The following is a 234,636-nucleotide window of genomic DNA, read 5'->3' on the forward strand; positions in this document are numbered from 1 at the left end:
CGGACTTATTACTGCTCGTCTTCAATTAGTATTCCGGTTATCTGTACCAACACCTGTGCTTCTAGTAAAATACAACAGGAAAATCGTGTAATCAACTTGGGAAATCTGAGACAATTAGGCTTTGATCCTGTCCTTGGACAATGCAATATTGCATCTTCAGATATGCGATGTGCGCTACTGAACACTCGCTCTTTAACTGATAAAGCATTAGTGCTAAATGACATTATCATTGACACAAATCTGGACATGCTACTTTTGACGGATACCTGGCAGGTGCCCAATGACTTTTTCAACTTAAAACTCCTAACTCTACCTGGGTACATCTATTTCTCTCAACCTCGTCTCCATCATAGAGGTGGAGGGTTGGCTGTAGTTTGTCATGAGAGCATCAAAATATCTAAGATTGAGTTCCATGAGGTATCTTTTGAATATCTTGCATTGAAAATGACTAGCATAACATCTATGGCTGTAATCTTAATCTATCGCCCTCCAAAATTTCATTCAGACTTTCAGTCCATCAGAAATATGCAGCATCTATAATAATTCCATTTCCAAAATACTTGAGAAACATGTTCCTATTAAAACTAGACCGGTTCCATCTGCACATGTTTCACCCTGGTTCACTCCAGAACTTCGAGCAATGAAAGCTATTGGACGTCGCTTGGAAAGACATTACAGGAAAACTGGACTCATTGTGAACTCAATGCTGCAAGATCCTCATATTTTTCATCTACTATTAAGTAGGGCTGTGCCGATAAACGATATCATATCGAATCGCTATAAAATATATGTCGATACTGATGATAAGCTCTAGGCATTTTACTCGATATGGATTCATATACAGCAGAAATATGCGACAACAGACAATCAGCATGCAGCTTTAAACGTTCACATCAAAGTCAATTTCCTATGGCACTTTGCAAAGCGAACTCGACGCAAGGACGACAAAAATGAGTAGAAGCAGTGATGAAAGTGAAACTAACCTTGAGTAATTATACAAAAATTATAAAGTGTGCAAGTGCAATAAAACAATATGACAAAGTAGTGCAGCATCCTTGACTAAAAGTGATACATTTAGCTATAATTTATTCAAGAAGCCAATGACAGTAGGGACGAAAGAGTTTTTCGATCTATTTGTCCTACACTTGGGCACTAAGTACCTCCTGCCTGAGGGGAGTAGCTTAAACATATCCTACAGAGGATGTGAAGGGTCAGCCATGATATCTTTAGCTTTTTTGACAGACCTGGCTTTAAAAGTGTCCATGGTAACACTTTAGAATAACTCACGCTATGAAGCATTAGTTAAGCATTAGTAAATAGTCAATTCATCATTTATAAAACATTAATAGACATTAGTAAGCCATTTATAAATACAGCTATAAATGATTTGTTCTTGATTTATAAGCATATCTATAATGAGTTTAATAATTGTATTTTCATACTTTATTAATGATCAATTTATCATTTCTAAATTATGTATTACATTATTCACAAACCAGTTATTTAGGAGTTGTCAGTGGTTCATAAGATAATTTAGGAAGTGTAAGTAAATGATTAATAAAATATTTAAATGTACATTTATGCATCTTATTATTTAGACATATAGTATTAGTTACTCAGTGTGTTAATAAATGCTTTATTAACATATTCCTAGTGTCAAAACTACCTCGGTACTAACTTTAAAACATTAGAGAACAGCAGTGCAGAAGATCACTGAACCTTTAAATCTCATTTATAAAAGCTTTACAAAGCATAAATAGTCCTCACTTTAGATGAGCTCACAAAAATAGTTAACTGACCACTTCTAAATGTTTTATAACTACCTGAATTAATCATGAATTGCAGTAGGAATATGTGTTAATAAAACATTTACTAGCACACTAAGTAACTATTACTATGTGTCTAAATAATAAGATGTATAAATGAATGTTTAAATAGTTTATTAATCATTTGCTTACACTTACTAAATTAACTACTGACAACTCCTTAATAACTGGTTTGTAAAGTAATACTTAATTTAGAAATGATAAATTGATTATTAATAAAATATGAAAATACAATTATTAAACACATTATAGATATACTTATAATTCAGGAATAAAACAATTATAGCTGCATTTATAAACTACTAACTAATGTCTATTAATGCTTTATAAGTGATGAATTAACTATTAACTAATGCTTAACTAATGCTTAATAGTGTGCAGTTATTATAAAGTGTTACAGTGTCCATGAGGTTGTTAAGCTGTATGCAAGAAATTTTCCCACACTCCTTCACTAGTGCGTTCAAACGATTGCATTTTTTAAGTTTAACATATTAAACCAGCAAACATCTGAAAAAGTAAGGACTGATTCAATGAAGCAACAATAAGACATTTTCATAAAAACATGGTCAACATCAAGATTTCTCAATTTGCGAAGAAAGTGCATTCTCTGGTGAGCTTTGCTACAGGCGGCATCCAACTGGGATTCAAAGGAGAGTTTATTGTCCATCATTATGCCCAGATACTTGTATTCTTGTACCACCTCCACGGCCTGTCCATTAATCAGTGCTGGGGGGAGCAGGGGAGGGGATTTTCTAAAGTCAGTGCACATTTCTTTATTTTTAGACACATTAATGTGCAGAAAGGATGACTGGCACCAGTTAAAGAATTCCAACAGGACAGGGCCATGGTCTGGAGCATCACCATGCAACAGAGAAACAATAACTGAGTCATCAGCAAATTTTACAATATAGTGATTCTTATAGCAAATTTGACACATATTAGTATATAAAACAAACAACAGTGGAGAAAGAATACAACCCTGAGGTGCACCAGTAGAGGACACCAAGGAGTTAGACAGAGTGCCATTAATTTTGACTTGCTGGGTCCTATTTGTTAGGAAGTCAATAAACCACAGAATGAGGGTATTGTCTAAATTGATAGATCTAAGTCTCTCCGCCAACAGGTGGGGTTGGATGCTATTAAATGCTGATGAGAAGTCTATAAAAAGCAAATGGACCAGAGCATGTGCTTCCTCAAGATGAGTTAGTGACAAGTTGAGCAGGGTTGCAATTGCATCAACTCTTCTTCATGGTCTGTAGGCGAATTGGAGTGGGTCCAGCACCGGTAGGACATGAGTCAAGTCAAGTCACCTTCATTTATATAGCGCTTTTACAATTTTGAGATTGTGTCAAAGCAGTTTTACATTGATAACTGGTACATAATTTTGGCTGCACAGCAGCTCTTAAAGAATAGTGTCAATGCAGGCAGATCAAAGCACTGTTGAATAAATGTCATGAATACTGCTGAATATCAAATGTCAAGTCAAATGTCAAGTGTCCCCAACTAAGCAAGCCAAAGGCGACAGCGGCAAGGAACCCAAACTCCAACAGGTGACATCAGGTGGCAAACAAGTGGCAAATAGGTTTTAAAATGGAGAAAAAAACCTTGGGAGAAACCAGGCTTAGTCAGGAGGCCAGTTCTCCTCTGGCGAACAGTGCTTTGTTACGAATCAGGTTGCTATCATAAGTCTAATAGGATCGCAACAATCAAAGTATTTATTTTAGTTCCAGTTGATGACGCCATCGTATTTATGACGCCGGTATGGACAGTTTGTTGAGGAACTGTGGCACTGGCTGTCGTGTCGATGAGGCCTTCACAATGGATGATCTAGTCGACTCGATCTCTGCTGATACTTCAGGGCTGCGTTGTGGTCGTGTCAAGGCGCAGGTCCTTGGTCTCAGCTGGATACGGCCCGGATCTGGTTGACTACGGTAAACCTCGGTATAAACAGAAAGACTAATATTAGCGTAGATGCCATTCTTCTTCTGATGTAACGAGTACATCTGGTGTTATAGGAAGTGTTCCCGGTTCCGGCTGACCTAATTTATGCAGCCTAATAATCCTTTAACGGATTTGAAAATATAAATTTATAATGTGTTATGTGTATGCCAGGTTAAAGAGATGCGTTTTTAGTCTAGATTTAAACTGACAGAGTGTGTCTGCATCCCGAACAATGCTAGGAAGATTGTTCCAGAGTTTAGGTGCCAAATAGGAGAAGGATCTACCGCCTGCGGTTGATTTTGATATTCTAGGTATTATCAGCTGGCCTGAATTCTGAGATCGCAATAAACATGAAGGACTATAATGCTTTAAGAGCTCGCTTAGGTACTGGGGAGCTAAACCATTTAGTGCTTTGTAAGTAATTAGCAAGATTTTATAATCTATACGATGTTTAACAGGAAGCCAATGCAGTGACGACAGAACTGGGCAAATATGGTCATACTTCCTAGTTCTAGTAAGAACTCTAGCTGCTGCATTTTGTACGAGCTGTAGTTTATTTATCAAGCGGGAGGAACAATCACCCAGTAGAGCGTTACAGTAATCTAACCTCGAGGTCATGAACGCATGAACTAACTGTTCTGCATTTGTCATTGAGAGCATATGTCGTAGTTTAGGTATATTTTTAAGATGGAAGAATGCGGTTTTACAGATGCTAGTAACATGGCCTTCAAATGAAAGATTGGTATCAAAGAGCACACCCAGGTTCCTAGCTGACGATGAAGACTTAACAGAGCAGCCATCAAGTGTTAGACAGTATTCTAGGTTACTGCGTGAAGTAGTTTTCGGTCCAAAAATTAGAATCTCTGTTTTTTTCTGAATTTAGTAGTAGGAAATTACTGGTCATCCAGTTTTTTATATCAGCTATACATTCTGTTAATTTAGCGAATTGGTAAGTTTCATCAGGGCGTGAAGAAATATAGAGCTGAGTATCATCAGCGTAACAATGAAAACTAACGCCATGCTTCCTAATGATATCCATATTTAACTTGTGATTGATATGACCTCTCTTCATTTACTACTACAAACTGATAACGGTCAGATAAGTATGATTTGAACCATGACAATGCAATTCCACTAATGCCAACATAGTTTTCGAGTCTATTTAGAAGAATATTGGGTAACACTTTACAATAACAGTACATGAATAACCATGAACTAATACCTAAATTAATAGTTACTTCAACATGAACTCATGATTAGTTAAGATATGAACTAATGAAGAGTGATCTTAACTTCGACCGGAGTCATAAGGATTCATGCATGAAAACAGCAGCCTTAACTACGCGTTAATACATGTTTGATAATTAATGCATTAATTAACATTTAGGGGTAAACTAAATAAATCAGCCTCCATAAGAGTAAACAAGAAGTACTCTGAATTTGAATTAAACGTGATTTAATACTGTCATAATTTACACTGTAATATCATAATCTGCCATCTGCAGCTTTGTGACAAATAATTGCAATGGCACATGATTATTTAGCCATTAATTACATAGATCTGTCTAATCAAATGTGGAAAATAGACTAACTACCACTAATAAATTTAATTTGATCTAAACCGTTTTCTGATTTTTATAGTTCATTTACATTTAGTCATAGCTAAATAGTCATAGTTTATTCCCGGAACTAAAGTATAGGGTTTGTTTCTGGCGGGACACTCATTAGTGGCGCACGCTAGGTGTTCTCTTGGCGCGTTTGTTGTGTTGCTGGCATTTTAAACTAATAAATGTTGACTGCTTTGGTAAGCCGAATTAATAATTAAAGACATATTTACATGTATGTTTTATTGGGGTTTTCAAGAGGTTATGTGCAGTTATTAACTGTATTTGTATTTTTGTCGTTTAAATGTATATGCTTTGATTAGCATTAGCTTGTGGACGCGCGCTATTTTACATGTAAATGTGCCTTATGTGTGTCTTTACAGGTATATTTATGGCTTGCTTTCAAGTCCATATATATTTAATTATATAAATAAAAATAAAATACAAATACTTTTTATTTTAGTTTTTTTGTACCGGGGTGTAAAGGAATAAGGATGGCACTCTATAGTGTTTATTCATATATTAGTTAATGATGTGTGATATATGCATCATGTCATGACTTTACTTGAGGGGGCACAATCATAATTAACTCATTATTAACTAAGCATATACTAACATCAACTAATGGTTTGTTAATGTATACTTATGTCATGACTTTACTTGAGGGGGCACAATCATAATTAATTCACTGTTAACTACTTACCAAATTCAGCTCATGATTATCATTAACTTACTATCAAATACACATGTACTAACACAACTATATAAGTACTCAGCCCAGTTAAGTGATGTTGTGTGACTTTTCAAAAAGTCAGAGAATGGAGGTACAGTATATGATCACGGCCTGCGTCTGGATGGAGAGTGAACTTCTGAATCTGATCCCAGCAAACGCTCCCTGACCTTAGTTCATGTTTCCTGTTTGGTTATTTTTTTGGGAACTGATTCCTCAGGAACTGATGTAAGTTACAGTAGTTTAGTTTGATAGGAAAGAATGTCACAAAACAGATTAAGACCTTTTAAGATAGTGTATTTAAATAGTGTATTTAGTATTTTATATGTTTGATAAGGAGGGTCAGTGAAAATAATTACAAACTAATCATGTGCCTTTCAGTAATGTTTATAATGAAGCTGCTGATGTCAGTAGTTTAAATTCTGACAATAATAAATTGTTTAAATTTATTTCAAAGTCCAAATATGTATTATTCCTTCTTATAGAGACTGTTTGATTTAGTTTACCCTAAATGTTAATTAATGCATTAATTATCAAACATGTATTAACGCATAGTTAAGGCTTCTGTTTTCATGCATGAATCCCTATGACTCCTGTCGTAGTTAAGGATCACTCTTCATTAGTTCATATCTTAACTAATCTTGAGTTCATGTTGAAGTAACTATTAACTCAGGTATTAGTTCATGGTTATTCATGTACTGTTATTGTAAAGTGTTACCGAATATTGTGATCAATAGTGTCAAATGCAGCACTAAGATCCAGTAACACTAATAGAGAGATACAACCATGATCTGATGATAAGAGCAAATCATTAGAAACTCTAATGAGAGCAGTCTCAGTACTATGGTATGGTCTAAATCCTGACTGGAAATCCTCACAGATACTATTTCTTTCTAAAAAGGAACATAGTTGTGATGAAACTGCCTTTTCTAGTATTTTTGACAAAAGTGAGATTTGAAATCGGCCTGTAATTGACTAATTCTCTAGGATCAAGTTGTGTTTTTTTAATAAGAGGTTTAATAACAGCCAGCTTAAAAGTTTTTGGTGCGCATCCTAGTGATAAAGATGAATTAACAATATTAAGAAGAGGATCTATGACCTCTGGAAGCATCTCTTTTTTAAATAGCTTAGTCGGTATAGGGTCTAACATACATGTTGTTGATTTTGATGATTTAAAAAGTTTAGACAATTCTTCCTCTCCTAAAGCAGTAAATGAATTGAATTTTTCCTCAGGGACACTACAATGCACTGTCTGACACGATACTGCTTTAGACGGTTGCATGGTTATAATTGTTTCTCTAATATTATCCATCTTGCAAGTAAAGAAGTTCATAAAGTCATTACTGCTGTGCTCTTTGGAAACATCAGAAGTTGAAGCTTTATTTCTTGTTAATTTAGCCACTGTATCAAATAAATACCTAGGGTTGTGTTTATTTTCTTCTAAAAGTTTTGGAAAAATAGGCAGATCTAGCAGTTTTTAAGGCCTTTCTGTACTCAATCATTCTCTCTCTCCACGAAATGCGAAATACTTCTAGTTTTGTTTTCTTCCAGCTGCGCTCCATTTTTCTGGCTGCTGTTCTTAGGGCCCGAGTGTGCTCATTGTACCATGGCATTGTATTAATTTCCTTAATCTTTTTTAAACGCAAAGGAGCAACTGAATCTAATGTGCTGGAAAAGACAGAGGCAATAGTTTCTGTTGCAACATCGAGGTCTTCTAAGCTGTTTGCTATGCTAAGGCGATCAGGAAGATTATTTATAAAGCAATCTTTAGTGGTAGAAGTGATGGTTCTACCATATTTATGGCAGAGAGGTAGTTTAACCGCTTTTACCAAATGTAGTATACATGAGACTAGATAATGATCTGAGATGTCGTCACTCTGCTGCAGAATTTCAACGGCATCAATATCGATTCCATGTGACAATATTAGATCTAAAGTATGATTACGACAATGAGTGGGTCCTGACACGTGTTGTCTAACACCAATAGAGTTTAGAATGTCTGTAAATGCCAATCCCAATGAGTCTTTTTTATTATCTACATGGATATTAAAATCACCAACAACAAGGACTTCATCTGCAGCTAGTACAAATTCTGATAGAAAATCAGCAAATTCTTCAATAAAGTCTGTATGGTGTCCTGGTGGCCTGTATACAGTAGCCAGCACAAATGTCAACTTACATAATGTTACGTAAAGCACCATCACTTCGAATGAATTATATTTGAAAGACTTTTGACTAATACTGTAAATATTACTATAAATTACAGCAACACCTCCCCCTTTGCCTTTCTGACGAGGATTGTGTCAATAATCATAACCTTGAGGGCTAGACTCATTTAAAGTAATGTAATTGTCTGGTTTTAGCCAGGTTTCTGTCAAACAGCACATCTAGAATATTGTCTGTGATAATATCATTTACAATAAGTGCTTTTGAAGAAAGTGATCTAATATTTAACAACCCAAGCTTTATCATTTGTTTATCATTATTATCTCTATTTTTTATTTGTTGAACATCAATTAAATTTTTACCATTTAATGGGTTTGGAAGTTTTTTTGATTTTACTAATTCGGGGTACAGACACAGTCTCTATGTCATAATATCTAGGTGTAAGAGTTTCTATGTGTTGGGAATTATCTGACTTCTGTAACATGAGGCAGCTAGCAGACGGTCGGTTTAGCCAGTCTGTCTGCTTCCTGTCCTGGGCCATAGTTTCAGCTCTAAGACTATGTGCCATATTACTAGAGAGAAGAGCAGCACCATCCCGGGACGGATGAATACCATCTCTTTTCAACAGGTCAGGTCTGCCCCAAAAACTTTTCCAATTGTCTATGAAACCTATATTATTCTGCGGACACCACTTAGACAGCCAGCCATTGAGTGATAATAATCTGCTAACTATCTCATCACTCCGACGAACAGGAAGAGGGCCAGAGCAAATTACTTCTCCTGACATTGTACTTACATTCAATATTTTTGGGGTCTTAATTTTAGGAACTGGAATAATAACAGACTAGAGAGTGGGTACTATGCATAGCTCAAGAGATTTGGTAAAAATGTGGCAAATAATATCAGCTAGTTGCTCTGCACAATTTTTGATAATCCGACCCCCAACACCATCAGGCCCTGGGCTTTTCCTCTCGTTCACCCCTTTGAGAAGTTTAACAACCATTCCTCTGTCAACGTGCATATTTTTGGGGGATTCAGTGACAGAGCTTCTCAACACAGAGAATTCATGGTTAAAATCATGTAAGTTAAAACGATTATAAAATGTATTGAGTTCATTAGAGAAAACAAGGTCAGAATCATGGTTACTGATTTTGACAATTGGGCTCTTGTTTGAACTCATCCCTATCATAGATTTGACACCCTCCCAAGCCGGACGAGAGTGTCCAGAGAAGAAGAGATTCTGCACTTTAATTTTATGATTATTTTTAGCTGTCTTAATATTTTTTATTTTTACCTGTTTTTGAAGATCATAAGACAACTTCATATCTCCTTGGTTGAAGGTCTTATTTCTCTCAACTATGGTCTTTTTTAACAACTTTAGAGAACCACGGTTTATTGTTAGGGAATTTATAGCATGGTCTGCGGGGAATGGTCAGCTCTTCACAAAAGGTTACATAAGCAGACATGATTTCGGTAAGTTCATTCAAGTCCACGTATGCGTCTTTAAACACTTCCCAGTCTGTGCACCTCAGGCACTCCTGGAGGCACTGAGTGGAGTCATCTGACCAGACTGGAACAGTGCGGCGTGGTTGGGTTGATAAGGCGTCAGATATATGACGTTGTGGTCGGACGTACCAAGTGGGGCTCTGCAGAGGGATCTATAAGCGCCTTTGATTGATCCAAAACACGTCTAAGCGTTTTGTGCGCCTTGTGGTACAAGTCATGTATTGCTCGAATCCATACAATGATTTTGCAGGATTGCAGTGATTAAAGTCTCCCATTAAGAGATTAGGTGCGTCCGGCGAGATCCTCTGGAGCCTCCACACAGTATTTGAGATCACCCGGGTTGCTGCGTCAGCATCAGCTCGTGGGTGGATGTAAACAACTGTCACAAACAGCTGTGGGAATTCTCGTGGCAAATAATACGGCCGCAGTGACACTGATAAAAGTTCAATATCTGGAGTTCACAACATTTCCCTGACCACCACAGTCTTGCACCAATTTGTGTTTATATATAAACACACTCCTCCACCGAGTGATTTGCTGGTCACAGCGGGGTCTCGATCAAGCCGTAGTGGCTCTCTGAAGCCAACGATTTCAAGTTCTGTATCAGAATCCATTGACTTAAGCCATGTTTCCGTGAGGGCAATGAGGCAAGAGTTTTTATACTCCAAGAACTTCATGTTAGCCCTAAGTTTGTCGATTTTGCTGCGTAGAGACTGAATATTGGACAGCGTAATTGTGGGAAGGGGGATTCGATGAGGACCTTCTCTCTTTAGCCTCTGGTGCACGACGCCACGGCGTCCCCTTTTCTTTAGGCTGAGAGGCTTATTTACTTTGCCCAGGGGGGGCTTCTGTTGAACCATCTCTTCGACTGACCCCATGCCCGAGTTTTGAAGCAGGAGAAGAAAGTCGCGGCTGTATCGGACACCATCACCCTCCACATGTCCCCACGACAGGTGAAGCGACAAAGTAAGAATCAGAAAGTATCCCAGTTCAGTTATCTTTGAATGACGGTGCTGCACAATAATGTCCGTTGCACTTAACGTTAACTTGTCAATTACACAAGTTCGCCTTCAGTTAATGCCACACACACACAAACACATCAGCCACGCACACCACTGCTACATGTAGCCATTGCCAGTGCCACTTCTGGCAACACAACCAACCTATTCCAGTGCTTCCCACACATACCCTGCGTCTCAATCTGCTCCCTAGCTTACTAGGTCGTGAATCAGTACGAAATACATGTAACGACATTACGTATTTAAAATACAAAATTTGAGTAACTGTATTTCATTAAAATAGATGGTAATCAAATTTGTTACATTGAAAAAGTATTTTAGATTACCAATGGGATTACTTTGAGTTTTCATGTAATTTATTGAATTTAATTTAATAGGCTATTAACGTAAGCTGTTTGATGATTTGTAACCAACGAGCCAATTGTTGATGATTCTCAGATTCTGTTAAAAAAAAAAAAAAAACGCGCGCAGCCTGTTCAGATATTAGCAACCTGCAGAGTGCAGACATGAGATCGCACGCAAATAATGCACGGGAAAACAAGGCATAACGCATTTCTCTAGTGGAAATTCAAAGACAGTTTTACTTTTAAACATGAAAAAGGACGTACAGTAACATCATAGTGCAGTGCAAGCTATGTTTACCTGCAACAAAACTTCTATCGGCTTCAAAGGATTCAACATCTAATCTGAAAAAGCATCCTCAGGTAGGCCTAAGCTGTTCTTGGTCTTTGAAAATGTTATTTTCTTTATTTACTCACTCCTTATTTTCCTATTTACTGGTACGTTGAGCTTTGTATGGTTATCATTAGCCTACATTATATTTATAAGAATTGATTAGGTCTTTGAAAAATAACACAATCCTCGTAGAATTAACATCCACTTAATCATGCGTTAAAAAATGTTTTATAAAGCCAATTTCTTGGTGTACTTTACAGACAAACTTTAAATCTTAATAATTCATTCTAAATGTTTAGATATATGGCACTTACTCGAGTTCATGATCAAAAAGAGATGCAGTAATCCAAAGGTTTTTTAGTTTTATTTTGATCTTTATTCCAGGGTCACAAAATTTCAGGAAATATTTATTTAGTCTGTCAGCAGGACGTTAACATATGGAATTACATTTGATCCAAAAATAATGAACGTAACTTTTCAAAAAAAACTAATAAAAATATAAATTGAAACTGAATAAAATGTCTTTGAAACTTAAAAAAATAAATCGCAGGCAAAATGTTTGACTTTATTTTTAGTACACTGCATGTTTTGCTAACAGTTTCTTTTCTTTCTTTCACTGATCTTTACTTACAAAAGCATTTCCAGAGTTTTCATTTATGCTTCTGAAGTTTTCGTTTACGATCCCAGAGTTTTCGTTCGTCTTTCTGGCACAAATCTCTCGCGGGGGCGGGGCCAGCAGTGGTGTGTTCTCATTGGCTACTGAGTTTTTGATTGACAGCTTCTACTTGACCTGGAAGTGACCTCTCCTTACACTTGAGTAATAGTGAGAACCTGGCTCTCTCAAACCTAAATGAAATGGAAAATGACTGGAAGGCTAAGAAAACTTTCAAAATCTGATCAGAAGTTTCTCCTTTGAAAAAACTGGAAGTCTAGGAGGTCACGTTAAATACTGATTTTTGCTTATAGAATCAATTTTGTTTTGTGTGCATATTTCCTGTATTTTATGTTTGCATTGTAGGCCAAAAAATAAACATGGGTGGTCATTAAAACATTGCTAAAACAACAAAGCTAAGACTTTTGTACAGTACTGTATGGCCAAATGCAAAACCTAATACATGAAAGTAATTATGGCTGAAATTATATATAATTTGTTTGAAATAAATATTTTAAGTCTGCATAATTTGTTATGTGGGAATTCAAAGCAGTTTGTATTGTTAGATTATAATACATCTGATTTCTTATTTTCCAGGGAGTGGAGCAACTTTTCCATTAACAAAATTCTGATGCTGACCCAGAGGAGGGAGTGGTAGCCCCAGAGATCCACTGTCCCCATCAGACAACAATCTTACTTTGTTCAGACACATCACCTTTGACTAACTGGGATCTTGATCTTCAGACACCTGATATTATGCAAATATTTTAATTTTTTTGGAGCTCTAGATTAAAACAAGACACAGTTCACAAACACATAAGAGGTTGTACTTTATTCTTATTAGTCCATACTGATCTTGGATTAGCATACCAACAACATATGAATGTTAAAGTGATAATTCACCCCCAAAAAATTCTCATATATTTTACTCACCCTCATGCCGTCCAAGATGCCTATTACTTTCTTTCTACAGATAAACATGAATTAGGATTTTTAGGAAAATAATACATGTCTTCGAGTCCTAAAGACACAGTAATCCATGCGACCCCAGTGGATGAATCAATGTCTTCTGAAGTGAAACAATAGATGAGAAAAATACTAATAATTTAAACAGTTTTAATTATTAACAATCGTTTCCCACCAACCATCATACGTGTATGGGTTACAGTCCACTTATGGGCTCACAGAGATGGACTATTTTCTTAAAGATATTTGTGCTTATGTGGAGAATGAAAGTCATACAGTCAAACCAAAATGTATTCAGACAACATGAACATTTCATTCCATTCATTAATACAGTTTATTCACTATATTTAAAAAAAAATGGTAATAAAATAAATTTTATGAATTTTACACGTGTATTTTATAATAGGTGCTTGTGCATTTTTATAGTAATGCACTGTATATCATGAGAGTACTGTGCATTACATGAATATGCAGTTAGTGTTTTGTGGATTCTGGTCATTCCTTTCACAACATAATTGCATCCAACACTTTGATACCTGTGTGTATGCTGTAGTGACAATAAAGAATTTAAATTTATTTGAATTGATTCATATTTTCATTTACATTTATTCAACTGTTTTTTTTTAATATGTCACAATTGAAACTGTTGATGATTGTTAAAAAAAATCTACTTTTATATGTTAGATGATAATGTTAACTAAATAAAATAACTAAATAAAATTATTCGAATGATAAAAAATGGCAACAAGATCATTCTTTGTGTGGAGTACTGAAATGCCCTTTGAGGTCTATACCGTCTTACAGCAAGCCACGACTGTTATTTTCATATTGTTTGAATCCTTCAGAATTGAGTGATCATTAATTGTGATGGTGTATGTGCATATGCTAACAATGGGTAGAGTGATGGCCATGGTTGCCAACCTTGGTTACCTGGTTGGAGTGAGACTTTCTTGACGGCTGAATATATACATGTATATGATACTAGTATTCTCTTTAAATTGTAACAGCACAACCTAATCAGACCCAACAATAGAGAAGAATCATCAGAAATAATCAAATATTCTCCAAAAACATTGGACATTATGCAATATCTTTAGTATTATAACCTTTAATGTACAATTAAACTTCAAGAAATTCATTTTCTCTCGCGTTTGATCTCTCACGCTCCTAAAAGTTTATGTCGACAAAGTAGAAGCCGCAGATAAATACAGATAAAATTCAAAAACAAAACTCATATCTTTAAATGAAATAAGAAGCCACTTACAGACGCTCACCTCCACACATGTAATTGTAAACACAACGCTGACGTCTTCACTTCCAGGTCAAGTAGAAGCTGTCAATCAAAAACTCAGTAGCCAATGAGAACACACCACTGCTGGCCCCGTCCCCGCGAGAGATTTGTGCCAGAAAGACGAGCGAAAACTCTGGGATCGTAAATGAAAACTTCAGAAGCATAAATGAAAACTCTGTAAATGCTTTTGTAAGTAAAGGTCAGTGAAAGAAAGGAAACTGTTAGCAGAACATGCAGTGTATTAAAAACAAACTCAAACATTTTGCCTGCGATTTATTTTTTTAAGTTTCAAAGACATTTTATTCAGTTTCAGTTTATATTTTTATTAGTTTTTTTGAAAAGTTACGTTCATTATTTTTGGATCAAATGTAATTCCATATTAACACAGGCACACGCTGAATATGGACACAAAGAGGAGAACAGACGCGCCCGCAGAGAAAATACTGCACCATGCACAAGCTCACTGTTTGCGAAATATAGGAAGAATAATATAAATATTGGGATTGATATGAATGTATCTCTTAAGGGAACTGTCTTCAGAAAAGTTTTGATGGCTTTTCCTTTTATCTCCAGCGAAGCGCTGCTTTGTGTATAGCTGTAACCATGGAAATGCTATATCACTGCTGTTCCATAAGCGCCACCTACTATCAGAGAGTGAATTTGCATTTCATTCAGTCCATCTGCTGATTTTGTTTTGTGCAGGTGTAGCATAATTTCACAAAGCTAAAGTCAGACCATGCTGTTTTTGCTGTTAATCTTGAAATTATACAATAATTTAAATGAAAAACAACTGATCATGCTTATGTTCATAACATCTTTGTTGGGATTGTGATAAAAATCCAGTGTTTGCCTCTAATATCAAAGAGCTACACATTTTTTGAACAAATAAACAGGAAATAAATTTGCTTTAAAAAAATCTGCAACCAGTATCAGAATCAGCCAATTTGCTTCTGTTGGCCATGAAAAATCAAAATAGGTGCATCACTAATAATAATTTAAAAAATATAATAAAGGATTTTTTTTTTTTCAAAATCGAATAGTTTTTTTTTTTTCTTTGCTGTTTGTTGTTTATATGGTTAATATTAATGCAGCTATCAGTGCACTAAGGTTAAATATTAGTATAAACATATTTATACTAGGGATAGTTCACACAAAATTATCATATTTTTTTCCAAACCTGTATTACATTCTCGTGAAACACAAAAAGAGAATAATGATGGAGAGATGCAAAAAACTGTTGAGAAACCGTAGGTGAGTCAGCTTTGAATATAGGCCTTCTCTCAAGATTATTGGGTAGGTTATTTCATTTCATTTTCTTTATAAACATTCTAAATGTTACAAACAAACTTTGTTAATAAAACAATTTAAACCACTGTGTCAATTCAACTCTATACACCTATAAAACAACCTATATTATTAACAATATTTTATTATTGTTATTTAATATTTTGTTATCCCTCTGATGCACATCTTTACAGATATAAAAAATATAATATATAAAAATATATATAAGATATTGAAATTCTTTACAAACACATAGGTTATGTCTAATAAATTGCAGATATACATTTTGTAACTGATGTTAAAAATAGAATTTAGTAGAAAACCAAAATTTTTTTTTACAGGTTGTAAACTTAAAACATAACATCAAGTTAATATGGTCCTTTGGAATACTTTGAAATACTTAACACAAAGTATTTAGATTAAGTTACTAAACTTGAGTAATGTAACGAAATACATTACAGATTACTTTTTAAAGCATGTATTTTGTAATCTGTAGTGAAATACATTCTAAAAGTAACCTTCCCAACCCTGTCAGCACATCATGTAAATTAATGTGGCTGACTCCCTGACCAGTGCCCTGACAACTGATTTGTATCCGGCCAAGATAATGAAACCATCCGCGATCAATTAACTAGTGGTAAATCTCCCCTCACCCAACATGTTTCGTACCTGCTCGTTATGTGTGCGTCAGAACCGTTTACTCCCGCTGACATTCCCACTTGCGTTGCACAGACGCGGTGGATATTTCACAAAGAGCGCTGCATGTTGCAATGTCACAAAGGCACCGTTGCGCATTCTACACTTCCACAGGCTCACGCAACAATGCTTCAGGCTACTTCAAAGTGATTCTCAATCAATGAAAATCGCAGATTTATGCCAAGCGATTGCTAATGAACTCAAGTTGATGAATTATTACAATGTCTACTTTATGGCCTTTACATAAAATGTTTTAAACAGTTGTAAGAATCTATAGACATTTCAAAATAAGAGTCCTAGTGTATTTCAGTCTTGTTTAGGCATATAATTGAAAGTCACACGAAAAGTTAGCAAGTTTTCTTAATTTTTTAAGGCCAAATGTGTAATCTGTTTTTGTTAATAAACTATAGCTACTTTAAAATGTAATTAATGAAGCCAAAAAAAAATTGTGGCTTCAGTCATAGTTGGGATACTCTTTTAAAGCTGGCAGCATTAACAGTTTATATATTGAAATATATCATTATCGCCCAGCCCTACTATTAAGAATTCTATGTGCAGGCCCAAATATCTGTTTGCTATGGTACAAACTCACTAACCCTCCACAACATGTTATTTCTGACTCTGAGGTGCTTGTGAATAATTTTTCTCATTACTTTTCAGACAAATTGAAGTCAATCACTGAATCCATTTCAAAAGACACCAGCTCACTCAACAAACTCTCTCTCTGCTTTTAGTCTAACTACTTCTGCTGTCATAAGTGATCTAATTGTGAAGTCTAATTCCACATCCTGCCAGCTTGATCCTACACCTACTGTTTTGTATAAGATGTGTGTTCTTTAGGTTGAACTTTTCATAACACATTGTAACACTCTAAATTTTATCACATATACAAATGAAGGGGATCCATTCATCCAAGAGCAGAGAAGAATATATTTAAAGGTTTAAAGAGTAGACACCCCCAAACAGCAACAATATCAACAAAACATTGCATTCAAAGACAAGAAAATTCACATCTTGTTAGAGCATTTCAGCCCAACCACATGTGTTGAGTTCAATCAAGAATAAAGTCCATTTCTCACAATTCCCACATAGTCAGGTAAGAAGTGAGTATCTTACCACATTCCGATTGCTCACAGGAAATCCACAAAAGTTCAATATACAGTGTCCCAAAACATTACAAAACGTCAGTCCAAATAATCAATGGTGTAGAAAAAGATCACATAGTCCAGATGAAGTGTCCTTGTTTGATGAATGAGGCCGAAAGACAACCCTCTGAACAAATATGCAAACAAAAATCAAAATATGCAATTGAACACAAAAAACAAACAGAGTTACAAAATATATACAAAACTTACACTGAGCTGTAGAACCACAGAAGTTCCTCATAATAGGGTCTCATGCATCACCAAGTTGAGCAAACACTCAAAGCCATGCCAGTACCTCTCTAAACAGTCTTACTCGTCTCTCTTAAAAGGATAGCCTTTCCTTCAGAAACCTCCCTAGATCCCCCTTGAGGTGGGGAGAAGCATTACACCATACAACATGAAACAGCTTTTCAGAACTGTTACATACCCTGCCCCTTAGAGAAAGGTTAGACATAACCGTAAAACTTTTTCAAATTCTCTACATGATAAGTTTCAGTTTGCACGGGGTCAACTGACACTTCGACTATATAATTGACTTTATTCAATTGTCTGATTACCTTTGCAGGTCCTTGCCACTTAGGGGCCAACTTTGCCATGAACGCATCCCCTGCCCGAGACAACGGATGAGTACGAACCCAGACAAGATCTCCCTCTTCAAAAGTCTCCTGTCGTCTTTTCTGGTTATAGTACTTACTTTGTCATTCCTGGGCTCTCGCTACATTCTCTTTTACCCTGTTCATTAGGGATTGCTGGCGTTCAATGACATTGTATGCAGAGTGGTCAGGATCTGGGTGACGATATCGGAACTGATCCATGGGTCCTTTCAGTTTGCGTCCTATGGCAATTTCAGCTGGAGTATATGAGGTACTTTCTTGCCATGCGGAATTGATTGCAAAGCGAAACTCATGAACCCACCTATCCCAATGCCGATGGTTATCTTTGACATAAGAGGCGATCATGGTTTTGAGAGTGCGATTCACTCTCTCTGTCAAGTTGGTTTGTGGGTGATATGCTGTGGTAAGTTTTTGAATCACTCCCCACTGCTTGCACATGGCATTGAGTAGTTGGGACGTGAATTGGGGTCCCCGATCGGACACGAGGTAAGTCGGAGTTCCCTAGCGAGTAAAGATCTCCTTGACAAGAATGTCTGCTATCACATGAGTCTTTGCTGATCATAATGGGAACACTTCCACCCACTTACTGCAATAATCCACGACAACCAACAGATACTCATTCAATTTTGAGCTTTTAGGAAACGGGCCCATGAGATCCAAGCCCAACATATACCCAGGTTCCTTGATGGGTGTCGACTGTAGTTGTCCAGAAAGCTTGGATATCCGCGGCTTGTACTGCTGGCAAACCTGACATTGCTTGCAGTGATTCCAAACATCTTGTCAAATTTCTGGCCAGTGTACCACATTGAGCAACCAACGTAACGTCTTCATCCGCCCCAAATGTCCGCTCAGTGGGTTATCATGAGCGAATTCAAGGAATTTCTGACGAAGATTGGTGGGAATCACCACTTGCAATCTACTGCCATTCAGCGAGTCCTGAATGCATCAGAACAAAAACTGATTCTGTACAACATAGTGAATATGATCTGGGTCTTGTGGAGGATGTTTTACATTGTCCCACAGGTCCTGCAGTGCTTTGTCATCCTTCTGGGATCTTCCTAATTCTTCCCAGTCCACAGGCAAATCCTTAGCCACATCCTGTGCATGACATATTGCATTTGGACTCAGGAGATCCTCTTCAGATAGGGCACACGATAATGAGTCAGGAACAACATTGCACTGGCCTTTCCTGTATTGCACAGTGAAGTCAAGACCCTGAAGTCGGATGGCCCATCTCATGACTTTTGAAGTAGGTCGAGGATGGTTAAATACCCAAACAAGTGCTGCATGGTCTGTGAGAATTTGGAACCGTCTTCCTTCCAGATACTTCTGCCACTTTTCCACTGCCCATACCACAGCAAGACATTCCTTCTCCGATACAGCATATGATTTCTCCGGTCCATGAAGTAGTCGTGACGCATATGCAATGACATGTTCACCTTGGTCTGATTCTTGGGTCAGCACAGCCCCCAAACTGATGTTGCTTGCATCAGTCTGTACTTTAAATGGTCTGCTAGAATCTGGTGGCACAAGAACCGGGGCCTTTTGCAAAGCATCCTTCAGTTTCTCAAAGGCATTTTGGCACTCAGTCCAATTCCACGGGGTATTATTTTGCTTGAGAGCATGTAAAGGAGCAGCGAGCTCTGAAAAAAGTGAAATGAACCGATGATACCATCCAGCAAGGCCAAGGAAGCGCTGAACTTCCTTTAAGTTCCTTGGTGTGGGAAAGTTCTTCACGGCTTCCACCTTGGTCCTTTCTGTTTTGATCCCTCCTTCAGAAATCACGTGTCCCAAAAAGGACAATGATTTTTTACAGAGGTTACACTTCTTAAGGTTTAAGGTCAACCCACCAGATTCCATTTCACAGAACACTGCCTTAAGATCTTTGATATGCTGTTGGACATCTTTAGAATACACCACAATGTCGTCAATATACATGAAGCAACATTTACCAAGCAAATCCTTCAATATTCTGTTCATCAGTCTTTGGAAGGTAGTTCCCGCATTTTTCAGCCCAAAGGGAAGACGAATGAACTCATACTGATTATTTTTGGTAATGAAAGCAGTCTTTTGGATGCTGCAGTCATCCATCATAACTTACCAGTATCCACTCCTAAGATCTAAGGTGCTGAATACTGAGGCTCTGTACATCGACTCCAAAATGTCTTGTATTTGAGGCATTGGGAATCTGTCTAATGGGGTTTTGGCATTCAAGGACCGATAATCTACACAAAAATGAACACTCTCATCTTTCTTCGGTACTAAGACTATAGGAGCTGCCCATGGAGAAGTAGACGGCCGTATTATGCCCTTGTTCAACATTGACTCAATCTCCTCATCAATGAACTTTTGCTTGTTGATTGGTACAGGGTATGGTCTTTTCCGTACCGGGATGGAATCAGTAGTCACAATCTGATGTTTGATAACAGAGGTTTGTCCTAGGTCATCGGTACATACAGTGGGCCAATTCTATAAAATACCTTCCAGTTGCCTCTTCTCACTACGTGAAATATCAGCTTGACTCACCAAATCCTTAATGATGGATATGGTATTTTCTGACACTTGTATGGTTGATAATGCACAGTGAATGTTAATGCTAGCAGGTTGTAAATAGCAAGAAAACGATTGTGGTGTCTCCTGTCCAGGAAATGAATAAGAAGAACTGTTGAAGTCAAGTTTTAAGCCAACTGACACAAGGAAATCAAGACCAAGAATGAGTGGAAATGATAGATCTTGATTCCTCATAATGAACAGCCGTACTGGATGCGTGTTATCTTGCAGTGTACATTCCCAACTGACTTCCCCTAGGGCTCGTTGTACTTGGCCATTGGCAAGAGCAAACGACAGTCCTCTGCTGAATTTCCAGATCTCAGCATCATCCTTCCATTTCCTCCACAAGGACTCTTGAATCAACGAATATGAGCTACCAGTGTCTATGACAGCATCACATGGATGGTTCTGCAATACTACAGGAAAGGTTAACAGCTTGATGTTACTTTCTGATAGTATAGCAATGTTATGGCTTCCCCCTTTGCCTTTACCTGATTTGTCAGACCCTCCTTTTCTGCTGGCTTGCTCAGCATTGCGTTGCTTCCAGTAGACTCTTTCTTCTGCCATGTCTCGTTCCACTAAAGTTCCAACATGTACCAGCTCATCAAAGGTCGTGGCTGTGCTTCTCAGAATACTGGCAACTCGAGGATTACAGTTCCTTAATGTGGCTTGAAGTATTTCTCTTTCAGTCACTGATGGCCTCAGTCTCATACACATAGCTCTAAATTGAAGAGCAAATGTTCGAATGCTTTCACCCATCCCTTGCTTTCTCTCTCTCATTTTCCTCTCAGCCTCCACCTCATGGTCATCAGGTAGAAAGGAACAAAGGAATACAGCCTTGAATTGATTCCACGTGTTGACATGGATTTTCTCTGCCATCCACCAGTCTTTAGCAGTGTGCATCAATACTGATGGAAGTATTGCCAATATCTCGCCATCACTCATTGGTCGCACTGCTAAGTACTCAGCACACCTTTCCAGGTATGTTAGTGGATCTTAACCTTCTGTGCGTCCAAATACAGGGAACTCTAGTTTGACTGACTGAGATGTAGATATTGTCTGACCAACCGGGAATGACGTTGTGAAGGCTTGCGAAGCTATAGGAGTAGACACAGCATTCGGGGCAGAACTCATCATAGACTTGAGCTTATTATCTCTTCTCTTTAAGCAATCCATCATGGCCTTACCTAGGTCTTGCATCTGTCCTTCCAAAACTTGCTTCAAATGATCACACCGCCTTTCAATTATATCTGTAAGCTTTTTCCTTGATTCTGATCAACGATCTGGGCTTGAGTTGTCACCTGTTTGGTAATCTCTCTAACTTGTCCTTCTAGAGTTTTAAAGACAATGGTCATGATGTTGAAGGTGATTTCGAATGTCTTGCTTCACTCTTCTAACACACTCCACATTGTCTTTCTCCATCTTGTCAATTCTCATACTCAGTTGATTTACCTTAGTTGCAGTGGCGAGACTGATGAGACTTTCATCCTCTTCTTCTATCGGTGGAGGTGGTGGTAAATCATTCAAACCATCATCCTCATCCAGGACTGCTGCCTCCTCTTCAGACTCCAAGTACAAACTACTAAGGGAGTGTATTAGTTCTTGAATCGGTTCTCGGCGAGTTGTGAAAGATGGTCCAGGGTTCAAGTCCCTGTTCAGGCGCCATTTTATGTAACACTCTAAATTTTATCACATATACAAATGAAGGGGATCCATTCATCCAAGAGCAGAGAAGAATATATTTAAAGGTTTAAAGAGTAGACACCCCCAAACAGCAACAATATAGGGCTGCACGATTAATCGCATGCTATTCTCACGCTCATTTCGTCAGTAAAGCCGGTTCCCTGATTACCGCTAAATCGTCATCACCTGTTTTTAAACGCAGCGCCTTTTAATAGACGGAGCCGTAGTTCACGGACAAGCCACGCAATATCGCGTTCATTATCGCAGGCGATTCATCTTCAAAATTATGTAAAAATTATCATTCCTACTCCTTCATATAAAACAATAGAGAGATTTAAATTTTCTAAAACATCTTTGGTCAAGAAACACAGTATGCGTGGAGGCGTGATGACCTGCATAAATAATGAGGCCTTTCAGTCAGATAGGCTGTGAAAAAACCCTCTGTTGATCATGTCTCAAGCTCATCATAATGTAAATCAAACATACAGAAAAAACAGCAATACTGTGAAATATTATTACAATTTAAAATAATGATATTCTATTATTAAAATATAATGCATTTCTATGATACAAAGTGTCTGAACAGTTATGTTACCTCTATGGCATTTCATATAGGCTTTTAGCTTAAAAGCATGCACATTTGGAGAAATATTGATGGATTCTCATGTTTATGTCAATTTTCTATACAGAGGAGTATTTATTCATTATTTATTGTCATTACTATGAGTGCTGGATACTGTGTTTACAATTCATACTTGCAGCCAGAGGGCGCTTTGTGCACTTTTAGTCCACAAATGCCAATGCTAAAGAAGAATAGGCAATCCAGGAAATAACTGAACTAACAGAGGCCAGAGATCACTAACTATGACTATTCAAAACACTTTTCAAGACAATAAATACACAATTGAGACGATGAATGCATGTATTGACTGAATTTGCGTCTGAATAGCGCTCCCTCCGTGGGCGTGGCCGCATTAGCGGATAATGAGCTGAATCAAGGACTTCTGACATGGCTCTCTTTTCATACAGATTACATAAACACAGAAGGTTTGTTTTCGATTTGACTTACACGATTTAAAACCTGACATTTCAACGTTTTTTTAGACACAATTCTAATTTTTTTGTGATTAGTATTCACTAAGTTACAGTTCATTTTCTGAGAACTATCAGATTGGACTTCGTTCAGAGAGAGATGAGAGATCACGCATCATGTTAGTTTTCTTTATTTTACAAAAAGCACAACATTTTGTTTTTACTCTGAGTGTACACAAATAAAAGAAGATATTCCACAGATTAAAATGGTGTATAGCTCTTAATTGTATGTGCAGCATTAACGGAGTATTTTGAGTCTCTTTCACACTGGTTAGAAAAAAAACGCGGTGATCACGCCGGCGTGACCGCCGACCCGAGGGAGTTAAGTGCATACTGAAATCGAATCGAAGCAAAAGAGGAAGAGAAATAATTCAGAGCATACAGTTACAGTTCATTGAAACTAATTAATGTGTTTCATTCATTTATAATTCACTTTTCTATCAAAAGGCATTGCTTACAAAAGTAGACCCAAAGACTACTCTTGTGGAAGTGAGGAGATTCTTTGATCATCTTGATGAAGTGAGAATCTTGATGGAGTTTCGGAGGTTACTACCCCATTAATAGCTGAAGAAGAATATTTGAATGCAGATGACCAAAATGTATGGGGAGTTGTGCCACTAGATGGGAGACCGAACAAAAATGTGCAACATCACTCTAACACCCCAACATCACTATACAGTGAATATTCAGATCACACCTTTTGATAATATGGCTGATCAGCTGTTGGCACAAATAGAGATTTTGGCTACACTGCGTAAATGTTGATGATCTAAGCCAGCAAGTAGTGACAAAGCTTGCACACAAAGCTGATGGTGCAGACAGGGGCCCTTCAACTTCAACCCCTGCTCCAAGAAAATCTTGTAATGTAATGACCTCGATTACCAGGGACATGTCACCTCACCCCCTAAATTGAAAATGTTTTCTGGAATTTGATTTCACCACATGGCAATTGTATGTTAGGAAGTTACTCTCAGACCCTTCTTTGATGGAGAAGCATAAGAGAAGGCACATTTTGGATAGCCTCCTTCCCCCTGCTCTTAATGTCGCTCTAGGAGTAGGCACCACCAGAAGTGTATGCATGGGAGCTAGAAAAAGCTGATGGTAGTGTCACTGGTGGAGACGAGCTGTACATCCAGTTTATAGAGATGCACCAAAACAGGGGTGAGAAGTCCTCTGATTATTTGAGGGGACTCTATTCTTTGATGCAGGAGGTTGAAAAGAAGGAAGTGGTTGGCAAACATTCTGATACTTTACTTCTCAAACAGTTCATCAGAGGGTGCTAGGATGAAGTCCTGATAACTCAGTTGTGTCTTAAAGAATTACTAACAGGCTCGTTACAATCTGATTTGAGCTATTCTAGCTTGCTGTACAAACTGTGGTCTTGCGAGCATGAGAAACAGCTTAAGGAGAAACATAGGAATCTACATCTATATACACCCCCTGTTAGAGCACAAAACCAAGTCCACGTTACTGTCAATCATGGATTTGCAGCAAATACTGAGATTCAAGACAGTCTGGCATTGCCAAAACGCCTAAAAGAGCTTGAAGCTGAGGTGGCTAAAGCTAAAGCACAGAAGCCAGCCTCAGTAAATAAACCGTCATATGACCATATAACTCCAGGTCAGTGGGCCCAAGAAGAGAAGAGGCAAAGAGGGGAAAACATCACACCCTGTGCCTCAAACTCACTCTAAGTCACTGCCTATGGGTGGGTTTTGATACCGCTGCAAAGACTCTCATTATTTGCAACAGTGTACTAATCCTGTGAATGCACCTTTGGTGCAGCAAAAGTTAGTTCAGAGACATGAGCAAAGGAGTTCTCCCACCAAAGTGCCGACACCCACTGCACATTTAAACTTGAAGTAGCTTCTGTTGAGGAATGAATGGAAGCTGGAGTTGTGAAAAGTTCCATAGAAAAGAGTAACCAGGTTCCTAGTGGTCTAGTTGGGGAACCTTGGGAGAGTAAAGCTTGGTTGGATGGAATTGAGTGTTGCTGTTTAATCGAAACTGGATCCCAGGTGACATGTAGCTGAATCCTTCTACAAGCAGTACTTACAACATAGGGGTATTACCTCTGTGGGAGACCCTTCGGGTTGAGGGAGCTGCGGGACAAATAGTCCCTTATATGGGTGCCCTTGCTAGTGGGTACAAATGTACTTCATTAGCTTGTCCAAGATTTTAAAGTGCTGCAGGGAAAAGAATACATACAGCACATACATGCCCATTCGCATGAACTGGATGGCTGCTTATCGTAATTGTGATGAATCGCCCCAGTTAGACTGTCAGGCAATAAATTGGTAACAATCATTAAATTATGTTTTATTAACGTAGTTCGGGAGGAACAAGTCAAATAAGCTACACAATCATTGTCATCTCATTACGTCATCTCAACCAGCTGTCAACAATCTGTAATCAACATATCTACCCAATCGGCATGAGTTCAGGCCTATATATATATATAATCACAGTCAAACTCACCCAAGGATCCTCGACAGTTTCCAGAATCCCTCCACCACCCCGTCTCCTCACACTCTCTGGGTTACTTCATGTAACCTAAAAGGGTTACCTGACTTATTTGTAAGTGTGAACTCATGAAAGGGCAAAAGTGTGAATTGATTGGGGTTTATCGAGTTAAAGACTGTGGCCAGAGCAAGATGCTGATTATTGATGAACCACTGATTCATTACATTCCAGGTGGTTTAGTCGTGGAATGTAAATTGATACAAGCTGAAGCAAGACTTCGAAATAAAGTTAAAGTTGTTCGAAACATTTCAGACCACAGTGTAACCTTGCAGCCAAAGGCGTGCTTGCTGAATGTTCAGTGGTGGACTGGATTAAGTTTGTCCCTGTTTTTGATAACACTAGCACTTCACAAGATACCACTTCCCTGATGGCAAGTCTTTTGGTAAAGGCGGAAGACCCTGTGACACTCAATTTTAATGATTCTCCCATTTCTCCCATTTAAACCGTGAAGCAAAGCATGATCTAGATGTGGGACGAGTGTCAGGCATGGCACATCGAATAGAGCTAATTGAACATATTCCTTTCAAAGAGCGCACATGTCGTGTCTCTCCAGATGATTTTGAGGATTTGAAAAAACTGGGTACCGGGTTAGGAGTAAAGCGCAATCCTTAGCTGGGAAATGGAACGATAAGTGTCAAGTTGCTTTCAACACTATCATTCAGAAGCTTACAACTGTGCCAGTTCTAGGTTTTGCGGACTGGAAGTTGCTGTACATTTTACACACCGACGCCAGCATCACTGGCATAGGCGCTGCTTTATATCAAGTTCAAGATGGAAAGACTAGAGCTATCGCCTACGCCAGCCGTGGTCTATCTAAGAGTGAGAAAAACTACCCAGTGCACAAGCTAGAGTACTTAGTACTCAAATGGGCTGTGTGTGAAAAATTTCACGATTTCTTGTATGGCACAAAATTTACTGTGTTAACTGACAACAACCCATTAGTGTACATCCTCACAACGGCTAAATTGAATGCCGCTGGCCATAGGTGGCTCGCAGCTCTGTCTATGTATGTTTTGATATTAAGTATAGAGCGGGCAAAACTAATGTCGACACGGATGGGCTTTCTCGTCGTCCTCAAGAACCACTTTTGGATGATGCTGAGGCCATACAGATAGACGTGTAGCAAACTTGATAAGCAGAGCAAAATGTGCAGCAACTGAGTTTGAAAACACTGATCATGAAGCAATCAAAACTGTGTGTATACGACATTCAGTGTGTTGCGAGACGTATGTTGTACAGTCGTGTGAGGAGGGAGACCTGCTGGAAGGCAGAGTTATTCCAAGTCCCACTGTCGAGATGCTTCTTTGCAATGGCGCTGTTGTCCCTGATGATTTCTTAGAACCTGAGGACTGGCCTGGACAAACTACTTTACCCAGTATGACTTACACAGATTGGTACAATTTGCAAAGAGAAGATGTAGCCATTGGAAGGGTAATTGACCTTGTGGTGTCTGGGGAGATATTAACTCAGGCAGATAGACTCAAAGAATCCAAAGAAGTGAGTCTAATGCTGAGGGAAAGGTCCCAACTAAGCTTGGTAGATGGTGTACTACATCGTATGGTGTCTGATTAGTATGGGCAAAAATACAAGCAGCTAGTGGTTCCCCCAATTTCAGAGACAGAGCTCTTGAAGGAGTCCATGATGAAACAGGGCACATGGGGTATGAAAGAACTTTGGAGCTGGCAAGAGGTAGATTTTATTGGCCCAAAATGGCAGAATATGTTGAGAGAAAGTGCAAAACTTGTGAGAGATGCGTCAAGAGAAAGGCTTGTGCACAAAGGGCTGCAGAACTCGTGTACTTTACATGTAGGGAATCTAGTATAAATGAAAGTTTCATTTTAAAAAATAATTTACAATAAAAAAATGAACTTTTTCACGATATTCTAATTATATGACCAGCACCTGTATCTTTGTATATACTTTGTCAAAACTTCTCCAGGACCCCAAATCAGCCTCAGACTCCAGAGGGTTAAGATATTACTTCTAACGTTTAAGGCATTAAATGGTCTTGCGCCTCCATAACTGTCTGACCTACTCCACTCCTACTCAGATCATCTGAGCTTGGTGTTTTGTACATTCCTCATTTTCGGCTGTCCACTGTAGGTGGTAGGTCATTTAGAGGTAATGCTCCTAGATTATGGAATCTGCTACCCCTTACACTTCGTAATATATCATCTTTGCCTACCTTCAAGACAGCTAAAAACATATCTTTTCAATATGTATTTTGAATAATGTGGCTAAATCTGGCCTTCTGTGTTTGTATTGTGTATGTGGATGTGCAAATATTGTATAGCACTATGTGAAGCGACCTTGAGCTATGGAAAGGCACTATATTAATAAAACTTCTTCTTCTTCTAACAAATGAAGGATCAGCAAAGTGATGTGATGTTTTCTATATTATTACTGTAACTGTTTCTGTACAAACATGTTTGATATTTCTACATGTGGGTGGAATGTTTAATGACGCCGTTAAATGTATTCTGCATGATTCGCATTTGCTGATAAAACAAACAAACCACAGACTCAAATCTTTCATTTCATCAATGAGGGCCTGATCACCGCCCTTTTAAGAGAGATTTACATGATGCTAGGACTCAAAGTATGTATAGGCTACAAAACTTTTCCACATTCAAGGAATTATGAGGACATTTAAAAGACTGGTCCCACTTTTACTTTTAGCTTTAACTACTATGTATTTACCAGTGGCGTGCAATGGTGTTCTGAAATGAGGAGGCACATTTTTTATTTATTTATGAATCAATGTAAATTCATGCATTACTCTTAACGTTGACACGTCTTCCTTGTTAAATAAACATTACTTTACATTAAATCAAAAAAGAAAAAAAGAAACCAAAAACAATTCTATTTTGTAATCTTAAATTAACAATGTAACTATAGTAATAAATGTTCTATTTATCAAAACCAAGTCAATCTCATCAAGTTAGTGTTTTAAGCATTTCTACATTCATTCCAAAATACTAACTAAAGGCAATAATAATTTAAATAATATATTTTATTTGTGTATTGATGTTTTTCTTTTTAACTATGTTGGATCATCAGTCATGCTCCTTAAACACCTTCTGTCACAGACACGAAGATGCATTTTAATTTCACCAAACTGATTGCACTAAAAACCCCGCAGTCATCATGCTTTCAGTCCATTTCAAGTTTGATTTTGACGTGACATAAAGCAGTGATATCTAACTGGGTGATCTGTTTACTTACTTTTCAATTAGTCTTCCCATTGACGCCATCATTTTTGTTCAGTCAAACTGAGGCGCAGAACGCGCACGTCAACAAGAGGTGGCATGCAAAAAACAAACCAATCATATCTAATCATAACCAATTACATCCAATCATAGCGCGATGGAGACATTGCCTCCTCTCACATGACTTTCCCCCATTCATTCTCAATTACCCCCCACAATCCCACCGCACGCCGGGGGTCTGATGATTTTCTATGGATTCCTATAAGAGCAAAAGGGAGGCATGATTCCTCTGTGTAACTTTACATGCAGGGGTCGCTGTTGTGCACTGTTTCTTTAGAAATACGCGTGACTTGCGCTCTTTTTAATGTCATAATTTGTAATATTTGTAATATTTGTTTTATATGTAATATGGATTATTTTCTTATCCTATTTTTTTGAGGAGGCACTGCCTCCTTTGCCTATTCGGAGGAAACGTCCATGGTACTTACATTTAAATTAATCATACTATGATGTGACATCTTAAAGGAGACTTGGTACAAATACCAAAAAACTGTTAAAGCTGAGAAAACAAAGTATTTATCTAATGTTATTCTTAAAAATTCTCATAAACCTAAAGCTCTTTTTAGCACAATTAATTCTGTAGTAAACGCTTCTCAACCTACTTTTTCTGATGTGTCCTCTGACACTTGCAAGAGGTTTTTACAATTTTTTGTGGATAAGGTATCAGTTATCAGAACACACATTATACCTCCTTCTGTGGACCCCTGCCCTGATCACTTGCTCAGCTGATTTTAACCAGTTTGAGCCTGCTGTCACAGACACGTCAGGTTCCACCTCACTGCAGTACCCACGCACTCAATCACCAGCCTTCTAATCACCGCCACCTGCACGTCATTAACTCTGCAATCACCAGCACCATAAAGCCACCACACTCACACACACTCACTGTCCGGTCTCGTTCGCACTATGACATATGTATGCTTACCTTAAGGACTCCCAAACTACTTACCTACCTGCTCCAGCGATCTCCTTCATCTCCTTCGTCTCCTGGTCTCCCCCGTGTGCAAACCTACCTGTGTGTGTGAGTGTCTCCATCGTCTCCCTCCATTGCATCTCTCATCCAGCATCTGCAAGTTTAAAAGGACAGTATTATATCCCATTCATCTCTCATCACGCTATATCTGCTTGTTATCACTCTGTGCTCAACTACTTGTGAATAAATACTTAACTGGATTGCTTCTACTTCAGTCTCCGTGTCTCTGTTGTAACACCTGCGTCTCTTTCTCTTTTGAAAGATATTATTCTTCAGCTGAAACCCTCTACCTGTCCTACAGATGTAGTTCCACCTCGTCTTTTAAAAGAGATTTTTGATTCCATTGGGCCTGTAGTTCAAGAAATTATAAATAGCAGTTTGACCTTAGGTGTTGTTCCACTAGATTTTAAACATGCTGTGGTCCAACCTCTGATAAAAAAAATCCAACCTGGACACGACGGTTCTGTCTAATTATAGACCAATCTCTAAACTCCCCTTCCTTTCTAAAAAATTAGAGAAAATAGTCTGTACACAATTGCAATCTTTCTTAGATAGACATTCAATTTTAGAAGTATATCAGTCTGGTTTTAAAGCTCTTCATAGCACAGAAACGGCACTTTTAAAGGTTTTTAATGACCTTTTAATGGTTACTGACTCAGGAGACTCAGCAATTCGTATGCTTTTAGATCTCACATCTGCTTTTGACACCATTGATCATAATATCTTACTTTCCCGCTTGGAACATTTTGTTGGTATTAATGGTACTGCTCTGAAGTGGTTCAGGTCATACTTATCAGACAGGACTTTTTCTGTTTCCTCATCAGCACCCCTTCCATTTGGAGTCCGTCAAGGCTCTATTCTCTGCCCAGTGCTGTTCTCCTTGTATATGCTCCCATTAGGGTCAATTCTCAGGAAATATGACATTTCATTTCACTGTTATGCAGATTTATGCAAATTTATGTGCCACTAAAGCGGAAAAATGCCAGTCCTTTAAAACTTATTTTTGACTGTCTCAAAGACATTAAGGATTGGATGGCCTTACATTTTTTACATTTTAATGATAGCAAGACTGAAATCATTATATTTGATCCAAACTGTACTAATAAGACCTCTAACATTGATTTGGGCTCCTTGCTTCCCTATGTTAAATCCACTGTTAAAAATCTGGGGGTAATAATGGATACAGATTTTAAACTTGACAAACAGATAAACTCGGTAGTCAGGTCAAGTTTTTGTTAGTTAAGGCTTTTATCTAAAGTTAAGCCTTTTTTGTCATTTAATGATTTTGAAAGGCTTATACATGTTTTTATTTCATCACGCTTAGACTATTGTAATGCTCTCTATGTTGGTGTTAACCAGGCCTCTCTCTCACGCTTGCAGTTAGTGTAAAATGCAGCAGCTCGACTTTTAACACGAACATATTTCGCCCATATTGTCTTCGCTACATTGGCTTCCGGTTCATTTTAGGATTGATTTTAAGGTTTTAATGCTTGCTTATAAATCTTTAAATGGCCTAGCACCAACTTACCTTTCTGACCTTATACAATTACACATCCCATCAAGGTCTCTGAGGTCTGTCGATCATATGCTGCTGACAGTTCCTAGAGTAAGACTAAAGCACAGGGGTGATTGTGCCTTTGCAGTAGCTGCCCCTAAACTCTGGAACTCACTACGTTTGTCTGTGAGGATGGCCCCTAATTTAACTGCTTTTAAAACTAGTCTTAAAACATATTTTTATTCTTTGGCATTTAATACAGTCTGAGAGCTGTGGGTTTTTTTGTTTGTTTCCTTTGTTTGTTTTATGACCCTTTTATATGTACAGCACTTTGGTCAACTACTGTTGTTTTTAACCTTCTACAAGCAATGTATAAATAATGTTTTGTGCTAAACCTTTGAGAACATTATGGTGTTACATACTTTAATTACAAAATAAATGTAACTGTAATCATTTACAGTTAAGACAGGTGCACTTTGTGCAATTTATAATAGTCCTTTACCATTGTTGCTTGACAGACTATACGAACATGATCCTCATGTCACACTGTGCGATCTCAGCTGTAATTTATGTCAGACTGTATGACAGTCAAGACACGTTAAAAACGGATGCGTGCATAAAAACTTGTACAGAGTATTACATAATCAACTCACACAAGTTTGGTGACTGTGAGCTGCATTAAACGCGGGATTATAGGAATCTTTTAGGATTCTCAAGATTTGTCTCAGATGACCAAATCATGGCCAAAATTGTGTGCACCCGCCTTTACTGAGGAAAAAATGTGTAATAAAATACAGTAATTATGGGAAAAAACTTTAACACACACACACACACACACACACACATATATATATATATATATATATATATATATATATATATATACATATATATATATATATATATATATATATATATATATATATATATATATATATGTAAGAATCAGCATATGAATCTCAGCAATGGATCCATGCCACAATCCATGCTGGGACCAACCATAGTATAAAACTCAGGGCTCCCAGCATGCATTGCGGGATAAGAGAGTGATGGGTGGAGCGAAGCTTTGTAAAACACTGAAACAATTGAAGCAAATGTGCCATATTGTGTCGAGGCTTCGAAACAAGTTTTGGACGAATTATAACCTACATGTGTGTTATGAGCAGAGTTATTGATTCATTTATCCCATCCTGTTGTCCTTTGTTTGTCTTGTGTATTTTCTCTCTCTGTGTATGTGCCTATGCATGTTTGTATTACAGATGGGCAGTGACTTGTGATAACTTGTTGGAGGCTGCAATTTTTTCTCATCCTCACCTGAACCAGATATAAAGACTGCCCCAAACACACTGAAGGGTCATTGATCGTAACTCATCATTAATTCGTATCGTTTGTTAGTCTAGAGTGTCGTTCCAGAGAGATTGATTGTAAGTGATTATTTGGAGTTTGTATTTGTGAGAGTGACTGTAGTATTTTGATTGTTGATATTTCTTGTTTACTTGACCTACGCCTGTTTGACTATCGATTCTGGATTCTGATTCTGTTTTGTTTGCTACGGACTTCTGTAAATATTACCTGTAAATACTTTTGTATATATATTTGCCTAATTGAGGGATGTAGGGGGTCTGACGCCATTTTATTTTGTACATATTTTCATATTGTTTTTGGTTAGGGAGATTTAAGTTTAAAACTGAGTTTAAAGTGTATTTTGTTTTCTTTATTTTCAAATTAGGAATTGTAGAGGTTTAAACAAAAGGATTCTTCTGTTTGTTATTTTGGCCTTGCCTGCCCCTGACCCTAAACCCTCTTTAAGAAATAAATCTTTTCTTTTTTGGAATCTCTCTCTGGTAGTGAGACTCATTTCTTCCTCTTCCTGTTGCGGCCGACCCCTAGATGGTCGTAACAATGTGGTTTGTGTCAAACAAGAAAAAGTGAGGGGGAGTGGATACTGTTCTCAACAAGTATGCTGTCGCCTTGAGTTTGAATCCTGGTCAGAACAGTGTAAATGCAATAAAAACACCTTTTACAAACCCATTGCAAATGTTTTATTGAAAGTAAAATATACAAAATGCTATTAATGTCTAATTAAAACTTCTATATGTAAAAAAACTGATCAGAGAGTAGACAGTAGTGATGGGTGCTTTTGAAACACTGCTTCATGAAGCTTTGAAGCTTCACTAGACATTTGTTTCGAAACTGTGGTTCTGAGCGTCTTCGCTGGGAGGCGAAGATCACTTTGAACCCATGAATCAAGTGTCTATAGGTTTTAACTGATCTCTGATCAGTTATTGTCACGAATGCGGCCTCTGTGGCTCCCTCTGATCACCACCTGAGGGCTCCGTCACCAGAGTACTAAACTCGTCTGGACTTCATTTGCCATAACCCAGTGCCTGGCGCTGATCACACGCTCACCTAATCCCCTTCCGGTGGACTATAAAACACACACCCTCACACACACACACACACACACACACCGCGAAGTCTTGTTTTGCCACGGCTGACATTTCTGAGCATTTTTCCCATGTGTATTGTTTTTCCGTGTATGACCTTGGATTGTTTATTCTGTTATTCTGTTCAGTCTTGCTGCCTGCCCATCTAACTCCTTGCCTGTTTATCTGGATACTGCTTGTTCTGTCTGCTGCCAGCCCCGACCCTGTGCCTGTCCCTCCGTTACGTTTCTGCCTTGTCTGTGATACTGTTGTTGCCGGTGATTTACCCTTGCCTGTCATACTACGATTGTCAACAATACAGCTGCACATGGATCCCATGGCTTCTGACTCCTCCTTACAGTTATATACTTGTAGATGCTGTAATTACAAAACTGTATCACCTGATCATCTTTGTTTTTGGCTTTCTTTGTAAATTATGTTTTGTAAATCTCAGTGTTACCACACTGAGACCACAAACTCACATAAAAAGCCAAAAGTCAAACTGCCCAACTAAAGAAAACACCGATCACCATAATGATGGTCGAAGATTTTCAATAAAACATCAACATCTAAACCTCTGTAAATTCTCAAAAATAACTTCTGCTGAGATCTTGAGAGATGTATTGTCTTCCTTTATCTTTGGTTGATTTCAGGCTGTGTGGCTTTAAGTCAGTTGTAGTTGTGTTTCAATTTCTGCGTGTGCAAGAATGATGTTGAACCAACATCACTTTGTAACATTGATTCAGTGCCATTACCATTGATTTTGGATGGAATTTTTTCAACATTAATTGTGGGTGCAAAAGTAATGTTGATTCAATGCGGTTAACATTGACACATTAACATTGAATTAACATTGTCTCAATGGTTGCTTGCTATCTGGGTGGGCTTTACAATCTAATTATTATAATTTTAATTTAAATGATGAAGGATTTTGAAAGTCTGACTGTAATCAGAGTTAAAGTTAACCCATGGTTTAAATGTATGAAAATGATTAACAGCTGAAAACGTTCATTAGAAATTTAGAAAAGTAATCAAAATGTAATTAGTTGTATTATTTTAATAAAGTTACTTTAATAAACAGTTTCTCGGTTTTGCATGATCAGTCTTAATGTCCCCAAATATCCCCTAAAATGCCATAATAATGTTTGCATGCGATGTACAGGAATAAAAAAAAGCAAACTTCCGTCCACATGTTCCTTCTAAGAAGTTGATGTCCCTGATTCACAAGCTTTAGCAAAATGAAACACATGAACACAGACATTTGCAAAGTGGTAAAAGATTTATTTGACAAATTAACAAATGAAGGATCAGCAAAGTGATGTGATGTTTTCTATATTATTACTGTAACTGTTTCTGTACAAACATGTTTGATATTTCTACATGTGGGTGGAATGTTTAATGATGCCGTTAAATGTATTCTGCATGATTCACAATTGCTGATAAAAAACAAACCACATACTCAAATCTTTCATTTCATCAATGAGGGCCTGATCACCGCCCTTTTAAGAGAGATTTACATGATGCTAGGACTCAAAGTTTAGAGACTTACAAGGAAAAACTCATGTATGTATAGGCTACAAAACTTTCCCACATTCAATGATGTTCTTTTGAAACAGCACACACAACCTTATTCATTTAAAGTTAGTTGTCATTCTGAATGTTTAGAGGGTGTTCCAATAATGTTCTAAAATGTTTTGTCCCAACATTATGAGGACATTTAAAAAACCTGTCCCACTTTATATTAAGTGTCCTTAACTACTATGTACTTACATTTAAATTAATCATTTGATACAATACACTTATTCTGTTAATACATGTTTTTACATTGTACTTATATTTTAAAAACACTTGCATGTAATTACATCTGTAATTAATTTCTGTAATTACATTGATAATTACACTTTTGACCCATCCCTTACATCTTAACCCACCCTTAAACCTACCCATACCACCAAAGCTTTCCCTAACCTTACCCGTATCCACCTCAATAGCAGCAAAAGTGTTTTGCAATTCAATATGAACCCAATAACTACATTGTACTAATTTTTTAATGTAAGTACATAGTAGTTAAGGCCACTTAACATAAAGTGAGACTAAAAAACCTTCTACAAACAATGTATAAATGAAACTGTTGTGCTTCTAATATGTAAAGCTGCTTTGAAACAATTACCAATTGTAAAAGCGCTATATAAATAAATTTGACTTGACTTGACTATAAATAATGTTTTGTGCTAAACTTTTGAGAACATTATGGCGTTACATACTTTAATTACAAAATAAATGTAACTGTAATTTATGTCAGACTGTATGACAGTCAAGACACGTTAAAAACGGATGCGTGCATAAAAGCTTGTACAGAGTATTACATAATCAACCCACACAAGTTTGGTGACTGTGAGCTGCATGAAACGCGGGACTAAAATAGTGGCTAACAAAGACATCTCTAGCATTAATTTTGATCACGACTTGTCTTGAAAAACTAAGACAATTTGACCTTTGTCACAGGAGAAGTCACACCGTGTGCCAAAGACTACAGATTTTAGCCTAGGATTATAGGAAAATTTTAGGATTCTCAAGATTTGTCTCAGATGACCAAATCATGGCCAAAATTCTGTGCACCCGTCTTTACTGAGGAAAAAATGTGTATAAAATACAGTTACTTATGAATAAAAGATATTAAATCTCTCAAGATCTTAGCAGAAGTTCTTTTTGAGAATTAACAGAGGTTTAGATGTTGTATTATTGAAAATAGTTGGTCACCATTATGGTGATCAGTATTTAATTTAGTCAGGCAGTTTGACTCTTGCCTTTTTATTTGGGTTTGCGGTCTTTGTAAATGTGTTTACCCAAACACATAATTTGCTGCAAAGAATGGCAGAAACAAAAATGAACAGGTGATATAGTTATAAAGTAGAATAAGTCATGAATCTTGTCACTGACCAAAAGTGGTTATTTGTTATTAATAGATTATATTCACTAACAACACTCTTTCAAACATCAAACACTCTGAATTTTTATTTTTAAATTATTATGGGGAAAAAACTTTTTTTTTTTTATGAATCATTGTAAATTCATATGCATTACTCTTAAAGTTGACACATCTTCCTTGTTAAATGAACATTACTTTACAGTACATCAAAAAAGAAAAAAGAAAGAAACCAAATACAATTCTATTTTGTAAATTTACATTAACAATGTAATGTTCTATTTATCAAAACCAAGTCAATCTCATCAAGCATCAAGTGTTTTAAGCATTTCTACATTCATTCCAAAATAATAACTAGATCTCTTTAAACCCATGAATGGAGTGTCTATAGGTTTTAATTGATCTCTGATCAGTTATTCTCACAAATATGGCCTCTGTGGCTCCCTCCGATCACCACCTGAGGGCTCCATCACCGGAGTACTAAATTTGTCTGGAATTAATTTCCTATAACCCAGTGCCTGGCGCTGATCACGCGCTCACCTGATCCTCTTCTGGTGGACTATAAAACACACACCCTCACACACACACACACACACACACACACCAAAGTCTTGTTTTGCCACGGCTGACATTTCTTAAGCATTTTTCCTATGTGTATTGTTTTCCCATGTACGACCTTGGATTGTTTTTTATGTTACGACGTCTTGCTGCCTGCCCATCTGACTCCCTGCCTGTCCCTTCATTACATTTCTGCCTTGTCTGTGATACTGTTGTTGCCGGTGATTTACCCTTGCCTGTTATACTACGATTGTCAACAATACAGCTGCACATGAATCCCATGGCTTCTGACTCCTCATTACAGAAGACATCGCCCGACCCCAATCCAGCGGCTATCCATTGAGGTCTCTACCCAAGCGAGTATTCTGGCTACTCACCAACAGCAGCTCACCCGGCTAACGTCCATCACTGAGGAATTGATGAAGACATTATAAAGTTTGCGTCTTCCCGCTGCTGAAGCAGGCCCGCCTGTATCCACACCTATAACTAACGCTGCACCGGTAATGGCGACCGCCAGCCAGTGGCTTGCATTCAAAGAAAAATATGATGGCTCGCCCACAAAGTGTAAGGGTTTCCTGCTACAATGCTCACTATTTGTCTCTCAGCAACCCTCGCTATACCCCACGGAGGAGAGTCGTATTTCATTTGTTTGTTCTCTGCTGACAGGAAAAGCTTTAGAATGGGCTTTAGAATAGTGATGGGCGGCCAAAGTTTTCAACATTCAGTGACTTCCTACAAAGATTCCGGGAGATTTTCGAACATGCTGAGGGAGGCATGGAGGCCGGAGAACAACTATTGTCTCTGCGCCAAGGTAAACAAACCGTGGCTGAGTTTGCTCTCACTTTCTCACTCTCGCAGCTCAAACTGTGTGGGTGGATGACACGTTGAAGTTGTTGTTTCGTAAGGGATTAAATATGAAACTACAGTCTGAGCTTGTGTGCCGCGATGAGGGGAAAGATTTGGATCAGTCCATTGAACTCGCCATTCGTCTTGACAATTTGATCCACTCGAGACGGCCAAACAGAAATCCCTCCTTGTTGTTGCCAGCTGCCCCAACGACATCTGATCACGAACCCATGCAGATTGGATACACACACCTCTCGCCAGTGGAGAGGGAACGACGCATACAACAGAGGCTGTGCTTGTATTGTGGACAACCGGGACATATGAGAGCGTCTTATCCCATTTGACCCACATCCAGGAATTCCCCTGCGGTGAGTGTACAAGTTCATTCATCCTCTAATGTTGTAATATCTGTAAGATTGACTTAAATAAAACCTGTATTGAGACTACAGCCATGATCGACTCAGGGGAAGCTGCTAATTTCATTGACTCAGATTCATTAATAGGAATCCCTCTAATCCCATGTGAATCTGTATTGGCAGTGGCAGTATTAGACGGACACCCCCTGGGGACCGGCCACGTCCATTACACCACTGGTGCGTCATACTTCAAATTGGAGCACTACACACACAGATGATACGCTTTTTTATCATCAAAACACCACAGAATCCCATCCTCCTCGGACTACCCTGGCTTCGTGAACACAATCCTCAGATTTCCTGGGAAGAGAACCAAATCGTTCAGTGGTCTGATCCTTGTGTGAAAAACTGTCTTCAATCCGGTCCAGTCAAGAAATCTCCACTCCCTTCCTCTTCACCACACTCTGACGCCACGGCCAACATACCACCCGAATACAGCGATCTCAGCGAGGCTTTCAGTAAATCCAAGGCAGCTCAACTACCACCTCATCAATCTATTGACTGTGCCATAGAGCTTCTCCCCGGCACTACACCACCCAAAGGCAGAATTTTTCCCTTGTCGCAACCTGAGTCTGAGGCCATGAAAAGTTACATTGAAGAGGAACTAGCTAAGGGGTTCATCCAACCGTCCACATCCCCAGCTTCTGCTGGCTTCTTCTTTGTAAAGAAAAAAGATGGCGGTCTGTGACCTTGCATTGACTACCGGGGTCTCAACGAAATCACAGTCAAGTTCCGCTATCCACTGCCTCTAGTCACTTCCGCTCTGGAACAGCTACGCACTGCCAAGTATTTCACGAAACTCGACCTATCGAAGTGCATAAAATCTGATTTGCATCCGTGAGGGGGACGAATGGAAAACGGCCTTTTCCACGATGACAGGGCACTACGAATACCAGGTCATGCCGTTCGGGCTGGTCAATAGTCCGTCCATTTTTCAAGCCTTTATCAACGACATCTTCTGTGACCTGCTTAATAATGGGGTCATTGTTTACATCAATGACATTCTCATTTACTCCACATCCCTTGAAGACCACATTACCCATATCCGCACCGTCCTTAAACGACTCATTGCTCATCAGCTCTACGCCAAGACCGAGAAGTGCGAGTTTCATCAGACATCCATTGCATTCCTGGGATACATTATCAGTTCTGAGTGTGTCACTATGGATGACACCAAAGTGCAAACTGTTTGTAAACTTCTACAGGTGCTTCATAAGAAATTTCAGCACCATCGCATCACCACTAACCTCTATGCTTAAGAAGGGGGGAAGTCGTCTATCACAGTCTGCAGCTCCCGAACGATCGTTTCAAGAGTTAAAGGAACGCTTCACCACAGCCCCCATCTTGCACTATCCCGATCCTGAGAAGGAATTTGTCATCAAGGTTGATGCTTCCAACACTGGCATTGGAGAAGTACTGTCTCAAAGACATGGCAACCCCCCTAAGCTCCTCCCATGTGCCTACTACTCCCGAAAACTTACCTCCGCAGAACAGAACTATGACGTACGAGATCGCGAGCTATTAGCTATGAAGGCGGCCTTTGAACAATGGCGCAATGGGCTGGAGGGAAGCAAACATCCTTTCCTGGTGCTAATCGACCATCGCAACTTGGAATACCTACGTTCAGCCAAGAGACTCAATCCCCAACAGGCAAGATGGGTGCTCTTCTTTACCAGGTTCCAGTTCACCGTGACATACAGACCAGGTTCCAAGAATGTTAAAGCCGCTGCTCTTTCCAGACAACACAAATTAGTTCAAGCTCCATCCACTAGTGAACCCGTTCTCCCTTCCACGCTCATCCTGGCCGAGATCACCGATGCTCAAACGCTCAAAACCATCTCCACCCAATTGTCCCCCAAATCGCACGTACGTCTCTGCAGCACTTTGCAAAAGAATAATCCAGCTGGTGCATGACTCTCCTAGCGCTGGCCACCCAGGAATCACAGCCACCATCCAACTCGTCAACAATCGCTTTTGGTGGCCTTCTCGACAGACTGACATCATTTCTTTCATACGAGATTGCACCATCTGCCAAACCACCAAATTGTCCCATCAAGCCCCAGCTGGCTTGCTTCTACCATTACCCATCCCTCAACGACCCTGGTCCTACATCACCATAGACTTTGTAACAGATCTGCCCAACTCACAGGTAACACTTTAATTGTGTAATTGTGTATTTCGATTTTATGGTCGTCCTGAAGACATTGTCTCTGAGTTCCCAGTTTACCTCCCGGGTTTGGAACGCTTTCTTCCAGAAACTCAACATTAATGTCAGCCTAAATTCAGGTTACCACCCCCAGGCCAACGGACAGGTGGAACGCCTTAATCAGGAACTCACCCGTTATCTCAGATCATACTGTCATCGCAACCAGACGGACTGGAGTCGCTTACTGTTCTGGGCAGAATATGCCCAAAACTCGCTTCGCAAGCCTTCCACTGAACTGACATCTTTTCAATGTGTCCTGGGATTCCAACCCCCTCTGTTCAGCTGGTCAGGAGAACCTTTGGATCTGCCTTCAGTCAACGATTGGTTACAGAGGAGTGAGAATGTATAGAATGAAGCCCATGTACATCAAAGGGCTGTCAGACGTCAGAAGGAACAAGCAGATCATTCTTGCCGCCACCACCCTGATTATCACCCTGGGATCTACGTCTCCAGCTACCTTGCAGAAAACTCAGCCCCAGGTACATGGGTCCCTTCAAAATAGTCAGACAAATTTCTCCAGTCTCATATCATTTGGCTCTCCACTCTAGTTACCATATCTCACCCACTTTCCATGTGTCTTTGCTTAAGCATGCAGGTGGTCCGAGAGGAGAGGAGGACCAGGACGAGGCCGGTGACCATAGACCCCCTTCAATTATCATCGAGGGCGAGGAGACCTAACAAGTGCGTGAACTTCTGGATTCCAGACGCCGGGGTAGATCACTGCAATATCTGGTCGACTGGGAGGGGTATGGCCCAGAGGAACGGTCATGGGTCAATGCAGAAGAAATTCTGTACCCAACCCTCATCAATGACTTTCATCAAGCTCATCCGGAGAGATCTGCTCCCCGCCCATGAGGAAGGCCCTGGCGTCGACCACCTCCTTGCTTCAGGAACCACTAGCAGGGATGGGGCTCTGTCACAAATGCGGCCTCTGTTGCTCCCTCTGATCACCACATGAGGGCTCCGTCACTGGAGTACTAAACTCATTTGGACTTCATTTCCCATAACCCATTGCCTGGCGCTGATCATACACTCACCTGATCCCCTTCCGGTGGACTATAAAACATGCACCCTCACACACACACGCAGAGCTTGCCGGATGGAAGATGGCGTGGACTCTTCGAGATGGTGCATTCCTTACATCCCTGTACGTACCTTTTGACGTCAGATGCCATTTTTGGCCACCAGAAGCATTCTTTTAGCAACGAGAGGGTTTCATTGACCCCCGGGTGGCCAGTGCCTAGTGACGTGTGAGCAGAGTGGATGAGTGAAGTGCGCCGTGTCCTGATAATGTATTGCAAGCCTGGCGGGAAACCTGGCAGAGTGTTGGCGGAGGCATTGGAGGAGGGTATGGTCTCCTCAGACCAGGTTATTGGGCTGATGATGAGTTTCTCTGGGAGGATGGCTTCAGGTTCTTCAGGGCTTTCTTCTGGAGTAAACAGACATGATAAGGCGTCTGCTTTGATGTTTCTCGATCCAGGTCGGTAGGAGACTGTAAAGTTGAAGCAGGTGAAGAATAAAGCCCAGCGTGCTTGTCTAGGGTTAAGTCTTTTAGCCATTCGTAGATACTCCAGCTTCTTGTGGTCAGTGAGAACCAAGAAGGGATGTCTTGCTCCCTCCAGCCAATGCCTCCACTCTTCCAGGGCCACCTTGATGGCAAGAAGCTCCCTGTTGGTGATGTCGTAATTTACCTCCACCGGGTTGAGCTTGCGGGAGAAGAAGGCACATGGATGGAGTCTACTGGGGTTCCCCTGCTGCTGGGAGAGGACCGCTCCTACTCCTGTGGTGGCATCTATCGGGATGGACCAGGAGAGGAGCGGTGGTGAAGGCTTCTTTCAGGATGTTAAATGCTTCAGTGGTGGCTGGTGTTCAGGACAGAGACTTCGGCTTGTTTTGGAGGAGGCTTGTAAGTGGGCTGGTGATGGAGTTGTAGTTTTGGATGAAGCGTTGATAGAAGTTGGCGAAGCCTAGGAAGCGTTGGAGTCAACAGTCCTTAACTGTTGTGGGTGATGGCCAGTTCCTGATGGCGTCCACCTTCCCCTCGTCCATCCGGATGCCACTGCTGTTGATGTTGTAGCCAAGGAACTGCACTGAGGGCTGGTGGAATGAGCACTTTTCTGCTTTCAGGATTAGCTGGAACTCCCTCAAGCATTTCAGGACCTCCGCAACACGGTGGCGATGTTCGGACATGCTCCGGGAGTATATCAGGATGTCATCGATGTAGACCAAGATGAACTTGTGTAGAAACTCCCAGAGCACCTCATGTATGAAGACCTGGAATATGGTGGGGGCGTTGACCAGGCCATACGGCATCACAAGATATTCATAGTGTCCAGTAGGGGTCACGAAGGCGGTCTTGCACTCGTCCCCCTCATGTATCCGGATAAGGTTATACGTGCTGCGGAGGTCCAACTTGGTGAAGACGGTGGCACCACGGAGATGTTCCAGGACAGCTGGGACGAAAGGAAGGGGATACCTGAACTTGATGGCAATGTTGTTGAGTGCCTGGTAGTCTATACAAGGCAGCAAGCCTCCGTCATTTTTCGCCACGAAGAAGAAGCTAGAAGCAGCAGGGGAAGTAAACGGACATATGTAGCCTTGAGCCAGAGCCTCCTCGATGTAATCCTCCATGGCCTTCTCCTCCGGGATTGACAGGGGATAGATCTTTCCCTTGGGCACTGACTCACTCGTAAGCAGATCGATGACGCAGTCCCATGGCCGGTGTGGAGGCAGCTTGGAAGCACTCTTCGGGCAGAAAACATCACTGAAGGGGGCGTAATGTGTTGGTATATCCACAGAATGTTTTTCGATCAGGCTTTCAATGGATGTTGCACAGACAGAGAGATGTTCAGGACGTGGAGAGAATGGAACTGGAAACTCGGAAAAACTGTTCATGAAACAAGTGTCGCCCCACTTCAGGATTTTGCCGGTCTTCCAGGAGATAACTGGGTTGTGCTGCTCCAACCACGGGCACCCTAGGAGGTGGATTCCTCCAGAGCCAGCAGGTGAATCTTTTCCATGTGAAGTATACCAACTTGAAGCTGAATTGGGCCGACACTCCAACGAACTTGTCTCTTACTGAGAGGTTTTCCAGTTATTGAGTGGATCTGGTAGCTGGATGGCATAGTCGTGGTTTTGAACTTGAGTTGATGGCAGAGGGTGCCAGAGATTAAGTTGCCTGCTGACCCAGAATTGAGGAGTGCGTTGACTGGAATGGAAACATCAGCAGCAGTAAGTTTTACAACAGTGATCAAATCAATTCAAGTCACCTTTATTTATATAGCGGTTTTTTGTAGACCAAGATGAACTTTTGTAGAAACTCCCGGAGCACCTCATGTATGAAGACCTGGAATATGGTGGGGGCGTTGACCAGGCCATACGGCATCACAAGATATTCATAGTGTCCAGTAGTTATTGAGTGGATCTGGTAGCTGGATGGCATAGTCGTGGTTTTGAACTTGAGTTGATGGCAGAGGGTGCCAGAGATTAAGTTGCCTGCTGACCCAGAATTGAGGAGTGCGTTGACTGGAATGGAAACATCAGCAGCAGTAAGTTTTACAACAGTGATCAAATCAATTCAAGTCACCTTTATTTATATAGCGGTTTTTACAATGCAGATTGTGTCAAAGCAGCTTTACATTGATAAATGGTATATAATTCTGGCTGCACAGCAGCTCTTAAAGAATAGTGTCAATGCAGGCAGATCAAAGCACTGTTGAATATCAAATGTCAAGTCAAATTTCAATTATCCCCAACTAAACAAGCCAAAGGCGACAGCGGCAAGGAAACCAAACTCCAACAGGTGACATCAGGTGGCAAATAGGTGTTAAAATAGAGAGAAAAAAAAACCTTGGGAGAAACCAGGCTTAGTCAGGGGGCCAGTTCTCCTCTGGCGAACAGTGCTTTGTTACGATTCAGGTTGCTATCATAAGTCCGATAGGATCTCACCATTCAAAGTATTTATTTCAGTTCCATCCAGTTGAGGATCGTATTCATCACGCCGGTATGGACGGTTTGTTGAGGAACTGTGCTACTGGCTGTCGTGTCGATGAGGCCTTCACAATGGATGATCTAGTTGACTCGATCTCTGCTGATACTTCAGGGCTGCGTTGTGGTCGTGTCAGGGCGCCAGTCCTCAGTTTCACCTGGATATGGCCCGGATCCAGTTGACTACAGTAAAACAGAAAGACTAATATTAGTGTAGATGCCATTCTTCTCCTGATGTAATGAGTACATCTGGTGTTATAGGAAGTGTTCCTGGTTCCAGCCCACCTAATTTATGCTGCCTAATAATCCATCAACGGATTTGAAAATATAAATTTATAATGTGTTGTGTATGCCAGGTTAAAGAGATGTGTTTTTAGTCTAGATTTAAACTGAAAGAGTGTGTCTGCTTCCCGAACAATGCTAGGAAGATTGTTCCAGAGTTTAGGTGCCAAACAGGAGAAGGATCTATCGCCTCCGGTTGATTTTGATATTCTAGGTATTGTCAGCTGGCCTGAATTCTGAGATCGCAATAAACATGAAGGACTATAATGCTTTAAGAGCTCGCTTAGGTACTGGGGAGCTAAACCATTTAGTGCTTTGTAAGTAATTAGCAAGATTTTAAAATCTATACGATGTTTAACAGGAAGCCAATGCAGTGATGACAGAACTGGGCTAATATGGCCATACTTTCTAGTTCTAGTAAGAACTCTAGCTGCTGCATTTTGTACGAGCTGTAGTTTATTTATCAAGCGGGAGGAACAACCACCCAGTAGAGCGTTACAGTAATCTAGCCTTGAGGTCAGGAACTCATGAACTGTTCTGCATTCTTCATTGAGAGCATATGTCGTATTTTAGATATATTTTTAAGATGGAAGAATGCGGTTTTACAGATGCTAGTAACATAGCCTTCAAATGAAAGATTGGTATCAAAGAGCACTCCCAGGTTCCTAGCTGACGATGAAGACTTAACAGAGCAACCATCAAGTGTTAGACAGTATTCTAGGTTATTACGTGAAGAAGTTTTTGGTCCAAAAATTAGACTCTCTGTTTTTCTGAATTGAGTAGTAAGAAATTACTGGTCATCCAGTTTTTTTATATCAGCTATACATTCTGTTAATTTTGTGAATTGGTAAGTTTTGTCAGGGCGCAAAGAAATATAGAGCTGAGTATCATCAGCGTAACAGTGAAAACTAACGCCATGCTTCCTAATGATATCTCCCAAGGGTAGCATGTACAGAGTGAAAAGCAATGGTCCTAGTACTGAGCCTTATGGTACTCCATATTGAACTTGTGATTGATATGACCTCTCTTTGTTTACTACTACAAACTGATAACGGTCAGATAAGTATGATTTGAACCATGACAATGCAACTCCACTAATGCCAACATAGTTTTCGAGTCTATTTAAAAGAATATTGTGATCAATAGTGTCAAATGCAGCACTAAGATTGTCATGAATGTGGCTCCCGTGGTTCATCCTCCGGACCGCCGGAGGGAGCCATCAATAGAATACTGATTCGCTACCATTCGGACTCCATTTCCCATAGGCCCTCATTCCTGGGACTGACTGCACACACACCTGCACTGCATCACACACACACTATTTAAGACAAGCACACACTCACTCTCATTGCAATGTCTTGTTTTGCAAAGGTGATCATTTCTGAGCGTTATTCTGTGGACTGATATCTTGTTGTTACCTGGACTCAAAAATTACCCCTGAACCTCTGCCGCCTGCCCTGACCCATGCCTGTATTCTGAACTGTGTTTGTTTGCCGCCTGTCCTGATCCTTGCCTGTGACCTGATTCTGATTCTCTGCTACCAGCCTCGACCCCTGCCTGTACCTGGTTACTGAGTGGATCTGGTAGATTTTCGGCGTAACTGCAGTCTTGAGGTTGAGCTGGCGACAGGAGATGAGGTTTCCAGCTGACCCAGAGTCAATGAAGGTGTTAATTGGAAGACAAACAGCAGCAGCAGTAAGGTTGGCAACAATGGTGAGTAGATTTTTATGATTTAACGAAGGCAGGATGACACTCACCATAGCTTGTACTGGACGAGTAGGGCATTCAGCTTTGAAATGCCCAGAATGACCACAATATAAACACAGACTCTGGGCCAGCCTTCTCTGTCACTCAACAGACGAAAGACGTGACTTATTTATTTGCATCTCATCGCTGGCTGGTTCTGGAGAACTGTCGGGCTGGCGGAGGAAGAATGGAAATAGCTGCTGGTCTTGGTGCTCTTCGATGCACAGCTGCATACGAGTGGCGAATCTTATTGAGAGTTGGATGAACTTCTCGAGCCCGATGGTATCCTCGTATGCAGCGAGATGCAACCGCACACGTTGATCCAAACCTTGACGATACTGGGAAATGAAGGCTTGTTCGTTCCAACCACTTGCTGCCACTAGGGTTCTGAACTGTAGGGCATAATCAGAAACAGATAATGAAGCTTACTGCAAATTACACAGTCTCTCACCAATTGACGAGTCCCATGCTGGTTTTCCAAACACTTCTTTGAAATGGTTAATAAAACTTGATAGTGATTGCACGACGGGACTATTCTGAGTCCAGAGTGGTTCAGCCCAGCAGAGTGCTTTACCGTCCAGTTGTTGAATTATAAAGGCGACTTTCGCTCTATCATCAGGATATATGTGCGGTTGCATCTCCAAAACCAGCGAACATTGCAGGATGAAACCGTTGCAATCCTCCGCCGAGCCTGAGAAGGGTGCCGGTTTGGCCATGGGACTGGAGATCACAGACAGAGAAGAAGCTGTGGTGGGGAATGTGGAAGTGCTCGCTGGTGGTGCTGGCGTGGGTAAACTGGTGAGAGTGCGTCAAAGTGCTGTTACCAGGTCTTGGAAGGGAACTGAAGTGCTCATGGTTGCTCAGTCGGTGTTGGGTCCGGCCTTCTGTTACAACACAGAGGGGATTGGAGACACAGGTAATGGTAAATGATGTTTATTGAGACAACCAGAGTGAAGCAGGTGAGTGAAGACAGAGAGAGTTTGTGATCGTGGATTGACTGGAGTAATGATAATTGTTTCCTTAGGAGTCTTGGATGGCGGATGATCTTGGGAGCTGACAACACACTGAGACACTCACAGAAGACAGGAGAACACGGATCTGGGTAGCACACTGGAGACAGGTAAGTAGCAATACGAGGAGTCCGTAAGGTAAGCATACAGGTAAGTTTGCATTAACGAGACCGGACAATGACTGTGTGCCTGTGAGTGTCTTTAGTAGTGCTGTTGATTGGGATGATGATGAATGTCAGGTGTGTGTGACCAGTACTCTGGTGAGGGAGTGCGTTGTGATTGGGTGAGTGCTGAGCCTGGTGTGTCTGTGACGAGATGCAACATGAACATTCCCAAATTTCTATATATCCTAATTATTGTTAATATGTAATTCATTTTTCCAGGAGCTCATTGCTTCTACCTTCAAGTTAAATGCTAACAGTGTTTGTAAATTAATTGCCTAAATTATTACATTATTTGCTAACTACATTCTTCTTTAAATTGTAATTTTGACATGCATTCTCTGTAAAGCTGCTTTGAAATGATACAAATAAATGTTAATTGAATTTAATTGAACCTCTTCTGTGTCTTTGTTGATTGTCCTGGCTATTTCTCCCTGCTATTTGTTTGTGTCTTTGTCGGATGATTATCAACCTGTGTGTGGTGTTCGTCTGTAAAACCTCTCAGCAATCGTTAATCTCCTGTTTGTGTATTATCACAGTCTTAGCCCCAGTTCCAGCACCTGTCTCGTGGTCCGTCTATCTGAGCCTTCTGTTTACAATCCTGGGGCCATATTCACAAAATATTTGATCTTACCACTAAGAGTTCTCCTAAATAGCAGTAAAAGTTCTTATCTAAGAGTTTTCTCTTAAAACCTATTCACAAAGCTGCTGAGACCAACTTTTACTAAGGAATAGAATGAAGTCTTAAGCTAAAAGTAAGGGCGGGGTTGACCTCGTTGCAATGGAGTATACACACAGTGATTGGCTGATGGGGGAGGAGTCAGCGATTTAATCATAGAAATATTGTAGAATGAGGTGTCATGTTTCCATATTAAAATAAAGGTTTTAAAATACAATTGTTGCCCAATTCAAATAAAATGTTGCCATAGTCAAAATAAAATGTTGCCATATTGTTGCTATAAAGGTTTTAAAATGTAGGCTAAGTGTCACTAATTAAACTAGTATATACAGTAAAATGTCCACCTCTTGGATGTCTGTATCACAAGAGAATGTAGAATTCAAGCGACAAATTATGTTTTATAAACAAAGTTTGGGAGGAATACATTCAAATGGTCTTTCTAATCAGCTCAAGAGGAGGAATATATACACCGACGAGAGCCGACTCGCCTATAGTTACCTCGACAGTTTCCTGTATCCTACTGCCACCCCGTTCCTCACTCTCAGAGAACTTTGGCTTTGGGCTAAATTAAAAGAATTTGATGATCACTAGTGATAGTATTTTATTCTGTGTTGTCATCATTCAGGTTAGATTTCAGCTTTAACATTTTTTTTAACAAAGCAGTTGATATTGCCATAGAAACTAGTGGACTGCCGAATCGCTTTCACCACAAAATGCTTCTTGTTAGTTCATCCATGGGTTCAGAGACGTCACTTCCGCTATGCCCGCCACGATATTTGTGTCCGAGATGGCAGCTAACACAGCAGCGCTTCATTGTACTGATGATCATCTTTAGTTTCAGCGTGTGTTGTTACAGGAAGAAACAGTGGCGGCTGGTGCAAACATTTTTTGGGGGGGCGCAAAAAAAAAAAATTAGAAATGCAGGAATGAATAGGCTAATTGTTAAATAATCATTTAACAAGTGATATAATAATGTATCATTACTGCTTATCTAAAACACGGACAATTCAGTGTTTAAAGCATGCCATAGGGCTGGGATCTAAAAAAAATCTGTATTTAATTTTTAAAAGAAAATTATTTCACATCCTGCCCAATATTGTCCTAGAGACAATGTTCATATTGAAGGCTATAAAAACAAGATATGCTATATTATGTGCAAAAAAAGGGTCAAATCACATTAGGCCTAGGTTATATTCTAAAATTGTAACTTTACAATCTAAAAACAAAATGTTTTTTTAAGCAGAAGTTAAATAAACTAAACTAAAAATGAAAATAACAGACTTGATAAAGTAATATGAGATCTGATATGATCTTATGTTAGTCAAATCAATTTACATGTCATTTTTCTCTTATTTTATGTGTTTATTTTCATGTGTTATAGTTCTACAGTTGAACACGAGCCTGAAATCAAGCTATCATCATCTGGACCTGTTTGATGTGTGAATTTATTCAGCAAAGTTTTTCCCGTCAACTCTTGTTCAGTCTGACAGACAGGAGAGTGACAAATAGACGTTCTGACACAGAGAAGGACAATTTTAAAAAACTATATTATCAAATAATTTAATTAAAAGCAGAAGCTACTGTAAGCTGCCATTCACAGCTACTTGGATACAGCATGACTGTGTAACATCTATTGCTGTTTTTTTCCCCTTTCCTGTTTGTGGAGATGTGCATGCGTACATCTCTCTCTCTCTCTCTCTCTCTCTCTCTCTCTCTATTATCCCTCCCTCCTATTTAATTTTTAAAAGAAAATTATTTCACATCCTGCCTAATATTGTCCTAGAGACAATGTTCATATTGAAGGCTATAAAAACAAGATATGCTATATTATGTGCAAAAAAAGGGTCAAATCACATTAGGCCTAGGTTATATTCTAAAATTGTAACTTTACAATCTAAAAACAAAATGTTTTTTAAAGCAGAAGTTAAATACACTAAACTAAAAATGAAAATAAATAAAAACAAAAGAACAGACTAATTATTATTATTATTTTGATTACCCTACAACAGTCACAAATACACTTAGTTGTAGGTTCGAAATTCTACATGTGGCATAATTATGTTCGCCAACAAAAATAAATTTTCAACAACAAATATTTTTAGCAAAATGTATTTTACTCAGATTGAACTCCGTCTGTTTGGTGGGCGTGCGCGCGGCGGCGCTCGTTCACGGAAGTTTGTGCTTGCTGAAGGCTCGTCCACGCCTGACTGCAAAATGGAAATATTTTCTCGACTTTCTAACATTTACAGATGGAGAATATCGTCTGTGAAATGTAAATTATGCACTGAGGAAATTACTGAATGTCACTTTAGCTTAAAAAGGTATTAATAGAGGTATGTCTGTTTCCACCAATCGCTGCACAAGTTAAGGTTACGTATGATGACGAAAGCACTTTAGTGCGAGCCCTCCCGGAAACCATAGAGAATGCATTGCAGTGCCTGCAGTTCGAAAAAAAGTTCTTTGAATGGACGTCTATGGGAGCAAATCTCGGCCAGACTGAAATTGTCCAAAAAGAGGCGGTACTCCACAGAGCGTGACTCGACGCTGATTGGACTATATCCAGAGGCAGAACAAATAGCCTAGCAGTGACAGCTAGCTTAACTCTGTGGTTGAATGTGATTGAAAAATCCGTCCCTTTCTCACTTTGGTGGTGCGTCGGCCTATTGTCCTAATGAAGAAACCGCCCCTGGGAAGAAAGGGACGGATTTTTCAATCACATTCAACCACAGAGTTAAGCTAGCTGTCACTGCTAGGCTATTTGTTCTGACTACGTTACTAGTTCATGCGTGCATGATTTTGTGCAAATTTAAGTTGTAATATTATGTATAAATTTAAATATCTGAATTATCTTATATAGGTGTTACATTACCAAGGGTGTATAAAGCACACAATGAGAAGATGAGATCAAAACAAGTCTTTTACTAGATAATCCAACTGGAGAGTACAGTAACAGGACAGGAACAAACACCAAGGTACACACGAACAACACCCGACAAATAACTGAACAGATACAGGAAATTAAATAGACACACTGATTAACTCAAATGACAAACAGCTGTGATGAATTGATTAGTGTCCATGGATACTGATTGTGGCGGGAAACTAGAACAAAGGAACATGTGACAGAAGACAACAAACAAACTGAAAGTCTGTGTGACTGTAACATTAGATGTGTTCCATTGAGTTATTTAACCTTCTAGCAAAGCGCTTCAGTTTACAGGTGTTCATTTAGCCTAGCCTAATAATGTTGTTATCAAAATAAGATGATTTGAGAAAAAAATAAAGCGTCAGTCTTGGTGTTTTTGGAACCAGGACGGAACGTGACAGAGAAGTGAAAACGTGTGAAGAAGAGAGCCCACCTGGCCTGATGGGGATTCAAATGCTTGGCAGACTTCAGATATTCCAGGTTTTTGTGATCGGTTAAGACAATGAATGGGAGCTGTGTTCCCTCGAGCCAGTGACGCCACTCCTCCATAGCGGCTTTCATGGCAAGTAGCTCGCAATTTCCCACATTGGAGTTACATTCTGCAGATGATAGTTTTCTTGAGAAGTGTAGTGATTTTTACTTTGTCCATTCAAGGATGTGAAGTAAAAATAGGGATTGGTACTCAAGTCACCGCTGACGTTGTGATTTTTGGACACACGTCTCTTAAGGTGTGGTTATGAGTACATCAGATGACCACTTCCCCTTTTTCCCTAGTTCAGGGCACCAGTCAAGGTCTGTTACCTTGGCAGTATGAGAACACTCCCAACAGGGGCTTTCATTCATTTAGAATGAATGTAAAGTGGTCAGCTGATTTATCTGAAAGATTGGTGATATTGCTAACTTGTAGAACCTCTTCTGTATTATCCGCACAAGGAAGACACAAGGGTAATAAAATAAATTTATTAACAAAAAGATAAACAAGAATAACTAACACAACTACTAAATGAATACCATGAATGATAAAGGAATAAAGTGCATAAGCTACATAGAATACAAGTGATTAAGTTGGGTGTGGCTATGGAAGAGTTCCATCTTATGGAAAGATAAACTGTTTCTCTGAAAATAATAAGGTAGAGAACCTTATTATGCACCAAACAAATAAACGAAAGATTATTTGTTATCAACTAACATCAGCTATATTACATATAATGGAAATTAGGAAAGTATATACTGATAATATACAACAATGCCAAGGTCTCTGGAAAGAGGTTTGGTTTAGTGATATTTACGTTCCACTTGGTCGAGTCCGATGACGGTGACGTCTTCCACTGGTTGTACTGGGCGACAGTGCAGTGGGGAGAGGAGCCAGAATCTGTTTCAACAGTCTTGAACACGAAGCTCTGTGGGATGCTGATGAGATGCAGATGAGGCCCTGGTGTAGGTGCAGAAGGTCCTTAACAATCTGGAACACGCAGATGAAGGTACCTTGAAGTGAAGGTTTGCTCTCCTGAGCTTAACCTTGTTGCAGATGTTGTTACTGTCTCACTGGACGGAAACTCTGAACGTAGTGTTAGTTGATGTCTCTTTCCTCACAAGCTAGAGGCTCAGAACGTGGTCGTCTCTGTTGCTGCCTCACAAGCTGTAGGCTCAGATCACGGGATCTGTTGTTGTCTCTTCTGGATGGACCAGAGGCTCAGAACGGTATATCTGTTATGTCTTCTCCCTTCGCAGGGCAGACTCAGAATGGTGTATCTGTTGTGTCTATCCTCGTGCAGGACAGACTCAGAACTGTGTATCTGTTAATGTCTATCCCCTTTGACGGACAGACTCAGAACGGTGTATCTGTTGTGTCTATCTATATTCTAAACAAATAGAGACTAAACATGATGGAAAAAGATTGAACTGTCATTCAATTGTACATTAACAGCTGTATTTGTATCAGATGTTGCACTACAAATGGCTGTCACTGAGAATACTTATTTCTGTGAATAAGTGTGAAATGGATGTGTAGTTTGCATCAGTTCTAAGGTTTTCAAACATAGTTTTGAATGGATTTGGATGGATCTTTGTGATCTCTGTTTGTTTCACCCATTTCTGCTAAGGTCCCGAGGAATTTTTATGGCAGTCTCTGGCCAAACTTAGGAAGTAGTGTTTAGATGGGTGAAGGGCAGTAACTGCCTGTGGACCAATGAGAAGCCTTGTCCTTCCCAGGCTTGGTACAAGAGGTCTTCTTCTTACCCTCTAAGAGAGGTCTGGATGTTGTCCTTCCATCTTTATCTGATGGCGTAGGACAGTTTGTTTGTGTTAGTCCACCAAGATCCAATCAAAACGTAGCAAACCTTTGTCCACTGTTACGGACAGAGAGGGGCCCGGCCATAAACTGGGCCCTAGAAGGTGCTGTTCACTACAGAAGTAAGCACAAGGGAACATTTTGTTAGGCGGCTCGTGTCGCTGTGAAAGTACTGCCCCTATACCTGTGCTGGAAGCGTGCACTTCAACGATGAATGTTTTACTGGGTTCTGGATGATGAAGAATGGGAGCAGTGGTAAACCGGTGTTTTAATTTTTGGAATGACTGACAGGCTTCGGGGTTCCATGTGAGTGTGGACGAATTTCGACGGGTCATGGAAGTCAAGGGTGCCGCTACGATCCTGAAGTTCCTGATGAATCGCCGATAGAAGTTTGCAAAACCCAGGAAGCATTGAAGTTCTACCAGAAAGACTCGGGAAGAAAAGAAACGTTTGAATATGATTTATTCAATAGTATGAATGTAAATATCAATGATAAATGATAAAGTTCTTTGGCGTAGGCCCCGTCCATAGTACAATCCGGAGGGTAGCAGACATTTGCAGATCCTGCCTTAAGATGAAGGCAGGGGCGGAGCCTACCCCCGTTGTATGGACGGGGACCGACCTGGTGGTGGTGGGGAGGATGGGGGTGAACACCAGCGATGGTATCTGCGAACACAATAGTGGGTGGGAACAGAACTTATATACTCAGGTGACGTGTAATGATTGGTTACATAATGAGCAATGACGTGCATTAGAGTCTTCCGGGTAGAACTTCCGCTAAACGCTCCCATTTCTACCAGAAAGACTTGGGAAGAAAAGAAACGTTTGAATATGATTTATTCAACAGTATGAATGTAAATATCAATGATAAATGATAAAGTTCTTTGGCGTAGGCCCCGGCCATAGTACAATCCGGAGGGTAGCAGACGTATGCAGATCCTGCCTTAAGATGAAGGCAGGGGCGGAGCCTACCCCCAAAAGAACTGAGAATGTGAAGAAAATACGCACCAGTTGGATGATTCTTTGAATGTGTTCCTAAATATTACCAAAGAGAAAGAGATAATGAATGCACAGACTTAATGAATGTTGAATCATTAACAGAAAGAATTATTATGTAACATTGCCACATTAGGTCAAGCATGAAAGCAAAGTAGGCTGATAGGCCAGCGTATAAATGTCCCATGTAGATCATGTATGATGCCACGATAGGCTATAGTGAGGGGAAGTAGATGTAGATGAATGAGATGCCCGGATAAGCCGAATAAGCAAGTCATATAGATGTAAATATCAGGAATATAAACTGACGCCATTACAGGTAGTTTGTCTCAATAGTATACTTACCACAGAAGATTTAAATATAGGATTTTATGATAAGCTATAACCTTACCTAAAGCTTGTTATAAACATAGCCTTGGTAATCCTAGATTAAACACAAAAGAATACCAGTGATGTGAATAGTGATTTGATACTAATGGTCAGAAAGACACATTAGTCTGTGATACTAGAAGACTGCATATGAGGACCATGGTCCATAGAGTTAGCGGTTCACTTGACCTTGAGTGAGTATAGGGAAATCATAACGAGTGATATTAAATCATATGAAAACACCACCAGTAGTTTGCATTAGTAACGTACTATTATTAAATTTTGACAAATAAATTGCATACATAATAACATTGACTGATAAAGATATGGAGTGAGGCTACATTAATCTGATTAACATGGAAAGACCACAAAGGTCCTGTACCTTGAAAAGTCAATATAGGCCAATTTAAGAAGACCTTGAGTTACATAAAACAGACTTACCTGGTGGCCGTGAAAGGTTTTAATTATATGAAGAGCTAAGACAGGCCTTTGTGTAGAACCATGATATGCCACTTGATGCAAAAATGAAAACCATTTAATGTGAGGTAATAAGCCATTTGATGTGTTGCCAACAATATGCCCGATAGCCGATGGCAACGATATGCCCGATGCAAACAATTTGCCCGATGGCAACGATATGCCCGATGCAAACGGTTTGCCCAATGGCAACAATATGCCCGATGGCCGATGGAAACGATATACCCGATGGCCGATGGCAACGATATGCCCGATGCAAACAATTTGCCCGATGGCAACAATATGCCTGATGGCGACAACATGCCCTGTGAAGCTGAAAGTCATGTGTAGCGTATGCACACGTATCAGGATAATCAATAAACTTTGGAATGTTCAGAACGCTTTTAGCATGCTGGACTGGGTTGTAAACCATCCCGGCTCTGAACAGATCTGCCAAAGATGAGCCCACTTGACACTTTTGTGGACCTGCGAGGGTAAACAGAAAGTGCAACTTCCTCACTTTGGTGACTTCAAAAGGAGCACCCCCCCCCCCAGAGACTGACCAGATCCACATTCCAACACCCCACACACACAGGGACACACAAAAACACACACACAGACACATACAGAAACACACAATCATACATTTTTAACTGTATATGTGAACTACCACTATGCTGGAATATATATATGATATATTTTAGAGCCTATGCATGTTTCCTAGTGTTTAAATGAGTGTATTTGTGCTAGTGTGCATTTTAATAGGGGAATCCTGTCTGTAAACCATAACTTCTTGTCTATGCCTTTCTGATCTGTCGAGTTTGATCTCTCCGTAAAGCTCCGGACTCGAGCTATTCACTGAGGTGGGTCACATGGCTGACATATGCATTTTTCTATGTGTTTAATGATACTGTGAAGAAAGCACTCGATCTCGAAATCCGGGCTGATAGCCATTAAGTATGCAAATTCATCTAGGAGACCAAACCAAGGAACTTTGCCCGCCAAATAGTGCTGCGCCTCTATTGGCCGCTACAATTCAGGAGGTGTGTTAGCTTGGGTTTCCATAAAAACAATGACACACACCTTCTCCTTTGTTCTCCCGGTGTTCTCCCGATCGTCTCGTGCACGTCTCTCCGGACGCCTCAGGTGACCGCGCTTCCCAACCACGCGCGCAGCTCGGGAGGACCACTTCCTTAGACTCTCTCTCTCTTCTCTCTCTTCGGCTAAGTTACTCTTCAGTTTAAACCTCTTTTGAAAACCCCGCCGGAGAAACCCTCTCTGAAAGGACCAACCCAGCCAGGCGCATTGAAACTGCTACACACGGACTTGAACCAATAAGCAAGTATTATCATTTATCTGAATTTGTCTAAACTGATTTCTGTGCTGGCTCTCTCCCAAAAAGGTTTAACTGTATAATTTGCCATCCTTTGATCATCTTTCTTTCCATGTCTTTTCTTCATTTTCACTCTTGTGTATATATATGTGTATACTTCTGTATATATTTTAGACGTATAATCTCTGTAGTCGTAGCTGCATATATTAAACACTTAATTCATGCTCGATTGTTCTGTTGTTCTTTCAACTGAAGACCAAGTCACTTTAACGTTTTTCGATCGCTTTATGCTAACAGCAAGTTATTTTCATGGCCAGAGAATAACTCCGTTTATAATATTCTGTGAGGGACTTAGTTTGCTGGACAAACGAACAGTTTCTCTAAATAATTATTAAACCAGAACTAATCATATATGTAATTGATTATAATTTGTTGTAATTGATTCACAATATATGTTTAATTCCCCGTTGGGTCGATATATGAATCATAATTTATTAATAACCTTATGAATTATTATATTCATATTTCATCCATAAATTGATTAATAACTGTACGAGCCGCTACTTCGTTACACATGATAGCCATTATAATGTGATGACAAATATAAACCATTAATGTTATGGCAACAATATTCCATGTAAAGCTAAAAGTTATGATGGCCATCGAATGTGAATGCAACGAGAGGCCATTTAATGCAAAGCAATAATAGGTGATTTTATGAGATGTCAACATAACGATATACCTATAATTCTAAGTCAAAGGCAATAATAGGCAATTTAGTGTGATAGTATGATATATTCTATGCAACGCAGAAGTCAAGAGCCATTCTGAGCAGAGCAACAATATGCTATGTTACACGAAAACCATGATTAGGCCGTTATAAGTAAAGGCCATGAAGGCCCATTATTAATACAGATTAAAGATCACGATAAGCCAATGATATAAAGGTATGCAATTGTGAAGAACGAAGCTGAAGATAAAGTAGAAAACAACGACACCACCGCTAGTAGCTAGCAAGCAATAGTCGACGTAATGTGATACTATGAGTGAATGATCATGAGTCATTTTAAGTAAATAATGAAAAGGTATATATGTTTTCTATAGGAAAGACTCATTCAATATACTTGGCCGTGACTCCCACTCACGGCTAGATAGAACTAAGCAGAGAGAATTCGTCTAACTGTCAGAACCTGCTAAAAGAACCCCCAAAGAAATTAACCAGTTCAGAATGACACAAGTACAAGATTACATAATGCATGGGGCAGATAAAGATTGAGAAACCTAGTCGTACGATGCCCTTGCAAAAGGGAAGCACTTTACTTGACAATGCTGAACCTGGCTGAAGCTAGCAAACCTTTGCAAAAGTATAACACCATGAGCATCGTTGTTCAATACCTTAGTAAAGAGATAAGAGGTATTCGGGAGTGCGCTGCATAGAAGGGGCACAATGAGCACAAATGAAATGCTTATGACCAGCGGGTGCGGAGTAGCCTACTGACACAGTGACTCTGATGTTCGATGTGTAGTGGGCAGCACAATATATCACTTTAGATATGTTGCGATGTGCGCATCCACAAGTCATGGCACAAGGACAGCATAGTTTAAACCGGAGGTTGCACATGTTTAGGTTCTGTCAGTTTACACGCTATTCTGTGTGCGCACACGTTAAAGATGAATTGCTTTCACTATGCATCCATTTTTGCCTGGATGGACACGTACATGCAGATTTATGTCAAATGTCCTTGTGCACAGTGCATATGGCTTCGGCAACGTGAAGAAGAAAACTGATGTGTATCGTTATAGGGGATCCACGCATTCGATCTTAACTTACAGCAGGCTTGCTGCTGTCTGTGTCATGCATGTTAAACAACAAAGTACAAAGAAGAATAACTTTGCAGCTTCAGACGATATGTAAGATTAAACCACTTGTTCCGTGCAATTTTTTTTAATTTTTTTTTTTTTTTTTAATATATAAACACTATTTAAATTGCGTACATACATTATCCTAAATGTTACCAAGATTTGAATATTCAGAGAAAGTCACAAATTTAAAATAATGCTCGTCCATTGCCGCCCGTCGATGGCGTAATCACTGCAATTCTGCATTATCCCTGAATCCTTCTTGTACTGCATAGTAACAAAGTCCCTTTAAGACAAGTCATTTCACTCGGCGGCCATCTTTGAAATGCCTCTCGGGCATGCAAGTGCAACTCCCATCTCTTTGAATGGGGAAACATCAAATTCTCCGAGACCTATATGCGCGTCTCGTGCCTCATTTCGGAGGCGCGCGTCTGACTGTTTCTATAGAAACCGGTGCTTCTAACATCAACTGCCATGACGCGGTGACTTTACCAATCGGCGATTGGGTCTTATTTAGAAGGCGGGACTTATTCCGCCATTTTGCGCATTGCACTTTCTCCCATTCAAAACAATACGAGTGACACGTCTTGTGTTATTCTATAGTCTTTGATAGTAACCGTGAAAACAGATATTGACAGCTGCGTGATGTCTTGGCACGCTGTTTCATCCAACACTATGGAACATGCAAGAAAACTTGGAATAAGAGAATTGGAGCGAGGATGAACATCAGCATGGCATTTACGAAATACAACAGCTTTGCGACGAACTCGACTTGACAGATGCCGCTCTAGCACATTAATAGACAGGTGAGCAAAAGTACACGAGACGAATTGATGTTATGTAGCTCAACACGATAGAATGTTAGAATATCATACTGTTGATCTGCTTACAGTCAACAGACTAATAGAATAGCAGTCTACAACTTTAACACTCAAATGCAGTTTAATATGAATGCCCAGTGAACCAGCGATGCGTTACCTCAGTTTTAATTCATAAAATGAACTTACCAGTATAAGTAGTATTCAAGCAATTGAAAGTACTTCGGTAGAATGAATTGACTCATTCCTATTCCTGGAAGTCCAGGCTGGGACTCGCTTGTGGCACTGAAATCGGTCTGTCAAGGCAATCGTGCCCGTGATTCCACGCCGAGATTGTGCCTTTAGCGCAGGTAAATTTAATACATATAATACAGTTAATACAGTGTTAATTTACATTTTAATTATTTATTTCCTGGATGTATACCCAAAATATGTAAAACACCATTTCTTTCATTTAAATCACCCCAATCGTCCTAGAATTATTACTTTCCGAAAAGGGTTATTCAAATACTCTGTTAAATTTGTCGTATCGCAATATATAGTCGCAGAAAGATAAAGCAATATATAGTCGCAGAAAGATAACGCAATATCGTGGGAATTAAATCGACTGTCCCTTTCCTGCACAAACAAAATCTGGTGCACGTGCACAAAGCTGAGCATATAGGACATAGACGGAGACTTTAACTGAAGTAATGTGAACACGTACAGTCATTTTTAACGAGAATAAAACATGTTTATAAAGTAGTATGCAAACGACATAGCCTTATTACCACCACACAGAACATTAATAATGATTCTGCCTCGTTTACAAAGGAAGTCAAAATTGCTAGATGCACCGTGACCATATACCCAGGTTACAAAGCGTGTCGTTCTTTCTGCTGTTAGACAACGAGTCATATAACATATACCAGGAAAGATGTTCTTGTTTGATGGAACTCACATTTTTCTGCCTTCGTGTACAATTGGTGCTGGATGAGACGGCGTAGGACGGCTCGGACATGTTGGACGTGTTCCTCCATGGAATTCGAATAGATCAGAATGTCATCGATGTAGACCACCACCCATCTGTCCAGCATATCTCGGAATACATTGTTGATCATGGATTGGAAGACGGAAGAACTATTGGACAGGCCGAACGGCATAACAGAGTATTCATAGTGCCCTGAAGATGTGGAAAAGGCTGTCTTCCACTCGTCCCCCTCTCTGATGCGGATCAGGTTGTAAGCTGAGCGTAAGTCTAGTTTTGTGAAATACTTGGCTTGCCTGAGCTGTTCCAAAGCTGCCGGAACAATAGGAAAGGGGTACCTGAATTTGACTGTGATATCGGTACGTCCACGATAATCAATACAGGGTCGGAGACTTCCATCTTTCTTTTTGACAAAGAAAAACTCGGCAGATACTGGTCATGTAGATGGACAGATGAAACCCTTGGCTAACTCCTCCTCTATGTATTTTTTCATGGCGTCAGACTCGGGTTGTGAGAGTGGAAAGATTCAACCTTTGGGTGGTGTAGTTCCAGGAAGGAGGTCAATGGCACAGTCCCAGGAGCGATGCGGGGGTAAATTGTGATGCTTTGGCCTTGCTGAAAGCCTCATAGAGATCGGCATATTCGTTGGGAAGTCCAGGTACCTCGGGTTTGGATGATGTGAGAGAGATGGTACGGACAGGAATGAGAGATTTGGGCATGATGCAGCTCTGATGACAGGACGCACTCCATTGAACAATCTCTCCACTTCTCCAGGAAATACTGGGATCGTGATGGTGTAACCAGGGTAAGCCCAGAATGAGTGAATGAATGGGAAAGCTGATGACATAGAACTGTAAGGTTTCTTGATTAAGTAGACCGGTTTGCATCTTTAGATGGTTGGCGATCGGCCAACCGTCTAGCGCCTCCACTGCCAAGTGAGAAATACAGGGTGTTAGGGCAAGGTTGTGTTTGTCAGCGAATTCTTTGGAAATGAAGCTGCCAGCTGCTCATGAATCTAATAGTCCATCCACAATAATCTTCTGACTGCCACTGATTATTTTAACTGGTACTTTAACACAATGAATGGCTTAAATCGGCTCACTGACCGCTTTGGTGCTGCTCGTGGTGGGTCTCACGGGGCATGAGGACTTGGATGGTTGGAGGATGGTTGATAACTGTTACAGCGACGGGTGGCGGTGCGGCTGGCTGGAGAGTGAGGCCTTGCAGCGAGAGTCGTCAAAGGGGTGAGCTGATGCTGATGTACCGCCAGCTGGCTGGCCTGAGTCAAGTCAAGTCAAGTCAAATTTATTTATATAGCGCTTTTACAATTGGTAATTGTTTCAAAGCAGCTTTACATATTAGAAGCACAGAAAAAAGGGAAGTGGTTAAAAATAAGCTGTACAAACAAGCGTGGTAATATGTAACATATACAAGATGGTGCTACATTAAGCCAATGTCGGCTGACTCCCAGGGGTGGAAAAAAACCCCTAGGAGAAAAACCCAGCGTGCTAACACTGGGAAAAAAGTCCTAGGAGGGAAAAAACCCCTTGGAAGATATATATAATATATGTAAATGGATATGGAGATCAAAATCTGAATTATACATTTTTATTATAGAGATTAAAAATAGATTATATATAAATATATGTAAGCGGATATGGGGATTAAAAATCTGAATTATAGATGCAGCCAGAACTGGATCTGTAGGCCCATTGTCTCCTGGGCTACGTTGTAGTCAGGTCCAGACACAGGTTCTCCATCTGATCTGGATACGGCCTGGATCCAGCACCCGGCAAACCTCAGGATAAGCAGAGAGACAGATATTAGCGTAGATGCCATTCTTATTCTGATGTACAGGTATATCTAGTGTTATAGGAAATGTTCTCGGTTCCGGCCGACCTAATTATTGCAGCGTAACAATCCTTTAACGGATTTTAAAATGTTAATGTATTGATAATGTGTTATGTGTATGCAAGAGCAAAGAGATGTGTTTTTAGTCTAGATTTAAACTGACAGAGTGTGTCTGCTTCCCGAACAATGCTAGGAAGATTGTTCCAGAGTTTAGGTGCTAAATAGGAAAAGGATCTGCCGCCTTCAGTTGATTTTGATATTCTGGGTATTATCAACTGGCCTGAATTCTGAGATCGCAATAAACGTGAAGGACTATAATGCATTAAGAGCTCACTTAGGTACTGGGGAGCTAAACCATTTAGAGCTTTATAAGTAAGTAGCAAGATTTTAAAATCTATACAATGTTTAATAGGGAGCCAATGTAATGTTGACAGAACTGGGCTAATATGGTCATACTTTCTGGTTCTAGTAAGAACTCTAGCTGCCGCATTTTGGACCAACTGTAGTCTGTTTAAAAGCCGAGCAGAACAACCACCCAGTAGAGCGTTACAATAATCTAGTCTTGAGGTCATGAATGCATGAACCAACTGTTCCGCATTTGTCATTGAGAGCATATGTCGTAATTTAGATATATTTTTTAGATGGAAGAAGGCGGTTTTACAGATACTAGAAACATGACTTTCAAATGAAAGATTGGTATCGAAGAGCACACCCAGGTTCCTAACTGAGGACGAAGGTTTAATGGAGCACCCGTCAAGTGTTAGAGAGTATTCAAGGTTTTTTCGTGAGGAAGTTTTTGGTCCAAAGATTAGGATATCAGTTTTTTCTGAATTTAATAATAAGAAATTTCTTGTCATCCAGTTTTTAATGTCAGCTATGCATTCTGTTAGTTTTGTGAATTTGTAGGTTTCGTCAGGGCGCGAGGAAATATAGAGCTGAGTATCATCAGCGTAGCAGTGAAAACTAACACCATGCTTCCTAATTATCTCTCCTAAGGGCAGCATGTACAGAGTGAAAAGCAACGGTCCTAGTACTGAGCCTTGTGGTACTCCATATTGAACTTGTGATCGATACGACATCTCTTCATTAACTACTACAGACTGATAACAGTCAGATAAGTACGATTTGAACCATGCCAAAGCAATTCCACTAATGCCAATATAGTTTTCAAGTCTTTTTAAAAGAATGTTGTGATCGATAGTGTCAAAAGCAGCACTGAGATCTAATAACACTAATAGAGAAATACAGCCACGATCGGATGATAAGAGTAGATCGTTTGTAACTCTAACGAGAGCAGTCTCAGTACTATGGTATGGTCTAAATCCTGACTGGAAATCCTCACAGATTCCATTTCTTTCTAAAAAGGAGCACAGTTGTGTTGAAACTGCCTTTTCTAGTATCTTTGACAGAAAAGGTAGATTCGAGATTGGCCTGTAATTTACTAAATCTCTCGGATCTAGTTGATGTTTTTTTAATAAGAGGTTTAATAATAGCCTGCTTAAAGGTTTTTGGCACGTATCCTAGTGTTAAGGATGAATTAATTATATCAAGAAGTGGACCTACGACCTCTGGAAGCATTTCTTTCAGTAGTTTAGTCAGCATTGGGTCTAACATACATGTTGTTGATTTTGATGATTTGATAAGTTTAGATAATTCTTCCTCTCCTATAGCGGCGAATGATTCTAGTTTTACCTCAGGGACACTACAGTGCACTGTCTGAAGCGAAACTGTGGACGGTTGCATGTTTTTAATTTTCTCTCTAATATTATCAATCTTGCAAGTAAAGAAGTTCATAAAGTCATTACTGCTGTGCTCTATGGAAACGTCAGCAGTTGAATCTCTGTTTCTAGTTAATTTAGCCACTGTGTCAAATAAATACCTAGGATTATGTTTGTTTTCTATTAAGAGATTTGAAAAATAAGTAGATCTAGCATTTCTTATAGCCGTTCTGTACTCAATCATTTTTTCTTTCCACGAAAGGCGAAAAACTTCTAGTTTTGTTTTCTTCCAACTACGTTCAGTTTTTCTAACAGCTCGTTTTAGAGCCCGAGTGTGCTCATCATACCACGGCGTTGGATTAGTTTCCTTAATCTTCTTTAGACGTAAAGGAGCGACTGCATCTAATGTGCTGGAAAAGAGAGAGCCAATAGTTTCTGTTGCAGCATCGAGTTCTTCTAAGTTGTCAGGTATACTAAGGCGATGAAACTGCTCGGGGAGATTATTTATAAAGCAATCTTTAGTGGTAGACGTGATGGTTCTACAATATTTATGGCTGGGTGGTGGTTTTGTAGCCTTGGCTAATTGTATTATACACGAGACTAAATAATGATCTGATATATCATCGCTCTGCTGTAGAATTTCAACAGCATCAATATCAATTCCATGCGACAGTATTAGATCTAAGGTATGATTACGACAATGAGTGGGTCCTGACACGTGTTGTCTAACTCCAATAGAGTTTAAAATGTCTGCAAATGCCAATCAAAATGCGTCTTTATTATTATCTACATGGATATTAAAATCACCAACAACAAGGACTTTATCCGCAGCCAATACTAACTCTGATATAAAATCAGCAAATTCTTTGATAAAGTCATTATGGTGCCCTGGTGGCCTGTATACAGTAGCCAGCACAAATGTCAACTTACATAATGTTACATAAAGCACCATCACTTCAAAGGAATTATATTTGAAATTCTTTTGAATGATTCTGAATATATTACTATAAATTACAGCAACACCTCCCCCTTTGCCTTTCTGTCGAGGATTGTGTCGATAATCATAACCTTGAGGACTAGATTAATTTAAAGTAATGTAATCGTCTGGTTTTAGCCAGGTTTCTGTCAAACACAGCAAGTCTAGTTTATTGTCTGTGATAATTTCATTTACAATAAGTGCTTTTGAAGAAATAGATCTAATATTCAGTAACCCAAGCTTTATCATTTGTTTATCTGATTTATCTGTGATTTTCATTTTTTGAACATCAATTAAATTTTTACCCTTAAAAGGTTTCGGAAGTTTTTTGTATTTACTAGTTCGAGGTACAGACACAGTATCTATGTGATAATATCTAGGTGAAAGAGTTTCTATGTGCTGTGAATTATTTGAGTTCTGTGACGTGAGGCGGCTAGCAGACGGTCGGTTTAGCCAGGTTGTCTGCGTCCTGATCTGGGCCCTGGTTTGTCATGTTTCAACTCTAAGACTATTTGCCAAATTTCTAGATAGAAGAGCAGCACCATCCCAGGAGGGATGAATACCATCTCTTTTCAACAGATCAGGTCTGCCCCAAAAGCTTTTCCAATTGTCTATGAAACCTATATTATTCTGCGGACACCACTTAGACAGCCAGCCATTGAGTGATGATAACCTGCTAACTGCTAACTGAGTAGATAACTCTGTGGACAGTTGAACAATTGCTGCTGGATCGCTTAGCGGCGAAGTCTTCTGTAACGACTCAGAAGTCTATTGATCCATTTACAATTTATTCAACAATAAGGGCAGTACAGGAATCATAAACCAGATAACAGGCAGAGGGTTGAGGCAGGCAGCAGACAGGGTAAACAGAGACAGGCAAGAGGTCGAGGCGGGCGGCAGACAGGGATAAACAATAACAGGCAGTCAAGTAGGCAGGCAGCAAGAATCACAGTCCAGAATAACAGTCCAATCGATAACAGGCAAACAATCAGAAGTAAATGCTCAGAAATGATAACCGTGGCTGACCAAGACTTCGCAATGAACTGCATGTGAGTGCGTGTTTTATAGTGCATGGGAATGAGGTGATTGGCAGCAGGTGCAGGCGTGATCAGTCCCAGGTATGTGGGTGTATGGGAAATGACGTCCAATTGAAACTAATACTTGGGAGAGGGCTCCCTCTGGCAGCCCGAGAGATCTGGTGCAGGGGATCCAATCGTGAAAAATCTCATAAAGGATATGTTTCATTCTGAATGAATCAACTATTTCTTCCGCTGATCTAACACCTTAGGAATCAAATAAAATGGACCCTTCGCTAAGCCACACCCGAAAACCGCCACAGGCCAATCATGGTTTAGCAAACCTTAACTAGGCGCGGGAGGTCTGTCAAGCTTTTGAGCGAGGGAAACATGCTGAAGCATTGTGCGTATGGGTTGTGTAAATCTGATACCCGGTATCCTAAAAGTTTGGACGGGGTGGTGGAATTTTTTCCCTTCCCGAAACCTACAACACAAGGGGAGAAATGCCTGACATGGATCAAGCAGTGTGGAAGGCCTCATTCACAACTAAATGTCAACTAAAACACCTGCGTTTGCTCCAAGGTAAGAGCACTAATGTTATCTAACTAGCTAACTCAGCACTGCTTGGAAATAATGCATTTATTTGAATGTAAAATAAGATGATTAAAGGCAAGACAGAGGCTGACTGACATATTTTAAAAAATATTTTAGCATTTTGTTAATGGATGGCTTACCACTGAGTACCCCAATCTGATCGTGGCTCTCCCAGATTTACTTCAAGGGAGGGAACATCAGGGGGCTTGCTGGAGATCTCCAAGGAAAAGGTTGGTATGCAAAGATAATCAGTTCATTAATAGTAGTCACTTATGTGCTGTCATACCCGTTTACTACCGTGTAGAGTTTTTTGGGCAGCGAGATTTATTACAGAACACAGCATGCTCTTATGGTTTATACAAAGTGCATTTTATTTGTTTATGGTAAGAAACCAATACAGGATCAAAATCCCAACAAAACAACAGTGTAATAACAGTTTATTCAATGGGGCTATCAAGTTATTAGACGGGTTTGTTAAACTTTAAGGATTTCATGAAGACATCTAAACAGTTGTTAATCTGATTGTTTACTGAATCATGTGTGACAGGAAGCCAGCATCTCAAACTCAACAGGAAGCCAGCATCTCAAACTCCACTGAGGACACATTTCACAGTACATCACAACAGAGTGACTCTACATATGGTGGGCCCTATCTTGCACCCAGCGCAATTGACTTTGTACACCGACGCATGTGTCATTCCTATTTTGCACCCGCGCAAAGCGCGCTTTTCCCTCCACAGAAGCACGTCGCTAAACTAGTGAATGAACTTGCGCTCCCTGGGCGGTTCAGCGCAAAAAAGGAGGCGTGTTCCGGCGCAAACAATCCCTGGTGCTATTTTGCTGTTCCATTAAACAATTGCGCCACTGACCAGAAAAAACCTAGTCTAAAGTCAATGGCGCAATATTTTTTTGTTAGAGCGCGTTGGTAGAAACTGCACCTCTGGGCGCGTCCACAGTGCGCGTTGACTTTGCTTATTACACACAGGGATGCGCATCACACAAACATGCCAAACATTAAAAACAAAAGGATTATAGTGTAAAAGAATATTATTGTGTAGGCTACATAAATATAAAAATGTAATGATGAATAGTCATTGCGTGTATTAGAATTAGGCTACCTATTTTCAGTTCAGCCTGCTATTACAAATAATGATGAACGAAATTGGCTAATTAATTGGACAATCGTGCCAATACACACACACATATATATTAACCGACTCATCGCGCGGAGCTATTTGAAAGCCTGCATCCAACGCAGACGACTGAAAGATTGACTGGCCACTTAACAGGCAATTTCAGCTTTTCCGCCAACAAATTCCGTCATGTAAATATCAATCCGCCATGGCGCGAGCGCATCTCGCTCTTAAAGGGAATGGTAGATGACACTCTGATTGGTTTATTTCACGTTACGCCCAAACCACACCTATGAATAATGAAGCTACTTCAGACCAACCCATTTTAGATTTGCGCCGGGCGCAAGAGCCATTTATCCCGCCGGGAAAATAGCAACAGCGCCGAGACCCGCCCACAAAGTTACTTGCGCTTCGCGCTTTGACACTTGCGTTTCAGATCGTTAAAATAGGGCCCGGTAAGTTTAAACCGCTATTTGTATCTGTTTTTAGTTACTGATTGCAACAGGGAAGGAAGTAATCAAAGAAAAACAAATCTAATTTGTCTTTCATCTCACCCCCCTTTTCTACATCTGAATAAATCCGTTGCAAGTGGTAGTCTTCTGTGCACATTACAAAGAAGTCTCACCAAGGCATGCCAGTGAGTCCCAGCTGCGCTATTATTTAGTAGTAATATGCATGGGTCTCCTTTAACTTGTAACCACCATCTGCCTGTCTTTGGAGATAGGGACAGTCTTGGCAGCTGTTCTTTGCTGGACATTTAATTTCCAAAAGGCCAAAGCTTGTACCATCTACTACCTTCCTGTCTGGGGATGTGTCAAGGTGTGGAGCATGGGGGTTCACTACAAAGCCGCAGGGGTATACTACATTCCCTGATACGTGCAAATACTGCTGCGCAGCCACAGGCTCTAGCTCTACCCCTCTCCTCATTGCTTTGGTCTGCATTTTGGATGTGCCCTTGATTCTCACAGCCAAGGTATCAAAGTTGGCTCTCCTAGAGCATATTGTCTAGAACACACTTGACGTTAGTTAGGCAAGATGCCAGATGTGATTTGTATCTTGTTGTCTGGTCTTCTTTCTAAAGCTAATTGTCAATTTTCTGTAACTACACATGTTTTTTTCATGCAGCACTGTACAGAAATTTGACTGTTGTGTTGGCAGAGGGAAATCCAGGAAGTCATTTGATGGCTGGTTTGCAGATGATGGTCCTGCAGAGTCAAGCAGAGGAAGCTGTAAAACAGAAGAAAATAACATAAATTAGTAACATTCCATGTTTCCTTTCTCTTTTTTGTCATTTACAGAAGAACATGATATGGGAACTGAGGACTCTACAGGACACATTAGCCAATCAGAAGCAGGACATCATAAATCTGAAGCTTCAGCTTGAGGCAAAGGATGTCCAACTCCATCATCTGCAAAGGAACTTCAGAATGCACACACCTCAGATGCTTTAAACCCTGAGATTTTAACTCCCTGAGGTCTGAAAACGCGCAGGCGCGTTTTGCATGATTTTTTTCACATTGCAGCAAAACAGACTTAAAATACTCAGTCATTTCTTGTCATAGAGACATAAGTAATATATCAATTGAAACTATAGAATGTCTTCTTTTATTTGTGTACACTCAGAGTAAAAACACAATGTTGTGCTTTTTGTAAAATAAAGAAAACTAACATGATGCGTGATCTCTCCTCTCCCTCTGAACGAAGTCCAATCTGATAGTTCTCAGAAAATGAACTGTAACTTATAAATACTAATGACAAAAAAATGACACTTACGTCTAAAGAAACGTTGAAATGTCAGGTTTTAAATTGTGCAAGTCAAATCGAAAACAAATATTCTGTGTTTATGTAATCTGTATGAAAAGAGAGCCATGTCAGAAATCCGTGATTCAGCTCATTATCCGCTAATGCGGCCACGCCCACGGAGCCAGCGCTATTCAGATGCAAATTCAGAGGCAATACATGCATTCATCGTCTCAATCGTGTATTTATTGTCTTGAAAAGTGTTTATTTGGATGTTAAAGCAATGGTTAGCGATCTCTAGAAGACATGCCGTTAGTTCCTAGTTCCTTTTCTTCTTTATATGAATTTGTGGCCTAAAGGTGTACAGAGAGCGCCCTCCGGCTGCAAGTATGAATTAAAAACACCATTCCTGAAATGTCCTCTTCGTCTTTAGAATAATTTGTGGACTAAAGGTGTACAGAGCGCCCTCCGGCTGCAAGTATGAATTGAAAAAACAGTATCCAGCACTCATAGTGATGACAATAAATATTACTTCTCAGTATAGAAAATTGACATAAATATATAAGAATCCATCAATATTTCTCCAAATGTGCATGCTTTTAAGCTAAAAGCCTATATGAAATGCCATAGAGGTAACATAATTGTTCAGACACTTTGCATCACAGAAATACATTATATTTTAAAGAATATAATAGAATACCATTATTTTAAATTGTAATAATATTTCACAGTATTGCTGTTTATGATGAGCTGAGACATTATTACAGAGGGTTTTTTTCACAGCCTATCTGACTGAAAGGCCTCATTAATATGCAAGTCATTTCAGGTCATTATTATGTGATTCTTTTGTCTTCTCAGGTGTAAATGGCCCATTATTCATGCAGATTCACGCCTCCACGCATACTGTGTTTCTTGACAAAAAGTGTCTTACAAAAACTAAATCAATATATTGTTTTATATGAAGGAGTAGGCAGCATAATTTTTACATAATTCTGAAGCAAAAACTCTAGTCTACAACCTCCAATACCCAAAAGTCTTGTGAACACAGATTTAATATACTTTTTTTGGCCTTATTTCAGTGACTTAAGTTTTTTGTTTTTTCAATAACCACGCATAAACATTATTCCTTCAAAAATACAAACATGTACATACATGTTCCTCACATATTATTGTAGCCTAGTTTGTGCTGAATACAGTGTAATGACACTTTTGTCATTTATATGTTTATGAACAACTGAAAAAAGCACAAATGTCAGGGCATGTCAAAACTTCTCCAAGCCCCAAATCAGCCTCAGACTCCAGAGGGTTAAACCAAAGTCATGTGCCTGATTATTTCCACTACTGCACAGGATTTTCTTATGTGCAATTTAAAAACTTGTGTCAAGCTTGTGTTGCAGAGTCAGACTTACTCCACCTACAAATCTACTAACACCCTCAAGTCTCTAGTGGCCTGTGATCCACAAGGTTCAGTCATTTATGTGTCTGTAATCTTCACTGGAGCAATTTCTGACAAAGAGATTCTCAATGAATGCAACATCCTTGACATTTTGAAGGGGTACATTCAGTGTGGCTATCTCAGTGTAGGAGATGGATTGATGGTTGATAAAGGCTTTCTAATAGAGAAGGAAGTTGAGGAGAATGGTTTGCAACTTAACATTCCATATTTTGCAAGAGCAAACAGACAGATGCCACATGCAGATGTTGAAATGACCAAAAGAATAGCCAAGCACAGGGTTCATGTTGAAAGAGCTATTTTATCTTCTATAAAAGATAAAGAAGTTTAAAATTGTGTCAGGCCAAATCCCGATTTCCCGGCTTGTGAACATAAATCAAATATGGTATGTAGTCAGCATGCTGTCTAACTTCCAGCCACATATCATCAAAGATTGAGGTTGTCTGTGTGTAGAAGAGCTAAGTGGTCAAGGAAGATCATGCTGACATGGTGCACTGTACTGCAATGTCCTGCACTGCCCTGTACTTACAAGTTAAATGAATTTCATATAGAGTACACAATAAAAAAATATCTACTTTAATACTGTCTCATCTCATTCATTTACCTGATGGCTCAAACCACTTCCTAGTGGGTATGTCTCTCCTCCTACAGTTATGTCAACAGGGGGTCTGTTCACCAAGTAGCTGATGGGTGCTCCTGTCTGCCTTTTTAATAAAGCAATTTTCTCCTCTGTAACTGAGAAGGTCCTGAAAAAATACCCTATCAATACAGACCTAGGGCTTTTATATGAAAACAATTTGCTGGACTTGGTAATCTGCCTCTCTAATGCTATGGTTTGTATATTATGTTATTGTTTTATTTTCATTAGGCTATTGATTTAATTGACATTGTTTATTATTTCTATTCTCCTTAATGTAGTCTTACCAACTTTTAAAACTATTTACTGCTAATTTTAATTCAATTTTAATTCAATTTTAATTTTTAATTCAAAAGCATCTGCCAAATACATAACTATAACCATAAACATTATTTTCAATGTACCTGCTTCCTGCATACCGACAGTTGATTGGTCGCCGCATACGGTTTTCTTTGGCTTTAGCAACAGCTACCAATGATATTGGCATTGCCCTTATTTGTGTCAATGGAGACAATTTCCATGGATTTAATTTGCACGTAGGATTGTGGTTCGTTGAGGTTATCTGGAATTTGACTATTTGTGAACTTTTACTGTTTCAGACCTGGTTTCCTCGTCCATTTGTGTTCATTCGCTGAAACTGTTGAACTGGTTGAATTGAACTTGAGCAACTTTTTTTTTTGGCTTTTGCACTGCACGGCAAAAAAATGTTGTTCTTACTTAGAGTTGTCTTGTTTCTAGTCAAAATATCTTAAAGTTCTTGAATCAAGAAGCTTTTTCTTGACAAGTTAAAAAATATTTTCTTGTTTTCAGGAAAAATAAGACAAAATTGAGTGAGTTTTTCCTTAAAACAAGCAAAATAATCTGCCAATGGGGTAAGCAAAATAATCTTATTTGAAACCAAAAATAAGATATATAATCTTGTTTTCAGTTTGGATTAAGATTATTTTGCTTACCCCATTGGCAGATTATTTTGCTTGTTTTAAGGAAACAAGCAAAATAATCTATTTTAATTTTGACTTATTTTTTCTAAAAACAAGATAATAATTTTTACTTGTCAAGAAAATGCTTCTTGATCTAAGAATTTTTAGATATTTGGACTGGAAACAAGACAAAAATTCTAAGTAAGAACAGCATTTTTTGCAGTGTGGGTTTTTACTGAACTGTTTTTTGAGCTGGATTTGTAATGGATTTGTCTGTTTTTATTTCCTGGACTTGTTTTACATTTTTGAGTTGTAATTTGGTATAATTCCTCACACTCTCATGGTGTGTGTTCATTAAAGGACCTGAAGGAAAAAAACCTGAAAAGAAATCGGAAGAGAATTTATTGGACTCTGTTTGAAGTTTGGTGATATTGAACTGTTGTCACTGTTTTCAAGAAAAGAAAAAAAATTGCATGACACATGTCTTATATAGTTAGTTTTTCTAAAAAGGTATCCAGCTTTTTATAATTCCTTTGTTGCTATATTACTGCATACAAGAAATTGATAAAAGTTGAAAATTTTTGTTGAATATATTTTTTCTGATTTATTGCTTTGAATTTCATATTGCTCTAACACAAACTGATTCTGTTGCAATGAACAGACGTGTTGATGACGAGACTGAGTTAACTGACCAATCTGCATGCTTTGAGTATCCACCTAGGCGGAGAGTGACAGCATAAGCGGATCGCCTGGAGAAGCAGGTTGAGTCCTTGAAGGAGGAAGTGGCAATGCTGAGGAAATGCCTGAGTGAGTCTCTTGATCTACAGAGAGGTATTATTGACTGTTGCACACAAAACTTGCACATACCTCCTTCATACCAATTGCCTTTACAAGTCTGGCCTGTTGCTTCATCAACCCCATACGCTCAAGCATAAACTTGTCAAAAACACGGACTTCAGTCCTTTCAAGGGGAAATGAACACCAGAACGGAAAATGTGTTTGGCCTGGCTCAAAGTTCTCTTGAATTGAACAATGCAACCAGAACCTTGGCTTCAGTCTTGCATCAGTCGAGACTGGAACCCCCAGTGTTTGTGAACGATGGAAAAGTTTAACCTGATGACTGGCTTCTTGTCGTGGATCCCTACAGAACTTCTTTGGGTCTCAGTGATGCACAAATTTTTCTTGAATTGCCACGTTTCTTAGCTAAAGAGACCAGGAAGTGGTTTATAGTACTGAGTTTACACGTTACATCTTTATACAGTCATATCATACAGTTCTGCACCCTGTTCAAGTTTTTCTTCCTTCGCATAACCAAGAGCATGTCTGGAGAGGTATTCTTAACTGCGTTCAAGCTCAAGGAGAACCATTCCCAACATTTGTTGCACACTTATTATCTGAATTCAAGAAACCTAAGTCACCACCTCCAGAACAGGAACAGATTGATCTTATCTGCAAGCATGCACTTGAGCGCTACAGAGTTCCCTTTCAGTCGGTCACGTTCGACGTACGTCAGTAGTGACCGACGAATTGGGATATCGCTTAGAGAGCCCTATCAGCTTCGTGTAAACTAAAACAAGCCAATGGAATTGGCGTGCGATATTTGCATAATGCGCACCGCCCCCGACAGGTGTATATAAATAGGAAGCAGATGCAATCGCACTCTGTCTTTCGCTTCGGAGCCATTCAGTGGTGTCCTGTTTAAGAAGACTGTTTGTGTGAACTAAACTGCCTCGAAGAGGATTCACAGCAAGCCGTGTGTGCCGGTGTAACGGTGCTACAGCGAGGTCGCGAGCTCCCGAGGATCCGAGCTATAGCTCTCAACTGCTGTTTTCACAGCACACGCCTAGAGTGAAAGTGTGTGTGTTGCGATTTGGGCCGGTTCCTCGGTGTGTCCAGGGAGTGGTGTACCTGGCACATCGCGTCACTCCCTGTGTGCTTCGGCACGAACGAGTTGACTGTTTTCCCCTTCTAAAAGAGCTTTACAGACGAACCCTGACAGTATGTCATTTCGTCTGTGCGTTAATGGGTGCGGTCGTTCCCTGGTCCCTGCTGATGGGCACAATCGTTGCATCTCGTGTTTGGGCATTCAGCACGCTGAAGCAGCTTTTGTGAATGGTTCATGTTCCCATTGCGGGAACATGACTATCGCGGTGCTGAGGTCGAGACTCTCCTTCCTGAAGTCTCAGGAAGCGGGGGCCCCCTCCCCTGTGCCCCGTTCGACCGTTTTTTCCGGCCCGGGCCGGAATGACGGTTCGGCGGTGTATAGGAAGGGTGACCTGAGGCTTACGGTCAGGGCTTCCCCGCCGAGCGGAAACGCTCCTCGGGCCCCTGCCGCCTCATCAGCACAGCAACCCATCGTGCCACCGTTGGTTTCGGCTGGGCCCTCTACGGACTGTCCAGCCGTTACCTTTGGTGTGCCGGCGGCGGATCGGATGTCGACCGCTGCATCGGAAGGTGAGCCTGAGTCCTCGGGGGAGGAAGATCCGGACGCGCTGCCGCCCGGGACGGTAGCGTTGCCCGAGTCGGATCCCGAGCTCACGGCTGTGCTCTCCCGGGCCGCCTTGTGCGTCGGGCTTGAGTGGAACCCTCCACCCTGTCCCGGCCCATCTCGGTTGGACGATTGGTACTTGGGGGGGGGTCGCGCTGGTCAAATCCGGCGTCCCGCCCCAATGCCTTTCTTCCCGGAAGTACACGATGAGGTGACCAGGTCTTGGCAAGCTCCGTATGGGGCTCGTACAGGGCCTGGTCCCTCGTCCGCCTTCACCTCCCTGGACGGCGGGGAAGCCAGGGGATACGCGAAGATCCCGCCAGTCGAGCGGTCTGTTGCGATGCAGTTGTGTCCAACGGCCGCTGGCTGGCGCGGTGAGCCGCGTCTCCCGTCCCAGGCCTGTGAATTCTCAGCCGGTCTGACTGAGAAAGCTTACAGTGCCTGTGGGCAGGCTGCCTCTGCCCTGCACGCGATGGCCCTTTTGCAGGTCTATCAGGCAAAAGCGCTGTCGCAGATGCCCCAGGAAGGTCCTGACCAACAGCTGCTTGGGGAGCTGCGCGCTGCCACTGACCTTGCCCTCCGGGCAACGAAGGTGACAGCGCGTTCTGTTGGCCAGGCGATGTCTACTCTGGTAGTCCAGCAACGCCACCTCTGGCTGACCTTGGCAGACATGAGGGAGACCGACAAACATCGGTTCCTGGATTCCCCCGTGTCTCCGGTCGGCCTTTTCGGCGACGCGGTGGAGAGCTGTGCCCAACAGTTCTCCGCTGCACAGAAGCAGGCTGAGGCTATCAGACATGTCATGCCACGGCGGTCCGCTGCTGCCTCCACCCAGCCGCCCGTGGCTCAGCCTCAGCCCGCTCGTCGCCGAGGGCGCCCGCCTGCGTCTTCCTCCGCCCCTGCTAAGTCGGCAAAGCAGCAGCCTACACCAGCCAAACAGCAGGGTGCTGGTCGCGGACGTGGTGCCCAGCCCGTCTCTGTCAACCCAGGTGGCAAGCGGTCGGGGAAAACTCGGCCCTGAGACGGGCGACCTGGAGCGGAAGGTTCCTGCCCTTTGGGAGAGTATTCCATCTGCTCTCCCACCCCCGGAGGAGGGCCGGGGGGATTTTGTGGCGGCTGTCCATCTACCGCCGCTGGCTCTCCGGAGTCCAGCGGTACCCACTTTGCCACAAAAAGAGCAGTTTCCTCAAACTCCAGGTCACAACTAGGTGTGTCTGCCAGTGTGTCAGGCCCCGCCTCGCCGCTGGCAGCTCCCTCCCCATTCGCCAGCCGGCGGCAGTGTGATGGCGCAGACCGCGTCCCGTGCGCCGTCTCCCATGCACACTGCTGCCTCGCAGAGTCCGACCCCACTCCGGGCCGCTCCCAAGCCGTCCGAGTCGGGTCCCTCTCTGCCTTGCTGCCCCACCCCCGGTGCGTCTGTGGAGCCTTTGGTCCCGCTGGCTCAGTGTCTGGAAGCGTGGATAGCACTCCCCAGCCTGTCCAGTTGGCTCATTCGTACTATCAGACTCGGCTATGCGATTCAGTTCGCCCGGCGTCCCCCGGTCTTCAGGGCTGTCCACTTCACTCAGGTGTCGTTGGACAGTGCACCTGTTCTCCGGGCGGAGATTGCTGTCCTCCTGGCGAAGGATACAATCGAGCCGGTCCCTCCAGCCGATATGAAGTCGGGGTTCTACTGCCCCTACTTCATTGTACCGAAAAAGGGCGGTGGGCTACGGCCAATCCTGGACCGTCCCCAGGATTGGTTTGCAGCAATAGACCTGAAGGACGCGTACTTTCATGTCTCGATTCTGCCTCGACACAGATCCTTCCTCCGGTCTGCGTTCGAGGGTCGGGCATGTCAGTACAAAGTCCTACCCGCCATGGTTTTAGCTCCCAGCCGGTTGGGTCTTCAGGTCAACTGGGACAAGAGCAAACTTGCCCCCGGGCAGAGGATCTCTTGTCTCGGTCTTGAGCTAGACTCGGTCGCACGGACTGCGCGTCTCACCGAGGCGCGCGTCCAGTCGGTGTTGAACTGCCTGAGCTCGCTCAAGTGCAGGACAGCGGCTCCACTGAAAGATTTTCAGAGGCTCCTGGGGCATATGGCATCTGCAGCCGCGGTAACGCCGCTCGGATTGCTTCATATGAGACCGCTTCAACACTGGCTCCGCGGCCGGGTCCCGAGATGGGCGTGGCAGTGCGGCACGCTCCGTGTTCCCGTGACACCGAGCTGCCGTCGCACCCTTGTCCGGTGGTCGGACCCTTCGTTCCTGCGGGCCGGAGTACCCCTCGAACGAGTGTCCAGGCACGCTGTGGTCTCCACAGATGCCTCTGCCACGGGATAGGGGGCCACGTACAACGGGCATGCAGTGACAGGTCTTTGGACGGGGCCTCAGCTGCATTGGCATATCAATTGCCTCGAGTTGCTAGCGGTTCGTCTTGCGCTGGCCCGCTTCAAGAAGCTGTTGTCAGGCAAGCACGTTCTAGTCCGCTCACACAGCACTGCGGCCGTTGCGTACATCGACCGTCAAGGTGGTCTACGCTTCCGTCGCATGTCGCAACTCGCCCGCCATCTCTTGTTGTGGAGTCAGAAGGATCTGAGGTCCCTTCGGGCCACTCGTGTCTCAGGTGTGCTCTACCGTGCAGCCGATGAGCTCTCACGGCAGCCTCCACTTGCGGGCGAGTGGCGGCTCCACCCCCAGGCGGTCCAGCTGATTTGGCAGCATTTCGGCGAGGCCCAGGTAGACCTGTTTGCCTCCCCGGAAACTGCCCTCTGCCAGTCGTTTTATGCCCTGACCGGCGGCACGCTCGGCACGGATGCCCTGGCACACAGCTGGCCCCCGGGTCTGCGCAAATATGCGTTTCCCCCAGTGAGCCTTCTCGCACAACTCATGTGCAAGGTCAGGGAGGACGGGGAGCAGGTTCTGTTAGTGGCTCCGTACTGGCCCACTCGGACCTGGTTCTCAGACCTCATTCTCCTCGCGACAGCCCCTCCCTGGCCGATTCCTCTGAGGAAGGACCTCCTGACTCAGAGACGGGGCACCCTGTGGCACCCGCGTCCCGATCTGTGGAACCTCCACGTGTGGTCCCTGGACGGGATGCGGAGGTTCTGAGTGATCTCCCGCAAGCGGTCATAGACACCATCACTTCCGCTAGAGCTCCTTCCACTAGGAGTCTCTACGCGCTGAAGTGGAACCTGTTCGTCGAATGGTGCGCCTCTCGCCGAGAGGACCCCCGATCATGCTCGGTCAGATCTGTGCTTTCCTTCCTGCAAGAAGGGTTGGAGCGAAGGCTGTCTCCCTCCACCCTGAAGGTGTATGTTGCCGCTATCGCTGCACATCACCACGCAGTTGAGGGTAAGTCCCTGGGGAGACACGATCTGATCGTCAGGTTCCTGAGGGGGGCGAGGAGACTAAATCCTCCTCGCCCTTCCTCCGTACCCTCTTGGGATCTGACCCTGGTTCTCACAGCTCTCCGGGGTCATCCCTTTGAGCCTTTGCGATCAGTCGACCTGAAGGTTATGTCCCTAAAAACTGTCCTTCTGGTCGCATTGGCTTCCCTGAAGAGGGTAGGGGACCTGCATGCGTTTTCGGTCGACGAAGCGTGCCTAGAGTTCGGGCCCGGTGATTCTCACGTCATCCTGAGACCCCGGCCTGGATACGTGCCCAAGGTTCCTACCACTCCCTTCAGAGATCAGGTAGTGAACCTGCAAGCGCTGCCCTCGGAGGAGGCAGACCCAGCCCTAGCTTTGCTCTGTCCCGTCCGCGCTCTGCGCGTTTACGTGGATAGAACGCGAAGCTTCAGGACCTCAGATCAGCTCTTCATCTGTTACGGAGGCCAGCAGAAGGGAAAGGCTGTCTCCAAGCAGAGGATGGCCCACTGGATAGTGGATGCCATCGCCTTGGCGTATGAATCCCAAGGTGTGCCTTGCCCACTCGGGTTGAGAGCCCACTCCACCAGAGGGGTGGCCTCTTCCTGGGCGCTGGCTCATGGCGCCTCGCTGACAGATATCTGTAGAGCTGCGGGCTGGGCGACACCAAACACGTTCGCTAGGTTTTATAGCCTACGTGTAGAGCCGGTATCTTCACGTGTACTCGCATCCACTAGTCGGTAGACGTGTTGTACCCACTCTAAGTGTCGGCTTGCAATGCCATTCCCGCCACTGGCCGGATACGTGCATACTTCTCTCCAGTCGTGTTCCCCGCTTGGCGAACCCTGTCGAGCTCCTCCGCCTCCCCCTTCGGCTCGGACATTGCGGAGTGTCTGATGCCAGGCCTACATCCGTCGCTGACGCTGTCTGTTGGCTGGGGCCCATATGTCGTGACCCCTCTACGTGAGCGGTCCCATATGTGTATTTTCCACGGTTTAAAACTCCCTACGGGCCGAGTCCGTGTCTTTCCCTTAGCAGAGCCAGCTCTGCTGTCACCTGTCAGATGAGTCTCCCCCTACCAGGTGGAGCCATCCCAGGGACTCCATATGCGTACTGCCCCCCGGGCCAGTCCATGTGTGTATTTCCCACGTAAACTCCTCCCCCATTGGGTAGGTAGTGGTCTCCGCAGCGTCCCTTACGGGTTCGCTTCCCCAGTGTAGTCTAGTTTACTTAGTGGGTATTGGTTAGACAGCAGTAGACTCTCTCGGTGTAAGCTCGCCCCCTTCACCGCCAGCCGGTGCTATGGGCGGCTGAGCTTGCGCTGGGCACTGGAAGGGGTTTCGTAACTGTGGCGCTTTAGTTGGGATCCCAATTCGTCGGTCACTACTGACGTACGTCGAACGTGACCGACTGAAAGGGAACGTCTCGGTTACATATGTAACCCTCGTTCCCTGAAGGAGGGAACGGAGACGTACGTCCCGTCGCCACAGTTTCTGTACCCTCGCTGTAGCGCGGACACCAGTTGTCTCCTCAGCGAAAAACAGAGTGCGATTGCATCTGCTTCCTATTTATATACACCTGTCGGGGGCGGTGCGCATTATGCAAATATCGCACGCCAATTCCATTGGCTTGTTTTAGTTTACACGAAGCTGATAGGGCTCTCTAAGCGATATCCCAATTCGTCGGTCACTACTGACGTACGTCTCCGTTCCCTCCTTCAGGGAACGAGGGTTACATATGTAACCGAGACGTTCCTTTGTACGGCACACAAATTACTTCAGTCATAGACCTCTTGATGTGTGCGCACGAGCTGCACTCCACTCCTGGCCCTGACAGCTGTAATGAACCAGTAGTACAGAAAAGCAAAAGCATGTGACTTATTGTTTCAAATGTTCTGCTCCTGGTTTCCCATCTAGAAACTGTCCCAATTGCAAATTGCAACTTGGCGCAACAGATGTCTTTTCCAGCCACTGACAAACAGACAAGTCCAGTTTCGAATGAGCCACAGAACCCTAAGGAGGAGGCTAAAGCCACTACATATGCAGAAATGTCAAGTCAAGTCAAGTCACCTTTATTTATATAGCGCTTTTTACAATGCAGATTGTGTCAAAGCAGCTTTACATTGATAACTGGTATAATTTTGGCTGCCCAGCAGCTCTTAAAGAATAGCTTCAATGCAGGCAGACCAAAGCACTGTTGAATAAATATCAAGAATACTGTTGATTATCAAATGTAAAGTCAAATGTCAAGTGTCCCCAACTAAGCAAGCCAAAGGCAAAGGAAAATGGAGGAGGAAAAACAAAATTCTGTTCAGCAGAAGGTAAACTTCAGGGGAGGGGGGACGTTTTAACGAGGCAATCCTCCCTCCAAAAGATAAATGCGCCTCACCGTTATCTTGTGTCCCTGCCTGAGTCATTAGTCCTTGGACATGTGGAGGACCATTCTTTTCCTTCATTTTCGAAACACACTGTCACAAGGCCATTGATGCAGTGCTGGACACAGGTGCCTCACTTTCGGCAGTTCGTACAAACATGATTTCTGATGTCTTGCAACATTCTCAGCAGGTTCAACCATTAGATTTTCCCGCAATTCAGCTTGCCAACAGTGCTGTTTGCACTCCGACTGGTATTGTCTGGTTAAACATTGGCCTCCAGGGTAAAAATTTCTACCATTGTTTTGTCATTTTCCCTGATCTATCCTCTCCACTCATCCTAGGGATGGATTGTATGCTACGAGCGTCAGTTAGCATTCATATCCCCTCAAGGACAGTGACCCTCGGTGAACCTACACCACAAGAGGTTTGGAGTGAGTGGTTGGAAGCACCTGATCTTGAAAGCTTGATGTTCTTGGATGTCTCCCAGTCTGCCTTGGATGAGAAAGTTGAGATGGCTTGTTTTAAAACGGAACAAAAAGAGGATTTAAGGGACCTTCTTAAAGACTTTGGGAGCTTGTTTGATGGACACCTAGGACATCCCTCATTGGGCAAACACAAAATCAACACTGGAGATGCGACACAAGTTCACCTCCCAGCTTACAGGAGCTCACCAGCTAATAAATAAATAATTGAGGATCAAATTCAGATAATTCTTGAAGAAGACATCATCAAATCTTCTTCCAGTCTATGGGCAGCACCTGTAGTAATTGTCAAGAAGCCATGTGGAGACCACAGGTTTTGCGTAGACTACAGAGGCCTTAATCATCTGACACATATGGATTCATACCCACTGCCCAGAGTCGACGAATCATTGTACTTCCTGGCTCGTGGAAAATTTCTTTCGACTCTTGATTTGGCTCAGGGGTACTGGCAGGTGTCAGTGGAGAAGCAGTCAAGACCAAAGACAGCTTTCGCATCACACTGTGGCCTATTTCAATTCAAGGTTCCCTCTTTTGGAATCTGTGACGCCCCAGCTACGTTTCAGAGGGTGATGAACAATGTCCTTGCTGGCTTGGTCTATAAGTGCTGCGCAGTGTATCTTGACGATATCATCGTCACATCTCGTCACCTTTGAGCAGCACTTGGAAGACCTCAGAGAAGTCCTGTCGAGACTAAAGTTAGCTGGTCTTACTCTCAAGCTGAATAAGTGTCAGTTCTGTTTGAGTGAACTCATCTTTCTAGGATACAGGGTCACTCCAGATGGTATTTCTCCTGACCTGAAAAAGCTTAAAGCAGTCACAGATTTCAGAACGCCAACAGATGTGAAACCTAGTGAGAGGATTTCTCAGCCTCACAAGCTACTACAGATGGTTTATTCCAAAATATGCAGAGAAAGCCGAGCCACTTTTTAAACTCACCAGAAAGGAAACCCCATTCAACTGGGATGACAGTTGTCAGGCTTCGATGGATTACTTGAAGAACTGCCTTACTTCTGAACTAATTCTGTGCCTCCCAGATTTCACACGCCCATTTTCCATCCACACTGATGCTTGTGACTTGGGCCTTGGTGGGGCCTTGATGCAGAAGGATGACATGTGGCGAGATATAATCGTTGTTTTTGCAAGCAGGACATTGCATAAAGCCAAAAGAAAGTGTTTGGGAGTGATTTGGGCTCTGGAACATTTCAGACCTTACATTGAGGGCCTTCATGTAACCGCTTATACTGACCACAACAGCCTGAGGTGGCTAATGAACCGCTCCAACCCCTCTGGATGACTGGTGAGATGGTCCTTGCGCCTACAGGATTTTGACTTTAATATCGTCCACAGGCCAGGTGTCCAGAATAAAGTTCCAGATGCTCTATCACGCAGCCCACTGGCGAATTGTGAGGGCCCTATCGATATCCTTCCGCAGCATTGCTGTCATAGCTGGTTTGGATCTGCGCAGTCTTTCCTCAGTCACAATTGGTCACACAGACAAAGCACAGTTGAGGCAGTTGCAAGTTGGTGAGCCAGTGGGGCAGTCTTCTTCAAAACCTTGAAGGGGGCGATATAGATGAAGAACATGTCATTCATTCAATATGTCATTCAGGGACCCTAAGGTAATCTGCAGTCTCCACCCAATGAAGCAGCTTAAGTTATATGTCCCAACAGTAATTCGACCCACTGTACTCAGATACTATCACAATCATCCTACAGCTGGCCACCTGGGTTTGACAAAAACGCTGGCCAGGCTGAGGCAAAGGTTCTTTTGGCCCAAAATGGCGACAGATGCGAAAAGATATGTTATTTCGTGTCCGGCGTGCCAGTTGACGAAGCCGAGCCAAAGAAAACCAGCAGGCCAGATGGTTCCGATAAAACCAATGAAACACTGGGAATTCACAGGAGTGGATTTTGTAGGTCCGCTTCCAAACACCACAAACACCACTGAAAGGGTAAACCATACACTTGAAACTGCCATACGTGCTTATGTGGAGGACAAGCACACTTCGTGGGACAAGTATCTTCCACAAATCTGTTTTGCTCTTCGAACAGCTTGCCACAAAATTATGGGTCACTCTCCAGCAATGTTGTTATATGGCTGTGAATTGGAAACGCCTCTTGATTTGATAACACAGCCAAGTACTGAGGGAGTGGATGACCTTATTGTGCCTTTTCCTGAGAGTTTGAGAGCTTCTCTACAAGATGCTCACGATCACACCAGGTCTGCTTTAAGTGTGAGCCATGCAAAAAAGAAACGTTATTATGACAAGACGCGACGCACGGTTTCATATGCTGTGGGGGACTTAGTCAGGGTTAAGACTCATCCAAGATCTGATGCTGATGCAGACTTTACTGCTAAACTGGCCCCAGTGTATGCTGGACCATTTCGCATCTCTAAGAAATGGTCTAGTGTTAACTATAAACTTTCAAATGTTGACACTGGAGAGGATGCTGGCGTGTATCATGTTGTAAATCTGCAGCCATTTTACTCATGGGATACAGCCATGCCTACAGCAACTTCCTATGGTTTTTGTGTGAAAAACCTCTCACGAGGGCGAGGCGGCCTCATCGGATTCTGCAGTCGAGCACAGCTGCTCTCCACCGACTGCGCTGACCAAAAGCACAATGGGAAACGACTTGCTGATGACACAGCTTAAAGCTTATTGGTTTAAACAGCCATGATGTATTTATCTCTTTTAAAATGATTGATTTTAAAACTCTAATACCATGATTTTACTTGTATAAATTATGTGTGAATATTCCTAAAATCTCTGACAGTATGATCTCTCTGTGGGTTATGTGATTGTTGTCATTTATAAAAAATATATATATAAAAACATGTCTATAATTAAAGTAAAAATAATTGATACACACAACTTTCGAATGGAAATAAATAACAAATACTTTGGGTTTATTGTTCATTATGTTTATTTTCATATAAAAGCAACAGAACTTAAATTACATCCAGTTTATCAGAAACAGCGTGCGAGTGTGAATCCCGTGATATCCACCTTTGATCTCGTAGGTTCTGATCCACTACGAGAACAGATAACTGTCCATCTTGCCTGCACTTTTTTCACTCCTCCCCTCACTGCAGCCACCTACTCTCTGTTGAACTTCAGGCGAGGCTAGGCGCATCTCAAACAAGCCTATTCTTTGGCGCAGTTTCTCAAGAGGAGCTGCACGAGCTCTGATGACGACAGAGCTGTTTCACAATTCATCGGATTTGCCGCATGACAACGATCACGCGTGTTTCGTGTTTATTGTCACTCCTTCAGTTCCACTAATGCTCACAAATGTGTTTTTACGTTAAATCTCTTTTCATGTAGTCGCGATGTTATATTGTGTCATGTTTATCAAAATAAAATGATAAACGTAGACCCTACATTGATATTATATAATATATGCTTATGTTGAACTTTATTAAAACAGACACAGTAAGCAGTACATAAAGTATTGAATGAAAATGTCTCTGAAACATCAGTGTATTAGTCAAATATTGCATTTATTTCACTTCAGCTGTGATAAAGTAAACTCAGCACGAGCATCACTATGGGAAGCAGAAAGTGTCCGACTTCACGTCTCCATTTTCAGCTCCTCCCCGCAGCTATTCTCGCCGATCAGTTGCATCCAGCCACAGCCGGTGTCGAACACACCTATTGACTTGAGTGTTCCTTCTTTGTCATTAGTCTCTCTGTATATATAGCCCTCATGTTTCATTGTTATCTTGTCTAGCTTTGTTAGTGTAACCTGCTGTTTGGTGAGTGTTAGTCCATAGTCATAGTCATGTTTGTTTCAAGTCAAGTTCAAGTCAAGGCTACGTCCACACGAAGCGGGAGCTTACCCTATCCGATTTTTTTCCCCCTCGTCTCAATAAATATCTGTGTACACATGAAACCACTGAAACTACTCAAAACGATGTAGTATACATGCCAGATCAGTATGTGGTGCTGTAATTCTGCAATAGCGAATAAGACTTGGAGCATGCACAAAAACCTTGCGCGCTGTATACAAACTATAGTAAAGCTTAGAAATAAATCTTTATTTTAATAAAGCTTTAGGTTCGGTAGCTTCTGCAGCACGAACACATGCATGTAATATGCTATTGTTGTTGTTGCTGTTTTGTGCTGTTAGCGGTGTCTGACTAGGGTCAACACGTGGGGTGATGACATCATCGTTTCACAAAATATACATATAGGCTGTCCACACGAAAACACAAAGACAACATTTTCAGATTTATCCACTCTGAGACCCGTTTTTTTATAAAATAGCAGTTTCACCTTCCAAAATGCCGGGTCCGTGTGGACGAAACGTCTATCCGATACAAAATTTGTGCGTATACACAGAAAGGTGTCTCCGTGTGGATGGGCCTAGTTTGTATTTAGTTTGTTCAATAAAACTGCACTTGGGTTCTCACTATGCTTGCCTCCAGTGGATCAGTTACACACATACAACCTTATTCATTTGAAGTTACTTGTCATTCTAAATGTTTTATGGATTTTTAATAATGTTGTTCTAAGAATGTTTTCTCCCAACATTGTGTGGACATTTAAAAAACCTTCTACAATGTATAAATAAAGTTTTTGTGTTTTGTCTTTTTGACAACATTATTAAAGACCAAATAACATTCTGTCAGCATTACTGGAAGAATGTTTGTTCATAACTTTGAAAGAACCTTGCCAGAACATTCCCTCTTAGCTGGGAATGCATTTCTTAACATTAATGGCTTATATTTTTAACATCTCTCAATGCATCAGTTAATATGAAATAAAAATGAACAACACATTTTTAAAACATTTATTAATCTTGGTTTATGTTAATTTATAAATTTTTTAACACTTCAGATACGTACTGTGATAACATTATTAAAGCATTAGTTACCATGAACAAACAATTAACAAAACTTATGCACAGGGAACCACACGTTATTAAAGATACCCAAAAGCAATAAAGCATTTTATGAACTTCATGTTTGTAGACTCATTACCATAATTTACCTTTAATAAAATGTTTATTATGCACTTTTGTGAAACATATTGCAAGTTTTTCAACATTACATGATGTGTTACTTATGTTTGTAGGCTCTTTACTAACATTATTTAAAATAGAAGCACATTTATTAAGGAGTATCACCAGATTTTATTGTAATCTGAAAACAAGTCACATGTTACTAACATTGGCATTACACAAAACATATTCCTCAAATCATTTAACAACCAACACCACACGAAAACCAACAACCAACACCACCAATTTTTAAACTTAAAAAATTATTTAAATATTAGTGTAATAGGGTTAGGCAACACTTTAGAATACCATTCCATTATTAAAGAATAACTGGAACAAATGAGTAATGCATTATTAACACTAACATTAACACGAAACTAAGAAATTAATGAATTACTGAGAGAGAAAACTGAAAAAAAAAAATAAACAAAGAACTACCATTGTTATGTTTTGCATGCTGAAGTCTGTGTTTGACTCAAGCATCGTCAATTGCTTCATCATTCATTATTATAAGATCATCATTTAACACGAACAATAGACTTGTTAATAATTTAGTTAAAAATGAAATATTTAGTCAAATTTTAAAATCAACCTATTTATTATTTCCCTTCTTTTGAAACTAAATGATTGTGATCTGCATCAAGTTCTTAGTTAGATTTGTTGGATTTTATAGTGATATACAGGTTCATAATTAACATGAATAATGCATAATGTATAATTAATTCTAAAGTAAAGAACATGGTAACACATGTTAGTAATGACTCAAGTGTTACCAAATCTGTTAGAAGGAATTGCTATCCAAAACCTTACAAAAACCTCCAAAGTTTACAATGACTTCAGTCAAATGTGTCATGTGACTCATGTTTTTCACTTTAGAATTTATTATACATTATGCATCATTCATGCTAATTATGAACCTGTATAAAGTTGTTCTTGTATTCCTCTGGGAGGTATGAAAAACAGTTGCAAATTAGCTAATAGTGAACTATCACATTCAACTGAGCACAATTACTAGAGTTTCCTGTTAATTAATAGCAGTTACTAGAATGTTAATAATGTGTTACTCATTCGTTCCAGTGTAGTTATTCATTAATGATGGAACAGTAAAAAACATTTATAGTGTTACCAGTTATTCTAACATCTACAGATGAAAAAGAATATGTGTTAAGCTTCTGAAACAAGGCATTTTTCTGCACATCTGTTTCCCAATGTTGCACTGCATTACTGGTGGCCTTAAAGGAATAAAAGGAAAAAGATTTTTAGGGGGTAGGGAATCAATCAGATAATCAATGAATAATGAATGTGTGTGAATATATAAACATATGATACCTCTAAAAACTTTAAGAAGCCTGTTCTTTTTTTGTTTGTTTGTTTGTTTGTTTGTTTTTGCCTAAATGGAACACATACACACACACAATCACAACCTTAGCCACAGTAAGTTATTTCAAGATTATTTCATGCATAATTTAAACTGCTCATGTTCTGTCTTTAGATTTACTTATTTCTCCCATATTCTCTGGATGTTTCTTTGATGAAGTCACCATTATTGTCATGGTATATTGCTGAAATCGTCTTGAACAGTTCATCTGCTTGAGTCGGATCATTGATGTCCTTGTTATTCAGTGCATGAAATCTTGTTCCATGCAATTCTACAATATTCTTGAGCACTGAACTCTCCTGAATGAATTTGTTGATAGTTTTGTCTTCTAGATCATCCTTTCCGGAGAACACTATCATTGTGTGTTTTACAGAATCATCAAGACATGCATGTATGTCATTTATCATTCTGAAGGTTTCCTCAGTAACTCGCCCCACTCTGATTATAATCATAATGACGTGTGGCCCAGGATAGGCATCCGGCAAAGCCTGAGAGACTACACTTTTCACTTCATTTACATTTTGAAAGCCAGAAGAGTCAATCAACATGAAATTCCTCCCAGACCAGCTGGTCTTGTGAACTGGTGGTGTGCTTCTTTCAGTTTGGGAACTTTGTCTTAAAAGGGTCTGAATAGTTGAGGTCTTTCCTACTCCAGCCATTCCCAGGAGGACGACTCTGACTGCTTCATTTGGCTTGTCCAGTGGTTCTGGAGTGTCTCTCTTGTGCCTCTTCATATCAACATCTGAAGATCCTGCCTCATCAAATGTGATTAGATCTTGATCTTGTTGAGTATACACTATACTCTGGCAGCGCTTCTTTGAATACATGCTCTGAGTTGCTTTCATATCCTGAAACATCTTGTCTAGATTCGTCACTGATGATTTATCCTTGTTGTTCCAGGTGTACACTCGATTTCCACAGCGCTGTATGAATTTATGCAATTCTCCTTTTTCTTCCTTAAGAAACTGGTCAAAGGATTTTGACTCAAGATTATCAGAGAATGAGAACAGAATTGTAGTGTGATTCTTACATTCTTCTCCTAGTTTTTCACTCAGTTTTGAAATCATTTCTATCTCTTTAAGTGTAAAGGAACCGATAGGGATGACCATGAGAAAAGCATATGGCCCATTAAGTGATCCAATGGCTTTCATTAGTTCTGATGCAACTTCTTTCTCAGGCATTTTATTACAGTGCCATCCAGGAGTGTCCACAACTGTGACTTCCGTTCCATTAACAATCCTTGTTTCAGACTGGCATGATAATGTTACTGACTCAGTGGATACATAAGATTTAAACACTTTTTCACCAAGTATGGTATTTCCTGAAGCACTTTTACCAGACCCAGTTGTACCAAGCAGGACAATCTGCAGTTTATCTTTGGCTTCCATAACCAAGGTAGTCTGTCACGCCTTCCAGAAAGCAATTATTTTTCCTATTAAATAAATGAATAAAACAGAGCAAAACAGATTTTGTGTTAGTGTGTTCCCAGGGATGGACAGTCACATATTTCAGAACACATATTTAAAACACATATTTGAAATCCAAAAGATTATTTTGTATTTTAAAGCCTTTGAAAAGGCTGTCAATTTAATGTGTTAATTATATTAATTAATTATGGGAAAAAATAATGAGTTAAATAACACATTTAACACACTTGCCCCTCCCCCTGTAGGTACAGGTCATCTGACATTTCATAGAGTTGATGATGGCAAGGGAAAGGGAAATATTGACTGGCCATCGGGAGCACCTGAACATTTCCGGTTGGATCAACTGCCAAAACCCCACCATGGCCCCACATCTTAAATGCTGTTATTTACTACAGTTCTGTGAGTGCATGGGAAACAAACACCAAAAACCAAGTGATGAAATGGCTCTACCTGATTAGACCGTGTGCGCACATCCAGCATTCACGAAACATTTGGACAGTCTCACGCACAGCAGCGCTGACAAACTCGCTTAAAGGGATCCCTTGGTGTTAAGACTTGTATGGCTTAATATAACGTAAATTATGTCTCTTACTGAAATATGTAGTAGAAAACCCATGAAAGATTTACATTATTTAGAAAAATCCATAATATATTTGGACAATGGGCGGCGCCATTTTGTTTGCGTTCTATGTCGATGATGTCAAATGGTTGCACTCTGTCAGCTACTTACATTACTCTATGGCTATTTTTACCGCAACACAACTCTGAATATAATATATGATGCCACATTGTGCAGATTTTGGTTGTAATTTTCAGTCGATGAGCCACAAGAGAAGCGATGTAAGTCTTTACTGCTTTACTAGCGATAAGAAGATGAGAAAAGAATGGGAAGTTGTGAAGAATGTGGCACTCAAGACGGATATACATCCGATCACTCAAACCACTTCAGGAGGTGGTCTGGGACACATTCCAGTCAAAACTGAACAGGTAAATGCATCTGGTTGTTGAAACCACATATGTACATTTAACTCCTCGCAAAAAATAAACGTGTGAGAGCATGTTAGGTTAAACAATGATGAGTAATGAGACTGAATGATCTTACCAGTGCTGTTGCCATGCTCTCTTCTATTGCGGTCTTGATTTTGAAATTAGCTGATGATCAATAAAATGCAGCTCATATTTGTTTGATGTGAACTCCATGATATCTGCATATAGCACGAGGATTGAAGATCGGATATATTTTGCAGAGACACATTTATGTGGCCAAGTGTAAATGTAATAGTTTTTATAAATCACATAGCTATCCAATCGGAGAAATGAAGTGACCAGGTGTAATGTTCTCTCCTTTGATTATTTTTTCATCTGTATGTTTTGGTGCAACGGTAATAGTAACACATCTAAATATCCACGGGGTTCCTTTTAAAACACAATCAGCCTTTTCAATTTAAGCCAGAGCGCAAAATTAGGGAGGTGAAAACATCGAAGCCGTGCAATGACTCTGTGGCTATTCAAACTACTGTTGCATGGTGTGTAAAAATCAAACAAAATAGCGCCGCCCATTGTCCAAATATATTATGGATTTTTTTAAATAACGTAAATCTTTCATGTGTGTTTTCTGCTACATATTTCAGTAACAGTACGTTATATTAAACCATACAAGTCTGGACACCAAAGGATCCCTTTAACACTTTTGCTGCTCTACTGAAGTGCAAGTCACTCAATCTATTTGAATTCGATACAAGCGCAACAGGATATGTGAGCATTAAATGCTCTGTGGCAAAATTATCTGAAACCAGACTGAATAGCTCCTAACAATGTAAACTGACTGAACAAACTGAAGTGTTGAGGTAAACTGTAGGCTACACAATGGTAATTAATGTGTTTGAATCCCCCCTACAGTTTCTTGGAATGAACAGAATTATTTAGTGTTTTGACATATTTTCAACTGAAACGCCCCGGGTTACTTCACTGTAACCCTGTTCCCTGAGAAGGTGGGAACGAGAAGCTGCGCTTTATTCAGCGCTATGGGAACGTCTTTAGTCGTGACCAGCTGTGAATATATATGTAAAACAACGTCAATGAAATTGACCTATATTTATAGCCTTGCATGACGTCATTGGAATGCGTCGTAGCGAGGCTTTAATTAGATGTGCCACCTGTGCATCAGCAGATATTTTGTCTGAAGAGCAGTCCAGGGACATCTCAGTGCGGCAAAGAAGCGCAGCTTCTCGTTCCTGCCTTCTCAGGGAACAGGGTTACAGTGAAGTAACCCGGGGCGTTCCCTTTCAAAGGCTACACTCTAAGCTGCGCTTTATTCAGCGCTATGGGAACGTCTTTAGTCGTGACCAGCTGTGAATATATATGTAAAACAACGTCAATGAAATTGACCTATATTTATAGCCTTGCATGACGTCATTGGAATGCGTCGTAGCGAGGCTTTAATTAGATGTGCCACCTGTGCATCAGCAGATATTTTGTCTGAAGAGCAGTCCAGGGACATCTCAGTGCGGCAAAGAAGCGCAGCTTCTCGTTCCTGCCTTCTCAGGGAACAGGGTTACAGTGAAGTAACCCGGGGCGTTCCCTTTCAAAGGCTACACTCTAAGCTGCGCTTTATTCAGCGCTATGGGAACGAGAATACCCACGCCGCCGCACTGTGTGTCCAGACCCCTTGGCTGTGAAGTGTGTCACAAGCACAGAGAGTCTCAGACACTAGCTTGTGATGTAGACTCAAGGACATGAGAGCCCGGAGTGACATGAACATCCAAACTATAAAACCTTATGAATGTGTGCGGAGAGGACCAACCTGCCGCATCACAAACATTTTGTAAGGGGGCGCCCCCCGCCAAAGCTCTAGAAGAGGCAACCCCCCTGGTGGAATGAGCCCTGATGCCCGTTGGCGAAGTGTGACCACGCGCCTCATAGGCAAGGGCAATAGCATCTCTCACCCAATGTGACATGGTCTGTTTCGTGGCGGCCGCACCCCTGTTATGGCTGCCATGACAAACAAACAGCTGCTCTGACTTACGCCACTGGCTGGTGCGGTGGACATAAGTCTGAAGAGCACGGACTGGACACAGTCTGTGAAGTCTCTCCTGCTCCAGCGTTGTGAATGGCGGAGGGCAGAAGGCTTCAAGAGTGACCGGATGCAAGTTCGAGAAAGGAACCTTAGGCAGATAGTCAGGATGAGGATGCAAAATCGCTTTCACCATTCCTGGGGCAAAGTCTAAGCAGGATGGCACAATGGACAGAGCCTGTATTACGCCCCGCGTCTAGGGGCAGTTGTTAACTCCAAGCGGGCATAATAAAAAAGAAAGGTTGTGGTAATGGAATCCCAGTTTCATATCACTCCGGTCGATAATCAAACAAATACACAAAGCTAATTAAAGTATATGATTAAATTTATTAAAGATAACATAACAGGGGAAAGAGAGCATCTCTTCAGGGTGTCCAAAGGCCAAAATAACAAACAAAACAACTCTAGAAAAGAAAAGGAGAAAGGGATTAAATAACCTACATGAACATAAAAATAAGATACATTTACCTTCCCTAACTCCCTAACGAAAAACAAAGTATAAACCAAGATATCAAAATAAATAGGCAGGACACCCCTACGCTCCACGTTCTTAAAGGGTAACTTCAAAAACAATAGAACATGGTCAACAGGTTGTTCAAACACATTTTCTCTAAAAGTTTGATCATCGGCCGGAGGAGGGATCCAGGAGCTCCCAACCCAAACGCAGCCGAACCAGAAATGAGCTCCATGTTGAACGCCAGCAGCGTCCTTATAAAGACCACGCCTCTTCTGAGCCACCAATAGAGAGAGAGGAGATCATCATTGGACAACCTATTGAAGCACAGGCAAAACAAAAGGAAAAAGAAAAACCACATACCAAATACAAGAACGCAGGTCGTAACAGCCTGCAAATCCCCAATTCTTTTCAGAGAAGTTATAGCCATAAGAAAAAACATTTTCAGAGTTAACAGCTTGTCAGAAACTGACTCTAACGGTTCAAAGGGGGTCTCAACCAGGCCCTCTAGGACTATTGCTAGGTCCCATGAAGGGATCCTGGTTCTAGAAGGGGCTAGCTCCTCGAACGAAGCGAGAGAGCGGGACATGCTTGCCCAAAGGCACACCGTCAATCAGAGCGTGGCAAGCCGAGAGAGCCACATAAACCCTGAGAGTGGCGGGGCATGTACCTGTCGATAACTTTTCCTGCAGGAAGTCCAGAACTGTAGCAATTTGGCAGTTTACTGGATCTGCATTGTGTGCAGTACACCATCTTTCAAAGACACCCCATTTGTTGGTATAACTTGCTCTAGTAGAGGGAGCTCTAGCATTTAAAATAGTCTCGATAACTTGAGGTGAAAGCCCTGTGTCCCTCAGTTGGTTCCCCTCAGGGGCCAAACATGAAGATTCCACATCTCTGGCTGGGGATGAAATATTGTCCCCTGTGCCTGAGACAGAAGGTCCCTCCTGCTCGGTATCGCCCAGGGCGAGCCGTCGAGGAGAGATATTATCTCCGAGAACCATATTCTATTCGGCCAACGTGGCGCTATCAGTAAGAGGCGAATGGCATACAGGCACATCGAAGGCCATGTATGTGCCATCGCATCCAGACCTAGGGGGGCTGGGTGACTCAGAGAGAAGTAAAGGGGACATTGCGCTGTCTGATGGGAGGCGAAGAGGTCCACATCCGCCTCGTAGAATCTCAGCCATATCTGTTTCACTATGTCGGGATGAAGTTTCCACTCCCCGCTCAGTAGTTTCTGTCTGGACAGTAAATCCGCTCCCACATTCTGGTACCCAGGAATGTACACAGGAACTTGTCCTGGGCCCAGAGGAAAATCTGTCGCGCTATCTTGTTTAGATGGCGTGAACGCAGACCTCCCTGGCGATTTATATAAGAGACTGCTGTTGTGTTGTCCATCCGCACTAGGACATGGCAGCCTCTCAGCTGCTGGAGAAAGTATTTCAGGGCCAGAAATACAGCCATCAGCTCTAGGCAGTTGATGTGCCAGACGAGCTGATGGCCCTCCCATTCCCCTTGGGCTGGACGGCCATCTAAGACCGCTCCCCAGCCCATCAGGGAGGCATCTGTCATTAGCAATCTGCGACGACATGGTGCCCCTAGCGTGGGACCCAGGGTGAGGAACCGGGGTCTGAGCCACATAGATAGGGTACGAAGCCCGCGGCGCGTAACCCTTATTTGCCTCAGGGGTTTGGCCCTTGGATGAAACCCCCTGGCTTTGAGCCACAACTGAAACGGTCTCATATGCAGCAGGCCCATAGGGATTACCGAGGATGCTGATGCCATGAGACCTAACATTTTTTGATACTGAAGCACAGTGCAATCTTGGCCTAGCCTGACATTGTTCAGGGTGTTTAGAATAGTCTCGACTCGAGCGGGAGACAATTGTGCCCGCATCGTGGTCGAATCCCAAACTATCCCTAAATATGTCGTTCTCTGGGTTGGGCAGAGAACGCTTTCCTTCTCGTTGAGTCTCAACCCTAGAGAAACCAGATGAGCTAAAACGACATCTCTGTGTTTTAATGCCATCTCTCGCGACTGCGCTAATATTAGCCAGTCGTCTATGTAGTTCAAAATGCGAATGCCCTGAAGTCGCAATGGAGCCAGTGTTGCATCCATGCATTTTGTGTATGTGCGGGGTGATAGGGCTAGGCCGAATGGAAGAACCCGATACTGGTAGGCTTCGCCTCCGAAAGCGAACCTCAGGAACCTCCTGTGTTGTGGCAATATTTCGATGTGAAAATATGCGTCCTTGAGATCGATCGTGATGAACCAATCGCACTGTTGGATTTGTGACACGACCATCTTTACTGTTAACATTTTGAACTTGAGAGCTTTGACTGAACGGTTCAAGCCTCGAAGATCTAAGATTGGACGCAGCCCCCCGTCCTTCTTGGGAACTAGGAAGTATCTGCTGTAATAACCTGACTCTCTCTCTAGAGGGGGAACACGTTCTATAGCCCCTTTTTCCAGCAGAGATTGCAGCTCTTGTGACAGTGATGTTGCTTGCCCCGGCTTCACGGTAGTGGGGACCACGCCATTGAAACGCGGAGGACGACGAGCAAATTGGATTCTGTATCCTAATTCTACTGTCTTTAGAACCCACACAGATACCCCTGGCAGTAGTTTCCACGCTGCCAGGTTTTCTGAAATGGGCACTAATTTTGACACTTCCCTTTGAGGGGATGTTAGGTGTTCCACGTCCTGATGTGTTACAGGAAGCAACGGAACACCTAACATTTCGCTGGAAACCGCTGCCCCCCGAAGCACCAGAGATGGCGGGGAAGGAGGGTGTACGTGGGGATGTCGAGAAGGGGCGGGTTTTAAGTGTATTACGCGCCCCGTCCCGAGGGGGGCAATCCCCACAGGGCTGGGCGCAAGACCATCAGGACTTCTTCTTTTTCTGTAGAATGGTCCTGAGGTCTTGCCTGGGAGGTTGCTGCGGGCGGCGAGACGGTCCTCAATCCTTACGAGGGGGAGCTCGACTCGCCACACTTTGTTTTTGTACCTCCCTTTTGGAAGGACCAGGTTGAGGCTGGGTGGCCAACGGCTCCTCCCCCTGAGTGCGGCGAGGAAGGAACTGCACGAATGCTTCCTCAGACTTCTTCACCTCCCGAAACCTGTTGACGACTGTGTTGACGGAGTCGCCAAACAGGCCGGAAGGTGTCACTGGCGCATCAAGCATAAAGACGCGGTCTTTGTCTTTAATGCCAGTGAGATTGAGCCACAGGTGCCTCTCCGTGCTGACCATAGCAGCCATAGAACGGCCGATAGCACGGGCCGTCTGCTTGGTGGCACGGAGAGACAGATCTGTGGCACGACGAAGTTCTGAGAACGCTTCCTCGTCGATGGTGGTACCCGCACTCAAATCCTTTAGCAGGTCAGCCTGATATGCTTGCAACACCGCCATGGTGTGCAAAGCAGCACCAGCCTGACCCGCAGCTTGAAAAGCTTTACCCACAAGCGCTGAGGTGGTTCTGCAGGGCTTTGTGGGGAGGGTAGGTTTCTTTAATGACGATGCTGATCCAGGCGAGAGATAGCTCGTGAGCGTCTCTTCAACCTGGGGCATCGTCGTATACCCCCATTCCTCAGCGCCCACGATAGTCGAATAAATCAACGTCGAGGGCACAAAGATCCGGGAAGTATACGGTTTTCTCCATGATTTAGTTAATTCATCGTGGAGGTCCTCAAAGAAGGGGAGAGATTGACGTTGAGATCCCTCCCCCTGGCCACCGGACAGAAACCTATCCTCTAACTTTGAGCATTTGGGGGTCTCTTTTTCCTGTGGCCAGTCTAGCTGTAATCTGGCCACAGCTCGCGTTACTACCTCGAGTAATTCCTCAACAGCTTTATCATCACGTGAGGAACGCTCAGAGGCAGCACACTCGAAAAGAGATTCGTCCTCCTCCGCGCGAACTGAAGAAGCACCGGAGCGCGCTTCAGGATCGCACGAAGGGACGCGTGGATCAGGTGACAGAGCGGGCGAAAGGGGAGGACCCGTCTCCCGCTCGTCTGCCAAATCCATCTGCGAGCCCCACGAACGTACAGTGGGTGCTGACTCTTGGAAGTAAGCCAAACGAGCGCGAAGCATTTGAACTGTGAAGAGATCACAGTGCTCACACTCGCCGCCTTCTAACGCAAGAGCAGCGTGCTCTTCCCCCTAACAAACAAAGCAATACTGGTGTGTGTCCGCATCGGACATAGGACGCAAGCACGGAGGCGCACACCGCTTGCTTTGCTTGCTCATACTTTTCTCTCAATAAGATATATATTTATATATATATATATGAGTGTTCAATTCACTTGCAGCAAGCAGAGATGAAAGAGGAACAGATGAGAGAAAAGTTCTGCGCACTGCCTATCGGATCTAACTCCTAACAGAGAGAGGAAAGAAAGATGACAGGGCTTGCTTTTTACAGACTGTAATAGCACTGTTTGAAACACACAGACTTTACACACAACTTCACAGAGTGGACTCTGAAGACAAAAGACCTGCTGATGCACAGGTGGCACATCTAATTATAGCCTCGCTATGACGCATTCCAATGACGTCATGCAAGGCTATAAATATAGGTCAATTTCATTGACGTTGTTTTACACATATATTCACAGCTGGTCACGACTAAAGACGTTCCCATAGCGCTGAATAAAGCGCAGCTTAGAGTGTAGCCTTTAAAAGGGAACAACAAGACATATTGAACAGCCCGCCCCCTTTTTAAAATTGCCAATTAGCCAATAGCGTTTTGTTTATACCACAGCTCGGCCAGAGCCATTAAACTTGGTAAAACCTCAGTTTCCTTCTAATCTCTAACTGTTTCTTCTCCTAATCTCCTCCATATCACTTTAAAAGTGTGGTAGGTAGATTTTGAAAAACACGGTTTAGAAGTTGTCAGGCCGACACCAGCAACAAATGTGTAACCAATCAGCATTAGGGGGCGTAGCTATAACGGTCGAGGAGAGAGAACGAGTAAAAAAAAAAAAAAAACTGCAGAAAGAGAGATGATGAGACAACACAAAAGAGCTAAAAATAATATCACTGGAATGAAAGTTTATGACTCGGCAAGTGCTTTAGGACTCCTGCTAATATTAGAAAAGCTTCCCAGTGCTGGAGAGAGCTAAGAGGGAAGGCCTGAAAGCAGATGAGGAGGCTGCTTTGATCCTGCTTCTCATGTGAGTAACACTGGGTTTTGAGTGTCTGGAGCTGCTGTGCTGTTGGAGACTAACAACGAACACTTTGTATTTACTCTTGTGTACTGTACATTCATTTGTTGTGTTTCTCGTTCGTTCATCAACTGCACTTTATTTTTCGTGAAGCATTTTGTTGCGCATCAGCTGTGATAAACAGACATCCACTTGCATTGCATGTGTAACAGAGGCCAGACAGTGAGAGTTGATCAGGTAAACCACTGCACACTGACGACCACTAGAGATCAAGGTGTTTAGGTAGTGCGTCATTGGTAGTACATTTGCCTCGCCTACCAGCAGTGATTGGGCAGCAGTTTGAGTCCGACTCAGGGCAGGGTGGTTTGAATTGGAGAGTGAGTTTTTGAGGCAAAGCAATGAAGAGAGGGGTGGGTTTGTTTGGGTTGATTTCAAATATTAACAATGTCCAACAGCGTTTTTTAAAATCTACTGATCCCACCTTTAAAATACATAATTCTGTGCAGAATTCAAATGGGTCCAATACCTTTCCTGGTCTGAGCTGACGCGCAGTCCGTGGATCCACTCTGTGCTCTCATGACTCTGTGACTCTGGACCAGAGCAGACTGTGCTTGCACTGCGGCGGTTCACGTGACACTAACGCAAAAACTTAATTCACGTCAATCATTCCCTGTCCCCTATATATCGCACTATGTGGCATTCACCATGTAGAAACTATTAAATGTGTGAACAATTGACCAATTTCAGCTGCAGCTTCAGCATCTGTTTATAGTGTAGGAGGGGGTGGGGCTTCAGATTATAGAGAGCATTTGATTGGACAGAAGATTTGATGATAAGCTGATGTCATGAAAATCCGTTATTCATTCATTATTCATCTCCTAAATGCGAATTTTGTCATTGTTTTGGAACACACCAGCTTATTCATAACCTTAAGGCTAACATATTCATACTAAAAGCTAAAAGACTTACATTATAATTTCAGGGGGACTTTAAGTTATTTTTCTGTTACAAATACAATATTTTATTCTTACTATTATTATTATTATTATTATTATTGATGTTATAGAAACCATAAAATCATGGTAATGGTTAAAACCATAAAATCGTGTTATATATCCGCTAATGAGGAGCTTGGTTTTTGCCTGTGTCATGATCTTACAGTTACAGTTTAATTGAAGTAAAATATTAATTCAATAATTAAACAGCCTGCAATGTAATACAAAATAAATATTGTTTAACACATTCACTCTAAAAAATGCTGGGTTGTTTCAACCAATGTTTGGGTCAAATATGGACAAACCCAACCCAAATTTTTAAATAAAATTTTGGTAACACTTTATTTTAGGGTCTTTTAATGGGTTGCTTACTAGCATGCATATTACTACAATATTGGCTGTTTATTATTACTTATTAAGCACTTTAATGCTTTATTCTGCATGACCTTATTCTACCTACCCAATACCTAAACTTAACAAGTAACTTACTAACAATTAATAAGCAATAATTAAGAGTTTATTGGGGCAAAAGTCATAGTTAAAAGTAAATATGTTCTCTATACTAAAATGTTACCTAGATTTTTAACACAAATAATGTAATTTATTACAAACCCTCATGTCGTTCTACACCGTAAGACCTTTGTTCATCTTCATGAATCTTTTGTTTCAAATCAGTGGTACAGATTGCGTATCAAACAGCTAAACTGCTGAAATCAACTGACTCTGGCACTCCGAACCACTGATTCAGTTCATAAAGTCTATTACGAGATATTGTTGAAAAGTCATTATTTTGTTTTTTTGGTGCACAAAAAGTATTCTCGTTGCTTCATAACATTAAGGTTGAACCACATGAACTGTTTCAAATATGTTTTTAGTACCTTTATGGACATTGAGAGGTTCAGTGGCTTTGCTCTCTATAGAGGCCTCACTGAGTCATCGGATTTCAACAAAAATATCTTAATTTGTGTTGAGAAGATGAACAAAGGTCTTACGGGTGTGGAACAACATGAGGGGGAGTAATTAATAACATTAAACACATAAAATACTTTGTGCCAGTCAGCAGGAAATTAGGAGGCTGATCAACTAATCAACTAATTCAGGTAAATGCCCCCCAAATTTAACAGTTAACATTAACAGTCTTTTCTGATAAAGGATAATGTCTGTAACATACAAGAATATAACAGAGAATGTGTGTGGCCTGGCAAACACTCAAAACATTGAGCATTAGATTGAATTAAAAATACAGTGTCCTCTGGTTACTGTCATGTATATTCTGCTATGTTCAGTTTTGTTCTAGTTTTCTCTCTGTTTGCCTGATTTCGTAGTTAATTTTCTTGTTTGGTAATTAGTCCCATCACACCTGTTCTGTTTAAGTTAATCATTCTGTCTATTTCAGCCTTCAGTTTCCTGTGTTTCCTTTGTTATTGTTTGTGTTTAGTGTGGATGTTTAGTTACACTGGTAAAATTTTTAGCGTGAAATTATAGTGTATTCCAGGGGCCCGTTTCAGAAAGGAGGTTAAGTGAAAACTCTGAGTATGTTAACCCTGAAATGAGGGAAACTCTGGGTTTTCTGTTTCAGAATGGGAGGTATGTCAAACCCGAGAAAGCAGGGTGAGTCAAGCCTGTTTCTGAAAGAGAGGTAACTTATACTCAGAGTCAGTTACCATAGTAACTTACTCTGTGAACCTAACCTGGTCGGGAGCAGGTTTTCTTCTGTAAACCCAGAGTTTCCTTTGGTCTCCTCCCCCTTTTTAAAGTGCAAGTGATGTTTAAGTAGTTCATTCATTCAAAATTGCTTTTTTACTGAGTATTTTTTGTCCTATTTCAAGTACAAATATCTAAAAATTCTTAAATCAACATGGATTTTCTATATAAGAAAATGATAGGCTATAAGATATTTAGTCGTGTTTCCTGGGGGGTGGGGGGATCTAAATTAAGTGCATTTTACTTAAGTAAAATTATCAATATCTGGCGGTGTGGTAATAAAAATAATCTTAATGCAAACGGAAAACAAGATCATTCAGATTGTCAGACCTGCCCACCAATATCACACACTATTAAAAACAGTGCTTATGATTAATGGCTACAGTGGTGTAAGCCGTGTTGAGCACGGAGAATTAACTTGTGATGTGATTGTGGGTTCGAAGCCGCCTTCTGGCGAGATTGCTATTCTTCCTTTTCCCATCAGAAAGACATTTATTTTCAAAAAAAAAAAAAAAAAAGATCTAAAAGTGAAAGTAAATTTCCTAATGAGTGTTTAATAATGATAAAATAATTTATCCTCTGATATTATTGCATGCTGTTAATTTACAATACTGAGGTGCAAATAGTATGTATCTGCCAGTATAAAATATAAAATGAAAATTTATATTAGTTCAATAACTTGATGTTCTGCCAGTTTTCACCTTTGATATTATAACAGTGATAACTCAAAGTTTTCTGTTTCAGAACAGCTGAATTCAGTTAGTTCAATCGACTCTGAGTAGGTTGACTCTGAGTTAAGCGTGTGCACCACGACTATGAAAAGCCATCATTAATGGAGCTCCGATATTACGATTCACCATGGCAACAGCACGTGACAAAATGACATCCGCATACTTCTGAGTCAATGCAAGTTTAATTCTTATCACAGAAAGGTGAAAACTGGTAGAATGGTAAGTTATTGAACTAATATTCATTTTCATGGTATCACACATGCACAAAAAGAAGAAGAAAAAAATAATAATTTAACAGGATGCAATAATAAGAGTGTAAATGATTTTATCATTATTAAACACTCGTTAGGCAATTTACTTCCACTTTTTTTTCTAACATTTTCTTCATTTTCTTGTTCCCTTTCGTGGGAACTATCGACGCTACGTCGAATGACGTGATGGGAACCCTCTGTGTTTTGTGTTCGTGAAGCACCTCTGTATCCAACCAATGAGAAAGACGTGACGTCAGAGGCGGGTGACGTCACGGATCAGGAAGCTATAAAGCATACCCGGAACAAAGCACGCTAGCTTCTGTTGTCTTCAGCAAGCGCTATCTGTATCTGTCTGTCTTATTTATTGTTGTATTGTCTATCATACACACTGTGGTCTCTTCGTCCGAGGACAAGAGTTCCCAAGCACAAATAAGACACATATATATATATAAAAATGGCGGAAAAGCAGCAACAGTTCAAGAAGTGTGCTCCTCCTTGCCCGCGTTTCATTGTGGAAGGAGACACACACGAGATGTGCGTTAGATGCCTGGGGGTTGAGCATGCACAGGCGGCTCTCGAGGGAGCCGTCTGTGTACACTGCGAGCGGCTCACCCTCAGAGTGCTGCGATCGCGCCGGGCGCTCTTTGAGGAGGGCGCCGGGGCGAGTGTTCCCCGCGGGTCTGGTCCCGCTGCTGCTGAGGCACAGCGAAGGCTGCACTCGTGGGGTTCACAGATGGATCTAGCAGAGGGGGAAGAGACGGGCGCTGCCCTATCGCTTCCCTTACCTGCTAGACCCAGTGTCTCTCCTTTGGTGGCGGAAGCACGCGTAGCGGTTTCTTCCCCCCGAAGGGAGACACCGATGCTCAACATATCTTCCTCTGAGGAGGTTGATGTGGAGAGCGTCGATGAGGAACCGCCAGCCTCATCCCCTGCATATGAGGAGCTTTTGGAGGTGGTGACCAGGGCAGTAGAAAAGTTAAATATCGACTGGCCCGCAGAGAGACCTGATAGTAAACCAAAAAGCAAGCTAGACGAGAGGTTTCTCCCTGCACGGTCACTACCCCAGCGTCGGGGTCTGCCGTTTTTTCCCGACCTCCACACCGAGGTGTCGAGGTCGTGGAAGAGACCGGTTCAGTATCGGCTATACAGTCCGCAGACATCATTGTATAGTAATATTGTTGGCCTAAAACATCATGGCTATGGGGCGATGCCTCGGATCGAAGAGACGCTTGCGAGCCATCTCTCGCCCGAGTCAGCATCGTCCCTCAAGACCCCGACGTTGCCCACCAAGCCCCTAAAGACAACTTCCAGCTTGGTGGGCAAGGCTTATTCGGCAGCAGGTCAGGCGGCTGCATGCCTTCATACCATGTCAATCTTACAGGCATATCAAGCCGATCTGCTGGGGGAAATTGATGAGAGTGGGGAAGCGTCCTTTGAGGCAATTCATGAGCTAAGAAAGGCGACAGATTTAGCTCTCCGGGCCACCAAGGAGACGGCCAAGTCCATCGGCCGCTCTATGGCAGCCCTGGTGGCCACGGAGAGGCATCTTTGGCTCAACCTTTCTGATATTAAGGAAAGAGACAAGAACATGCTCATGGACGCGCCGCTGTCTCCTGCTGGCCTGTTCGGCGACGCGATGTCAACCGTTGTCGACAGGTTTCAGGAGACACGGAAACAAACAGCGGCTTTCTCAAAAATTATTCCCCGCCGCTCTCATCCCCCCGAGGCTGCTGGGCGGGAGCAGCCTCGGCCGACAGCCAGCTCCTCAGCGCACAGGGCGCAACAGAAGGCCAGTGTCGCCTCCCGTGCTCCCCCACAAAAATCCTGGGGACCGGGTCGGGCGGCACAGGCGAAGCCTTCCGGAGGTAGGACGGATCTGAGGACCGTCATTATCTCTCGGAAGGCTTCAAAGAAGAGGTCCTGACATCCATGATGCAGGATCTCTCGAGGGCAGCCCCCTCTGGGGGGATTCGGATATCGGGTCCTCCCCGGTGCCCTCAGGGGGCCGTCCTGTCAACCCTGCCACCCAGTGTGCGTCAGGGCACAGCGGTCTCCGCCGATCCTCAGAGGAGGGTCGGTCAGCACGTAATTCGTTTGTCTGCCGGTGCGCCGTGTCAGATAGACGAGCCAAGTGCTCAAAAAACACCAGAGACCAGTCTCGAGAGACTGGTTCCCTTAGTAGAATATTTGGAAGAATGGAAAAGTCTCCCGAACATTTCGAAGTGGGTGCTGCTCATGATAGAACAGGGATACAGAATTCAGTTTGGTTCTCGACCACCCGAGTTCAAAGGGGTGCTTCCCACAGTGGTAACCCCAGAGCAGTCTCTGGTGATGGAACAGGAGGTTTCGACGCTTTTGCAAAAAGGGGCTATAGAAAGGGTTTCCCCTCCCAGCAAAATGTCGGGCTTTTACAGCCGCTACTTCATTGTTCCGAAGAAGGATGGAGGGTTGCGTCCGATCATAGATTTACGTGTGCTAAATCGATCCGTAAAGAAGCTGAAGTTCAAAATGCTTACACTCAGACAGATCATCCCTCAGATCAGGTCCGAGGACTGGTTTGTAGCGATAGATCTGAAAGACGCATATTTCCATGTATCCATCCATCCTTCTCACAGGAAGTTCCTCAGGTTTGCTTTCGGGGGCGAAGCTTACCAATACAGGGTTCTTCCCTTCGGCCTATCCCTCTCACCCCGCACGTTCACGAAGTGCGTGGATGCAGCACTGGCTCCGCTGAGACTCCAGGGCATCCGCGTACTGAACTATATCGACGATTGGTTGATATTAGCTCAAACAGAACAACTAGCAGTTCAACATCGAGATGTTGTCCTGTCACACATGAAAAGGCTTGGGCTGAGGCTCAACGCCAAAAAGAGTGTGCTGGTCCCGAGTCAGGTTGCAAACTACTTAGGTGTAATCTGGGATTCCACCACGATGCAGGCGCAGTTGTCCCCTGCTCGTGTGAGTTCCATTCTCGGGGCCGTGAAAGGGGTGAAATTAGGCCAGTCACTCACTGTAAAACAGTTTCAGAGACTGTTGGGTCTGATGGCAGCTGCGTCCAACGTCATTACTTTTGGCCTCCTGCACATGAGACCCTTACAGTGGTGGCTCAGGACCAAGGGGTTTTCCCCGAGGGGAAATCCTCTTCGCATAATCAAAGTCACGCGGCGATGCCTTCGTGCTCTGGTCATGTGGAAGAAGCCTTGGTTCCTAACCCAGGGACCCGTGCTGGGGACTTCTGGTCGTCGTGTAATGCTTACGACAGATGCTTCCCTCACGGGCTGGGGGGCGATCATGAGTGGTCGCTCGGCTCAGGGTCTTTGGGAGGACCATCAGCTCTCCTGGCACATAAATCAGCTGGAGATGATGGCGGTGTTTCTTGCATTGAAACACTTCCTCCCAGACCTGAGAGATCACCATGTGTTGGTCCGTACGGACAACACTGCGGTGGTCTCGTACATCAACCATCAGGGGGGTTTGCGGTCTCGCCGGTTATCAAAGTTGGCCAGTCGCATCCTCCTCTGGTCCCGGGGAAAGCTCCTCTCGCTGAGAGCAGCTTACATCCCCGGGCGGTTGAATGTGGGAGCAGACGCCCTGTCGAGGCAGGGCGCGAGACCAGGGGAATGGAAACTCCACACCGAGGTGGTGGAGTTGATATGGAAAACTTTCGGTCGAGCTCAAGTCGATCTGTTTGCCACAGAGGAGTCAGCTCAGTGCCCTCTGTGGTATTCCCTACAGCACCCAGCACCTCTAGGGCTGGACGCTATGCTACAGACGTGGCCGAGGTTGCGTCTGTACGCATTTCCCCCAGTCTCATTGCTCCCGGGAGTTCTGGAGAAGGTCCGCCAGGAGAGGGTCGACCTAATATTGGTGGCCCCTTACTGGCCGACCAGGATATGGTTTTCAGACATAATGTCACTACTAAGCGGCTCTCCCCTAGAGCTTCCTCTCAGACAGGACCTCCTGTCTCAAGCGGGCGGTACGATTCTCCATCCCCGTCCGGAAATGTGGAAACTGTGGGCCTGGCCTCTGAGGGGGCAAGGCTCATAGAATCTGGTCTCCCAACCGAGGTTGTGGAGACCATACTTCACTCCAGAGCTCCCTCCACGAGGAAGCTGTATTCATATAAATGGAAATTGTTCGCTACATGGTGTGAACAACGTAATTTGGACCCTGTCCAGTCTCCTATCAGCTATGTGCTACAGTTCCTTCAAGAAAAGTTTTCAGAAGGCTTATCCCCCTCAACTCTGAAGGTTTATATTGCAGCCATTTCGGCTTATCATAATCCTCTAGGGGGTTCTTCGGTGGGTCGAGACCCCCTAGTTATACGCTTCCTCCGTGGCGCACTCAGGTTGAGACCTGCGGTGCGCACAAAAACTCCGACCTGGGATCTGACTATTGTGCTTCAGGGGTTAGCCGAGGCTCCCTTTGAGCCAATAGAAGAAGTGTCAGAAAAATTCCTGACATTGAAAACCATCTTCCTACTGGCCGTTTCTTCACTAAAGAGGATCGGCGACCTACAAGCGCTGTCAGTCGCTCCATCATGTCTAGAATTTGCACCGGGCATGATTAAGGCCTTTCTACACACTAGACCGGGCTATGTTCCGAAGGTACCATCGAGGGTCCCAGGTCCCATCATACTTGAGGCGTTCTGCCCGCCTCCATTCACAAATCCAGATCAGGAGAAGAAAAATCTGCTTTGCCCCGTGAGGGCACTGGATGCTTACGTCCACAGAGCTGCCCTGTGGAGAAAAACGGATCAGTTATTTGTGTGTTATGGGTCCCCTAAGAGAGGGGGCCCAGCATCCAAGCAGAGGATGAGCAAGTGGGTGGTTGAGGCCATCTCACTAGCGTATGAAACAGTGGGACTCCCATGTCCCTTAGTCGTGCGTGCTCATTCCACGAGAGGTATGGCTGCATCTAAAGCTCTTTTGTCCGGAGTCTCTCTGGACGACATATGTGGTGCGGCTGGATGGTCATCCCAGCACACCTTCATTAGATTTTATAATCTCAACCTAAATGTTACTCCGGGTGCCAGAGTTCTACAAGACAACAGCCAGGCACTCGGAGACACGGCGTAGTTGGGATAGCGTTCCCATCACGTCATTCGACGTAGCGTCGATAGTTCCCACGAAAGGGAACGTCTCGGGTTACAGATGTAACCCCTGTTCCCTGAGTAAGGGAACGAGACGCTACGTCACGTTGCCGTACCTCCTACATACCTGGAGCGCTTGCTTCAGACATATTACAGAAGCTAGCGTGCTTTGTTCCGGGTATGCTTTATAGCTTCCTGATCCGTGACGTCACCCGCCTCTGACGTCACGTCTTTCTCATTGGTTGGATACAGAGGTGCTTCACGAACACAAAACACAGAGGGTTCCCATCACGTCATTCGACGTAGCGTCTCGTTCCCTTACTCAGGGAACAGGGGTTACATCTGTAACCCGAGACGTTTTCCGTTTGCATTAAGATTATTATTACCACACTAGCAAATATTGATAATTTTACTTAAGTAAAATGCACTTAATTTATATCCCCCCAGGAAACAAGAGTAAATATCTTATATAATTTTCTTATATAGAAAATCCATCTTGATTTAAGAATTTTTAGATATTTGTACTTGAAATAGGACACAAAATACTCAGTATGAAAAGCATTTTTGCAGTGTGAATGAATGAGTTAACTATTTAAACATCACTTGCACTTTAAAGGGGAGAAGACCGAAGGAAACTCTGGGTTTACCAAAGAAAACCTGCTCCCGACCAGGTTAGGTTCACAGAGTAAGTTACTATGGTAACTGACTCTGAGTATAAGTTACCTCTCTTTCAGAAACAGGCTTGACTTACCCTGCTTTCTCGGGTTTGACATACCTCCCATTCTGAAACAGAAAACCCAGCGTTTCCCTCATTTCAGGGTGAACATACTCAGAGTTTTCACTTAACCTCCTTTCTGAAACGGGCCCCTGGTTAATAATTGCATGACTTTCACAGTAATTCAACAGAAGAACTTTTCTTGTATCTAACTGCACTCTCAAAAAATTACTGTGTACAAACAATATTGAATTGTATTTCTGCAGTGCATATGTGCTTTAAAGGTACCCAGCATCCAGTGTGGCATGTTTTTTGATACTTGTTTTTTTCTGTGCAGCTGAACTTATTTGTGGTTCATTTTTAGCAGTTTGTGGTGTTGGTTTATTTTGTAATGTTCAGATTTTATGTTTTATAATTATTTGTTGAGTTTGTTTGTCTGTGTGTATTGATTATAACTTGATATATATTTTTTTAAATCACAAAATCCTATTTTTTTTTTCTGTTGGAAATTAATATGTATGAGAAAAGAAAAAGAGGAAAAAAAATGTATTTTTTCATAAGTTTTGTGCTCTTCGCAGTTGTGACGTCATTGGCATGTGGCGCGCTCTTGCTTCAGTCCGCTGGAGGTTCAGTTTGTTCACTCCTGTTAAAATGTTTTAAGTAAAATAATCACTAATTAATTTGTGTTTTGTTAAGAAGTGAGTATGCACGAGTGTTATCTCTTCTTTAAACCCGTTTTATTTGCAAAAGTGAATGTTTTATCGAGCGAATGCAGTGTGACGTATGTTGGTGTGAAAGTTGGCCTGTGAAGCATGACTGATAATTTCTTTCTGTTCGAATATTTGGCAGGAGCAGGCTTGTTCACACAATGTTGACTACACACTACTAATTGTTACTGCATTTCACAACAAGCTTCACACTCATCAAGAATGAAAAAAGTGGTGTTGATGTTTTTTACTGTAATTGTGCAAACAAAAAGGAAATAAAAAGGACAATCTATATCTCTACATAAGCACAGGCTTTATTAAATAGGCTACACAAAAAGAAATATAGGCTATTGAAAAATGTCTATGCACACTCTTCCAGCCTATAGGCTGAAGTCATTATGCTTATCTGCACATAGTGTGGTTTATTAATAAAAGGTGTGTACAGAATTTGATCTTTTAATATCACTGTGAATGCATTAATCCACGTTGAGCACGTTAAGTGATCCAACTCTGTCATGTCTTCCATCAGTCTGCAATGAACATGACACTGTTTGAATGAGTGTTTATTCTCGGCATTTTTCTCTAAATTTAACAAGTTTTTTCTCGAAACGACGACTTTATTCTCAAAATTTAACATTTTATTTTTACTTTTTACTCGAAATTTAACGAGCTTAATCTCACTTAATAATGACTTTAATCTCTAGATGGTTTTATTTATTTATTTTTATTATTGCTTGGCCCTAGTCCTCTTCCGTAGAAAAGGAATTGTTTATTGGTTATTAGGAGTAAATAGTTCTCACTTTAGATTAGGTCATGGAAAATGACATGAATTAAGTGCTTTAAACCAAAATTAATTAGACATTATTTGCATTCACACACACAATCTCTCTCTCTCACTCTCTCTCTCTTTCTCACACACACACACACACACACACACACACACACACACACTCTCTCTCTCTCTCTCATAGGCGTAATGATTTTTATATTGTACAAACTTTATATTCTCTCCCCTACCCCTAAACCTACCCATCACAGAAAACTGACTGTGATCTTATTTAAAGTGAGAACTAATTACAGTTAATAAGCTGTTAAATAAGCATTAAAAACATTATTTAACATTACTATAATAAAAAGATATCAATAACAAACATTTATTTTTAAGAGTATGCATGTTATATTATGTGATCCTCTTATTTTTAGCTTCATCTGACTCTCATCACACATCTATGTGAGGAGTAATGGTTCTATAGAGCAAATAATGGTAAATGACAAACACTTACCCTAAAGCAGGTCTTCTTTTGAATCAGATTCGGTTTCTCCCTTCCTAAATAGTCAAAGTAAATCAAGTCTCTATCCAATCAGAAAACAGAGGTTGAACTTATTAATTATGTAAAACAGGAGGAGCTCAGCAGAGCTTTATATGTTACAACAGCCAGACAATAAAGTCATCTTCTGAAGTGTTTGAGGAAAAACTCAGCAGAGAATCATTTACAGCTCTACAGCGCCACCATGAGTAAGTTTTAACTCTTTGTCAGTTATAACAAGACTTCAAACTAAGCTGTTTCATGCTAAGTGTCAAATGTTCATTATAAATGTCAACAGGTCAAGAAAACCTGCGCATCGTTATGGTTGGTAAAACAGGAGTTGGCAAGAGCGCCACAGGAAATACCATTCTTGGTGGAAAGGTATTCCCTTCAGAAGCAAGAGCTACATCAATCACTAAAGAGTGCAAATCTAGAAAACAGAAAATAAATGGCAGAGAGGTGTTTGTTGTGGACACTCCTGGTCTATATGACACAAACCTGACTAATGATGAAGTGATAGATGAGGTTATTAAATGCATCAGATATGCAGCTCCAGGTCCGCATGTCTTTCTTCTTGTACTTTCCATTGCACGCTTCACTGAAGAGGAAGAAAACACAGTGGGAATTATCCAGAAAGTCTTTGGCACTGATGCAAACAAATACATGATGGTCTTGTTCACCAGGGCAGATGATCTTGAAGACAGGACAATTGAAGACTACATTGATGAGGCTCCAGAGCTAAGTGAAGTGATTAATTCATGCAAGGGGAGGTACCATGCATTTAACAACAGAGAGAAGTCAGACCGTACACAAGTTGATGAGCTCATGAGGAAGATTGAAGTCATGATGAAACAAAATCAATACAGCTACTACAACTACGACATGTTTCTAATGGGTAATGAGTTAAATGATGCTAAGAAAACTGTGAAGGAAAAAGATCAAATCATTGCTGTACTAAAAAAAAAAATAATAGAACAGCAAAAAGAAATAGACAGATCACATTGTACCATAGCATAAGCTTGAGAATGTGAATGATGTCAGTATCTCATACTCAGAAACATAATCATTAAAGCAATGTAACAACAACCAAAGTAGAAATATAGATAATATATATAGAAATAGAAATATAATCTTTTATGTATTTCTTTCTGCTTATGAAGTACTGTTCAATTGTTTTAGGCACTATTGAAAACTGTAGAGTTAGAATGTATATAATGCTATGATTATATTTTATTTCCTCAGTTGATCCTGTCTCTTAGTTTAATCTGACTTGATAATGACAGCTGATTTCTGGGTCGACCATATATCATTTGTAGGACTTCTTCTTCATATAAACAAATTGCTCACTGTGCTATTTGTGTGTGAAATGTTATATCATTGTATTAGTTGTTTACACATTAACCATTGTCCTTATGTTGTTGTTATTATTATTGTATTCATTTTGGGGCCTATTAAACTATTAATGTTTTTTTCTAGATGGAAATCAGAAAATAAAACTTGAAATTTGGATTTTATGCCTTTTTTTTTTTTTTTTTTTTTTTTTGTGTCTCTGGCTTTTATTTTACTTTACTTTTACAATATTTCCTGAAACCTAAAGCACATTTCTACACATAATAACAGTTATCATTAATAAACATTAAAACAAAACTACAAGCATCAGTCTATGTGGGATAAACTGAGGATTATTTATCATTGCTTTGGCACAAAATACATTCAATGATGACATCTTCCAATTTACAAAAATTATTTTTTCACTCAGACACAATTACCGCCAACACTAAAAATACCTACGGGACAATTTGCACACGTTTACAAAAATAGCATAATACAAAACTGTAAATGACAAAAGTTTGCCATCATCTACAGTAACACCATATTGAAATTTTGAATAAAAAAAATTAAATACTATCAAAGCAATTACATGTAGCTGAACACCCACACAGGCATTTATTAATTTAAAAACATTAAAGAAAATAAAAGAGCCTTTCAATCCCCCCACAAGAAAAAAAAAAAAACTTCCTAAAATGTTTAAATTGAATAGAAAATATCATTACAGTTACTATACAGATAAAAAGATAACACATTTTGACAACAGCTAAATTTATGGTTTTGTTATTGTTGTTTTGTTTGTTTTTATACTTAGGGTCTTTATTTATTTATATTTTTTAAAGAGCCATTTGAGGAAATGCGTCTCTGCGTTTTGAAATTCTGCTTCAAAAATTATCACAATAGCATTATTTCAACTGACTTCAGCTGAATGATGACACTATATTTTTAGAGCTGCTTTAAAGCTGAATTAAAATTTATTTGCATCATTGATCATTACTTTTCTGTCATACTGCTTTGAAATAATCTGTATTGTATAAAGCACTATAAATAAAGGTGATTTGACAAACACAAACAGCAGACCGTGACTGTGGTTCTGTGGCAGAAGGTGTTTCTAAAGCTGGAATAGCTTTGTCTATGAACCAATGTCTACAATACAGTCCGTGTTAAGATAGATTCATAATGTTAATGTTTGTGTTCTTTGTCGTCTTGTTTTGCTGCCTGTACAGGCATCCTCTTTAATTCACTAAGGAAATGTACTATTTTAAATTCTGGTTTCAAAGTTTGGAAAGAGACGAATTTATACACTGATACTATTCCTTTATAATTTGTTTTTCAACTGAAGGTGTTTTTTTCTAATAAAAATCATAATAAACACTTGGTTCTTTTGTTATTTAACTTAAAGCAATTGACAATAGATACACTAAATTAACTGTTTATGTGAATTATTTTGACAACAGAACTCTGTTATCCACACAATGTGCATCAATTTACATGTTTACTGTTTAGAAATTACAACATTGCACCCAAATACATTTTTGGAACAAGACGACATATACAAAGAGCATAACAATTTATCTTAAATTGGCAATTACGACATGGTCAAAAACCATTACTATAACAGGTAGGAAATGACTAAAGCAGTCAACGTTTTGGCAGAAATTAAACTTCACAGGAAAGTGAGTCTTGTACTGGAATGGATGCAGATCTGAATGTGTTTGGCTTATTACTGCAGTGAAGTTTACATCAGAGTCATCGCAGAAAGAGCAAGTTATGACATTTTGAAGAAACATCACAAGGTCAACATTTCATATATACACGGGGGATTTTTACTATAATGGCAGTAAAGTACTGACATTAACTCTGTTTAACTGTTGTTTCTGTCACTTCTATACTTCTGAGTTTTACTCTGCCGCATCTCCTCCTACTCCTCTGCTGTCATTCTACTTCATGTATTCTGCTGCCATCTTGTGGCCCATACAAAATACAAAATGGCAAAAGAAAAAGGCCACAACATTTTGATTATTAGTTAAATTATGACAATCTTTACTTAATTAAGAGCTTACATTTTTGCATTATAAGTTAAATTGTGACACTTTAAAAGAGAGCTTTAGGTTTTACACAGAATATGGTGTAATTTTCACAAAGAACAATCAATTGGTTTTACAAACACTTCTGCTTTCATGTAATGAAAATTGTATGAAATATTATTGATTAATATTGTTCTGAGTATAGAGGCATAAATGCTTATGACTGGGCTTTCAAAGGGTATCTGTATTACTTCATGTTTTACTGATCAAAAAGAAAATGAGAAAATGATTAAATGCAGGTCGAGATATATATATATATATATATATATATATATATATGTACATCTAATTGCAGAGCTGCAGTGCCATTCTGTGACAACCGTTTGGTATGATGGAAGAGGCAGGACATCATAGTCATTACTCAACAATGCAATAAAGAGTGAATTCGTGTTATCACTTTACAGTTTTACATTGAGCTAAAAAGATTGAGACACTTTCACAAACTTTGTTTTGATTAATCGATACAAAACCTTGAGGATCAATTCCTGGAACATCGATTTGATTTACCCTTTCCCGAGATTTGCACATTGATTTGATTCTACCGTGCCAGGCTCTAGGATTCCCTTTTAACTTGCCTTCAACTATGGATTTGTAGAAGGACTTTTTAGTCGGCCTCCAGGTGCACCTAAGATGGCTGCCTCATGCATATGTGCAAAGAGAAATATTCATGAAGTGGACGGAAAACAAAGTCCCTTTCAAGGAAAGTCTGTTCACTTGACGGCCATATTTGCAACGCTTCCAGGCAGCTATTTCGCCCATCCAAGACCAAGTCCCATCTATTTGAATGAGGGAATCCTGAAATCTCAAAAACTGCTTGGAACTCACATCTAAATAATATATTTCAAATCAGCAACAAAATCTGTCATGAACTGTCCCATAATTGTTGTTTCTTATGCTCAGATAGCGCTAAAAGGCTTATTTTTCAGGCTAGACAAGCCAATGCGCATGTGCAGTCCTAAGCGCAAGTCTCAGGTTTCTATGGGAACTGGAGCTTCTAATGGCAGTTGCAGTGATGCAATGACTTTACCAATCAGTGTTTAACTCTTTTACTTAGAAGGCAGGACGTTTTCTGCCATATTGTGCATTGCAATTTCTCCCGCCATTTTTGCTGTGGCCTTCCTGGGTGCCACATTAGGCCACGACTGCCCCAAAACATCAGGTTATGTTACAGGTCCTGGCCATGGGACACATAAACAGATTAAAGTACCTGAATTATCAGGGGAAACAAAAAGACAAGCAAACTTCCTCGCCTCCTCACGGTGCAGTTAGAAAATTGAGATGTCCTTCAAAATGGCTGAGTTCGATTGGTTTCCAGGTCACGGGCTGGAGTCTGTAGGAGCGAGGAAATGAGGAACTATCAATTTGAGTATTGAGAAGCACCCAGTGTGTGTGTGTTTGAGAGTGTGGACTCATGTTTATGAGTCTTTATTTTTATAAAAGTAATCCACAACAGATGACTATAAACTCTAAACTGAGTAGTTTTTGTCTTCATGATTCTATTTAGCTGCCAGGAATTGTGTTTACAGCAGAAGTCATACATTAAGGTTTTTTATTACTATTTTCAATGTTTTATTTTTATATATTTTTTGTTTGTTTTTTGTCATTTATTTTTTAATACTATTTATATATGATTTTTATTAATTGTCTGTTTTTAGTTATTTTAGTACATTAAATTCACATTTATTTCAGTGTTAACTTGGCAACTAGATTAAATAAAATATTTGTTTTATATATATTTTATTTCAGTTAAAGTTTATTTTATTTCATCTAACATTTAATTAAAGTTTTTTTTTAATGATTTCAGCTTCAGTTTACTATAATAGCCCTGCTCATGTGAGTAATCTGTGTGTATAATTCATGTGATTCAGGATGAGTTGGGCTCTCGGACAGAGTTCCTGCTAGAGAAATGTTTCAAAAAAGAGACGGAGGAAATGGAGACGACCAAGAATGTCAACAGACTCCTCCTGCAGAATCTGCTGCCCGGACACGTCACAGACTTCTTCATCGGCAAGGACGTCCCAAACCAGGTAACACACTGACAGATGAAGTCCTTGTGCTCCACTGCTGCCCACTAGAGGCAACAGAGCCCATTTACACCTGATATTAACCCCTGAGTGGACGGATGTTAACCCTGTAAAGCTTTCTATATCATATTTGAATGATCAAATCCTTGCTGTCACACACAATCTCCTACAGTCCTTCTGTCTTCTGATTGACAGTTTAGACTTTTTTATCAAGTAAATGTCTTTTAGTATAATTGTACAAACATACTTTCTCCTGTGAAATCTGCACTGATTTTTATCAAGTAAATGTAAGAATAACTTTGATATTGTTAGTAATATTTTGACTGGACTGAAGCAGATTTACTTGATTATCCAGACATCATTTATTAGAAAAATCACGAGTACCAAATAAGATCATCAGGCTTTTGAGGAAGGTTTATTTGTTCATCTCTCAATCATCATTGTATTGCATTGCATTCAGTTTTAAAACAGAGTTTTATATTTTTATATATGATATAAAATTTTACATTTTATATCAATATCTGCTGAGACTTCATTGATGTACATTACAACCATCAGAATTTCATCACTTTTTGTCCATATAAATATCAGCATCTGCACCAAATTGCATATTTTTGCTCAGTTTGGGCCTCTGAATACAATTGAGCAGTATTTTCCTCCATATTTTCACTATATCAGACTATATGAGCCATAAAAGCCTGATGTATCAAATATGATACTCAACAAAAAACACACATATGCAAACGTTTTTCTTTCATATTTTGTCTGAATGTTCAATAAATGCTTTAATTTAAAGAAAAAAAATTTATGAAGTAACTGTTTGTGGTTGTGTGTGTGTGTGTTTCAGGACTTGTACAGTAAGTCATGTGAGTGTGTGTGCGTCATATTTGCATCCGTGCCGCAGTTCTACAAAGAGTTTTACAACGAGAGCAGCGTCAACAACAACGGACTGGAGTGTCTTCGCTTCCTGAACGAGATCATTTCAGACTTTGACGAGGTGGATGTTCATCTGATGTCTGTTTATCTGTTTATCTCTTCAACCCACCTGTCTCATAATCTGTTCTTCTCTCACAGCTCCTTAACAAGCCAAAATTCAGTGCGGTTGAGAAGATCAAGACCATCGGCAGCACCTACATGGCGGCTGCCGGACTGACCAATCCTGCGAAAACAGAGGAACAACTAGTAAGCTGCGAGCATATACGTGCATGCATGTGTTTTAAAGGGCATGTTTTGAATATGTAAATATGTGGCGAGATGCGAGTTTTCATCAGTTTGTCCATCTATAGGCCTGTGACAGGTCATACAGTCACATCCGCTGCATGCTGGACTTCGCCATCGCTCTGATGGGCAGGCTGGAAAACATCAACATGCACTCATTCAACAGCTTCAAACTGAGGATCGGTAACAATGTCACATGATCCTTCAGAAATCATTCTAATATGCTGATTTGCTGCTAAAATCCTAATTATTACAAACTTTTGACTGGTGAAATGGTTGATTGTTCTCAATGTGAGTCACAGATTGGCGTTGTGTTTTGTTCAGGGATAAACCACGGCCCGTGATCGCAGGCGTCATCGGCGCTCACAAACCGCAGTATGACATCTGGGGAAACACGGTTAATGTGGCCAGCAGGATGGACAGCACTGGAGTCCTGGACAAAATACAGGTGTCAGAATATCAACATATAAATCTGTCTTGTTGTAATTTAACCCTTGAATGCCAATCATTATTACATATTCGAGCCTTTAGTGACCCAATATGAATGGATCTCTATAAAGTAAATAAATAAAATAAAGCATATTTCGTTACCTTTTAGAACTCAAAGGGCTCAATTTGAGCAGATGCTTTTCTTCCATCATCACTGTCCTCGTTAGAGCTCATTTCCCAGTATATTCAGTATCTGGCTTATATTTGTGATCTCAAGCATATTCTCAAAACTATTATTTTCAACATCTTCAAAATCGATGTTCTGATCGCTGACAGCTTCTTCACCAGATCAACCATAACACTAATGATTGCGATAAGATAGTTGCTCTGCAGTAAATCGCTGAGCAATCATGTCATCATTGTGTATCAGACACTGCCACCTAGAGGAATAAATGTGAATTGAGTCATTAGCGATTCAATTATTGTTGTGCAGAAAAAAATGTTAGCCTACTTACACTATTACATTCCCTGGGTCACTAGTGACCCTATACAGGTTTTACTAAAAAAAAATATTAGAAAACAGCCATTCTTTTATAATTTTCTTACTTTTTATTTACAATAAAAGTAAAATACAAAATATGTTAGCATTGTAATACTTGAACATACCTGACGTCATAAACACGACTTCCCAAAATCATGTTTGTTTGTTGTCTTCTCAGGTGACGGAGGAAACGGCACAGGTGGCTCAAATGCTGGGCTATAGTGTCACTCAGAGAGGAGTGGTCAACGTTAAGGGCAAAGGTCAACTTACTACGTTCTTCATCGACACAGAGCAAATGCTGAAGTCCTGATCACACTGACCACTGCAACGAACGCTTGAAACGTGAATTTGCGTCAACAAAGCACCGTCAGATTGAGTTGAAATAGTGTGAATGTTAGTGGTGGCCCTACATGAACTGATTAGCACTTAGATTTAACTAATTCAAGTACTTTTAAAAATGAAGGAATAGTAAAGTTAACCATTTTATTGTTCTTTTTTGAGTTTTTCTTTTTCTTTTTGAAGCTTACCATAATGGTTAATTTTTTTTAATTTTTTTTTTAAATAGTGTAAAGTGTAAATTCTATAAATTTCCAAGGTTTTGAGTTTAGTTTTATATTGAATACATGTATTTTCTTTCACTTATGCACTTATTTATTAATGTTTGTTATTATGTATTTAAACTTTTGTATGTTTAATTGATGTGAAAAGTGTATATAAAAATGTTTTATAAAAAAAAAAAAAATGCTGTTTGTTGTGCTTAAAATTTAACCATCCATGTGATTGACTAGAAAATTGTCTTAAAATGTAACACTTAAAAAAAATTTAATTAATTTTTAAATTTCTATTTAATAAGGGGTCATTTTATGGAAGCCCATTTCAGCCACATAAGGGAAAAAATGCTTTGGTAAATCTTTATTATATCAAAAGTCAAAATGATGACATACTTAGTCGTAATTATGTCATCATAAATATGACTTATGTCATAATTCTGACTTTGTATGTCATTATGATTTACAAAAGCATGTTTTTTTTTTTTTCTTAAATGGCGGGAATGGGCTTCCATGGAATTTACAATTCGTTTTTCAGTGTTTCTGCTTTCTCCTCCACAACATTTGCGTTGCCTGAGAAAATTTTTAGCACTCGTAAAACTTATGAGAGAACGCAAAAACCTTCATGAAATATATTTTTTCCTCTTACCTCATCTTTTCCCATTAAATATGCACAATTTAGCTTAATTTTGTTTAAAATATCATCTCACATACTTCTATCTTGAAATAACAGCGGCATGGTTTGAGATCAGTGTACTCACCGTTGAATTCTCGGAAGTTGAAGAAAATATCCGTCAAAAGAAAAAAGTAATTTCTTAACCAAAACACGAACCGCAACAGTGGAATTTCCCTCAGAACCGAAGCCCCGCCCACCCGCCGTTAACAGCGTTCGCTGGCCGCCCAAACGTTTCTTCAATCTGATTGGTCCACTCAGCCGTCCGTCATCTCGCTTCCTGCTTTGGTGAAAGTGAGGCATTATTGTGTTTTCGGAGCGATAAAGTGTCGCACTTTAAATCGAGGTGATGACTTTGTCGGTAAGTTAGCGTTTATTGTCCATTTTAACATGTATAAAATTAAAACGATATTTTAACCGAACAAATCAACAAATCAAACAGGAGGAAATGTTTTTGGTTCACTTTCCACGTAGTTTTTCAGTACAAAATAAAAGCGATTCGACTCAAACTTTGTTTTTATGGTCGGCTGCTACTATTTGATTAAGTTTTCTCCTCGATCGTGTTCTTTAATGGAAGTGATTTAAATGTTATTTATTACTCGCTGTTCGTGTTTCGTGCACGCGCAGGTCCTGAGGTGTTCACATCACCATGTCCGGCGACGCGCATCACGGTAGGAGGCGACGACACCCCAAAATGTACATGTTCGCGTCCGACTATAAGGTGCAGGACCACCTGGAAGGAACCATTCGGCTGCAGCGGGGGCAGCTCTGTGTGGAGCAGGAGGGAGGAGGACACCGGGCTGGGAGAGGAGACTACCTGTGGGTGAAGGTGAGAGAACTGTTTCCGCCACAGAACACTTTATATCTCACTATTCTGAGAAAAAAAGTCTGAATTAACTGTTAAAATTGTTGAAATAAAATTGAAATTGTGAGAAAAAAGTAGCAATTATTTATTTATATATACATATATATTAAAACAAATATTAAAACTAAGAGTTGAAAGAAAAAAGTCAGAAATGTGATGGCAGAAATGAGCTTCCGTAGAGAAGTGACCACAAACACACTGTTTATCTGCCATTATCGCCTGAACATCATTCTGTGGTGTTCTTTTGTGTCACGGTCACGTGTTTTTGTTGTCATGGATCAGCACAGACCTCAGAACCTGTTTTTTTCTGTGGAGGAAGTTCTTAAAGGTGCCCTAGAGCCCTTTTTCACAAGATGTAATATAAGTCTAAGGTGTCCCCTGAATGTGTCTGTGAAGTTTCAGCTCAAAATACCCCTTAGATTTTTTATTATTCAATTTTTTAACTGCCTATTTTGGGGCATCATTATAAATGCGCCGATTCAGCGTGCTTCCCCTTTAAATGCTCGAGCTCCCCGCCCCCGGAGCTCGCGACTCTATAATACAGTGCATAAACAAAGTTCACACAGCTAATATAACCCTCAAAATGGATCTTTACAAAGTGTTCGTCATGCATGCTGCATGCATACATCAGATTATGTGAGTATTGTATTTATTTGGATGTTTACATTTGATTCTGAATTAGTTTGATAGTGCTCCGTGGCTAAAGCTAACATTACACACTGTTGGAGAGATTTATAAAGAATGAAGTTATGTTTATGAATTATACAGTGTGTATATAAGTGTTTAAAAATGAAAATAATGACAGTCTTGTCTCCGTGAATACAGTAATAAACGATGGTAACTTTAACCACATTTAACAGTACATTAGCAAGATGCTAACGAAACATTTAGAAAGACAGGTTCAACCATTTTTCGCTGTTGTTCTTGCTTGCTTACCTAGTCTGATGATTCAGCTGTGCACAGATCCAGACGTTAATACTGGCTGCCCTTGTGTAATGCTTTGAACATGGGCTGGCATATGCAAATATTGGGGGCGTACATATTAATGATCCCGACTGTTACGTAACAGTCGGTGTTATGTTGAGATTCGCCTGTTTTACGGAGGTCTTTTAAACAAATGAGATTTATATAAGAAGGAGGAAACAATGGAGTTTGAGACTCACTGTATGTCATTTCCATGTACTGAACTCTTGTTATTCAACTATGCCAAGATAAATTCTATTTTCAATTCTATGGCAGCTTTAAAGTGACATGACGTTTGTACAGGTGATTGATAATGGATCCGTGGTGAAGGTGGACCGGCAGGTGCTCAGTGAAGTCCCCTCGGATTTGGCTGGTCTGCTGGAGCCCGTCCCTGACCTGGACGTCCGTGTGAAGCTGCTGTCCCGGCCGCAGATCCTGCAGAGGTTTGCTGCTCTGGCGCTGGGCTCAGAGGTGCGGGTCTTCTGGAACCGCAGCCAATCAGAGCTCGCTGAGGCGGAGCTTCGTTTCCGCGGCCCCTTGACCAGAGGAAGCTCTGCTGTTTATTTCGGGGTTCAGCTGAAGGCAAGTCTGAGTTCACAAGTGAACAGTACACTGCAAAAAATAATTATATATATATATATATATATATAATAAAACAATAAAAACAGGATACATTTACTTGAGAAAAATTGTGAGGTATTAAGATTAGAATATATAAGTGTGTTATATAGAGAATATAAAAAGATATGTGTTTATTCATCTCACCCCGTTGGCAATTTTTGATTTTTTCTTTCTTCCTTGTCTTAAGCAAGTGTAAAGTAAAGTAAAGTTCAATTTATAAATAAATTAATGTAATGGAAAAATTAATTCATAATAATGCATAATAATAATAATAGTTAAAATTATAATACAGTGATAATCTTTTATAAAATATATAATATATAAATTAAATGTGTGTGTGTATATATATATATATATATATATATATATATATATATATATATATTAAAATTTGTATTGTTCATTTTAAATTTAATTATACATAAATAATTGTTTGTTTATGATGAATTATATAGATATGTACTAAAATATTAAATGTATTTGACATATCTCTTCCTCTAATAAAATATTTTTATTTTTAAAAATCTGTAATGAAATATTTAGTTTTATTATATGAGTATTAAACTCAGAATTTATATATTTATAATGCTTTATAAAAAGTCAAATAATAATGTATAATAATTATTAAAATTATAATATTTATAATGATGCTTATTGTTAATAATAATAATAATAATAATATATTTAATAATAAACACATTTAGTGTAGTTTATGTTGAAAACAAGCAAAAAAAATAAGCAAAGGAAATAATGAATTATAATAAAATGTTAATTTATATTTTTTATTAATAATATAATAAATAAATTAAATATGTATAATGATTCATAAATTCGTATTGTTCATAACAATTACATTTTTAAAATTAAATGTAATTATATATAAACAATTGTATATTTATATATATATATATATATATATATATATATATATATATATATATATAATGAATTATACAGATATTTACTAAAATATATGAAAATATTTATTTATAAAAATCAGTATAATGACATATATTTTTATAAAATGAAAATTAAACCCAAAATGTATTCTGCGTCAAAGGGACACGCGCTCAGATGTAAACAAGCACAATGAGAAGCACATGGCTGAATGAGTGAAGGAGACGCGCTGAATGAAAGTGCGTGTTCACTCTCTGACAGCAGAGGGCGCTGATGGAACAGCAGAAATGCAGCGGTTACCCCGGAATTATATCTTATATCTTGTCATATATTATTACCATTTTTTTAAACTATAGTGAATAAACTATATTAATGATTGAAATGTTCAAGATGTCTGAATAAATTTTGGTTTGACCGTGTGTATATATATATATATATATAATGAAATATGCTTTATATTAATTAGTATTAAATCAATTTTTCGGGTTCTCTCTGTCTGATGGGTGTGTTCTGTGGTTTCTCTCAGGGATGGGCAGCAGGCCGCGGCAAATCTAATGGCAACTACAAAGGGCATCAGTTGTTCACGTGTCCAGAAGCTTGCGGCCTCTTCCTCCCGGTCAGTGAGCTCTCGCTCCCTCGATCGTCACGAGGCGGCAGTTCCGGCGACCACGATCGCCATCCGCACCAGTCCAACCAGACACCAAACAACGGCGTCAGTCCGGTGAACATCCTGTCCCGCGCGGCAGAGTCCGCGGTCCTCTGCTCTCCGCCGCCGCTCGCTGTCGGACAGAGAGTCTGTTTCACACTGGACGAGTCCATCCATCGGGGAACCGTGCAGTTCTGCGGGCCCTTGCCCAATCGGTCCTCCTCCGCAGTTTGTGTGGGAGTTTTACTGGTGAGCGTTCGTCAAGTTAAATGTAACGATCATTGAAAGGTGTCAGTGTTTCTTACTGTGTGTGGTTTGTGTGTTTAGGATCAAGCAGTGGGAACATGGGATGGATGTTATAAAGGCACCAAACTGTGCTCCATCCCATCGCCTGAGTTTGGGGCTTTACTTCCTCTTTCCAAAGTAACCCCAGGTAACATCACACATTTCACTGTATATTCACATAGAAAACAGCTGTTTTAAATTATAAAAATATTTCACTGTTTTACTGTATTTTTGATCAAATAAACATAGTCTTGGTGAGCAGAAGTAAATGAGTTTCATTTTGGACGAATTATTCCTGTTAAAACCAAAGGCTAGAATATCTTATATAATCTATATATATTTTTTTATGTTTTTGTTTCACAGAAAGTAGATCTGAACGGTCTCCTCTGGCAGTAACCAATCCCAAACCGCTTCCTAAACTGCCGGCGTTGCCCAATAAAACCGCCCTTCAGCCTCCGTCGCCCACCCACAGCAGAGAGCCGGCGCAGACGCCCTCAGACCGACCCCTCATCCAAGCGGCCATGCTAGTGACGGCGAAAAAAGCCCTCCAGCCTCCGTCCTCCTCCGTCCCTAAAGCCGCTCTGAAACCTCCTCCGCTCACCACGGCCAAACCTGCTCTGCAACCTCCCGCCGTCCTGCCCACCAAGCCTCAGGCCCCGCCCACATCCCCACTCACTGACCACTCGCGCTCTTCAAACGGATTCCACAACCTCCCCTCTCCACCAATCGCAGAGCAGAAGGCGGAGTTTGGCAGGTGGTTAGAGGTGGGGTCCATGGTGGAAGTCAATGACCCGCCCCTTTTTGGAGTGATTCGCTGGATTGGACAGATCGGTGGCGTCTCGGAGCCGGTCGCTGGAATTGAGCTGGTACACAAACAACTAATTTAATTTAACAAAAAAGAAATATATCTATAATAATAATTTAATAGTATGCAATATAAATAAGAATTATTGTTATTAATAAATATATTTAACGTGGTTTATGTTGAAAACAGGATCAGGAGTTGTCCGCCGCCACGGATGGCAGTTACCTCGGTGAGCGTCACTTCCGCTGTCCTGCCAACAAAGGGCTGTTCGTCAAACTGAGGAACTGCAGACGCGACTCCAGGTTTCCTGAGCCTGAACTGCCCATTAACCAGGTCGATCGCTGCAACTCTATAGGTGCGTTCATGTTCGTGGAGCTGATCTGATTTATATGGCGCTCAACACGATGGACACTGTATCAAAACCGCTTTAAAATATAGATTATTATATATATTTATTTATTATTATAATGCAGTAATATAGAAATGCTCAATATATTATATATACTATAAAGCATAAGAATGCATACAATTGCAAAATATATAATATTTCATATTATTGCTAAAAAAAAATATTGCAGGAATAATGTCTTAAATTCTTTTTAAAAAAAATTATGCAGAATCTATAATCATGCATAAAATTGCAAAACATATAATAATGCATATTATAACATTTATTTTATTTTATCCAAAGCAACTCACAAAAAATATTGCAGCAATAATTATTTAAGGTCCTCAGTAAGCAATTTAATTTTAAAAATGCTTTAATATTTATGGAATATCCATAATAATACATGAAAATTCCAAAATATATACTGCAAAAAATATTGCAATAATGTCTTAAATTCTGTAATGTCCTTTTTCAGCAATTTAATTAAAAGAAAATTATGCCTTAATATATTTATCCATAATGTATAATACATAAAATGACAAAATTTATAATAATGCACATAATTACATTTATTCATTTAGCAGACTATTTTATTTAAAGCAACTTACAAAAAAATTACAGCAATAATGTCTTAAATTCTATAAGGTCTTCATTTGGCAATTAAATTTAATAAAGTGATAATATTTATGCATAACCCATTAAAATAATGCATATAATTACAAAACATATAATAATGCATATTATTGCATTTATTCATTTAAAAGATGTTTTTATCCAAAGCAACTTAAAAATACTGCAGCAATAATTCTTTAAGGTCCTCATTAAGAAATTTAATTTAAAATGCCCTAATATTTATGCATAATTATGCCTAAAATTCCAAAATATATAATATTGCATATTATTACTGCAAAAAATATTGCAACAATGTCTTAAATTCTGTAATGTCCTTATTTACCTATTTAATTAAAAGAAAAGTATGCCTTAATATATTTATACGAAATGCATAATAATACATAAAATGGCAAAATATATAATAACAATGCATACTATTACCGCAAAAATATTACAGCAATGATATCTTACATTCTTAAGGTCCTCAGTTAGCAATTTAATTAAAAAATATGCTTTAATGTTTTTGCATAATCCATGATAATGCATGCATTTGCAAAATATATATTAATGCACATTATTACAGCAAAAATATTACATCAGTAATGTCTTAAATTCTGTAATGATGTCCTTATTTAGCAATTTAAGGTAAATATGCCTTAGTATATTTATAAATAATGCATAATAATACATAAAATGGCAAAATATATAATAATGCACATTATTAAATTTACATTTATTCATTTAGCAGATGCTTTTATCCAAAGCGACTTACAAAAAATATTGCAGCAAAATACATGTAAGGTCTTAATTCAGCAATTTAATCAAAAGAAGATTATTTTTTAATATATACGTATTGCACATTGATATCAGAGCAGTTTTGTAGCCTGCAGTAGTGTGTGTGTGTGAGCGAGTGTGTGTGTGTGTGTGTGTGTGTGTGTGTGTGTGAGCGAGTGTGACCAGCGGTCTAACAGTGAGTGTGTGTCTCAGCGTTTGCGAACTGGAGCAGTGAGCGTGTGGAGGAGAACACTCCTCCTGTGTCGGGTCTGGACGCCCGGCTGACCTACGAGGGCTTCAAGAAGGGCATTCAGGGTCACCTGAACTCCTGCTACCTGGACGCGTCTCTCTTCAGGTACACACACCTCCACTGGCTAAAACATGTTAGCGATTCGGTGTTGAAGCACCACCTTCAAAAACAGCTTGACGGAGTGGCACCAAAGGTCATCAGCAAAATGCACAATAATGTTAAATAGCTGCTAGTTTCAGGTTGTGTGTGTCTAATGCTCTGGTGTGTTCTCAGCATGTTCTCGTGCTGCAGCTCATTTGATTGGCTCTTGTTCTGGCCCACGGGACCCGCCAACAGTAAAAGCGCTCAGGATCTGCTGCGCTGTGAGATCGTCAATCCTCTACGCAGGTGAGAGTCCTACCACATGTGTGTAAACCTGTATATCTGAATTTAAAATAAATCAGATGGATGAAAAACTGTGAATGTGTGTTTTCTGCAGGTACGGCTACGTGTGCGCCAGTAAAACCATGGCTTTACGCAAACTTCTGAAAGCAGAGACGGCAGATTCTGGATTTACCAACGAGGAGAAAGGTGTGTGTGATGGAGAGCATGAGGAAAAGAACACGTCCCACATCTGCTTTAAGATTTTCACTTTGAAATGCATCAGAGCTGATCGTAAATGAGCCGTTTGATCTGATCACTATCAGTCTCCTGTAAACCTGCTGTTCTCAGATCAGAGTCGTCACCTTTATTTATACAGTGCTTTATACAAAACAGACTGTTTCAAAGCAGCTTTACAGTGATAACAGCAGAATGATTCAATGAGCTTCATATAGACCGAGAGAAGAACATCGATATACGAATAAAAAAACGTATATGGGCCATTCTACTCCCACAACCAAAAACACATTTAAAAAGCATTCACATTTTAGATGTTTACTAAGATCCTTCTATTATCTATTGAATCCCACAATAATATTTCAAATATCAGTATCATTTTTATATCATGAAACTTTATATAAAGAAAAGTGTCCCTCATGTTCATGTCATTACCGAAACAGTGTCTGAGACTGATTTTAACACACTTCAGGAGATATTCCTGTGTTCCTCCTCTCACAGCCTCTCTTTCACAGCAGATAGATCATCATTCTGAGTTAAATGTGTTCAGAAGCCTGAAAATCTGTGAGGAGCTTTAAGGAACGTCACTAACAAACACCTTTTTCTGAAATTAAGCAAACTTTTTTGGGTGTTATTACATAAAATTTAGTTTTTTCAGCTGTTCAGAACTGTGTTAGATAGATAATCATGTGCTGATTATCATCTTTGAGCGGCTCAAAAGTGTCGAAAATTGTCTCTACCGAAACTTCACCACGTGTGCCGGTAGTGACATTATTGTTTTGGTAGTGACAAAAATGAACATAAAATCATTTATTTGGGGGAAATAAACACAATTTTAGTACAGTTATGCAGATCATTAGTGTTTTAATATGTTTTAGTATGAGAGTTAAATTGTGTCATGTGATGTGGTCACTACCAACACATTACTGTCACTACTGAAACTGTGCATCACGACCGACACATGGATGTTTGTCAGAAATAAAGTATATTGAATGATCAGCTAAGATGTTATTATAGTGTTTGGTTCAAACTAATGAATCCAAAGAAATGAATACAAAGAAAGATTGGATTCAAAATACAACAAATCTCATAAATTACACTTGAAATATTGTTAAAATTGTACTCGTTATTGATTTACCTGTGCAAACTATTTAATAAAATAGCAAAAAATATATTTAAAAGGTAGATGTAAAGAGGTCAATGTAACTCTTCTGATTAAATTATTTATGATTGTGTTTCGGTAGTGACAAATTTGAGAAGAGGAAAAATATTACATATACAATATGAGAATTAACTGCACAATTAATAGAAATGTGAACCTACTGGATATAAATTTGTGGAAAAACTATTTACCCTTTTATGGGTTCAGTGCTGATATTTATGAAAACATTTATAAAAATCAGGTAATTTCATCTTGAAGTTCTTACCATATTTCACCTGCTTATGATTTCATTAATGTTTTATCATTTTTTAATATATAATTTAAGTATTTATGCTTGTATATTCTGTCACACACACATATATAGACATTGACATTTCCATGTAGTTTTAAATATTAACAATATACTGTTAGTGGCTTCTTTATTTAATACATGTGACACGTGTTGACAGTATAATTATTTGACTTTAAATCAGTCTGAAATCGTCCTGTAATCTTAATTTGTTCATTTATTGAAGTGAACAGATTAATAATGATGCTCTGTTGTACATAATACTGAGAAATTATCTTACTTTTTCTGTTCTCTAGCATCTGTGAGCTTCAATCATTTAACAGCTGGTGTGTGTGTGTGTGTGTGTGTGTGTGTGTGTGTGTGTGTGTGTGTTCAGATCCGGAGGAATTCCTCAACCAGCTTTTCCTGCTTCTCCGGGTTGAACCACTTCTGAAGATCAGGTGACCATCCACCCATCCGTCTGTCTGTGTCTCTATTTAAATAATTCCTGCTCAAAATAAAGGGGCGGGGCCTGGTTGAGTTAGTAAACTGGCGGTTATGGTAAGGGGCGGGGCATTTCCCAAACACCAATCATGATAGTGGATTCGTGTGTGTGTGTGTGTGTGTGTGTGTGCAGGTCTGTGAGTCAGAAGCCGCAGGAGTGTTTCATCTATCAGCTCTTCCCTCCTTCTGTCTCGGCGTCTCCGGCGTCTCCTCTCGTCTCTCCGGTGTCCGTGTGCGCGTCTCCGCCCCTCTCCCCGATCCCGCTCTCGTCTCCGGCCGCGGCGCTGCAGCGTGTGGCGAGCGTTCAGGCGCTGCTGGAGTCGTCCTTCATGCACTCGGGGCTGAAGCTCACAGAGGTGACGCACAGGTTCACATCCTCACACGTGTTGTTGTCTCTGTCGAGAGCGAATCTCTGGAGCGTCTCTGTTTCCTCAGGCTCCGTCGTGTCTGCCGCTCCTCATGCCCAGATTCGGCAAAGAGTTCAAGATGTTTGACGCCATTCTGCCCTCGCTGACCCTCGACGTCACTGACCTGCTGGACGAGGGTGAGCGCCTCTTCGTTATTTATCTTTATAAAGTGATCAATCATCATTATTCATTTTTATTTATGATTATATATATTTTTAAAGTTAATAAATATTTGTATTTCAGTTCACTTGTATTATTTCTTCATTTGATATTCTTTAGTATATATTTATACATTCATACATTTTATAATGTATATTGATTTATGTATTTAAAAGTATTTTACTTTTTTTATTTGTTTATTATTTATTCATAATCATTTGTCCATCTGTTCACTCGTGTGTGTGTGTGTGTGTGTGTGTATATATATATATATATATATATATAATATGTTATGAAATATTTTTGTTTATTTTACTATTCATTTTCACTCATTGATTATTTTCCCCCATTATTTTTTCCCCATTTCAATAATTAATTTAAATAAATTTATTTTATTTACTTTATAATTTTATTTAATATTTTTATTTCTTCATTGTTATACTTTAGTATATTATGCATTTATTTTATAGTAAATTTATATAATAAAAACATTTTGATTTTTATTTAAAATTATTTGTTTATTATTTAGTCATAATCATTCATATTCTATTCATTGACTCATATAAAAATATTTTTGTTAGTTTTTATTTGTTTATTTATTCATTATTTGTTATTCATTTTCATTCATTAATCCCCCCCTTATTTTTTATTTATTAATATTCATTATTTATCATTTATTTTATTTTATTATATTTATTTTTATCATTTTATTGTCATGGGTTTAATTTTTTATTTCAATTACATTTATTTATTTATTGTTATTCTTTAGTATATTATGCATTTATTTTATAGTGAATTTATATAATGAAACCATTTGTTTTTGTTTTTTTATTTTAGTCCATTTATTTTATTTTTGTTATTATTTATTTAAAATATTTTAGTTGTTTATTATTTATTCATAATAATTTATATATTTTGATTATTCTATTCATTGACTCATATAAAAATACAATATTTTTGTTAGTTTTTAAATATTTTTTATAAATCTAAATATTCATTTTCATTCATTGATTTTTCTCCCCATTATTTTTTTTATAATTTTATATATTTTTATTTAATATTTATTTTATAATTTTGTTGTGTTTTTATTCAATATTTATTTAATATTTTATTATTTATTTCATCATTTTATTGTCATATTTTTATTTAATATTTATTTAATATTTTATTATTTATTTTAGCATTTTATTGACATTTTTATTTAATGTTTATTTAATATTTTTATTTCAATTACCTTTATTTCTTGATTGTTGTTCGTTATGTATTTATTATATAATAAATGTATATAAATTGGATAAATAATGGTATAAATGTTTATTTAGAAATATTTTGTTTCATTTTTTTTATTGTTTTAAGAATTTTTTTAAAAAATATATTAATTTATTATGTTTCATTACTATTAATTGATTTGTGTGTAGCTCTGCGTCAGTGCAGTATCTGTCAGTCGGTGGCGCAGTGGGAGTGTCTTCAGTGTTACGAGGATGTTGACATCACACCCGGCCAGTTAAAGCAGTACTGCAGCACCTGTAACACACAGGTAAACACACACACACACACACGTGATGTGACAGCTACACACACACCGCTCACATGACGTGTGTCTCCGACAGGTTCACACACACAAGAAGCGGCAGACGCACAAGCCGACGCAGATCAGAGTGCCGCGGGGCTCATGGGAAGGGCCGGTTCACGGGGCCCGGCAGCGCATGGATCTGTTCGCCGTCACCTGCATCGAGACCAGCCACTACGTGAGCTTCGTCAGACACGGCCCCGAACCCACGGACTGGCTCTTCTTCGACAGCATGGCCGACAGAGAGGGTAACGCTTCGCTTGAGTTCGGTGATGTTCATATTCTTTCTGTTTCCTTCATGTGTGTGTGTGTGTGTGTGTGTGTGTGTGTGCAGGAGGAGAGAACGGCTTCAACGTGCCGCAGGTGCGAGCGTGTCCCGAGGTGGGCCGTTACCTGAGTCTGTCCGCGGACGAGTTCGCTCGACTCGACGCCGCCTCGCTCCGAGATCCCGTCCGCCGCTTACTGTGTGACGCGTACATGTGTCTGTACCACTGTCCTGAGCTCAGCCTCTACAAATGAGTGTGTGTGAGAGTGTGTGTGAGAGTGTGTGTGTGAGTGTGTGTGTGTGTTTCACAGGAGGAAAGCATGAAACTGTAAATAGTTATATTTGAAAAGATGTCTTAGTTTTAACACACAGTATATGTATGATTACAAATGTAAATGTTTACTTTTATAAAAATAATCATGAAGTGTTTCCCGTCTTTTGTTGTTTTATCTTTTCTGATGGGAAAAAAACTTTTATTCAAGGATATTATAATCAAAACAACTTACAAATAATAAAAATATTCATTTAAAATTATTATTTTATATAATTATTTTTCCTATTTGATTATTTTATTGATAACATACTGTTTTAATAATACTTTATAAAGTAAAGTTTTTGTTTAGTAAAATACAAATAAAAGTAAAAAATAATATCTAAATATGTATTCAATATATTCAGTTTTGGCATTTAAAAATAAGAAAAAATATTTTATTAATAAAACGTTTTTAATAAAACATTAAAAAGTAATGTTTTTATTTATTAAAATCATAAATACATAAATAATACAAATAAAAGTTTTAAAAAAATCTAAATGTCCAGTTTTAGCATTTAAAAATACAAATTTAGTCTTGGAGAGAAATGTTAAAAAAATATTAATTTGCATATTTATTGGGCGTCCATCGGTGAAATGTGTATATACCCACTGAGCAAATTACGTCCAGAAGACGTCTTTTTGAGGTCTTGTCTCAGGTTGAAAAGACGTCCACTGAGGGGCCAGAATGAAAGTTTTTATGACGTCTTTTTTGGACGTCTTCTGGACATCCGATATAGACGAACAAGCAGAATCACCAAAGGAGAAAAATCACAATTTTTAAGCCACCATCGTGTAGATGAGTGTTTGCTTTAGTTGGGCTCTTGACCCTTGCCTTATTAATATTAGAGTTTGTTTGGGCAGTTAACTGAGTCATAACAGCCAGACAAGTAAAGAGAAATGATCATTATTAGACCTGAATCACTGAACTCATTTAGAGCCCAATCTCTGAGTTAGATTTACGTTATTGATTACAGCAGCACTGTGATTCTACAGCACAAGATCAGCTTTATCAATATAATCTGAAGGATTTCACAAAGCAAAAAAAAAATCTTTCTCTTAGGCACACACAGACATCAAGAATCAGCCTGTGAATCTCAAGGACGGTGACAAGCAACATATTCTGATCAACAGATCAACTCTGAACATTAGAAAACAAGCTACTAAAAAGTCACATAAACAGAACAAAATAAAATATGAGAATAAAGGAAATTACTAAGACAATTAAGCTCATAATTTATTCATGCAGCAATGCATGATGGGAGCCATGGATGAATTTTGATTGGTTGCTCCCAGAATGCACTGCAACATGCTTTTTGATGGTCACCACTGTTGAGATTCACAGGATGATTCTTGATGTCTGTGTGTGCCTAAAAAAAAAACTTTTTTTTGTTCAACACACCTTTTCTGAAATCATTTGAATCATATTGATAAAGCTGATCTTGTGCTGTAGAAACACAGTGCTGCTGTAATCAATAATGTAAATCTAACTCAGAGATTGGGCTCTAAATGAGTTCAGTGATTCAGGTCAAATTATGTGAAAACATAACCAACACCTGATCATGTCTCTTTACTTGTCTGGCTGTTGTGACTCAGTTAACTGCCCAAACAAACTCTAATATTAATAAGGCAAGGGACAAGAGCCCAACTAAAGCAAACACTCATCTCCACGATGGTGGCTTAAAAATTGTGATTTTTCTCCTTTGGTGATTCTGCGTGTTCGTCTATATCGGATGTCCAGAAGACGTCCAAAAAAGACGTCATAAAAACTTTCATTCTGGCCCCTCAGTGGACGTCTTTTCAACCTGAGACAAGACCTCAAAAAGACGTCTTCTGGACGTAATTTGCTCAGTGGGTAATATATCGACTATAGATGATGGGCATCAAAATATATATATATATATATATTTTTTTTAATGCTATTTATGGACATTATAACTAAACAAACATTAAAAATGATCAGAAATTATCATTTAAAATAAATGTTCTTATTTGATTCTTTATTAAAATTAAATATTTTTGGTTTAGAAAAATCAGAAATACATAATACAACTAAACTACAATACAAAATAGTAAAATAAATATTGAAATAATATGTAAATATCTTAATATTTATTTAAAAAATAAAGTACATTATTTGTCTGTATATGGGCAATGAAGAACAAAAAATAAAAAAATACAGTAAAATTAATAATAATAATAATAATAATAATAAGCATTAATAGAAAAGTAAGTTTTTACAAGGGGTAGCAGTGAGTTATAGGGCACTTAGCTCTAGTAGCTTTTTCATTTGAAAGATGCAGCAGTTGTAAGTTCATTATAAAAGTGAGGAAAGGACAAGGGGTTTTCAGAAATCTACACATATGAATGAAATATTTAGCAACTTCGAAAAGGTTGTTAAGAAAGATTGTTCACAACATTACTTGATTAAGCACACCAAACTTAATTTTTATACATGACATTTTACTGCACAATTGAGTCCAAAACAAAATCACTGTAACTGAGAACATTACCACAGTCGTCCACCATGTGCAATATGGAAGAAATGTTATATTGAAACCAGTTTTCATAAAATAACAATTTGTTATGGTGCAAAATAAAACTATTGTTCCAAATACAAGACTAAAGAGGAGAACTTGTTGATGGAAAGCAGACAATTTAAGAGGTAATTTGGACAAATCAAAGTCACAACTAATTAAAAATTACAAGCCACCCAAATATTGAAGAGACAGTAAACCATAAGCAGTTTGTATTGCAAAGAAATGAGTTTTTAAAACACTATTTATTATTTCTAAGTCAATAACATTTAATCCCCCTTCTTCATAACTGCGAACTTAATCATTTTTGTTAATATAATGATGCTTATTTTTCCAAATAAAGTTAAATAATGCAATATTACATTCTTTTAGTAAGTTTGGTCGATAAAACTCTTACAAAAACTGAGATATCTCTTTTTGTATCCAGTTATTGAGAATATCGATCAGTGACGTACGTTCCGGCTGGAGCGTCATCTCTGACGTCATGCGTCGGGGACGGAAGTGCTGCTGTCCGCATGACGTCATCTGCAGGTTCCTGTGCAGAGCAGCGGCGCTTCTGATAGTGAATTATTTCATTTTTATTCATCATATCTGAACCAGTCTGATCTTTGACTGCTCTAGATCAACATCCAGTTATTCTCGACGAGCTTCTGAAGGTGAGAGTCTGACGATCATCGACATCAACCTTATTTCGACAATACAGCGCTCTCATTGTTACAATATAATTAAAGCACTATATATTACTATATAAAACATACTATATATATATATATATATATATATATATATATATATATATGTATATATTCTAAGACCAAACGTCAATATGTATGCTATGTTCCTGCATATTTATTTTTATCCAAATTTTGCGTTAATTAATACTGTTTGGATCGAGAATATTTGTATTCTGGCCCTTATTTATGAACATTATAACGAAACAAACATAGTGTCACTCACAAATCATCAAAAATACTGCTTCTTATTTGATTATTTATTAATAACATGTAATATTATTGGTTTAGTAATATAATACAAAAGTAAATATTTAAATAATATCTAAATAAATATAAAATATATTTGATTTTGCAGTTTTAAAGTCTTATAAATTATTGAAATTAAAAAAAAAATTATATTAATTTGCATAATTGGGTGTCTATTGCTGCTCTCAGGATGACGTCACCGGGTGGTCAGGGGGGCGGAGCTCTGTCGACGAGGGGCGGAGCCGCGACCAAGAGGATGAAGTGGGCCATAGAGCTGAGCCTGGGCAACAGCAGGTGCTTCAACACGCTACACCATGGTAACGCCAGGGCAACCGCATAGCAACGCCCTGGCAACTGTGCTGAGTTTAACACGCAAACAGAAGATTTCAGGAAACTCTTTGTGTCTGCAGGAGTCGCAGTGACAGGCAGAGTAAAGACGGAGATGTCATGTATCCAGTGGGATACTCCGATAAACCCGTCCCGGACACCAGCGTACAGGAAGCCGACCGCAATCTGGTGGAGAAGGTGAGTGCGTCCTATATTCTATCTGTCTGTCATGTTAACAGAGTGCTAAATCATGCTAGGAACATGTTAGGAATATGTTAATTCATGCTAAAAACATGCTAAATCATGCTAGCAATGCATTAATTCATGTTAGAAACATGAAAACTTGCTAACAATGTGTTAATATATGTTAGAAAACATGATAATCATGCTAGCAGGATGTTAAATCATGTTAGCAATGTTACATCATGCTAGCAACGTTAAAACATGTAAGCTAAATCATAATGCTAGCAATGCGTTGATTCATGTTAGAAACATGTTAACAAAGTGCAAAGTGCTATCAGCATGTTAAAACATGTTATCGATGTGTTAAATCATGCTAGAAACATGCGAAAACAGGATAATGGTGTGTTAATTCTTGCTAGAAACATGTCAAATCATGGTAGCAGCGTGCTAAAATGTGTTAGCAATGTGTTAATTCACGTTAGAAACGTGAAAACATGCAAACAATGTGCTAATTTATGTTAGAAAACGTGATAATCATGCTAGCAGCATGATAAATCATGTTAGTAATGTTTTAAATCATGTTAGTAACTTACTAATTCATGTTAGAAACATGCTTGTAACGTTAAATAATGTTAGCAACATGTTAAACATGCTAAATCATGTTAGCTGTGTGCTAAATCATGTTAGAAACATGTTAAAACATGCTAGTAGCATGTTAAATCATGTTAGCAATGTTACATCATGATATCAACTTTAAAACATGTAAGCTAAATCATGTTAGCAATGCGTTAATTCATGTTAGAAATGTGAGAATGTGCTGTCATGTTATAAACATGCTAACAAAGTGCAAAGTGCTATCAACATGTTAAAACATGTTATCAATGTGTTAAATCATGTTAGAAACATGCGAAAACATGGTAATGGTATGTTAATTCTTGTTAGAAACATGTTAAATCATGCTAAATTGTGTTAGCAATGTGTTAATTCATGTTAGAAACGTGAAAACATGCAAACAATGTGCTAATTTATGTTAGAAACGTGGTAATCATGCTAGCAGCATGTTAAATCATGTTAACAATGTGCTACATCATGCTAGCGGCGTGTGCTAAATTGTGTTAGCAATGTGTTAATTCATGCTAGAAACGTGATAATAATGCTAGCAGCATGTTAAATCATATTAGCAATGTGCTAAATCATGTTAGTAACTTACTAATTCATTTTAGAAACATGCTTGCAGCATGTTAAATTATGCTAGCAACATTAAACATTAAATCATGTCAGCAGCGTGTTAAAACATGTTAACAATGTGTTAATTCATGCTAGAAACATGTTAAATAATGCCAGCAGTGTGCTAAATCGTGTTAGCAATGTGTTACATCATGCTAGCAACGTTAAATAATGCCAGCAGTGTGCTAAATCATGTTAGCAAATTACTAATTAATTTTAGAAACATGCTTGCAGCATTTTAAATTATGCTAGCAACATGTTAAACATTAAATCACACCAGCATTGTGTTAAATCATGTTAGAAACATGTTAAAACATGTTAACAATGTGTTAATTCATGTTAGAAATATGCAAAAACATGGTAATGGTGTGTTAATTCATGTTAGAAACATGATAATCATGCTAGCAGCATGTCAAATCATGTTAGCAATGTGTTACATCATGCTAGCAATTTACTAATTCATTTCAAAAACATGTTTGTATGTTAAATAATGTTAGCAACATGTTAAAAATGCTAAATCATGTTAGTAGCATGTTAGCAATCTGTTACATCATGCTAACAATGATAAAACATGCCAGCAATGTGTTAATTCATGTTAGAAAACATGATAATCATGCTAGCAATTTACTAATTCATTTTAGAAACATGCTTGCAACATGTTAAATAATGCTAGCAACATGTTAAACATATTAAATCATGTCAGCAGCGTGTTAAATCATGTTAGAAACATGTTAAAACATGTTAACAATGTGTTAATTCATGTTAGAAATATGCAAAAACATGGTAATGGTGTGTTAATTCATGCTAGAAACATGATAATCATGCTAGCAGCATGTCAAATCATGTTAGCAATGTGTTACATCATGCTAGCAATTTACTAATTCATTTTAAAAACATGTTTGTATGTTAAATAATGTTAGCAACATGTTAAACATACTAAATCATGTTAGTAGCATGTTAGCAATCTGTTACATCATGCTAACAATGATAAAACATGCCAGCAATGTGTTAATTCATGTTAGAAACATGATAATCATGCTAGCAATTTACTAATTCATTTTAGAAACATGCTTGCAACATGTTAAATTATGCTAGCAACATGTTAAACATATTAAATCATGTCAGCAGCGTGTTAAATCATGTTAGAAACATGTTAAAACATGTTAACAATGTGTTAATTCATGTTAGAAATATGCAAAAACATGGTAATGGTGTGTTAATTCATGCTAGAAACATGATAATCATGCTAGCAGCATGTCAAATCATGTTAGCAATGTGTTACATCATGCTAGCAATTTACTAATTCATTTCAAAAACATGTTTGTATGTTAAATAATGTTAGCAACATGTTAAACATGCTAAATCATGTTAGTAGCATGTTAGCAATCTGTTACATCATGCTAACAATGATAAAACATGCCAGCAATGTGTTAATTCATGTTAGAAACATGATAATCATGCTAGCAATTTACTAATTCATTTTAGAAACATGCCTGCAACATGTTAAACATGCTAAATCATGTTAGCAGTGCGTTAGAACGTTAACATTTTATTGACTGAGTAAACCCTTCCAAACTTTTCAAAGTTATTTCAAACTTTTCACACATTTCTATAATTTTATATATAAATAAATGGTGGATAATTAAGAGGTAAATGTTGTCAAACTACAAAATATTGTAGAATAAATATTGAAACACAATCTAGTACATTTATTTCATTGTAAACAGCTGCAGCACTGTGTGTGTGTCTGTAGAGATGCTGGGACGTGGCTCTGGGGCCGCTGAAGCAGATTCCCATGAACCTCTTCATCATGTACATGTCTGGAAACACCATCTCCATATTCCCCATCATGATGGTGTGTATGATGGCGTGGAGACCCATCCAGGCGCTCATGTCCATGTCAGCCAGTGAGTATCCGCCTCTGTCTGCAGTCTTCCTGTCATGATTCATACGCTCTCACGCTCATTCATCATGTGTTTGTCTGAAGCGTTCAAGCTGCTGGAGAGCTCGAGTCAGCAGTGGCTGCAGGGTTTGGTGTATCTCATCGGAAACCTGCTCGGCTCCGCCCTCGCCATCTACAAGTGTCAATCAATGGGGCTCCTCCCAACACACTCCTCTGATTGGCTGGCGTTCATAGAGCCGCCTCAGGTACGTGAATAATACATGAGGCTGTGTTCATATTCACATACATGTGCTTTCTGACCCGTGTCTGTTTTGTCCACAGAGATTGGAGATCATGGGCGGAGGAATGGTCATGTGACACACTCACACACACACACACACACACACACACACACACACACACACTCACACACACGCTGCATATTTAACATTAACATTTTTAACCCCACACGCTGATAATTAAGTTATACTTTGTAATTTGTGTTTAATGGAGATCTTTTATGTTTTGTTCTGTTTCAAATTAATAAAGTTTGTTTAATGTTTTGCTGCTTGGACGTCGAAATATGGACTTTTTACTTCACTTTTGACTGCTGAACTTTGCATTAAAGGATTAGTTCACTTTTAAATACATTTTTCCTGATAATTTACTCACCTCCATGTCATCCAAGATGTTCATGTCTTTCTTTCTTCAGTTGATACCAGACGAGGAATAAGAGTCTTATCTAGAGAAACGTGTGTTTATAAAGCATATACAGTTGTGTTTGTTTCGAAAATGAGCGATGGTTTCTCTAGATAAGACTCTTATTCCTCGTCTGGTATCGTTTAAAGCTCTTTGAAGCTGCACTGAAACTGTAATTTTGACCTTCAACCGTCTGGAGGCCAGTGAAGTCCACTATAAGGAGAAAAATCCTGGAATGTTTTCATCAAAAACCTTCATTTCTTTTCGACTGAAGAAAGTAAGGCATGAACATCTTGGATGACATGGAGGTGAGTAAATTATCAGGAAAAGTTTATTTAAAAGTGGACTAATCCTTTAAGTGTGAATTATTTGTCATTTGATGTTTAGGTTATTATAAAACAAAAAATGCATCATATTTCATATTTCACCCTGAATGCAAATGAGGAAACAATAAGAATGATAATAAATGTATTTTAATATAAAATTTTAGCTTAAATTAAATGTATATCTACATAAATAGTGAATTATTCATAATTTAATTCAATTTTATTAATAAATAGTCATATTCCACCCCAAATTCAAATGAGAAAACAATAACTTTTCTCATATTAAAATTTAATATAAAATTGTAGCTTAAAAGGATATATAAATTTAGCTGCGAGCAGTAATTATCGGGGTTCTTTAAGCATGTAAGAAGGTATTATGTTTAATTAGAAAGCCTGTAACCAACTCAATCATACACGGAAAAGACCATTTACAGGCAATTTACCATAGAAATGTTTTTAACAGTTGTAGCGCCACCTATGGTTGGATTTACATAAAAGATGGCATGCTTCCATAGAATCATACGCTGTGTGCGCTCACCTAATTTTGTGAAGTTTTGAGTTTTTGTTTTGGATTTATAGGCTTTTGAGTACATTTCGTCACACCTGTTTTCGAAATGACCCTGCTTTTGCTATCCCCAGGGTAAAGTTTAATATATTTTGATAATTATTGACCAGAGAATTTTACTGTTGTGGTTTTTTTTAGTTTGATAGAAAAACCTAGGACTAGTTTGTGAAAGTTGGTTTTTGAAATAATCTCCAATATTTAATGATCGATTCGATGGACAGTGGCGGTCCTAGAGGCGAAGTTGCTCAGAATGTGGGCGTGTGCGATACACAATCCTTTACGCATGTGAAAAACACAAAGTCAACCCCCAGAGGTTGATTTCTTTTGAATTTCTCACAGGCCTCTAGGGTTGCAAGTCAAACAAGCCCAGCGAGTTTCGGTCCGGTCAACCTCCATTAACCTTATCTGACAGCTGCTTGTAACTCATTGGCTGACGGCTGCTGTGTTTTTCTGAGATGCGCAAACGTCCTTAAAGACAATCGTAGCACTTTGGACAAAGATGCTGCATGCCGGTTTTCAAGTCAATCGGACAGACTGTTGCGTAGCTATAGCTGTTTTTGTGTTCTTTTCATTTTATAGCGCCACCAAGTGGCCAGTCGCCATGTCCACAGGCCGAACCCGTACAGGTGTGCTGAGTTTGGTGAAATTATCTCATTCTGTTTACAAGTTATAGCCACCTTAGTAAAAGTGGCCACGCCCACTTTGAACATTTTGGCGGCCCGTCGCATACGTAAATAAAAATTTCGACTTTATTTTTGATAATTATTGATAATCAGACTCCAGAGAATTTTTTTTTTCCCACTGATTTGGTTCCGATCGGGCAAAAAAAACCCCTAAGACTAGTTCACAAAAGTAGTTAAATAATCGACAATATTTAACGATTGATTTGATTGACGGCGGCGGTCCTAGAAGCGAAAGTTGTTCAGAATGAGGGGATCTATCTTACGGTATGAATATTGTGTGCATGCGTGAAAAAATTGTGTTCTATGCAAACATTTACAGCGCAACGGTGTCCCCTGGTGGCCAATTTCTTTTGAATGTCCCAGCGAGTTTCGTTCCGATCGGCCGCCATTAACCTTATCTGACAGCCGCTCGAACCTCATTGGCCGACGGCGGCCGTGTTTTTCGGGATACGTGAATATCCTCGTAGACGATCGCGGCAGCTTGGGCAAAGACACTGCATGCCAAGTCAATCGGACTTAGGGTTGTGTAGTTATAGCCATTTTTATGTTTTTTCCATGTTATAGCACCACCAAGTGGCCGATTCTCCACATTTTTTCACACAACAAAAGACATCTCAAAAGATATCTCATTCTGTTCAAGAGTGACAGCCATTTTAGTAACAGTGGCCACGCCCACTCCAAACGTTTTGCCGACGTAAATCGAAATTTCAACCTCTTTTCAAACCTTCAGCACTTGTTTGGTTTTGATCAGGCGATAAACCTTGCAAAAATTCCATACTTTTCGCCACTGCAGCGCCCCCGTCAGGCCGATCGGGACGAGCCTCAGTGACATTGTAGACGGGGAAACTATCATCCCTCAATGTTTTAAGTCTCTACGAATTACGGTTTGGTCTGAACGATCGCTTTTAGGGGAGAGCGCTGATCTTTGACCCCAAATTCAAGTGGAAAAACAATAAGAATTCGATTTCAAAATCAGCTTAAAAAATACCATTATGAAAGTCAAAGTTTAAAAGTCATGCTCATTTTATCTGCTTGTTGCTTTATTATTACGCATTTTGTGGTGAAATAAGTCAGCGTTTCTCTGGATACTGTCAGAGAAGATTCATTATTTGTGAATGATTTACTAATGGAGCTTCACAGTGGCGAAGCGTTACATGAACTCGTTTCACCCGGTGACTGAGAGCTGAACTTGATTTACTGGTTCAGCAGCGTCTCTGACGTTCCTCTGATGTTTGACGGCTCTCACGCTGTCTGACAGATATATATTTAAAACAAGAGATTATTCAGATGGTTTATTGATGAGTATCTGACGTCTGTGGAGCAGATCTCTCATCATTTATAAACGCTGGGGTTTCTGTCACATCTCAGTGTCGTAAACGAGGGTCTCCACCCACAGAACAATAAAGAGTCATCCTGACCGACGGGTTTCTCTCTCTGCTAATGCTGTGTTCACTTTTTGTTTTGAAAGCCCAGAAATGAATCTTGTGTAAGAATGGAAACTCTAGTTCTCTCTCAGCCCACAAACATTTTTCTGGAGTCAATGAACTTTAAGATAAACATAGTTGAGTGTCAAGATCATATTTACATCATTCAGAAGTGGCTTTAATGACATTTCCTCAAACAAGTTCACTGATTTTTCTTGTGAAAGACAAACAAAATGCTTCATGTGAAAATGTGCGACTAAAACATCATGTTTCACTTCAGAAAAGGTTCAGAGGGTTTTTTTAGGGTTCTTGACTCAGTTTTAAAGAACTCTTTATGCCAAAAAAGGTTCTATATGAGTCATTCTACAGAACTGTTTCAAAGTCAGAGTTGGAAACGGTCTTTTTCCACAAATTTTGTATGTATGCAAATTGTTTAATATCCAGGTTCACATTTCTATTAATTGTGCAGTTAATTCTCATATTGTATATGTAATATTTTTCCTCTTCCTAAATTTGTCACTACCGAAACACAATCATAAATAAGTTAATAAGAAGAGTTACATTGACCTATTGAGAATTTGTTTACATCTACCTTTTAAATATATTTTTTGCTATTTTATTAAAAAGTTTGCACAGGTAATTTTAACAATTTTAACAATATTTCAAGTGTAATTTATGAGATTTGTTGTATTTTGAATCCAATCTTTCTTTGTAAAAGTTTATCACACCGATTTCAAAGTGAAGGATTCATTAGTTTGAACCAAACACTATAATAACATCTTAGTTGATCATTCAATATACTTTATTTCTGACAAACATCCATGTGTCGGTCGTGATGCACAGTTTCAGTAGTGACAGTAATGTGTTGGTAGTGACCACATCACATGACACAATTCAACTCACATACTAAAACATATTAAAATACTAATGATCTGCATAACTGTACTAAAATTCTGTTTATTTCCCCCACATAAATGATTTTATGTTCGTTTTTGTCACTACCAAAACAATAATGTCACTACCGAAACATGTGGTGAAGTTTCGGTAATGACAATTTTAGACGCTTTTGAGCAGCTCAGAGATGACAATCAGCACATGGTTATCTAACACAGTTCTGAACAGTTGCACACACATAAAAACTACATTTTATCGAATAACACTTAACAAACAATGATGTCACTACCGAAACTTCACCATGTTTCGGTAGTGACAATTTTAAATATTGTAAATACAGTTGTATAAACATAAAAACTAAATTTGATCAAATTACAGATTTGAGAGGCTGTGAGAGGAGGAACACAGGAATATGTCCTGAAGTGTGTTAAAATCAGTCTCAGACACTGTTCCGGTAGTGACATGAACATGAGGGACATTTTTTTACATAAAGTTTCATGATTTAAAAATAAAGTATATTTTTTTAACTTCACTTTTTTAAAACAACAATGGAAAAAAAAAAATCTAAAATTATTTCAATTTTCACAAATTTAGGGGTTAGGGTTTGGGACAGACTCCTCCCAATTGAAAGTACCTAATAAACGATGATTTTATATATATATTAATCTTACTGATATTTTAAATATTATTGTGGGATTCAACAGATAATAGAAGGATCTTAGTAAACATCTAACATTTGAATACTTAAATGCTTATTAAATGTGTTTTTGGTTGTTGGAGCATTTGCACCAAGAATGGCCCATTTATACAAGCTGTTAATAAAATAAAAATGACAAAATAAATTAAAGCTACATTCATAAATGATTCCATGATTGAACCCCTAAAAGTTCTATATAACCTTCTTGATTATCCTTTAAAAACAGGAACAAGTAAGTTAATTTCTCTCTCTTCAGAGAAACTTGTTGTGTTGTTGGAAGTGTGATGAGTGTTTCTATGGTCAGAGAATGTGGGGGGGTGAGTGATGCACATTTGCTGGGCGGGGCTAATGGAATGCTATGCGTTTAATGGGCGGGGTCAAAAGTGCGAGCGCTGGTGTGTGTTTAGGGGGCGGGGTGGTTTAAGCGTGTAAAGCGTCCAGTTTCAGTTACTTTAGTTAGGTCTGTGTGTGCTCGGAGGTCGATCGTGTTCTAATTTTACTGTTTTTCTTAGATGGGAGTGAGTTTGTTTCTCACAAATACCCTTGGAAGTTTGTTTTAGTGTCACCGCCATCTAAACTTTTTATTCACTCCTTTACTTGTGCACGCTATTCTTAGCCGTTCTCCGAGAACGCAGCGAGTATTTCAGTGTCAGTGTGTTCGCGAGGATGTTGAAGGGTAAAGGACAGACTCCGCATCCGTTCGTTCACGAAGTGACTCTAACAGCTGCTCAGCGGGTTCAGGTGAGATCATCAGCGCCATGTGTTCGATCGAACGCGCACTGACGTGTGCGCGAAAGTTACATTTGTATCGCGTGTACCTTTACGAAAATCACCATGGTAACCGAAGTTTCCGATCAATACTGCCTAATGTTTCTACAGTGATTGTTGCTACAATAAAACTGTTAGTTTGATAGTGTCGCTGTTAAAGGTTTGTCGATGTGTTAGGTGTCATTTTTAAACGGCGATAAACAATTTTAGCACAGGGGCTTTCCAAACTTTTTGGTGCCAAAGACCCCTAAATATGATCCGTGGAAGGGCAAAACTGTGCTAAAATATTCTATATTCAACACAGTACATTGGAAATATATACACACTATTTTTTGCCCATCAAAATTATTTGTAGATTTGTTGTTGCAAAAATTATGGCTGTCAATAGAATAAAATAATCGCGAAAATCTTAGATTTGGAATTGTAAACATGTGTAAATGCAGATTTTCAGATTGTTGTCAAACTATTTACTATCTGTTTATTTTGATTAAAGGAAGAGATGTTTGTGCTTTAAATATTTTGCAAAATCCAAACATGTCAACTGCATTCTATATATCCTAATTATTGTTAATATGTAATTCATTTTTCCTGGAGCTCATTGCTTCTACCTTCAGTTAAATTGTTAACAACGATTGTAAATTAATTGCCTAAATTATTACATTATTAGCTAAATGCATACTCTAAATTGTAATGTTGACATGCATTCTCTGTAATGCTGCTTTGAAACGATTTGTATCGTGAAAAGCACTATACACATAAATGTGAATTGAATTGAATTGAATCATGTTTGGTTTGGTGTTGTGATGTAACCTAGCAGCAACCAAACTGCAGCATTTTGTGTTTGTTTTGATCTTACACCATTTGAAAGTCCCGTGTTTATTTAATATGGCCTGTAGTAACTATGGTATTTTGGCAGAAACTATGTTACCTTGGTGATTTTTTTGTGCTGAACACACTTCAGTATTTCCTTTCTAATTATGACTTTATACTTTCAAAGAAACCTGCAAATGTTTGGAAACTGTGTTGTTGCTGGTCCAAACTGCTTTGAATTTGTTGTAATCTAGTCTACCAGCTCCAGATATAAATGTTGCTCAAATGTCCAGTTTTCTTGTTGTGATTAGAATAGGTTACGATAATGTTGATACAATATTATCATAACCTTATTTTTACTCTCTGTATAACATTCTTTGAACGTTTATTTGTAATAATCCAAAAATACATTCAGCATATATTAATAACTTAAGGACGTTCTGAAAATGTTGTTCTAAGAACATTTTCTGCCAACATTTCTGAGAATGCTTATCAAGTACAAATAACATCATGAGGATGTTTGAAAATGTTGTTCTTAGAATGTTTTCTTTCAGCATTGAGAACTTTTAAGTAAAAACATCATAAAGACATTCTAAGAATGTTTTGTCTCAACATCATGAGAACGCATGTCATATTTATAATGTTAAAAGAATGATCCATAAATGTTATTTAAAGAACATTTTATCTTAACATTACAAAACGTTAGTGAAAGTTGTGAGAACGCTTCCATCATCACCAGTGTTGGGGAACGTTACTTTGAAAAGTAATGCATTACAATATTGCGTTATTCCATTAAATAATTAATTGCATTACTTAGTAACATTTTAAGAAAAAGTAATGCGTTATGTTACCTTTGCATTACTTTTTCTCACGTGGGCTTGGCTTGTTTTGTTTTGTTTTTTATTAACAAAAAAGTTCTATTTTTGTGCAAATGTATTTGTAAATGTATTAACTGAATCATTAAAGGTCAGTAGCAGCAAGTACATTGGTCAATAAAGTGAGATTAAATGCTTAAAAATATTTGTTTTATTTAACGTATTTAGTTACTGGAGGTTTGCATTTCACTGATGTTATTCATTTTGAGGAATGCTGAATCTTTTTTGTGCAAGTGAGATGAGTAAATGCATGCTCACATTTAGTCTAGAACTACAATATCTGTCATGTTTACACACAACACCTCTGCACTTACTAACGATTTCACTTAACATCGGAACAGGAGAGCTGTCAGTCAATAGATGGGAAAACAAAGTAACTTGCTTTACTTATTTGAAAAAGTAACTAAAATATTTTGTTGTAAATTAAAAGTAATGCGTTACTTTACTAGTTACTCGAAAAAGGAATCTGATCACGTAACTCGAGTTACTTGTAATCCGTTACTTTACTAGTTACTCAAAAAAGGAATCTGATCACGTAACTCGAGTTACTTGTAATCTGTTACTTTACTAGTTACTCAAAAAAGGAATCTGATCACGTAACTCGAGTTACTTGTAATCCGTTACTTTACTAGTTACTCAAAAGGAACCTGATCACGTAACTCGAGTTACTTGTAATCCGTTACTTTACTAGTTACTCAAAAGGAATCTGATCACTAACTCAAGTTACTTGTAATCTGTTACTTTACTAGTTACTCGAAAAAGGAACCTGATCACGTAACTCGAGTTACTTGTAATCTGTTACTTTACTAGTTACTTGAAAAAGGAACCTGATCACGTAACTCGAGTTACTTGTAATCTGTTACTTTACTAGTTACTTGAAAAAGGAATTTGATCGCGTAAATCGAGTTACTTGTAATGCGTTACTTTACTAGTTACTCAAAAGGAATCTGATCACTAACTCAAGTTACTTGTAATCTGTTACTTTACTAGTTACTCGAAAAAGGAATTTGATCACGTAACTCGAGTTACTTGTAATCCGTTACTTTACTAGTTACTCAAAAGGAATCTGATCACTAACTCAAGTTACTTGTAATCTGTTACTTTACTAGTTACTCGAAAAAGGAACCTGATCACGTAACTCGAGTTACTTGTAATCTGTTACTTTACTAGTTACTCAAAAGGAACCTGATCACGTAACTCGAATTACTTGTAATCCGTTACTTTACTAGTTACTCAAAAGGAATCTGATCACTAACTCAAGTTACTTGTAATCTGTTACTTTACTAGTTACTCGAAAAAGGAATTTGATCACGTAACTCGAGTTACTTGTAATCCGTTACTTTACTAGTTACTCAAAAGGAATCTGATCACTAACTCAAGTTACTTGTAATCTGTTACTTTACTAGTTACTCGAAAAAGGAACCTGATCACGTAACTCGAGTTACTTGTAATCTGTTACTTTACTAGTTACTCAAAAGGAACCTGATCACGTAACTCGAATTACTTGTAATCTGTTACTTTACTAGTTACTCGAAAAAGGAATTTGATCACGTAACTCGAGTTACTTGTAATCTGTTACTTTACTAGTTACTCGAAAAAGGAATTTGATCACGTAACTCGAGTTACTTGTAATCCGTTACTTTACTAGTTACTCAAAAGGAATCTGATCACTAACTCAAGTTACTTGTAATCTGTTACTTTACTAGTTACTCGAAAAAGGAACCTGATCACGTAACTCGAGTTACTTGTAATCCGTTACTTTACTAGTTACTCAAAAGGAATCTGATCACTAACTCGAGTTACTTGTAATCTGTTACTTTACTAGTTACTCGAAAAAGAAATCTGATTGCGTAAATCGAGTTAATTGTAATGCGTTACCCCCAACACTGATCATCACTGTTATCTGACCAATGAAACGCTTCTGATGTCTCTCTCAGGGAACCATTCTGGGCATCGTTCTGTTTCCCATCCGCATCACCCTCGCCACCCTCTTCTTCCTGCTCATGTGGCCCATCGCTCGCCTGCGATTGGCCGGTCTGTCGGAGGCGGAGCGGGCGGAGCCTGTGCAGGGTTGGCGTCGTTGGCTCTTCCATCACATCATTCTCTTCCTCAGCCGGGCCGTCTTCTTCGCCGTGGGCTTCCTGTGGATTAAAGTCAAAGGGCGTCAGGCGGGCCTGAAGGAAGCTCCGGTCCTGGCGGTGGCGCCTCACAGCGGGTTCTTGGACATGCTGGTGCTGTGTGCGACGGGCCTGCCAATCGTTGTGTCGCGATCGGAGAACAGCAAACTACCTGTTATAGGAGGTGAGGTCAAATGAGGCAGTGATGACATATTCTTGTAAGCCGACCATATATTTGCATCACCCTGATTCCCTCGACAAAAACGTTCCTCTGGGTTTTGGATCACTGCAGAAAATAAGCTCTATGACCAACAAAAGTTTATGATTCTTACATGTTTTGTTCATTGTGATAATTTTCACAAATGAACACAACTCAGAAGTCAGCAGAAGCTAAACGTAAGCTACAGTACGCTCATTTTTTGAAATCTACGATAATCTGTGTGTCCGTCCAGCGCTGTTGGAGTTTAATCAGTCAGTGTTGGTGAGTCGGAAAGACCCTGAATCCAGGAAGAAATGTGTGTCTCAGATCTGTGAGAGAGTCACATCTGACGGCCGCTGGCCTCAGGTACACACACATACACACACACACACACACACACACACACACACACACACGGGCCCTGTTTCCACCTGGTATTAAGATGAGTTTTGGTTGGTCAGATCACAAGTAGACGAGGGAGACACATTCCCGTTTACACCTGGTGTTTTAATCCGTCTCTTTTGTCACTTTCAACCACTTCTGTCCTGATTTCTTCGAGGGGAGGGTCTATGGGTGGGTAAATGTATGGGCTTTTTCAGATCTTTCGATCTAATGGACGAAATAAGCTCATGCAATTGACATATGAACATGACCATAGACAACGAAAAACATACGGAGAGCATCAGCTTTAGTTTCTGCTCTCAAGACCATCCGAACGCTGTGAGTGTGTGTTAGAAATCAGGAATGGAGAGAGAACATTGTGCTTGGTACATTTATCATCTTCAAGCCAAACTTTAGTCTTCAGCCGACAAAGGTTAAATCCCGTCTGGCTAGAGCACTTCCCATAATGTTTACGCGTTCAGTAGGAGGAGAGCAGGCGTCTTTAGTGGCTGTGTGTTTTCAACTACCTCTGGAAGTGGTCGAAAGTGGACAAACTCTAAACGATTTGCACCCCGTTTACACCTGTATTTAGAGTCGTCCACTTGTGATACGATTGACAAAAATGCATCTTAATACCAAGTGGAAACAGGGCCTTACTCACACACACACACACACACTCTCTGAGACTCTTGTGTGACATGTTTTTAGCTGGTATGTCACATCCTGTTCTGTTTGATCTCATTTTGTGCTCCATTTCTCTCGGCAGATGCTCATGTTTCCAGAAGGAACAACAACTAATGGCCGAGCTCTTATCAAATTCAAACCTGGTACGAACACACACACACACACACACACACACTCTGTTTAGACATCACAGCTGTGGTCAGTAAGATATGTTTTTATTTCTTTATTCATCAAGAATGCATTAAATTGATCAAAAGTGACAGTAAAGACATTTATAATGTTATAAAAGATTCTATTTTACTTTCTATTCATTAAAGAATGCTGAAAAATAAAATGTATCACAGTTTCCACAAAAATATGAAACTGTTTTCAACATTGATAATAATCATAAATGTTTCTTGAGCAGCAAATCATCATATCAGAATGATTTCTGAAGGATCATGTGACACTGAAGACTGGAGTAATGATGCTGAAAATTCAGCTTTGATCACAGGAATAAATTACACTTTACTATATATTCACATAGAAAACAGCTGATTTACACTGGAATAATATTTCACTGTTTTTACTGTATTTTTGATTAAACGAACACAGTCTTGGTGAGCAGAAAAGCTCAAAAACATTAAAAAAAAATCTTACCAACTTTTTGAACTATAGTGAATGTCTAATGTTTTCTAATTATTGAATCATTGATTATTTTCCCCAGTATTTTTGAGTGAATATCATGTTGTCATCAGACTCTTTCTCTCTCAACAGGTGCGTTTCTGGCTGGAGTTCCTGTTCAGCCCGTCTTGCTTCACTATCCCAGTGATCCGGTGAGTCTGGAGCAGCAAATGCCTTCAGTGGCGTTTGAGGCTAAAATTAGCTTCGTTTATGCAACAGAAAACCCCTCGATGACTATATATGAGCACCACAGAGAGCTGAAATAGATGAGAAGAGCTGATTCACTGGATAAAAGAGCACAAGTCACAAATTAACCATTAAAACTGAATCTGAAATCATCATATGTAAGAACTTCAGATATATAAAACATGCCTTCAACATCTTTGCAGGACACAGTTCGGTGGACTTGGAAAGGATTGTCATGGTAAGAAGAGATTAATAATTATTTTTATTTATTATATATTTTTATTTTATACATCACATTTTTATTTATATATTTATTATTTATGAATAAATTGAAACGTGTCTTCGTCCTCAGGCTCGGCGCTCTCTGGCACACCACCTCTCAGATCTACACCAGCGTTACTGTGGAGGTGGGCGGACTTCATTTGATTGACATGAACGTCCAGTGATGTTACAGCTGCGACCAATAGAATCTCACTCAGTAATCCTTCTCTGCTCTGATTGGTTCTAGTTCCTGCCCGTCTACACGCCGTCACAGCAGGAGAAGGAAAACCCGGACTTATATGCTGAGAATGTACAGAAACTCATGGCCAAGTGAGTCACGTGACACACGCTCAGTGTCAGAACTGAAGTGAACGATACGAGTGACGGTTTGAACCGCTTTACATAGATCGCTGATTTCAGTGCAGTTTCACATTATCATGTACCGACCTCCATTAAACATTAACATGAGCTGCACACACTGAGGATGAAATACTGCGTTTATGATTTAAATAGTTTATTTAGAATATTTTATGAATTATCTTCTGTGTATAATCAACTTTTCACTATTTGTGCAATAGTATCATAAACTAAAAATAAACCATTTTTGTTTCTTGAAATAAAGTAAACATTAACTGAAACAAAATAAAAATCGCAATTTATTTTATTTAAACTATTTGGCAAGGGAACATTTCTCATTTTCATTTAGTTTAACTTTATGTATTAAAATAAAAAATAAATATTATATAGACATTTTAAAAAACAAACAATAAAAATAACAAAAAAATTCAAACTTTAACTAAAATTGAAATAAAAACAAAAATATTCAAAGTATTAAAATGAAACTATAGTAGTATCTCAATGATATTAAAATTATAAAAACTACGATTATAGTATTTATTAATATTTTGCATTCGATTTTATTATATTTTCAGTTTAGTAGTTCGCAAAATGTAGTAATTTTATGCACTTTTACCATTTTTCTTTTAATATTTTTCACTTTAGCTTTATTTATTAAATGTGTTTTTATTTCAGTTTAGTAATTGTAGAACTTCAGCTTTTTAAGTTTTTCATGTAATATTTATATTTTACGTTATTTCAGCTTTATTTCAGCTAATTGCGTAGTTTAGATGGACACTCCGGTATTGACCTGTTAAAACAGAAGTTCAGGATGATTTACAGCTGAAATAACACACATTTAGACTATATAATTAATCTAAGTTGAATTTAACCTGGAATATTTCTATTTGAATGACCTTTTTTATATTCTCTCCTAGAGCTCTCGGCGTTCCTGCCACCGATTATGTGATGGAGGGCCGTTTTCCTGTTAAAAAGCTCGGAAACCTCTCGCTTCCACTGGAACCTCCGGCTCAGGAAACCCTCAAACTGCTCCACAAACACGGGTGTGTGTGTGTGTGTGTGTGTGTGTGTGTGTGTTCAGTATCTCTCCACTCGTTTGTCTCACACTCTTTCATCCGCAGTTTTACGAACGCTCGAGTGGAGACCGTGATGAACGACATGATTGACAGCTGTCACTCAGGCCAGAGCACCACGGTAACAGCCGATCACCTGACCTCTCTTTTGGGGCTCACGGACAGAACGACGGCAGTGAAGATCTGCTCACTCTACTCAAAGGTAGTGTGTGCGTGAGATTCGCTTTTATCCAAAGCAGTTATTTGTGCGTTTGACCGCATTGGTTTGTGTCTGCAGGACGATACGGTGGACATGAGGCAGGTCTGTCTGAGCGTGTCAGCCGTGTCTGGCTTCAGGAGTCTGGAGTCTCTCATACACACGGCGTTCACGGTGAGTGTGTGTCATGGGTGTGTCGCGTCATAAACTCATATTTTGCAAGCTGTTTGTTCTGACTGTGAGGTGTCGGCTGTTTTTACAGTGTGTTATATAAGAGTGCTGGGAAGTATTGACAGACAGGGCCTAAAATTAGCACTCGCCGTGTACACGCTGTTACGCTCCAGTGTTTTTAAAGAATTGTAACAATGCACAGGTGTGAGAGCGTGAAATGGCTGCAGTTATCAGTCACAAAGGCTGTGATGTGATTACATGTCGTCAGATGCGCTGCGTGCAAATTTGTAATGAGAATCATTTATAAATCTGTTGTCAACAAACGAGAAGCTCTCGCTGCAGTTTTCCGCCAAAATAAAAGCTTTATGGTTTAATGTTTGAAAGCAAAGTTTTACTGTTGTTCTGTAACAATAAATTATTATTATTATTATTTAGTGCTGTCAAATTATTAATCGCATCCAAAATAAATAAAAGTATATAAATACACACGGACATGTATTTATTTAAGAAATATTTACATGTACATTTATATATTTTATATATAAATATATACATGCATGTGTGTATTTATGTATATGTAATAAATATACACAGTACACACATTATGTAAACACAAATTGCAATTAATAATTTGCCAGCACTGTTATATACTTGATTTTTTAAAAGTACAATAATATTAGTTTCTATATTAATAAATATAGAAAATAATGTTTTGATTTATCATAAAATATTTGCGATTAATGGTTTTGTTAATGTCACTTACAGTGTAAGCCTTGGTACTATATATAATAATAATAATTTTTTTAAATAAAAATAGGCCCATATATTTTATACGTTAATGCTGTGAAAATTAATATTATTTATTTAAATAAAATGTGAATTGAATTTATACCACACTAGGAAAACTGCACTAATTTCCCTTATTTAGATGGAAAATTGTGATTGAAATTTAAACTGCAATTATTGAGATCATCTAATAATAACCACGATCAGACGGTTAATGAATAATGCGACAGGCCTAATAATAATTATTATTATTTGTATAATAATATATTGAATGGGTTCCATAAAAACAATAGTGGAGAGAGATTTATTTTAAAACATAATATATATATATATATATGATAAAATAATCGCAATTATGACTTTTTTGGCCTAAATCATGCATTTCACTTGAGTTTTTATATTTGCACTCGCAATTCTTGTGAGAAAAATCACAATTAGATTAATTTCCCCAATTTATTCTGCCTGTTTTCAATTAAATCATGTGGAAAAATATAAAGTTTTTTAATCATATTCGTCTGTTCGCAGTGGTACGACACTGACCAGGATGGGCTGCTGAGCGCAGATGATCTGTCCAACCTGATGGGGGCGCTGGTGGGAATCCCGCAGTATGCTGTTGAAGACATGTACTCGGCGCTGACCAGCAGAGGGCGACCTACTGAAGGTAAAAACACCAGCTGTGTCCCAATTCAGAGGCTCCACCCTTCGACAGACGAGAAGGTCGGAGCGAGCGTTGGCAAATTAAATCACTTCTTAATAAGATATGTCAACATTTTAACCACTTTATTAAAGATTTTTTTATATTTTTTTGTAATCCGGCATTTTCAATCTTTGAATGCAGCCTAATGTTTACTCAGCTGAGATGATAACGCTTACATTTTAGTATCTAATGCTAATTGTTTGTGTTCATGTCCTAAAGCTTCTCTGCAAGACTTATTGAGGACGCATCCAGTTTATCGGAAAGTCCTCACGGAGTATCTCCACTCCAGTGGGCTCGCTGACGGAAACCACAATGGAATTCCCAATGGGAAGGCCAACAGCAACAACAATGGGATTTATAACGGCTACGAAGCGACCGGTAGGAAGTCGGATTAAGGAGCGTCGAGCTGAGCTGACGGACAGTCCGACCGACCGCATGTGCAATAACTAACGTGGACTGTGTGAGATGTGAAGCTGTGTGAAAGGGTAACGTTTACCTGACGATGTCTTTGTCCTGTTCTCATGTGAATCTTGGTGCTGGGAATGATACTGTGAGAATATACCACTAAATTAATGTGCCTTGAAACAAATACCTTTATATTTTATAATGATCAGGATCTGTATGTGTATTTAATAGTGTATGTTTTTGTCATTTTTAACTTTGTATATCGGAAAACCCAAAGACATTTGTTCTGTCAAAGACTTCAGCTGATGTGTCATATTATTTTATACTTTAATATATTAAAATTCTTAAAGACGTGACTTTTCCTGTCTTCATTTGAACCTTCCTTAAACGTGTTTGTGGTTTGAACGAGTTTTGGTCGTTGGATCGCTCTATTGGCACTCTTTTTCTACTTCAATGAACCTACAGAATGTAAACAAACTGCGTATTTAATTGCATATGTTTGTCTTTTTAAGTTTTGTATACTGGAAAATACACATTTCTATTGCTGATGTGTCATATTATTTTATACTTTAATATATTACGATTCTTAACCCTCTGGTGCCGTTTGGTCATTTTTTACTGAAAAATTGTATGTTTTTATTTATTTTATTTTTTTTTTAATTTTTCACTTAATCTGAATGGAACGAAATTTGGTAAAGGCTTTGGCATTTGCTGTGTGAACACAAAAATCATGGACTCAAAAAGGTTAAATGGTCCTGAAACACAAATAAGCGCAATGGAAATGAACTGGAAACTAACTCTACTGGAATTGTTTGGTACTGCACCAAAACAAACTCTTACTGAAAGCTCATTTTTTGAGATATCAACCTCAAATTTGACTGGCCTTGGTTTTTCTCACCATTTTAGCGTAAAACATGTTTTGAAAAATATATATTTCATATCAAATTTAAAAATAGTATTTTTGTGCATTTTTCATAATATTAAACTTAAACGTCTATAACTTTTATTTCACTTTTTTAAAAAAAATCCACCAAGTGTCGTCTTTAAAAAGAGACAAAACTTCTGTGATCCAAAACATTTACCACAGTTTAAGTCGGAAATTTCATTTTCAGGTCTATGTTCAAAAAGTGGTTAACAGGTAATAAATGGATCATAACTATTCCATAAATATAATTTAGTGCCAAAAAATCCCCTAAAAATACAAAATATTAAATGAAAATCATTATAGCACATTCATTCATTACATCGAAATAAAAACGAATCGCTCATTTTTGTCCGCGCACCAGAGGGTTAAATAACGACGCAATGTTTCATTTATAAGCTTTATTATGTCTCAGGTGGGTTTTCCGTTATGTCCGTCCACCTTGTTTTGTTTTTGAACCTTCTCAACCTTCTTTGTTTGTCGTTTGTACGAGTTTTGGCTGCGTCTCGTGTACGTGAAGCTCTCGTGCGATTGAAAATCACCATTCCCTACAATGGCCAATTTTTGCTGCTTTTTTAGGCGTCCGTTCTCTGCCCGTCTATATGTTTTTCCATTGTTTCTTTCTGCTTCCATCATTCGTTTTCTTTCTTTGTTCGCTTCATGAGATCTGCCAGTTTTTATCGGCCTTTGACGTCTCTCTAACTCGTTGTGCAAATTTTCTCCTGTCTTCTGTCCATCATGTTGGCGTAGATTCCCTCTCCTTCCGTCCGTTGCGGAGGATCTCGTCTCAGTCACATCCGTACGCTGCTCTCTTTCTACCATTATTTCGTGTTTCGTTGAGGTTGCTGATCTTTGTTGACCGTCTTGAGTCTTTCTGTGTCTTTGGTCTGTTTTCGACCTCCTTCCATCTTTATCGCCTGGTTTCGAGGTTGTTCTCTCATCGAGCGCCGTGATCTTTCGCTGTTTCCGTCTTCTACGTTGTCTTATCTGTTTTTTGTTTCCGTTTCCGTTCTTTTCCTCGGGCATCTCCTTTATGTTTGTCTGTGTTTCTGTTGCATTATTTCTCACTCTCTGAGAATTGTTGGGAATGTCCGAATCTATGTTACCCTTCTCCTTTGTACTTTTTACAGTTTTTTGTCCGACTACCATGTTTTCCTCTCCATTATGCTCCATTCCACTATCCAAAGGGGTTTTGGGATGTTTTATGGAATGAGTAAATGTTGCATGATGGGATTTGTAGTTTTGAAGACTGTTGGATTGGATGGTGGAATCAAGTTCAACATTGTACGAAGTCTTGTCTTTTTGTCCCGAAGAGTTTCCATCAGCTTCTGGACCTTGGAAGTCTTGGAGTGCAGAATGAATCGTTTCTTGAACGGAAACGCTTTGATCCGAACTTTGGACCTCGGTTAATGTTTGAAATGCATTCTGGCCGTCATTTTCCATGATGTTATCCTGTAACCACACTAATTCTGGTGGCGTGGACATCTGAAATACATTCTGCATCATGTGATTTTGAAGATTTGTGCTGAAATCACATTGTAGAGCGGATGACGGCAGAACCTGTGCTTCAGAAACCGTAGTGTCAATCCAATCGGAGCAGCCGGCGACTGGCTCTGGAATAATACCGGAGAACACATCCTGGGAATTTTCCTTAAGGTCGTCTGTGAGGTTGTGATCTGCGGAGAGAAGAGAGCTGATGTAGTCCACGTCGACAGCAGCCTGAAAGAGAGAAAAACACACTTTAAAATGATAACGCTGTTCTGATTCGCTCTTTAACCCTTTAAAGCTTTTGTATTTTAATTCACCTCAGTCGTAAATTCGCTGTGGTTGAAGAGCTCGTTGAGGTACAGCGCACACACATCCTCCTCTACGGCTGCAGTGACCTCTGACCCACCGCTGACCTTTGACTCTAGAGCGTCCATGACCTGTGAGTATTCCGTCAGCGCGCTCTCGGCGAGATCTTGAACCGGCCGCTCTTGGGCGACCTTATTAGATCTTTTTCTAGTTTTCTTCACATTACCTGAGCGACAGACAGAACTCTGGGTTCATCGTTCAGTTTAGGTTAGAATGTAAAATCAATCAGCTTTCAACAAGTAAATAAAACAATAATTGTGAGCCATTATAATAAATCCTGACCTGTCTGAGCAGGAATCGACTGATCTTCATCTGCTCTGTTGGCGCTCTTGACCTGATCTTCCAACTCAATGAACCTAGAGGAATATTTAAACAAAATAAAACAAAACCTCTTAAAGACATAATTATGTGTAGTTCATGATTTTAATTGTAAGATTTGCTCTTTACCCACCATTTCTGCAACTAAGGGGTTAAAAATGACAAATGTTCTGCTCCAAACAGTATCAAATCAATACACAATTACTGTATAATTAAATACATTTTATAAATGTTAATCATTAATTCTTTAACACTCCTAAATCATGTTAGTTTCAGGAATTTTTCAGCTCACATCCTGGCATTGATGTAATATTGCTCGCGTTCAAAGTTTGAGATTTTCCTCCACTCCTGAACGGCCACGTTCACGGCATCTGTGAACGGGAGATCCGGACTGTGAACGGCGAATGAGCGAATCACATGCCTAAGAGAGAGATAAACAAAACATGTTTTATCAAATAATGAGCATTAAAGACTCGTTCACACCAAGAATGATAACTATAATGATAACTACGTATATTAGCGACGCTTCGACACGATTTATTGTAAGCGCATGCGATTTAAAGTATGAAGGATTCTGAAAATGATTCGATGTCGTTTCTGTGGCGAATGATAATAAAAAATAATAAATGAGTAGTAAACAAATACTTTTTAAAAAATCTGAAACAAACAACAAAAGAATGAAATATGCAATATGAAATACAACCCGAATTCTGGAGATGCTGGGACGTTTTTTTTTTTAAAAAATGGAATATAATGAAAACTAAAAGACTATCAAATCACATGAGCCAATATTTTATTCACAATAGAATGTAGATAAGAAATGTTTAAACTGAGAAATTTTTTATCCACTAAATGAGCGCATTTCAAATTTGATGCCTGCTACAGGTCTCAAAACAGTTGGGAAGGGGGCATGTTTACCATGGTGTACCATCTCCTCTTCTTTTCAAAACAGTGTGAAGATGTCTGGGCATCGAGGTTATGAGTTTCTGGAGTTTTGGTGTTGGAATTTGGTCCCATTCTTGCCTGATATGTTTCCAGCTGCTGAAGAGTTTGTGGTCGTCTTTGACGTATTTTTCTCTACAGGTGAAAGATCTGGACTGCAGTCAGGCCAATTCATCACCCGGACTCTTCTACGACAAAGTCATGCTGTTGTAATAGCTGCAGTATGTGGTTGTGCATTGTCCTGCTCAGGCCTTCCCTGAAATCATCTAGAGGGGAGCATATGTTGCTCTAAAACCTTTATTTACCTTTCAGCATTTATAGTGCCTTCCAAAACATGCAAGCTGCCCATACCGTACGCACTTATGCACCCCTCTACCATCAGGGATGCTGGCTTTTGAACTGAACGCAGATAACACGCTGGAAGGTCTCCCTCCTCTTTAGCCCGGAGGACACGGCGTCAGTGATTTCCAACAAGAATGTCAAATTTGGACTCGTCTGACCATAGAACACTTTTCCACTTTGAAACAGTCCATTTTAAATGAGCCTTGGCCCACAGGACACGACGGCGCTTCTGGACCATGTTCACATATGGCTTCCTTTTTGCATGATAGAGCTTTAGTTGGCATCTGCAGATGGCACGGTGGATTGTTTACCGACAGTGGTTTAGTTGGCATCTGCAGATGGCACGGCGGATTGTGTTTACAGACAGTGGTTTAGTTGGCATCTGCAGATGGCACGGTGGATTGTTTACCGACAGTGGTTTAGTTGGCATCTGCAGATGGCACGGCGGATTGTGTTTACCGACAGTGGTTTAGTTGGCATCTGCAGATGGCACGGTGGATTGTTTACCGACAGTGGTTTAGTTGGCATCTGCAGATGGCACGGCGGATTGTGTTTACCGACAGTGGTTTAGTTGGCATCTGCAGATGGCACGGCGGATTGTGTTTACCGACAGTGGTTTAGTTGGCATCTGCAGATGGCACGGCGGATTGTGTTTACCGACAGTGGTTTAGTTGGCATCTGCAGATGGCACGGCGGATTGTGTTTACCGACAGTGGTTTAGTTGGCATCTGCAGATGGCACGGCGGATTGTGTTTACCGACAGTGGTTTAGTTGGCATCTGCAGATGGCACGGCGGATTGTGTTTACAGACAGTGGTTTAGTTGGCATCTGCAGATGGCACGGCGGATTGTGTTTACAGACAGTGGTTTAGTTGGCATCTGCAGATGGCACGGCGGATTGTGTTTACAGACAGTGGTTTAGTTGGCATCTGCAGATGGCACGGCGGATTGTGTTTACCGACAGTGGTTTAGTTGGCATCTGCAGATGGCACGGCGGATTGTGTTTACAGACAGTGGTTTAGTTGGCATCTGCAGATGGCACGGCGGATTGTGTTTACCGACAGTGGTTTAGTTGGCATCTGCAGATGGCACGGTGGATTGTTTACCGACAGTGGTTTAGTTGGCATCTGCAGATGGCACGGCGGATTGTGTTTACCGACAGTGGTTTAGTTGGCATCTGCAGATGGCACAGCGGATTGTTTACCGACAGTGGTTTAGTTGGCATCTGCAGATGGCATGGCGGATTGTTTACCGACAGTGGTTTCTGGAAGTATTCCTGGGCCCATTTAGTAATGTAATTGACACAATCAGTGTCGTCTGAGGGCCTGAAGACCATGGCATCCAATAAAGGTCTTCGGCCTTGTCCCTTACGCACAGAGATTTCTCCAGTTTCTCTGAATCTTTTGATGATGTTATGCACTGTAGATGATGATATTTGCAAAGCCTTTGTAATTTTATGTTGAGGAACATTGTTTTTAAAGTATTCCACAATCTTTTTATGCACTCTTTCACAGCTCTGCCCATCTTTACTTCTGAGAGACTCTGCCTCTCTAAGACATCCCTTTTTATAGCTAATCATGTTACAGACCTGATATCAATTAACTTAATTAGTTGCTAGATGTTCTCCCAGCTGAATCTTTTCAAAATTTATTGCTTTTTCAGCCATTTGTTGCCCCCGTGCCAACTTTTTTGAGACCTGTATCAGGCATCAAATTTGAAATGAGCTCATTTAGTGGATAAAAGTGTAAAATGTTTCCATTTAAACATTTGTTATGTTATCTATGTACTATTGTGAATAAAATATTGGCTCTTGTGATTTGAAAGTCTTTTAGTTTTCATTTTATTTAAATTTAAAAAAACGTCCCAACATTTCTGGAATTCGGGTTGTATATATAAGTCAATTAATATAATGAAAAAGTATGAATTATAATGATAAATATTAAACAAATAAAAAATGAATGAAAATAAAATAATAAATATACAATTTAATATTTATAAAGATGTGTATAAATATATTTAAATACATACATTTACTATAAAATACTAATGCATAACAATGAAGAAATAATAAAAAAAAAAAATATTTAAAAAAATGTTAAAAATGAACAAACCCAGTGAGTAACCCAATCCAAACATTTAACCCAACCCAGCGGTTGGGTAAAATGTTTGACCAACGTGCTGGGTAGTTTTATTTAACTCAACTACTGTTTAAACATTACTGTATTGCTCACCTAAAATTAGCCCAAAATAGGTTGGAAATGAACATTTATTAATATGTTTTATACATGAACACTTATTAATAATTTAAATTAATTATAAACATTTATTAAATTGCTTATTAATAAATGTTCACCTTTTGATTATTATTGTTGCCTCTAGTATTTCCAACATATTTTGGGTTCATTTTAAGCCAGACATATAGTCATTTTTAAATGATAGTTGAGTTAAATAAAACTGCCAGCAGGTTATGCAAACATTTAACCCAACTGCTGGGTTTGTCCTTATTTAACCCAACATTTATACAGTCTTTAGCGATTTTTAAAACTTTATGGTTATAGTTATCATTCTTGGGGTGAACAGGCCTTTATTGTTCATAATGAGTTCCTGTTTATCCCAATAGCATGCTTCTGCTTTAACTAAACTATAGAATACCCATAAATATGTCAATATCAGTGCGATATGATTGTGAATGTGTGTGTTTGCTCTCTCTCACATGAAGAAGCACGCCAGAGCCTCAGTGTCTGGACTGCCGGAGCTGAAGCCCCTCGCCGTCTCACGCAGTCTCCGCCACAGTCCGTACGAGTCGCACACATCTTCAGGAAACCATCTAGCCGAGGAGTCGCCGGAGAGCGAGGCCTGTGAGGGACTCTGTGTGTTTGAGGGCAGGTATGGTGTGGGATAAACCGGGTAAACGTTCATGTGCAGTGGAAGCACTAGACAGGAGACGGTCGAATCCCCACAAGCCACTAGAGTGGTGCGGTTTGGGTCAAAGTGTAGTGGAGGCGTGTAAATGGGGCAGAATGGATTCTGATGAGGCGCTGAAGCTACAGGGTTGAAATGAGGTACTAGAACGGGCCATGAAGGGTTAAGATGAGGTGCGTGGAAAGGGTTAATATGTGTGAAAACAGTTACTGGTTTGATATTTATAGGAGTAGATGGAGGTTGGCAGTCTTGTGGGATGTGGTTTAGTTCCTCCTGAGGATCTGATTGATGGATTGATGTTGGGAAATGAAGGTTTTGTGATCTTCCAGGATCTTCAGAGTCAAATGCTGGTCGAAACCATTGACGACTTTCCTCAAGCTCTTCATACTGAAGCGAACGAAGCGTCTGAGGAGAACGAACAGATGTTTGGGAAGGTTGCATTGATCGCATCAGCTTCAGTTGGGATTCAGCAGGTGTTTCTGGCATAAGAAACACGTCTCCAGCATCAAAACATTGTGAATCGTCCATTCTGACTGGTTGTGATTCAGTCTGATCCTCTTGAAGAGGCCTGTCGGTTACACTCCTCTCTTCTGGATGTGTTCGTTCGTAATTAAGCAGCGCCTTGTTATCCTCATGAAGTGGCAGTAAGTGCTCCATTAGATGTGGAAGAGGTGAAAAAGGCTGTTCTCCATCTACAAACAGGAGATTTTACATATGTAAGCTGCATTTTAGCTCATTTTATCTCAGTTAATGTATAATATTACAATAGTTTTATTTCAATATTGCAAGTAACCATTAATATATAGCCAAAACAATAAGAGCAACAACAAAACAATTGCAAAAAAAGGCATATATAAAGAACATCAAGTATTTTCTCCAATTGAATTAACATTAATTAGTCTAAACCTGACATTGAAGTACTTCTATTTCATTCAAAGGCTGAAATGAGAGTGTTGTAGCCTCTGATTAAATATTAAAAGACTGTGAATAATAAGTAAACAGTAATAAGTGAACAGATTACCCGAAACAGTTGCTCACTGCTGAAGAATTCAGATTTGAACTGCACACTTTCAAAAACAAACACAAATCATAATGTCTGTGCCTTTATATTCGCTTTCTTTACACACGTGACCTTTTTAAAAACTCAATTTCACAAAAATGTTCTGCTCCAAACAGCATCAAATCAATACAAAATTACTGTAGCTATAATTAAATACATTTTATAAATGTTAATATGTTAATCCTGGCATTGATGTAATATTGCTCGCGTTCACAGTTTGTGATTTTCCTGAACGGGCGCGTTCACGGCATCTGTGAATGATCGAATCACGCGCCTGAGAGAGAGAGATAAACAAAGCATGTTTTATCAAATAACGAGTATTAAAGACCCGTTCACACCAAGAACGATAACTATAATGATAACTAACAGTTAAGTATATTAGCGACTTGTACACACCAACGGTCGATTTATAGGAAGCGCGCGCGATTTAAAGTATGAAGGATTCTGATTGGCTTTCAGTGTTTTTATCGTTCATCCGCTGAAAAAAAAAAAAAATCGCTCTGAAAAATGATTCAATGTCGTTTCTGAGGCGAATGATAATGAATAGTAAACAAATACTTTTTTTATAACTAAAGAATGAAATATGCAATATGAAATAAAAAAAAATATATATATTTATATATACATACCTTTACCTTATGCGTATCAAATGAGTAGGAAGTAATAAACAACAATGAAGAAATAAAGGTAATTGAGGGAAAATACGTTAATAAAATTACAATAATAAGTATAAGTTAAATTATAAAATAAACAAATATGTCAACGATAATTAATAGTAAATAATTAAAAATAATAAACATTGATATTTCATAATATTTATATAGAAGTCAATTTAAGGGTTAATTCACCCAAAAATTAAAATGTTGTCATTTATTACTCACCCTCATGTCGTTCCAAACCTGTAAGACCTTTGTTCATCTTCAGAACACAAATTAAGATATTTTTGTTGAAATCCGATGATTCAGTTAGGCCTTCATAGGGAGCAATGACATTTCCTCTCTCAAGATCCATTAATGTACTAAAAACATATTTAAATCAGTTCATGTGAGTACAGTGGTTCAATATTAATATTATAAAGCCACGAGAATATTTTTGGTGTGCCAAAAAAACTAAATAACGACTTATATAGTGATGGCCGATTTCAAAACACTGCTTCAGGAAGCTCTCGTCACTTTATAATGTTATTATTGAACCACTGTACTCACATGAACTGATTTAAATATGTTTTTAGTACATTAATGGATCTTGAGAGAGGAAATGTCATTACTGGCTATGCAGGCCTCACTGAGCCATCGGATTTCAACAAAAATATCTTCATTTGTGTTCTGAAGATGAACAAAGGTGTGGAACGGCATGAGGGTGAGTAATTAATGACATTATTTTCATTTTTGGGTGAACTAATCCTTTAATTGAATAAAAAAGTGTGAATGATATAATATTAAACATAAAAAGAATGAAAAATAAAATAAATATACAATTGAACATTTATAAAGAATATATTTTAATGTACATTTATTATGATAGGAAGCTTTCTTTACACACGTGACCTTTTAAAAAAAAACAAACTCAATTTCCCATCGTCCTTTGCGCCTCGACCCGCACATCCGGTTTGCTCTGGATCAGTCGCACACGTGTTGTTTTGAGCCGCTCGCTGCTCTGCTGATTATAAACCTGGTTTTGTTCGGATATTTTCGAAATAAACCGTAATCTGGTGCGTGACTGTGACTGTCGAGAGTTTATCATCATGTTCCTGCAGTTTTATCTGAATGAGAACGGCGACAGGGTTTATACTCTGAAGGTGAGTCCAGATACTACGGCTTTTATGGAGGCATAAACTTATATATATGTTAAAAACAGTGTGTTATATGTCTTTTAGCTACGTTTTGTTAATATATTAAGATAATATATAATGTAAACAATGGCTTCAGATGATAACTGTACTTCAGCACGAAAAAAAAACAAAAACAATGCAGTGGTGCTTTCGGTACTATTTGTTGTTGTATGCTATCAGATATATGAAATGAAGATCTGTAGTCTTGGGGCATGTTTTGAATAAATTGTTTTAATATTATTTTCTGTGCAGAAAGTGGACCCGACCGGTCAGCCCACCAGCTCGGCGCACCCGGCCCGCTTCTCACCGGACGACAAGTTCTCCAGACACCGCGTGACCATCAAGAAACGCTTCGGGCTTCTGCTCACACAACAACCGCGACCCGTGCTCTGAACCGAACTTTTACACTATTTTTTTTTTAATTTTTTTTTTTAAATTGAACAATGTTATGTTTATTTTCTGGTTACTAGAAGTATGACATTTTGTTTGTTGATCAGCATGTGAATTAATCTTTATGTGAAATTTAATAAAATGCGTGATTTGTATATTTGTGGGTCATTTATTTGTTAGCGATTGCTAATATTGAAATCAATTAAAAAAAACAAATGTCTAATCTTATAATAGAAGTATTTACTTGGAGGACTACATTTCCCTACATCGCCTCCTACGTCATGACGCAAGAGCGCCGTCCTCTCGGGAGCGCGCAGTACGCCAGTAGTCAGTCAAACGTGCTGATTTGATGATCCTGAAACCGGAGCGATAAACAGACCGGATTCCAGCAGAGCACCTGAAAGCCGGTCTCCGGCGGGCCCGAGACAGCAGTCAGGAGGTAATGAAGTGAAATTAATCGATCGCTTTGATCAGAAGTGAATAATGCGACTGTTAATGCGGCTTCGCGTTTATGCGCTCAAACATCACCAAAGAGTCTCGCGCGCGCGTGTGCTGAGGCGACTGTCTTTATTAGTTATATAAAGAGTTTAAAGTGATCTATATCAGGGCATCTGGCCCATTCGAGCCGGTGTCAGGTGTGTGTCTGTGATCTGATCATAATTGGCTTAATGGAGGCTCTCAGGTGCAGGTTTGTCGCAGGCAGTAACGGCGAGTTTGTGTCGCAAAGCCTCGCGCGCTCCCTACACAGACAGCACTCTGGACAGCACAGTAGCTGAACCCTGTGAGCTGCTGGTCAAGCAGTGTTTCTGGGTGTCATATTTTAATAAACGTACTAGTACTGTGACGCCCTAAAATGCCGTCTAGGTTAACGACTCACTAGGTTTTAGGACCGTGATGCTCCAAAATGCCGTCTAAAAAGGCAGATCACTAGATTTATGTCACTGTGAGCCTAGTTGGGAAGCTAGTATGCTATTACAATCTAGCTAGTCCATATATGTATATATATATATATATAATGTAATATAATGGTACAATGGTAATGCATATCTTGGATAATCCAGTGAATGAAATACATTTATATATTCACATTGTTTATTTATTTATAGCTAATTTCTATTTTAGATAAACAAGTAAATCTAATATTTTGCATTGTTTTGCCTATTTTGAATAAATGTAGATATTATTATTTTTAAATACATTTAATATAGAATATTGAATTAAAAATGGATGTTGAATTATTTTATATTCTAGATAATCTAGTGTATATACACATTCATATATATATATATATATATATATATACATATATATATGTGTATATGTATATATTTATATAAAATATATATTTATATATATATACATATACACACATACATATACACATATATACGCATACACATATATATATATATATATATAATGTGTATATATGTGTGTGTGTGTGTATATATGTATATAAATATATATTTATATATATACATTTATATATATGTATATACATATTTATACATATATACACATACATATATACATATATTTTATGTATATGTGTATGTAATGAATGTATGTGTATGTTTAACTATATTTTTATACATTTCATATATAATAGTTGCTTTGTTCTGTTTGTTTCTCTCTCTCTCTCTCTCTCTCTCTCTCTCTCACACACACACACACACACACACACACACACACACACACACACACACACAGATCGCCATATTTGTCATGACACTGTTCTGTATTAATCAAACTTCATTTATTTTGGATTACAGCAGAGGAACGTTAATTTTTCATACGCTGTCAGATGGTTTAGTACAGCGGTTTTCATTACGTCTGTGTAAATCGTTCCTCCAACGTCTTTGCTGACGAGTCAGAAACCAGATTCAAAAGCTGATCTGAGCAAAAATAAGCCCTTTTTAGGGTATATTTTCTCTTTTCTCACACCGCACCAAATGCACATCTACCTCCATACACTGTCAAATCTATAAATCTGCTATTAAAATTAAGCAATATCAAACCCAGTGACTAAATAATCCATAGAAGCGTCATTCACACACACACTGTCTCCATGGCGATGCATGGGCCCGTGTCGTCCCCTCCGCGCGCCGTGAGCTGAGTGTGGAGCGGCCGCCGCCGCAGGACCCCGGAGCCGCCGCCCTGTCGGACCCCCAGCAGCCGCGGGAAGCCATGGCCTCGTCCGTGCGCTTCACCGTCACGCCCATCAAAGCCGAGGACCTGCCGGACACGTCTCCGGACGTCAGCTCGCGCTCCAGCGCCAGGGTCCGCTTCGGCTCCCGGGAGAGCGTCAACCGCAGCGAGCCATACAGCGAGGCGTCCGGAGGGTTCACGACCTCTGCAGGGGGCGACACGCCGGACCGCAGTAACCTCGAACATGGTGAGTGACTGTTTGTGCAGCGGTTTCAGCGAGTGTGTGCTGTTATCCTGTGATAAACCACTGTCTGTGTGTCCGAAATCACTTCAGAATCTTGCCGTTTCTTTTTTTTTTTTTGAATACTATGATTTCGGACATACTACTTTTTTGGCGTACTATCACTATGCATACTATCTAGTAGGGAAATGTTAGATTTTGGACGGAGCGCATGAATGCACATAATCAGGGTTATTATCGTTAACTAAAACTGTTAAAAAACATTTGTCAATTGAAATAAAATATAATTATTAGACGAAAAATTTAAACTAAGTTAAAATTAGAAATATAGCTTTCGCAATAAACTGAATTAAGTTTAACCCTCTGGTGCTTTTCAACCGAAAAATTTACATTGTTTTGTTATTTTTAGAATTTTTTACTTCATTGTAATGGTACGAAACTTGGTAAAAGTTTTGGCACTTGCTGTGTGAACGTAAGAATCATGGACATGATTCGAAACGATTAAATAGTCCTGAAAAAAGTAGTCAGACTTGTGCTTCTCGTGGTCGTAATTAAATGAGCGCATTGGAAATTAATGGGACGTGAATTTCATCTAGTGGAAGCGTTTGGTACTGCACCAAAACAAACTCTTACTGAAAGCTCATTTTTTGAGATATCAAACTCAAATTTGGAACACAACTTGTTTAGATTTAGCTTTGATTTTCATGAAGTTTTAGAGTAAAACATGCTTTGGAAAATATATATTTCATATAAAATTTTAAAATAGTATAATAATAGTATTATAATAAACTTATACTTCTATGACTTTTTTTGTTTCACTTTTTTAACTTTTAACTTTGGAAATTTCATTTTCAGGTCTATGTTCAAAAAGTGATTAACAGGTAATAAATGGATCATAACAATTCCATAATTATATTTTGGTACCATAAAATCCCCTAAAAATACAAAATATTAAATAAAAAAAAAACATTATCAAACTAAAATATACTACATTCATTTTCTTGGAAAAAAAAATTTGACGGACATGCGAGGAACACTAAAAATATCAACTGGAAATAAATAATAACAAATAATTAACAATATTATATAATATTAATTAATAAATAAAAACAAAAATAACCTGAATAACACTATTTAAAAAAATAACAACAATCAATAAAATGACAAAAGCACATAAAAAAATGACTAAAAATGACAGTTAACTAAAAATATAAGATAATTTAAAATATTAACAAAAATAAAGCTAGAATAACACTGCAGATAGCGGTTATTAAAGCATATTTTAAGTTATATCACAAATGAACAAAAAATATTTTAATCATGGATATTTTAGTATTATTTTAGGATTATTTACTATTTTTATTTATATATATATATATATCAATTTTTTTATATTCAAGTTTATTTTGTTGTGATTTTTCTTTTTTTCGTAATTTTATTTAGCTTTTAAAAAAATATTAATTATTCTATTTCGTTTAAATTTATTTAAGTTATAGTAATTTTAGTACTTCAAATTCAGCTTATTTGATTTCAATTGGTTGCCAATTTCATTTCAGCTTTGTTTCAATTAACAACAGCTCTTTTTCTCAGTTTCAGTTCACATGTACAACACTGATCTGAGTGTTTTTTCTCAACTTCAAAACAAGATCATAATGATTCCATATCGAATATGTGATTAAAAACACCACGTTATTAATTCTGAGAGCTACACATCTGTAGTGATCATCACACATCAGAGGGTTAAACTCCAAACGGCTCGGATCGGTTTAATTAAGCGTTCATATTCAACAGTGTTCGACACGCTCGCTGTTTCACAGTCACTGAATATTGTTCATTCATGCCAAGCGTTCGATCTCGTATGATCTGCTGTTGTAAGACTTGAATATTTTCTCCCTCATCTCTTTGGATGAGCAATGAGGGTGTGACTCACAATGTGCGACATCATCATCTGAAACAGGAAGTTCCTTTCAGGGAAACGACATGTTTTCAGCTACACTCCCTGTTGCACAGATGATAGATGTGCAGGTGTTGTCGTGAGCGTGTGGCATGCTCAAACACACATGGTTAGTCATCATGCTGCTTTAAAAGCCTCACATGTGGACAATACACACACACACACACCTCAGTGAAGAATGCAATAAGACAACGGCAGGTGTGTGTGAGAGTGTGTGTGCGTGTGTGTTGGGGGAAGTGAAAGTGTGTGTGCTGATGGAGACACAATGTCATGTGATCCTACACTGATTATAACAAGAAAATACTTCCAGTTTCGTGGACTTTTGTCTCTGATTCCCGTGTCTCCAGCGGCACTAAATGAGCTTTAAACTGTACAATGAACGGTTTCCCAAGCACTCATATTAACCCTTAAACTGATGACTGTGTGTGTCAGGTGACGGCGTGAAGCTGTCCAACGTCTACATCAATAACTCTCATGCCATCGATGATGATGATTTCTACGACAGGAATCTGGCTCTGTTTGAGGTTTGAATATTATTTGTCTTCTCTCATCCAAGATGTGTCAAAATAAACAATAAAATTACTCCTTTTTTATATATAATGAGGGAAAATACCCTGTTTTAACACAACTATAATTACATTTTACAGAAAGAAAAAGCAGCTGATTTGTAGAACCATTACGTTTTTTTTGCATTGTGACATTATTAAAAATAATTTTACAGTGATTTTTTTTTTTTAGAATTTTACATTTTGAAGTTTATTTTTTTAAGTTAAAAAAATCAATTCCAGTTATTACAACAAAAACAATCAAGATGTATATTTACAGTTTTTTTTGCTTAATGAATGTATTTCACAATTTAAAAAATAAATAAATAATTATATATATATATATATATATATATATATATATATATATTTTTTTTTTTTTTTTTTTTTTTTTCTTTTTCTAAGTTACTATAATTGCATTTTACACAAGGAAAATTGAGAAAAAATTTTTTTGCATTGTGACATTATTAAAAATAATTTTACAGTGATTTTTTTTAAGTTTGAAGTTTATTTTTTTAAGTTAAAAAAATAAATTCCAGTTATTACAACAAAAACAATCAAGATGTATATTTACAGTTTTTTTTGCTTAATGAATGTATTTCACAATTTAAAAAATAAATAAATAAATAATTATATATATATATATATATATATATATATTTTTTTTTTTTTTTTTTTTCTTTTTCTAAATTATTATAATTGCATTTTACACAAGGAAAATTGAGAAAAAGTTTTTTTGCATTATGACATTTTCATGAAAATTGAGTACATTAAAAAAAAGTAATTAAAAAATGTTATTTTTTTTAATTGTTTAAAAATAAAATTACATAATATACTTAATGAATGTACTTTACAATTAAAAAATATCATCTTTCTTTTATAATCAGTTTTTACGTAAGGAAAATAAATCCAATTTGCATTAATATTATTTTCACGGAAATTATTCATGTCATGAAAATAACGTTAGAATGATTTTATAAAATGATGTATTTTTTATTTATTTTAATTTTAATAAAAACACGTAAATTAAATTAATTGCAAAACAAGAACAACCACGATGTATATTTACAGTTTTGGGTTAATGAATGTACATAGTTTAAGTAATACATATTTTTTATTTAAATTATTTGGGAGCAAATCCTAATTATTATGAAGATAATATCACAATGCATAAACAATTCCTTTGTTTTATTTATACAAAACATTTTTTTTAATTGATTTTGGAGTGAAATATGATCTGAACATTTCTTGACAGATTCACTATATTATTTTCTAATTTTTTTATATATATATATATATATATATATATATATATATATATTTCACCTATTTTTTCCCTGATAATAAATGTTCGGGGTAACAATTTACAATAATGTTCATTAGTTAACATTAATTAATGTATATTAACTAACATGAGCAATACATTTGTTGCAGTATTTACTAATCTCCGTTAACGTTAGTTAAAATACAGTTGTTTATGTTAGTTCACGGTGCATTAACTAATGTTAACAAGATTTTAATGATGTGTTAGTAAATGTTGAAATTAACAAAGATTAATAAATGCTGTATAAGTGCAGTTCATTCTTAATTCATGTTAACTAATGAACCTTATGAACCAAATCTCTCTCTCTCTCTGCAGGAGGAGATGGACACTCGTCCCAAGGTGTCGTCTCTGCTCAACCGTCTGGCCAACTACACAAACCTCACGCAGGGCGCCAAAGAGCACGAGGAGGCCGAGAGCATCGGCGAGAAGCGCAAGCCCAGCAAGGTAACTCTCTCTCTCAAGCTAAACCCACGCTGGCTCAGTGCTGAGTGACTGAGAGCTCTTCCCATGATTCCCTGCCAGTCTCCTCAGATGGGCACCTTCATGGGCGTGTACCTGCCGTGCCTGCAGAACATCTTCGGCGTGATCCTCTTCCTCAGGCTGACGTGGGTCGTGGGGACGGCCGGAGTCCTTCAGGCGATGTGTATCGTCTTCATCTGCTGCTGCTGCGTGAGTCTCTCTCTCACACACACACACACACACACACACACACACACACACACACACACACACACACACACACACACCTGGATGATGCATCAGCCACTGGTATAACCATTAGCATGTCTGATGGCGGGCGTGTCTCTCTCCCGACAGACGCTGCTGACAGCCATATCTATGAGTGCCATCGCTACCAATGGAGTCGTGCCAGGTAAACCTCCTCCTCCTGACAGAGAGAAAAGAGCGTTTATGACATCAGAAAGTGCAGCGTCAGTTTACAGCCCTCAGCTTTGATAAACAGCCTGTAAAACTGCAGCGACTCTGATCCAGAATCATTCAATACTGCAAATATTGATTAAAATAGCTTTTCTTTTTATTGAATATTGTACATTAACCATTACGTGAATCATTTCTTGGTCAACATCAAAAGTTTAGGCACTAATCTCTAGTTTTAATGATGTTTTGACATCACAGATGAACTGATCTTTCTCTAAACTCCGCCTTAAAATGAACCATCTACACACTTGGTTTAAAAGTGTTTACATTTTTAACCTAAATTAAATGAGAAAAAAAGGAATTTAACATAAAGTATCCAAAAATATGGTAAAATCACAGCAGTTTTTAACATGTTATTTTCATAATTTAACTATTGTTTACAAGACAACTGCAGATACGAAACAATTTGCAACTTTTTTCCAGCCTATATAAGAATAATATCTGCTGAATTTTTACCACTTTGAGTTTGTTTTACTAAAAATAATGGTGATTTCAGATAAATACATTATTTATTCATTATAATGTATTAAAACAAATACATAAAAATATGATTTATTTATAATATAATAATATTTAATTTATTTGTAATCTCTCTATAATATATGTAAATTCACAATTTATGTATATGTATTATAATATATTTATTTACTACAATATATTAATTATAAATAAATATTTATGTATTTATTTAACAAATATATATATATATATATATATATATATATATTATATATATTATATTAAATAAAATTTAGTTTTTATTTAATATATAATATAGTGTTTAATTGTTTAATATATATATATATATATATATATATATATATATATAAATTTAATAAATTATATATTATAAATGTATTTATAAATGAATAATATGTATGTGTGTATATATATATATATATATATATATATATATATATATATATATATATTTACTACAATATATTAATATATTATTTACTACAATGTATTAATTATAAATAAATAATTTATGTATTTAATTATTTATTTAACAAATATACATATATAATCAATAAAATTACATCTATATATATTATTAGTTTTGCGCAAAATGCGATATCCGTCGTGTTATTCTCTCATGTTTTCTCCCTTTCTTCCCAAAACACGACAAACGCCAGTCTCCTTTTTCTGCAGAACGTGATATATCCGCTCTCAACCAATCACAGCGCACCATTCCACGCACTGTAAACATTAAAGGCTTTTTTAAAAGCCGTTTTTAATACCAATGTACGCAGAAAAAAAGTGTGTTTATTTAACCGTGCGGTGGAGCCAGATACTCTTTAATCGGTAATGACAAATAATTCATAACATTAACAAGATGACCATTTTGGGAGCGACGGTTGAATGTATTTTTAGTAAAATGGCTGAATATAAGATAAATATTGGCAAAGTTTAGACTCTGTCATATATGTGAATCAACTTACTTTGTTGTGTATTTTCAAAATGAAAAATAACTTTTATATTGACGAATTAATTGCATTTTGAAAAAAAAAAAAAGTGTCATGGATTTATTGCATTTTGGGAAAAAAAATAATACGTTTTTATAATAAACTTTTTAAAATCAAAATGTAGATTTGAATTTTTAATGTTTTTACATCCAAAAGATGCTATCTGAAAGTTTGAAACAGAAAATAGGGGTTTTCATCTTGCCACTTACTTGGTAAAGAAAACACATTTTTACTCAAAATAATCAAAATGGAGTTATTGCGTTTTGGAACCAAACTCTTCATATATATATATATATATTTTAAGTGAATAATTTAAATACTTATATGTATTAAATTATTTATTATAAATATATTTTATATATATATATATATATATATATATATATATATATATATATATATATAAAATTTATTATAAATAAATAATTTATATATTAAAAATAAAAATTATTTATAATAAATATATATATGTTGTCTCTCTATTAATTTGATATAATGAAATCTGCATGCATAATAATTCTGATTTGATATCTTACTATGAATCTTATATCTGAATACGTGCTGCTGTAGTTTGCTGAATCTGTCTCTCTCCTGCTGTCGTAGTGTTAACATAGTGACTAACACACACTGTCTTCCTGTCCTCTCTCTGCTCGTCCAGCGGGGGGGTCGTACTTTATGATCTCCCGTTCACTGGGGCCCGAGTTCGGAGGGGCCGTGGGCTCCTGTTTCTATTTGGGTACGACCTTCGCGGGGTCCATGTACATCCTCGGTGCCATCGAGATCCTGCTGGTGCGCCCATCTTCATCATCTTCACATTGAGCGCTCCATGCTCAGTTAAGTCACGTCACATCATTTTGTTGAATTGGTTCTTGCCGTTTGCAGATGTATATCGCTCCCGGGGCCGCCATCTTCGTCTCGGACACTCCTGACGGCGAGGCCGCGGCCATGTTGAATAACATGCGCGTGTACGGCTCCATCTTCTTACTGCTGATGTCGCTGCTGGTGTTCGTGGGAGTCAAGTACGTCAACAAGCTGGCGTCGGTGTTTCTGGCCTGCGTCATCGTGTCCATCCTCTCCATCTACACCGGAGCGCTGGTGTCCGCCTTCAGCCCGCCGGCCTTCCCGTGAGTATCTGTGGACATCTGCATGAGTGATTCATAATAACACAAACATCTTCTGTTTCAGATGTGCTTCAGTGATCTTTATTTTCCCTGTTGATCTGAAATTATTTTACTTTATTTACAAAAACAGAATGTAATTAGTTATATTTAAATAACGGTTAAATCACAGCCAGCTTGAACTGCTCAAAAATACTTTTTCTGAGAGAAATTAATGGTTTTATTCATCAAGGATGCATTAAATTGATCAAACGTGACAGTAAATACATTTATAATGATTTTGTTTCAGATAAATGCTGTTCTTTTGAACTTTCTATTCATCAAAGAATCCTGACAAATAAAATGTATCAGTTTAACAAAAATATGAAACTGTTTTCAACATTGATAATAATCATAAATGTTTCTTAAGCATCAAATCAGCATATTAGAATGATTTCTGAAGGATCATGTGACACTGAAGACTCTTTCAACTAGTGGCTGATCTAAAAATGTCCCCAATTTTTTGTCATATAATTATCATTGATAACTAGAAACAACAGTTATCCATCCATCCATCTTTTCTACTGTACATTATCATGATTGATGGTTGAAATATAAAGATCATTACTACATATTTATAAGCATGCAGTAAAATGTAATGACAGAAAATTACTTTTTTTGTATATAATTTGTTTTTAATATCACACAAAATTGCACTTAAGTTAGTTATTTTGCCTAATTATTACTAAAAAAAAATCTCTTTATTTGACAACATTGTCAGTAGATTTTCATTTAGACATTTGCATTGATTCATTTAGCAGACATTTTTATCCAAAGCAACTTAAAAAATAATATATCACAAGCAGTTTGTCATACGAGTCAACAATATGTATAAGAATAATGTATAAGGTAATTATAAATATAATTAAAATAAATAAATGTATCAAATGTGTATCATATACAGTACAGTCCAAAAGTTTGGAACCACTAAGATTTTTAATGTTTTTAAAAGAAGTTTCGTCTGCTCACCAAGGCTACATTTATTAAATTAAAAATATAGTAAAAAACAGTAATATTGTGAAATATTATTACAATTTAAAATAACTGTGTACTATTTAAATATATTTCACAAAGTAATTTATTCCTGTGATGCAAAGCTGAATTTTCAGCATCGTTACTCCAGTCTTCAGTGTCACATGATCCTTCAGAAATCATTCTAATATGATGATTTGCTGCTCAAGAAACATTTATGATTATTTTCAATGTTGAAAACAGTTTTTTTTTCAGGATTCCTTGATGAATAGAAAGTTCAAAAGAACAGCATTTATCTGAAATACAAAGCTTCTGTAGCATTATACACTACTGTTCAAAAGTTTGGGGTCAGTAAGAATTTTTATTTTTATTTTTTTGAAAAGAAATTAAAGAAATGAATACTTTTATTCAGCAAGGATGCATTAAATTGATCAAAAGTGGCAGTAAAGACATTTATAATGTTACAAAAGATTAGATTTCAGATAAACACTGTTCTTTTGAACTTTCTATTCATCAAATAATCCTGAAAAAAAATATTGTACACAAATATTTTGTACAGTTGTACACATTAAATGTTTCTTGAGCAGCAAATCAGCATATTAGAATGATTTCTGAAGGATCATGTGACTCTGAAGACTGGAGTAATGATGCTGAAAATTCAGCTTTGCATCACAGGAATAAATTACTTTGTGAAATATATTCAAATAGAAAACAGTTATTTTAAATTGTAATAATATTTCACAATATTACTGTTTTTACTGTATTTTTAATTAAATAAATGTAGCCTTGGTGAGCAGACGAAACTTCTTTTAAAAACATTAAAAATCTTAGTGGTTCCAAACTTTTGAACTGTACTGTATATATTTTACATTTTCACTGGAAGCACATGGCATCACTTAGAACATTTGTACGTCACATTTGTTGTTAAAAAAAACTTCAATCAATAAACGCCCACTTTTTTAATGTGTTGAATAATGTCACTTGAATACTGTCGAAAATCTTAAAAGCTACTTTTCAGGAAACGAAAAAACACAAATTTTTAAAACAATTAAAATCTGTGTTGTCAAAGTTGATATTGTGGCTTTATATATGGTCATGTGTCATTATTAATAAAATTTTACTGAAATCAAGCTCAAATGGAGTTACGAGGCAGTCAGTGCGTCGCATTACGTTTTTTTATGAACGTATAAGTTATTAAGTTTACTGTAGCTATATGTGGGTGCTCAGATTTTTTCTGTCATTTGACCGAAATCTCATGTTGTTAAAGACGAAAGTGCTTCAGTCAGGTGATTTAAGACAGTATTGACTGTGACGCGACGACAAATCCTAGACGAAGACGCTCTTCTCCGCTCCTCGAATACATCAAACATCATCTATAGTGTTTCTAGAGTGAAGAAAACGCTGTACTTATTCAAACACACACTTATTTATATACCATTGCATTGCAAACAAGCAAAGATGTTCCAAACTGTGATAGAGGTGGGTGGAGTTATGAGGTTTGACTGACAGTTTAAGGAGCCAATGGAGTTCCGAGGTTCAGTCACAAGTTCTTTTTAATACTTTTCATCGGTTAAATATTTGTAAAACCCACAGATGACCAATAGTAATGATTTATATAAAACATTGATGTTATTCATATTTGAACATCAGTATGGAGGTAGTATTAGATTATTATTGGGTGTGGTCAGTGATTGACAGTGTGTGATGTGATGTGGTGTAGTGTGTGCATGCTGGGAGACAGAAGCCTCTCTCAACACGAGCTGAAGGACGGTCAATGCGCCAAGACCCTGCTGATGCCGCCGGATCCGCTGCCGCAGGAAACCGCTAACGTCAGCGAGAGCTTCAACGGCACAGACGCTCCTCCCGTCACTGCGGCCGCGCTGGAGAAGACCACCAAACTGTGGTCGTACTTCTGCAACAGCTCCGAGCTGAACGCCGTGTGCGACGACTACTTCCTCCACAACAACGTCACGCAGATACCGGGAATCCCGGGACTCGCTAGCGGCGTGATCACAGGTACAACACGCCAGTGCTAGTTTTTATTATTATTATTATCTTGAATTGCATTTTTCGTCTTCATTTAAATTTTATAATTAACATTTTAGTCATTTTGTTGTGCTTCTGTCATAATTTTATTTCGAGTTTAGTGTGTTTTCAGCTGTAGTTAGCGATATAACCCGTGTTTCGTGTGTCTAGAGAACCTCTGGAGCTCGTACTCTGCTAAAGGAGACGTTTTGGAGCGCGGCTCACATCGCTCCGCCCACACGCCCGCCGTGTCCAATCATTACCCTTATGTGTTTGCTGACATCACCACCTCCTTCACGCTGTTGGTTGGGATTTTCTTTCCGTCTGTGACTGGTATGACTCGCTGCATTTGTACAGAAATACAAAATTTGCCGTTAAAACTGGATCATACTAGGAAGAGCATACTGGATCCCACAATGCAATGCGCTCAAATAGACCCTGTATTTCCAGAATGAACTGAGATCATGTTTATTCAATATAATTAATTAATTAAATTATATTTTTTAGAAATTATATATTTAATTAATTTATATTCATTAAAATTGTATTATATATTTAATTTCATATTTAATTGTTTATATTTTATTTATATATATATATATATATATATATTCAATTTTTAAATTAACTAATTTTAACATTTATATTTTATATTTCATTATATATTATTACTTTTAATTAATTTAATTATTAAATTCTATTTAATTAAAGTTTACAGTTATTCATAAACATTTAATGCACTACACTTGAGTATTATATTAAACATTTAATTGTAATAATGAGTAATTAATTACTCTTAATATTGATTTATTAATTCTTATATTAATATTTAGGTTTTAATTTAAATTATAAATATATACATACAAATAAAAGTGTTAGAAATAATATTTAATTAATTCTAACATTAATACAAAATATTTATTTAATTTTATTCTATATATTTAAATAGAATAATTTTAATTTAATTAAAATAATTCTAATTAATTATTTTAGAATTATTTAGTTATTTAAATTATGTATTTTGTAAATTCCGTTTAAATTGTAAGTAATTCTTACATTAATATTACGTATTTAATTTAATTTAATATTTTTCATTTCAATAAATAATATTTTTTATTAATTTTATATTTAATTGTTTAAATTCTGTTTAACTAGCTCTAATATTGATAATATATATATTTTTTAATTTTTTAATTTATATTTGTTATATATTCACTTATATACTTTATAAATTGTTTAATTAAATAAATTCTACATATTAATTTTAACAGAGTTAATCTTAAACTTAATGCATTACACTTGAGTATTATATTTAAAGCTTTTAATTGTAATAATTAGTTATTAATTACTTTTAATATTAATGTATTAATCTTTAAATTAATATTAAGCTTTTCATTTAAATAAATATATACATATAAATCAAAGCTTTAGAAGTTTATTATATATTTTATTAAATATTATATATTTAATGTTATTTCATATATTTAATTAGAGTTCATTAAATTATGTATTTTATAAATTCTAATTAATTTCTAACATTAATAATATGTATTTAATTGCTTTGATATTTTTCATTATTTTTCATTATAATTAAATAAATAAAATTAATTATATATTTAATTGTTTAAATTCTGTTTAACTAACTCTAACATTGATAATATATATATTTAACTTTATCCCATATATTCACTATACTTTATAAATTGTTTAATTAAATAAATTCTACATATTAATGTAACAGTGTTAATCATAAACTCTGAGCTGACTGTATCCCACAATGCACTGCAGCTGTGCTTTTTACAATCTCCGTCCATGCGAAATGACTGTGTCTGTTTCTGAGACGATGCCACGTGGTGTCATGTGACATCCGATCAGACCTCTAGTCATGTGACTACACTGATGCTCATCATTTCCTCTGTGTGACAGGAATCATGGCGGGATCGAACCGCTCTGGAGATCTGAAGGACGCGCAGCGCTCCATTCCCATCGGCACGATCCTCGCCATCCTCACCACCTCCCTCGTCTGTATCCTTCCAAACACACGCGTGTGTATCCGCTCACATTTTCATCAGGCTGTGTTTCATATTTCTGATGTTTCCTGAACGTGAGGCTCAGACCTGAGCTGTGTGCTGCTGTTTGGAGCCTGTGTGGAGGGCGTCGTTCTTCGAGACAAGTTCGTCTCTCCTTCCGTCTCTTTGGAAAAGCATAGTGAACGCAGATGTGCGAGTCATGTTTCTAAAGCTCTCCTCTGACCGTTGTTCAGGTTTGGAGACTCGGTGAAAGGAAACCTGGTGGTCGGCACGCTCTCGTGGCCCTCGCCATGGGTGATTGTGATTGGCTCGTTTTTCTCCACGTGTGGCGCCGGCCTCCAATCGCTGACCGGAGCTCCTCGCCTGCTGCAGGCCATCGCTAAAGACAACATCATTCCTTTCCTGAGGGTGAGACGCACTCAGACCCTTTACTGCAGACGCCAGAGAGCCGAGACAGGAAGAGACACAAGCACCATTATTATATGTGAATTATGTGTAGTGTAGATTATACCCTTAATTCATTATACCTGAGCAATTATATTAATTCATGAAACAATTAACATTAAGTGTGTCATATGAAAGAAAAAAAAAGATATATATATATATATATATATATATATATATATATATATATATATATATATATATATATATATATATATATAGAATATCATCAGAATATCATATTTATTAAATTCTAACATTAATATAACCTTTATGTAATTTTTGATTATATATTTAATAATTGTTTCATTTATTAAATTCTACAATTGATATACATTTAATCGTTTAATTAATTCTTACAGTACTGTATATTAAATTAATTTATATAATTTAATTGTAATTTCTTTTACCTTATTTTATTTTTAATATATATATATATATATATATATATATATATATGTGTGTGTGTGTGTGTGTGTCTTATTTAATTTATTAAATACAAAAATTGCCTGGCTTATGCAGTTAATTATTTATTTTATAGGAGTTATATATAAATTACATTATGCTCTTATTCATTACGCTTGAGCAATTATATTTCAATCTTTTAATTAATTCATATTAATTGATAGAACAATTTACATCAAGTGTTTAATTTAAATGAAAAAAAAATAAAATATATAACATTAATATTACATACTTAATTTGAGATTTAATTATTTAATCATACATAACTAATTATATAATTTATTACATTCTTTTTAATTAATTCAACATATATTAAGTACATTTTCTATATTTAATTCTGTTTAATATTCTAACTGTAATGTTATATATATATATATATATATATAATTAAATTATGTATTTATATACTGATTAATAATATATTAATTTATAAAAAATTTATTAAATTCTGACATTAATAAAGTTTAATTAAACACATATATATATATATATATATATATATATATATATATATATATATATATATTCATTTTATTTATTTAATTAATTTGGCTTTTTTCTATTTCTATTTATTTTTAAAACTATGTTTAACTAATTCTAAATTTAATATCATATATTTAATTAGATTATTTATATATTGATTAATAACATTATATTATTTTATAAAAAAAATAATTCTGACATTAATTTTGTTTAATTAAACATTTTCATATATTCATTTTAATTTGGCTTTTTTCTATTTAAATTTTGTAAATAATGTATTTAATTAATTGATTATAATATATTCATTTATAAAAATAAATCTATTTAATTCTGAAATTAGTATGTATTTATTTCTATATTATATATTTAAATCATTTTAATTATTTAATTGATTTAAATTCTAACATGAATATTATATATTCAGTTGTATTTAAATATATGGTTAATAAATTATATGTTTACTTGAATAAATTTTATTAATTAAAATGAACAGAGTTCATCCTAAACTCAGACTAAACCCGATCTAAACAGGTTTGGGTTTGTCTCCTCTAAACCGGCTCTGAAACTCAAACAGGCCTCTGATGTTCTGTTGTGAAATGTTTTTTGTGTGTTTTCTAGTTGTTCTGTGGTGTTTCTCCTTAATGTGTAAACGGGATCCAAACTGCTTTGAGGTCAGATCATTTAAAGCACATTAGTAGTGTGAACACTGACCGTCTGACACTCAATCCTGCTGCGAAACAAGAGTCTGTTGATAAATGTGTAAGAAGCCCGAACTACTTCATGCCCAGATGACGTTGAGTGTGTGTTTGTGTGTTTGTGCAGGTGTTCGGTCACGGGAAAGCCAACGGAGAGCCGACATGGGCTCTTCTGCTGACTGCGGTTCTGGCTGAGCTGGGGATCCTGATCGCGTCGCTGGACCTCGTCGCTCCCATACTGTCCATGTAAGAGTTCAGCAGCTTCACTCAGGGTCATTCATACACTATTACACATACTGGAATTATTTTTATAGCCTTTTCCCCGTCACATGTTTTCGTAAGCATCATAATGTAGGTGTGTCATGTGATGATGTCTGTGTCTCGGCAGGTTCTTCCTGATGTGTTATCTGTTCGTGAATCTGGCCTGCGCTCTGCAGACGCTGCTCAGGACGCCCAACTGGAGACCTCGATTCTCCTACTACCACTGGTGCGACACACGCTCATCACACACACACTCCGCAGGCGTGACGCTGCTTCAGTCTGTTGATGTCATTTCCTGTCGCCCTCAGGACATTGTCGTTTCTAGGCATGACGATCTGTCTGGCTCTCATGTTCATATCGTCATGGTACTACGCTATCGTCGCCATGGTGATCGCCGGAATGATCTACAAATACATCGAGTATCACGGGTACGTCGCCATGGGAACCGGAATCCTGTGCTGAGATGTGTCTCGATTCATGACTGATGTGTGTGTGTGTGTGTGTGTGTGTGTGTTCAGAGCAGAGAAGGAGTGGGGCGACGGCATCAGAGGTCTGTCTCTCAGCGCGGCCCGCTTCGCTCTGCTCCGGCTGGAGGAGGGACCGCCGCACACCAAGAACTGGAGGTACACACACACACACACATGCGTTCACAAGAGCCTGAAGTACACAAACACTCCAATCCAATTCAGAAATCACCATTTACAGAGTTCCTGTGGGGCAGTAATAGGGCCCTATGATTTCAGCGATGCAGAAAACGCAGACGGAATCACGAAATTCATCTCCAGAGCCGCTCTGACAGTCATTTCATCCGCATTAAACCGCTTCGTTTGAGAAAACTACCATCATAAAACTCAAAGCTCTAGGCAACCCGTCAAAATAAAAGTTCAATTTAACTTGACAGAAACGTATTACAGTAGGATTTAGATAAATACCTTTAATAATAAATTATTAAAACTATTTTTTTAAGGAGTAATCTGTTTTCCTTCAGTGTTTTAATTTTAACAGTAAAGCTGTTAAAATTAAAACACTATATTTTAGGATATAATAATAATAAACTGTGAAATAACAGTTGCAAAATTCATCAAATATGAAAATTATTCAGCTGTAAAGATGATAGTCATTATTCAGATCAATAACAGTCATTCATTTTTGTTCTCATCCAATAGTGTCAGTGCAGCTAAATCAATAATGTTACTACTAATGATTAACATTTAGTTTGCTAAATCGATTGATATGCATAAATGTGATTATTTAAATATTTATAATGCACATTTTATTTTAGTTATTTAGTATCATTATTATTATCATTAATTATTTAGTATTATTTTAGTATCATTAATATACTGTTATAATTTTTATTTATATTTATGTTTTTATTTTTACGTTTTAGTAATTTTGTTGTTTATTTATTTATTTATTTTGTAATTTAATGATTAAAAGATAAATGAAATGGTATGCGTTCATTTGATTGCCGGAAAAATTAAAATACACAACAGAATTTCTGAGAAAAACAAAATATTTAATAAAAATATATTTTTTAATTAATAAATATTGTTGTCTTTAAGAATTCAATTAATTAGACATGCTTTTTGATTATTAAAATTTAATTAAACCATTAAAATGGAATCCAGAAAACAGAATTTGGTAAAAAAAAAAAAAAAAAATTTGAGGGGAAAGAATAAAACGTATATCATAGAGCCCTAAAAAAATGTAATTTTTTTGTTAAACTTTTAATAAATTTTTGGTAAATTGGACAATATTCATTATTTCAATTAATTAGACATGCTTTTTGATTACTAAAATTTAATCTAACCATTAAAATGGAGTCAAAAAAAAACAAAACGGATGGAATCCAGAAAAATTAAAACGGAAAAAACGGAATTTGGGAAAAAATAAAACGGATTTCATAGGGCCCTACAGTAAAAACTGTTAAAAGTCTGAACTTTGAATCTCCTGATTTTATGGCCATTAAACGTCTTAAATATGTTTTTTTCTGCTAGGCATTACATTTTAAGATAAGGTCTTACATTTACAAATCAAGATTGACATCGATTCTCAATTCACGAGAATGTGGAGCGATTCTGATATTTTCCGAATGTATCGCGATTCAGCAGATGATTATAGGCGAATCAGGAATCGAGAATCGATGTATTGTCCCAGCCCTATTATGTAGTCTTGTTTACTAATGATTGATTAAAGTAGTCTGTGAAACATGATGCATTTAGATTGTGTGAACTTGTGTGTAGAGCTGCACGATTCTGGATAAATTAAAAATCCCGATTTTTTTTGTTTTGTTTGTTTCAAATAGAAATCACGATTCTGAACAGACAAACTAAATAAAATAACATGTAAATTAACAGAGGTTCTGACAAAATATTAATTGCTGCTGTTTATTTAAAAATGATTAATTAATTTGAATGAATTATTAAAAATAAACAAAAATCAGTTTGAGTGAATGATTCAATGACTCACTCATAAAGACTTTGAACGAATGATTCAATGATAAATACAATTAAAGGGTTAGTTCACCCAAAAATGAAATTTTCCACACCGTAAGACCTTCGTTCATCTTCAGAACACAAATTAAGATATTTTTGATGAAATCTGAGCAGTCAATAGACAGCAGTATAATCAACAATTTCAATGTCCAGAAAGGTACTAAAGACATCATTAAAACAGTCATGTGACTGCAGTGGTTCAACCTTAATGTTATGAAGAGGCGAGAATACTTTCTGTGCGCAAAAACAAAACAAAAATAACGACTTTATTCAACAATCTCTTCTCTTCTTCTTCATTTTTGGGTGAACTAACCCTTTAATAGTAGGAAATGAGATGTCCTGTAATTAAATCAATATTTTTTACACAGTACTTACCCATAATACTTTACGTTTATGCGTGTCTGTGTTTCAGGCCGCAGCTGCTGGTGTTGCTGAAGCTCGATGAAGACGCTCACGTCAAATCTCCACGTCTGCTGACGTTTGCGTCTCAGCTGAAAGCAGGGAAAGGTTTGACCATCGTGGGAACCGTCATCCCGGGAAACTTCCTGCAGACCTACGGCGAGGCTCTGGCTGCCGAGCAGGTTTGTGTTGTTCGTTAAAAACGTGAAAGAATCTTACAAAGGATGTTTTTTCTCATGTTCATCTGCCTTTAGTGTGTAATGGAGCTGCAACAAGGGCGAAAATAATAAACATTCAAGCATGAAAACATCAAGACTGTAAAAAATGGCCCCCTTTAATGGTTCTTTTCCTGCAAGAACGTGAGCAAACGTCTCTCTGTTCCTCTCAGACTCTCAAGCTTCTGATGGAGAAGGAGCGCGTCAAGGGTTTCGTCCAGTGCATCGTGGCCCAGAAGCCCCGCGAGGGCATCAGTCACATGATCCAGTCCAGCGGGTTGGGCGGCATGCGGCACAACACTGTGGTCATGGGCTGGCCGCACGCCTGGAGACAGAGCGAAGACCCGCAGAGCTGGAAAACCTTCATCAGTGAGTGTCTTCGTTCAACACACAAACGAGCTTCTGCTTTCTGTGGTAATTTATATACCGGCAAACTCCAAAACGAACATAGAAACATTCTATAAGAAGCTTGACTGATTTATTTTATGGATATAATAATAATAAACTGTGAAATAACAGTTGCAAAATTCATCAAATATGAAAATTATTCAGCTGTAAAGATGATAGTCATTATTCAGATCAATAACAGTCATTCATTTTTGTACTCATCCAATAGTGTCAGTGCAGCTAAATCAATAATGTTACTACTAATGATTAACATTTAGTTTGCTAAATCGATTGATATGCATAAATGTGATTATTTAAATATTTATAATGCACATTTTATTTTAGTTTAGTATCATTATTATTATCATTAATTATTTAGTATTATTTTAGTATCATTAATATACTGTTATAATTTTTATTTATATTTATGTTTTTATTTTTATGTTCCATTTTTACGTTTTAGTAATTTTGTTGTTTATTTAATTATTTATTTTTTAATTATTATTATTTTTTTTTATGTTTTAGTAGTTCTTTTTAACCCTCTGGAGTCTGAGGCTGATTTGGGGCCTGGAGAAGTTTTGACATGCCCTGACATTTGTGCTTTTTTCAGTTGTTCATAAACACATTAATGACACAAGTGTCATTACACTGTATTCAACACAAACTAGGCTACAATAATATGTGAGGAACATGTGTGTACATGTTTGTGTTTTTGAAGGAATAACGTTTATGCGTGGTTACTGAAAAAACAAAAAACTTAAGTCACTGAAATAAGGCCAATAAAAGTATATTAAATCTGTGTTCACAAGACTTTTGGGTATTGGAGGTTGTAGACTAGAGTTTTTGCTTCAAAATTATGTAAAAATTATGCTGACTACTCTTTCATTTATAACAATATACTGATTTAGTTTTTGTAAGACACTTTTTGCCAAGAAACACGGTATGCGTGGAGGCGTGAATGATCATGAATAATGGCTCATTCTCACCTGAGAAGACAAAAGAATTGAATAGTAATGAGCTGAAAAGACTTGCATATTAATGAGGCATTTCAGTCAGGTAGGCTGTGAAAAAAACTTCTGTGATGTCTCAAGCTCATCATGATATATGAAACATACAGAAAAAATATTATTACAATATAAAGTAATGGTTTTATATTATACTTTAAAATATAATGTATTTCTGTGATGCAAAGAGTCTGAATATAGGCTTTTAGTTTAAAAGCATGCACATTTGGAGAAATATTGGATTCTCATATGTTTATGTCAATTTTCTATACAGAGGAGTTATTTTTTATTTAATATTCATTGTTATCTCTATGAGCGCTGGTGTTTGCAATTCATCCTTGAAGTCGGAGGGCGCTCTGTGCATTTTAGTCCACAAATTCACCTAAGAAGAAGACGATATTCCATGAATGGTGTTTACCAATTCATACTACAGCCGGAGGGCGCTAAAGAAACAAAAACTCACTTAAAACTTATCAATAGAAGAAAACAAACAGGAATTTACTGAATGTCTTCCAGAGATCGCTAACCATGGCTTTTTCATCCAGATAAACAATTTTCAAGGCAATAAATACACGATTGAGACGATGAATGCATGTATTGCCTCTGAATTTGCGTCTGAATAGCGCTGGCTCCGTGGGTGTGGCCGCATTAGCGGATAATGAGCTGAATCACGGACTTCTGACATGGCTCTATTTTCATACAGATTACATAAACACAGAATGTTTGTTTTCGATTTGACTTGCACAATTTAAAACCTGACATTTCAACGTTTTTTTAGACATAAGTGTAATTTTTCTGTGATTAGTATTCACTAAGTTACACTTCATTTTCTGAGAACTATCAGATTGGACTTCGTTCAGAGGGAGAGGAGAGATCACGCATCATGTTAGTTTTCTTTATTTTACAAAAAGCACAACATTTTGTTTTTACTCTGAGTGTATACAAATAAAAGAAGATATTCTATAGTTTCAATTGATATATTACTTATGTCTCTATGACAAAAAATGACAGAGTATTTTAAGTCTGTTTTGCTGCAATGTGAAAAAAAAACCCTGCAAAACGCGCCGGCGCGTTTTTAGACCACAGAGTGTTAAACTTAGTTGCTTTGGCAACTGTTTTTTTTTTTTTTATATTAAATTTTTTTTGTTATTTCAAGTACCAAAAATATCTTTGAAATGTTATTAATTTTAATTAACAATAATAACCCCGATCACCATTTCTGTGAACCGAATCAGACACAAAAGAGTGATTCATTCATAAATTGGACAGCAATTCTTTTAAAGTGCCTCTATTATGCTTTCTCTGATATTAATTTATTATTAATTAATTATTCTGAACCTAGGTCGGTTTGTAACTAATTTGCATAATTCCAACCTCTGGTCTTCATTGGCTGAACAGCGTCTCTTTGCCCCGCCCTCAACTGGGACATCTGACCAATCAGAGCAGAGCAGGCTCTCAGAAAGGCGGGGTTTAGAGAGACTGAATCCTTGATCGAACCGTTTTCAGACACTGAGAAAAGAGCTGATGCTGCAGTGGATATTACGAGAGTGTTTTTGACCCAAAACAGCATAAGAGGGGCACTTTAAGATTGACGTGTAAGATTGTGTGACATCAGAAAGTTTTGCGCTGTACAGGAAGTCCTCACTCGTCTCTCTCTCTCATTTAGACACGGTGCGCGTCACCACAACAGCTCATTTGGCTCTGCTGGTGCCCAAAAACATCTCTCTGTTTCCAAGCAACAGCGAGCCGTGTACGGAGGGCTTCATCGACGTGTGGTGGATCGTCCATGATGGCGGGATGCTGATGCTGCTGCCCTTCCTGCTCAAACAGCACAAGGTGTGTGACGCCGCTGTCGCTGTGCTGCCGCTGTGACGCCGGCCGTGTTTAACGCCGTGTGTTTGTCTCAGGTGTGGCGGAAGTGCTCCATGCGCATCTTCACCGTGGCTCAGATGGAAGACAACTCCATCCAGATGAAGAAAGACCTGGCCACGTTCCTCTACCACCTGCGGATCGATGCTCACGTGGAGGTCGTGGAGATGGTAAACGACTCTCTGTTTCACCGCCTGTTTAATTCATGTAAATGGCAACGCTCAGATCCGATTATGAATGATAATCTGATCCTGATGATCCATATGACTGCTAATATCATCCTGCTAAACTCTGATTAGCTTCCTCATAGGTTCATCATGTCCTGGACCTATATATATACCTGCAGATCCTTGTAGATCCTCAAAAGGTCTTACATCTTTCCAAACTCTTACCATCCACCTATCCGGGATATCGCATTAAAAAACACTGGATGGAAACGCCAAGATGCACATGAATTCTAAAGATGCGCTCAATTGAGGCGGAAACTTTTTGTTTATCTGATAAGAAGATGCTCATAAAGTATGATGAAAATACATTTAATCCCTAATAATACACACATAATAAACCTCTCGATTCGCAACAATAAACTCAGCAGAGGCTGTGATTGGATAACTGGACTAACCAGTGGACCAATCGCAGCGCAGCATCTCAAATGTTGGTTTGGTGGTTCATCAGAATGATTTAAAAAATAATAAAACAATAAAAAATTGTCGATGGATATTTTTGTTGTCAGATAGTCTTCTGATCTCATTTGACCTATTTGAAGGGCCTGCAATAACGCGGTTTGACCAGTGGGGCGCTGTAGTGCAATACTGTAATGCAGCCCTCCCGGATCGAATCCAATAGAAGAAGATACGGCGCTTCGGATTGCATAGTGCAAACGAAGTCGAACCCCGTAAAATCTGTGAGTTTAACATAGCATAAAACATAACAAACATAACGACAGATCAGGTTACTTTTGATATAAAACATTCTTAACTTTTAAATTCTGTCAATTTTACTACAGGATTCAAACAATACATGTGGTTTTGGTGCTATTTAATGTGGCGTGACAGATCACTGTAGCACCTCAGGTCAAACGGCACGTGAAACTATTATCTCTTCCTCTTTTCTGCTATTACAGCACGAAATAAACATGAATGAACATCAAAAAATATGTTGAAAGATACAGTACAACTTACTGAAATGAATCCATCTCTAATGTAATCATGTAATCAGAGGTTTATTCACAGAAAGACGTCAGTAAAACAGCTTGCAAACTAATGTCACAAAATGTTCTCAAGAAAGCCATTCAGTGACTATAAACTCGATAATTAGTAAAAAAAGAAGAAAAAAGAAATCTAGAGAGGGGTATTTTTCAAAAAAAAATATGCACAATATTACATAATCATATTTTTACTCTTATTAAAAAGTTATTTTTACAATTCCCAGACTAAATAAAAACACAGTACTGGTCATTGTAACAGTTGGACTATTGATGAGAAGGAAAGAAAACCTGAAGTAGATGCTCGAAATTTATTAAAAATACACTTTCAAAAGCTGAAGTGATTTTTATTTATTAGTTAAAGTATAACTCAATATTTTAACTAATTGCTAAGGTGGAATAATCGAACAAAGCATACTGATTAATCAGTGTTATAATCGACGATTAGTCGATTAATCGTTCCAATAATCTGTAGATTATCAGAATAATCGTTTGTCCCAATGACATCAAAGGACCGTGAGAGCGACTGGAGAGCAAACGACTCCTTTTGAGCAAATGATTCGCTTTTGAATCGCTCTTGCGGTACTTTGATGTCATATGCCAATCACAGCGCTGATGCATCTCGAACATTTTTTTACTTCATTCCTGAATGAATCAGCCGTTTGAACGAATCGAATGACTTAATGACTCACTCTTTTAGACATTTACCGCCACCTACTGGCAGGTCTCTCCCAGGTTTCTTATGTAGAGTATCATTTCATTAAAAGAAAATAATTTTGTATTTTGTGGATAGTTTGACCAAAAATGAAAATTATGTTTTTTTGCGGAACATAAAAGAAGATATTTTGAAGAATGTTGGTAACCAAACTGTTCTGATCTGTAATTATATCTAAATACTAATTCAGATGCAGCTTCTGATATTCACTGAATTGAATCAAATAAAATAGAACTTTCTAACGCTACTTTTTTGTAACGTCTATTAGATGCTTTTCTCATTTAACACAATAATGACTTTAAATTATCTTTTGGGAGTCATTTCTTTTTCTTTTGATGTGTGATTAATTCACATCATGTAATTATTTAGATTAAACATTTTAATCAATTAACAGCCCTAATTAGTACATAAACTAATTTTAAAACACTGACGTTCAAAACACGTATATATTGAATAAAAAAATTGTATTTGCAGTTGATTATGTCTCGTCCTGTTATAATCTGTTTTGTTCTGTATGGAAATATGGAGCTAATTTTATTTGTGCAGATGGTCCTGAATCAGATTGTTGTTCTGCATCTTTCAGCACGACAGCGACATCAGCGCGTACACGTACGAGAGGACGCTGATGATGGAGCAGAGGTCGCAGATGCTCCGGCAGATGCGTCTGTCCAAGTCGGATCGGGAGAGAGAGGTGAGTGAAGAGAGAGAAAGTGTGTGTTTAAGCGAAAGATACAGAAATACACGTTTCATCGGCTCATGTGTCATTTCATCTGGACTCAATCTGAAGCGAGTTCGCTGGAGTTTCGATGACGTAAGTTCAAGCTTTCATTCAGCGCTCTCTTAAAGTCTAGTGATTATTAGGTGCGTTAGAGAGTCTGTGTTCGTGTCTAGTGAGTGTTTTTGTCTGCTTGTAGGCGTTATGGGGCGTTCACACCAGACGCGACTTGCGCAAATAAATCGTAGTTGGACGCTTGAACCACGCAAGTTGAAAAATCTGAACTTTGGCGAAAATTTATATTTAAAACGTATACAGTTAAGCAACATTACATGACCAAGAATAGGCCTACAGTTTTCCTGAATATCCTGAACATCATGATGGAAATGTAACACTGATTTCATATGAACTGTAAAAAAAAGTTAAAATTAAATCACTTACATTTTAGACGCAATAGTGACTGTTTTTGTTGTGTTTCAGCAGCAAAAATAGTTCCAAACAAAGATCACAGCAGAACCATCGCACATTTCATGACAACACAATCGTGTTTTCTTTCATTACTGAATGATTCCAGAATCAATGAACAACTAAACAACTGCATACTAATAATAAATAAACAACTGCGTCATTATTGAATGAGTCATTCGTTCGAACGAATCGTTTCAATGAACAACTCAATTACTCACTCATTAACACGGTCACCTGCTGCCACCTACTGGCGGTTTAGTTTCATTTTTTCCAACATTTCTTATTTGTATATTCAAAAAAATTAAAACAATCTCATAACATTATTTAATGCAGTTGTAATTTTTCAGTGTAAATTATTTAATTTGATGCTAACAGCCCTATAGTATTTTATTATTCTAATTGCATTTATTGATCAAATTTAAGATGATAGATGAAGCATTTAATAAGATTAAGGGAAAAAGCCCTTTATAAAGGTAAAAAAAAAATGCTCTCGGGGTAAACACAACAAATATGCAAAAATTTAGCGAACGCTCAATTCGCGCTGCCTCATTCACGCGAATCGCGCCACAGGATGTCTATTCGTGTCTTTGCATTGACTTAACATGTAAATCACTCGCACTTAATGCTTCATTCGCGTCTGGTGTGAACACACCATTACTGTCCCTCGTACCCTAGAAAGACTGTAGTAGTCACAGACATCCTGGCTTGTTTTAACCAGCTACAGCTACTGTTATAATACTTAAGCTCCGCCCTCAATGAAATCTCATTGGTCTAGAATCCGACCCCACATAATCTAATTTGAATATCGGTTCTGATTGGCTGTGGTTTTTGCATTCTGACGGATTTCGTTCTCAGATCGTCTGTTCATTATCACGTGACGTCACAGTGTTTGTGTTTGTGATGGCGGCGTCTGCAGGCGCAGCTGATCAAAGACAGGAACTCGATGCTGCGTCTGACCAGCATTGGCTCTGACGACGACGACGAGACGGACGGGCTGGACAAGAGTGCGGATCACCGGCGCGTCCACATGACCTGGACCAAAGACAAAGCCCTGCAGCTCCTCAGCAACACGCAGACCAACACGGCCTCCTGCTGCAGCACGCCGGAGGGCTTCAGAGACATGCTGAACATCCGGCCGTGAGTTCATGACATCATCACCTTCACCATCACTGTATAATTACAAACTAGATGAGTGAAGTTGATGACGAACTTTGATGTTGGTTTAACAAAGGCAGGTCTGAAAGTTTAAAATAACTTTGAAACACTTGAAGGTTTTACTCAGAGAAAGTTACTAGCATGTTTTATCATGTTGCTATAACGTATTTTAACACGTTGTTAGCATGTTGTTAGCACGAATTAACATGTTGCAAGCATGTTTTAACATATTTCTAGTATGTTATTAGCATGCTAACATTTTGCCAAAGTCCCTTAAGACAAGTCATTTCACTCGGCGGCCATCTTTGAAACGCCTCTCGGGCATCCTGGGCATCATGCAATCTCTTTGAATGGGGAAACATCAAATTCTCCAAAACTGTTCACCAACCTTACGATTAAATTTCATATTTGAAATCACAAATGAAATCTAACAACAACCGGCTCATAAATTTAGTTTCTAAACGCTCGAATCATGACAAAAAAAACTATTTTTCAGGCTGGATCAAGCTAATGCGCATTCGCAGACCTAAATGCGCGTCTCTTTCGGAGGCTCGCGTCTGACTGTTTCTATAGAAACCGGTGATTCTAACGGCCGCTGAAGTGACGCGATGACTTTACCAGTCGGCGATTGGCTCTTATTTAGAAGGCGGGACTTATTCCGCCATATTGCGCGTTACACTTTCTCCCATTCAAAACAATACGAGTGACACGTCTTGTGTTATTCTATAGTCTTTGATTTTGCTTACATGATGTAGCATTTTGTTAGCATGTTTTAACACATTGTTAACATTTTTAGCTTGTTGTACCATGATTAACATGATGCTAACACGATTTAACAGGTTGCTAGCATTTTTTAAAATGTTGGCATGATTTAACATGTTTTATCATGTTGCTAGCATGATTAGCATGTTGTTAGCAGTAGCATGATTTATCATTTTGTTAGCATGATTAACATTTTGTTAAAATTAGATTAGAATTAATCATTTAAACATGATTAGAATGTTGCTAGCATGTTTTAACACAATGTTAGCATGCTTTAACTTGTTTCCATGATTAGCATATTGCTAACATGTTGCTATCATTATTAGCGTGCAACCATTTTGCAAACATGATTTAGCATTTTGTTAGCATGTTTTAACACTTTGATAGCATGTTTTAGCTTGTTACCATGATGACCGTGTTGCTAGCATGTTTTAACACATTGCTATAATGTTGCTAGCATGCTAACATTTAGCTAACATAATTTAGCATGTTGCTAGCTTTTTTTAACGTTGGCATGATTTAACACGTTGACATGTTTTAGCATGTTTGCTAGCATGATTTATCATTTTGTTAGCATTATTAACATGAGGTGCCTCCCAATTTGCATACTTATTCACTATTCAATGATGTTTTTAAGTACACATAGTCTGAGTAGTGCGTTCCAAAAATTCCAAAAAGAAAAAGTACACTTTGTATTTGTTGATCACGTGTATTTGTTTGATGTATTTGATGTATTTGTTGATCACGTGTGTCTCTCACAGAGATCAGTCCAATGTGCGGCGGATGCACACCGCTGTCAAACTCAACGAGGTGATTGTCAATAAATCCCATGATGCCCGGCTCGTCCTGCTCAACATGCCCGGGCCGCCCAGGAACACGGAAGGAGACGAGAACTGTATCCTTCACTTCTGAGTGACTTGTGTTCAAATATTTACAATACGTTCACATTTAAATGAAGCATGTTTTAACACATTGATAGCATGTTTTAGCTTGTTACCATGATTAACATGTTGTTAGCATGTTTTAACATGTTGCTAACATGATTTAACATGTTGTTAGCATGTTTTAACATGTTGCTAGCATTTTGCTAACATGATTTAGTATGTTAGCTTTTTTTAAACATCATGTTATCATGTTATAATATGTTGTTTGCATGATTAACATGTTGCTGGCATGAATTAACATTCTTAGCGTGTTTTAGCCCGTTAGTGTTTTTCAAAGATACTGTAATTGTAATAATTCATTTATTATCATGTTTAGCATGTTACTAGCATGATTAGCATGTTGATAGCATACTTTAACACATTGATAGCATGTTTTAACTTGTCACTATGATTAACATGTTGATAGCATGTTGCTAGCATTTTGCTAACACAATTTAACGTTGTTAGCATTTTTTAACATTTTAGTATGATTTAACATGTTAACATGTTTTAGCATTTTGCTAGCATGCTTAATATGTTATAACGTTGTTAGCATGATTTATCATTTTTTGCTAGCATGATTAACATGTTATGTTATAACACGTTGTTAGCATGTTGCTAACATGATTTATCATTTTGCAAGCATGATTGACATATTATGTTATAATACGTTGTTAACATGTTGCTAGCATGAATTAACATTCTTGGCTTTAGCCTGTTAACGTTTTTCAAAGGCGCTGTAATTGTAATCGTTATTTTATTATCATGATTTAGCATGTTACTAGCATGATTTAGCATGTTGATAGCATGTTTTAGCTCGTCACTATAATTAAAATGTCGTTAGCATGATTTAACATGTTGCTAGCATTTTGTTAACACAATTCAACGTTGCAGCCGTTTTTTTAACATGTTGACATGATTTAACACATTAACATGTTTTAGCATTTTGCTAGCATGATTTATCATTTTGCTGTTATCATAACACGCTGTTAGCATGTTGCTAGCCTGAATTAACATTATTAGCATGTTTTAGCCTGTTGTTAACGCTTTTCTAAGGTGCTGTAATTGTAACCGTTCATTTATTATTTAGCTTGTCACTATAATTAACATGTTGTTAACATGTTGCTAGCATGATTTAACATGTTGCTAACATTTTGCTAACACAATTCAACGTTGCAGGCATTTTTTAACATGTTAGCATGATTGAATGCGTTAACATGTTGTAGCATGTTGCTAGCATGAATTAACATTCTTAGCATGTTTTAGCCTGTTGTTAGCGCTTTTCAAAGGTGCCATAATTTTAATTGTTCGTTTACGTCCGTTCGTTTATTTATAATGAAGCACAGATGCTCCTTGACTCTCGTTCCCGCAGATATGGAGTTTCTGGAGGTGTTAACGGAGGGCCTGGAGCGAGTCCTGCTGGTGAGGGGAGGAGGAAGTGAGGTCATCACCATCTACTCCTGATAGCCAGTCATACGCCATCTACTGGCATGAGAGAGCACTCAAAAGGGAAGCGTGGCCAGTTGAATATGTTTCATTTGCCTAACTCATGTGTTTTATGATTATCATTGACTGTGTCTCCGAGAATCTGCCAGCCGTCTCGCCTGCGCGGTAACAATTCGATTTTAGTTTGCGCCACCACAACCATTCGACAGCGTCTAACCCACAGCGGCGGTATCTGTGCACACATATCATGTCATGAAACCACAGCTCCTTCAGGACCATCATCGTTCACGTGCATGTGATGGACCAATCGGTGGAGAGCGCGAGCACACGCATCACACGTGTGTTCGTCAGACTGACTCAGGGCTAAAGCGTTTGATACTGGACCTAGTGTGTGTGTGTGTGTGTGTGTGTGTGCACTGAAGGTTTCGAGAAGAGCGAGTGAAATACACTTTAAATGGGGTTGCCGATTATTATGTGATCCTGCTCATTTCACATTTGTTCTGCATGGAAAACCTGAATGCGAATCAATGTTGTACAAACAGGAGATCACCGTAGCAATACGTTCATCACGCGCGTTCATGTTTCCTGTGGATTTGGATGTTTAAATGTTCATACAGATTTGAAACTGCGTCGCCTCTGCTTTAAATCCCTGAAATGATTGTGTTTTTGTGTCCTGCTTTATTTGTGGAGGGTTTTATGCGTTGTTTTTTGTTGTTCTTGTTGAATTTTTATCATCAGTTGCTTATATCTTTATGTGCAGGGATTGTGATTTTGTTTTTGTCAGATTGTCATTTTTCAATCTCAAGTGTTATCTGCTATTTCTATCACGTTCAGTAATAAAATGACAGTAATACATCCTCTTTTAAAAATGAAAACTTTGTGTTTTTCTTCTTTTTCCTTTCAGGGAGATCCATCTTTAGTGCTCCACTAATAATTCACTTTATATTAATAAATTAGCAAAATAGCATCATGTTTTTAACAGCTGAAAATCAAAAATGAATTGTTTCTGATCGTATTTGTGCACAATTCACACAAAAACATCTTTAGTTTATGGTTAGAGAGATTTTACACAGATTTATGACAGAATTCTGTCATCCAAAATGAGGAATTTTGCGCATTGTTTAGCTGTTCATCTACGGACTCTATTATTCATATGGAAATATGAAAATTAACCATGATTTTACTATAGTAAAACTGTAGTAACCATGTTTTTTTTTTGGTGTGAACCATGGTTTAACTACAGTTATATTGTAGTAATACTACAGTAAAACTGAATGTAGATGAGTTTGTGTAAGAAAAATATCCATATTTAACAAGTTATGAAGTAAAGCATCTAGCTTCCGCCAGACCGCCTTCCGTATTCAAGTTACGAAGAAAGTGTAAACCGGCGTCGCGTCAGTTAAGCTTTTTCCGTAAATGGAATAGGGAAGGCGGAGGACGTAGCGTAAGCGTTTTGAACTGCAAGAGCTTTAAACTTTCTTTGTACGTTAGTCTGGCGGAAGCCATTTTACTTCATAACACATCGCGCAAACAAACACATCGCTTTGCCTCAGAAGGACTTTATTATCCCCCCGTAGCCGTGTGGAGCACATATTTATGATGGATGAATGCACTTTCTTCAGGTCCATATTTGTATCCCTCACTGCCATTATAAAGCTCACATGTGTCAGGATATTTATTAATATATCTCCGATTGTGTTCATCAGAAAGAATAAAGTCATATACACCTAGAATGGCTTGGTTTTGAGAAAAGTTTGGGCTAATTTTCATTTTAAAGTGAATCCTTTAATTAAAGTACTTTACTATAGTATGGTTCAAAAACATATAGTATTTACTATAAATTATAAATTACTATAATATTTTTTCATGTGGGGATTTATATTCTTATAGGCCTATTGATGTTATTGATAAGTACTGAATAAATGCTTCAAAACAGGACTATTAATCTTACAAATACTACCCCCTTTAACTTGTTTTTTTTTAGTTAAATCTTACAAAATATATTGTAATTTGAGTTTAAATCTTTTATTCAAGGGGTCAGTATTATAGATACTAAATGTACAAGTTACGTTTGAGATTTTTTTCATGGCTAGCAACAATTTAATTATAAAAGCTAATGGAAAATGGTCATTTTTGGAAGGCATGGAGAGTGCCAAACCATTTTTTGTTTATAATAATTAAATTATTAGTCTAGCAGTAAGTTGAGGAAAATATATTTTTTCCCGCTCTTCTTGCCAATCTCCCTCACGCTTGTTACGCTAGTTCTGTTCTTACACTAAACACTTCTAGTTTTATAATTTCATCTTAAATATCATCCTAGTGTTTCACCAGCTGTGTTATATTTATTATTTTTTCACGCGGATGTTTCTGACAGGACTTTGAATGACGGTTAAATATTCACAAATCACGAACCTACCTGTACTTCTAATCTACGTTTATTATTGCCATCGCTTCAAAAAAAAAATCAATAAAAAGCTTCGAAAACATCCCATTTCATTGATTTTTTTTTTTTTACGGGAAAAAAAAAAAATCTATCATGGGCGGCGCGCGCCGCTGCGTCACATCCGCTCATCTCCAACCCGGAAAATCGGGTGCCATGATCCGCGATTTGTTTGTGTTTTTTCCGCGAGAATCGCTTTGATCGGACACACACACACATACAGAGAGAAAAGCGTGTCGATTTCAGGGCGAGTATGGAGGTAAGAAGACAGTAGAAGTGCTGAATGTGTGTAGAAGCATCCAAACAGACACCCGAACTCAACCCGAAACTCGCCCGAGACACATTCAGTCCCTCAGCACACTCCTCTTCTGTCCTTCTCTTCTTCAGTGTCCACAATTATTCTGCTTTAAATATATATATATAATATATATACACCTCAACACGTGACATCTTATTATTATCATATGCATTACTTGGCTTTAAAGGTAAACTACTGACATACACGGGTGTGTTTGATGTTTTAATATTAAATATATAGTATTTAAATTAGTGAAAGAATCTAATGTATTCTAAAAAATAAAGTTTTGAAGTATTAGTTATATGTTTACTCTTTAATAGGCCGTAGGACATACCATTACCGCGCGCCAGAGGGTTTTTATTGTTTATTAAACGCATTTAATAACTAATAATGGTGTTTTCTGTCTGCTCACTTTAGTTGTGTATGTTTACAATATTTTAATCTCGATATATCTATAAAAGTGTCTTTCAATAATGTTCTCGATCAGACGCAAACCCCCCTCGTCGAAAGTGTTTTCCTGAATCTCAGATGCGTTATTCCTGCGGACCCTCGCGCAGCGCTGAGATCAGCTGGAAAATCGCGAGCGCATCGGATCTTTTTTTTTTTTTTAACGCATATATTTATTGACGTTTTTCAAACGCGTTCGCCTTCATAACAACAACCGATTCTTTACATCCGCGATCAGTGTTGTTGTGTCTGTTAATGTGTGACGGACGGTATTAGTCTTGTGCTGCTGTCATTCACGTCAGTGCGGACTTGAGTCGGAATTATCCGACGTGATCGATTCGTGTTTCCCTTTTCTCGTGCGATATGAGTTCAAGAGTCGTGTTTGTATGTGATCGGTACCGCAGTGCGCGACTGCAGGCCTGAAATCGGACGAAATGATCAAGCGCGTGTGTCCGATTCGGTCCTCGTGACGTCACGCAGATCCTTCTGCGCGTTTGTAACGTCATTACACGCGTTACTTTTACGTTACTCGGTTTTCGTAGGTTTCGGTGTTGCTGATTCTGTTACTTTGAGACGTGGTATGGACCTGAATTTTTACTCTGATCTGTCGGACGGAACCGGGCAGCCCGGTGACCCGGAATTCTTGGACCCCCAGGCGTTTAACGGATTTGATGCCGTTCAGAAGGTGAAAAATATATCACGCTCGTGGAAAACCTGGAAATGACAGGGAATTTTAAGTCTGATTTCTTCTGGGAAAAGTCATTTATATTTTAAAGTTCTATATTTTTGTTTTGTGTTATTATTTCTGTGAAACACAAAGAGATTTAGAACATCCATGCATATTTTTTATATTTTAACGTTATATATTTTTTGTATATTAATTTTAATATTTAATTGCTTATTTTGAGTGCAGTTTATTTAAATTGTCTGTAAATTATTATGTCTGTGAAGAACATTCACGCAGCTCATTTATATTTTAAAGCTCTTTACTTTTGTATATTATTTTTAATATTAAATTGCTTTTTATTTGAGTTTAAATTGAGTTTTTTTTTGTTTGTTTGTTTTGGAGAACATTCGCACCAATTTTATATTGTACATTTTTTTATATTATTTTTTATATTAAATTGCTTTTCATTTTTTTTTTTTTTTTTTTAATTTTCTGTAAATTATTTCTGGGAAACAGTTTTTGTTGAAGAACATTTGTGCATCAATTTTATATTGTAAAATTTTGTTTTGTTTTTTAATATTAAATGGCTCCTTATGAGTGCAATTTCTATACATTTTCTGTAAAATATTATTTCTGTGAAACTGATTATTTTTAAGAACATTCATGCAGCCCTTTTATATTTTAAAGTTACTTATTACTAAAATTTCTCTTCATGAGTGGAGTTTCTGTAGATTTGTAGTGATTACAGTAATTTTATAATAACTTGTATAGTATTTACAAGGTAGTTATTAAAAAAATAATAATAACATGGAAGTGTTTGTAAGTTGGTTCTGTATTAAAACATCATTATGTTTTAATTAATTTGCACCAATATGCACATTATTAAAGTTTGAAAGTAATTGAATTGATATTAGAGAAGTGACTCATGTTGTGTGTTTGCATCTTAAACAGTTCCCAGGAGGCAATGACAACTACCTGGCCATCAGCGGCGAGGGGCATCACTTCCTGTCCTCCTCAGAGGTACAGCTCTCCTCCGCGTTCCCCGCTCAAATCCATCACGCAGAGGTGCTTCACACACACACACACACACACACACTCATCATCATAGTCATGTCGGGATTTCAGCCTTTGGTTTGTTGAAATGTTTCACACTTGTGTTAAACTAAATAACTAGTTAGAGTTGAATTCATCTGTCCCTCCAGACGTTTCACACACCCAGTTTGGGCGATGAGGAGTTCGAGATCCCTCCGATCTCCCTCGACCCGGACTCCGCGCTCGGCGTCTCTGATGTCGTCTCTCACTTCGGAGAGCTGGGCGATGGCGGGCCGTCCTCCGGTGTTCCTGGGAACGCCGTGGTTGGAGGGAACGACCCCTCGTTCGCCTCGACCTTCGTGAACACGCCCTCGCAGGGCCTGGAGCACCTGAGCCTGATGGGCCAGCAGGGCGGCGGGCCGATGCTGGGCTCCACGCTGGGAATGGTGCGCATTTACCCACAATTCAGTGATCTTCTGAAATGCTGAACTGAGTCTGAATGTATAAAAGTATAAGTATATACTGAAGTATAAGAAATCTGCACTTAAATAGTATCTGCTGAATACATTATGCTTAATTAAAGCATTCATTAATATTTTCTGGTGTTTTTTTTTTTCCGTTGCAGGATCTCGGCCATCCCATCGGTTCACAGTTCAGTAGCTCTTCTCCGATGACCATTGACGTCCCTCTGAGTGACATGAATCACGGTCTGTTGGGGCACAACCAGCTGACCACTATTGACCAATCAGAGCTCAGCGCGCAGCTCGGCCTGAGTCTAGGTGGCGGCACCATCCTGCCCCGCTCGCAGTCACCTGACCAGCCGCTGTCCGCCACCGACTCGCCGTCCGACTCGCTGCATGACGACGACATGGACGATTTCAGACGGGTGGGTTTTGCCAAAATCTTTTATTGTTTATTAATTTGGGTTCGGTCCATTTTGACACATCTTTGTTGAGATTCAGAAATTTGTGAAAGGAAAAAGAAATGTAGCTAATTTATCCAAAGACAAAAAAAACTATTTCCTCAACTGATTTGACATATTTGTCTAAATACAGTTCAGTACTATTAAAAAATATATTAACAAAAGTTTTTAGTAGAAATATACAGTACAGTCCAAAAGTTTGGAACCACTAAGATTTTTAATGTTTTTAAAAGAAGTTTCGTCTGCTCACCAAGGCTACATTTATTTAATTAAAAATACAGTAAAAAACAGTAATATTGTGAAATATTATTACAATTTAAAATAACTGTTTTCTATTTGAATATATTTCACAAAGTAATTTATTCCTGTGATCAAAGCTGAATTTTCAGCATCGTTACTCCAGTCTTCAGTGTCACATGATCCTTCAGAAATCATTCTAATATGCTGATCTGCTGCTCAATAAACATTTAATGTGTACAATTGTACAAAATATTTGTGTACAATATTTTTTTTCAGGATTATTTGATGAATAGAAAGTTCAAAAGAACAGTGTTTATCTGAAATCTAATCTTTTGTAACATTATAAATGTCTTTACTGCCACTTTTGATTGATTTAATGCATCCTTGCTGAATAAAAGTATTCATTTCTTTAATTTCTTTTCAAAAAAATAAAAATAAAAATTCTTACTGACCCCAAACTTTTGAACGGTAGTGTATAATGCTACAGAAGCTTTGTATTTCAGATAAATGCTGTTCTTTTGAACTTTCTATTCATCAAGGAATCCTGAAAAAAAAAGTACACAACTGTTTTCAACATTGAAAATAATCATAAGTGTTTATTGAGCAGCAGATCATCATATTAGAATGATTTCTGAAGGATCATGTGACACTGAAGACTGGAGTAACGATGCTGAAAATTCAGCTTTGATCACAGGAATAAATTACTTTGTCAAATATATTTAAATAGTACACAGTTATTTTAAATTGTAATAATATTTCACAATATTACTGTTTTTTACTGTATTTTTAATTAAATAAATGTAGCCTTGGTGAGCAGACGAAACTTCTTTTAAAAACATTAAAAATCTTAGTGGTTCCAAACTTTTGGACTGTACTGTATATCAAGTGTTATTTTGTAATGCTTAATAATTTAAACAACCCAATAAACTCAGTAAACATCTTACCTTTATGGATTTAAGACAAGTCAGGTGTTATTCTAGCTTGTTTTTTAAAGGGATAGTTCACCCAAAAATGTAAATTCTGACATTTACTCAACCTTAAGTTATTTTAAACGTGTACGAGTTTCTATAGAATTAGTGGTTGACCGATATATCGGTCAATATTTGGCATTTTTAAAGGGATAGTTCACCCAAAAATGGAAATTCTGTCATCATTTACTCAACCTTAAGTTATTCTAAACCTGTACGAGTTTCTATAGAATTAGTGGTTGACCGATATATCGGCCGATATTTGTCATTTTTAAAGAGTTAGTCCACCCAAAAATGGAAATTCTGTCATCATTTACTCAACCTTAAGTTGTTCTAAACCTGTACGAGTTTCTTCTGTACAACATTCTGGTTCCAGTGACTTTCATAGTATGAAGAAAGAAAAAAAAAACTGTTTGGTTACCAAATTTTTTAAAAATATTTTTTTAAGTTCCACAAACAAAGAAACTCATACATGTTTAGAACTTGAGGGTGAGTAAATGATTACAGATTTTTGAGTGAACTATCCCTTTAATTATCGGTGTTGGTAGTTTTTCTATTTGTGTTGGAGATGGGACTTTTATTTTGACATTTAAAATTCAAATCTGTTTATTTTGCATAGTTAAAATATATATTTTCCATATTCATTTTCAAATTATTTATCTCTAATTACTAAACATGCAAATTATAGATGCCAGCAGTTATGCATGCGTTTATAGTGTGATGTCATATATATCGGCTTTATATCAGCCACCAGCTCTATAAGATATCGACATCTGCCATCAAACAATCAATATCGGTCAACCACTATTTAGAACAACAAACATTCTTAAGAAATGAATATTCTTGACTATTCTTACGTTACAAAGACTTTTATTCTTCAGAATGTTTGGTGAATCGCTCAGAACTGATCTCTGTTTCCTGTTCCTGTTCTTCTCTCCCCGTGTGTCGTCTCTCTCCGGCTCAGAAGAGCGTGCTGGTGGATTCTCCAGTGTCTCTGTCCGTGTCTCCCGGCGTCATCGCTCTCTCGCCGTCTCTGTCGGACCAGCCCGCCATCCCAGCGTCCTCTACTCCCGTACGGAAAGGAGTCGGTGGGAAAAAGGGTAAGAAGAAGAAGGACCCGAACGAGCCGCAGAAGCCCGTGTCGGCGTACGCGCTGTTCTTCAGGGACACACAGGCCGCCATCAAGGGTCAGAATCCCAACGCCACCTTCGGAGAGGTTTCCAAGATCGTCGCCTCCATGTGGGATAGTTTGGGAGAAGAGCAGAAACAGGTGCAAACATGCATTACGCTCCTGCAACTAGATGTTCAGAAGATTAATAGATGTTATTAGATGTTCTTTCTTTTTACATCAATACCTCAACAAGATGGAGTAATGAGCTCAAAATCTTCATGTTTCACCTGCTCAGGTGTACAAGAGGAAGACAGAAGCGGCCAGGAAGGAGTATCTGAAGGCGCTGGCCGCTTATAAAGCCAATCAGCTGTCGCAGGTGAAGTACAGACAGACAGGAACATTCAGGAATATTGCTTGATTGTGTGGGATTTCATTTGGGATTTAAAGTGATGCTTTTCTCATTTAACACAATAATGACTTTAAATGATCTTTTGGGGGTCATTTCTCAGCCGAATTTGATGTGCAGTTAATTAATCGCCACATTGTGTAATTAATTAGGTTAAAATTTTAATTGCTTGACAGCATTAGACTAATTGTTGTGGACATTTTTTAGCTGATGAACTTTGCAACATCAACAGTTATTGAACTGAACTGAATCAACATTGACACTATTGTCTGTCTGTATCACATGACATATAAACAAATGTGACTTCTAGTTGTTAAATGTTTGGATTTTCCACAGCAGCCGACTATTGAAGTGTTAGATGCCCCGCCGTCTCCTCCTCCTCCGGCCGCCGTCGCCCCGCCTCCCGAACCCACGCCAGTCGCCGCCCCGACGCGCTCGTCCCGCATCCCCGTACACGCGCCCGACAACAACACCATCACCAACATCTGCACGTCCAACATCATCTTAGACCTGCCGCAGGTGACGACGCGCTCGCGCACAGGCGCGCACAAACCCCCGGCCCCGCCTCCGGCCCCGCCCACCGTTAGCAAGATCGTGATATCCAAGCAGCAGCTGCAGTCGCCTCGGCAGCCTCCGCCCCTCCAGCAGATGCAGAACACGCCTCCACCGCCGCGGCTGCAGCAGATGGTACATTCCCCGGCTCCGCCCCCTCTGCAGGCCAAACCGCGCGGAGCCGCCGCCGCGGGACAGGTGGTCGCCACGGCGCCGCCGCCGCCTCTGCAGATCAAGATCGTCCCCGCCCCCGCGCAGACTGATGCCAGCGCTCCCATTATCGTGACGACGGCTGGGGCGCCACTCGCATCATCGGCCGCCTCTGCGGTGGAGGTGGCGCAGCCCGCGGCCATCGTCACGACCCTGTCGCCGTCGGCAACGGAGGACGCGGCTGAAGAAGGGGTGAGTCCGAACATTCGATTCTTAATGGAAATTATATTTATTGTCTTTCTGTTGTTTTGTTGGTGAATGAACTGCAGGAGGTTTGTGAGTCGACACAAACTAGTGATTAAATCATTTAAAAATAAAAACGATGAAATCATAAATTTGAAATTGAAAATAAATATTAGAAATTGTTCTATTTTGATCATTTTTATTTTAAAATTATCTTTTAATTTGACATTTTTATGGTTTAACATTTTGAAACTTTTTTTTTTTTAATTTTACATTTCTGATTTATTTTTTATTTCACAATTTATTTTAATTTTACATTTTTATAGTCTAACATTTAGAAAATGTTTTTATTTTAAATTTATGTAACATTTTTAGGGTCATTATTTTTTAGAAACTTTTTTAATTTTGATTATTGTAATGTTAAATATCTTAAAAATAAACAAAAAATAAAACACTTTAATTAAACCATAAATATGTATAAAAATAATAAATAAAATGACAAATAAAACACTATAAATAAATTAATTAAATCATAAAAATGTTACATTTAAAAAAAGTAATTTTAAAATCAAAATAATCAAATAAAACACTTATTTAAAAAAATGTTGTCATGTGACCATTAACTGACTTCAGAGAACTGTGAACATGAGTGTGTTGTTAAATTATTGAAATATTAATTTAAAATCTCTGGTACTTTATATATTTTAGATCAAAGGGGTTTGACTGCGTATCCCTGTGTTAACAGACAATAGTCGTTGGTTTCCAGTGTTTCTCTTCTTCTCTTGTTCAGATGGAGGTGGAGCTGAACGTTTCTCCGGCTCCAGCCGTGACTCCTGCAGGCGCTCCCAGTGTGTGTGTCCGCGCCGGCTGCAACAACCCGCCTATAGAGAGCAAAGACTGGGACCGAGAGTACTGCAGCAACGAGTGTGTGGCTACACACTGCAGGTACACACACACACACACACACATGTTTGTTGCATACACTTCCATTGTGATTAATGATATTATTGAAGTGACGCAGTGTGTCGTTGACTGTCCAGTAAGTGTGTGACGTGTGTGTCCTGCAGGGACGTGTTCATGGCCTGGTGTGCGATCAGAGGACACAACTCCACCACTGTCACATAGACGGACGGACGCTTGTGTTCGTGAGCGTCCACACCAGTATAAGACGTCATCAGATCAGTGCAGATCCACAGACTTTCACACACAATCTTGGGATTTATTGGAAAAAGTAGTTCAGGAATGAAAATATGAATATTTAAAATGATTTAAATAAGGTAATTGTGTATCTGAAGGTGCGACTGTGGAGTTTAGTGTCAAAGTGGAGGATGGAGGCAGATTTTACACGTGAGTGAGTGTGTGTGAGTGTGTATGTGGGCCAGAAACAGTTTACGCAAACATGTACGTGGTTATTATGACACGTTTCAATTTGTGTTTGCGTAGAGGTTGTTTCTGCACACGATTCTTAAGCTAATAATGAACAGACTGTTTTAAAACCATGACGTCAAATGAGGCTCTTACAAACATTGACCACAGTAGCCACTGTTTATGCCCAGAATTCCATGGTTGCTATGGTTACTGGAGTTCCATGGTTGCTATGGTTACTGGAATTCCATAGTTGCTGTGGTTACTGGAGTTCCATGGTTGCTGTGGTTACTGTTACATTAGAACTCTGGTAACTTGAGCATTACATCATCAAAAGATGACAAACGTTCTGAAATCGGTTGTGGAAGCTCTAATTTATTGTGATTTTTGTTATAGTAATTATTGTAGAAACTTTTGCATTGATGCATTTGGCAAACGCTTTTATCCAGTGCGTTCAAGCTGTATGTTTTATTAGTTCATGCATTCCCTGGGAATCGATCCCGTGACGTTAGGAATGGAAAAAAAAAAAAAAAAGGGAAATGATGGTTTACTATAGTACATTTTTTGCAAATGAGTGTTTTATTATATTTCACATCAGGAGTAAAACTTTTTAAATCTCACTGTGACGCTGTGGGACAAAAACGAATGGATTTTATATTGGGGAAATGTACAGAAAAATATATTATACTTTGAACTGCTCATGAAAATATGATTTTTCTTTGATTTTTTTTTTTTTTCTTCATTTACTTTTTGGACTGTTTTATCATCTCAGTTCTGTTGAGGAGTTTGAGAGTTGAACAATCAAATGGAATAAAATCAAAGAAATCAAACAAAACAATGATGTTTGTTTGCTCATTACATCTGCTTTTCTAATTATAATTGTGGTGATTCTTCAATTAAAACCTTTCAGTTCCCTGCAGTGATTTTACAGAAAAAAGAAAAAAAATGTTTTTAAATGACAAATTATATTAGTTAAAGAGGAAGTTGTCATAATTAAATCAGAAACTTTAAGGTTTGAGGGCATAAATAGTGGTTTTATCTGTTTAAATATTTTTATTAGGAATTTTAGCAGAAAGTCAATTGTAATTACACTTTTTTTTAAAATACAAACAAAATTTACATTCTAACAAATATGCATAAAAAAAGTAATAGAAGTACTAGTTGGACAGAAAAAAAAAAATATATATATATATATATATATTTATATTTTAAATTATTCATTATTAAATTACTTTATTATTATATTACTAATTATTTATTATTAAATTACTTCAGTATTAATTTAAATTGTTAAACTAGATTTTTTTTAGCAAATTCTTTCCTTAACAACTAAAAAAAAAAAAAGCTTTTTAAAAAATGTTTTAAATGACATTATTATAGTTAAAGAGAAACTTTAAGGTTTGAGGTCATAAATAGTTTTCTCCAGCATTGGTTTAAAATTATGTGTTTAAATATTTTTATTAGGAATTTTAGTAATTACACTTTTAAAAAATGCAAACAAAACTTAAATTCTAACAAATATGCATAAAAAAGAGTCATTGAAGTAGTAGTTGAACAGAAAATATAAATACAATTTTTAATTTTTTAAATTACTTCATTATTATTATAATAGTTTATTACTAATAAACTATTATAATAGCTATTACTATTTATTATTAAATTACTTCAGTATTAATTTAAATTGTTAAACTAGATTTTGTAGCAAATTCTGTCCTTAAAACTGTGAAGAGAATTGTGGTTAATTTACATATATTGACACTATTAGTTAATAATTAAATAATAATTAAATCAGAAACTTTAAGGTTCAAGGTCACAAATAGTGTTTTTTTCTGGTTTAAAATTGTTTAAATATTTTTATTAGGAATTTTAACAGCAAGTCAATTGTAATTACACTTTTTTAAAAATGCAAACAAAACTTACATTCTAACAAATATGCATAAAAAGAGTCATGGAAGTAGTAGTTGGACAGAAAATGTACATTTTTAAACATTAATTTAATTATTAAATTACTTCATTATTATTATGTTACTAATCATTTATTAATTATTGAATTACTTTAGTATTAATTTAAATGGTTAAACTAGTTTTTTTTTTTTTTTTAGCGAATTTAAAACTGAAATTGTGAAGAGAATTAATTAATTTACATATACTGACACTCGCTGTTTCTGTAGTGATTTATATATTCTGATAATTGCATATAAAATCCCTTAAAATGTTCAAACCGCTAAAATTATTCTCGTGAATCTGAAAATGCGACGCATTCAACATAATGGCCCGTTTGGTCTGAGCGCGCGAGGCAATCCCACGTGCTCTGATGGAATTCGCGCTCTTTCGAATGACACTAGATGGCGGGAAAAAGCCGTGCGCGCGGACTGCTAGAACGCGGTGACGTGAGGGCCAAGGCGGAGCTTGAGTGAGAGCATGTGACCGCAACGGCGGGATTTCATTTGCCGCTAACCCGATGACGTGAGTGTCAGGGCGGGAATTTCTGTGAGGGAGGGAAACGCAGGAAAACAAAAGCCATAATAAACACCACTAATGTGTTTAATATTTAATATATAGTTAATAAATACGCACATTCCGTTTTTAACACATAATTTTAAACATTCACGCATTTTTGTTCAAAATAAGACTAATAATACTAATAATTATAAACATATAAATAGACACAAAATGGCAGCCTAAATAAATACAGCAAAGAAATTAATACATGTGACTAAATGACTAAATGAAATTCAAATGAATAAAAACAGGTTTGATTTCTAAATATATATAAATAAATATTAAATAGATGCAGAAGGGGGCGGAGCTAAAGATCAGACACATGCGTGTTTTAACACGATATATTCACATCATCACTGCATCCACACTTAAAATTAATCCATTTTAAAGAGGAAGAGTCTTCTTTTTAATACACCTTTGAATTTACTGAACGAGTATTTTTCATATTTTCGTTTGTTGTTATCCTGTCGTCGAGTAGAGAGCAGAAATAGTGTAAATCACACGAGAGAGCGTGTGTGAGAGTGTGTATAAGTGAGTGTGTGTGTGTTCTCCTCTCCTCAGTGTTTGTGTGTGTGTTGATGTGATATTATGGCGGTGAATCTGGATAAAGACGCGTTTTACCGCCGCATCAAGCGACTCTACGGCAACTGGAAGGTACAGAGAGCTCAACGTCTATCATAAACATGTCTAACCCATCATATCGATCATATTCACTCATAATTATTCATGTATGATGTTTTTAATCGCGTGTGTGATGCTGAAAATCCTCTCACACACACTTACACACACGTTCTCGGGCCTCATTTCCATATAACTGTTATATAAACACACTCGATCGACTCCATTTGTGTCTGACAGTCTGTATTGTGCTTTATTTGATTATTTTTCGTAACGGAACGCTGGAGTTCGCGGTTATTTCAACCGTTTATTTGTGATTAGCATAGCGGCTAATGTGTTAGCCTATTAGCATACAATGTTTTCACGCCATTTCCGCTCGGCTTTTATTCACGTTTATGATGTAGATATAACATAAACTAGCTTTTGTGTTTAAGTAGATGTTTATAACATAAAAGTTTTATGTGGATTCAAAACTTTTGTCTGATGTAGCATGTAGCTGTGAGCTAGCTCATGCTGCAGGTGGGAATATTAGTTATTTTTTTGTTTACAACGATCAATAAAAGGCTAAATCATGTCAGAAGAGCACTTTCTTTTCCATCAGCTCTAATACATTTGGATATGGAAATTTTGCAGTTTTTTTTTGCAGTTTTACAAATTTTACTTTTTATTGTGTAGAAAATTCTAACTATAAGTGGCTTCTCATAACTCTTTATGATATATTTCTCCATCACAGAAAGGTGAAGATGAGTTCGGGAAGGTGGACGCCATCGTGGTGTCTGTCGGAGTCGACGAGGAGATCGTCTATGCCAAATCTACAGCCCTCCAGGTGCGATGAAACACCGTATTTATACCGTCGTTACACCCTCACAGCGCGGTAATCATGTTCCTGTTTTCTCTCCGGCAGACGTGGCTGTTTGGTTACGAGCTCACCGACACTATAATGGTGTTTTGTGAGACTAAGATCATTTTTCTGGCCAGTAAGAAGAAAGTGGAGTTCCTGAAGCAGGTGGCCATAACTAAAGGAAACGAGAATGCAAACGGGATTCCTCCGATCACGCTGCTCGTCCGGGAAAAGGTAACGCACCATATTGGCTGTTTTCACAACAAAACCTGCCCAATTTTTACTCAAAACAAGACCAATCCATGTCATGGGGGGGTCCCCCGCTCTGAGAGGTGAAGCACACATTTCTGGCAGGGTTCCCCTGGTAGAGTTTGCATACCAGGGGCTAAATATCTTTTGGGGTCGCTTCAACCTGCAGACATGATAAACAGCCCGCAGCAACAGTGTTAAAGTAGCCCAATTCTGTGGTAAAACCGCAGGCTTGGCAACACTGGGTATTGGACAAAACTGACATCACTATATAAAAATACAGGGGTTTTCACCAGATGATGTGAATAGGTGTATTTGGAAAGAGTTAATCATTCTAGAGTTATGTGTTTTACTATAAGTAATAATAATAATAATAATATAGAACGTAAATATAAATAAATAATACAGTGCTTCCCACAGGTTTGAAATATACTTGTGGTGGTATCCGGGTGAAAAATCCTCCTATTACCCACGGCACAAAAATGGTCTACTACATGTGACAAACAAATAATATGTGATTTTTAACAGTATTTTTATTTATTGAAATTAATTTTAATTAAATGGCATATTACATTTAATTACATACTAATATTATGCATTATAAATTATGCAAAATTACAGCATTTAAATGGTTCTCCTTTTCTAGTAAATTTATAAAATGAATAATATGTGTCAAATCATGTTCTTAGTCTTTTCTTCCTGTGGGAGAGACTACAATAATTTACTATGAATTAAATGGAAATCAAATTAAATACAATTTATTGTGTAACCAAAAATACAAATAATGCCCAGAAGAAATTATATTTAATTATAAACAAGCCCGAAATACACTGGGACTCTTATTTTGAAATGTCTGTACTATTGCAGGCTGATCCTTTAGATTCTTACAACCGTATAAAATATTATAAAGGCCAACATTATAAAGTAGACATTGTAATAATTCATCAACTTGAGTTCATTAGCAATCGCTTGGTATAAATCTGCGCTTTTCATTGATTGAGAATCACTATGAAGCAGTCTGAAGCGCTGTTGCGCGAGCTTGTGACTTTGCAAAATGCAGCACACGTGGGAATGTTAGCAGGAGTAAACAGTTCTGATGCACACATAATGAGCAGGTACGAAACGACTAATTAATCGATCACGGATGGTTTCGTTATCTTGGGCGGATATAAAAGTATAAGAGGATAAAAATAATAAAAGCAAAAATGTGTCTCCAAATATACTTGGGCGGCGGTTAATATACCTGGGCGGCCCGCCTAATTAAAGTCTATGTGTGGGAAGCACTGCAATAAAAAAAATAAACCTGAATTTTTTTCTTCATAGGCCACATTCCCACTTGTTTTGACCAAATCAGTAAGACTATGTAATCAGAATAAAATGTTATTTTGTAGGGCTGGGTAAAAAATACTGATTTCTCAATTTTTAATAGATTCTCACTGATATCGATTCTTAAATCCCAAGAATCAATTAGTCTGTTTTCATGAATGAACAGAATATGTAGCGCCTCCCATCCAATAAATCGCAATAATCTTTGTTACTTTTGATATGAAGCAAAGTCTCAGATTTCAAATGACGTCCATCTTATTATGAGATTCAAAAAATAAATACCGTTCTGGCGCTGTTTAATGTGGCGTGACAGATCGCTTTAGTGCCTCAGTTAAAGAGAAGCATGTGATCATCCTCTCCTCCGCTTTAATACCAGTTACAGCGCGAAATAAACATGAACATCTGAAGGTATGTTAAAATATACAGTACAACTTACTGAAATCCGTATCATGTCTCGTGTAATCGCTCAATCAGTGTTTCAACCTCGGAAAGACGTCAGTAAAACAGCTTGTAAACAATGTCACGTAACGTCACATTTACCTCAGAAAAACATATTCAGTGACCATAAACTCATTAGTCAGCTAGAAAAGTGACTCTAGAAAGCAGCATTCTGATAAATATAGCTATGCACCGTTACATATTCATTATCATGTTCTTCAATATTTAATGCATGATTGAATAAATCAGTTATGACAGCCACAATTTAAATGTTTATATTTCAAAAATGCGAATTGGAGTACAAATATGATTATGTAAGTCTAAACTTTATTTATTATAAACAAAAACATTGAGTGTAATTTAAGTGTTTGTATATAAATAAGTTAATTTAACCTTCAATATTATTATAGTAGTACCAGCTGACTCTCATGTGTATTTTTTTTCCTCTAGAAAATGTGGCATATACTGTAACTGATTTAAAATAATTGATATAGAATAAAATAAAATAAAAACATAAGAATTGTATAGTATCGAATCAGTTAAATCACAGTCTGCACATAAGCCATAATAATGATATCAGTATTATTTCAACATTTCATGCAGCCCAATTTGAACACATCATATGTTTCAATCGACCGTTTTCATCTTGGAGACAAACCATCGATCTGAAATGCTTTAAAATGCTAACATCTTTTTAAATCTGCTTGTGTGACAGAGCGAGAGCAACAAGGTGAACTTTGAGAAGATGATCGAAGCCATTCGTGGAAGTAAAGACGGCAAGACGGTCGGTGTGTTCATCAAGGACAAATTCCCCGGAGAATACATGAAGAACTGGAGCGACATGATCACGGCCGAGGGCTTGGAGAAGGTCAGATCCGGTTACGCCTCCAGCTTTTTCTTTTTAAAATCACAAATAAAATGTTTTTTTTATTTTAAGTTTTTTTTTTTTTTTTTTTTTTTTTTTTTTTGGTAACCGTTACATGACCTATAAACCAGTGTGGTCATCGTCATGCCATCGCTGTGATTACTATGAAATAAACACACGAATGCTCTTCCGCTGGCGTTTCAGGTGGACATCAGCACAGTGGTGGCGTATACGATGGCCGTGAAGGAGGACGGAGAGCTGGCGCTCATGAAGAAGGCAGCCGCCATCACCAGCGACGTCTTCACCAAGTTCTTCAAGGAGAGAGTGATGGAGATTGTGGACGCAGACGAGGTTTGTTCGCACACAACACAGTTTATCCTGCGTATAACGCAGAGGATGGGAAACTTTTCATCTGTCAAAGTCAAAAAGCTACAATTTTGTCTCTACAAATCTGTCTCTGTTTGCATCAGAAAGTGAAGCACAGTCGTTTGGCCGAGTCGGTCGAGAAGGCCATCGAGGAGAGGAAGTATCTGGGCGGCGTCGACCCCTCCACCGTGGAGATGTGCTACCCACCCATCATCCAGAGCGGCGGCAACTACAGCCTCAAATTCAGCGTCGTCAGGTGAGATGGTGAAATCCGCCGGAGCTCGTTCTTCTGAAACGACACTGGCTTAGACGCTAATGTCTGTGACTGTCTCTCTCTCAGCGATAAGAACCACATGCACTTCGGAGCGATAACATGCGCGATGGGGATCCGGTACAAGTCCTACTGCTCGAACCTAGTGCGCACGCTCATGGTCGACCCGCCGCAGGAAATGCAGGACAATTACAACTTCCTGTTGCAGGTGGAGGAGGAGCTTCTCAAAGAGCTGAAGCATGGTGAGTGTTTCTCTGAGCCAGAGAAAAGTTCATGGTCACACTTTAGATTAGTCCAATTCTCGCCAATTACAACTTCTTCCTCAAACTGCTAATTACTGTTTATTAATAGTTAGTAAGGTTAAGTTTAGGTATTGGGTAGAATTAAGAATGTAGAATAAGGTCATGCAGAATAAGACATTAATATCTGCTTTATAAGTACTCATAAACAGCCAATTTTCTAGTAATATGCTTGCTAATAAGTAACTAGTTAATAGTGAGAATTGGACCTTAAACTAAAGTGTTACTATGTGTATGCATGTGTATATATACTGCCAATTATATTATGGATTTTTGTCTTTCGTTCTTTGATTTAACATTAAAGGGTTACTTCAGGATTTAGCATTAAGCTTTGTATTAGTAGAATACAACTAGTATTTTCGAATTACCGTGCTTTCCCCCTTCATATCAGCCCGAGATGAGAGATTTATGCATTTTTATTCTGTAAAAAAGCCTCCGATGACGCAAAATTACGATTTTTGCATCATCGGAGGCTTTTTTGGCCAGAGGCTTAAAACTACAGCCAGTAATAGCAGGTAGTTCCGCATTTTTTCACCACGCCCATACATATGCGCGTTTGAGGTTACTCACGGACATAGATCAAAGATTTTATCAAAAGTGGGTGTCAATTATATTTTTAAGCTTACAGTAATTAACTTTATTTTGTCTGCACTACATCAGTGGTTCATCTCGCAAATTTATCAGTCTCTGCAGTCATCTCAACCAATACAGCAACAGGCTTTTGTGGTAACGTTAGCATAAATAGATAAATAGACTAACTCAGTTTTACAGAACAGTGGCTTTACTTTGATAACAGTCAACTTATGTGCAACTTATATGTAATTGTCTATCTAACGTTACTTTGCTAAGTTTGCAGTTTTACTGCTACCTACAACACTACATATAGGCTACTGTGTTATCAGTCTAGTATCAGCGAGTCTTACCTCTAGGCGAATACGCTTAGTACCAGATGCCCAGGCTGTTCGTCCTCTGGGAAAGTGAATATCGATGGTATCGCGGTGTCCTTCAGAATGGTTCTCTTCATTGCAAGGATATTTGGTTCGTAGTCCTCGTGCTTGAAATGGAGACTACATATTCTGCGGTTTTTTTAGGTTTTCTATAACGGTGTCATCTCCAAACTTCGGGTGTTTGATGGCCCGCAGCCACTGTTTACATCGCTCCAAATCTTTAACTTAATCGGAAAATGATGGAAACTTACTTGTCCTTTCCTGGTTTTGGGTGTACATCCCAGACCTGCCAACATGTACGCATTTTGCGTACCAGGTACGCATTTTGACCTCAAAGTACGCTGGTACGATTTGTCATTCTATACTACGCAAAAACCCGGTGACTCCTCTGTGCACGCCTAGTACTCAAATCCAGCAAAAGAGTTCGACCAATCTGAGCGCTGGGTTCATTTCCCTAAATAGCAAGAGGGGATGATTGACAAATGCGTACAGCCTATCAATAAAAAGAGACTGCAAATCGACAGCAATACAAAATCCCGCTCGATCCCTCCTTCCACTCCCGCCGTCTGTGACTGAATTCTCAAGCGAGGACAATACAGCAGTCATGGTACTTCTGACACCTTAAGGTAAACGAGTATAAAATGTACAAGTAATGTTGAACAACAAATCTAAATAAAATTGAAATCGCTGATTATGAAAATGTTGTGATGTGTGACTGACTGACAAGCGCGAGTCTTGAGAAACAGGCGTTTATTTATTTATTCTCAGTGTTGAGAAACATATATAGCCTACATGTGTTGCGTTATTGTGTTAATACTAACTAAAGTAACTAATTATGTTACATAGCCTACTTATTTTGTATGAAAACTAGCACATTAGTTACTTATGCATTTAACATGACCGTTGTCTCAATGCTGCATGAGCCCTCTCTCATAAACACAAACGCGTGCGCGCACACAGAGAGGTAAAATGAAAATTGCCGTGTTTGGTTTAAAATTTGTTCTTGCTTGTGTTATTTTCGTCAGAAAAGATTTTTAACTATCCACCCGTGTTTTTAAGATTCGGTAAATGACGGACGCTTTAGTTATCACAACCCCTCGTTATATGACTAACTTCTTGATATTCTTGAATACTCGATGCGTTTGCTCTTATTGGTCCTTTCTATTCATTGTCAACTGTTTTCTATAAATATGTTTGTATTGGCTAACCTTTTATTCAGCGAATGTTTGTCTTGTTTATAATTCAAAGACAGCACGCTACAAATAGAAACCCTTTTTTCTGTGGGATTTAGTATCATATTTGGATATTGGAATAATAAATTAAGTATTTTAAATGAATCACATGTAAACTCAATGTTTACTATTTTCTAAGGGTTTCTTAATTGTAGACTAGTTTTCATTACAAAACCTGTATGAACGACTCAACTGTCAGGTTAGTTGTATGTAAATATAGCCTTCTTGAAATTGCAAACAAAAAATTTTGTCCATATTAAATATATGAATGTGATTTACTTGTGGTTTGTATAAGCACACATTATGCAATGCAAGAATAATCATGAATTAAAAAAATGCTTTTGAGCAGGTGTAGTAAAATTTTTAATTGTCAAATAAAAAAAAAACTTTAACAGTCAAAATTAGATTAAAGAAGATGGGTTTGTGTGCTTTGTGTATTGTATTATCAAAAATGTAAAAAAATTACCCCCCCTCCGTCCAGTCACACTGGTACTCGAAAAAATTTTCCAAGGTTGGCAGGTCTGACATCCAGGTACAAAGCAATTTAGCACCATTTCGCTGTAAATGTATGAACTAACTCACGATTTATAGAATTAATATGTAACAAAGCAAGCCTAGTTGTTTGAATTTTCCTGGTAATGCCGCCTGTAACCGATAGGCGTGGTTTGGGCGTGGCCTCGCAAGGGCAGCAAAACAAGTGCATTCTGGGAGTTGTTGTCTTTCATCCACATTAGTCAAAAATACATTTTCTGCCTTTTCTCCGTCTAGAAAGCTCCAAATTCAAAAATAATTTCACATTTCTACTACATAAATGACCAATTTTAAATACACATTCATCTTTCCAGGAGTGAATTACCCCTTTAATGACATAGACCGCAACAGGTATATTAGGCTGCTGTCACTTTAAGACCTGACGCACATCCTATTTTCTCAACTCTTCGTTTATTTAACACTTCTTGACTCATGTAAGACTGATTTCGAGGATACTCTCCAATAACAGGCATTTCGACATACTTTTCTGTGTTTTTGTCCGTTCAAGCGTAAAAAGCGCTCAATGCGCAAAGCGGCGTTCGCCAATGCTGATTTGAGTTATTTTTTTTGTATGTCTTATCACGCTTGAATGGTTTAAAATCACTTGAATGAATGATAGCGTGATCATATGTAATGCTAGCCGAAGGATGGCAGGAAAAAAATGGATGCTGTGTTAATTGTAACGCATTAAACTGAAATAAATAACATGTTGATTTTGGCAGCACTAAAAAGATATTTTGAAGAGTTTTGGTCTGTAAATATATTTAAATGCCAATTCAGATGCAGATTCTAAAAAAATCTTGGCCTTTTAAGCCTAGAAGTTTGTGTAATTAATTCTGTGTTGAATAAAATATAATATTTATTTCCTTCAAAAGTCTATTTAATGCTTTTCTCATTTAACACAATGACTTTAAATCTTTTGGGGTAATTTCTCAGCCGAATTTGATGAGCAATTAATTAATGATTAATTTGTTTATTTAAACAGCTCATCATGTAATTAGATAAAAAAAAAAAAAAAAATTAATCGGATTGAAATTTAATCGGTTGACGGCCCTTAAATACATTTTAGGCTTTCTGTTTAAACTAAAATGCCTGTTTTTTTTTTTTTTTTTTTGTTGTTGTTTTTTTTTTCTGAATCTTTAGTTTATTTTCCAGAAAATACCATATATATATTCTTCTGTCTTCAGGTGTTTGTGTGTGTTGAGGAACAGTGTGATAATCTGTTTCTGTCCATCAGGTGTGAAGCTCTGTGACGCCTACAACACCGTCCTGGAGTTCGTCAAGAAAGAGAAACCAGACCTGGTCAGCAAGCTCACGAAAAACCTCGGGTTTGTGTCTGAAACCCTCGGGATGTGTTGTCTGATTGTTGGCACTGTAAATGATCAATACGAAAGCGTGTGAAATGAGCCGCGATCACAGGTGTGTGACGTGTGTGTGTGCTGCAGGTTCGCCATGGGGATTGAGTTCAGAGAAGGATCGCTCGTGCTGAACGCAAAAAATCAGTTCAAACTAAAGAGAGGTGAGTGTGTGTGAAAATACTTGATCGTTTCAGACCCCAAATGATCTGTATTGTACAGTATTTTGTATTGTCATTAAAATATTAACAGAAGTATTTTGTTCCTGTAATTACATTTTATTCATTTAGCATTTTTAAAAGATTCATAATGCTGTTTGACAAGTGTATTGTGTGTAAAGTTCAATGTTTTTGTTTGTGTATCAAAAAAAATCTAATAGGTTCTGATAAAAATTCTGCTTGTTTTATTTATTTTTATCTACATTCATTCATTCAACTTTTTTTCCAGACTCAAGGTCTATTAGAAAATAAACAATAACGAGTAATACAAAATACAATAAACACTTAGACAGTTATACCAATATTTTCTCATAGGTGACTGGTAGTACACAACAGCATCAGAATAGCATTCTGTGAATAATACAGTCGACAAATACATTTATGCATCAAATTTCTCATTAAACCATAAAAGATTTTACTCTTGACTTACAAAATCTCAACATAATAAACTGCCTGTTCATATACTCATCACACATTTCATCATTAATGATGTAAAAATAATGTTATTATATGGTCATATAATATATTTCCCACTCAATATGACCTTATAATAACATTAAATGAAATGAAGAGTTTGGTTCCAAAACACTATAAATCCATTTTGATTAATTTGAGTAAAAAGGTGTTTTCTTTACCAAGAAAGCAGCCAGATGAAAACCACTCTTTTCTGTTTCAAACTTTCACATAGCATTTTTTGGTTATAAAAACATTCAAAAATTCACAAGATTTTGATTTTTCAAACGTTTATTATAAAAACATTTTTTTTTTCCCCAAAATGCAATAAATCCATGACACTTGTTTTTGTTTGTTTGTTTGTTTGTTTTATTCAAAAAGCAATTAATCCATCACTATAAAAGTTATTTTTCATATTGAAAATGCACAACAAAGTAAGTTGATTCACATATATGACAGCCTCTGAACTTTGTATACTAATCTTATATGCAGGCATTTTGTTAAAAACACAATTATGTATCCGTTTGTCATTACCGATTAAAGAGTATCTGGCGTCACCGCACGGTTAAAATAAACACATTTGCCGAGTACATTGGCATTAAAAATGGCTTTTAAAAACGGTTCATGATTCAGTTTTGGGACTGTGACAGAAGTTTGATGCTGTCGTGGAACAAGCAACAGCTTGACCGAGTGCCTCATCCTCTTAATCTCCTCACGTAAATGATTACATTTCGATGACTTGCGTTTCTTCCCCACCGCAGAAACCACCACAGGTTCATCAATGCCGTCAAAATTATTAATTTCTGTTTTTGTTGATCATAAAGTACAAAGCAGATAAGGAAAACTAGGATGCCGGGTGTATTCAGAGCGTCGCCATTACTGCTTACAGTGCGTGAAATGGTGCGCTGTGATTGGTCGAGCAGATATATTGCGTTCTGCAGAGAAAGGAGACTGGCGTTTGTCGCGTTTTGGAGAAAATATGACACCACAACACAGCGGATAATGCATTTTGCGCAAAATTATTACGTTTCTTTTCAATACCGACTAGTTACAATACTGATTTTGACAACTCAATAATAGCGTTTAGGAACCAAACTCTTCATTCATATATATATATAAACCCTTTTTTGATGGATTGTGCAGCCCTATAAACAAGCAAAGCAAACCCTAGGTTATCGTCATTCTAAACACCACTTTTAACCCCGGGTAAAGGAACGTTTCACACTTGTAATTTAGAAGTGGGGTTAACACTGCTTTTTTTAGCTGGGGTTATGAAACCCTGCTTTGCTTTGCCAAACTTCTACAGTGTGAAATGATGCGGTGTTAGAATGTTACAGCTAGACACTTGGCTACAGACAACCAATCACATACTCGTATTTCCGTCACGGAAACGCTGTCTATTGTATATAAACGGTAAATTCAGCGTTTGAGAGGAAAAATGTCAAATGCTGACACAAAACGCAACAATTTGAGTGAATTTGAGCTTTATTCTTGCCTTTTTATAGTTCAATTCAGTAAACTTGATAGTACAGTTAGCAATACAAGGATGCTCAATGCTAGAGCTAGCCTATGTAAACCGGTTATGCGCTGCGTTTATCCAATCAATAGCTGCGTTTCCATTACCCTTCAAATTGCGCTCAATGGAAACGAGTGAATTTCGCAAAAACTCCCAAATATTGCAATAAAGATATTCTGCTCGCATGAGGTGGTTTTTCAGGCAATTTGAGAAAGGAATATGTCGCATTTACAGGTCACCTGACGTACAGTCACATCATCATTCTTTAAAGAGAACAATATGTTTGTACAGAAGACGAGGCAAAGGATGCTTTTCGTTTATTTAGGCTATGCATCCTTTTTATGTCCTCGCGCCTCAACTTCACCCCATAGATGCAACCGGAGGATGCAAGAAAAGAAAACGAGGACGGGGGAATCCCAGAAACTCATCACGAGAGTTTGTCGCATAACGTCAGTTAATGGAAACACAGTCATTTCGGAATAGTCCTTTATCGACATGTAGAAAATATCGCAAAAGTTTTGCGCAAATCTGTAATCGAAACGCGGCGCTGACACCACGTATTAGGGCTGCAACAAACGATTATTTTGATAATCGATTAATCTATCGATTATTAGAACGATTAATCGACTAATCGTCGATTATTGCACTGATTAATCAGTAAGCTTTGTTTGATTATTCTACTTTAGCAATTAGTTAAAATATTGAGTTATACTGTACTTTAACTAGTAAATAAAACAAGGAAATCACTTCAGCTTTTAAATGTGTATTTTTAATAATTTTCAAGCCAACTGAATAGACCAATATCCTTCAGGTTAAAAAAATATAATGTAATTATGTGGGGTTTTTTTGATAAATGAAACAACAACATACATACACACACATATTATATATCACACACACAAACTATCGAGTTTCTGGTCATTGAATGGCTTTCCTGAGGTAAATGTTACATTTTGTGCAATATATTTGTTTGCAAGTTTTATTGACTTCTTTCTGTGGTTAAAACTCCGATTAAGTGATTACAATAGAGATGGATTCATTTCAGTAAGTTCAGTAAGTACTTTTTGATGTTCATTCATGTTTATTTCGCGCTGTAATAGAGAGGAATAGGTTCACATGCCGCTTGAACCGAGGTGTTACAGCGATGTGCCACACAACGTTAAACAGCGTCACCACCACAAGTATTGTTTGAATCCCGTAGTAATATTGACTGAATTTAAAAGCTTAGACTTAGTTTTATATCAAAAGTAACCTGATCTGTCGGTGCGTTGCCGTTGTCTGTGTCCTCTTTACTCTGCGATGCATCTTTCACTGTGTGAGAAAATGAACGTGTGGCGTGAGAACAGTGAGTTTGAATGAGAGTTGGTGGCCCTGCATGACAGTATTCTGTAGTTATGCTAAACGTTATGTTTGTTATGTTTATGCTATGTTAATCTCCCACATTTCACGGGTTCGACTTCGTTTGCACTATGCTCTCCAAAGCGCTGACTTCTTTTATTGGATTGGATCCGGGAGGGCTGCATTACAGTATTGCGCTACAGCGCCCCACTGGTTACACCGCGTTATTGCAGGCCCTTCAAATAGGTCGTATGAGATCAAGAGACTATTCGACAACAAAAATATTTGTCGACAATTTTTTATTGTCGACGTTGTCGATAATGTCGACTAATCGTTTCAGCCCTACCACGTATAGGCAAATAAGAACGTTAACCCAGGGTTTAGTGAAACGTCAGTTTATGAATACTCAGGATTAATTGTTAACCCTGGGTAAATTATGAGCAGTGTGAAACATGAGCATGATAACCCTGAGGTTTTAGAATAACCCAGGGTTAACTATTTCAAGTGTGAAAAGCCACAATCGTGAGCTGCACGGGTGTAGAAGAACACAGTGCTGCGCTTTACTCTGAAACACTCATGTTTGTTTATGCTGATAATCAGTCTGAGCTATATCATGATTCCAGCTTTATTTGAGTTAATCATGTGGTTACTGATGCTTGTGTGTTTGTGAAGGGATGGTTTTCAGTATAAGTCTGGGACTTGCTGATTTGATCAACAAAGAGGGAAAGAAAGACGAGCAGAAAAAATACGCCCTCTTCGTCGGAGACACCATACAGATCAATGAGGTGGGTTATGCTCTTTACCTTCTTAATATTTCATGGGCTGAAAGTGCCTGTTGTGAGTGAATCTATATTAAATGCTTTTCAATGATCCATCTTCATGTGTCCATCCACAGGAGGATCAAGCCACCATCCTCACCCCTGTGAAAAAGAAGATAAAAAACGTTGGCATTTTCCTCAAGGTAACGTCAGTCCTTCTCCTGCGTGTTTGTTTCAGTTTGAGAACTCACTGATCCAAAACTTTCTTGACCACGGCGCTTTATTCGCAAATGTTTTATGCCATATTCAAAAAATAAATATTGGAAGGAATTTGTCGGTTCATGCCTGCTAAACAGTTTTCTGTGTTCGTTTCTAGAATGATGACGAAGATGACGAGGAGGAAGAGGACAATAATGCCGATGATCTGCTGGGGAAAGGAGCTCGCGGCGCCGCCCTGCTGGCAGACAGAACCAGGGTATTTACTGCCTTTATTTGTTAATCATCATATAATCATCTGGTTTGTACGTGCGCTCACATTTGCTGTCATCTGATTGGTCAGAATGAGATGACAGCTGAGGAGAAGAGGCGGGCCCACCAGAAAGAACTGGCCAATCAGGTGAATGAGGAGGCCAAGCGTCGTCTGACGGAGCAGAAAGGAGGACAGCAGATCCAGAAGTAAGGGGACTTAATAATACTAGATTGGTCAATACTAGATTGACTCGTGGTCATTTATTGAAGGGTGAAAAAGCACCGAAATGTCAGTATTGTCGCACTAACTTGTCTGTTTTTGGTCTTTCGTGAGACTTTTTTTTTTTTATCTTGACAAACTTTGAAGGACTTATTTTGTGAGATGGAACCAGAAAAACTTTATTATGTTGTAAATATTATGTTAACCAGCATTGATGTAAACTCTCTTCTCTCGTAATGTTCCCCCTTCAGAGCCAGAAAGTCAAATGTGTCGTATAAGAATGTATCCCAGATGCCCCGGGAGAAGGATATCAGAGATATGAAGATCTTTATCGATAAGAAGTACGAGACGGTCATCATGCCGGTGTTTGGCATCGCTACACCTTTTCACATCGCCACCATCAAGGTAATCTGGAGCCAGATTCAAACATTCTCAAGAATAAAATGTTTTTCTTAAGATGATGTATTGAATAACAATGTTAAAGAAATATTGCATTGTTACGAAGAAGATTGTCCTCATCTGAGTTTCTCGTGTGTGTGCAGAACATCAGTATGTCTGTGGAAGGAGACTACACCTATTTGAGGATAAACTTCTTCGTGCCGGGCAGCTCGCTGGGGCGTCACGAGGGCAACATCTTCCCAAACCCAGAGGCCACGTTTGTCAAAGAGATGTAAGAGACTTCATGATGTTGAAATCCATTGTTGGGCCTGATTCATGAAACACGAGCCGAACAAACGTGTATAAATTGCTTGTAAAACCTTTTTAATGATTTGCCTCATGCAAAAAATATGTGTTTCTTGAATGTGGCCCAGAACAGAAAAAAAAAAATGCCAAAAAAGCTTTGTAATCTCCGTAAAGACCCCTTCACGAATGTTCATCACGTATGATTTCCAAATGCTGTTTGGCTGTTCAGATCAATGCAGGAAAGAAAATGCCAAACGGTGTTTCTAAACAGCCGTTCAGCCCATTTAACCAATCCTATTCGAACAAGTTTCATAAATTGTATAAATTTTTGTTAACACAAAAAATGTGTTTCTTGTGGGGGTTAACAGAAAAGTGGGCTTTTTGGTGTTAATGCAAAAGCAGGTGTTTTTTTTTTTTTTGTTTTTTTTTTTTTTTTTTTTAAGTTTCCACAAAAGTGTTCCTTTATGGGGGGGGGGGTTAACACACAAGCAGTTTTTATAACACTATAAGGGTTTAACACTATAATTTTATACTGTACTTTTTGTACTAATTAAAAGAAAACAAGTTGTCAAAAAGAATGAATCCAATATTTGGTGATTAATACAGCATAATGAGAGATTTGCAAACATTTTTGACCTGGAACACCAAATTAGGTAAAGAATTTTCAGCACATCACAAGGTTAAGCATGACTTTACGACCAACATTCAAGTTGCACTCTAACACGGTCCTTTTTCTCTCAGTACGTACCGCGCGTCTAACCTCAAATCCCCCGGCGATCACTCCGTTCCCTCCACCAACCTGCAGAACGCCTTCCGCATCATCAAGGAGGTGCAGAAGCGCTACAAGACCCGTGAGGCAGAGGAGAAGGAGAAGGAGGGGATCGTTAAACAGGACTCGCTCGTCATCAACCTCAACCGCAGCAACCCCAAACTCAAAGACCTTTACATTCGGCCCAACATCGCTCAGAAGAGGATGCAGGGCTCGTTGGAGGCACACACCAACGGTGAGAGAGGATTAGCATTCAGCCTTAAAAAGATGGTTCACACTCTTTAGGGGTAAAAAAAATTCCAGCTTAAATTATTTTGCACTTCCCAAAAAAAAAATCTCCCCACTCATTCTAGAATGATTCATTCTTTCCAAATACAGCTATTCAAGTCATTTTGATGAACATTCCTTTTTCTCCATATCGCAATATATTACAGAAAAAAAAAATATTGTATATTTGAGCAGGAAGTATTAAAATGTAATCGATCAATTGCAATAATTGTTTCCTAACAAGCTACTCAATCTTTATCAAATAAAACTCATTAATCACAAACGACTGACTGTCTTCACATCTCCAGGTTTCCGTTTCACGTCAGTACGCGGAGATAAAGTTGACATCCTGTACAATAACATCAAACACGCCATATTCCAGCCCTGCGACGGAGAAATGATCATTGTGCTGCATTTCCATCTGAAGGTGTGTGACGCAGTGTCATTTTAGTATAATTTGTTTACTATTATAGTTTTTGTTAATATTTTGAATTGGTTTTCATTTTTATATTTTCTGTATTTTTTTTTTTATTTTAAAGTTGTAGTAGTATCGTTTTTCTTTTTTTTCTTTTTTATCAGCTGTTTTTAGTTGTGTATGTAGTTAAGTTTTGTTTTGGTAGTGTTTTTTTTTTTTTTTTTTTTTTAATGCACAAGTTTTTTTTTTTGTTAATGCAAAAGTGTTTTGGGGGGTGGATAAAGAAGAAAACTTCTAAGTTAAACTAAAGTCAGAAATGATGCATTGACAACTAGCAACTACGAAAAGTTAAGCTAGGCATTTCTTTTATTTCAAATGTTTTTTATTTTTCATGTAACAAACTGTTTATCTCTTTAGTTTAATTTTAGTTGTAATTAGCGATAACCCTGGTGTGACGGGCTCCATTCTGAACGCATTCCTTCTGTTTCTCTCAGTACATTGACTGAATTTAACAAAGCTTTCTGACTGTTGTAGAACGCCATCATGTTTGGTAAGAAGCGCCACACGGACGTGCAGTTCTACACGGAGGTGGGCGAGATCACAACAGACTTGGGCAAACACCAGCACATGCACGATCGCGACGACCTCTACGCCGAACAGATGGAACGAGAAATGAGACACAAACTTAAATCCGCCTTCAAGAACTTCATCGAGAAGGTCGAGTCCCTCACCAAGGAAGAGCTGGAGTTTGAGGTTCCTTTCAGAGATCTCGGGTAAGTGGGAAAAATTTAAATAAAGTAGGTGCAGACTGAAAAGTGTTTCTTTGGGGGGTTAACACACAAGCAGGGATTTTTTGGGGTTAACGCAAAAGTTTCTTTGGGGGGTTAATGCAAAAGCAGGTTTTTTTTTGGGTTAACGCAAAAGTGTTCCTTTTTAACAGGTTAACGCAAAAGCAGTTTTTTTGGGGGGGGTTAACACAAGCAGGTTTTTTTGGGTTAATGCAAAAGTGTTTCTTTGGGGGGTTAATGCAAAAGCAGTTTTTTTGGGGGGGGTTAACGCAAAAGTGTTTCTTTGGGGGGTTAACACATAAGCAGATTTTTTTTGGGTTAACGCAAAAGTGTTCCTTGAAGGGGTTAACACAAAAGCAGTTTTTTTGGGTTAGCGCAAAAGTGTTTCTTTGGGGGGTTAACGCAAAAGCAGTTTTTTTGGGGGGTTAACGCAAAAGTGTTCCTTGTAAGGGGTTAACACAAAAGCAGTATTTTTGGGTTAACGCAAAAGTGTTCCTTTTTAAGGGGTTAACACAAAAGCAGTATTTTTGGGTTAACGCAAAAGTGTTCCTTTTTAAGGGGTTAACGCAAAAGCAGGTTTTTTGGGGGGGTGGTTAACACATAAGCAGGTTTTTTTGGGTTAACGCAAAAGTGTTTCTTTGGGGGGTTAACGCAAAAGCAGTTTTTTTGGGGGGTTAACGCAAAAGTGTTCCTTGTAAGGGGTTAACACAAAAGCAGTATTTTTGGGTTAACGCAAAAGTGTTCCTTTTTAAGGGGTTAACACAAAAGCAGTATTTTTGGGTTAACGCAAAAGTGTTCCTTTTTAAGGGGTTAACGCAAAAGCAGGTTTTTTGGGGGGTGGTTAACACATAAGCAGGTTTTTTTGGGTTAACGCAAAAGTGTTCCTTTTAAGGGGTTAAAGCAAAAGTGTTTCTTTGGGGGGTTAATGCAAAAGCAGTTTTTTGGGGGGGGTTAACGCAAAAGTGTTTCTTTGGGGGGTTAATGCAAAAGCAGTTTTTTGGGGGGGTTAACGCAAAAGTGTTTCTTTGGGGGGTTAACACATAAGCAGGTTTTTTTGGGTTGACGCAAAAGTGTTCCTTGAAGGGGTTAACGCAAAAGCAGGTTTTTTTGGGGGGGGGGTTAACACATAAGCAGGTTTTTTTGGGTTAACGCAAAAGTGTTCCTTTTAAGGGGTTAAAGCAAAAGTGTTTCTTTGGGGGGTTAACGCAAAAGCAGGTTTTTTTTGGGGGGGGGTTAACGCAAAATTGTTTCTTTGGGGGGTTAACACAAGCAGGGTTTTTTTGGGTTAATGCAAAAGTGTTCCTTTAAGGGGTTAACGCAAAAGTGTTCCTTTTAAGGGGTTAACGCAAAAGTGTTTCTTTGGGGGGTTAACACATAAGCAGGTTTTTTGGGGGGGTTAACGCAAAAGTGTTCCTTGAAAGGGGTTACTGCAGAAGTGTTTCTTTGGGGGGTTAACGCAAAAGCAGTTTTTTTTTGGGTTAACGCAAAAAAGTGTTCCTTGAAGGGGTTAATGCAGAAGTGTTTCTTTGGGAGGTTAACGCAAAAGCAGGTTTTTTGGGTTAATGCAAAAGTGTTCCTTTTAAGGGGTTAACGCAAAAGCAGTTTTTTGGGGGGGGGTTAACGCATAAGCAGGTTTTTTGGGTTAATGCAAAAGTGTTCCTTTTAAGGGGTTAACGCAAAAGCAGTTTTTTTGGGGGGGTTAACGCATAAGCAGGTTTTTTGGGTTAATGCAAAAGTTCCTTTTAAGGGGTTAACGCAAAAGCAGTTTTTTGGGGGGGGTTAACACATAAGCAGGTTTTTTGGGTTAATGCAAAAGTGTTCCTTTAAGGGGTTAACACAAAAGTGTTTCTTGTGGGGGTTAACAGAAAAGTGGGTTTTCTGGGTTAACGTGAAAGTGTTTCTTTGGGGGGTTAACGCAAAAGTGGGTTTTTTTGGGGGGTTTAACGCAAAAGTGTTCCTTGAAAGGGGTTACTGCAGAAGTGTTTCTTTGGGGGGTTAACACATAAGCAGGGGTTAACACATAACACATTTTTGGGGGGTTTAACGCAAAAGTGTTCCTTGAAAGGGGTTACTGCAGAAGTGTTTCTTTGGGGGGTTAACACATAAGCAGGTTTTTTGGGGGGGTTAACGCAAAAGTGTTCCTTGAAAGGGGTTACTGCAGAAGTGTTTCTTTGGGGGGTTAACGCAAAAGCAGTTTTTTTTTTGGGTTAACGCAAAAAAGTGTTCCTTGACGGGGTTAATGCAGAAGTGTTTCTTTGGGAGGTTAACGCAAAAGCAGTTTTTTTGGGTTAATGCAAAAGTGTTCCTTTTAAGGGGTTAACGCAAAAGCAGTTTTTTTGGGGGGGTTAACACATAAGCAGGTTTTTTGGGTTAATGCAAAAGTGTTCCTTTAAGGGGTTAACACAAAAGTGTTTCTTGTGGGGGTTAACAGAAAAGTGGGTTTTCTGGGTTAACGTGAAAGTGTTTCTTTGGGGGGTTAACGCAAAAGTGGGTTTTTTTGGGGGGGTTAACGCAAAAGTGTTCCTTGAAAGGGGTTACTGCAGAAGTGTTTCTTTGGGGGGTTAACGCAAAAGCAGTTTTTTTTGGGTTAACGCAAAAAAAGTGTTCCTTGAAGGGGTTAATGCAGAAGTGTTTCTTTGGGAGGTTAACGCAAAAGCAGGTTTTTTGGGTTAATGCAAAAGTGTTCCTTTTAAGGGGTTAACGCAAAAGCAGTTTTTTGGGGGGGGTTAACACATAAGCAGGTTTTTTGGGTTAATGCAAAAGTGTTCCTTTAAGGGGTTAACGCAAAAGTGTTTCTTGTGGGGGTTAACAGAAAAGTGGGTTTTCTGGGTTAACGTGAAAGTGTTTCTTTGGGGGGTTAACGCAAAAGTGGGTTTTTTTGGGGGGGTTAACGCAAAAGTGTTCCTTGAAGGGGTTAATGCAGAAGTGTTTCTTTGGGGGGTTAACGCAAAAGTGGGTTTTTTTGGGTTAACGCACAAGCTTTTTTGGGGTAATGCAAAAGTGTTTTTGGGGGGGTTAATGCAGAAGTGTTTTTGAGGGGGTTAAGTTTTTTGGGGGTTAACAAGTGTTTCTTTGGGGGGTTTAATGTAAAAGTGGGTTTTTTGGGGGTTAACGCAAGTGTGTTTTTGTTTTGTTTTTTTGGCGGGGGGTTAACATAAGTGTTTTTGGGGGATTAACGCAAACCCAAATTTTCTTTGAAAAGTTTTGAAAACAGTGCACAGTTTATCAGGGTAACGCAAAAGTTGCAGAAGTTTGTGCAAACTAACCAAATTTTTAGAAAAATTTGTAACCAATTTTTGGGTAAAATGAGTTTTGCAAACAAGTGGTAAGTTTGTCACAGGAACACACAACTTGCAAAGAGTTAGCAAATGAAAGCAGTGTTTATCGGTAAGTGTCAAGTCTACAAAGCCCTTCTATGGCAATGGTTTGGTTCTAATATTGTATTAAGGTTAAGAACAAATTCATGTGCGTACACATGAAGTGGGTATAAAATTTTCATGAGATGTTCTCCTGTGCATGTAAATACAACTAATCTATATAATTATTAGTGAATGATACCCAGTGGCTTTGTTCCAAATTTCTAAGCAGTTATTGCTCCATCATGTGACATCATTCACGTGACTGTTTCAGGTTCCAGGGCGCCCCCTACAGGAGCACCTGCTTGTTGCAGCCCACATCTAGCTCCCTCTGCAATGTCACGGAGTGGGTGAGTGTCTCTCCACACAACTGATACAGAGTCATAAACACCCGTTCTTACGAGTCAACTCTCTCTCACAGCCTCCGTTCGTGGTGACACTTGACGAAGTTGAGTTGGTTCATTTCGAGCGAGTCCAGTTCCACCTGAAGAACTTCGACGTGGTCATCGTTTATAAAGACTACAACAAGAAAGTCACCATGATCAACGCCGTGCCCGTCAACTCTCTGGATCCAATCAAAGAGTGGCTCAAGTAAGCTCCTGCTGATATTTCTGCTAGTAATCGACTGATGTATCGCCAAGGCTGTATATGTAAAATGAATTACAATTGATGCAATTCAATTTATTTACCCTCTTTAAATATATTGGCCAATATATCATCGAAAAAAAATCTTTATCGGTCGCTGACTATTGTTAACATGATTAGTGAATGTGTCTGTGTACAGCTCGTGTGATATCAAGTACACTGAGGGTGTCCAGTCTTTGAACTGGACTAAGATCATGAAGACTATAGTGGACGACCCTGAGGGCTTCTTCGAACAGGGCGGCTGGTCCTTCCTAGATCCTGAGAGTGAGGTAAGACATCTTGCTATGAGCAACTTGACCTGGGCGTCTTATTTTAGTGCTTTAGTATCAAGACACTTTTAATATAACCTCCAGTTTCAACACACTACTAACTAATTCAAACAGGCCCCGGCCCTTTATTTTGCATATGAATTATTTAAATGAGCAATACTGTGACGTTCGTTCCTGGCAGAAAACTCAAGACTACAATGGAGGCGTTTCAGGGAGTTCAGGAACAGTGACACTGATATAGAGAATAACTCCCGCTGGAGGGTCTTTGGAAACCTTTTTCGAGAAAGATGAACATGGAAAAAAGCAGAATATGCCCTTTTTAAATATTCACCCGGTTATTAACGGTGGTGGTGTTTTTGTCCGTTTGTCTCAGGGAAGCGGAGCAGAGGAGGACTCCGAGTCTGAGATGGAGGACGAGACCTTTAACCCCTCGGCTGATGAGGAGGAGGAGGAAGAGGAGGACAGTGATGAAGATTACTCGTCAGAGACGGAGGACTCAGGTAACGGTAAGGCTCAGTTCAGTTTTGCATTCACACTACCAGCGACACACAGCGACAGCGTCACAATCCCATTCATTTCAATATTGAGCTGGTGATTTCCGGCAACAGTGACGCAGGCAAGTCCAGCAGTGCGATAAAGTTGAGATGTTTAGCTTCATGCAAATGAAGAGCCACTTTCAGGAGCGAATAAAGTCAGTGGTAGTGTGAACGCAGCTTTTGTTACGTCACCTCATGTTGGAGGCACCAAACATAGTGGAAAACCTGTTAAAACTGTAATTTTTCTCAGGCTTGGAAATATGAAGTTGTTGTGTAAGAGAGTACTGTTTTGTTTTGCTAAATAGTTTTTTGATTGAGCAAAATTACATACTTCTCTAGAGAAGAATTGAAATGTATTCATGGAAATATATATTTGTTTTTTAATGCAAAGAAACAGAAGAAAAGGCTATTTTTTTTTTTTTTTTTAAATAGAGTGAGTGATTGATTCAATGAATTTGTCTTTGGTACTGAAGCTTCTTTGAGTGTCAGGTGACATCGGCACCTTGAACGATTGAAATGCTTATCTGTGCATCATGAGGATAGATTGTCGTTACTCATTTAAATGATTTTTACACCGTGTTTGATATGGGAAACACTGATTGATTCGTTCGTCGCAGAGGCCGTGATCACAGTCCTTATTGGTTGTCTGAGTGATTGTGCGTCTGACATGTGATTGTTGATCTCAGATTACAGCGCGTCTCTAGGCAGCGAGGAGGAGAGCGGAAAAGACTGGGACGAACTGGAGGAGGAAGCCAGGAAAGGTGAGTTCAGTCCACATTCATCTGCTGCTTCCCCTCCAGAATGATGTCACTTCCTGGAGGATTTGTTAGATATTAGTATGTTATCAAAAGACAGCACAGGTGAAATGTTTTTTTTTTCTTTTTTTTGTAATTTTTTTGTAATTAAATGTATTTTGCTTTATTTTTAATATATTTATCATTTTTAATGAATGAATGAATCTATATTTAGCTTATTTTGAAGTAAAAATAATTTGTTAAATTTTAAAAATAAAATGTATGATGGCTTATTTGAAGATTTATTTTTTAGATAAATGTATTGTCCATTTTAGCTTAAGTAAAGACTAATGTATTAAGTATTTATTTAATTTTAAGATTATTATAATAGTATTTCCCTATTTCAGAGGAGTTTGGAAAACTCATTTTAAGCCTTTAAAGGTATGTATGTTGTAACTGAAATGTACAGACTCTTGACAGTCTTTTGATTCTGTCCATCAGCTGATCGAGAGAGTCACTATGAGGACGCAGAGGAGACTACAAACAGGAAGAGGAAAGGCCGTTCGTCGGCTCCGCCACCCAGCAGCAAGAAGAAGAGGCGACATTAGATAGACACACACACACCCACCCACACACACACACACCCACTGCCAAACAAATTTCCCACAGTCCTTTTACTGCCCCCTCCACACATACACACACTGTTTGATGTAAATAGCATTGGCCAGCGCTGATGTGTGCTGTAGGATAGTGGTTTTCATATCAGCTGATGGACAGACCCCTCGTTCCTTCTGGGTTTTCCTGCGTTGGCATCCCTCTGGTGTGTGTGTGTGCGTGAGCGCTTTTCTGAAGCAGTAGATGTGACGTAGTGTTGGTGTTTTACGAGCATTACGTAACACTCATTCTTACGGCTCATCTCTCTTTCTCCCGCCAGTCCTGTTTGTTTCTGAACAGACACATGGCGTTCATGGATTTTACGTTAGTACAAAATGATTCAATTTGTGCTTTTTCTGTTTTTTCTAATACGAGGGGACAAACACACACATTGTAAACATACACTTATTTTCTTTTTTTCCCTTTAATACTCTTTGCTCATTCTGGATTGGTAGCCTTGTATTGTTAAATCAAATATTGTTTTTTTTTTTCTTTCTTTTTTAAATAAAAGTTAAGTGAAATTTAAAAAAAACAAAAAAAAACCTTGTTTGTTTTCTCATTTTAAAGCTTATTTTTGGATCAAGGGTTTTTTTTTCATGTCAAGTGGTTTATTGCAGTGGTTCTCAGCTGGCTTGCTCATGGTCGATAAGCCGTGACCCACATTTTTAGGAATCTGAACAAAGCAAATTTATTTCTCAAAAAAGGTTTACACGCACAAGTACGCATAACCTGATATTTTTGTTGATCCTGGAACAACATTCGAATCAACCAATCAGATTTGAGGGACAAGTTTACAGATTATGTCAGGTTTAGGCTTAAAATCATGAATTGGTGCTTCTACATCAGTGTTATTCATCTATCATTTCCCTCTGATTTTTGGGATAACCCTATTCCTACCCCTAAACCTAACCCTACCCATAAGTTAAGACTAAATTTTCAGACTAGAATGTTGTTTCAGGATCAACAAAATATGTTGACCCAGGAACGCATCTAACTCCGCATTATCAGGACGTGCCACGAGTACCGTCCCACTTTACTTAACATGTGCACAAATTGTAAGAATTTTCATTAACGCTGATGAATAAACATAAGGTAAGGCTATTAAATAGCAGTCCAAAACTAGTTTTTGTTAAAACAAAGTTAGTATGAGCCAGCACACTCATCAAAAAAACACAACACAAACTGGTATTTTGGGCTAAGGTTAGAATCTACTAACACTGGAAAATACACAATAATAATAATAGCATAAACATAAACCTATGAGAATAGAATTAACACCAAAAATGCATACAAATTCTTCCCAGCTCACACACAACGTAACGGTTAGATAGTTTATTAGCACGTTTGGGTAATTTCATGACCTGCTAATCAACAACATAACTGCAACATCACATGCCCGTAGTTTCATTTGCACTTTTTAGAGACTTTCTGTAGCCCCAGGTCTTTTTAACGCTCCACTTATTATTCTCTCTTCTGGTGTATATTTCCACAGCATGAAGGTAATGTCTTACAGATTTACAAAATGAACCGCTCATTTTAAAATCTTCCCTGTCTCCTGACATTTATGACATCGGCTTCAAACATTACAGTGCTCATAATAACTTTAGTCAACTCCACCAAAAGTAAATCCACTTCACCAGCTCATTACTCTTAGACAGCAATGCCATAGAGATATACAGAGCCACCGCAAAAACAAGATCACACACAAAATTCTAAATATGGCTGTGCACTTGTTTCTCTGCCGCAAGGTCTTGGTGAAATGATATCGTCTTTGGTGAGCACAGTATAAAATCAGACAGGAAGGTTTGTTTTTCCTGTAAGAGCCTTTATTTCGTAACGAGTTACAAAAATAATGTTAGAATAATGGCACTGACATATTAGCCTGACATCTCATCTGACCACAGATACAGAATTAGGACTTTTTGCTGCTTGGCCAAGGTCCTATTCAATCTTTCAACAAGGCCATGGCTTTGGGGGTGCAGGGGTGTTGTGCTTTTTTTTTTTTTTTTTTTTTTTTTTTCTCCATGCCAAGCCATTCACACAGGGCCAAAAACAGTTTGGACCTCTACCATACCAAACCTGTTAAACATCCCCTCCACCAGTGCATCAGATACCATCTCTGCTTCCTGGTTCGGTATCGTGTATGCTTCAGGCCACTTTGTAAATAGTCCATAGAGCACTGAGAACAAACTGGTTACATCTCAGTGAGTGGGAAGTGGACCATGATGTCCACAGCTACTCTTTTCATTGGTGCTCCTACAGCTTGCTGTTGATGTTTGGCATGGGACTGATCAAAAGGGCCCTTATAGGCTGCACAGGCATCACATCTGCTGCAGAAATCCTAACCGTCCCTTCTGTGCTTGTCCCAGTAGAACCCCTGGCAAAGGAGTTAGTGTTTTGGACACCCCGAAATGGCCAGACCCTTGTACTCCCATGACAAG

The 234,636-nt window shown here is 38.4% G+C and overlaps 10 protein-coding genes across 21 annotated transcripts; 9 read left to right on the forward strand and 1 right to left on the reverse strand.

Moving 5' to 3' along the window:
• The first annotated feature begins 109,858 nt into the window (after nt 1-109,858).
• Nucleotides 109,859-110,754, forward strand: LOC125264306 (GTPase IMAP family member 7-like). The gene is made up of 2 exons (XM_048183547.1): nt 109,859-109,896; nt 109,986-110,754. Exons 1-2 carry the CDS (start codon nt 109,893-109,895, stop codon nt 110,702-110,704), a joined length of 723 nt encoding a protein of 240 aa, XP_048039504.1. The 5' UTR covers nt 109,859-109,892; the 3' UTR covers nt 110,705-110,754.
• Nucleotides 110,755-114,959: 4,205 nt separating this feature from the next.
• Nucleotides 114,960-118,018, forward strand: LOC125263957 (adenylate cyclase type 2; the record flags this gene model as incomplete). Its single annotated transcript, XM_048183157.1, is given in 7 exon segments — nt 114,960-115,130; nt 115,975-116,124; nt 116,202-116,309; nt 116,414-116,528; nt 116,670-116,684; nt 116,687-116,793; nt 117,494-118,018. Coding segments are annotated over 7 exon segments (798 nt in total), but the record flags the coding sequence as incomplete, so codon positions are not given.
• Nucleotides 118,019-118,750: 732 nt separating this feature from the next.
• si:cabz01101003.1 (ubiquitin carboxyl-terminal hydrolase CYLD) lies at nt 118,751-131,003 on the forward strand. The gene is made up of 16 exons (XM_048183522.1): nt 118,751-118,897; nt 119,164-119,365; nt 120,668-120,946; nt 122,409-122,777; nt 122,856-122,961; nt 123,177-123,679; nt 123,808-123,973; nt 125,606-125,747; nt 125,916-126,029; nt 126,121-126,212; nt 128,067-128,130; nt 128,307-128,529; nt 128,609-128,717; nt 130,158-130,276; nt 130,350-130,557; nt 130,644-131,003. The coding sequence occupies exons 2-16, from the start codon at nt 119,186-119,188 to the stop codon at nt 130,826-130,828; spliced, it is 2,859 nt and encodes a 952-aa protein (XP_048039479.1). The 5' UTR covers nt 118,751-118,897; nt 119,164-119,185; the 3' UTR covers nt 130,829-131,003.
• Nucleotides 131,004-133,904: 2,901 nt separating this feature from the next.
• On the forward strand, nt 133,905-138,594 carry emc4 (ER membrane protein complex subunit 4). The gene is made up of 6 exons (XM_048183551.1): nt 133,905-134,077; nt 134,591-134,695; nt 134,812-134,926; nt 137,892-138,045; nt 138,126-138,286; nt 138,363-138,594. The coding sequence occupies exons 2-6, from the start codon at nt 134,592-134,594 to the stop codon at nt 138,396-138,398; spliced, it is 570 nt and encodes a 189-aa protein (XP_048039508.1). The 5' UTR covers nt 133,905-134,077; nt 134,591; the 3' UTR covers nt 138,399-138,594.
• Nucleotides 138,595-143,703: 5,109 nt separating this feature from the next.
• Nucleotides 143,704-154,293, forward strand: lpcat4 (lysophosphatidylcholine acyltransferase 4). Of its 2 annotated transcripts, none has more exons than XM_048183534.1 (14): nt 143,704-143,910; nt 143,952-144,049; nt 147,699-148,062; nt 148,331-148,443; nt 149,225-149,285; nt 149,899-149,957; nt 150,195-150,229; nt 150,344-150,398; nt 150,500-150,582; nt 151,527-151,652; nt 151,731-151,884; nt 151,960-152,052; nt 153,361-153,496; nt 153,752-154,293. In XM_048183534.1, exons 2-14 carry the CDS (start codon nt 143,975-143,977, stop codon nt 153,925-153,927), a joined length of 1,530 nt encoding a protein of 509 aa, XP_048039491.1. In that variant the 5' UTR covers nt 143,704-143,910; nt 143,952-143,974; the 3' UTR covers nt 153,928-154,293. The 2 variants fall into 2 exon arrangements, with proteins under 2 accessions (XP_048039491.1, XP_048039492.1); XM_048183535.1 differs by having other exon boundaries at nt 143,708-143,826; nt 143,956-144,049.
• Nucleotides 154,294-154,994: 701 nt separating this feature from the next.
• Nucleotides 154,995-162,698, reverse strand: LOC125264295. The gene is made up of 6 exons (XM_048183523.1): nt 162,258-162,698; nt 161,028-161,928; nt 157,324-157,452; nt 156,996-157,069; nt 156,665-156,879; nt 154,995-156,578 (listed from the first exon to the last, which is right to left on the reverse strand). The coding sequence occupies exons 2-6, from the start codon at nt 161,891-161,893 to the stop codon at nt 155,271-155,273; spliced, it is 2,592 nt and encodes an 863-aa protein (XP_048039480.1). The 5' UTR covers nt 161,894-161,928; nt 162,258-162,698; the 3' UTR covers nt 154,995-155,270.
• A 1,165-nt stretch (nt 162,699-163,863) lies between these two features.
• On the forward strand, nt 163,864-164,672 carry nop10 (NOP10 ribonucleoprotein homolog (yeast)). The gene is made up of 2 exons (XM_048183553.1): nt 163,864-164,094; nt 164,380-164,672. The coding sequence occupies exons 1-2, from the start codon at nt 164,041-164,043 to the stop codon at nt 164,518-164,520; spliced, it is 195 nt and encodes a 64-aa protein (XP_048039510.1). The 5' UTR covers nt 163,864-164,040; the 3' UTR covers nt 164,521-164,672.
• Nucleotides 164,673-164,798: 126 nt separating this feature from the next.
• Nucleotides 164,799-196,301, forward strand: LOC125264292 (solute carrier family 12 member 6-like). Its single transcript, XM_048183519.1, has 25 exons — nt 164,799-164,956; nt 166,228-166,912; nt 169,293-169,384; nt 171,045-171,173; nt 171,252-171,398; nt 171,546-171,600; nt 173,793-173,923; nt 174,017-174,258; nt 176,984-177,279; nt 177,460-177,621; nt 179,215-179,313; nt 179,404-179,461; nt 179,552-179,726; nt 181,533-181,651; nt 181,794-181,892; nt 181,975-182,094; nt 182,185-182,289; nt 184,577-184,745; nt 184,952-185,147; nt 187,836-188,005; nt 188,077-188,208; nt 190,541-190,648; nt 192,057-192,277; nt 193,819-193,952; nt 195,353-196,301. The coding sequence occupies exons 2-25, from the start codon at nt 166,705-166,707 to the stop codon at nt 195,442-195,444; spliced, it is 3,459 nt and encodes a 1,152-aa protein (XP_048039476.1). The 5' UTR covers nt 164,799-164,956; nt 166,228-166,704; the 3' UTR covers nt 195,445-196,301.
• Nucleotides 196,302-197,953: 1,652 nt separating this feature from the next.
• Nucleotides 197,954-207,102, forward strand: tox4b (TOX high mobility group box family member 4 b). 10 transcript variants are annotated; one of them, XM_048183533.1, is made up of 9 exons: nt 197,954-198,125; nt 200,230-200,298; nt 200,481-200,756; nt 200,936-201,196; nt 203,405-203,710; nt 203,847-203,927; nt 204,294-204,911; nt 205,693-205,847; nt 205,970-207,102. In XM_048183533.1, the coding sequence occupies exons 1-9, from the start codon at nt 198,120-198,122 to the stop codon at nt 206,025-206,027; spliced, it is 1,830 nt and encodes a 609-aa protein (XP_048039490.1). In that variant the 5' UTR covers nt 197,954-198,119; the 3' UTR covers nt 206,028-207,102. The 10 variants fall into 10 exon arrangements, with proteins under 10 accessions (XP_048039490.1, XP_048039489.1, XP_048039485.1 ...); XM_048183532.1 differs by having other exon boundaries at nt 197,955-198,125; nt 200,230-200,343; XM_048183528.1 differs by lacking the exon at nt 197,954-198,125 and adding an exon at nt 198,143-199,296.
• Nucleotides 207,103-209,043: 1,941 nt separating this feature from the next.
• supt16h (SPT16 homolog, facilitates chromatin remodeling subunit) lies at nt 209,044-232,730 on the forward strand. 2 transcript variants are annotated; one of them, XM_048183520.1, is made up of 24 exons: nt 209,044-209,423; nt 210,121-210,213; nt 210,292-210,462; nt 212,957-213,109; nt 213,311-213,457; nt 213,577-213,728; nt 213,813-213,985; nt 217,990-218,080; nt 218,198-218,271; nt 222,305-222,417; nt 222,528-222,593; nt 222,767-222,865; nt 222,950-223,065; nt 223,330-223,483; nt 223,621-223,748; nt 224,504-224,766; nt 225,107-225,225; nt 225,748-225,986; nt 229,632-229,707; nt 229,779-229,948; nt 230,142-230,271; nt 230,645-230,777; nt 231,494-231,568; nt 232,043-232,730. In XM_048183520.1, the coding sequence occupies exons 1-24, from the start codon at nt 209,358-209,360 to the stop codon at nt 232,147-232,149; spliced, it is 3,108 nt and encodes a 1,035-aa protein (XP_048039477.1). In that variant the 5' UTR covers nt 209,044-209,357; the 3' UTR covers nt 232,150-232,730. The 2 variants fall into 2 exon arrangements, with proteins under 2 accessions (XP_048039477.1, XP_048039478.1); XM_048183521.1 differs by having other exon boundaries at nt 230,645-230,771.
• Nucleotides 232,731-234,636: the final 1,906 nt, after the last annotated feature.

Source organism: Megalobrama amblycephala, linkage group LG3 (genome assembly GCF_018812025.1).
Source record: "Megalobrama amblycephala isolate DHTTF-2021 linkage group LG3, ASM1881202v1, whole genome shotgun sequence".
NCBI classification, from domain to species: domain Eukaryota; kingdom Metazoa; phylum Chordata; class Actinopteri; order Cypriniformes; family Xenocyprididae; genus Megalobrama; species Megalobrama amblycephala.

Bases quoted from the DNA above. Each gene is read 5' to 3' on its own strand.
- si:cabz01101003.1 (XM_048183522.1), top strand. From the start codon at position 119,186: ATGTCCGGCGACGCGCATCACGGTAGGAGGCGACGACACCCCAAAATG. The intron at 126,213-128,066 runs GTGTGTGTGATG...GTGTGTGTTCAG, and splicing joins ATTTACCAACGAGGAGAAAG to ATCCGGAGGAATTCCTCAAC. The intron at 128,131-128,306 runs GTGACCATCCAC...GTGTGTGTGCAG, and splicing joins GAACCACTTCTGAAGATCAG to GTCTGTGAGTCAGAAGCCGC.
- emc4 (XM_048183551.1), top strand. From the start codon at position 134,592: ATGACGTCACCGGGTGGTCAGGGGGGCGGAGCTCTGTCGACGAGGGGC. The intron at 138,046-138,125 runs GTGAGTATCCGC...GTTTGTCTGAAG, and splicing joins GCTCATGTCCATGTCAGCCA to CGTTCAAGCTGCTGGAGAGC. The intron at 138,287-138,362 runs GTACGTGAATAA...TTTTGTCCACAG, and splicing joins CGTTCATAGAGCCGCCTCAG to AGATTGGAGATCATGGGCGG.
- lpcat4 (XM_048183534.1), top strand. From the start codon at position 143,975: ATGTTGAAGGGTAAAGGACAGACTCCGCATCCGTTCGTTCACGAAGTG. The intron at 149,286-149,898 runs GTACGAACACAC...CTCTCTCAACAG, and splicing joins TCTTATCAAATTCAAACCTG to GTGCGTTTCTGGCTGGAGTT. The intron at 150,583-151,526 runs GTGAGTCACGTG...ATTCTCTCCTAG, and splicing joins GTACAGAAACTCATGGCCAA to AGCTCTCGGCGTTCCTGCCA.
- LOC125264295 (XM_048183523.1), bottom strand. From the start codon at position 161,893: ATGGAGCACTTACTGCCACTTCATGAGGATAACAAGGCGCTGCTTAAT. The intron at 157,453-161,027 runs GTGAGAGAGAGC...TCTCTCTCTTAG, and splicing joins GCTCTGGCGTGCTTCTTCAT to GCATGTGATTCGCTCATTCG. The intron at 156,579-156,664 runs GTGAATTAAAAT...TCTCTCTTTCAG, and splicing joins ACAGCGAATTTACGACTGAG to GCTGCTGTCGACGTGGACTA.
- nop10 (XM_048183553.1), top strand. From the start codon at position 164,041: ATGTTCCTGCAGTTTTATCTGAATGAGAACGGCGACAGGGTTTATACT. The intron at 164,095-164,379 runs GTGAGTCCAGAT...TTTTCTGTGCAG, and splicing joins ACAGGGTTTATACTCTGAAG to AAAGTGGACCCGACCGGTCA.
- LOC125264292 (XM_048183519.1), top strand. From the start codon at position 166,705: ATGGCCTCGTCCGTGCGCTTCACCGTCACGCCCATCAAAGCCGAGGAC. The intron at 169,385-171,044 runs GTTTGAATATTA...CTCTCTCTGCAG, and splicing joins GGAATCTGGCTCTGTTTGAG to GAGGAGATGGACACTCGTCC. The intron at 171,601-173,792 runs GTAAACCTCCTC...CTGCTCGTCCAG, and splicing joins TACCAATGGAGTCGTGCCAG to CGGGGGGGTCGTACTTTATG.
- tox4b (XM_048183524.1), top strand. From the start codon at position 199,192: ATGGACCTGAATTTTTACTCTGATCTGTCGGACGGAACCGGGCAGCCC. The intron at 200,757-200,935 runs GTGCGCATTTAC...TTTCCGTTGCAG, and splicing joins TGGGCTCCACGCTGGGAATG to GATCTCGGCCATCCCATCGG. The intron at 201,197-203,404 runs GTGGGTTTTGCC...TCTCCGGCTCAG, and splicing joins ACATGGACGATTTCAGACGG to AAGAGCGTGCTGGTGGATTC.
- supt16h (XM_048183520.1), top strand. From the start codon at position 209,358: ATGGCGGTGAATCTGGATAAAGACGCGTTTTACCGCCGCATCAAGCGA. The intron at 223,066-223,329 runs GTAAGGGGACTT...TTCCCCCTTCAG, and splicing joins GGAGGACAGCAGATCCAGAA to AGCCAGAAAGTCAAATGTGT. The intron at 224,767-225,106 runs GTGAGAGAGGAT...TCACATCTCCAG, and splicing joins GTTGGAGGCACACACCAACG to GTTTCCGTTTCACGTCAGTA.